Genomic DNA, 223,191 nt, shown 5'->3' with positions numbered 1-223,191 from the left:
GAGTTGGATGGGAAGCGGGGCTGCCGGGATTTGAACCGGCGCCTATGTGGGATCCCGGTGTGTTCAAGGCTTTAGCTGCTAGGCCACCTCGCCCAAGATTGTTTGGTTTTAAACACCCGGAATTGTAAAGTCGACGATTGCTCTTGGTTATCGGTTAGGATTGTCTATGGGCCGCTTAGAGGGAGGGAAAAAAGCCTGGGTAATTAGCACAAGATGACCGCCAGGTGCCCAGCCTCCCTCCCCTAAGCCGCCACTTGGGAACAGGGCTCTGCTGGGGAGGCAAAATGATCAGCTTTATTCATACCATCTCCGTTGCTCAGTAGGAACACGGACCCAGCCACGGCCTAAGACAGGCCGCCTAGGAAGGGTGAGAGGCCGGGCTTGGAGCGGGAGCTTGCTGGGACCACATTTGGGAAAGCTCCTTCCGCACCGCTGGCCAGGCTGTGGTTGGAGGAGAGGGAAGGGGTGCCCCTCCCCCTGTCCCGAGTGACACCTTGTTTGTTCTTCCCCAGCAATTGGGCTGTTTAAGGTGATTTAACTTCGGGAGTTCTTCTTCAGCCACGGTGTGTGAGCAGCCTAAAGCTAAAGGATAAAACGGCAACATAAAGTGCCTTTCCAGTGCCCAAGCAACTTAGTTCCTTCTTGAAAGAGGAAAAAAAGGCAAAGCATGTCAGACAGGTGCAGAACACCATCCATTTAAGGCAAGCAATGGCTGGGGAATAGCCAGACTGGTGTGGCATAGAATGCTTCCCAGGAGACTTTGGAAGGAAAAGAACGCCATGCAGGGCTGTCAGACCTCTGTGCCACTCAAGGGAAGACAGGACTAATCTTGTTCAAGCTTTGGCTTGCCATTTTGTTAACTACCACCTTGACAATTTGCTTCGTGGTTTTTCCTGTGTTTTCATCGTTTGTGAAAAATGCACTCTGCCATATTTACAGGATTATTATGAAGATTACAAAAATCATCAAATAGACAGCAACCGTTTTCGTGTATGTGTTTCGTTATTCAAGGTAGTTCGGTGGAGAACCTGAGTTGAATCAGTAGCCCTGTGTGATCTTGTCTCTCCCTTAGCCAGGAGCAGATGGAGGTTTGGGGCAGTTGAAGGGTCCCCAGATCCCACTGCTAGAAAGTGAGGGAGGAGGAATTTGAAATAAGTTCATCTGACCTGAAATGCAAGGTCTTGCTTGCCATGATTGCCGCACACTGGGGTGAAAGCCTCTGCAATCAGACGATTCAAGTTACACAATCTGTCATGGAGATAATGGGACCTGTATGCAGGATGAGCACCTGTCTGATGAAACCAACAAAAGCCTGACAAGCCCACGTGCTGCGACTTTCTCAGCCAGTTTCTTAGTCATTCAAGAGTTGGGGTGGAAACATAACAACATCCCACCCGGCAGCGGGGCCCTAGGACTGGCACCCATATGAGATCCTAGTGCGTTCAAAGAAGTAAGATCTGGCAGGATTTCTCTCTGACTTGTGCGAATCGCATCTCTTTCGTTTCTCCTCGCAATGGACACTGCGATTGTGCCCATGCCATGAATGCTGAGAACAACACCACCATGAACAAGGGAGTGGAGAAATCTCTTGGAGATGCTGGTTTCGTTTTCCCTTGGGATATATACTCAACAGTGCAGCTGCTGGGAAAAAACTTGGGGTGTTTTTGGTCAGCTTTATTCAAGTGGAATAGATTCATAAATGATTGCTTGTTTAACAAATGATAGTTTATTATGATAGTTCTAGTTGTAGAGGTTTAAGGAATCTCCATTCTGTTCCTCGTGATGTCTGTACTAATCTATGGTCTCATCTAGAGTGTGCCAGTGGCTCTCTCCCCCACAGCCTCCCCGGCATGCTTTGCTCCTGCGTTTTTGATACCAGCCATGCTAACAGGTGAGAAGTGATGTCTCTGCTTTTGATTGATGTTTTCTGGAAGATTAGAGATGTTGAAGAGTTTTCTATGGATCCCTTGGTCACGTGTGTATATTCTCTTGCTAAAAGTTTGTTTGGATCTAGTAACCAATTTATTTCCTCTTCTGGGTTTCTTTGTATTGAAATACGTTTCTTATATATTCTGGGTATTACAACCTTATCAAATACATGGTTTGCAAATGTTTGCCCCTTCTCCATAGGTTCTCATTTAATTCTATTAATAATTTCCTTTGCAATGCAACTTCCTATTTTGATGTAATCTCACTTGCACATTTTTTACTTTTTATGCTTTCAGTGTCAAATTAACTGTTAATAGTTAAAATGGGGGATGATGGTGGTGGCTTGACAGGCTAATCCTTCACCTGCCAGCACCGGCATCCGATGAGCACCCATTCATATCCTAGATGCCCCACTTCCCATTCAGGTCTCTATTTACGGACTGGGCAAACAGCGAGGAAGGCTCAGGTCCTTGGGTGCCTGCGCCCACGTGGAAAACCTGGAAGCTCCTGATTTCAGATTGGCTCAGCTCTGAACATTGGGGTTATTTGGGGGAGTGAACCAGCAGGTGCTTCTGTCTCTCCTTTGAAAATCTGCCTTTCAAACAATAAACAAATAAACCTTTTAAAAAGTATGAAAACATAACAATAACAATCAGTTAAGATGTTACTTGGAAAACCTGCAGCCACATAAACACGCTGCGTCCCAGCTGATTCTGATTCCAGCTTCCTGCTGATGTGCACCCTGGAAGATACAGGTGGTTGGCTCCCTGCCACCCAGGGGGAGATTCACATTGATTTTCTGACTCCCACAATTTTCTGCTGTTGTGGGTATCTGGGAAAGAAGCCAGCAGATGGGAGATTTCTGTCTGCCACTCTGCCTTTAAAATAAATAAATTTTAAAAATTCAAATTCTATGACCAATGTCAAAGAGATTTCCTCCTAAGAATTTTTTTTAAAGATTTACTTATTTTTATTGCAAAGTCAGATATACAGAGAGGAGGAGAGACAGAGAGAGATCTTCCATCTGATGATTCACTCCCCAAGTGACTGCGACCGCTGGTGCTGTGCCGATCTGAAACCAGGTGCCAGGAACTTCCTCCAGGTCTCCCATGTGGGTGCAGAGTCCCAAGGCTTTGGGCTGTCCTCGACTGCTTTCCCAGGCTACAGGCAGGGAGCTGGATGGGAAGTGGAGCTGCCGGGATTAGAGCCGGCACCCATATGGGATCCCGGGCGTTCCAGGTAAGGACTTTATCTGCTAGGCCATCGTGCTGGGCCCCCTCGTAAGAATTTTACAGTTCCATGCTTTGCATTTAGATCTTTAGTCCGTCTCAAGTAGATTGTTTAACTGTGTAAGAGTCCAAATTCAGGCCTGATGTAGTTGCTAATCTTCTGCATTTCATATGGGCATTGGTTGGGGCAGTGGTTCATGTTCTGGTTACTCTACTTCCAATCCAGCTGTCTGCTTATGGACTGGAAAAACAATACAAGATTGTCCAGATATTTGGAACTCTGCACCCACATGGGAGACCAGGAAGAAACTCCTGGCTGTCACTTTCAGATGAGTTTAGCTCTGACCATTGCAGCCATTTGGGGAGTGAACCAGCAGATGGAGGATCTTTCTGTCTGTCTCTTTTTCTCTTTCTGTAAAATCTACCTTTCAAATAAAAAGAAATGAATTTAAAAAGAGATTCATTCTGTTGCTTTGGGGAATCCAGTTTTTCCAATGCCACTTGTATTTAAGAGACTATCCCGTGGGTTTATTTTTGGGTCCTCAGTTCTGTTCCATTGGTTCTTGTGTGTGTTTTCTGCCAGTACCTCATTGTTGCATGATGACCATAGTACCATAACAAAATTTGAAACCAAACTGTGATGTATACAGCTTTGTTCTTCTCAGGTTGCTTTGGGGCTTATATGATTCTATATGAATTTTAGGATTGTCTATCTATTTCTGTGGAAGGTGTTTTGAATTTTGATAGGGATTGGTTGATACCTATAGGTCTGTTTGGGTAACATGACATTTTACTAGTGTTAATTTGCCTGATCTATGAACATGGGATGTCTTTTCATGTATTTTTCATTTTCCTCAATTTCTTTCATCAATGTTTTTTTTTTAAATAAAGATTTATTTATTTTTATTGGTAAGACAGATTCAGAGAGAAAGAGTTACCGGCAGGAAGATCTTTCATCTGCTGGTTCATTCCCTAAGCGGCCACAACGGCTGTAGCTGAGCCGATCCGAAGCCAATCCGGGATTAGAACTGGTGCCCATATGGGATCCTGGGCGTGCAAGGAGAGAACTTTAATCACTACGATATTGTGCCGGGCCCCACTACCAACTTTTAATATGCTGGTTTTCTTTCCTGAATGTCACTGAATTTTTCTGATTAGTCCTTAAAGTTTTCCTTTTGATGAAGTCCCTTAGAGCGTGCCAGATATAAGATCCTGTCATCTGCAAAGAAACACTTTGATATCCCCTTTCTGATTTGGAGGTGTTTTGCTTCTTTCTCTTGCATGTTTTCTCCAGCTAGGAGATCATACAGAACTGAGCAGAAGTATTCAGTGTAGGATCCTGATCTTCAAGGAAAGACTAGGTTTTTGCCCTTGAGCTTGATGTTAGCATGGGTTTATCATATACATATTCAATCCAGTGCTCCTCCAACTGAGCTATTTCAGCGATGATACCACATATGTCTTTATTACATTGAGGTACACTCTTTCCGTGTGCAATTTTGTGTGAGCAGATGTTGGATTTTGTTAATGCATTTTACGCATGTAATGAGATGGTTAGACAGTTTTTGTGCTACATTTTGTTGAGCACACATTCATTGACTTAGGTTGAACCATCCTTGGAGTCTAGAGATCAATCCCACTTGGCCATGGTGAATGTTCCTATCAAAACCTGAATTCATTGGTCAATATTTTGTTGAGGATGTTTGCGTCTAGGTTCATCAGGGTTGTTAACCTATAATTTCCCGTAGTGCTTTGTCTGGCTTTGATGTCTCTGTCATGGTGGACCCATAAAGTGAGTTGGAAAGTGTTCCCTAAAAAAAGAGATGTTTTTAAGATCTTGAAACTTTCCTTCTGTGGCCACCACCGATGAAGGATGCTGGTAAGACACAGAGTGACTTCAGACTCAAGGCTTTCCACTCTCCAATCAAAGCATCTGGCGTGTGTGTGCTGGGAAGATGGGTTCCAACAACTGGGGGAAGGTTACCGCCCTGGGAGAGTAGCAGACACCCAGGCACTGACCTAGACAAGTGCCAGTAAAATGTGAGACACAAGAGTATCTAGCAGGGACTTAGCAATTGGGGAAGGAGGCCGGGGGTGGAATTCAGACCAAGGTAATTGTGGAATGCTGCCAACTGTGTGATGAGGCGCTTAGTGTTTGCCTGTTGGGCATTAAAATACCATGAATCATTGACAAGAAACCAAACACGGCTGGATCTATATAACAATTTGAACCCATATTGCTCCAAGTAAAATCAAATTAGAAGCCTTTCCCCAATTAGATTATGCAAACGCGGACCCAGAGCAGGGTTTTGTTTGCTGTTTTCATGAGGGCAACCTCCACCTTACACCTCGCTCAGCACAGATGCTCTCAAGCACACCCATCTCAACACCCAGGTTGTGTCAACATTCTACCTCTAGATAATAAATATGAGACACAGCACACACTGCTTTTAATTGCATCGATAAACTGGGATTAACCCCCAAGTCAGGCTTCACTATTGCAATTAAATGTCCTCAAATAAATTGTTTCCTCAATAAACAAATGGAAGGGGCTGTGTTTGCCTTGAATAATAACAGGTGTAATATTTTACTGGCTCAAGTTAAGTATTAAGTGGAATCACTTGCTGGCCCTGATTTATTCCCTGAGATCGAAAAGTCATTTTTCATACGTCATGTGCTGCTTCAGTACTGTATAAACAGCTAATAATCCAGTAAATCAACGTGGCCCGACCTTACATTTCACCTGAACTCACCAAACTTCAAAAACCTGCAGTTGGGAGTTCTGGAAAGAGCTAAAGCAAAAAAAAAATCGTCTGAAAGGATGCCTCGTTAACTGCTTTTGCATTGTGTCTCTAATTTCTAGGATTTAAATTTTACAGTTATGTGAAAATCGACTGGGTCATGAAATCATCCAGGAGCATCTTCATGGTTATGCAGTCTCTGGATTTTCCGTTGCTGTAGAACAAACTGGAGGCCTGACCAAGGGAAGGGCAGCAGTGGCGCACGGATTTCCTCTGAGTTGGTATCTTCGGTGGCCTGCAGCACTTCAGTGGTAAAATTGCACAAGAAAGTATTTTTAAAAACACAACCGATTTGAACAATTATTTATTTGAAAGAGAGAGAGAGTTCCCATCCACTAGTTCACTCTTTACCCAAACGCCTAGAATGCCCCCAGTAGGCTGAAGGTGAGAACTCACTCCAGGGCTCCCACATGGGTACCTCGGACTCAATTATTTAAGTCACCAGCTGTTTCCTGGAGTGTGTGTTAACAGGAAGCTAGAGTCAGGAGCCGGAGCCAGGTACTCCCATAAAGAATGCAGACATCTTCACAGCCAAGCTGAACACCAGCCGCATGGCACAAACCCCTATCCCGTAGCATGAGAAACTCATAGACCCGCATTCACTTCATCGTAGGAATTCCCACCTCACTTTTGGTCTTTCGGTGGATTTAGGATAGATTCTGTTCCTTCGGGGATACCCATAGGTAGATTTTACTATTCGAATGCTGTCTTTCATTTTGGTAGGATCAGGGAAGAGAGAAGATTACAGAAAAATTTCTAACCTGACCTCATGGGTGACAGGCCGGAGCCGGAATGCAGGCCCATTGGAGGCATTGTCTAAAATTACTTTCAGGCCATTTGTTTAAGGTGAACAGGAAACAAATTAATTTTGTGTTTAAATTTGGATCCCATCCTCAAAATACCGTATCATATAGGTGCAAATGTTACAAAATCCCAAAAAAAAAAAAAGTCCAAAATATGCAACACTTCTGGCCCAAGCACTCCAGGTAAGGGATTCTCAGTCTGCTTCCCAATTAATTAGTTATCAGTGATCTATTTTATTTGGTCGTTATGAACTTGTGTGTTCTCTTCCTGTGGTTTCATAGCCAAATACCCAGTAACGAGACTCTGTGATGTATGTATTTTCATGTGTGTAGTGGCTCTATAATTTATTTGCTGTGCTATTTCTTAATGTGCTCTACAAAACACCCTCACATTTCCCCCTGTAAAATGCCCATTGAATTTGCATACCAAATTATATTGAGATTAATGGATTCCTTGAACACATCAACCCAGTACATATCGACTCTCTTGTCCACATGAGAACACACACTTAGCTGACTCCGGTTCCAAGCAGGCTCTCAGGACCTTGGGTAGGCTTGCTGTCCTGCAGGAAAGATGCTTTTCCATCTACTTTCCATCTACTGAAACCATCGGAGGGACACAGCCTGCCCCTTCCCCAGGACTGTCCCTCAGATGCCTAGAGGACTAGAGACTCTAGGTTGGGATGTATCGATTTGGTTAAAGAGCAAGTTAGGACACGGTTGGCGAGTCTTCTCATTGCTGGTGTCACTGGTACCTTTCCATCATTCTAAAGGATGAGCAAGCTACATTCCCTTTGAGTTTGTGAATCTTTCATACTTTGTATCTTATTACAGGAAACAGAATGTTCTTACATGAATTATCGTATGAACTGAATATATCAAGATAACCTTTCTTTCAGCGGATGGCCTTTAACTTAAGACAGTTTGTTCTGTCTAAACTGTTATAAAGTGTTTTCAGAAGAGAAAGGCATCAGACAAGGAAGAGAAAATACTCCCCACGTAGGACCTCACCCAGAGCTGGGATCTCTCTACCCTTAATTATAAGCTCCCAGGATACTTGATGGGAAATTTATTGATAATGCACTTTTCCTTTTGAAAGGGAGTGTAGTGATTGCAATTTTTATTTAATAATTAAATTAATAAGAACTATTAGATTTAAACGTGGACCTTTTAATGATATACAGAGCTGATAATATCTGTCTTGCCAGCTAAAGAGATTTTAAAAGACTGTGTCGAATGACACAATTGAGTGCCTATCTGCCCTTTATTAATGCAACATTAACCTTTATATAAAAATACATTTAGGCACGGCTTTCAGAAATATTAAGAAAAAAACAAATATCTATATTTCAGAATTGAGAATAGAAATTATGTAATTTTTCAGAGGCTGTGTTTTTTTTCTTTTTTAATTTTAGTGATCCTTTGCCAAACAGAATCTCCCAACGTGTGTGCTAAGTGTCTCAGCACGGGACCACAAGGGTCAGTGATGCACACACAGCGGCATTCATTCCTCGCCATTTCCTATGTCACACACGGTGCACCTGCTTCATGGAGGTGATGTGATCCATTGCTAGGAGCCTGACTTTGGAGTTACACACGCCCAGGGTCACAGCCACTCTTCACTACGAGTTATCTTTGCTCTCAGGGAATGCTTAATCTTTCTCAGCTTCAGCTTCCTTCTCTTATCAGCAAAACCGAGATAGTATGTGTGGCAACATTGAGCATGGATGTGGGGAAGTCCTTAAAAGCATGCGAGGTCTTGGTTGGATGTGTTCTAGTTTATAGTGATTTTTTTGTTTCTGTATTTGAAAATCAGAGTTATAGGGAAAGACATAGAGATAGGGACACTGGTTCACTGTCCCAAATGGCCGCAATGGCCAGGGCTCAGCCAGGCCACAGCCAGGAGCCAGAAGCTTCTTTGGGTCTCCCATGTGGGTGCAGGGGCCCATACACTTGGGCCATCTTCCACTTCCATCTTCAGGTCATCAGTAGGGAGCTGGATCAAAAGTGGGACAACTGGGACACGAACTGACACCCCCTTGGGATGCTGCCTTCATAGGGAGTGTTATATCAAAACACCAACCACTATAGTGATTTATTTTTTATTTTTTTAAAGATTTATTTATTTTTATTGTAAAGTCAGATAGACAGAGAGGAAGAGACAGAGAGGAAGATCTTCCCTTCGACGATTCACTCCCCAAGTGGCTGCAACGGCTGGAGCTGAGCCAATCCGAAGCCAGGAGCCAGGAACCTCCTCTGGGTTTCCCACGTGGGTTCAGGATCCCAAGGCCTTGGGCCGTCCTCGATTGCCTTCCCAGGCCACAAGCAGGGAGCTGGATGGGAAGCGGGACTGCTAGAATTAGAACCAGTGCTCATATGGGATCCCGGGCATGTTCAGGGAAAGGATTTTTAGCCACTAGGCCATTGCGCTGGACCCTATAGTGATTTATTGTAACTAACAAGGGGAGTTTATTTGGATTTGTTTACTTAGACTAAACACTGACGCTAAATTCCAGAAGCTAAACCAGATTCAGGACAAAGCTGTGTTTCTGGGAGCTGGATTCTTTTGTTGCCTTGTTTCACGGATGAAGAGATTGAGGCTTGGAGAGATCAGCTAAGCTGTCTGAGAATCACCGGGCTAGTAGATTGAGCCACAGCCCAGGCCCAGAGCAGAACTTGGAAGCTGGGGAGCCTAGCTGGGCGGGGGCAGGGGAGTTGCGTGGATGGTTGGGTTACCTTTCCCCTAGTTTTCAAAGCACCAGCCCATCTGTAGAAGCTGGGCCGAATTAGGTTCTGAGTAAACCATGAAGTGGCATTCCCAGGCATGGGAAAGCTGGGCAGTGCCCCAGGTGTGCTGTAGCAGTGGGAGGAGCCCAGAGTGACAGCACTGCCCATTCACACCTCGGTGCGGCCCAGCCAGGGGCGGCTGTGGGGGTTCATTGGATGCCCACTGGCATTGGGGACCCAGCCATCTCCATCTTTAGACCAAATACTAAATGCAATTTATTAGACAATGTTTTGTAAAATATTCTTTTCCCCAGAGGTTTCTCTATATTACTCTAATTACTTTTCCTTGACTGACTAATTTTTTAAATTGCGGTTTTATGAAAAAAAAAATACAAATATTTCTGGAGGAGAAGTGTCTCGGTGGGAATACTGCTTTCAGAGAGGTTTGTAATCTTGAGGTCTGGGTTTATATATTACCCTGCTATTGACACTCCTTTTTGATTAATATTGTGTATAACATTCCTTAATGCATCAGCAGAATTAATTATGCAGAAACATTCAGGCTCACAGACATTATATTGATGAAATGACGTTTTATTGACAAAATGACAGTTTAATACTGAGCTTTCTTGAAGCTGTATATCTAATCGATTGCTTCCATTTTCCTGGCGAACCTGTCGGAGTGAGAGTGAGGTAAATCTGTCCTGTCTTGGCCGGGCACGCTTGGCGGATCAGTCTGGGGCATCGGGGATGGGTACCATGCATTTCTGAACCATATTCGGATTTGCGTAGATTTTGCGCATTTCTCGTTGCTGCTGCACGTATCCGGGCTACAGAGTAGTGCATTTCTTTCACAAAATTCTGCAATCTACTGCTTGCCTACTTTTGCCCTTTCTAGGGACTGAATTGTGCCCCCCTAAAATTCATATATTGAAGTCCTGCAGCTCAGGATGCAACCTTATTTGGAGATGGGGCTTTCTAGATGATTTATGTGAGGTCTTGGGGTGAGTCCTAGTCCCAAATGACAGGTGTTCTTAAGAAAGAAGAGCTGGACAGGCACACGGGGCACCTGAGTGGGAAGACTGGGGTGACGTGATCATCCTCCAGGAACCCCCTGTAAGCCAGAGAGCTTCTTCCCCCATCGCTTTTGGAGGGAGCAGGAGCCTGCCAACACTTTGGTCTCTTCACGCCCAACCTCCAGCCCGGGAGAGAACACAGGCTCACTGTCCAGACCTCCCAACTTGCACTGTGTCCCTGCCACCCCAGCAGGAGATTGCAGGCTGATTTTTCTGCCTGTGCTTGGACTCAAGTTCAGGGTTGGGGGAAGGTACTGTCACGTGGGCTCTGCTGGTTACTCCGCTTTCTGTCAGCAGGTGGCTCCAGCTTCGGTGGGGTTCAGTGATGACTAATGTAATACAAGTTGATATTTAGAACAAAATAAGCATAATGTAAATGTAATTCAGTATTAGTATTGTGTCCCTCTGCAAGCAGGGACCTGTTCACAGCACATCAGAGAATAGATGTGGGTAAATGAGGTGGGGCCAGTGGGACTGTGTCAGTGTTTCAGCAGTGTGTCTCCCAGGGAGTGAACCCTCCAGCAAGGCATCTCAGGTCACAGAGGCACCTGTCTTGCTAACCTTGCATGCTTTTACAAGGGGACTTTAGAATATTTGTGGGAAAATAGAATTAAACATGAGGTTTGTGTTGCTCCCCTCCTCCCGGGAAGAAAGAAAGAAAGAAAGAAAGAAAGAAAGAAAGAAAGAAAGAAAGAAAGAAAGAAAGAAAGAAAGAAAGAAAGAAAGAAAGAAAGAAAGAAAGAAAGAAAGAAAGAAAGAAAGAAAGAAAGAAAGAAAGAAAGAAAGAAAGAAAGAAAGAAAGAAAGAAAGAAAGAAAGAAAGAAAGAAAGAAAGAAAGAAAGAAAGAAAGAAAGAAAGAAAGAAGAAGGAAGGAAGGAAGGAAGGAAGGAAGGAAGGAAGGAAGGAAGGAAGGAAAGAAAGAAAGAAAGAAAGAAGGAAAGAAAGAAAGAAAGAAAGAGAAAGGAAGAGAGAGAAAGAAAGAGAGAGAGAGAAAGAAAGAAAGAAAGGAAAGAAAGAAAGAAAAAGAAAGAAAGAGAGAGAGAAAGCTGGAACCCGTAAGTTTTCTCCTACTATCCATTTCCATAAACTTTATGAAGATCCTTTAGTGTGTGTCGAACAGCTCCTCATGGAATCCGTGTCACAGCCCTGTGGCAGCTTGGGGTCATGATCCACATAGTCCTGTGAGTGTCAAAGCATCCACGTGACGGAGACAACCGTCTCCGCAGATGGCAGGTCAAGGTCAAGGCGACAGTCGAGAGACTGGTGACACCATGGCAGCTACGCTGGCAACACCCTGGCTGTCTCAAGGGTAGAAAAATCCACAAGCATCTTTCTGCAGGATGTTGCTTTTCAGGGTCAAGAGCAGGTCAGCCGCTGCTGCTCGTCTCCAGCCACCCGAGAGTCGGCTGGCGCTCGTGGCTCGAGCTGCTGGGTCCAAGCCATTTTCTCTGCTGATGGGAATCCACATCCCTCTTCGAGCACTATCTTAATTGGCAATTTCAGCAGAGAGGTCTAAGAATGAATGGGGATCATTATTTGGTGCAGTTTCATTCGCTCTGCTGTGCCATAAACATTTATCAGAAGGGCCACATATATATTTATCATTATTAGTGCGACTGCCAATGTTACTTTAGTCATTTCTCCATTATCCAGGGTCGATGGCTGTGTTGGCAAATTATCCCTGCCCTTGCCTTTGGGTTCAGTTTCTCTTCCTCCTCTCTCTCTTCACTGAAACGTCACACCCATGGCTCCTGGGACAGGTGTGGAAGGGCTGTGACCTCTACCAACGCCTGCTGCTCTCTGATCTGGCACCCAAACACTGGGGTACAGTGGGGTGCCAACCTCTCCACAAAGGGCCAGGTAGTCTCCACCCTGGGAGATGCTTTGATCCTTAAAGAATTGCCTGGTTGGAAACGGTCAGCATGGACTCACACATGCCTTACTAGGTAGGACACAAAGATTAGTTACTCCTCACTAAGGTATCGAAGATTTCTCTGCACACACCTCCTAAAACTGTTCTGCACTTCAACTGTTGACATATGCCTTGTTAGAGTTATAACCCAGTTTAGACTATCCCCAAAAATTTGCCAAGTTCAGCAAAGTTAAGCTTCAACACTATAACTGCTGAATGCTAAAATGAAAATAGTCACGAGACAGCTGAATAGTACCCTACAGCCATTTTAAGGTGTAGAGCAGCCAGTTCTGTGTATAAACTAAAATTGAAATGTCAATGAAGCAGTCAGAGGATGTGGTTAAGAACTTGCATTTTTTAAAAACATATTTGTTACTCAATACCATGTCAATTAATTCCATAATGTTGTAAATTGTTGTTGATGTTATGTTGTGGATTTTAATTGATCGGGATGATATTCTGCCAGCTCTGCTTTTGGACCAGATTTGGTCTCCCCAAGAAACCGTTGAATTTATCTGGACAATAAGATGCTGGACTCTATGCTTGCAATGAAAGAACTTCAACTGAATGTGAACTGTAATACTGCAACAAGGTGGAGCAATCCACCGTGGGGGAGGGTATGGGGAGGGGTTGGGGGGAATCCCAGAGCCTGTGAGATAGTGTCATGTAATGCAATGTAATTAATAAAAAATAATATATATGTATATATATAAAGAATTTCCTGGTTGAGCTGAGACTTTGTCTCAGTGTCTGACTTGTAGGACCACAATGGTCAGGTGTGGGCCAGGTCAGAACCAGGAGCTTGGGACTTCCTGTGGGTCTTCCACAGGAGTGTGGACTGGTGCACTTGGATCCTCTGCTGCTGTCCCTGGTGCATCATCAGGAGCTGGGTTGGAAGCAGAGCAGCCCAGACTCGACCGGGTGTCCCTACGGGATGTTGATATTGCACATGACGCCTTTACCACAGCATCTGCAATGAACTTACTAATTCAGTAGCAAGGTGAAAAGCAGGATGACACGGGGAGAGGTAGGGAGCACGTGTGTCTGCCTCTCTTAGAAAGCCCTCAGGACTCAGTCACGGGCTCCACTCAACGGCCTAATCCAGGCTCACCACCTCCATGAGCCTCGCCTCTAAACACTGCGCTTGCATGACATTTCCACTCTGAGTACCACTAATGTTAAGACTTCAGGAACTTAATGTATGTACAAATTCAGAGAGGCAAATATCAAACCATAGCAGATGGGTGCTCATCATAAAAAAGAGACTGTTTCTGGGACACAGCTGGAATCTACTTTTCATAGACTTTTTTGTTGTTGTTAGATTTGTTTTGTTTTTATTGGAAAGGCAGATGTACAGAGAGGAGGAGAGACAGAGAGGAAGGTCTTCCATTCGATGATTCACTCCCCAAGTGACTGCAATGGCCGATGCTGAGCCGATCTGAAGCCAGGAGCCAGGAACTTCCTCCAGGTCTCCCATGCAGGTGCAGGGTCCCAAGACTTTGGGCTGTTCTCAACTGCTTTCCCAGGCAACAGGCAGGGAGCTGGATGGGAAGTGGAGCTGCCGGGATTAGAACCAGTGCCCATATGGGATCCTGGTGCGTTCAAGTCGAGGACCTTAGCCGCTAGCCCACTGTGCTGGGCCCTCATAGATGTTTTCATCCAGGAGAGAGCCTGCCAGGACACCTCTGTCTCTGGATTTAGTGATACAGGGAAGCCAATCCGGAAGATGCACAAGGTGACCAAACATATTGAATTCTAGCTTAAAAGGAAAGTTGTGAGTTCGTAATCAGCTATCTCAGATTTAAATTATTTAAATTATCCTGATGGAGTTTGGGTGGTGGCTGTGAATTGAGAGGTAGGATCACGCGCATTGATCCAGGAAGGAGCAAAGGCGGGCGTAGATACAAAGGGTTCAGAATAATGTTCCCCAGGAGCTGAAGGTGGAAGCCATCATCAGAAACAGTAACACAATTTCTTTATCTTCCACTTAGTTTTATTTATTTATTTTTATAAAATTTATCTACTTTTATGGAAAAGTCAGATTTACAGAGAAAAGGAGAGGCAGAGAGAAAGATCTTCCATCTGTTGGTTCACTCCTCAAGTGGCCAAATGCCTGGAGCTGAGCCCATCCGAAGCCAAGAGCCTGGAGCTTCTTCTGGGTCTGCCATGCAGATGCAGGGTCCCAAGGCTTTGGACCATCCCCTGCTGCGATCCCAGCCCTTAAACAGAGTATTGGAGCAGAAGTGGAATACCTGGCTGTAGATGGGCTCAGCTCTGGTCCTTTTGGCCATTTGGGGAACGAACCACGGGATGGAAGATTTCTTTCTGTCTCTGCCTCTCTATAACTCTGCCTTATATACAAACATCAAAAAATATGTTTACATATTTCTATATAATATGCAACATATTATCTACTATAATAAATGCCACATTATATTATATATACTATAATTACATACAATCTAATATTTAATATTATATATAATATATTTTAGATTATTATGTATAATATGCTATAATATAATATATAATATATAGCATATGGTATATGGTATATGATATATGCTATGACCTATAATATTTAATGCATGATATATAATATATATTTCATATATCACATGTTACATGTTATATGCATTATATAATATGACATATTGCATATCATATATTCTATCACATATTACATATTACACATATGTACTATCTGTTATCTATTGTACCATATATCATATATTTAGTATATATCATATATCATCATATAACATATTATATTATATATAGCATATAACATAATATCTTATATATAATATATTATATGACATATATAATAAAAATAATATATGTTATATTTAATTTAATATAATATAATATAACACATATTATATATAATAATATATGATATAATACAATCTGTGGTATATAATACATAATGTGCATATAATAATGTACAATGCAATATGTTATATAAATAAATAAATATTATATTATATATAATATGATAAATAATATATAATATATGATACATAATAATATATAATACAATACAATATGTGATATATGTGATATTGTATATGTTATATGTATTATATGTTATACATTATGTGTTATATATATGCTATACATTATATAATATATATAGCATATATTATATATTATACACATATTATATCATATATTATATGTAATTACATAGTATATTGTATGATATTATATTTTATATAACATATAATATGTAATATGTAACATAACATATAATATAATAACATACATAATAAAATATATGTTATATGATTATATATAATGTTAGATACTATATATGTTATATGTGTTATATGTGTTATATACATATATAATATGTGTTATATACAAATGTATGCATATGTTTGTGTATAACACATATTCTTTATTAGTGCTCCAGAATGTCATTTTCCCAGGTTTTCTCTGTACTTCACCCATCCATTCTCCATTTTTTGCTGATTCCTGCTCATTTCTATGAGCATGAAGCTCTGTCCATCCTCAAACCTCTTCTCCCTGTGTCAAGTCTCCCCTAAGGACTTGGTCGAATTTCTGGGCTTTAAATATCCACATTCTGAGAGTTCACCTAGCATTTCAGACTCAAGTCCAACTTCTGTTGACATCTCTTCTTGGGTATCTCAAAGGCATTTCAAAGTCATCGTGTCAGAGAACCCACATTAAGACATACCTTCTTCTCATCTCAGGAAATGGTAACTCCTTCCTCCCCAGGATTCAGGCTCCAACTGGTGTCCATGTGAGATGCCACCACAAACCTAGCCTCACGCCTGGAAGCATGTAGTCAGTCATTAAAAAAAAATTATTTGTTTTGCTTGAAACTCAAAGTGTGAGAGAGAGATCTTCCATCTGCTGGTTCACTCCTCCAAGAGGCTGCCAAGACTAAAGCTGTGCTGGTCCAAAGCTGGGAGCTAGGAGCTTTTTCGAGGTCTCCCCTGTGGGTGCACAGACCCAAAGTCTTGAGCCATCTTCTGGGATTCTCCCATCCTCTCCCCATGCCCTCCTCCCAATCAAATTCTTTTTTACTGATATCTTTGCATGCACTGAGAATGCTTTGAAATGTTAAAAGGTCTACAAATGATGACTATAAAGTAAAAGCAAGCCTCAGCAACATCTACATGATTGTTGGTTTTCAGAGTCCTTTTGTGTCCCTAACATAGACATTCATTCAACCCACAATACAAGGGAGGGCCAAAGTGGGTTTATTTGATTTATCACATGACCATGTGAGTTTTTGTCCTCATTTCATTCTTGACCCAATGTAATGCAGTATGCATCTTGATCATTTATATCTGAGCGCTTCCAAAATTTATTTTTCCTTCAAAGGAGCAGGTTTTCTCACTGCCCAGAAAAGTTGAAAGAATATAGTGTGGAGTGGGCATTCAGTGTAACAGGTTGCTCACCTCTCATGCTGGGTTGCCTGATTTGATTCCTGGCTTTGACTCCTGACTCCAAGTTCCTGCTAATGCGAACCGTGGGAGGCAGGGATGACAACCCAACTCACCGGGCTCCTGTGACCCATGTGAAGACGTGGCCTGAGCTTATGGTTCCAAGCTTTGGCTCTAGCCTAATCTTGACCATTGCACACTTTGGGGAGTTCTGCGTCTAGCTTTCTGGCTCCCATCTCAATATTTTAAAAAAATTATAAAGAATGGGCCTTGAACTTTATAGTAATTCACATTGCTTTTGGAAAGAGTTGGAAAACCTTGAATGAAGACTTGGAAGAGGAGGAGACCAGGTCGTTCACAGGCCACAGCCAACTCTTTGTCCCGCCCCTCATCCTGAGTACCTGTCCCTGGTGCTGAAATCTGCTCTTATCTGTGTTGACAGTCAAAAGCCCACAGCAGGCGACAAAAGTCCTACCCACTTGCCTCAAGGCAGAATGAACTGTAGGGTGACGTGATGCACCTTCCCAGAGCACAGTGCTGACCCTTCCTAGTGGCTACACCCTGCCCCTGCCACCTCCTGAGCTGCGGCACTCACTCCCCTCCAAAACACTTCCTCTGCAAGGTGCCCACTTTGTCCCTGTCCCATTATCTCCCCCTGCAGCAGGGGCAGTGTGACCCATAGAAGAGAGATTCAACACTTGTGCTTGGTCTTGGCTAGGATGGCTACCTGGGTGACCGACGGGGAAGACCAAGCTCTTCTTATCTCTTTACATTCATGGAGAGAATAGACTGGGAGCCCCAGGGTGGCAACTTGCACACATGTAACAGATCTGATTTTTTCCACCCTACTCATCTACAGAGGCGTTACAGCAGCTGAGAAGTCAGAAGAGGAGCAGCAGGATTTCCGGGTCTACATGACAGATCTCAGGCTACCCGAAAGATGAGAACCAGGAGGAGGAGGTCACGGAGGCAGACACATTCTTTAACCCAGCCCATTAGCCCTCAGCTGTGTCTGCGAGTGAGGGAAGCCCCCAAGGCAGACAAACTGCTAGTAAATGGTGTGTTGTGTTTACAGCTCAGACTCCTACAAACTCACAGGCAATTAGCATAATGAAAGGAGAAAAAAAATGTTGGCATTTTGTGCGTCTGCAACTTGACAATGCTATGCGAAGAGAGAATCTGCAATGCTAATGGAAATGTAATTGATGTAAAACTGCAATTCTCACAATGAACAACTCAGAAGGCAAGGAGCTTGCTTGCAATATAGATAAGATTAGAGGGAGCAGTTGGAATCCCAGCACATTAATCCTGACCGTATTTCTGCTGCCAAACGCTAATAAGTCAGTGATTGTTTGAATTCATATAGGTACCACCAATATTTATTGTATTCCCCACATCAAAGTTGGCTGCTGATGAATAAATCAATAAGAGCGTCTCATTATTTCCCTCCGCAGTGCCTACAGCCCAGGCACGATGTGCTGTTATGAACGGGATAAGCCGGAAGGCCGGCAGGCAGTCGAGGGAGCCCAGCGGAGGCATCCCAGAGTCACAGATTAAGGCTCTGGGACCTGATGCTCAAAGTTGCCTTTGCCACACAGGGCCTGGCCCTCCTGCCAGACGCTTGTGGTGAGCTGCACCTCCTTCTGGTGCAAAGGGCGTCCGTGGCTGGGGTGTGGTGTTGTCCTTCGGCCCTGCCTCCCTTGCCCCGAGCTGCCCTGGACTTCAGCTGGGCAGCCTCCTGTAGCTACTCCATCAATTGGCTCCCTCTAGGGAGGTGGGAGAAGGAGAAAGCCAGCTGGCTTCCCTCTTGTGTTTCAGGTGGAGTCCCTGCCGGGGAGGGTGCGGGTGCTGGCGTGGGGCGGCGGGGAGGACCTTGTTGTCTGTATGTTTGTAGGACCTAGTGAACTTGCCTGCCCCTATTGTCCCATTTGCTTCAAGCATGGTGTGTGCAGTGGCATTTGGCCGGTCCCATGTCAGAGTACCTGAGTTCAAAGCCCAGCTCTGGTTTCACACTCTTCAGCTTCCTGCTAACGCAGACCCTGGGAGTCAGCCGTGACTGGGTACTCCGTAACTGGGTTCCTGACCCCCACATGGGCCCTCCTCAGACCAGGTGCATCAGTGGGGAGTAAATCAGTGAATGAGAACCCTGCCCTACCCCCTCTCAAACCCTCAAAGGAAAACAAAATGACCTTTCTAAGAAGAGATCTTCCCACTGCTTCCCTCCCCTTCCATTTCCCAAATAGCTTTGGGCCATCCTCCTTCCTCTGGTTTCCAAAGGCCACGAGCAGGGAGCTAGAGGGGAAGTGGAGCAGCTGGGATACAAACCGTTGCCCATACGGAATCCTGGTGCTTGCAAGGAAAGGATCAGCTAGTTGAACCATCGTGTTGGGCCCAGCATTTGAAGTAATTGCACGAGACCCATGTAAAAACATGGTGCAGGGCCCAGCACAGTAGCCTAGCAGCTAAAGGCCTCACCTTGCACATGCCGCTGGGATCCCATATGAGCACTGTTTCTAATTCTAGCAGCTCCACTTCCCATCCAGCTCCCTGCTTGTGGCCTGGGAAAGCAGTCGAGGTCAGCCCAAAGCCTTGGGACCCTGCATCCACATGGAAGACCGGGAAGAGGCTCCTGGCTACTGGCTTCGGATTGGCTCAGCTCCAACTGTTGCGGCCGCTTGGGGAGTGAATCAGCAGATGGAAGATCTTCCTCTCTGTCTCTCCTTCTCTCTATATTTCTGACTTTCCAATAAAAATAGAACAAATCTTAAAAAAAAAAAAAGCCATGATGCAGATGGACGATGATATGGTTGTAAAATCTGCCACACCTCCTGCTGCTAAGTCCAAGGAGGAACTAAAAACCCGTGCGTGGCTGCCCGCAGTCCGCAGGAAACCTGCTAAATTCTAGTTGGGGACTAGTGACAAGAAAGGCCAAACTGTTCCTCTTCCACAGACTCCTGGATTGCACCCACAGATCTTGTGGGGTCTCTGAGACCCAGGTTAACAAGCCTTGTTGCCAGGACACCAAGTCCGGCCTTGGTGGCTTAGGAGAGGCCCCCTGCTGTCTTTCCCCCTGGTTTGCATGTTGTGGTTTTTAGGGCCCACTGCTTGCTCTCTCCACAGATGCTTGGTCTTGGGGGCTGATCTCAGCAGCGGGCACCACTGCCTGGATGCAAGAGAGACTCACCTTGGCCGAGACAGCCTGTTGGATCTGAAAGCCTTGATTTAATATCCCAAGCCCTTCAGGCGTGTCCTCCCCTGGAGGGTGTAAGTGCAAGCTGATCTCTTGAAGCAGAATTCCACTTTAATATTTTAGGGAAATTATAGAATAATATATTTCCTCAAGGGAGACAGTTTTCTGGCCCCAAACAAACCATTAGTCAGTTGTGGTGGGAGCAGCCTTCTTTCTTAATGGAGTCATATGCATGCATCTTTGGTCTTGCCCGTGTTCTGAAATAGGTTGCAGCGACGGGTGCTCTGTCAGGGACACTGTCGTGCTCACAAGGACAGGGGCTCCAAAGGTCTGACTTGCACTCACAGTTGCCCCATACGAAGACCTTTACACCCTAACACCAGGGTCACACAGCAGGAATTCTCCATTGGAAGACCCAAGTTAGCACATAAAGCTGCCACCTGCAATGCTGGCATCCCATAAGGGCTCCAGTTCAAGCTCCGTCTGTTCTACGTCTGACCTAGCTCCCTGCTAACACGCCTGGGAAATGCAGCAGCTAGTGAGCCAAAGACTTGGGACCATGTGGAAGACCTGGAAAAGCTCCTGGCTCCTGGCTTCAACCTGGCCCTGGCTATTGCGATCATTTGGGGAGCAAATCAGTGGATGACAAGCACTTCTCTGTCTCTTTGCAGCTCTGACGTTCAAATAAATAAATAAACCTTCAAATATAAAGAGAGCCTCACTGACACAGACACACTGCTGATAGAAGAGAGAAAGGAAAAAGACACAGCAGTGAAACCAATTGTTCAATGAAACTATCCCTTCCCATTTCTTTTAATTAAATAGGATGTTTAGCGGGGACAAAAAAGATGCACACAGCTTGTGCCATGTGGTCCTGCACTGATTGGATTACGCGTGCAGCCATGACGTCACAGCCGCTTGGTAACTTCCTACCCTAATAGTGCTGTGAGTTTCTCAGCACTGCTGTAAGAAATTCTTGGTTCCTGGTTTTTGGGCTTCAGCCTGGCTCAGCCCTGACCATGTTAGCTTTCTGGGGTGTGAACTAGAGGTTGGAATCTGTGTGTGTGTGTGTGTGTGTGTCTCCCTCTCTGTATCCCTGCCTTTCAAATAAACAAATATTTAAAAAACAAAAACAGAATAATACTAGATTAGTAAACATTCTAATGATGAACTCATTTTCACAGACACTGGGGGTTAATTTTTAAAAAACTTGTATTTATTTCAAAGGCAAAGTTACATTAAGAAATCTTTTTGTTACTTATTTACTTTAATTACAATTTTAATTACACGTGGTAAACAGTAAAAGTGCAATTATGTCAAAGTCTCATGTTTCACACGGTAGAACAGGTTTTCATGGTTTTTGCTTGTAATGCGTTGAAGGTGGGGCCCGCTCCTGAATCTTCTTTCTGCTGGTGGAATAAGATACATACTGTTCAAGTGAGCCACTCACGCTGATTTTGTGCTTTGTCCAGGTGAGTTTCTGGGCAGTGGGTGGTTTTGTTGTTGGAAGATCATTGATCATACAGTGAAGTTGAGGATGCCATTCAGGAGGCACCTGCTTCCATCCACATCCCAGCACATGTTTACGCCATTCATATCTGTGATATATATAACCCACTGGTGATATCCAAGAACGTGTTTGTTCTGTATTTTTTTTCAGCTACTAAGGCACCAACCCTTACACCATTGATCCTGAAGAAGACCCGGAGGTAGCCACAGAGCATACCATGGCAGCTCACCTACTGCAGCTCGTCAAGACAGAAATCCTGTATGTGACAGTTCACTCCCAGATAACCGCAAAGCCAGGGCTAGCCAGCCTGAAGCAAGGAACCTCAAGTTCTGTCTGGATCTCCCATGGGGCTGCCAGGAGCCCAAGTACTTGGGCCATCTTCCACTGCCTTCCCATATGCATTAGCAGGGTGGTGAATAGCAAATGGAACAGACAGGATCTGTGTTTCTATGGAATGCTGATATCCTAGCCAATGGTTTAACTCACTGTGCCCCGACTCTGACCCTATAACATGTGAATTTCAGGGAGCACAGCACAACCTGTAACACATCATACCTCTTACGAGACTTTGAAGCTTCTGGAAACAGGAACATTGTCCGTAACGCCTTGTTATCGCTCAGATCTGTGATAGAAGCTAGTGATACTCAGACCCCAGGTCCTACCCCAGGGACCACCGTCAGGTAGATATGGCTAAATGTGGGAGCAGAAGAGACTGGTGGAAATGACTCACCTTGAAACAGTCTTCCCCTGTCACATGCTCATATTCAAATGTTTTTCTCCCCAGTCTCAGAAATTCCCTTCAGCTGCGGCTTTGGCAGTGAGCTAGAAAGCAGCAGGGTGAAGACTGATGGTGTGTCAGACAGGGCCGTTTATCACCCTGTTCAGGTGATTAATACCTGTCCGCTGGTGTTCAGATGTGTCACAGTGTCACCCCGGGATAGATAACGCTGGTGTCTGTTCACACATGGAAAGTGACAGCAAAGGACTTGGAGTCACCTGACCTGCTGGGCAGCCCTCGGCGCAGGTTGGAGGGACAGCCGACCCAAGGGCATGCTCCCCATACACGGAGAACCCACCATTCACGGGCAGGTAGGGTAGGAAGAGAGAACCCCGGGGACCTGGAATCGTGCATGCTGGACTCAGCTTTGCTCTGCGTGACTGTGGACTTGGAGTGTCCACGTCCTCATCTGTTTCTGAGCTCAAAGAACTCTCCGGGCCCTTAGGGGCCTCATCACTCTTCTCTGGTCTTGCAACCTGCCAGGGGACAAAAGCGTGTCTCTTCTGTAGAGACCAGTGTTCTTGCCTTCAACATGTCAGCCCAGCCATCAGTCCCAACGCCTGGTCCTAGAGGGACGTAGTATTCATCTTCATGAGAGATTATCTGGTTACAAGAAATAGGAACCCAGTCCACCAAGCTTGGGGAGAACGGAGCTTGTTGAGAAGGCACCTGAGGCAGAAGCCAAATAAGACTGGGTCCCACATGTCCCAGATATATTGAGCTATTGAAGACAAGGTTTCTCTTGCTGTTTATGGGGACGCATGGTCCACTGCACACACGCACACATGCATAAATCACACATGCATAAATCACACACATGCACACACACACACATTTGGCTCACCTCAGCGTGGGCTCTGGTTCGGCTCTAGTTGACCTTGCATTCCAACACCCACCACCAACTGATTTCTACCATCTGCTGTTTGAATTATAGAGATAGGAGAAGCTGATCATTCTTGGCCAGCACATGTTGATTCTCTTTGGGTTTGGGGCATCCAGTCATGGTGTGATCAGCTGTGGAAGACATTTAAAAGACAAAGAATGAGCCTGGGATGGTAGCCTAGTAGTTAAATTCCTTGCCTTGCACAAGCTGGTATCCCATATAGGTGCCAGTTCATATCCTGGTGGCCCTGCTTCCCATCCAGCTTCCTGCTTGTGCCCTGGAAAGCAGTGGTGGACGGCCCAAAACCTTGGGACCCTGCACCCATGTGGGAGACCTGGAAGAAGCTTCAGGCTTCGGGCTTTGGGCTTCGGATCAGCTCAGGTCCAGACCTTGCAGCTGCTTGGGGATTTTCCTCTCTGTCTCTCTTCCTCTCTGTCTATCTGCCTTTCCAATAAAAAATAAATTAATCTTAAAAAAAAAACCCATCCTAAAAGTCCTTGCAGTATTTGGGGAAAAATGCATGCATTGGTTCTAAGTTGGTATGGTCTTGCCTTATTCTTTTCAGCCACTGCCTAGATGTCCTTCCGTGGCTCTGCCATAATTGTCCCAGTCATTCCACTCACCTAAGTATTTAGTTGCTTTAAAGTCTTGTGTCTTGTTTTTATCCTTTCGTGAATTCCTGTTTTGTTTTGCTGGTGTACTTTGCTAATGGCTTCTCAGGTCTTGTGCAGTATGCAAATATTCTTTTTAACCTCCCATGTTGCCAATTGTGTCCAATGCAATTCTAGGTTCAATTATTTTTTCTTGCTGAAGTTTGAATTATAATTCCTTGACTGGCTTCAGATTTTATTTGTGAGGTGAAGAGACAGAAAGAAGGAAATACGGAGAGCTCCCAACCATTGGTTCACTCTTGCCCCAGATCCAGTTCTTTCATGAGTTGGTTAGTGTCATGGCCCAGCCTAATGGGACCCATCCCATTCTGATACTCACTCGTGGCTACTGTGGTCTAACCCTGCCAGGTATGCCCTCCAACCCCAGCTTTCACGAGCAATGGTGGGCAGTGGGCAGTAGTGGTCGATGCTAATTAGCCCAGCTCTGATCTCCCATGTGGGCAGGTGCATTGGTATAACCCAGCAAGGTCGTCCAGTTTCCCTGGGGCACAGGTGGACCCTACTGCTCCCTGCCTCAGTTGGACCACAGGGCCCTGGGGACTTCGACTGGTCCCTCAGTCTCTTTCCACTCTTCCCACTATTCTTTGAAGACTTCTGTCTTTGTTTGGGTTCTGCTTGGAGCTTCTGCAGACACCCCAGGGGCATTACTATAACACAAAGGAGCCCTATGTCTATGGCCAGCCCTGATTCCCTTTCTCCATGTCTTCCTCCCCTTTCTATCTTGCCCCTCTCAGGCTTCTCACTCTCTGAGCAACACCTGCCCTGATTTGTCAGTAGGTGCTCGTCTTGGATTGGGATTATAGTCTTTCACCTTGACAATGTACTAAAGCTGTTCTCAAAGCAATTAACTTAGAATTATTTTTTTAAAAAATAGCATAGAAGACTGTTCCTGAATAAAAGGGACTGCTGTGACTTGAATATTTGTCCCTCTGAACACAGATGTTTAGTGCCCAAAGTCTTATGGGAAACCTACTAAGACTGTGGACACTTGACCTAAGTATGGTGTTGAGAAAAAGGACTTTCTCGGGCCCAGAGCGATGGTCTAGCAGCTAAAGTCCTTGCCTTAAATGCACCAGGATCCCATATGGGGTTTGGTTCTAATCCCAGGAGCCCCACTTCCCATCCAGCTCCCTGCTTGTGGCCTGGGAAAGCAGTCAAGAACAGCCCAAAGCCTTGAGACCCTGCACTCATGTTAGAGACCTGGAGAAAGCTTTGGATCAGCGTGGCTCTGGCTGTTGTGGTCACTTGGACAGTGAATCATCAGAAGGAAGATCTTCCCTTCTGTATATCTGACTTTGCAATAGAAAAAATAACTCTTCAAAAGAAGAAGCGTTTTTGGGAGGTGAGCGGGTGGGATTAGGGAATTACTGTTGAATCCCGATGGCTTTGTAAGAAAGAGTGGTACCCACAGTTGTCGACAAATGTGTACATGACATTGAGGAGGGCTCAGCCCTGGCTCTTATTACTTGGTTTGTGAAGGCTTCATTTGGAAAATTCTATAAGGAAGCACATATTCCCCCTTATGGTGTCACATTGGCCCTCCTTGGCTTAGGGGAGGTGTGGGAGTTGCTGCCATATGGTTCTGGGCATTCTTGCTGTCCTCCTGCCCACCACAGCGCATCCCATCTCAGCAGTGCAAGTGGTTGTCTATCTGTCGGCAAGCAGAAGCCTTTGGTCCAAGGTTGTTTACCTCCTCAGGGACACTGATACCTTTCTTGAACAATGGCATTGTTCCAGAGTTGTCTTGGACCCAGGTCTAGTTTCGGAACAATCCACTCTAAGTTGTTTAAGAAGGCTGTGTACATTAAAACAACCATAAATCACGGTAATGAATCCCACAGCATGGGGGAAAATCCATTACACATCTGATACACAGGGCTATTACTTCAGCAGTTGACGTACGTGTCTTGGAAGGCATAAAATACCGGATTAACAAAATGCCCCATAAACAGCAAACATTGTGCACCTGGGGGGCGGAGGGGAAAAGAAGCCTTCCACACCACCCAGTGCATAAGCGCTTTATTATTATAAAATTTCTTGGGGCCAACAGTTCAGCAAGGAGAATTTATAAACATATCATTTCAACCCTTGGAAGGATTTCTGCATAATTGGCCGGGGCCCCTTCAGCAAGGTGAAGTATATCCGCACGTCTCTGCAGAGCAATATGAAATGTGAGGCGGCTGTTTCGTGTGTGTACCAGAAGCCGCAGCACCTGCGAGTGCCTCACGGGCTCCACACCAGGTAGGGTTGCCTCCAAGCCAAGCTGGAAGGACTGAGACCATCCTGAGCCTCACCTGAGCGCTGGGCTGCTCTGAGTGCAAGTCCCCACAGCCGGGCCTATGCCTGCCAGGCAACCCAAGGTCAGCCGTCTTTCTGAAATCCCAGCAGTTGGAAGTGAAAGTGCTGATGCATTTAAGCACAGTCCTCATTTGATTTCCATTTGCAAATGAACAGGAATGATTTCTTCCACTTACCCCTGGTGATTAACTGTTGGCAATCAACTTCACACAAACAAATGAGCCTGCCCCAGTTTTCAACTTCATAAATTGGACTCTTTGGAAATGTCACATCTCAAATTTCTGAGTCAAGTCCATGCCGTTCAACAAGTCCTTCCCTCTGTGTTTGGGGTCTGGCTATTCTTTATAATGGATCTTGCCTCCTTTCCAGTTTTTGTCTTGATTTGGGTGGTCACCATGGAAAGTCCCCCCAGTGACTTCCATAAAGAATGCTGCTGTCTTCTGTTCTCTGGTGACGTGTGTGCAAAGCGGCTACAGGAATAATCAGTGATAGTTGCTCCAGCATCAGGACACCCTCTGGGAAGAGTCAGATCACTTTGGCTATTTGGAATTTCTGATTTTTCCCAACCCCTTCATGCTTGCCTCTTCTCTACTGAAGCGTCACCTGGGAGGAGTGTGGGGCTGCCCCAGCGTGGGCTCCCTTAGGAATCAGTACTGCCACAACCCAGGGACCAGGGAACAAGGTGACACATTCAGGAAAGAGAGAAATAATTCCACCTGCAAAAGATAACTTCCGAGCCCGGGCGCGTCATCCGTCCAAGTGGATGGGGTTACAGACACTTGGGGCATCTTCTGTTGCTTCTTTGGGTGCATCAGTAGGAAGCTGGATTGCAAACAGAGCAGCTGGGACTCTTACACGGGGCCCAGGAGCCCCAAACTGCAGTTTCACAACTGTGTCGCAACACTGCTTCCACAATCCAGGATTTCCTAAAGCAAACTTTCTTCCTTAGCCCCGCTACTGATGTCCTGTTTTTCTCTCTGTCCCTGCTCTGACTCCTCTATGGGCCCTCTCATCTGCCCAGAGGTCAACTCAACGTACACATTGCTACCATCACCAAGATGCAAAGTCTCCCAACAAAGCAACTCCTTGGTCAATTTCTCTTCATTCCCACCTTCCCATCTATGCTCTTGTAAGCATGTAGCTGAGCTTTTATGCTAGCTTGCTAGTCTTCACTAAACACTGGACTTACTCCGGGTTCAGGGCTGTGTTCACTTTTTATCCTTACACTGTCTTCTTGTATAATGAATCTAAATCAGGTCCTAATCTCAAAATCTCTATCTTTACCCAAGATCTCTTTGAGAGCTGTAGACCAAAAATATTCAACAGTTTATTTGGTATCTCATTTGCAAGTCTACTGCGCAACTCCAACCCACCAGTTTCAAGAATGGAGCCATTTCCCCCTTATGCCTGAATCAATCCCACTACTTGCAGTAGCATCAGTGGATGATACTAATATCTCTGGTGTAAAAGAAGTGGATGGTATCATCATCCACGGGCTAAATAAGCCAGACACTCAATAGTAACTCTGCCATTTTCCTCTCATTGTTCATTCTGCACATCTTTATATATAATTTGTGAATTCATTTGAAAGGCAGAGTTGCAAAGAAAAACACAGACACAAAGAGAGGGATCTTCCACCCATTGGTTCACTATCCAAATGGCTGCAATGGCCTGGGCGTGGCCAGCTAAAGACAGAAGGCAGGAGCTTCTTGCAGTCTCATATGTAAATGCAGGGGCTGCTGTTTGACCAGACACGTTAGCAGAGAGTATTGTTGGAAGGGGAGTAGCTGAGACTCGAACCAGTTCAGTGCTGGTGCTGTAGGCAGTGGCTTAACCTACTATGCCACAATGCTGCCTGCCCCCCAAGTCTGCACCTCTTGTCCATCACCAAGATGCATGGACTCTCTACAAAAATAGCCCCTGAGTTGATTTCTCTTCATCCCCATGTTCCCAGCTAACACCTTTTTCAGTATCCATCTGCAGTAGGTTGCTGCTCTCCTATATTTATGTTGACTTTGATCAGTCTCTTGCCCAGATTGAAGTAAAAATAATATTTCAACACCAAGGAAGACTTTCCAGTGCACAAAGAATCAAATCTAAAAGCTATAATATGGTAGATTAAGCTGATACCATTTGGCAATAACAGAATGGATAAATGAATTATGGTAGAGCCATACAATGCAGCACAGGTCAGAAATTAAAATAAACTATTGCTGTATATAACAATGTGGGTACATATCTCAAAGATATTTCAATTAAAAATTTTTTTTCTTTAAAAATGAATGGTGGGATTGAGCACCGTGGCCCAGTGCCACTTGGAAAACCCACACACCATGTCAGATTGCCTGGTTTGAGTCTTGGCTGTTGCAGTTCAAATTAAGCTTCCTGCAAATGCTTCTGGGAGGCAACACAAGGTGGGTGGGTCAAGTTCTTCAGTCCCTGCCGTCCATGGAAGCAACTTGGATGGAGCTTCGGCTTTCTGGTTTCAGTGTGGGTCTGCACCTGACTGTTGAAGCATTTGGGAAATACAGCAGCAGATACAAGATTTTCTCTCTCTCTCTCCCTCTCTCATTATACCTTTCAGGTGAACTATGAAGCACTTACTTGGCATAGTGGTTAAGATAGCATTCGGGACACCACACTGTTCATCTGAGTTTCCACTTCATTTCCTATCCTAGCTTCCTGCTAATGCATCCTCGGGAGATAGCAGCTCAGAGACTTGGGTCCCTGCCGTTCATGTGCGTCTCCTAGTCTGAGTTCTTGTCTCCTGGCTTCTGTCTGCTTGGCACCTGTCACTGTGGGCATTTGGAGAGTGAACTAGCAGACAGATGATCTCAATCTGTTTCTTTAAAAAAATATATATTAAATAAAAAATAAATGGCATTTGATAGTGAAAGAGGCTGTACATTAGTGGGGGCAAGGGATATATGGGAAATCTTTATTTTTTGTTTACTTTTATTTTGAACCTCAAATTACTCTTTAAAGAATAGATTGTTTGGGGGCTGGTGTGGTGGTGTAGAACACTGGTCTTCCATCTGTGGGCATCCCATAGGGGTGCTGATTCATGTCTCAGCTGCCTCCTCCCAATCCAGATCCCTGCTATGGCCTGGGAAAGCAGTGGAGGAAGGCTTAAGTTCTTGGACCCCCCCACTCTCATGGGAGACCCAGAAGAAGCTCCTGGCTCCTGGTTTCAGACAGGTGTTTGTATAAGGGATGTTGCTGCCTGCCTGCCTAGGAGTCCTGCAGAAGATGACTGCCTTGTTCTGAGAGCTGTTCTCTTCTCCCTGCCTCCTTCTGTGCTTGATGTTCTTCTGTAACAAGCCCTTTTGGTTCAATTTTTCCAGATCAGAATCTCCTGCAGGCAAGGGACATGCGAGCTTAGAAGTGTGCATTTCCAGCTCAACCTGTGACTGATTTACAAGTATCACATGGAGAAATGTTCAACATTGCCATGCATTGCAGACATGCAAATGAAAGCCACAGTCAGATATCACCACATACCTACCAGAATGGCTGAAACAAAGCCCTGTATTAACAATACCAGCACTGGTGAGGACATAGCGAGAATGAATGGATCATTGAGAATGCAAACTGGAGCAGAGCATAAATTGGAGTTCCTTTAAAAACCAAAATTAGGACCCGGCGTGGTGGCGCAAGTGGTTAAGGTCCTCGCCTTGCACCCCCGGGATCCCATATGGGCGCCGGTTCTAATCCCAGCGGCTCCTCTTCCCTTCCAGCTCCCTGCCTGTGGCCCGGGAAAGCAGTTGAGGACGGCCCAAGGTTTTGGGACCCTGCACCCACGTGGGAGACCCGGAAGAGGCTCCTGGCTTCAGATCGGCATAGCATCGGCCGTTGTGGCTCACTTGGGGAGTGAATCATCGGATGGAAGATCTTCCTCTCTGTCTCTCCTCTCTGTATATCTGCCTTTCCAATTAAAAATAATAAAAATAAATCTTAAAAAAAGGATAGGAGATATTATATGCTTTAAAAAAAAAAACAAAAATATATTTACCAGGCTGCTTGGACATACCTGAGTTCTTTATAAAAGATTTGTGGAGGTGCAGGCATTGTGGTACAGTGGTTGACTCTGCCATCTTCAAAGTCCATGTCCCATGCCAGAACACCAACTCAAGTCCTGGCTACACTCTGCTTTTTCCAATCCTGCTCCTTGTTAATGTATCTCAAACTGAAGGAAGATGCTGGCCCAAAACCTTGGGTTCCTGCCACCTGAGTGGGAGATCTGCATGGAATTCCTGGCTCCTTGCTTCATTTGAGGTCTGTTGCGTACACTTTAGGGGGTGCCCAGTGGATGGAGATCTTTCTGTCCCTTCCCCTCTCTCTGTTTCTATTGTTTTCAACTAAGTAAATCTTTTTTTGAAGTTTTAATATAGAACAAAAAATACTTATTGTTGTGCAAAGAATTAAGATCTGTGCACATGAGTCTTTAAAAAGTTCATGAAAATGCATATTAAAAAAATACCCAGATTTCAAAATTTTTGCATCAAAATGAACTTACATTTTAAACCCACTTTCCTTCGATGTCTTGAAGTATGCTCATATATTCCAGAGAAGTGAAAGCTCATGTTTGCATAGAAACATCTACGAATGTTCACAGCAGTGTCATCGGTTATAGCTGCCAGCTCAGAATCACCCTAATGTCCTTCAGGGGGTGAATGGGAAGATAAACTGTGATACCTTCCCACCCAGCAGCAGAAGAAATAATTCCTTTATATGTGCAGCAGCCTCCATGACCGAAAGGAGAGGGAGAGTTCCCATCTGTTAGTTCATTCCCCAAATGCCTACAACAGCTGGAGCTGGGTTAGGGCCAGAACTAGGAGAAAGGAGCTCAGCCCAGACCTTGCTGTGTGATGGCTTACTGCTGACTCTTAGGACAAGCAGGATCAGAAAGCTGGAGTCAGGATACACACAACACTGCTTTATGCTTTTCAAACTATGCCTTCCTAAGTAGGGGCTGCTCCCCGAGAAGGTCTTCAATTTAGAGAACCAGGTGCCCCTGGCCCACCTCCCAGTGCCAGGGTCTGGCTCCTGACTCCAGCTGCTGGTGAATGAAGACCCCAGGAAGCAGTGCTGCAGGCTGCAGTAATTGGATTCCTGCCACCCTGAGTGTGTCCCCAGCCCAGGCTTTGCTATTGCAGGTGGTTGGGGAGTGAATTGGCAAACAGGGTTTGCTCTCTGGCCCTCAAATCTCTTTTCCTTTTAAAGATGTATTTATTTGAAAGGCAGAGTTACAGCAAGAGAGAGAGAGAGAGAGATCTTCAATCTGCTGGTTTATTCCTCAAATGACTGCAATGGCTGCAGCTGGGCTGGTCCAAAGCCAGAAGCCAGGAGTGTCACCTGAGTCTCCCACTTGGGTGTAGGAACCCAAGGATTTTGGCCAACTTGGGCCAAATCCCCTTGCTTTTCCAGGTGCATTAGTAGATGCTTTGCAGGTGGCAGCTTTCCTGCTATGCCACAATGCTGGTTCCTAATCTTTATATTTATTATTTATTTTTATTGCAAAGGCAGCTTTTTAGAATATGAGGGAGAGAGAGAGAGAAGGATCTTTTGTTTTGGGTCATGCCCCAAATGGCTGCAATGGCCAGAGATGAGCCGATCCAAAGCCAGGAGCCAGGAGTTTCTTCTGGGTCTCCCATGCAGGTGCAGGGTCCCAAGGCTTTGGGTTGTCCTTGACTGTTTTCCCAGGCCACAGGCAGGGAGCTTGATGGGAAGTGGAGCAGCCGATATACAAACTGGTGCCCATTTGGGAACCAGACATGTGCAAGGCAAGGATTTTAGCCCCTAAGTGAGGAGCATACCCTAGGTGAGGTGCCGGGGCAAGAACCTCTGATTCTTAGCTGAGTATTCAGCCACAAAGATGGTCTTTTCCAGCCTCTCTGAAACCTACATGATTTATAAGGAAGGTTGTTGCCATCTCTGGGATGGATATTTGAGGAGAAAGAGTGTCCAGCACAGCCATCACAGATCTGTGTGACATGGCTGACCTAGGGAAGGGTCTCCCTTGACCCTGGTGGCCCACTCAGATTCTCTGCCCTGGAAAGCTGGGACTGAGACTCAGGGCCGTCTGTCTCTGCACGGGGCGAAGTCTGAGAGCTTGCACTGACTCAGGTCCCGTGTGGACAACTATGCTATTGTGTAAAGTGTAGGGCAGAAGAGGCCTCTTTGTAGAGAGAAGATGGTGAACTTGATCCAAAGAAAGGGACAAACAGGGTCCCTGCTTCCTTCCCTGTCGGGATGGGTATGTTTCTCTCCTGGGCTAACTCAAATGATTCTCCAAACTGATTATAACTACATCAAAATCTACCCCCAACTCTCCATGTTTTTCCTTTTGAAACTGTAGGGAACATAAAATGTGTCATCTTAACCTACATTCTTAGTGACAGCTCAGTGACAGCTGTGCAGCCATCACCACCACACATCTCCACGTCCTTCTTCACTGTGCAAGGTGGTGATTCTGCTTGTCTGTTACAAAGCTGGCTTGAAGCAGTCTCTATTACTTACCAGTATGTGTTCTAAGACACGTGGGATGTGCAGGGTGTATTGCAGTTGCTAGAGTGTGGCAGTGTTGTGCATGAAGTGGCAGGGGGAAGGGGAATATGCATGGGCTGGAGGTGGGTTTGGAGTTTGGCTGAGCTGGACTCCTACTTGTCTGTCAGAAGACATTGAGGGGTCAGCGTTGAGACTCAACAGACTCCTCCTCCACCCTGTGGTACTACATCCCACATGGACACTGCCTTGTGCCCTGGCTGCTTCACTTATAATAATAATAATGATGATAATAATAATAATACACTGGCAGAACTGGGCCTCCTCAGTGGCTTAGATGGAGCAGTAGATCGTATACCCAGAAACACGTGGAGGATTTGGCAATCCATCAGAGCCGGCAAAAGACATCTAGTACCATATCAGAGGAAGGCGGGGCAGAACAAATTGGCCAACTACCCCAGCCAAAAGTTGACAGCAACTCTCTGGGTGAATGGAGACTCTAAGGTGAACTATGTCAGTCAATGGACCTTGGAAGGATTTCCTCATCCTTGGATTGGTGAGACCAATAGCATTTCAGAACTATTGAAACTACTTGAATGGAACCCTCAGAGCACGCTCCAGACTGGGGACCCTGGCGTGACATCGGTTGGCCATTTCCCATTTCTGGGTACTGAGGTAGTTGGAAGGCTGGGTGCAGCTTCCTCCTTGTAGAGGAAAACAAAACCATAAAATTTGGAAACAACGGTCTTACCCACTTTTCCTTAATCCTTGACCATTCCACCCTAATCAAATATGTAAACATTATCAAAAATAAAATAAAATAATAAGACATTGGTTTTCTAAGCAGGGATGACAACTCTATTGGGCAGTATGCCTTGGTAGTAGCCTGTAGTGTGGCTTGAGGAGGAATATTAAAGGGAAGGTGATAGGTTTATTAGCTCAGCAAGTATTTAAGTTTCTTCTATCTTCCAGGCTCCAATTGTTGGTCTTGGAAATTCAGCAAGGAATAAAACAGGCAAGGTCTTTGCCATCGTAAAATTGGCATCTTCCTTGGGAAAGACATAAAATGTGCAAGTCGCAAAATACATCAGGTAATTTCAAGAAGCAAAATTTGCTATTAAAGAAATGAAATGTTGGGGACGGTGCTGTGGCTCATCAGTTTAAGCTGTGGTTCCAATTATCCATTTTGGCACTGGTTCCAGTACTGCTTGCTTCACTTCTGTTCCGGTTCCCCGCTCGTGTATGTGGGAAAGCAGTGCAGAGCGGCTCAAGTGCTTGTGTCTGTGTACCCACCAGGGAGACCCAGAGGAAGCTCTTAGCTCCTGACTTTGATCTGGCCTAAGACTGTTGTGACCAGATGGGGGGAGAACCAGTAGATAGAAGATCTCTCTCTCTCTCTCTCCTTCTGTAATTCTGCCTTTCAAATATACAATCTTTTTTTAAACATATTTTTTAAAGATCTATTTATTTTTATTGGAAAGGCAGATATATAGAGAGGAGGAGAGACATAGAGGAAGATCTTCCATTCACTAGTTCATTCTTCAAGTGGCCACAACAGCTGGAGCTGAGCCAATCCGAAGCCAGGAGCTCTTCCAGGTCTTCCACATGGGTGCTGTGGGCCATCCTTGACTGCTTTCCCAGGCCACAGGCAGGCAGCTGGATGGGAAGTGAGGCCGCCGGGATTAGAACAGGTGCCCAAATGGGATCCTGGCACGTTCAAGGTGAGGACTTTACCACTACGCCAGGCCCTCAAATATACAATCTTTAAAGAAAGAAATGTTGAGTTAAAGGTTGACTATGAGCAAGTATATCAGCCAAGTGACCAACTGAGGTCTAAAGTGGGAATGGCCAATAAGACAGAAGGAAGAATCCAAGTCATTCCAGCTAAATTCCATATACCACTAGGCAGCATTTGCTTGTGCCAAACCTTTACAGCATTGAGCATTATGTCAGATGACAGTCCTGTAGCTTGGCATTCATGTGGACCCATAAGATGGAATAGGAAGCCCAGGGTTAGGTACCACACAAGACAGGGGAATAAGAAGGTGGTATTGGGACCCCGAACCTGCATGGGAGACCCAGAAGAGCTCCTGGCTTCTGGCTTTGGATTGTCTCAGCTCCAGCTGTCGTGCTCACTTGGGGAGTGAACCTTTGGATGGAATATCTCCCTCTCTCTCCTCCTCTCTGTATATCCGCCTTTTCTTTTTTTTTTTTTTAAAGATTTATTTTTATTATTTTTAATTGGAAAGGCAGATATACAGAGAGGAGAGACAGAGAGGAAGATCTTCCGTCTGATGATTCACTCCCCAAGTAAGCGCAACGGCGGATGCTATGCCAATCTGAAGCTAGGAGCCTCTTCCGGGTCTCCCACACGGGTGCAGGGTCCCAAAGCTTTGGGCCATCCTCGACTGCTTTCCCAGGCCACAGGCAGGGAGCTGGAAGGGAAGCGGGGCTGCTGGGATAGAACTGGCGCCCATATGGGATCCCGGGCGTGCAAGGCGAGGACCTTAAGCACTTGCTCCACCGCGCCGGGCCCTATCCGCCTTTTCAATAAAAATGAAATAAATCTTAAAGAAAAAAAGAAGGTAGTATTGTCGCGGAAGGAAAGCAGAATAGCTACAGGAGAGTTGGTTTGGGAAGAAAGGCAGCTTGATCTGTTGAGCTTGTTAACTGCTGGAGTACTAATAGGAAATCCAAGCGGAAATGCCCAGCAGACCCAGGTCCAGCCTGAAGCACTTAGTTCTGGGAGCATCCTCATCTTCAGCCTCTTTGTTGCCGTGGTGACCCAGTGCCATGATGTCTGCCTCCACCCATTGCCATAACCTGAGGACAGAATCTTGCCATGCCCGGCATACGTCTCAGCAGCTGCCATTTTGCCCATCTCCTTTTGGGGTCAGGCCACAACATGTCGGGATGCTCAATCACACCTTTTCTCCAGACAGGAGGCTGTTGGGGCAAAAGATGCCAGGAAGGAAGCAGCATCTTGGCACTTAACCATGTGTCTGACACATGGTGCTCTGCCACCTACTCGGACGGGCTGGAGAAGGAGGTGAAGGTGGGCAGCTCGAGGAGCCTGGAAGGGGGCCTTTGGTGAGTGTGCGGGGCTCTGGAACAGTCCTGAACAGCTTGGGGTTACACGCTATCCTCTGTTCCCCAACCTTATTCCCCTGAGAGCCTTAAATCTCCAGGAAATTATCTTGGTGTTGGAGAAAGTCTTTGCCTGGCGTGCTGCAACAGACTGAGGTTCCCAGATTGCAAGCCACTGGTTCAAGGTCACACCGTGCCTTATTAGTGGTCATGGTCGACGAGACAATTTTTTTCAAATCACGCCTTTGTACTTCATCCTCTGACGTCGAGTCAGTTAGGAGCAGCCCTGGGGTAGCTGGGCCTCTGTAAGCCTGGACTGTTCCTCTTCCCTCCCATACCTCCCCATCAGGCAAGATTTACTGAAGTCAAGTGAACCTTGGTTCAACCTTGTTCTCAGGTTCTAAGTGGTCGTTTCATTTAAGACATTTAACTAAAAGCCCTTTCCACAGAACCAACTCCTGCAGGCGTGCTGCCAGCAATTAATGAAAGATGATAAAATAATAAAAGAAGTAATACATTAACTCTATTATCCTTGCACATTTGGGCAGTCCTTTTCATTATATCCTCTTTATGGACGTTCTCCAGCAACATTTGAACAGTTGCTTTATTGCTGTTCTGTGCCTGTTTAGGTTTCTAGACATTAACGGGCTGCTTCACTGCTAATGCCCTCGGCTCCCCTCCTCCCCTTGGTGGGCTACCTGGGAGTGCTCCAGAGGGGACATGACACCCGCAATATTCTCTGCTCGGAGTGAACAGAGACTTTGGAATGCCAAATTTTGCTTTTGGATTCTCCACCTCTGAAAAAAAAAATGGCTTTCTAATTAAGAGAAATGATGCAATTGGAGTCCTCCTGTAATTTGCTCAAAGAACACTTTGGTCTGAATGTCCCCAGGGAGACTTCAGATTTCCAGGTCACCCTCCATCACAGACAGGACCAAGATCCTCAGATGCTGAGCGGCACAGCCTGTGGCGGCTGCCTGCCCTTTGAACGAATCCTTCGCCTCCACCTCGCAGCCTTCCCCGAGTTGTCACCCGAGCCCTTCCCGTTCTCCAACATCCCAGGACCTGAAATGGTCATCATATATTGCACCTGAGGCCTAGGTCCTTCCTTTCTATAAGAACTTGGACTTTGCAGGAGGGGAGAGCTGCCCTGTTATAACACTGGCCCTAGATGAAGCTTGTTTCACCAGCAGCCCAGACTTGGATTGTATTCTGGCTGCTCCACTTCCAGTTCAGCCCTTTGCTAGTGAACCTGGAAAGAGAGCAGAAAACGATGCAAGCAGCTGGGCTCCTGCACCTGTGTGAGAGATCTGGTTCCTGGTTTCTGCATGACTCTGTCCCAGTGCTGCAGCCATCTGAGGAGTGAACCAGGAGCTGGGAGATCTCCCTCCCTCTCATTCCTCTTTGTAATTCGGCCTTTCAAATAAATGACAAAACATATTTAAATTTATTGTTAAAAAACAAAAATAAATTACTCCTAACTAGGGTATGGAGGTTTTCTCTGCACACCCCTCACAACAGTGTTCTGTGCCTCAACTGGTGTCATATGCCTTGTTAGAGCTATAAGCCAGTTTAGACTATCCCAAAATCTGCCAAGTTCAGTAAAAATCATGCTTTGACACAATAAACTGCTAAATACTAAAATGAAAATAGACACAAGACAGCTGAATAGTATCCTATAGCCATTTTAAGGTAGATAGAAGCCAGTTGTATACAAACTAAAATTGAAATGTTAAGGAAGTAGTCACAGGATGTGGTTAAGAACCTGCATTTTCTAACATATTAATCACCCAATACAATTTTAATTAACCCCATAATGTTGGAATCTGTTTTTGATGTTATGTTATGGGTTTTAATTGGTCGAGACGATATTCTGCCAGCTATGCCTTCAGACCAGAGTTGGTCTTCCCAAGAAACTGTTGAATTGAGCTGGACAATAAGATGCTGGACTCTGTGCATGGCACATGCTTGCATTGAAAGAAACGAGACTGGATTTGAACTGTAATACTGCAACAAGGTGGAGCAATCCACCATGGGGGGAGGGCACCGGGAGGAGATGGGCGAACATCAGAGCCTATGGAACGATATTATGAAATGAAATGCGATACAAAAAGATGAAAAAAAATAGATAATAAATGCAAGGAAAGCTGTTTTGCCAGGGAGGGTGGGGTAGTGAGGCAGAAAGGACCTGAATCTCAGGCACTGTTTTAGCCCCTCTGTACCTGCTCAGAAATGGGCAAAGCGTGCCCAGGTATTGAAGCCTCGGCTTCCTCTTCCTTGGAACAATGTCTCACCAAGGACTGGGTGAATGGTGGCTACTTTGTAAGTCTGTATCAGAGAACTGGCTGGGGCCACGCTGGTCAGTTTCAGCCTCTTCTCTGAATTCCTTTCCCAGATTATAAAAAACTGTCTCCTTCAGTCCTCCTGTGCTGCCCACTTTCTATTGACTTTCCTTGGCAATGATTCCGACCAAGTGTGTCCCTGACCTTGACCCGGGCTGGGAACCTTTCTCTTTTCCCAGCATCGAAAGATCCTTCTTCATCAACATCCTTCAAAGACATGAACTTCACTTGCTTTTCTGAGCCAAGCAAAGAAAATGAGGGCTGTCTTAAGAACAAAGGGCCCTGAGCAAGAACGAGCTGTTGGACCCCAAACACTGGATCCATTTTAGGGTGTCCCAGAGAAGTGCTGTGAGAACAGGACGCAGTGTCCATTGACTCTCACATTTGTTTGAAACTGTTTTGTGCACTTTTATTCTCCAGATATATATTTTTCCCCCTGCAGTGGAGATGCCAGTATCCTTGTTTAACTGCATTTCGTTGGATTCTTGGGAACTGAATGTCATTCTGATGGTGCTGGAGGCTGTGAGGCCTCCATCCTTTCCGATTGCGAATCCACGTCTCGGCTGAGATGATTGCTGCAGGAAGCGGCACGGGGTAAGGTGAGAGTCAGAGACCTGGAGGTCAGACACCTGTCAGATAAGCTCGGAGCAGAGGGCCAAGATGTTTTCTGAATGTCAAGGGGCTCCTGGCTCCTCCCTCTCTCTCCTGCTTTCTGGAATGGTCTCTGCTGAGACTCGCAGCGACTGTTGGTCTGTGTTCACAGCGTGTTCAACCTCGCCTTTGGCCTCCTGCTGTGACTCAGCTGAGCTCGCAGGCTTCTCTCAGAGGCCAGCCAGGGCCCACGTCCCTTTCAGCTCAGAGGCAGCCAAGTCATCTCTGACAGGCACTTGGAAGATGACTGTGCCCACCTCGGATTTGACCTCCAGTGCCATGGACATCACGAGAACTGCTCAGAAGTGAGACCGTTACGCCGTGGACTCCGTGCTCTTCCTGGGGAAGAGCCTCTGTGCACACTGTGTTTAGTAGGAGCTTGGAGGCTACGGCACAGCCAGGCTCAAGGCTCTTGACAATAAGGAGTTTTAAAATAAACTCCTGAGCATCTGTTGAGAAAATCAACCTTGTTTAGCGTGTAAAATGCAGCAAATAGCCACAAGTCACCAACTGATGAAGGTCAAATTGTTTTATTATTTATATAAAGTCTGTAGACTGAAATTTTAACAAATTATCTACATTCACATTACTTGAAAGGCAGAGAGACGAAGATTTTTCACTCACTGATTTACTCCCCCCAAACCACAACAGCCAGGGCTGGGACTAGCGAAAGCCAGGACTCGCATGTGGCAGTGGGGATCCGACAGCTACCACTCAGGACCTGCAGCAGCAGGAGACTGAGGCAGAATCGGGACTTGAAATCCAGGCCGTCTGAATGGCATGGGGATGGCCCAAGGGGAACTGTAACTGCTGTGTCGGACGGACGCCTTCATAATGCTGGAGCTCATCCATTAGGTCAAATTGGCTTGCTCACTCATGAAACCATGTGGCATCTACTTCCTCTATTCCTATTTTGTCCATGGCTGTTCTGTATCCTTTCAGAAATGTGTCTTTGAGCTGAGAGAGAGAGAAAAAAAAAAGCCTTATAACCTTTCAATTTAGAGATTTCATATTATTCACTATGGAAATCAAAAAGCTTCGCCAGATTGGAACGGAAATGTCAATTAATTGTCAATTCTTCACATTGAGTTGATGATTAATTGGCACAATGTGAATCTCTAAATCAGCGGTAATAAATTACTTGCTCTTAATCTTGACCTTCAGAGTGCTAAAACTCTTCCCGTTGCCACTGTTCCTGCAGGAAAATGACTGATGGAGCGTCATTCCTCCCATAATTTTTTTTGCTCCTAAACTTTCTCCCTAAGTGAGAGTCCCAGGGGCGCCTGGAAGCCAGACCTGCTGCACACTCCTGCCGTGCCCAGACACCGGAGGGGAGACGCCCGCCTGGGGACTGGACTGGGACGATGCTCTGGCCGGAGCAGTGCTCAACTTTTTTTTTTTTTTTTTTTGCAACATAATCACTTTACTATCACAGACAGTTAATTTAACAGCTGCCTTATTTATTATAAAATTTCTAGCTAAAACACTGGCTAAGTTCTGTTCTGTTCTTTTCTTTCCCTTTATTTTCTTTCTTCTTTTTCTTCTTCTTTTTTTTTTTTTTTCTTTTTCTTTCCCCTCTCATTTATAAGGCAGAACACAGAGCCATCTCCCTCCCGAGGGGCTGGGCTAGGCCCACGTCAGAGGCAGCGAAGTAGGACTGCTGTTTTGGGGGGAAGAGGCACAGAGAAATGGAACCCTCTGAGGCGAGTGAGAGGCTGGGTCACCTGTGTGTTGTGCCCTGTGGGATTCTGCTTTTTAATCTGGCTGTATCTCCAGCTCCCTGTGCTTCCCAGGGCTGCTCCCCTGGGCTGGGCCGTGTGGCGCCTCCATACTCAGGCATGAGAATGCAGCCTGGCCAAGATGAAATATCTTGCAGCCACGACCAAGGCCTGAGCCTGCCCTGAGCTGGCAGCCCCTTCCAGAGCGTGGTCTCCCCAACAATCTCTCCTCCTTGGCCAGCAATGGGAAATCAGACTCAGGGTTCCAGAAATTCCCCTTTCCCAACCAAGCCAATCATGAATCTCCCCCTCCAAGGACAGCATCGACCTTCGGAGTTAGAAGCCTCTGGGAAAAGGAGCAGGTCCCATATGATCAGCCCTGCTCGTCGTGCTGCTGGCTAGTGATTGCTTTCTGTTGTTTTAATGTCTGGTTTTCCAGGGTTTGGGTTCATAAGACAGCATGCCAAGTTCCCCTAGAGCACAGACTGTGTGTCCTTAAAGGAATGCATTCCACCGAAGCCCCAGAGGCTCCTAGAGGCTATTTTTTTTAAAACCTCTTTTCTTTCTTTTCCTTCCTTCCTTCCTTCCTTCCTTCCTTCCTTCCTTCCTTCCTTCCTTTTTTTCCTTTTCTTTCTTTCTTTCTTTCTTTCTTTCTTTCTTTCTTTCTTTCTTTCTTTCTTTCTTTCTTTCTTTCTTTCTTTTTTTCTTTCTTTCTTCCCTTCTTTTTCTCTCTTTCTTCTTTCTTTCTTTCTTTCTTTCTTTCTTTCTTTCTTTCTTTCTTTCTTTCTTTCTTTCTTTCTTTCTTTCTTTCTTTCTTTCTTTCTTTCTTCTTAATCATAAGCAGAGATCTGGATAAGAAGTGGAGCAGCTGGGACACAAACCAGCGCCCATATGGGATCCCAGTGCTTACAAGGTGAGGATTTAGCCAATGAGACATTATGCCGGGCCCAAGATTTATTTTGTTTTTATTTGAAAGGCAGAATTAGAAAAAGAAAAAGAAAGAGACATACACACACACAGAGAGAGAGAGAGATGGTCCATCTACTGGTTCATCCCCCAAATGGCCACAACAGGCAGAACTCTAGAACTGAGCAGGCCCGAAGCCAGGAGTCAGGAGCTTCTTCTGGGTCTCCCACCTGGGTGAAGGAGCCCAAGGCCTTGAGGCATCTTCTTCTGCTTTCCCAAGCACATTAGCAGGGAGCTGGATCAAAAGTGGAGCTTCCAGGACTCAATGCCAGCCCTACAGGTAAAGCCTTAGGCTGCTATGCCACAACACGGGCCCCCTAAAGGTTAATATTTGGGGACAGTTCTGTAGTTTCTTCCTAAATATAGGCTTAGTTTTTTGGTTTTTTTTTTTTTTGGTTTTTGTTTTTGGTTTTTTTTGTCCCATGTGGGATGGGCTCAGGGTGAAACTGTGAGGTTGATAAGCCCCGACTGGTCGCATTCTTGCATTCTTAGCCTCTCCCCGTCTCCATTCCTTCCCTATCCTGTGCTCCACCTTCCCTCGCTCCTGATGAAGCATAGAACGTAACTGACCTGTGCAGGATAGCACCTTCCTGGCTGCTTGAGTCAGCAAATCCTCCTGAAGAAAGCCCAGACTGTTCCCCATCCCTGCATGTGCTCAAGGCAACCTGCTGCTTTGTGCACGCACGTTGACCGCACTTCTCACACTGCGCCACACGCACCTGCTCCGGGGCAGTCTTGGAGCTGGCTCTAGAGCTTTTCCATGCAGAGGCTGGTCCTTATTCAACACTACAGCCAACAGAACCTCCGGCACCAGAGGCTGCTTTACCCAACCAAGTTACTCAGTTACCAGAACTCACCAATTAAATTAATTTTTTGGTTGTTGTTGAAGATGTTTTTTATTTATTTGAAAGGCAGAGTAACAGAGAGAGAGAGGGGGAGGAAGACACACACACACACACACACACACACACACACACACGTCTTCTGTCCTCTCATTTACTGCCTAAATGTTCGCAAAGCAAGTGCTGGCTTAAACACTAGCTGTTCCACTTCCTACCCAGAACCCTGCTAATGTGCCTGGGAAAACACTGGAAGATGGCTCAAGTGCTTGGATCACTGGCACCCTTGTGGGAGACCAGTATAGAGTTCCAAGCTCCTGGCTCAGCCTGGCCCAACTCTGGCTTTGGAATTCTGGTGTCACAGATGGCAGCATAATTTGCTGAGCCACAATCCCAGCCTCTATTTAATTAATTTTAATTAGCTAATTTGAGAAGCAGAGAGAAAGAAAGATATAAATCTCCCATCTGTTAGTTCCGTCCTCAAATGCCCATAGCAGCCTGGGCTGGTCTGAAGCCAAAGCTGGAAGCTGGGAGCTCAATTCAGATCTCCACGTGCGTGGCAGGGACTCAATTACTTAAGCATCACTGCTGACTGCCAAAGCTTGTATTAGCTGGAAATTGGAGTCAGGAGTTGGAGGTAGGAATCGAAACCCGGGTGATTGGATATCCAGTGGCCATTAATTAGATCAGATCTAGTGTTAGCTAGAAAGATCTAGAAAAAGGAGACTGATGTGGCACATTACATAAAGCTACCACCTATGGTGCTGGCATCCCTTATGGGGTCAAGTTCAAGTGCTGGCTACTCCATTTTCTGATCCAGCTCCCTGATAATGGCCTGGGAAAGCAGCAGAGGATGGCCCAAGTGCTTGGGACTGGGCACCCATGTTGGAGACCCTGAAGAAGCTCCTAGCTCCTGTGCTTGAACTGGTCCAGGTCCTGTTATTGTAAGTATTTCGGGAACAGACCAGTGGGTAGAGGACTTCTCTCTCTCCCCCTGTTTCTGTAACTCTGCCTTTCAAATAAATAAATCTGAGAGAAAAAGAGAGAGAGAGAGAGAGATGGGAAGGCCAGTCTGTGGTCTGTATTGAGATGAAGTTGTTCAATGAGCATCATTTGAATGTCCAAACGCCAAGTTCTCCTAGCTGTTATGGTGGTCACTCTCTCTCTCTTTGAAAGCACACTTTTACCTCCTTAGAGGCATTCCAACAGCAAAACAGGGCAACTTTTGAAAACTGGATGGTATGTGTAAACACATTTTTTAAAAGGTAGCAATATCTGAATAAATCAGGAAAGGTGTATTTTATTTCATATTTCTTGGAGTTCTGGCAGAATTCACAGTTTCTCTGGAATCTGCAAGTGCAGGATCAAGAGACCAGGGACCTCTTGACACCACCTCAAGCCCCATCTGTGCCGCAGAGGGGTCATCTTGGTGGAGTGGATATGGCAGGGTCACTGCACATGAGGCCTGCCAGTGGGCCACTTAAGTTCTGTTTCCCAGGCCAACCACACCAAGTATGGCCACAGCCTCCCTGCATCCCACAGGAGGGGTCCGGGGAGGCAAAGTGGAGAGACAGATGCATCCAGATAGATACAGACACATATTTGCACACATATACATGTAAGGATACTCCAAAAGTTTATGGAAAATTGGAATTAAATGGTAAGTTTATGGGGCCAATATAGCAAGTAGCATATTGGGTTAATCCTCTGCCTGAAGCACCAGCATTCTGTTATAGGTGCTGCTTTGTGTACATGGGGAGTGAACTAGCAGATGGAGAGTCTCTCTCTCTGTAACGCCACCTTTCAAATCAATAAAAAATTTTAAGAGCCGACACAGATAAAATTATAGGCTCGGAGTAATGTGAGTAGTCCAAGAACTTCTCTCCAATTTCATTTCACTCATTGAATATACACCCGTGCCTCACAGTGCGGAGCTAGGACAGCACCCGGCGTGGGGTTGAGGATGCCGCTCTCATCCTTTGCAGAAGCGCCCTCGCTGGGGAAGGACTGGCCGCAGCTGCCACGTCGGGCATCCTCATCAGGATCCCTGGGCTTCGGTCCAGCTGACTGATGGCTGGGAAATGCGGAGCACACTAGCATCAACAGTGAGATTTCACACATTCCCAGACTGGAAAATTGGCATCAATAAGTTCTCTTTCTTCCTGGAAATTCTGATGCTGGCACACTTGGTGAGAAGGGGTGTGTGTGTGAACATGCAAGCAAAGTTTAATGGAGATCAAGGATTGACAGACTAGGAGGGCTTCTCAATCAAGAACTAAGAGCATGACGACATTCCCTGAAGAATAAAGAAGCTTTGAATGGAGTCAAACTCACTGTCATCCTGAACAAGCTTCAGCAATGCGTTGCACCACGTGTCTTCAAAATGTGATGTCTCTTTGAGACAAATGCACGACTTGCCGGGCACCTGAACTCCCTGCTTCTCTATGTCACTCTTCTGATTGAACGCTGCACATCCTTCCAGACAAACATTCTGTTCTCATCATGGGATGATACAAAAATCCCTCTGTCCTCAGCTTATGAGGGTCGGTGATTGAGGAAATAGACGCCCAGCTTCTCCTGAGCCCTTGAGAGAAGCAGGCAGTTCCAACACGTGTGAGAGCAGCAGGACCAGACACAGAAAATTAGCCACGTGAAACCTCTCCTGCTGCTGCCACCTGTCACTGTGGACTCTCCCAGTGTGCTGCTAAAGTTTGGCCTTCCTTTACTGGCTATAAATTTATGTCAACACTTTTTAAAAAGGAGTAGTTAAGAGCCCGGTGTGGTAACCTAGTGGTTAAAGTCCTTGCCTTGCATGCTCAGGATCCCATATGGGCACCAGTTTGTGTCCCAGCTGCTCCAGTGGCCATCCAGCTCCCTGCTTGTGGCCCGGTAAAACAGTTAAGGATGGCCCAAAGCCTTGAGCCCCTGCACCATGTAGGAGACCCAGAAGAAGCTCTTGGCTCCTGGCTTTGCATTGGCTCCGCTCCGGCTATTACAGCTACTTGGGGAGTGAACCAGTGGATGAAAGATCTTTTTTTTTTTCTCTCCTTTGCTCTGTAAGTCTGACTTTCCAATAAAAATAAATACACCTTTTTTTTTTTACAAGGATTAATTAAAATTTCCTGGGAAATGGGTGCTGTGGTACAGTGGGTGAAGGTGCCACCCAGGATACCTGCCTTACAGGTATGTGATGGTTCCAGTTTCAATTTTTTTTAAAAGATTTATTTTATTATTTTTATTGGAAAGGTGGATATACAGAGAGGAGAGACAGAGGAAGATCTTCCGTCCGATGATTCACTCCCCAAGTGAGCGCAATGGCCGATGCTATGCCGAGCCAGTCCGAAGCCAGGAGCCTCTTCCGGGTCTCCCGCGCGGGTGCAGGGTCCCAAGGCTTTGGGCCGTCCTCGACTGCTTTCCCGGGCCACAAGCGGGGAGCTGGATGGGAAGCAGGGCTGCCGGGATTAGAACCGGCGCCCACATGGGATCCCGGGCATGCAAGGCGAGGACCTTAACCACTTGCTCCACCGCGCCGGGCCCCAACTATGCCATTTTAAAAAAAGATTTATTTCATTTTTATTGGAAAGGCAGATATACAGAGAGGAGGAGGGACAGAGAGGGAGATATTCCGTCCAATGGTTCACTCCCCAAGTGAGCCACAACCGCTAGAGCTGAGCCAGTCTGAAACCAGGAGCCAGGAGTTCTTCTGGGTCTCCCACATGGGTGCAGGGTCTCAAGGATTTAGACTGTCCTCGACTGCTTTCCCAGGCCTCAAGCAAGGAGCTGGATGGGAAGCGAGGATGCCGGGATTAGAACCGGCACCATATTGGATCCTGGCACAGGCAAGGCAAGGACTTTAACCACTACACTATCATGCCGGACATTCAATCCAGCTTCTTCCTAAGGCTCCTAGGAGGCAGTAGAGCATTGTCTATGCGCCTTAGTCCCCATGGCCATTTGGGAGACCTGGGGGAGCTTCCAGGGCTCGCTCTTCAGCCCCGCCCAGCTGCTCTGAGTGTTACAGCATTTGGACAATGATTCAGCAGATGGAAGATTCGTCTCTCTTGCTCTTTTAAGTAGATGAAAACAAGTAAGTAAATATCTAATTTTAAATAATTTCCTGGATGCTGCATATATATGTGAATACAAAGTAGATATGAGTCTATTGGAAATACAAGATCAAAAATTCACAGAAATTGGAATTAAAACGGTAAGTTGATTTTGGTATGAAAATATTAAAATCTGTGAATGATTTTTTTCATAGTATACATTTAAAAATTTTATAATTCCAAGGCCCATTGCAATGGGCTCAGTGGCTAAATCCTTGCCTTACCATCACCAGCATCCTACGTGGCGCAGGTTCATGTCCTGGCTGTTCCACTTCCCATCCAGCTCCCTGCTTGTGGGAAAGCAGTGGAGGACGGCCCAAAGCCTTGGGACCCTGCCCGTGCATGGGGACCTGGAAGAAGCACTGGGCTCCTGGCTTTGGGTTGACTCAGTTCTGAACCAGCAGTTGGAAGATCTTTTCTCTGTCTCTTTTCTGTAACTCTGTAACTTTCCACTAAAAGTAAATAAATATTTTTTAAACGATTTATTATCATTTAAATCTGTATCAAGAGTAGATTTCAGTTTTCACAATACAGATTTAGAAGCATAGAAAACCTCCCTCCCTGACTCCCTTCTGCCTTTCATATTTTCTGTTATTATTCTCCACGTACTATTTCCAGTTGCTCCACTTATTATTCTCCCAGTTAATACAATAGTATACCTACTCATTTCTCAGTTTCAAACTTAACTTTCCAATACACGAATGTATCATGACACGGTAAGTAGAGGAAAAGGATGAAAATAGCATAACAAAGAATTATAGTAAAAATAAAAATGGAAATCCTACAGTTACTAGGAGTACAGGTGTATTGCAGTTAATTCATATGCTAATCTCAGTTACAGAGATTACTTTTTCGTGTTTTGTGAATGAATTGTCACAGATCAGAGAGAAGATATATGCAATTTTTCTTGTTTGGGATTGGCTTATTTCACAATGCAAAATTGTTTCCAGCTGGTTCCATTTTGTTGTAAATAAGACTGTGTTGTCTTTGTGGCTGGAGAGTATTCTGCAGTGTAACTATACCACATTTTGCTTGTCTCTTCATCAGCTGAGGAGCATCCGAGCTGGTTCTGTGTCTTGGCGATTGTGAACTGTGCTGCTATAAACAGGTTGCAGTCAATTCTCATCTCACTTCGCTGAGGTCGGTTCCCAGGAGCAGGATGACCTGGACAGACGGTAGATCTATTTTCAGCTGTCTGAGGATTCTTCATACTGACTTGGATAATGGTTGCACCAGTTTACATTCCGATCCACAGTGGACCAGGGTGCCTTTTTGCCCTGCATCCTTGCAAGTTTGTTGTTTGTGTATTTAAAAGAAAGACTTACAGGGAGAGTGGAGAGACAGAGAGAGAAAATCTTCCATCCGCTGGTTCATTTCCCAAATGGGAGCCAGGAGCCTGGAGCTTCTTCCGGGTCTCCCATATGAGTAGCAAGGGACCTAAGCACGTGGGTCATTTTCCATTGCTTTCCTAGGCACTTTAGAAGAAAGCTAGATCAGAAGTGAAGCAGGCAGGACTCTAACTGGCATCATATGAGATGCCAGTGTCTCAGGTAGAGGCTTAGCTTGCTATGCCACAAAGTTAGACTCCCATAGTATATGTTTTCTATGACTTTTTTGAAGAATATCCCAGTTATGTGTGAATTTTAACTTTTTATTTTTAAAGATTTATTTGTTTTTATTGGAAGGGCAGATCATATTTACAGAGAAAAAGACACAGAGAGGGCCCGGTGTGGTGGCGCAAATGGTTAAGTCCTTGCCTTGCACGCCCGGGATCCCATATGGGTGCCAGTTCTAATCCCGGCAGCCCCACTTCCCATCCAGCTCCCTGCCTGTGGCCTGGGAAAGCAGTCGAGGACGGCCCAAAGCTTTGGGAACCTGCACCCACGTGGGAGACCTGGAAGAGGCTCCTGGCTTCGGATTGGCATAGTATCAGCCGTTGCGCTCACTTGGGGAGTGAATCATCGGATGGAAGATCTTCCTCTCTGTCTCTCCTCTCTGTATATCCGCCTTTCCAATAAAAAACCAATAAAAATAAATCTTTTTTTAAAAAAAAAAGACACAGAGAGAAAGATCTTTCATCTGCTGGTTTATACCCCCAATGGCTGTATAGCTGAGTCAATCCAACACCAGGAGCCAGGAGCTTCTTTTGAGTCTCCCACATGGATGCAGGATTCCAAGGCTTTGGGCCATCCTCTACTGTGTGAGTCTGAGTCCTATATTCAAGGGACAGGCTCCTGTTGATAAGAGCAGCCCTGACAATACGTACTCCCTCCCTTGCCAAGCTCGGCCCTGGGAGCAGAGGCCTGTCCTCCGGGGTGGAGACGGCTGGACAGTAGGATTCCTGTTCTTCCATTGATCACGATAAACCGCCTCCCATCAGGCTTCACATGAGGCAGGAAGGGAAGGGTGAGTCGAAACAGTCCCTTTTCAGGACGTGGAGGTCCTGCACCCTCCACCCTGCCTGCCTCTGGTGGGCAATGGGATTCACGCCCTGGGACCCCACGCTGGACTAAGTCACTAATCCGTGGGTTTGCTGGGGGAGTTGCCACGAGGCCCGTGTAAGGAGTGCAGGGCAAGACAAATGACTCATTGGTTTGAAAGGGAAAGGACTACAAATCAGTACTGGGGGAGCAAGGTCGGCACGGGGATGAGAGAAAGAAGGGGCGCTGGCGGCCTGCAAATAAGACAGGAAGCATTTAAAAGCAGATTCTACTTTTTACACCTAAAAATATAAAGCTGTCAGTTTTCATTAAGGATGAAGCAAATGAAATCTAGACAGTGCCAAATAATTAATGACATTTAATAACCCTAATAAATTTGGATTTCATCAAAACCATGTTGCCTATTACGGGTGATTGCTAACAGGCCTGGGGAGCTGGAAGTGGGGGAAGGCGGGGTGTAGGGGGCGCTAACACCTGTCTATAACTGGGCCCAGCTGACATCTTTCCCAGGTACATCAATTATAATTAAGGAGTAATAAGAATACCACAATGGACTGCTCTAGCACTCTGATATGGAGGCCTTGCATTTAAAATTAAATCCATTAATTGTAACTACTGTACTTTTGTGATCCCACAGGTAGTGCACAAACTAATTCATTGCTTTGGCAATCACGCTGAGCCTTGTTCATTAAGGATCTTGATTTATGTCACGTGCGGAAGGCTGCCCCGGTGTGTCCAAAATCGCACTGATAAAGGTGCTTCGATCATTTCGTTACGGACAGTTAGAAGTAGCAGACCGTGAAGTATGTCTCTAGAATCTGGCCCTGAGCTGAGTCTGGGCCCAGCACTCCAGAGCATCCAGTCTTTGGGGAGGCCAAGGAAAGAGGGTTCTTTCTCTACTGCCCGTGTGATGAAAATTTATTTTAAAATAAAAGTTTTTTAATGGCACTTGGCGTTTTTCTGACTATTCCAATGGCAGCCATTTTGATTCATCAGTTTTGACGTTGGCCCAGGTGCGAGTTGTTGGAGAGCTGGAGGAATTGGCTTCTAACCAGCGTGGCTGTCTGCGGGACAGAAGGAGAGGCGAGAACCCAAAACCAGCTCACCACGGTGGAAGAAGCCAATTGGAAAAGGTGCCCTGCTGGGTGGTGCAGTGGCTTTCGTACCTACTGCCCTCTGGTGCTGCTCAGGGTGGGGAGGCTCCCTAGAGAGAAAAACCCTCTCTATTGGGCGAGGGTGTTAACTCTGGGTGCCACCTCACGCCATTACCATAGACCATGGAAGAGTCCATGTCCCGGCATCCTTGGGGTCCTGGAGTGGTAAGGACAGCGCTTTGAGGCTGCCGGCAGAGACTGGGAGTGGACACTGCAGCAGAAGAGCAGGACAGAAGCGGAGGTGAGCTGGAGAGAAAGGTCCAGCGCAGGTGCCGAGAGCCTAGATTGCAAATGGAGACAGCCCAGGGCTAAACCCCTGGGCCGTGGGGTTGGCCACGCCCGTGGAGGCACCTGCAGCTGTAGGGTCATGAGAGCTGAGGGAGGCCAGGAGAGAAGCTGACCCGGGTGAGTAGTGAGGCTGCACAGTCTGGAGGAGAGGGGAGAGGGGACCTTCCTAGGAGGACAGGAGAAGCACAAGTCAGGGGAGAACTCCACTGCTGAAAGGGAGCAGTGGGGCCAAGACGTGGCAGAGCTCTGTGAGTGCATGTGGCTGTGGCTGTGCGCATGCGTACATGCATGGGGTAGGCCCACATAATGTGTTTGCAATGGTATGAGTATGATGCACATTCGTGTGCATGTGGTGTGTGTAAGCGTATGAGTGTATATGTGTGTAGTGTGTGTGCACGTGTGGTGTGTGAGTGCATGCTATGCGTCTGTGTGTGGTGTGTGTGTGTACTTGCCTGAATGTGTGGTGTGTGATGAGCACCACACAGGAAGGGAGGGGTTGCTCTGCACCCTAGTCTCGTATCTAGTGGGTGCTCAATAAATGTTTCAAAAGCAGAGGGAGCTCACCGGCAGTTGAGTCCTCCCTACAGCACGCTAGTCAACGCAGCGCAGTGCTGTCTTTAATCAGATGCCTGCTGTATAGATGGGGCGAGGGAGAGATAGCAAGAGTCGAAGAACTGCTCACCCACACTCGCTGGAGACGCCAGCCCAAGCTTGCTCTGCTCTTTCCTGCAAGTTCAGCCACTTATATGGGCTTGGTCAGCATAAAAAACATTCCTGAGGTCACACTGCGGGTATTTTTCTGGAACTTTTCATTTTTAAGATTTATTTTATTTATTGCAAAGTCAGATGTACAGAGACGGGGAGAGACAGAGAGGAAGATCGTTTGTGTGTTGATTCACTCCCCAAGCGGCCATAACGGATGGAGCTGAGCCAATCCGAAGCCAGGAGCCTGGAGCCTCTTCTGGGTCTCCCACACAGGTGCAGAATCTCAAGGCTCAGGGCCATCCTCGACTGCTTTCCCAGGCCACAAGCAGGGAGCTGGATGGGAAGTGGGGCCACCGGGATTAGAACCGGCGCCCATATGGGATCCTGGCACATTTAAAGTGAGGACTTTAGCCGCTACATTGCTGCACTAGGTCATGGAATTTTCTTTTTATTGTAGAAAACGCATCCTAGGGATTCTTTCAGGCCAGTATGTGTTGATTTGTGTCACATTTCTGTTCCACGTAGTACCCTGTGATGGATCTGGCAGCATTGTGCCTGGAGATGGTATATACAGTGCACACATGTGTGCATGCACACACCATATTGAGCGAATTCTCCGGTCTTTAAGCCAAAACTCAGAGAGCACGGCAGGTTGGGCCACCACTAGAGGTATTGGTATTTCACACTGCAGTGCCAGTTGGAGTCCCAGCTGCTCCCTTTTCTTACCCAGCTTCCCGTGAATGCAGGTGGCACTGGCCCACTGCCGCCCACGCGGGAGACCAGGATGTAGTTCTTGGGTCTCGACTTGGACGTCACCTCTGAGTGTTGAGGCCATCTGCGGAGTAAACCAGCAGATGGAGGCTCATTTTCTTCCTCTCTGTTTTCTTTGCCTGTACTTTTCTATCACTCTGCATTTCAAATAGAAAAATACATGCATCTGGAAAGCAGGCGAGGAAGGAAGCCAGCCAGCCTCTGGGCAGAGAGGGAGGTTGCCTCCAGGTTGGCTCGGAATGGGCTGCAGTGAAGGGCTCGCCTGCATGGCGCTGCAGCATAGCAGGAGAGACGGCGTGTTGTCTGTGCTTCTGTCACTCCCTGTGGCTGTCTGCATGCGCCTGGCTCTGTCCTGACCGGTCTCATCCCTCGGGCTGAGCAGGTGCCTCCTGCTTGTGGTGCATGGTGCTCTATTTCCTGAGCATCATGGAGCTTCTCCAAGCACAGAGAGGTACCAAGGCCGGGCAGCTCGGCTAGTCTGCTTCTCATGAGGATGTGAGAGGAGGGAAGATCGCGCAGTGAGCCAGGACACGGAGACTGATTCTCCCGCCCGACCCACCTGCAGAAAACACGCCCAGCTCCCCTGACCTACGCTGTGCCAACAGGCCCACCTCCCAGACGCCATCGTTGGGTCAGGTCTTAATCCATAAAACCATGAACAAGAAGTCATGAACTGTTAAAGCAGGGCTTTGGAATTTAATGTTTGTCTGCACTTGAGCAGAGAAATTCTGTTCAGATCTCATGACCTGTGAGACTAGATCAGACTTCTGACACCCAAGACTAGGAATAATGCCTCACTGTGTTTAAAAAGATTCACTTAGTGGGCCCAGCGCGGTGGCCTAGTGGCTAAAGTCCTTGCCTTGAATGTGCTGGGTGCTGGTTCTAATCTGGGCCTATCCAGCTCCTTGCATGTAGCCTGGGAAGGCAGTCGAGGACGGCCCAAAGCCTTAGGACCCTGCACCCGCATGGGAGACCTGGAGGAAGTTCCTGGCTTCATATTCATGCAGCACCAGCCTTTGCAGTCACTTGGGGAGTGAATCATCGAATGGAAGATCTTCCTCTTTGTCTGTCTGCCTCTCTGTATATCTGACTTTGCAATAAAAATAAATAAATAAAAGATTCACTGGGCCCAGCACGGTGGCGCAAGTGGTTAAGGTCCTCGCCTTGCACGCCCGGGATCCCATATGGGCGCCGGTTCTAATCCCGGCAGCCCTGCTTCCCATCCAGCTCCCTGCCTGTGGCCTGGGAAAGCAATCGAGGACGGCCCAAAGCTTTGGGACCCTGCACCTGTGTGGGAGACCCGGAAGAGGCTCCTGGCTTCAGATCGGCATAGCATCGGCTGTTGCACTCACTTGGGGAGTGAATCATCAGACGGAAGATCTTCCTTTCTGTCTCTCCTCTCTGTATATCGCCTTTCCAATAAAAATGAAATAAATCTTTAAAAAAAAAGATTCACTATTATTATTATTATTATTATTATTATTATTATTTTATTTATTTGAAAGGCAGAGTTGCAGAGACAAGAAAAGAAAGAGAGAAATCTTCCATCTGCTCTTTCACCTCTTAAAATGGCTGCACTGGAAGGGGTTGGACCCTGCTGAAGTCGGGAGCCAGGCGCTTGCTTCAGGTCTCCCAAGTGAGTGCAAGGATAGAAGAACTTGGGACATCCTCTGCTGCTTTCCCAGCCCATAAGCAAGGATCTGCATTGGAAGTGGAGCAGCCGGAACACGCACCCATGCCCATAAGGATGCTGGTGCCTGTAGGCAGAGGCTTAGCTTAATATGCCACTGTGCTTGCCTGATCCTTTTTTTTTTTTTAAAGCCAGAGTTTGAATTTAGGTTGATGCTGAGAACTGGCACGAGCTTTGTGGTACAGCAGATAAAACTTGCACCTGTTAGGGCTGGGTCCAAGACCCAACCGTTCTGCTTCCAACCTAACTGCCTGCTAATGGTATGGGGGAGCAGCCAATGATGAACCCATGTGAGAGACCTGGAAAAAGCTCCTAGCTTCATCCGGGTTCCAACCTGTTGGTTGCAGCCACTTGGGGAATGAACCTACAGAGGTGAAGATCTCACCTCTCTTTCAAATAAACACATGGATCTTTTTTTTTTTTTAATGTAGAGAATTGTTTCAGCGTGTTGTTTTAAGGCTCTGCCATCCCCAGGAAGGTTCCAAGATTTCAGCAAGTCTGAGCGCCTGTCAGGTGCAGCAGATGAATGGCTATTGTACGGGGTGACTGTCAGCCTGCCCCCTGATTTATTGCACGTCACATACAGCTTGTTCTGTGCGGCAACGCACCCCTCCTCCCCACCAAACTGTGCTACTCTTGATCAAGATGATATTAAAAAAACTTTGACATACATGCTGCTTCTGTGACACCATGCCACCGAAATGGTCAGGTGGCTTTGTGCAAATGCCTCTCAGTGTGTAAGCCACAAAGGAGGTGGCAGTGTGTACGTGTGAGAAGAGAAGCATGAATGCAATAACAAATTGAAGAGTGTTGAGAATGGCAATGTGCAGAATAGAATGACATGAGGCTCTTATTCTGGTTTATACTGGAACCAGTGAGTTCTGGCGGTGGCCTTCCCATCTGGCCTGTGAACAGCCCTGGCACCTGTAACAATCAGCTTTATTTCCATTTCATCCCATCCTCCAGGTTGACTATATTTTATGGGTTTTGGTGAAAAGCATGATTTATGCTTTGAGACTCCTGGAAAAGCCTGCAGCTTTTAAAAATAATTTCTGAAAATGAGGTTTCTTTGAGGGCCAGTGACATTATGTCGCAGCTCAGAAGGACTCAGTCCTGGCCAGCAGCAGCGATTTTAAATGTTTTCCACTTCCTTAAAAATTCATGGATCTTTTTTGGTAATTTTGAAAGAAACTTCTCTTTCTGTTTTTCCTTTTTGCTTTGAAAAAAAAAAAAAGCATTAGCTGTGTAAAATGCAAACCTCTCTTACCTTTCAGATGTGTGTGCTACCTTGGAGGTGCTTGTCTGTGGCAGACATGTCACTTGCATGTCAGAGACCTGCCAGTCTTCCAGCAGAAGAAAGCAGGCACCGGGCTGTTGTCCAGAAGGTGGGTCCGATCCTCTCATGGGTCTTTTCCCCAGCTCTGTGCCCCCATCACACAAGCGCTGATCAGGAGTTCTGAGCATCTCTTACGGGAGACCGTGGTTTCATTTTGTTTTGCAGCTCTTCGAATTGATTCCTTCTTTCAATATTTATTTTTATTTGAAAGGCAGAGTCAGGGAAAAGGAGCGATAGATCTTCCATCTGCTGGTTCATTCCCCACATGGTCACAGCGGCTGGAGCTGAGCCTGTCTGAAGCTGGAAGTCAGGAGTTTCTTCCCGGTCGCTCATGTGGGTGCAGGCGCTCAGGATTTGGGGTCACTCCCTGGTGCTTTCCCAAGCCATCAGCAGGCAGCTGGTCAGACATGGAGCAGGCGAGACTCAAATCAGCACCCAGCGGGATGCCGTGCTAAAGGTGAAGGTTCAGCCTATGACACCGTGGAACCAGCTCCTGAAGCAATTCTTTTCTTCCCAGCAGAAATCTAGAGACTAAGGGTACTTGCTCTGGTTCAGGATGTCATCAGCCATGGCAACAGCTAGCCCAAAGCTAGACAGGGAAGATGGAAGGAAGGAAGAAGACAGAACAGCTCCAAGGAGAAAAACCAGATGTGGCGGTTCACACCTCTCTGGGCCCGAGTGTGAACTCTGAACTTGGGGTTGGGAGAAAGGGACCAGGCTGGGCTCCCTGGTGCCAGGCAGCAGAAAATGAGCTCTAGACTGCGAGCCATGACTGCGGCAGGTGGAGGACCCAGTCGCTCGCTCTCCTCTATTCGAGTTCCTTCTCTTTGTACTCAAAACTCCCTTCAAATTCCTTAAAGAAATTATTTTTAAATATGCCAAAATAACATAATGCAAAACGGGTCCTTCTTAAGCATTTTACTGTAAAAGATTTATTTATTTTTATTGGAAAGGCAGCTTTACAAAGAGAAAGAGAGACAGAAAGAAAGATCTTCCATCCAGTGGTTCACTTCCCAAATGGTTACAATGGCTGAAGCTGAGCCAATCTGAAACAAGGAGCCGAGAGTCTGGGTACAGGGTCTCAAGGTTTTGGGCAATCCTCCACTGCTTTTTCCCAGGCCACAAACAGAAAGCTGGATGCGAAGTAGGGCAGATAGGACATAAACAGGTGCCCATATGGGAGGCTGGCATCTTGAGGTAAGGATTAGCCAATTGAATCATCATGCCAGACCGTAATTATTTATCTAGATTTACTTGAAAGGCAAAGTGATAGAGAGAAATACAAAGACAGATCTTTCATCTACTGGTTCATGCCCCCTCATGCCCAAAAACAGTGACTTGGTTAGGCCACGGTCAAGAATTTGCAACTCAACCTGAATCTTCCACATTGGTGGCAGGGCCTCAAGTGTTTGAACCATCACAGGCACTACTCAGGTTGTTAGCAGGAATTGGATGGGAAGCACAGGCAGGAGTTGAACCCAAGCATTTTGGCATGGGATGTGACTCAGTCTATTATGCCACAAGAATCATCCCTCTCTTTAAATCACTCTAAGTGTACAGTTGAGTAGTGTTACATACGTTCTGATAAAAGAAAATACCTGAGCTGTCCTAAAATCCATCACTAGGGTACAGGATGGAGGGAGAAGCTGGGAAGTACATGGGTGAAGTGCCACCAGGGACCCCCACTCAATAGTGCTTACCTGTACACTTTCCAACTTGTCAATGCCACCAACCCAAAGACAGCAATTGCTTCTCCCTGTGGGCTACCCTCCCACTCCATCCTGAAGCTGTTCTGATGGGAGTGAGCCAGGCCCTTTACCCACAGCCAGCATAGGTTTCCCGTGGAGTGAGCCCACAGCCAGTGTGGCTTCCCCGTGGAGTGAGCCCAGCTCTGTACCCACAGCCAGGCTCCGCTTAACTTTAATTCCTAGGGCACTTCCCAGCTTCCTCCTAGCCCCGCTACCTGTTGGCACTTTAGAGCAGTGGTTAGTCTTTTCGCACAGCCAAGTTCTCTTTTTGGGACGAGTTTGCCATAATAAGCCAAAACACCAGATGCAGCGAGGTATCTAGGAGGTCCTTTATTCCAGCAGGGTACGGCCTGGAGCCAAGCCGGAGGGAGAGAGAAGAGATGGGGACGTTTCTTGCCATGATGGCAGGAGGGGACTGTCCAGGACGGGGAGGGAGAGGGCAAGATGAAGGAGGATGGGGCAGGACCAGCAGGAGAAGGAGGCAGAACCCCGAGGGAAGAGCCAGGCACGCCTGCCGTGTGCCTGTTTTGTGGCAGTGGTGCGTGTCACTTGAGGGATTGGTGGATAGGCTTGTTGGAGCCGCAGGGGATTGGTCGGTAGGAGATTAGGAGAAGGGGCCTTGAGGTTACAGCAGATGGGGAGAGGGGCTTATAAGGACAGCGGAATCGTTGGGGGCTTTGCACTTACAAGGTTACAGTGGATTGGTGGGCAACCAGAATGGCGTGAAACTTGCGAGACGTGGGAAGCGGAAGCAGATATTTAAAATAGCACTGAGTCCAAAATGCAGGGAGTGGGCCTTCAGGACAGGTGTTGCAGTCACTGCCCGCACTACCTGCACAGGAGACCCTGCCTCAGGATGTGCTCCGTTTTCCGGTTTGTTTTGGTTGCCTATCTATAATGGCTCCATAAACCCTTTGATTTCACGGGTCTTTCAGACTCAACAGTGTTAGCTTACCAGTTCCCTGTGTAGACAACCACCACACACCTCCTGAGTGTCTCCATGAGCCCCTCCTCTCCTCCCATGCACCCTCCCTCAGCCCCTGTCACCCACTGTCCTGATTTCTGCATCCTTGACTGTCACAGACCCCTGGTAGAAGGCAAACCCTACAGCCTTTGCCCTTCTGTGGCAGACTTTGTATACTCCACATACAGTTCCCAGGGGTCGTCTATGAGTAGCTTGTGTTGGAATTTCCTTCTTTTTAAAGGCTGAGTAATATTCCAGAATTCCTTGACCTTGTCAATCCTCGACCGCCCAAAGTTCCTGCGTGATGCTGGTCGTACTCCACAAAGTTGGTCTTTCCTTTATGATAACTCTCAAATGGGAAGTAGAAGAAATAGGTCTCAAAACTGCTTCCCCAACTGGAGTAGGAAGAAGCTCTGGATGAGGTAGCAGGCAGGTGGAGGCCTAGGTCCCTTCCTACCCCTCCATCTCTTCCCCCTCCAGGGCCATGAGCCTTGCCACTCCCTGCTCTAGGTTCCCTTGGCCTCTGCACAGCCATGTTCCCCGGAACAGGGGCTCATTTCAATCATCATCATCACCCTTTAGGAAAGGGATGGAGAAAGAGAACAGGAGACAGTCTGGTGGCATCAAGCAGGATGCAGTGAAAGTGCCCTTCATTTGCTGTTCAGCATTCCCAAGTTTGCTCTGCACTGGGACAGGAAATCCCAGGTTCCTCATACAGTGGGTGTGAAGGCTTGCCCTGCCTGCTTACAGCCCTCTGCTGGCTTCTCCTGGACAGCCACCCCATCCCTTCCTTCAGCAGGCCTCAAGGCAATCCACCTCCTCAGAGAGCATTGTCTTGTCCGGCTCCCTGGTAGGGAGCCCTCAGTCCCGTCTTATCTGCATCTCATCTGGGTTACTCAATGCCATTGGCTCCTAGCATCCTTCCGGAGCAGGAAGCTTCATTAGAGCAAGAGCCCCTGCATGGTGGGTGGCACATGGCCGGTTGGAGGTCACCTGCTTGTGCCCTGGGTTCTGACAGAGGTTGAGCCTACAACTCTTGTGGAAGAGGTAGTTGAGCGGTCCAGGCACAGCGCGTGGACACCTCACTCCTGTCCTCCTCGCCTAGGAAGGCAAAAGCAGTGACCATCAACACACTGCCACGATCGCTGCCAGGTTTAGGTAACATTGTCCATGCATGCTACTACCTCTCTGCACACCCTCCCCCCGCCCCATCCCCGGCTTTATAAACTAACCAATAGACAGAACAGGAGAGCCAGGGAAGGATACTCCTAGCGCTACAGAGAACAAGCCGCTTTATCCTGAGTGAGTCACCTGTGATCACTTAAAGCAGGTGGCACCTGCTGGCTGCTTCCCTAATCCAAGGCCCTTGGCTCTCTGTCTCATTCTCGCGCTGATGGATCTATTTTATTTCACACTGACTGGCTGATGGGTCATCTTCACCAGCACAGCTGATAGCAACTGGGAAAGAAGGCAGTTTTCTAGACTGGGTTTCCAGAGCAGGCTCAGTCATTTAAGAATAAGCTGTCACCTAGGGAAGATGGTCATGGCTTGTTGCAGAAGGCTAATCCCTGAACACCTCTGGGAACTCTCCAAGGGTCATCTCTAGAGTATTCGGGATTCGAACGTGTTATGAAGGTGGAAAATATGCACCATAGCATAGCGCGTAAGGTTGCTGCCTGCGATGCCACAGGATCAAGTTTTGGCCACTCCAACTGAGATCCAGCTCTCTGCTAAGGCACCCGGGAAAGCAATGGAAGATGGCACAAGCGCTCAGGCCCCTACTACCCACATTGGAGGCCAGAATGCAGTTCCTGCTGGCTGGCCTGTTCCAGTCTTTGGCAGCTAGTTCAGGGTCACGAGTTTGGAAGACACACCTTCCCCTTTCTGCCCACCTGTGAGTCAAATGGCACTCACCTATCACCGCCTGGGCGGGGGACGGGTGGTGCAGTATTTTCTTGTTGCATAACCAACCCTCTCTCAGGCACCCATAAAGGCCCATGATGGGAAAGGTCTGTTCCTTGGCCCTGCTTCCCCTCCCCCTCTCTCTATAACTCTGACTTTCAAGTAAAATAAATCTTTGAGAGACAGCGAGAGAGAGAAAACAAGAAAAATATTACCAAATAATTTACAATAATTTCAGGCTAGTGAGTAAAAATATAACAATGTAAGGCAGAGGAAAACACAGGTAAGTGACCAGGAAGCAGGAAGGCGCACAAAGCAGAGAAAAGCTGGAAGAAAATCTCCCAGAGCGAACGAAGAGCAGGTGAAGAGATGGGCAGGAAGAGCTGCTTACTAATGGGCTGCTGTGCTTCTAACGGGGCCGTCAGGATGGCGCTTCTTCTCTTTCTCTTCCATGTTCCCCCAAGTGAATTCACAGTCAAAACTCCCATCAGATACCTGCCCCTCCATCCCGGGTTTTCCCAACCTCAAGAACTGTGAGAAATAACTCCACCCTTTGTAAGTCGTATAATGTTGAATATTTTGTGAATGCAACATAAACCAAGACAGAAGCACAGAGCACAGTACTGGAAAAAATTTCCAACATTGTTACCGTTGGAGATAATAACGAAAGAAAACACATAAAAATTAGATACCTGTTAGCTCCAAGGGGAAAAAAAAGTTATCTGAAAGGGAAACCCATAATCACAATGTAAAATTGTTGTGCTGTTCAGTGTGATAACCATAACACACAAGTGGCTATTTAAGCTAATTAATATTCCATACAATTCAGAATCTATTTCCTTTATTCCATTAACCGCAAGTGCTTGTGGCCACAGAAGTTCTACTGGTACAGTGTCAGTGCAGAGATGGAACACTTCTGTCATCATAGGAAGATCTGCTGGGCGACATCTGGTCGCTCTGTAACAGGTGCTGCTGTACCAGGAGGCTGAGGCTGGGTAGCTTACCAAAGAACGAACGTAACTGGCCCAGCTTCTGGAGGCTAACATGTTCAGGAATGGGGTGCTCGTGGAGACTTCAGCCCACGGCAGAAAGCCCAAGGGCACCAGGGCATGAGAGTGAGAGTCTGAACCGAGTATCTTAGGCAATTTTATCACTAGCCTGAAAATGTGATATTGAATATTGATGCGTGAATATTATGAGCTTAAAGTGCTGCGACCCTTCTGACGCTGTTGCATTGGGAAGTAAGGTTTCCGGCCCATTCTTGGGGGATGCAGTCAAGCCAGAGGAAGCATCACTGGCACAGAACTTGGTTCAACAGTAGAAAACACTTCTCTATATATCCGTGCAAGCATGAATTAGGGGTGGAATATAAAATTCCAGTGTGTCTGTATTGAGAAGATGGAAGGGTGCTGGAGGTGTCCATGATATCCCTGCAGTGTAACAGAGCATTTAAGGCTGATGTATCAAGAGCTGGCTGCGTTTGCACGTTATACAATAATAAGAAGGAAATCATGGAAATGAACAGCAGAACGCCTGTCCTTAGAATTGTAGGTAGGATGGACAGAGACCTATTATATATGAACAGCCTTATTATAACTTCTTTTTAAAAGATGTTTATTTTTATTTGAAAGACAGTTACAGAGAGGACAGGAGAGATGGCAAAGAGATGTCTTCCACCTTCTGATTCACCGGCTAAATGGCTGAAATGGCTGGAGCTGGGCTGGTCTGCAGCCAGGAGCTCCTTCCAGGTCTCTTACATAAGCGCAGGGGCTCAAGAACTTGAGCCCTCTTCTGGGGCTTTCCCAGATTGGTTGGCAGGGATCTGGATGTGAAATGAAGCAGTGGGTTCTTGAATGTGAGATGCCAGCATCAGACAGTGACTTTAGCCACCATGCCATGATTGTACATTACTTTGATGGAAAAAAATGTATGTAAGAAAGAACAGTCGTCACCACACTCGATATGGGCATCTTATAGAGTGGTATGGTATAATATAGAAGAATGCACGCTGGCCTTGGGAAAATATGTTTACAATAGCTGAGCCTTTTAACTTCTGCAAAGAAGAGAGGTGTGACCAAAAATGTGAGAAATTGTTTTCTAAAAGATTTATCATTTATTTGAAAAGCAAAAATTACAGAGAGAGAGGGAGAGAGAGAGATATCTTCAATCCACTGGTTCACTCTCCAGCTGGTTGTATGGGCCAGGCCAGCCTGGAGCCAGGAGCCAGGAGCCTTGTGCAGCTCTCCCACATAGCTGTGAAGCTGAGTGTTTGGGCCATCCCCTGCTGCTTTCCCAGGCACGTCAGCAGGGAGCTGGATTGGAGGTGGAGCAGGTGTGGCTCAGACCAGCACTCAGATGGCATTTGTAATGCAGATGCATTAGTAGGAAGCTAGATTAGAAGCAGGGTGTCTGAGACTCAAACTGGCACTCCAATATGAGAGGCAGGCATGTTATATGATAGCTTGAATCCCTGTGCCCCAACACCCACCTCAACCTTCATTCTTCAGGCAGAATTTCTTTCCTGTTATGGCAAAGTCACAACTTGAAGGCTGGTATGTGCCTGAGAACAAAGGCTGCCTGTGTCCCCCTACATGACAGAACATGACAGAATTTGAGGAACAGCTCTGATCCCGAAGGCCTTGGTGGTGAACTGACAGACTTCAAAGGGTGTGTTCCTCTTGTAACTGGAAACTGTGATTGACAAACAGAATGAGGGGATGAACGCGATTTAAATTTAACATTTTTAAATGACAGCCTTGCCAGATCCTGAAGTCTGGGTTGTATGCTCACTTCTATGAGAAATACAGGGCGTGATGAGGAGCAGGTGCAGCTCATAACTGCACATCCTCCTGCCGAGGATCTCACTGCAAATCGAGCCTCCCCAATCCATTGGCGGCTCATCTTTGAAATTAAATTAGGTAAGTAGGTTTATGATTATATTTTTCCTGAGGAAATGTGATTACTTTAAAATATTTTATGTATTTTTGAGGTGCAGAGACTGACATGCAGATATTAAATAGATCAATAGCAAGTAGAACAAAGATTGATAGCCATGGATTTTATCCAGCCCCCTCATTTTACAGATTAGAAAATTTGAGCTTAGAGAAGAAAATGACCCAAGTGGATGCAATTTCCAGCTGTCCTGCTTTACATTAATTTCATGATGGCTTGTTTATTATCCTAGAATTATCTCAATCACGTTTCAAGGAGAACCTCTACCTTACTTTTTAGAACTGGGAGAATGGGCAGGCAGTATGCTCGCCCCCACTCCCCAACCCATTGCCTTTGCACCCCTCCAGGCAGCCTCTGCTAGCTTCCCTCCGGTTGCCCGGGGCCTGGGCCAGCCAATGGCCTCTCTTCAGGTGACCCTGGGGAGTCCTCTAATCTCAGTGCACCTGCCATTCATTCTGTTTGCTTAAGCCCCAGCCATCGCTCACTATCTGACAAAGAATACAGAAAGTTACTGTTTTATTCTGAAGAGGTAATGTCATTCAATTTTTTACAAGTTTCTTATGGGAGAGAAGAAGCTTATTTGAGAAGTAGAAAGACAATCAGAAAAAAAGGGGATACACTGAGAGCTCCCATCTGCTAGTTCACCTGCTAAACAGCTGCGCAAGGTCAGACATTGTAGCCAGACCTCCCATGAGGACGGCAAGGGACCGAGTCACAGAAGCTGGCACCTGCTCCATGCCAGGATCTGTCTGGGAGGAAACGGAGTCAGTGATCAGAATAGGATCCAGGATCAACCTCTGGGTCTATAATACAGGAATCAGATTTTGTTTTTAAAAATTCATGTATTTACTTTGAAAGAATTACAGAGCAAGGAGACAGAGCTCTTCCATCTGCTGGTTTACTCCCCAGAAGGTCACAAGTGTCTAGGATCGGGCTAGGCTGATGGCAGGAGCCAAGAGCGTCATCAAGGTCTCTGTGCGGGTGGCAGGGGTCCATCATCCATGACTTTTCCCAGGCCACTAGCCGGGAGCTGGCATGGCATGCAGTGCCTTTAATCATGATGTCACCATGCTGGCCCCTAGACATCTTAATAGCTATCTTAATCAGTTATCTTAGTACTTATCTTAATCAGTAAACCAAATATTCACTCCAGGAGAAACTTTTAAATATCTACAAAAGTAGATGCCCAAGTAAATCCTCCTGTGCTGATTTCTCAGCTTCAGCAATTACCAATTCAAACTGCCCGCTGTATCCCTGCGCATAGCTCACGTGTGCCTGTGATTTCACCTTTTAAGTAAAGTTTTACCAAAAAAAGCAAAAGGCATTCCATTTAAAGCCATTCCGATTACTTTATTTTGACTTAACAGCTGTACGGTAAGGAGTCTTAGCATATCTTTATGAATCACTCAATGAAACTGTTCATCTTTTTAAAAGATTTATTTATTTTTATTAGAAAATCAGATATACAGAGGGGGGGAAAGACAAAAGAGGAAGATCGTCCATCTGCTGATTAACTTCCCAAGAGGCCACAATGGGCCAGAGCTGCACTGATCCAAAGTCAGGAGCCAGAAGCCACTCTGGGTCTCCCATGTGGGTGCAGGGTCCCAAGGCTTTGGGCCTTCATTGGCTACTTTCCCAGGCCACAAGCAGGGAGCTGGATGGGAAGCGGAGCCTCCAAGACATGAACTGGCACCCACATGGGATCCTGGGCATGTGCAAGGCAAGGACTTTAGCCACTAGGCTACCACGCCGGGCCCTACAAACAAAGGGAGAAGCCCCACCCAGCCTCACACAGTACGCTCCGAGGGTCCTGCTCAAGCAGTTTTGATAGTTCAGCAGGTCTGAATTGCTGCCAATCTCGCCATTCCAAGCATGATGAAATCTCTTCAGAATCCACTGGCTGACATAGTCTCTTCATGGCTGGGATTCTGAGATGAGTAGTTCAATTGGAGGGATCTGCAGAGAAACTTCATCTAAGGTGATCCCAGACCTGATTCTTGTGTGTGCTTGCCCGTACAGGGTCCAGCACGGTCCGTCGCCCCAATCAGCTTATGCACATGCTGGTCGTTGCAGTTGCTGGGTCAGTTCTGTTTCCAGCCCTGTCTTCCACTTGAACCAATGGGTGTTGCAGTCCAGCCCGATCCAACACACTTCATACTCAGCCCTCATGCAAACCAGTGGGAGCTGCAGCCTAGTTGGGATGATTCCCTATAACCCCAACCAGGCCTGCCCCCACCCTGGTTCCCATGCTTGCCAGTGTGTACCACAGGCTTGTTCAGTCTGTCTCACATCCCCTTCAGCTTTCCTACATGTCAATGGGCATTGAAGCCTAGTTCAACCCAAGCAGCCCTACTACCCAGCCCACACACTTACTGGCCAGTGTTGTTCTGTCTAGCCACCTGTGCCCCAATCCTGGTTTTCATGCTCTCCAGTGGGAGTGGTAACCCAAGAGGAAGGTGCCCACTATTTCCCTACTAGGCCACTCCCACTCCCAGATCATGCACTCTCCAGGTGGTTCTGGAGTTTAACTTGACAGATTAAGCTGCCAGTTTCAGCCTCTGCCATCTGATGCTGCGGCAAAGCTCAACCAACCCTCACCCATTCTAATTTATGCTTGCACCAGTAGGAACAATTAACCCAGTCTGGCCTTTCCCTGATCTAGCTCACATGAGGCCCACAGGTGTTGTAGCCCTGCCTGGTCTGGTCTGCCTCCACCCCAACTCATGCTCTCCAGTGGGAGTGGTGTTGTCCAGCAGGGGAGCCCTCCACATTCTCCCTGCCACCTTTGCCCCCTCCCTCCCTGATTCTCACGTGTGCTGTTTGGGCGCTGCGGCAGCATCTGGTATGGCTCACCTCACCCTGACATTCCTTAATGTGCACTGGTTTGTGTCGCGACTGAACCTGGCCTGACCCACACTCTGTTCTGGTGCTCAGATTCGCCAGCGGGTGATGTGAACTGGTTCAGCCTGGTCTGCCTCTGACCTGTGCCAAATATATGCTGGTGGGAAACTTTCTCTGACCTGGTCTGGGCTGTTCCCTATTGTGGTTCTTGCACTCACCTGCAGGGACTGTGTCCTGCCAGAGGAGTTGCCCAAGCTCCTGCATCAGAACCTCTCCCAGTGCCAGATTTTGCTCATACTGGTGGGTCTACGAGCCAGCCCTGTTTAGTCTACCTCCTGTCTTGGTAGGAACAGTGGCCTTTCCTGGCTGGCCTTCAATCAATTCTGGTTCTTACTGTTGGATGTTTCAGCCCAGTCAAGCCTTATCCATACCCAGACACTGCTTACACATGGCTCAGTAGGGGAAGAGACCTAGCCTAGTCCGTCCCACATGTACCCTGGTCCTCCAGAGCACCAGATGGTGCTGGTGTCTAGCCCAGCCTGGTGTGTTCAGTCCCAGTTCACACTTGTGCCAAGGGAGACTGCAGCCATATCCAGACCAGAACACAGCCCCCACACTGGTCCCCACACTCACCAGAGGGAACCCCAATGCAGTTAGGGTGTACTCTCTCAGCTGCCCAACTGAGTCTATTCCCAGCCCTAGATTACGCGTGTGCCAGTGGTTGCTCTGACCCAGTTGGCTTAGCCCCTCACTTGTCTCAGCCTTTGCCTTCGATGCTGTGGCCTAGTATCCCTGGCTCATGTAGACTAATCGGTGTAAGAGCCTAGTTCAGCTCCATCCTGATTAAGTTCTAGGCAAAGGCAAATGACTGTTTTAACGAAGTCCTCTTTCTTCTAATGCCTCTGGATGATGAACTGAAACAGCTGCAACTCCCACTGCAGGCAAGCAGGCAAAGGCTTCAGAGAAGCCAGCAATTTTATGTATAAATTGGGTGATGTGCACATTGGAACGCAACATTTTATCATTTTCATCATTCTGTGTGCCTGAAATATTTCACCATCAATTTTTTAAAAAATCAATTCCTTCCTTTGCTTTCCAATTAGTTTATAATGGTACTTGGCAGGGAGAACTCTGGTAGGATCCTTTACACAAGAAGCTTCTAGCATATTCGGTTCATTAGATTTTGAGCTACATTTCTTCATTGGCCAGACTACGTTTCTGGGGAAGGATGCAGTTTTGCAGACAGAAGCAAGAACCAGCAGATGAAAGGGCACAGTGGGTATAAGAAGCCCCTTAGGATGCCCGCCATTTCATAGTGGAGTACCCGGTTCAAGTCCTGATTCCTCTACTTGTGACCTAGATTCTACTAACTGCTCCAAAGGAGGCAACAAGCGAAGAAAGCTCAAGTAGCTGCCCCCTATGTGGGACACCTAGGCTGAGATGCGGGCTCCCGACGTCAGCCTGGCCCCGCCCTATTCCAAACATTTAGCTGAGTGGACCATCCTATGGGGGATACGCAAGATGTACTGTCTGTCTCTATCCCTTTCAGATCAAATGCAAATTAATAAGTAAAAATTAAAGGATGAGAGGACACTAGGTTATAGCATTAGGAAGGGTTTTGTCGTATTCTTTGTTCATCTTCAGTTCTAGCATGGAGTCCTTCCGTTCTCGTCCTTTGTCTCAGTCTTCAGATGACTCCATTTCCCTGTCCTGTGGCAGCTAAGTGATTCTAGGGACCAGACTACAGGTTCCCGCCAACAGGCCATGAGCAGCAGGACCCTGCGCCTCTGCTAGCCAAAGCCTCCAGCTACTGCTGTGAGATACTCGGGGCTCCCCTCCGCGGCGAGGAGAACGGGAAGGCGCCTGGTGACGATGGTGCAGTGTAACATGCAGGGAACCTGAGTTGCTGTGTGGCCACCCAGGGGACAGCTGTGTTTGCAGTGTTGCTTGGATTTGCAGCTGATTCTGGGTTAGCACTAGGTGAACTGTTGATTTTGAGTCCCTGTGGTTCAGGCGGGTGGTGTATCTGAACACAGCTTACTCTGTAGTGACAAGTTCATCTCAATCAAGAAGCCGATGATTCAGGGCCCGGCGCTATGGTTAAGGTTCTCGCCTTGAATGCGACAGGATCCCCTATGGGCGCCAATTCTAATCCTGGCAGCCCTGCTTCCCATTCAGCTCCCTGCCTGTGGCCTGGGAATGCAGTTGAGGATGGACGACCCAAAGCATTGGGACCCTGCACCTGCTTGGGAGACGTGAAGGAGGCTCCTGGCTTCAGATTGGCTCAGCTGCAGCCATTGCGGCCGCATGGGGAGTGAATCATCGGACAAAAGATCTTCCTCTCTGTCTCTTCTCTCTATATCCGCCTTTCCAATTAAAAAAAAAAAATCTTAAAAAAAAGAAGAAGAAGAAGCCGATGATTCTATGTCAACTGCAGATAGTTCTGAGAAGGAAGTGTTGTGAGGCAAAGACAGGCAGAGGAGAGGAAGGAACATTTGGTGGGAGGGAAGGTGTGACTCATCCACCTTGGTGAGCAATGGGATTGAAGGGAGTGGAATAAGCAGGATTTTTGTTTGTTTCTGCTTTAAAGATTTCATTTATTTATTTGAAAGGCGGTGTTAGATTCCATCTACTGTTCACTCCCTAATGGCCACTATAAACAGGGTTGGACCAGGCCAAAGCAAAGGACCCAAGCTTCATCCACATCTCCCACAGGGGGCTTGGGCCCAGTGCCGAGGTCGTCTTTGGCTGCCTTCCCAACAGGTGCATTAGCAGGAGCTGGATCACAGGTGGAGCATCCGGGACTCAAACCTGCGCCATGGGGCATCCCAGCATCACCGGCAGCAGCTTAACAATGCCGGCTGCCAGAGCAGGCTTTTAGTAGCAGTCGAGCTAGGAAAATCCCTTTAGTAGGACAACAAATTTCAGCCCTCAGGCATCAAAGCTGACAACTCAGAGATGGGCTAGAAGAGGAAATTGCCCCTGTTGACACTGACTGAGCAGGAGGGCTCTGGGCACTTTTCTCCCTATTCCAAACCTGGCTGTGTCAAATCAAGTGGGCACACCTCTGTCCAATAGCTCTGCAACTAGCCAGAGATTGGATCTGGCAGTTTCTGCAGACATTGTCTATCAGGACTTAAGGGTCGAGCACTCCAGATGGCACTGCCAGGGTCTAGTCCAAGGGGTTTACCTGATGTCAGACCCACGCGCTTGGCTCATCCCTCACAGAGTCTGGAATCTCCTGCTATATGACAAATCACCCCAATGCTTGTATCCTCCGGGAACTGGGGCGTGGTCTAGCTGCTGACTCTGAGCTCTCAGCTGGAGTCCGGACGGACATCAGCCGCGTGGCATCCTCTGCAGGCTGCACTGGGGCTGAACCGCTCTCCTGGGATGGCTCCTCACTAGCTGTGGGCATAGGAGCTCCTGCTCCAGGCTCTCTGCAGGCTGCCTGAGTGTCCTCACATGGTGATCTTTTCCTATCTATCCCAGAGAGGCAGCAAGTGGGAAACTGTTTTGAGCGTGCACACTTTTCACTGCCTTGTCTTCAAGTCCCACACTGCCGCTTCCATGTTTCTCCTGTTTGGAGAAATGAACCTCTAAATCCAACTCGCCCTCTGGGGAGGGGCTCTGGGTTCCACTGTTTTAAGGCAGCACCAGAGAGACCATAAGATTCAATTAGCTGAGACTTAATAGGACTGAGATGGGCCAAGCCCTAAGTTGGAGGTTTAAAATGAATTATCTGGGGGTGGTGTTGCAGTGCAGTGGGATGAACCGCCATTTGTGACATTAGCATTCTGGTTCTGAGCTCAGTTTGAATCCTATCTGTTCTGTTTCTAATGCAGCTCTGTGCTAATATGCCTGGGAAAGAAGAAGATGGCCCAAGTGCTTGGGTCCCTGCATCTGTGTGGGAAATCTGGCAGGAGTTCTAGGCTCCTGAATTTGGTTTGGTCCAACCCTGGCTCTTAAGGCCTTTTGGGCAATGACCCAAGAATGGAAGATCTCACTGTCACTTAGTCAAATAAGTGAAGAAATCTCAAAAAATGTCAAATCAATGGTCTTACCTAGGTATAGGCGCTGTCATCTCTGGATTACACAGCTCAGCAGTGGCCTGACTTGTTCGCACAGTTGGTGCCTGAGACCTGAGGCCACATCCTCCAGGTGCTACAGAGCCATGTCTATTTTTTGTCTCTGATGCTCTGGCATCCAGGACTTTCCTGAACCTGGAGGAGCTTCCACCCCCAGTAACAGCTGAACAGTTAGAAATGATGACACTCACTCATTCAAAACAACCCCACCAACCCCCGGCCCCTGCCCCACCTCCCGTCTGAGTCACCCCAGGGCAGGTCCCAAACCACAGAGCTCAGTGTAGTCACACAAACCATCACCCTAAACCTGCTTTTTCCTTGTCGAAACTGCTCTTAAGGCTCCTCTTAGGCCTGCCTCCTGCCTGGTGCTTCCTCTTATACATGCATGCTCCCTTCCCCTGAATTTTCTCCTTTAAAAATTATTTTTTAGGGCCCAGCGGTGTAGCCTAATGGTTAAAGTCCTCGCCTTGAATGCGCCGGGATCCCATATGGGCACTGGTTCTAATCCCAGCAGCTGCCCCACTTCCCACCCAGCTTCCTGCTTGGGCCCTGGGAAAGCAGTTGAGGACAGCCCAAAGCTTTGGAATCCTGCACCCACATGGGAGACCTGGAAGAGGTTCCTGGTTCCTGGCTTCAGATCAGTGTTCACTTGGGGAGTGAATCATTGGATGGAAGATCTTCTGCTCTGTCTCTCCTCGTCTCTGTATATCCGACTTTGTAATAAAAATGAATAAATCTTTAAAAAAATTATTTTAAAAAATTATTTTATTTTTAATATTATTTGTCTAGTTGAGAGGGATGCATGTCCATACGAGCCTCTGATGAAGGTTGGAAGGGTCAGGAATGGAGGAAGGTGGTTTGGACACACATTTAGGACTTCCGTTTTTCCTACTGGGCTGCAGAGGAGGAGGGGAGAAGGCCGCTCCTTGCTGTCACACTGCATCACCACCTGGGAACGGGCGATGGTCATTTGATGACGTCTTAAGCCCCAAGTGGGGAAGAGTATTCCAAGGGTGTTACTTGAGTGGTTTTGATAGCCTTGAGATGTTGTTGGTTTCATTGCTCCAGGGTTGAGAAAATCTTTCCAAGGTCTACTGGTTGACAAAGTCTAGCTTAGTGCATCCACAGACCCAGAAATATGCTACAAAGCTTGGCCAGGGGAGTGGTCCAACCTGTTCTGCTTTCCACCCTCTGGCGAGGCAGTTAACATTCCATGTTGGCTCGGATTAGGTGCTGTCATGTCCCCCATGTGCATCTGAACGTGCTGTCCACTGCACAGGTGTCAGCAACTGAAGAGACCCCATCCTGATACATACACTCCAAGGATGGACTACATATCTTAAAATTTTCCCTGTGGCCATGGTCTGAGTCCAGCCTTCTAGTTTGTGAGTTCCCCAAAAAAATCTTGCCTGGGGTGACCACAGACTTGACTCTTATGTGCTCCAGGTAGTACAGGCTCAGGTGCGGTTTGTCACTTGTACCACCCAATGCACATACCAGAGAATGCAGCTGAATCTGTCCTACTTCAGCCCCATATCTCATACAAACCAATGGGTGTCACGGTCCAGCCCAATCAACCTGGCACAGATCCGGTTCTCACATATACCAGTGGGTGCTGCTGCCTGTTTGGGGTGACCCCAATAATCCCCACCAGGCCAGCCACTAGCTGTGGGTTTTGTGTGTCCCAGCCTCTGCTGTGGCCTAGCCCAGCCCAGTCCACAAACAGTTTAGCTCTCAGGCACACAGCTAGGCGGTGCAGCTTAGCTCAGCCTAATCTGCCCCAGACTTGGTCCTTACATATGTCGACAAGTACTGCTGCCTTGAGCAGCCTGGCCAGCCCCCAGACCCAGTTCTCGTGTTTACCAGTGATAGGTACAGCTCAGCAGGGGGGTACCCACCATTCCTCTGCTAGACACGTTCCCAGTCCTGGATCTTCCACCTGCCAAGAGATACTTGTACCTGTCGAGGGATACTGTGGCCTAGTCCAACATGACTCACACCCAAATCCCAACACTTGCCAGTTGGTGCTGCAGCCTAAATTGGCTTGGCCCAAACCCCTTTTGGCTCTCATGCATATCAGCAAATGCAGCCTAGCCCAGCCTGGCCTCCCTGACTGCCCAGCCCTCAGCCCATCCCTCATGCTCACCAGTGCAAATAGCAGTCCAGCAAGGGAGTTCCCAACCACTCCCCTACCAGACCCATTCCCAGCTTCAGTCTTGCATGTGCCAGCGGGTGCTACAGCCTAGTCTGAGACGGTCTAATCCCAATCTCGGCATTTGCCAGCAGGTGCTACAGCCTGGCTTGGCCTGGCCCACCTCTAGTACCAGCTCAGCCCCGCCTGGCCAATCCTAGCCCTCATGGGTGGGTGTTGTGGTACAACCTGGTATGGCCTGCATCCTGTCTGGCTCTCATTCATGCCTGTGTGTGTGTGGACTGACCCTTCCTGGTCCACCCACAGACTTGACTCACACGCCAATGGGTTGTATAGCCAGCCTGGTCTAGCCTACTCCAAGCCCTAGTTCTCATGCTCACCAGAGCAAGCTGTGCCTAGCAGGAAGTTCCCCAAGTTTCCCTACCAGGCCGGCTCCCAGCCCTGGATCCCACGTGTGCTGTTGGGTGCTGTTATCCAGACTGACTTGGCCAACTCCCAGTGCTGGCACTCATCAGAGTGCTGCAGCTTAGCCTGAATGGCCCATACTCATTCTGGCTCTCTCATCAATGAGTGCTACAGCCTAGCTCAGCCTAGCCCACCTCAGACCCTGCTCCTGTGTGACCCAGTAGGTGCTGTGGCCTTGCCAGGTCTGTCTCATATCCATTCTGGCTCACAATTGCCAATAGGTGCTGCAACCCAGCAGTTTTCCTGACCCCAGACCCGCCCGGCTCACATGCATGCCAATGGGTGCTACAGCCTTGTCCAACCTGGTCTGCCCTCAGCCCCAGCTCTTGCACACACCAATGGGAGTTGCAGCCCAGCAGGGAGTCTGTAGGATTTCCCTACCAGGTCCATTCCCAGCATGAGTTTTGAGTATGCTAAGGGGTGTTTTGACCCAGCCTGGCATGGCCCATGCACAGTTTCAGCTCTTGTTGGATGGTTTTGCCACTTTGTCAAGCTTGGCATGGCCAACACAATTCTGACTTTCGTGTGTGCGAGTGGGTGCTAAGTCCTGGCCACACCCAGCCTTCTCCCAGCCCCAGAACCTGTGAGTGTCAGGTGAATTCCATGGTCCAGCCTGACTTGGCCCATCATCACCCCTGGAGCGCCACATACACCAATGGGTGCTACATTCCCACAGAGGTGAGCCCCCACAGAATATGTCTCACATTCTGGTGGGTGCTATGACCCAGTCTGATGTTGCTCACCCCATGCTGTGATACTCGTGGTGGATACTGCTGCCTAGCCTAGTTGTGTATGCCTGCCCCCTGCCCCAGCCCATTTTTGTGAACTCTAGTGGGTGGCGGGTGTTTTGCCCTGACCCACATGTGCCCTCCTGTTTCTCCCCTCTAAACCACTGTGTCTCAGCTTCCTTGTCTAACTGTGAGTGCTGTGGCCCAGTCTATAAAAGATCTCAGATCACCTTCCCTGTCAGACATGCCTTCGGCTTTTCTCACTCAAACACAACCCCATATCTCTTTCCTGGCCAATCTGCAGTCCCCTAACCTGTGGCCGGGGTGTTATGTCTCAATCTAGAGTACTCCGCCTTTCCCACTGATCTTTAAGAAATATATTTAAGAGAGGCAGATTTACAGAGAGAAGGAGTGACAGATAAAATCTGGTACGCTCCCCAAACAGCTGCAATGCCTGAAGCTGAACCAATCCCAAGTTAGGAGCCAGGAGTTGGCTTTGGACCATCCTCTGCTGCTTTTCCAGGCCATAAATGGAGAACTGGGTGGGAAGGCACCAGCACCTGTATGGGAGACTGGTGCTTGCAGGCAGAGGATTAGTCATTTGAGCTATTGTGCCAGCCCCGTCCCCCTGGATCTGTAATCAGCTTTTTTCTCCAAGACTTCTGTACCCTGATCGGTTGGCCTCAACATAATACAACTACATAGAGCAGATGTCCCATCTCACTGCCCTCCATTCTTTGCTCTCATCGCCCCTGCCAGTTATCCACCAGCCTTGAGAATTTAGGGAGGCTCTACCCACCGAGATCTTGCTTCAGTGCCCATCTGACCATTGCAAGACCTGACCACACCAAGAAAACTCTGGATTTCATGCAACTGGCAATTATTTTCGGCTCACTGCTGCCTCTAGCCTTGGCTCTTAAATGAACTCCTTGTAGCACAAGAGATTTACTATCCTAACTATAACTGTATCTCAATTTAATGCAAGTGTTAAGGATACTTTGATGGTCTTGCGCCAGTGTAATTTTAAATAAAATGTCTTCATTCTTTGGCAGCGTACGCTGCCCCGGTGTTCAGCCATCAGCAACTACTCAAGCGGAGTGCTCTTCGCAATATTGTCTTTATAACATCAGCTTGTTTTACAGCGTTCTCCCTGCAGAGTAAACAACAACAAAAAACCATTTTATGATTATCTTTGAAGGAAAGCTTCATTTTCTTTTTTTTAAAGATTTATTTTTATTATTTTTTCATTGGAAAGGCGGATATACAGAGAGGAGAGACAGAGAGGAAGATCTTCCATCCGATGATTCACTCCCCAAGTGAGCCGCAACGGGTCGATACTATGCCGATCCGAAGCCAGGAGCCTCTTCCGGGTCTCCCACGCGGGTGCAGGGTCCCAAAGCTTTGGGCCGTCCTCAACTGCCTTCCCAGGCCACAGGCAGGGAGCTGGAAGGGAAGCGGGGCTGCCGGGATTAGAACCGGCGCCCATATGGGATCCCGGGCGTGCAAGGCGAGGACTTAACCACTTGCGCCACCGCGCCTGGCCCGGAAAGCTTCATTTTCACGGCTAGAAATGAAGCCCTGGCTGAATGTAGAGTAAGAAGCAATATATCTTCTTATATATTGGCTTCTTCTATACTGGCTCAATGGCTCAACCAGCTAATTCTCCACCTCCAAGCACTAGGATCCCATATGGATCATGTCCCAGCTGTTGCACTTCCCATCCAGCTCCTTGTTAATAGCCTGGAAAAGTAGCAGAGGATGGTTCAAGCCAGAGTGGGTATGGGTGGGTTGGGCTTTGAGCTAGAGGATGTTGCAGCCTGGCCCACCTGACACCCTGTTTTAGGATTTCCACACCCCCCTCAAATTCCCACCTCCAACTGATTTCCCAGTATTATTACAATAATATATTTCTTCGGGCCCGGCACAGTGGTCTAGTGGCTAAAGTCCTTGCCTCAATCGTACCAGGATCCCATATGGTCGCTGGTTCTAATCCCGGCTGCCCCACTTCCCATCCAGCTCCCTGCTTGTGGCCTGGGAAAGCAGTCGAGGATGGCCCAAAGCCTTGGGAACCTGCACCTGTGTGAGAAACCTGGAACAAGCTCCAGTGCCGGAGTCCAGCTCCAGCTGAGTTCAGAACTCGAGAAGGGTGCGTGGATGAGGCGTAAAGAGGAAAGAAAGAGACGGACCACTAGGACTTCATGATCATAATGGACAATGCACAAAAGCTGTCCGCTTTATTTATACAAAATCAGTCAAATTCTGGCTCAGACTTTTTACGTCATGACCAAGTGGGTGTTTCTAAGGATAATTCTGCCATTAGTTTTACCTAGAAACAATAGAAGTTCCTGCTAACATTACCTAGAATTTCCTGCTACGATTCTTATCCTACAACTCAATTTTGTACCACAAAGAAAAGGAGAACTTAAAGATCAAGGAAAGAATGAAAGCCTAAATATAGGTCCCTTGATTAGCATAGGTTCAATGGGGACAGCCAAGACAATAGGAATGATAAAGGGCCCTTTTTGCAAGATATTGACCTCCAAGCTCAGGCTGAGCAAAAAGTTAACCTCACAGTAGCAAATGCCAGGATGGATTAAAATTCTTCCGCAGGGTGGTCCGGTGTCCATGCAAAAGAAGGTGGAGTTGCATTCAGGTGGTTGTAGAGACCTCCACTGGGCGGGCCCTGCCCTGCCGGTCAGCGGGAAATTCCTTGCGGCCCTGCCTGCAATGGAACACTCTTCACCCCCTCATGTCCCCCACATCTACTGCACGGACCCCAACACTCCAGGCTCCTGGCTTTTGATTGGCACAGCATTGACCGTTACGGCCACTTGGAGAGTGAATTATTGGATGGAAGATCTTCCTCTCTGTCTCTCCTCTGTATATCTGACTTTCCAATAAATAAATAAATCTTTAAAAAAAAAAAGAAAAGAAAAACATAAAAACTCATGGTATGCAGCAAAAAGAGTATGGAAAAAGTTATTGATCTTACAATTTGCATGAAGGCTGTCTCATTTCACTGAGCATAATGGTCTCTAGTTGGGACCATTTGGTTGCAAATGGTATGATTGCATTCTTTATAACGGCCAAGTAATATTCCATAGAGTAGGTATTTAACCACTCTTCTTTGGACACACATCTGGCTTGTATCCATGTCTTTGCTATTGTAAATTGTGTTGCTGTAAATATAGGATTACAGATCACTTTCTCATGTGCAGTTTTCATTTCCTTTGAGTATATTTCTAGGAGCAGGATAGCTAAGTCATATGGCAGGTTTATTTGCAATTCTCCAAGCACTCTCTGTACTGATTTCCACAGTAGTTGTACCGGCCTACATTCCCACCAGCAGTGAAGGAGGGTGCCTTTCTCCCCACATCCACACCATTAGGTGTTAGTCGAGTTCTGCATGTAGGCATGTAGGTGGTATCTCAACGTGGTTTTCATTTGTCTCTCTCTGATAACTAGGGAGCCTGAGCATCTTTTCATATGTCTGTTAGCCATTTGAACCTGTTCTTTTGTCCCTGGGTTTCTGAAGCTCTTTGCATATCTTGGATATTAGTCCCCTATCACTTGTGTAGCATGCAAAAATTTTCTCCCATTCTGTTGGTTGCTTCTTCACTTTGTTGATTGTTTGCTTTTCTCTGCAGAAGCTTTTTAGTTTGATGTAGTCCCATTTGTTTATTTTGCCTTTGACTGCCTTTGCTTTTGGAATCTTTTTGAAGAAGACTTTCCCCATTCCCATTTCTTGCGGAGTATTTCCTGTGTTTTCTTTTAATAGTTTGATGGTTTCTGGGTGTAGATTCAGGTTCTTGATCCATTTAAAGCTGACTTTTGCATAGTGTGACAGGTGTGGGTCCTGCCTCTTAATTCTGCATGCTGCTATCCAGTTGTCCCAACAACATTTGTTGAATAGACCAGGCTTTTCCCCTGGATTGTTTTCAGTTTTCTTGTCAAAGATTAGTTAACTATACATGTGTGGGCTCCCTTCTGCTGTTTCTATTCTGTTCCACTGATCTTCTTCTCTGTTTCTGTACCAGTACCAGACTGTTTTGATGACCACTGCTCTGTAGTATGTCTTGAGCCCTGAAATTGTGATTCCTCCAGCTTGATTTTTATTCTTCAGGGTAGCTTTGGCTATTCAAGGTCTTTTGATTTCCAGATGAACTTTTTATCTTCTTCTCTATTTCTGAGAAGAATGTTGTTGGGTTTTGATTGGGACTGCATTGAATCTGTAGATTACTTTTGATAATATGGACATTTTGATGATATTGATCCTGCAGATGCAGGAACTTGTTTAAGTTTCTCCATTTTCAATGTCTTCTATTTCTTCTTCTTCTTTTTAAAAATGTTTTATAGTTTTCATCATAGAGGTCTTCCACATACTTAGTTTAATTCCTAGGTATATAAGATTCCTCTCTGTACTTTTTTTTTAAAGATTCATTTATTTTTATTTATTTATTTTTATTGGAAAGGCGGATATACAGAGAGGAGGAGATCCAGTCCTCTAATCTATAGTGTTGGATTGATGAGTTTAATCCATTTACATTCAATGTTAATATGTATAGGTGGCAGTTTAGCCCTATCATTTTAGCAATGTGTTGTTCTTTGATTTAATCTTCTGTTAAACCTCTTACTGATCTGTTCTCCAGGAACCCCCTCAGGGTCTCCCATGTAGGTGCAGGGTCCCAAGGCTTTGGGCTGTCCTTGTCTGCTTTCCCAGGCCACAAGTAGGGAGCTGGATGGGAAGTGCAGCTGCCGGGATACAAACTGGCACCCATAAGGGATCCTGGCACATGCAAGGCAAGGACTTTAGCTATTATGCTACCGCACTGGGCCCAAGATGCATTTTTTATGAACCATTTGAATATATACATGAAAGTACTTTATAAAGTGTGTTAGGAACTGAACTGAAAAGATATTTGTGTCAGTGCTGTGACATAAGGGGCGAAGCCTCTGTCTGCATTGCTGGTTTCCCATATGGGCACTGGTTGGAGCCCTGGCTGCTCTATTTCTGATCCAGCTCCCTGTTGATGTCCTTGGGAGGACAATGGAGAATGGCCCAAGTGCTTGGTAACCCACACCCATGTGGAAGGCCCAGAAGAAGCTCCAGACCAGCTGGCTTCTGACCAACCCTGCTCTTGTCACGGTGGTATTTTGCGGAGTGAACCAATGAATGCAAGATCTTCCTCCCTGTCTCTTTTCCTCTATCCAATTAATAGGTCTTTAAAAATGGGAAATACATATATTTATTCTGGCGCAACATTTTTGAACATGTAGTTTGCTCATAATATGCACATTCAAAATTTTTGAAGATGCTTAAATGTGTGGATTTCAAAAATGCACCAAAATAAACAACTTTAACTCCATTTTCCATGAACTTTTTTTGTGTGTGTGTCTTTTTTTTTAAAAAAAGATTTATTTTTATTATGTTTTTATTGGAAAGGCTGATATACAGAGAGGAGAGTCAGAGAGGAAGATCTTCGGTCCAATGTTTCACTCCCCAAGTGAGCACAACGGCCGATGCTATGCCGATCCGAAGCTAGGAGCCTCTTCCGGGTCTCCCACGCGGGTGCAGGGTCCCAAAGCTTTGGGCCATCCTCGACTGCTTTCCCAGGCCACAGGCAGGGAGCTGGATGGGAAGCAGGGCTTCCGGGATAGAACCGGCGCCCATATGGGATCCCGGGCGTGCAAGGCGAGGACCTTAACCACTGCGCCATCGCGCCGGGCCCTCCATGAACTTTTTGAGGTCCTCATATATCTATATGCATGTTTGTATAGGAGATATTAATTTGTTTATGTATGAGATATGCTTATGTATAAGTCTTGTGTACATATATGTAAGCATAGCATGTTTCTGCTTAAGTATGCTGTGTATATGATATAAATTAATACATATGGCTATTAGACACATGGATGATAGAGTTATACAAGTTTATATTGTGTCTGATTTATCTTTATGTGCATAGGACAGGCTTAGCTTTGTATGGGTGTACGTGGTACATCTTCATGCATGTATATCATGTGTATGCACGGTGCATTCATTACTATGTACGTGTGTATATGACATATGCATATTTAGGTTGTGTGTGCTCAGCATAGCTCATGCAATCCTTGTGTATTTACATATATGCATGGTCTGTGGCATCTATGCATGCTTATGATATGTGTATATGACGAACACTTGTATCACTGTTTGATACGAAATACATAACACGTATGCATTAAGCAAGAAGCCGCTGACAGGCAAGCCTCGGGTCCGGGCACCGATAGAGCCTCTTTGCCTATGGCCAGTTAAGTTGGGCAGCGTCTGGGAAGTTCGAGGCCTGAAAGCCAGGCTCAGCGTCCTTGTGGGATGTCAGGCCCCGCCCCTCGCCCCGCCCCCTGGACGGAGGCGACGTGACTCTCGGGGCCGCGCACGCTGGCCGCGGAGCGCCGCGCCGTCGCGGGGCGTGCCGGGAGGAGCGCCGCGCCGTCCATGGCGTGAGCGCGCCCGCTCTCGGCGGCGCGCACGGCAGCCGCGGCCGGCCGCCATCTTCCTCCCGAAGCGGCTGCTCCCGGTGCAAAAGGCGGGGGGTCCGCGGCCCTGCCCGGCAGCCCACGCCTCGGCCGCCGCGGTGGGAGGCGTGGATGACGGGGGAGGCGCGGCCAGGCCGTCCCCGCAGCGTCGCCATAGGGCAGGTCTGGGCGGGTCCTGCGCTCCCCAGGCTGGCCTGGCGGGCGCCTGAGCTCCTCCCGGGGACCGAACCCGAGACCTCACGGTGGGCGCTCCCCGCCGCCTGCCCCGCTGCCCCCGGCTGTCACTCGGGTCGCGGGGGGCTCCTCCCAGATGGGATAAGCGGCCAAGATGTTCAGTTTTGAAGGGGATTTCAAAACGAGGCCCAAGGTGTCCCTCGGCGGCGCGAGCAGGAAGGTAAGCGCGGCGGGAGGGTGGCCGGTGCGCGGTGGCCGGCGCTGGCCGGCGGGCCACCTCGGAGGCAGGGCTGGAGCGCGTCCCCATCACCCGGGACTCGTCGGGCGTTGCATTTCTGCAGGCGGGGGAGCTTTCTCAATGTAGCCAGCCTGTAAAGTCGGGTTACTTTGTGCTGGAGGTTGATTTGACCCTTCCTGTGCCGAGGGCCGGCTTTTTCAGAAATGAACTTTCGACGCTTAGTCACGGCCGACACCGGGCAGTCGTTGCACTTAGAATATTGCCCAACCCTTTTGGCAGCATTTTCTGCCTTGCAGAGTGAGGACAATGTATCTGTAATCTCGGAAATGGAAACACAGCTCCTTATTAGCCACGTGTTTTGAATCCCAAGACTTGACTGGTTTTCTGGAAGCGTGTGCGCTGAGACTCCGGGGCTTCTGTTTAAACAGCTTATGGAGTTACGATGGTGGTTGAGGTATGGGTGGACCTATATTGCCTCTGATTCCAGAAGTTAGCAGCTGCACTGCCCTGGTGACAGACAGCTGTTGGATGGACGAAATGGCCAGTAAGTTTTCAGCACAGGCGACCCTCTTGCTCCACTCCGACTCGGCGTGCGATCCTTGGCTCGGACCGTCGGTCAAGCTACCGGACCTTGTAGGGCTTTCTGTGTCATTGGTGCTGACTGGCTGCAGGGAGCGTGGGCTGCAGCCCCCGGTGGTCCAGCCCAGTTCTTGGAAGGGCTTGGTGCGCTTGGCGTGAGGAGCTTGTCAAGGAGCGTGGTCCTACCAAGGCTCTGGATGAGAGCCTTTTTCCAGTTGGGAGGGAAAGCTCCCAGTTTAAGCTCAGGGCCAAATCTCCTAGTTCTCAAGTTTGGAAGATGAATACAGAACGTGCGTGGCCAGGCATGGCCGCACTGCAAGGCAGTGCTGGGTAACCGCCTTCAAATCTGTGCCCTTTATTTCTTCCTTCATTCCTTCATTTATGTGGAACCTGTGGATTCTGTTGGAGGTGGGAGTTGGTCCTTTTCTGGAAGTAACACATCTTCTCTGAGGAAATACTTGACTATTGACCCGACTCTGCATCCACCACCATTACAAGCTTTCTTTGGGGTGTTATCTTGATACCGGCTCAGGTTCCCACGTGGCCCTTGTCTTGTTCCCAGGAGGAGCCCTGGGAAGAGACACTTTGGCAGTGAAATACCCTAGGAGGGGGGACAGCAGGTAGAGCAGAGGAGTCGGCGTTGGCCTAGTGTGACCAAGGCCAAGATCATCCTCGGGTGAGAGCGGCAGTGTGGCCACGGCCTGGCCGCTCCGCTGCTGGGCAGTTCTCCAGCAAGGAGCCCTTGGTTGTTCTGCACGTACCTGATGAAGGAATCTGGGTGGGGACCCAACTCTGTGCTTTTTAGACTCGTATGCAAATGGCCTCTTTTCAGTGAAGAGCATTCCTGCATTCCACAGGCTTCCTGTGCGCTCACGTGTTGTAGTATTTGCTCCTTCACAAGGTTGACCACTAGCGACCTGAGACTGTAGAATTTCATACACAGAATCGCAGCCAGTTTGTCCTTTATTTCTGCTTGACTCCTTTGCCCCCATCCGTCTGTCCTGTGCAGTGCTGATCTAGAGACATATACTGTTTATACATTGTATTTAAAAAAAATTTTTTAATTTTTTAAATTATTTTTTTATTGGAAAGGCAGATATACAGAGAGGAGAGACAGAGAGGAAGATCTTCCATCCAATGATTCACTCCCCAAGTGAGCGCAACAGCCGATACTATGCCGATCCGAAACCAGGAGCCTCTTCCGGGTCTCCCACGCGGGTGCAGGGTCCCAAAACCTTGGGCCATCCTCAACTGCTTTCCCGGGCCACAGGCAGGGAGCTGGAAGGGAAGCGGGGCCACTGGGATAGAACCGGCGCCCATATGAGATCCCGGGCGTGCAAGGCGAGGACCTTTAACCACTTGTGCCACCACGCCCGGCCCTATACATTATATTTTTGTATCCTCTTTTTGGACATAGAGATGGACAGCAGTTGTGACAGGCAGTGACGTCCAGGTCTTCCTGTGAGTGGCAGGAGCGGAATTACTTGTGCCATTGCTTCTGTCTCCCAGGTCTGCGTCGGCAGTGAGTTGGGAACCCGGGTCAGAGTGTCCCCTTTCTCCTCGCTTTCCTTGTCGCCCTCATTCTTGGCTCTGCAGGCCCTCCTCACGTGACTTTGTGCCCAATTCCCAGTTCAAGTGCGTTGACTGCTTCATCTCAATTCTAGATTTTCAGGATGGAAAATTTCTTTGGCCTGGGTCAGGTTTGTTTCCTTCTTTTCTTTCCTCCCTCCCTCCCTTTCTTTCCTTGTTCTTTCTTGATTTATTTTATTTTTATTTGATGGGCAGATTTACAGAGAGGAGAGACGAGAAAGAACCTTCGTGTGCTGGTTCACTCCCCGAATGGCTGCAGTGTCTGGAGCTAAGCCAATCTGAAGTCAGAAGCCAGCATCTCGTGTTGGCTCTCCCACGTGGGTGCAGGATCCACTGCTTTCTCCCAGTCCAAAAGCGGGGAAGTGGATTGGAAATGGAGAGCTGGGACATGAACTGGCGCGCGTATGGGGTGCCAATGCTTGAAGGTGGAGGATTAGCCTGTTGAGCTGTAGCACCAGCCCCCTGGGTCAGGTTTCTACCTGAAGAGCTGCATCTCAGGAAAAGTTGTACTTTTGATAGAAATGGAGGAGATTAAGATGTGTGTGTGAGGTGGTACAAAAGCTTTGTGGGAGAAAAGTGGGGATTGGATGAATATCTGGGTTCCTGTGAGAAGTAGATGGGCTATGACAAAGCAGTGGTTTACACATCTCTGAATCTTGGGCCAGAATCTGGGCTGGGGACTGTCAGGCAAACAGATGGCTTGAATGTCATCAACCAAGAGGGCTTGGGACTCAGGACTGAGGATACAGAGGTGTGTATGTCCAGGGGAGGGGTCTGTGGGTCACACCTGTCAGAGGGGAGGAGCAAAGGGCTGCTCCAGGAGTGTCTGGGAAGAGTGACCGCCAATGCCGGATGAAGAGCTGCAGTGTTTCAGAGTGGTTTTAAGGTTTACAGGGAAATTGGTGCGAAAATGCAGAACTCAAGTGTCCTCAATCTGTCCTGACCCCTTGCTCACACTGTCTTTCGTTATTTACATTTTGTGTTCACGTTCACCTTTGTTACATTTGATATATATCCTAGAATGTTTAGCGCTGCATTATTACTAACTAAAGTCTTCAGTTTCTGTTAGTCTTGGTGTTAACAGAGGATGTGGGTTTTAACCCTCAGCTGTTTTAGGCTGCGTTAGTAGTATGCTTGTAAGGTTTCTCCATGTCATTGTAGCTTGATAAATCTTTCTCTCTTTGCTGAATATTTTTTCTTGGTGCAAATATTAATGGATATTGTCGTTACTTTGGTAGTTACAAATAAAATTGCTATAAATATATTTTTTGAAAGATGTGTTGATTTGTCTGAAAAGCAGAGTTAGAGAGAAACAAAATTTCCATTTGCTGGCTCACTCCCTAAAAGGCCGGATGAAAGCCAGTGGCTTGGAACTCGGTCCAGGCCTCCCACAGGGGTGTCAGGACATCAAGGACTTGGGCCATCTTTGCCACTTTCCCAGGTGGATTATCAGAGAGCTGGGTGGTAAATGGAACAGCTACAACTCGAACTGGTGGCTGTCTACAATGCTGGTGTGAGCGGTGGTAAGTTAACCTGATATCCCGCAGCAATAACCTCTGCTCTGAAATATAGCTCTGGATAGATTTCAACTCACTTGGGTCACTGCTTAGGGAGCACTTGTTGGATTGCATGTTCAAACTAAGCTTCATTTGCAAGAAACTGGAGCACTGTCGTGCATCTTGGCCGTGCCTTTTTCTTGTTAATATTTATTTCAAAGGCGGAGTTACAGAGAGAAAGAGGGAGAAGTAGAGAGATTGCAGAGAAAAAGGGAGAGGTGGAGAATCTTGCATTTGCTGGTTCACTTCCTGGTTGGATGCAGTGGCCAGTGCTGGGCCACTTGTGGTTTTCTGAAGTGGATTCAGGGCCGTGCGCTTCGGACCGTCTTGCACTGTTCTCCCAGCTCATTAGCAGGGTCCCGGATCCAAAGTGGAAGAATTCTTATTGTTCCACATCCTCACAAGATGTGATAGGTGTTGGTGTTTTACATCTTGGCTGTTCTGGGGGCTGACATGATAGCCCAACTGCCGAATCTTTCACCTTGCAACACTGGCATACCATATGAGCACTGGTTCGTGTCCCATCTGCTCTACTTCCTATCCAAACCCCTGTTTGTGGCCTGGGAAGGCAGTGGAGGGTGGCCCATAGCCTTGGGACCCAGCACCCCCACGTGGGAGGCCAGGGAGAAGCTCCTGGCTTAGATCAGTTCAGCTGTGGCCATTGTAGCCAGTTGGGGCATCCCATGTGGGCACTGCTCTGCCTCTGCTCCAGCTCCCTGCTGACGGCCTGGTGTGTAGTGAAGGACCTAGCTGGAGCTCCTGGCTCTGGCTTACACTGGCTTAGTTTCTGCTGCTTAGCCATTTGGGGAGTGAACCAGCTGATGGAAGATCTCTCTCTCTCTCTGCCTTTCTGTGATTCTGCCTCTCAAAGAAGAAATAAATATGAAAAAAAAAAATCTTTGGCTGTGTTTTATAATTTACTTGAGTGAGAGAACCTATCTGCTGGTTTACTCCCCAGATTCCCGCAACAGCCTGGACCTGAGTATGGCAAAGGTGGGAACTGAGAATCAATTCAGGCCTCCCATGTAAATGACAAGGACCTGATAGGATGTATGCCAGGTGCACATTTGCTGGAAGCTGGAAGTTACAAAGAGATGAGAGGGAGAGAAAAAGAAAGGTATTCCATCTGCTGGTTCACTTCCAAAATGACCACAGTGGTCATGGCTGGGCCACATAGAAGCCAAAAGTCCAGAGCTGCTTTGTCATCTCCCGTATGGCTGCAGGGTCCCAAACATTTGGACCATCCTCTGCTTTCGCATGCGCATTAGCGGGGAGTGGGATTGAAAGTGGAGCAGCTGCTATGGGATGTGCGCTTCACCGACTGCACCCCTGTGTTGCTCCCAGTCTGTTTCTGAGCTCTCTATGCTGGTGCTTTTTGTTTGTTTGTTTGTTTGTTTGTTGCTGACTTTTTATTATGAATGGATGTTGGAGTTTGTTAAATGTTTTTTTCTTTATTAATTGGTATGATTCTGTAATTGTTATTTTTCTTAGCCTATTGATGCCATGGGTCACATTAAGTGAATTTTCAGTGTTGAAAACAGTGTTGCATACCTGGAATAAATACCAGTTGGTTGTGATGTATACTTTTCATACCTTTTTAGATTCAGTTTAGTAATATTTTGTCCAGAGCTGTTTTTTTTTTTTTTTTAAATAAATTTTCATTTGAAAGACAGAATGAGAAAGGGAGGTTTTCTCCTCCACTGGTTCACATGTGCTCAGCAGCCATTGCTGGGTCAGGCCAAAGCCAGGAGCCAGAATCTTCATCCTCGTCTCCCTTGTGGGTGTCAGGAACCCACGTCCCAGGACCATCCTCTGCTGGCTCTCAAAGCAGCGCGCTGGCATGCGGGCTGCAAGCTTTCTCAGAGGTTGCTCACCTGGCGTGTGCCACAGTTCTCACCCACACTTTGCTGGTTTTGTTTCTTAGGATGTGTTTGTTGTTTATCTGATTTTAGTAGTGGGGCCCGCAGGCCTCTTAGATAAGCCTACCCTAGGTCTCATAGCGCCAGCTTCTGAAAATCCCTGCCTGTGGTAACTCTGTAGCTCTCCTAAGATTGTAAGAACTTGGTTTAGCTTCACAGAACTGTCCTTTACTGTGTGGTTGAAGGCATTGTTTGCAATGTTTCAGTTTAAAGCATCTATACTGTTTTGTTTTTAAACATAGGCATTTGGTATTAAGATAATGTATATTGTAGTGGAACATAAAAACTTTCTTATTTTAAGATTGAACAAAGTAGAAATATTTCTAAAATAAAAAGATTTTTTAAAAAAAATTTTAAGTCTTTTATTTATTTGAAAAGGAGAGCGAGCGGGGAGGAAGGGAAAGAGTCAGGGAGAGAGACCCACGAGTCTGTCTATTTTCCATCCACTAGTCCACTTCCCAGATGGCTGCAGCTGTCAGCTGGGCTAGGGTGCAGCCAGGAGCCACAGGCCTCCATCTGGATTTCTCCCCTGGGAAAACTTGATTCAGGCTCTTAGAGAGCTAGACTGAAGGAGGTACAGCAGGGCCTCCCAGTGCCGCTTGCACACTGAGCCCACTGCCCCACAGAACAGGCCGAAGATGAAATTTGGATCTGTCTGCCTCTCTGTAACTCTCCCTTATTTTTATTGCAAAGTCAGACATACAGAGAGGGGGAAAGACAGAGAGGAAGAACTTCCATCCGATGATTCATTCTCCAAGTGGCCGCAATGGCCAGTGTTGCGCCGTTCTGAAGCCAGGAGCCAGGAACTTCCTCCAGGTCTCCCACATGAGTGCAGGGTCCCTAGGCTTTAGGCCATCCTCAACTGCTTTCCCAGGCCACAAGCAGGGAGCTGGATGGGAAGCGGGGTAGCCGGGATTAGAACTGGCGTCCATATGGGATCCTGGCATGTTGAAGGCAAGGACTTTAGCTGCTAGGCCACAGCGCTGGGCCCTAAAAATAAATCTTAAAAAAAAAATCTGAATTGATTGTAAAGTGTGGTATTGTTTAAAGATTTCTTTATTTTTATTGGAAAGTCAGATATACAGAGAGGAGGAGAGACAGAGAGGAAGACCTTCCATCCAATGATTCACTCCCCAAGTGACCATAATGGCCGATGCTATGCTGATCCAAAGCCAGTAGCCTGGAGCTTCTTCCAGGTCTCCCATGCCGATGCAGGGTCCCAAGGCTTTGGGCCGTCCTCATTGCTTTCCTAGACCACAGGCAGGGAGCTGGATGGGAATCGGGCCACTGGGATAGAACTGGCACCTATATGGTATCCCAGCCCCTTCAAGGCAAGGCCTTTAACCACTAGGCTATCGTGCTGGACCCCGAATGCCTGCTTGTTAAGTCATGTCCATCCAGGTGAGTATGCCTTATGAAATGGGGGCAACTAGAAGTGCTTTTAGATTTTAGGGGGTTTGGCATTTTTGCAGACTTCAGCAGTTAAGCATTCCTAGTTTGAAATGCTTCATAATCTGAAATTCTTGACACTCCTATTGATACTTTAAAAGGTTTTTGTGGGTTTTATTTATTTATTTTTTTTTTTTTGTGGAAAAGCAGATTTCCAGAGAGAAGAGACAGATCTTCTGTCCCCGGCTCACTCCCCAAGTAGCCACAAGGATCTGAAGCCAGCAGCTTCTTCTAGGTTTCCCAGGCCACGACAGGGATACAGACCGTCACCGATAGGGGATCCTGGCGTGTGCAAGTCAAGCACTTGCTACCATGCTACCACACTTGCTACTAGGCTACCATGCCAGGCCCCACTCTGTAAGTTTTAAGGCATTTCAGATTTCAGCATTTTGGGATTAGAGATATTTATTCTATGTTGATTTTATTGATAATATTGTGTATCAGTTGGTAGAAATAATGTAAAATTATCAGAGAATGCCATTTTGTCCAAGTTGTAAATGTACCAGAAGACATTTGTGTGTGCTGCCTCTTGCTTTAATAGCCTGTTGGACTTAAAAATTATGATTTTCCTTTTTCATTCTATATTGAACCAATACTAGTTACAGAAATACTTCTCGTTAGTGTCCTGATCCCGCCCAGTGTGATCCGTCCACTGTTCCACCACTCGGTCAGGTACTGGTACCCAGCCCTGCCAGACAGGTGCCCACTCATGGCGTTGGTGTGGACTGGTGTGTGGCAGTCAGTGATGCTCTACGCTAACAGCCCATCTCAGGGTTCCTAATTGGGCTGGTGAATCAGTCTGGCCCAAATAGATTTTATGTACTAACCCTCCAAACCACCAGGTCTCAGTCCCCACACTTGCCAGAAAGTTCTGTGACCCCGTTGTTGGGAATCACCCAGAATTCATCCCTCACCTACCCTCACACAGGCCGTGTTCATGGATGTCCCGAGGCAGCAACTACATATCCTAAAAACGCCAGAGCTTGCTGCCGGGCGGCCTGCTGGCAGAGCCTGGCGCCAAATAGGCAGCAGTGCCCATGGCCTGAGTCCCCAGCACTGGGTCCAGCCTGGCTGGCCCCCCCCCCACGCCCCCACACTGCCGGAAGCTGCTTTTGCCCAGCCCTGGGGCTGAACACTGCCCAGACCCTTCCTGCCGCAGGATGATAGCGGCAGTCCTACCTCTCCTTGAACTAATTTTCCTTATAATGTAGTTTTAATGTGCTTTAATTTTTTTCAGAAGTGTTAGTAAACACCAGTGATGGAAAAGTGTCATAGTTCCTATCCTTCCTTTGAACTGAAGCCGTTTACTGCAGAAGATGAAGTTGTAAGAAAGTGTAATGGGAACTTTGGAAATAACTGCCTGTGTTCATCTTTTCTGGGCTTTTCTTTATTGCATCTTGTAATGTGAAAGTCATAATTTTTGCTAATGAGGGTCCAGCACAGTAGCCTAGGGGCTAAAGTCCTTGCCTTGCTTGTGCCAGGATTCCATAGGTCACTGGTTCTAATCCCGGCGGCCCCGCTTCCCATCCAGCTCCCTGCTCTGGCCTGGGAAAGCAGTCGAGGATGGCCTAAAGCCTCGGGACCCTGCACCCGTGGGAGACCTGTAAAGGCTCCTGGCTTCATATTAGCTCAGTTCCAGCCGTTGCGGCCACTTGGGGAGTGAACCATTGGATGGAAGGTCTTCCTCTCTATGTATCTGCCTTTTCAGTAAAAATAAATGAATCTTTTTTAAAAAAAAAGACTAGAGGACATATTTTCTTAATCAAGCACCGTATCAGTGATTCTGTATCTTTATCTCATGCACCTGCGTGCATATGAAGAAAATGTTTTTCCTTTAAAAAAAAAATCTTAGTTAAGTGACATTTTCGAAATTGTCCTATGTAATTTTCAGAGGTTCCGTTATGTGCCTAAATATTACAGAGCAAATAGAGACGTTTGCTGACATTTGCTGTTTACATGTTGATGGGTAGGTTAGTGTCACAGGTGTGGATGTGAGATGAGCATTGAAAGTAAGCTGTATGCTGTGAGAACAGAGGTTTAGCCATTCCACAGACACTCTGTGTGGCTTATGAGACTGCCCTGTCACTACCACTGGGAGTCTTTTCTGTACCTGAAGAGGTTTTCAAGTAGAGCACAATAAATTCCAACTAAAAATGTGTTCATCGAAAGTTTAGTCCTTTTTCAGAATCTGAATGTGCTCTTGCTGGTAATCTTTTAGTTCTTTTCCTCTTATTTAATTGTGCATTTATTGACGATTATATTGATCTGGTTTTAAAACTTTATGTTCTCATTTCATTAGTTCCAAAAAGGCAAAATATTACACTATGTGAGTTTACACATACATGGATAATAGTTAAGAGTGGCAAACAAAAATTCAGAGAAAATATTAGAAATTTTCTACCTTTCGCGTTTGCCTTTCTGTTCCCTAGTTCTTTGACTATATTCAGGCTGCACTTCCAGGTTTTTACTCATGTGGTAGAGCCAGGCATTGTGTGAGTGCCGGAGTCCAGCTCCAGCCGAGTTCGGAACTCGAGAAGGGTGCGTGGATGAGGAAAGAGCAAAGAATGGACCACTAGGATTTCATGATCATAACGGACAATGTGGGAAAGCTGTTCTCTTTATTTATACAAAATCAGTCAAACTCTGGCTCAGACTTTTTACATCATGGTCAAGTAGGTGTTTCTAAGGATAATTCTGCCAAAAAGCAATAGAAGTTCCTACTACAATTCTTATTCTACAACTCAATCTTGTATCACAAAGAAAAGGAGAACCTAAAGATCAAGGAAAGAATGAAAGCCTAGATACAGGTCCCTTGATTAGCATAAGGTCAATGGGGACAGCCAAGACAGTAGGAATAATAGAAGGCCCTTTTGCAAGACGTTATTATTGACATTAACCTCCAAGCTCACATTGAGTAAAAAAGCCAACTCCACAGTAGCAAACAATGCCTGAATGGATTAGAGTTCTTCCGCAGGGTGGTCCAGTGTCCATGCAAAGGAAGGTGGAGCTGCATTCACGTGGTTGTAGAGACATCCGCCGGGCCCTGCCATACAGCGGGAAATTCCTTGCGGCCCTGCCTGCAATGGAACAATACTCTTCACACCTTCATGTCCCCCACATCCACTGCACGGACCCCAACATATGAGGATTGTGTAAGCATGCATATTGTCTCTATTTTTTTTTAAATGAGTTACAGCATATTAATGTCTTTGTTCTTCTTAATACCTCTTGGAAAAAGTTCCAGATCAGTTACAGGTAGATTATTTATTAGAGAAACAGTCAAATAGGCTGGACTTCCATCTACTGGTTTACGACCCGAATACTCACCAAGGCAGAATTTGGCAGGGAACTGGGAGCCGGGAATTCAATCCAGATGGTCCCTACCAATGCGAGTAGGATTGACCTACTGTTTGAAACATGATCTGCTTGCTTCCCAGGGTACGCAGTCCAGGAAGCTAGAATTGGGGGCTGAGAAAACCCAGGCAGTCCGGTAGGGGAGACAGGTGTCCCATCTGACATCCTAATTGCCTGGCCAAATGCCCTCCCCACTGCCTTTTGAAAAACCCTGCTTTGGCCTGGTGCAGTGGCTTGATTGGCTAGTCCTCCCCCTTCAAACACTGCATCCCATCTGTGTGTTGATTCCTGTACCAGCTGCTCTACTTCCCATCCAATGGAAGATGGCCCAGATCCTTGGGTCCCTGCAGTAGCATGGGAGACCTGGAAGAAGTTCCTGGTTCCTGGCTTCAGATTGACTCATTGTGGCCGGTTGTGGCCACTTGGGGAACTAGCAGATGGAAGATCTTTCTTTCTCCTTCTCTCTGTAAATCTGCCTTTCCAATAAGAATAAATACATCTTTTAAAACAATGCTGCTTGATGAATATTCCTCCCTACATGCCATATATATTTTATTAGTTGCTTAGGTTGTTTTTAGCTTTTTGCTAATCCAAACAGCATTGCAGTAAATATTCTTGTGTGTGTCTAGTAATGCCTGTAGGTAAAATTCCTGCAAGTGAAACTCCTAGGTCAAAGGTTATGTGCATCTTGAATTTGAATAGGTGGAAAAGTTCCCCGTTTTCTAGTATCTTAACTTGCGCGGTATACTCTCTATATTTTATGTGGCTCAAATAGCTGTAAAGGTCTTATTGTTTTTATTTCATCTTTCCTACAAAGAGTACAATTGAAGTTGTTAGGTTTAAAAGAGATTTCCCTCTGTACAGTTTGTACCTTTCATCGATTTTTCTACTGTTGCTTTTGCAAATGGTCACTTTTGTGATGTTATGAATATTCTTACTTTGTCACTTTCCTTTAAAAAAAAAAAAACAGATTACTTTTTTGAAAGGCAGAATTCCAGAGAGAAATAAGGATACCTTCCATCTGTTTGTTCACTCCCCAGGTGGCTCCAACGCTGGCACACAGGCAGGCACAGCGGTTTGCAGCTCTGGGTCTCCTGTGTAGGAGCAGGAGCCCGTGCAGCTGGGCCAGTTTCCCGGGGGCTTTGGCAGAGACGTTAACAGAAGTAGCTGGGGTTCCAACAAGTGCTCATCAGGGGTGCACGTGTTGTAAATGAAGGCTTCAGCCGCTGTGTGTGCTCTACTCTGACCCGTTTGGCGTTTGTCTTTAACCTTGGTTGTTACTTTTCTGTGCTGAATGTTTTATCACTCTTTAAAAAAAGGTTTATATATTTTTCTTGGGGAAAATGTCACAGTGGTTTTTTTGTAAACTTTTTTTTTTTTTATCTGAAAGGCAAAATTTGGAGGAGAGGACAGACGTCTTTGTTTTGCTAATTCACTATTGAAATTGACACAGCAGATAAAACTGAGCTGACCTGAAACTGGAAGCCAGGAGCCTCTTCTGGGCTGCCACTTGGATGCAGGATCTCACGACCTCGGGCCATCCTCCACTGCTTTCCCAGGCCTTAAGCAGACAGCTGGAACAGAAAAGGAGCAGGCAGGACAGGAATCCGTGCCCATATGGGATACTGGTGCCTTCAGAGCCAAGGATTCCCTTGCTGCCTGACTGTACTGACCCCCAAGAAAATGTTACATTTAAAAAGTACTCAGTAGCTGCAGTTTGGGGACATGTACATGGTATGGGTTACATAGAATCATATTGCTAGGGAGAATTAATCTGTGCTCAGTATCCTTATGCATTGTAACAGGCTTACATTTATGTTTAGCAGCATGGTGAAATCTCTTAGAAGTTGACACTAGCGTGGGTCATATACAGGTATTCATAATCAGGAATTAGAATTATGCCTGTGCCCTTATTGTTTTCCCCTTTGTCTGCTGGTGATTAAAGGGCAAAGAAACAGGTATCATTTTCAAAGACTGAAGGTGAACTTGATCATATAAATGAAGGCATTAATTATAATCATGATTGTGCCCATGTGTCTTCATCATCTTCAGAATCACTCCCTGGAGTCAGTTTGTAGTCTTGTAAACATGTTGGCTGCCAAGAAAACACAAATCAAACCAATAAGAATATGAATTTTTCAGTTTAGTTTTTCATGGACTGGCTAAGAGAATGTGCTTATCCTGTTATAAGCCAAATTTAAGTGTAAGGCTGTCCACTCAGACTTTGTTTTGAAATCATAATGTGTACTACCTAAAATTTCTGCTGGACTTTTGGAAACAAACAGCGAAGACATCCAAACAGTCTGAGAATATATGCACAAGAGTAGGGATGCAAATACTGGGAATATTTTGGCTGCAGTATTATGTTCAGTTGCAAAAACTAGAGCTGCTAGTAGGTCAGGTGACAGATAAAAGGATTGATAAAGTTCCTTTGTCTGATAATTTAGTTCATTGTCCTTTGGAGAGAAGGTTAGATATGCCAAGCATCTGTTGTTCTGAGAAAACCAGAGTTGGTTCTGTTCTCTGTGTTTCACTGATAATATGAATTCAAATAATCTTGTACTGTTTGTCAACCATGAGCTGAATAAACAAGGCCATGAAGACCTCCACCCCCCACACTCACAAATTAGAGGGAGGCCTTTAGACCCCAGGGATAACTTCATGACAGACAGTAACATAAAGTATGTTGCCATGGGAAACGCAGAAGTAGAGTATAGCTCAAGTATAAGGTATTTCAACATTAGAAATTTGGCCAAAACAAAACCTCCCATTTATAACCAAAGCCAATCTTGTTCATCTTACGTATTACGATTATTGTGGCGCATTATCGAAGAGTGTCACATAATCACGCTTGCTAAAGGCAGATATGACTTTAGCTACCTTACCTCTGCTGTTATGGACAGTCCTCCCTCCCTGAGAGCATATAGAAAAAGTCTGATATTTACAGCGTAGCAGATCTATAAAGAATTCTCTCAAGGGGAAGAAAAAACCCAGAACTCGCAGAGGATGGATAAGCTTTTTCAACATGGGATACATACCCTAAAAACTTGAAAAAGTGTTTGGACTATCTCTCTTAAAAAGTTAAGAATTAAAATCTCTGGGCTTTCCTGAGCCAGTTGGCAGTGGTGAAGGGGGGAAAAAAAAACGGAAAAACGAAGAAACAAAAAACAGCTTTTCCTAGTCCCTTTTATTACAAAGTGAGTACTACTCAGAAGAACACATTCAGAAGATTACACTCTGGTTTGTTTTTTTTGTTTGCAGCTTAAGTTTCCCCACTCAAGAGGTGTAATTGATAGCTCTAGTTTATTTCCCCTCTGAAAGATCTGCAACCAAATAAAATGAACAGTGACCCTATGATTTTATTGTCTTTACAGTACAATGAATGATGAAGCTTAGAACCAGACACCCAAGGCTTAGCCAAGTCTTGGTAGTGTTAGTCTCGTGTGTGTGTGTGTGTGTGTGTGTGTGTGTGTGTGTGTGTGTGTGTGTGTGTGTGTGTGTGTGTGTGTGTGTGTGTGTGTGTGTGTGTGAAGTCTGCGTAACCCTCCTTTTTTCCCCATTGACCTGCTTTCCCTGGGGCGAGAGAGGAATTTTGCCCTTCTGCTAACTGTCACTTTGTAAGTCTAGTGCTGGCCACACATATTATGGAAAGTTTGGTGGGGTTTAAGGAATGTTTGTCAGTGTTATTGGCCCCTGGATAGGTTCTTGAAATAAAAAATTTGTTGAACTCAAAAACAATGATATTTTCCTTTGAAATTCAAGTCTTTCAGTGAAGGTGAATACTTTTTCTAGTCTAAATGTTGGTTAAATGTCAGTGTCTAAAAAATTGTCTAATGGTCTTGAGCCTCACATTCCTTTTTGTTATTGTAAGCAGTTCTTTTTCCTTTTAAAGATTTCTATATTTGTTTGAAAATCAGAGTAAAGGGATAGCCAGGAAAGTTTTCCATCTGCTGGTTCACTCCCTAAGTTGAAACAGCAGCCTGTGCCACTGAAGCTGGGAGCCTGGGAACTCCATCCAGATCTCGTGTGGGTGGCAGGGTGGCAGGGTGGCAGGGCTCCGGCCTTCTGTTGCTGTCCAGGTGCTAACAGGAGCGGAGCAGCTGGAGCCTGCCCTGGGGCAGGTACTGAGGCCTGCCAAGGTGCTCCACTCTGCAGGCCCCCACTAGGAGCAGTTCTGTTGCTTTGAGGAGCTTCATTTCAGATGGGACTTCTTAAGGTGAATTTATTAATTTCTTTTGCAAATTTCGTTCTTATTTCTCATCTTCCTTATTTTTAAAAATATTTTTATAAATTATCAACAATTTAATGTGTATGGAGTACAATGTGACATTTCAGTTCTGTATATGATATATACAGGTCAGATGGGGCAGTTAGCATTTCCTCCTCTTTGAGATTGCTTCATGACCAGTCATGGAACTCCTATCATTTGTTTGCTCAGAATATATAGTAGGCTGTCAAGGACTGTAGTCATCGTGTTACGTCACATTCTGAAGAACTTCAGTACCTGTACCCAGTACCCCGCCCATCTGCTAGTATATACATTCTCAGTTCACATTGACTTTTTAAAGTTTCCAAATATGAGGGAGAACATGTAGGATTTTTCTTGATTTTTATCACTTGACATAATATCCTCCAATTCCATCGTTTTGCTGCATTTGAAAGGGTTTCATTCTTTTTCATTGTTTAAGAAAGTGTAGATCTTCCACATTTCTGTACCCATTCCTCTGTTGATGGACACCTTGGTTGATGGGCCCCATTGTGGCTACTGTGATTAATATTTTATCTTCTTTGTGCTTATTTTTAAGGGACCTTCTGTTTTATGATAGGTGATGTTTTCCCAATTGGACTAGTGAGACAAGATTTCCCCTTGAAATAATGTGTTTTAAGTTTTAAAAAGGAGGGCAAAAGTAGCATTAGTTGTTTTGTTTCCTTGGTATTGTCAAGTAGCCCTATTATCCACCAGAAACTATAAGCCCACTTTCTGGTGGATTCTAAGAAATGTACCACAATGAGTTGTCATGCAAGATCATGTTTTTGTTATTTAAAAAAATTATACATTTTTTGAAAGGCAGAATTACAGAGAGAAAGAGACAGAACAAGAATGAGATCCTAGAGCAAGAGATGGAAATCTTTGATTAGCTTCATTCCCCCAAATTGCTGCAATGACCAGGGTAGGCCAAATCGAAGCCAGGAGCTAGGAGCCAACAATTTCATCTTCGTTTCCCACATGGATACAGGGGCCCAGTTACTTGGGCCGTCTTCTATTGCTTTGGCAGATATGTTAGCAGCGGGCTGGATCAGAAGTGGAGCAGAATCCTATTGGGATGCCAGGAATTCCAGCTGGTGGTGACTTAATTAGCTAAGATACAGTGTGGGCTCCAGTAATTTGTTTTAAGCAGCAAAGAGACCACAGGGAATCATTCCCAAAGTTACAGCTCCATGGGGAAATGAGTCTTTTATTTGTTTTTTATTTATTTTCTTCTTTTGGGGAGGAAATAGGTATGTAAAGGCACCTATCGTATGTTAGGGTAGCTGTAAGTTTACATAGGCCCCCTTCAGAAATGCGATTCATTGTAGGCTGCATGTTATGCTACTAAGGCTGAGTTGCTCTTGGGATAGAGATGTGAAGCTTGGAGAACTTGGGAGGCGTTTTGAACCATCTACATTTGTGTTGTGCGTACAGTAGGGTCTGGGCCAGTCCAAGTGACTGAAAACGTGAGACAGCATTGGACAACAGCAGGTGCTTTTAAGGTCTTAACACAATGCTGCCTTTGGAGGTGTTTAGACATCAGATGGTGATGATAGTCGCGATTTCCCTCTGTTTCATTACTGGTGGTGTTTACCTGATCACTTGAGTGATGTCTAAATGTATAATGCAAATTTACTGTCTTTCCTTGCGTTAGCTCATTCTTCTTTATTCTCTTCCCCTATTAACTCAGTTTTGTTTTCCTTGCTTTATTTGATTACTTATTGTAAATACCAAATCATTGTGTATTGATTAAAATTTAACCTACAGCCTTACTCTAATCATGAGAATTTACTGGAGAAACTTAAAGTGACGGACAGCATCCAGAAATGAAAGACCAAGACCAAGTAGATGAAGAAGAAATGCAAAGAATGCATTGTGGAACCTAGGAAAGATTCTAGAACAGATGCAGATCATTAATGGGAAAAATGGGAGAATGTCTAATAAAGAATGCAGCTTAGATAATGCTGTTGTGCCAGTGTGGGTTTTCTGCTGACGATTGTACGTGGTTATGTGAGTGGACAAGGGTGGAAGGGGCTTGCATCACATTCACAGCTTTTGTCTAAAATTAGTTTTAAAAGATTTAAAAAATCTGTTTAAACAGCAGTGTTTAAGCTGTTAAAGTCTGAAAAGTGTTTCTCCCTTTGGACAGATACATAAGGCTTTTAGTTTGAATCTTCGTATAGCATTTTGTTGGAAAACTGTGTGATAATGGAGGACTGTTCTTTGGCTTTTGTTAGCAGTGAGAAGCTTGATTCTACATGTTGTTCAAATACCACTACATATAAATTAGTGTAATTACCCTGAAGCTCTGATGACGTGGTATGTGTCTGTTGTGAGGTTTAGTTTTATTGTTTTCTTTTTTCTTTAGTGATTCCTGTGCAGTCTTGGACTTTTCATTTTTTTCCTGGTTATTTAAGTATTTAACTTTCTGTTATGATTTCTGTTTCTTTTGCTGCCTGAGTTAAAACTTGGTTTTATTTGTGGTAAAAATATCTTACTTAAGGTCAATTAATTTATTTAAAAAATAGAGTGAGAGTCAAAGGCGATCATGTGCTGGTTCACTCAGTGACCGCAGCAGCTGGCGCTGTGCTGGTCTCCCTCGGGGCGGGGACCTAAGAGCCTGGGCTGTCCGTGGCTAGCCCTGGGTGCTTTCCCATGCGCGGTAGTGGGGAGCATTTGGGCATGCACATGGCATGACGTCACTGTGAGCAGCAGTGCCAACCCCTAAAAAGAGTTTTAAAACGTGATAGCAATAAAGACATTCCGTTTTTCCTTACAATCATTGAGATGGTTGTAAACTCACAGGGCTGTTAGAAATACTAGGGGGGCTGGCATCATGGCACAGTTGATGAAGCCACTGCTTGTAACTGTGACATCTGTCCCAGTGCAGCTCCCTGCCTGGTGCTCCTGGGAAAGCAGTGGAAGATGGCCTGAGTACTGAGTTCCCTGCCAGCCGTGCGGGATACCTGTGTGACTCCTGGCTTCAGGCTTGCCCGGCTGCAGCCATTGCGGCCCTCTGGGAAGGCAACAGTGAATGGAAGATGGCTCTTCTTTTCCGCTCACTTTCCCTGCCCCTCCTGCTGCTGCCTCCAGAAATCTGCAGTTTAAATAAATCTTTCTAAAACAGCACTGCGGAGAGGACAGAGAGATCCCTTATTCACGTTGCCAGGTTTCTCTGGAGGTAATGTTGTACGGAACTGTACGTTGACATTACTACACTTGTCTTAATCAAAGTTCCTGTTCCACGTGCGTCTGTGAAGAAATCAGATCTTATTCCTAGAAAACTACTGAAACACTTTAAACCTCATGTGTCTTCAGATGTCTCATCCTACTTAGGCTGAAAATTTTTGTTATTTTGGAATCACTTTTGGGCCAAACTTCGGCAATTTTTAAATTTGGATTTTAAAAGTAAAACCTTCATTGCTTTTTCTCTCTTTGTGTTTAGGAAGAAAAGGCTTCTCTTTTACATCGTACTCAGGAAGAAAGAAGAAAGAGAGAGGTAAAAGCACTTTTTAATTCTCTTAAAAGTTAATCTTGGTGTGTGTGTGTGTGTGTGTTTGTATGTGTGTGTGTGCGCGCACTGCATGACGTGTGTGTGTGTGTTAGAGGAATTTCTGTATTGTTGGGGTATTAAGTCATTTGTCCTGAAGCCAGTCAGAAAAAGATGGGCCTGAATGATCTACTTGCTTATAAGGTTTCCATATGATCTGTAAAGATTGACCTGTAGCTTTGGCATGGTAAGCCACTTAGTGGCCAAAGTCCTTGCCCTGTATGCACTGGGACCCCATATGGGTGCTGGTTCCAGCTGCCCCACTTCCCATCCAGCTCCCTGCTTGTGGCCTGGGAAAGCAGTCGAGGACAGCCAACGCTTTGGGACCCTGCACCCGTGTGGGAGACCTGGAAGAAGCTCCCAACCCCTGGCTTTGGATTGGCTCAGTTCCAGCTGTTGCAGCCGCTTGGGGAGTGAACCAGCAGACAGAAGGTCTTTCTGCTCTCCTTCTCTCTGTAAATCTGCCTTTCCAATAAAAATAAATACCTTTTTTTAAAAAAGAGTGGTATGTAATGCTCATGTTTTGTTAAGCTCACTATATATATTTTAATTATGAATACAGTAAAGGAAACTAATAACCTTCTTGCCTTTACTTTTTATCTTCTATCTTTCTGGAGATGATTTTTGTTTTTAAGATTTATTTCATTTTTATTGGAAAGGCAGAGTTACAGAGAGACAGAGTTGTTCTGTTTGCTGTCTCATTCCCCACAGATGACCACAGTAGCCAGTACTGGGCCAGTCAGAAGCCAGGGACTGTCTCCTGGGTTACACGATGCAGTCCCAAGGACCTGAGCTGTCCTCCGCTGCTTTGCCAGGTCACAGTTAGGCAGCTGGAGTGAAAGTGGAGCAACTGAGACTCGGACTGGCACCTCTGTGGACGTCCAGTGCCACACTGGAGGCTTAGTCCACTATTGTTAATCAGCACTTACGGTATGAGAGGGATTTTGTTTGTTATTTTCACAATCCGTTCACAGCTATAACAGCTGTTTATTGAGACTTTGTCTTTCTGGACATGTAGATAATGAGGAGAGAGACAGGTTCTCACTCTGTGATAAAGAACGTAGATATCAGCCAAGGAGCATTCTCATAACCAAGGAACGGTCTCATATGAAAAGCACAGCAAATGCAGTTTTCAGCGTTCACACTGTTGATATTTTTGATCCGATAATTCTCTCTCATTGGGGACAGTCTTCTGCGTTGGAGGGTGTTTAGCAGTATTCTTTCCCCAAAACATCTCCAGAAATTACCAGTCATCTTCTGGGTAGAAATCCAGAATTGTTGAATGAAGGAAGATTTGTTGATTAGTGCTTTACATCTTTAAAAAAAATTTTTTTTTTAATTCTCGGCCATAATATTTTCCAAAATTGCTTGTGCTACAGTCTCCCTCTCCTACCCATGTGCTAATAAATAAATACATAAATATTTACTTTATTTATTTGAAAGACAAATTTAGAGAAAAGGAGATACCAGGATTTTTCAACTGCTGGTTCATGCTCCAGATGACTGCAACAGCCCTATCTGGAGCCGGGACTCTGTCTCCTGCGCGCTTGGCAGGGGCCCAGGTCTTCAGGCCATCTTCTGCAGCTTTGGATGTGTGTTGTTGGCGAACTGGATCCAAAGTGCGACCGTTGTATTTCAGCTGGTTCTCATGTTTTGTACCAGTGTTGCAGTGGCTTACCGCTGCCCCTTAGACGAGTGCCACAACACCTGCCCAGTCCTTTGTGCTGTATACCAGTGTCTCCTCTATGCTTTCCTGCATATGTGTTCTTTTGAATTTGAGTATCTGCTTTAGTTTGTCCATTTTCTACTGACCTGACTTGTAATTTGCAGGTTATTTCTTCAGCAATGGTTTGTTAAACTATCCATTGAAGGACCAGAGTCGTGATGCAATATGTTAAGCTGCTGCCTGCAATTCTGGCATCCCGTGTGAACATGCTTTCCATCCTGGCTATTCCACTTCCCATCTGGCTCTTTGCTAATGTCCCTGAAAAGGCAGTTGGAGATGGCCCGAATGATTCAGTCCTTTGCCACTGGGTGTCTTCTGCAAACAACATGGCCCTGGTCATTGCAGACATTTGGGGAGTGAATCAATGGATGGAGATCTCTTTCTTTCTCTCTCTGTCATTCTTTCAAATGAATCTAAAAATATATATCCATTGATCTCAATTCTAGCTCTAGAATTTTATTTTTTGTTTTCCAGTTCCTTTGTCTTTGTTTCGTAAACATAATTGTAGGTTTTTATAAATAGCATCTAAACTAGTAATTAGATTCTCTCTCTTTTTTTTTTTTTGAAAGCCAGAGTCAGATCTACCATCTAGTGATTCACTTCCCAAATGATTGTAATGGCCTCACCTGAGCCAATGCAAAGCCAGAAACTAGGGGCTTCTTCTTGGTCTCCTATAAGGGTACAGGGTGCTCTAAGTCCTTGGGCCACCCTCTGCTGCCTTCCCAGGTCGTTAGCACAGGTCTGGATAGGAAGTGAAGTGGCTGGGACACAAATGAGTGCTCATAAATAAAGGAACAAAATCACCTTGAATAATACACTACAGGATTGAGCTGATTTGAAGCTGTCCTTCCAAGCTGTGTGGACTGTTTTTTTTTTTTTTTTCTAGTACACTTCAGAAAAAGGCCTTTTATGTACCAGTAGGATCCAAATAGCTCAGGTGTCCTGTAGCTAAAAAATAGGTAATCAAAATGTGAGATATGCAAGCACTGGAATCCTACTTGGCCGTTAAGAGGAGTTAAGTACTGACACTCTAAAATGCAAATGAATCTTGAAAACCTCGTGCTCAATGAAAAGAGCTGCACATAAATACAGGCACTGGATGCTTCCGTTGCAGGAAATGTCACAAGTAAACAAATGGTAAGAAGTGTGGTAATGCTTAATAGGAGCTAGAGGAGGACAAACTGAGGTGATGATTACGTTGTAAAGCTCAGTGCCGATGATGGTGCCCTAACTGTAATATTAAAGACTTATTTATTTGAAAGGCAAAGTTGTGCGCGCACACACGTACGCATCTTCCAACCAGTGATTTATTTCTCAAGTAGCCTCAGTGTCCATGGCTGGGCCATTATGAAAGCAGCCCCCAGGAGCTTCATCCAGGTTTCCCAACTAACTGCAGGGTCCCAGCTTAACCCATCTTCACCTACTTCCCTGGGAAATTGGCAGGGTTTTGGATCAGAAGTGGAGTAGTGGAGACTTGAACCCATATCCATACAGCATATAGGAATGGCAGGCGGTAGCTTAGCTGTGCCACAAAGCTAGCTCTGAGAAGAATATTTTAAGTTACACAACTTACATGGCTTTTAAAACATCTTCATTAGTCCCATGTTATGTTTGTTGATACTAACCAGTTGTTCCCTTCGTAATTCAGGAAGAAAGGCGAAGATTGAAGAATGCAATAATTATCCAGTCATTTATTCGAGGCTGTAGAGACAGAAAACGGCAAGTAAGTTGATTTGCTTTTCAAACCGGGTAAGAAACACAAGAACTTTTTTATATATTGGAAGTAGCATTTATTTGTACATATTTTATGTGTCTATTTAATCAAAATATAAAATCTTTTCTAATATGTAATTTATTAGCTATATCTATGTAAAGCTTGGCAAATTGATTTCTAGATAATTTTTATATTATATAAGCATGGCCTAAGAGAGCTGAAGATCCAAGTGAAAACTATTTAATTTTTGATTGGTTACTTTTGTAGTAGCATCTTGTTGCCAGTTTCCTTCACAAATGTAAAAATACCTAGTTGTTGTTGTTGTTTAATGTTTACATAGTTGAGAAGGATGCATGCGCACGTGGACCTGGACCACTGATTAGGGTAGGAAGGATTGAGGAATAGGGGAAAGTGGATGAGACGATTGTTTTTGATTTTCTTTTTCTTCCTGTATTTGGGGGATGGAGAGAAGACACATCAAGCATCCTAACTGCATTAGTATGGGGGGATGGGATGTGTCTACCCGATGTTATCCCCGGGTCCCCAATGTGCAGTAGTTCTAACATGCTGTTGACTTCTTTGATGCAAGGATAAGAAATTCCTTCTGAGGTCCATTGGCTGACATTGTCCACCCTAGACTCTCTACTTGCCTATTGGCTAGTGGGTGCTGTAGGCTGGGCCAGCCCAGTCAGCCCCCAGTCCTGGCCCTAATGTCAGATGGCTGGTGTTGTGGCCCAGCCCAGCCTGACCTGCACCCCATCCTGGTTCTCAAATCTGCCAGTTATGAACACTCTTCTGGAATTATGAACTGGCCCTGTCTGGGCTGCCCCAAGACCTGACCCACACACAATGCTGGCAGGTACTGTAACCTGGCCAAGTCTTGGCTGCCTTTCGTCTTGGTTCTTGTGCTCACCTACAGGGACTGTGTCCTGACAGAGGAGTTTCCCAGGCTGCTCTAATAGGTCTCCTTCCAGTGGTAGATCTTGCACATACTGGTGGTTTTTGGCCCAGCCTGACTTGACCCCCACCTGACCTGGCAGGTACAGTGGCCTTGCCCAATTGGCCCACCCCCATTCTTGCTCATAATGTTGAGTGTTACAGTTGTACCCCAGAAGTAGCTCTTGTGTGGTCAGTGGGTACCAAAACCCAACCCAGCCTATACTATACCCACTCTGATTCTTGGGAGCACTAGCAGATGCTGTAGTCTAGCCCATTCTAGCACACCTCAGACCCAGTCCACACCTGTGCCGAAAGACTGCAGTGATTTTCAGCCCAGTTTGCTGCCCTCATTCTAGTTCTTGTGCTCACCAGTAGGAACCACAAACCAGCTGGGGCATCCCTTAAGCTCCCCTACCAGGCGTGCTCCTAGCGTGCTGGTGGTTGCTCTGAACGAGCCCTGGTATGGCCTATCTCCAGTCTTGGCTTTTGCCATGGAATGCTACAGTCTTACCTGGCCCAGTTCACCCTCAGTATCAGCCCTTACTGACGGGTGCAGCAGCCTAGCTCCGCCCAGCCTGTCCGTATTGCTGGCTTTCATGCCAACCTGTACGTGTGATAGCCTATCCCAGTGTGGCTCACACCCCATCCTGGATCCTGCACAATCCAGTGGGCTTAGGTTTGGCCTGGCCCTGCCCAACCACCTGCCCCCTCAAAGCCAGCCTATACATTTCCTGACAAGTGAAGTCTTCTTGTCCAGGCTGACCAACCTCCAGCACTGACTCATGTGCTCACCAGCGGGAGCTACAGCCCACAAGAGGGGTTCTCAAGTCCCCCTACTAGGCCCACTCCTAGATCCAGATATCATGATTACCAGTGGGTGCTAGGTCCTTACCCAGCGTAGTCTGCCCACTCTATCTTGGCCTGTTTGTGTGCTGGTGTATGTTGAGGTCCAACCCGCCCTACACCCTATTCCTGGGTGTTCCTGCGGGTGCTACAGCCTGCACCAGCCCTGCCTGTTCCCAGCTACAGTACCCATGAGTGTCAGAGGTTCCATCTTCATACATAGCTCAGTCTGTCACTGCAGCTCTTGAGCAAAACAGTGGATATTGCAGTTCCAGAGGGGTGAACCGACATATCCCCTACAGAATCTTCCCCTAGACCTGGTTCTCATGTGCTGGTTATTGGCGTCACCCAGCCTAACGTTACCTTTTCCCTCTTTTGACACTCACTGGCAGATGCCATGATTTAACCCTGCCATGTAGACCCCAGCCCTAACTTTAGTGTATGCCACTGGGTGGTGGTCAGTGGTGGTCAGTGCTAACTATCTCAGCTCAAGTCTGCCACATTGGCAAGTGTTTCAGTCTAATCCAGAAAGGTCCTCCAGCTTCCTTCCTCCAAACCATTTGGCTTCAGCCCTCTAGCTCACCTGCAGATACGATGACCTCAGCAGAAATTGCCCAGAAGTCATTCCTCACCTGCAGCGGTCCCCTCTCCCACACATCACATGGCCCCTTTCCTGGTCAATCCACAGCCCCTATGTCCTTCTGTGTATTGGTTCCCCTGCCCAGTCTTCTGGTGGGGCAGTGTGCTGACTTGGAGCCCCTCCCGGACGCCCACCCTAGATCCCAGAGCCAGTCCTCCGGCACACATTCCTGCCAGGGATGGAACCCCTCCATCCAGCTGGGATTAAAGCATGTTAGCAAGTCTACAATCCAGTCCACCAGCACACCATGCCAGCATGCCAGTCTGGGGCCCAAATTGTCACAGCAGTTCCCAGACTTACTCTGCTTGTTGGCTCTCAACTGGAGTCCCAGGCCCTCCTAGGCTGCCTAGGTGCTTCCAGGGTGGAAGCAAGGGGCCTAGGCCATTACCTAGTGTTTTATAAAGATAAGAAGAATCATATATTTAAATATAATAATGTTTATTGTTTTCTTTGTTTCCAGTATTCCATCCAAAGAAGTGCATTTGATCGCTGTGCTAACTTGTCACAGTCTGGTGGCACATTTCCCATTGCTAATGGTCCCAACCTTACCCTGTTAGTGAGGCAGCTTCTGTTTTTCTACAAACAAAATGAGGACTCAAAACGATTGGTGAGTTTCAACTGTTTTCACTTGTTCTTGTTTAGGTTGTTTATGTATGCATTTTGTGACTTTTTTAAGATTTATTTATTTTTATGGGAAAGTCAGATATATAGAGAGGAGAGACAGAGAAAATCTTCTGTCCGATGATTCACTCCCCAAGTGGCCACACCAGCTAGAGCTGTGCTGATCCGAAGCCAGGAGCCTCTTCCAGGTCTCCCATGCTGGTACAGGGTCCCAAAGCTTTGGGCCATCCTCGACTGCTTTCCCAGGCTACAAGCAAGGAGCTGGTTGGGAAGTGGAGCTGCCAGGATTAGAACCGGCGCCTATATGGGCTCCGGCATGTGCAAGGCGAAGACTTAAGCCGCTAGGCCACTACCTGGGCCTGAGAGAGGCAAATTTTGAGAGAGGCTTGCCATCTGCTGGTTCACTCCCCAAATGGCAACAGCTACAGGGAGCAGTTTAATCCACAGCTACAGGGGGCGCCACAATAGTGTTACTGATTTTATTCTCTTCTGTGTAAAGTTTTTCATAGTTGCCTCATTTTTTTTTTAAAGATTTATTTATTTATTGGATAATCAGATATACAGAGAGGAGGAGAGACAGAGAGGAAGATCTTGCGTCCGATGATTCACTCCCCAAATGAGCGCAATGGCCGATGCTATGCCAATCCGAAGCCAGGAGCCTCTTCCGGGTCTCCCACACGGGTGCAGGGTCCCAAAGCTTTGGGCCATCCTCGACTGCTTTCCCAGGCCACAAGCAGGGAGCTGGATGGAAAGCAGGGAGCTGCCGGGATTAGAACCGGCGCCCATGTGGGATCCCAGTGCGTTCAAGGCGAGGACTTTAGCCGCTAGGCCACGCCGCTGGGCCCCATAGTTGCCTCATTTAAAAAAAAAAACAAAAACAAAAACTTATTTATTTGAATGGTAGAGTGACGGAGAGATGAAAGCCGTACACTTCTGAAATGACTGCAATAGCCAGGAGCTCGGAATTCAGTGTGGATCTCCTTTCCACTGCTATCTTGGGCTGGAAGTTGGATCAAAAGTGGAGCACTGGATCAGCCGGAAACCAGAGTCAGGAACCTAATTTAGGCCTTCAGTTTGAGAACCCAAGGACATGAGCTGCTGCCTCCCGGGGTTCACATGAGTAGGAGCTTGAAAGTTGGAGTTAGAGCGAGCTGCCGAGCTCAGGGACGTTAAGGGGACAGATGCTGCCTCTGTGATGTTTCTAATTAGGTTTTCTCTCGTTGCCCCCTGAGGGAATCTGGAGTAAATAGCACATCGTTAGATTGCTGTTGAGAGTCACATTTTCTGTGTTTTGCTCTTTCAGATCTGGCTGTACCAGAACTTAATTAAGCACCACTCTCTGTTTGTGAAGCAGCTGGAGGGGTCTGAGAGACTTACGTGCTTATTTCAGATAAAAAGGCTGATGAGCCTCTGCTGCAGGTAACTTGGTCCCAGTGAGGACTTACAGGGTCGATTACTTTGAATGTCTGGGGACAGCCTTGCATTTATTTTCTGACACTGTTTTCTAGCTGTGGAGAATGGGAGACAGGCCATGTTCTGCATATTGCAATTTTTGCTCTAAGTAGTTCAGATCAGGATGATCTAAAAATCAAAGCACAGGTGTAACTATCTTTCAGATGATATTTTCTTTCAGGAATGTTGATTCTTTCATGAAATATTAGATTGACTTTGTCCTTCTTTCTTTGTTTTTGTTATCGTTTCTTTAATTTTGTTTGAGAAACAAATATATATATATGTATTCACATATACTTAAAGATTTATTTTTATTGGAAAGGCAGATATACAGAGAGGAGGAGAGACAGAGAGGAAGATCTTCTGTCCTATGATTCACTCCCCAAGAGGCTACAGCGGGTGGAGCTGAGCTAATCCAGAGCCAGGAGCTTTTGGTTCTCCCATGTGGGTGCAGGGTCCCAAGTTGGGTCATCCTCTACTGCTTTCCCAGGCCACAGTCAGGGAGCTGGAAGGGAAGTGGGGCAGTTGGGTTTAGAAGCAGTGCTCATATGGGATCCCAGCACATTCAAAGCGAGAACTTTAGCTGATAGGCTGCCACGCCGGGGCCAAGAGACAAATATTAGAGAGAGAGAGAGCTCTTTGATCGACTGATTCACCGCCCCCCCTTCCAAAAAAAAGACCACTGTAGCTAGAGCTAAGTTGATCTGAAGTCAGGAGCAAAGAGCTTGTTTCTGGGTCTCCCACATGGGTGCAGGATCCAAAGACTTGGGCCATCCTCTGCTGCTTTCCTAGGTCATAAGCAACGAACTGGGTCAGAAGTGGAGCACCCAGGACACAGACTGGCACGTATATGGGACAGTGGTACTACAGCGGGAGGATTAGTCTCCTATGTACTGCATGCTCCCACTCGCCCTCCCCAAGTGTTATACATTGTTGTGGATGGATTATCAACAGGATTCCTTATGTGATAGTTATTCTTTATGGGTTTCCACCAAATTACATTTTGGTAGCCACTCATAGTATTATTTTAAGATCTTGGCCCCAGCACAGTAGCCTAGTGGTTAAAGTGCTTGTATCAGCCAGATTTCCATATAGGCACCAGTTCATGTTCCTGTAGCTCCACTTCCCATTCAGCTCCCTGCTTGTGGCCTGGGAAAGTAGTTGAGGACGGCCTCAAGCCTTGGGACCCTGCACTGGCCAGAGAGACCTGAAATATAATTCTTACTCCTGACTCCGGGTTGGCTCAGCTCTTGGCACTGGGGCTACTTGGGGAGTGAACCAGCAGACTGAGATCTTTCTCTCTATATCTCCTCTCTGTATGTCTGCCTTTCCAATAAATAAAACATTAATTAAAATATTTTGAGATCTCATATATGTATGAATTTGAAAGAAGTCACTTCAGTGACTTGCTGAAGTTGTGGTTTGAAGGATTATGAGGAAAAGTATGTGTATGCTGGCTTTTGCTTTTAAATATCTTTGTTTCCCTGATCTTTGAAGAACTAGACAAATAGGAAAAAATATTTTTTTGTTAAATATTTATTTATTTTTTATTGGAAAGGCAGATTGATATAGAGAAAGATCTTCTATCCACTGGTTCGCTCTCCAGGTGGCCACAGCAGCTAGAGCTGAGCCAGTCCAAAGCCAGGAGCCAGGCACCAGGCTCCAGGAGCTTCTTCCGGGTCTCCCACATGGGTGTAAAAGTCCCAAGGCTTTGGGCCGTCCTCGACTGCTTTCCCGGGCCACAAGCAGGGAGCTGGATGGGAAGTGGAGCTGTTGGAATTAGAACCAGCGCCCATATAGCGTCCCAGTGCGTTCAAGGCGAGGACTTCAGCCGCTAGGCTATGCCGCCGGGTCCTCTAGGTAGAGCTTTTAAAGCTCCCTGTTTCAGTATGCTCCTGAGCAGTTGCACTGATGGTTGCATAATTTCCTTTCACCTGTTCTAGTCAGCTGCAACTCTTCCAGTTGTTTGTTGGATTTTTCTGTTCTTAAACTTTTCTAGTAAGAACATCTGTATGCTGCACGCTCATGATGTGCTGTGGGCTGTTCGCAGCACTAGGGAGAGGGGTGAGTGTTAATGTGGAGCAGGTGAGACCGTGGCTTGCTGTGCTGCAGTGCTGGTCTGAGGTCTGGTTGTCCACTCCAGCTCCAGCTCCCGGCAGCACCTTAGACGCAGTGGATGATGCTGTTCACATGGAGGTAGGAACGGAGTTCCTGGATCCTGGCTTCAGCTTCACCTGGCTGCTTTGGTCATTAGCAGGGAATTGGAATCAGGAGTAGATTTTGTTTATCAATTGAGGCACCGTGATGTGAGGTGCTATCCTAGGTAGTGTGTTAACTGCTGGCCAAACACCCGTAATTTTTGTTTTTTCATCTTTTTCTTTTTGTGAAAAAAAAAATAAGGACTTTACAAGAAAATCCAGTGACAGGATTTGTTTAATCATTTTATTGTCTTTGAGTCACACCTATTTCTGAGATACTCTGGTAGTAGAATAGACTGGTTCAGATGGTTGCATGGTAACCGAAAGAAATTGGTGGAACTTTTGGTGACATTTGCCATCCAGTAAATACTTGTTTCATTTTTACAGGCTGCTACAAAACTGTAATGATGACAGTTTAAATGTTGCACTTCCAATGAGAATGCTTGAGGTTTTTTCATCTGAGAATACATATTTGCCTGTTTTACAAGATGCTAGTTATGTAGTGTCCGTGATTGAACAAATTTTGCACTACATGATTCAAAATGGTAAGTAGCAGGTAGCATTAGAATTGTAGATTGGCATTACCGCATAATAAAGCACAGATATTCTTGATTTTTAAAATTGTATAATTACTCTGAGCTTGAAAATATGCTTTATAACGAATGTGTTGTGCATGATTGAGGGGAGTGCTTATCAGGAGTAGTGATTCAGTATTCAGCCCCACTGAGTCTAAAATGTGAGACATGTTTACTGTCTATTTTTTCTTTTGCTTAGAAATGAAGAAAATTAACGTATGCTCTCTGACATTGTTCTGTGTACTTTGATTCAAGATTTGTGTCTGCAGTTTATCCTTGGTAAAGCATCTGTGGCTTCACTGGCTTGTCTCAACAGCCAATGCTATGCCGATCCGAAGCCAGGAGCCTCTTCCGGGTCTCCCACGTGGGTGCAGGGTCACAAAGCTTTGGGCTGTCCTCGACCGCTTTCCCAGGCCACAGGCAGGGAGCTGGAAGGGAAGCGGGGCTGCCGGGGATAGAACCGGCGCCCATATGGGATCCCGGGCATGCAAGGCGAGGACCTTAACCACTTGCGCCACCGCGCTGGGCCCCCATAGTTGCGTGTTTTTAGCTTTAGAGCAGAAGCACTCGCCAGCTGCTGTACTGGGTTTTGTTGGTCATCAGCTGGTTAGTAGAATTGGGGTTGCTGCGGAGTAGCTGCAGTGATCCAGCACTGAGTACAAAGGGTGCCGTTCTGGTTTTTAAAAACATCCTAAGTAAATGGATTGTGCTTTTTTGTTGTTGTTCCGTTATTATTCTTTTATTTTGATGATCTTTACATATAGTTGGTTAGGGCACAGAGGGTCAAGGGCTACAAGGAGAGTGGGTGAGACCATTGTTTCTACATTCTCTTTTTTTCCTCCCTGTGTCTGGGGGAGGGGAGATAAAGGGAGAAGCCCCACCCAGCCTCCCAACCTGGATTGCTTCCCAGTGTGTGCTCTCCAACATGCCTGTAGAGTGATGAAGAAATTCACAAATCGCATTTGAACTCTTCTGATTTTATAAAAAGAAGGCAAATGTTTCTAAAATAGGGTTTGATCATTGCATACCACTTTATGTTCATTGCCGAACTCTCACTGTGACTCAGAAAGGGAAATACAACGAAGTTTGTAAAGGTTGTTGTTTGTGTTTGTATGTGAAGGGGGCTCTAAAATATTCCTGGGGAGTGGAACTCAAAAGACAGCGTGTATCTTCCCTGGGTTTTTTGTAGCCTGCTTGTGTAAATTCATTTTTAACCAGTTACCCTTCTTGGCACCCAGATTGTGACCTCCAGATATCTTACTTCGTTTTAAAGGAACTTAAGGGTCCTCAGAGAAATGTCCAGTTGCAGATCAGGGTCGACACACAGGGAGGTGGAGTTGGGGCGTCCTGTCCTGTTAGCAGCATGCTGCCAGGGACCAGATGGTGAGGCTCCGTGAAGGGGACAGCTACGGTAGATTGAGATAATCTCTGCACTTAAAGCCCCATGTTCAAGACTGTATCAGCATGGTACTTGAGAAAAATACAAAATCCACCTGATGGGGGCAGCCTTTGTCGTAGCAATGAAGATGTGGCTAAGGTCCCCACGTATCCCGACTCCAGCTTTGTGCTGCTGCAGACTGGGACCCGTCAGTGACAGCTGAGTAAGCCCCTCGGTGACTGCCATGGAGAAAAAGACAGGATTTGTGGAGTGAATAAAGTGGACAGGAGGTCCCCTTCTTTGCCTGCCTTTCAAATAAAAAAAAAACCTTCGAAACTAGTTGAATGCTTGGGAGAAAGTGAAATTAGATAAGCCTTAGTACTATTTGTTACATGTTTAGAAACTGATTAGGTATTTGTTACTAATGAATTGCTAATTGTGCTTGCTGTGATCATGAATTGCTCATAAAAATTAAGCCCTTGGCTTTTGGTGATACTCTGAAATAATTATAGAAGTGCTTCTCAATGAAGGAGAACGTAAGTGAAATGAAATGATCCTGGTTGATCGTCACTGACACTTCAGTAATGCGGGTGCCTCGATTTTTTTTTTTTAATATCATCCAGGCCATCTAGGTATTTATTTCAAGTTTTCCTTAGCAGAATGTTAAAACTTAGTTTAAATTCAGACGTGAAGATTTGTATATATATTAAAAAAATATTTAATTGATGAGCTACATTTTAGATATTTTTGTTTCTTTTAGGATATTATAGATCTCTCTATTTGTTGATTAACAGTAAGCTTCCATCAAGTATTGAATATTCTGATTTATCTCGAGTTCCTATAGCAAAAACTTTGCTGGAAAATGTTTTAAAACCATTGCACTTTACCTACAACTCCTGTCCAGAAGGTGTGAGGTAAGAATGACTTGACTGTTACCTAACAGTAACTTTGTCATAGGCTGCTGTTTTAAACATAGATTTGAAATTAGATTTCTACTTTATTAATACAGGTTTGTAGACAAATGTATACTGGCCTTTGCCCATCTGTCCTACAGCCTAACGAAAGTTTGTAATTCTGATAGCCGGGTAGAGTTCTTAATGGAGAGATGTTAAACTGAGTTCAGGTTGATCTAGTGCATATTAAATGACTGACTTATTTATAATTTAGAACGGTAATTTTCTAGTGAGGAAGGTGTTCTGAAAGTTTTCGTCGAGGACTTGCTGAGTAATGTGTTTTGATTTTATGAGAAGCTTCTGCTCATCTTTTTTCAGGCAGCAGGTGTTCGCAGCCTTCACAGAGGAGTTCCTGGCAGCACCTTTTACAGATCAGATCTTTCATTTTGTCATTCCGGCGTTAGCAGATGTACAGACCGCTTTCCCTTACGAGCCCTTTCTGAGTGCACTCTTGTTACAAGAGGGGAGATATTCAAGAAGGAGTGCTGGAGCACCGTGGCTTTTCTATTTTGTTCTAACTGTTGGCGAAAGTTATTTGGGTATGTAATGCAAAATACATTTGCTTGTCCTGTAAGAAGGTAGCATTAATAGACAGACCTAAGAAAGGCCATACCGGTGGCAAGAATCAGGAGGCAGGGTGTTTCACATGACACCTCAGTGGAGACATAGGGGCTGCTGAGGGGCTGAGGAGGCAGTGTCCCTCGGGAAGGTTCGCAGGTGCTGTGAACAAGCCTGATATTAGCGTCCTGTTTTGGGACCACACAAATTAAAAGGCTTCTTTGATTTAATTGGAAGACCTGTTCTTTGATAGGATGTTGTTAATGTGCCTATTCTAGAAATGTTGCATCTTCTCTAATCGATTTTAAAAAAAAAGTAATTGAAAAAGTAATTGAAAGTACACGTTATCTTTATGATTTGCTGCATTGCAGGTAGGTGTCCACTGGACACCGTCGCAAGCTTAAGATATGGCTTGGATATGTACTTTATATCTTTTCTTTATTTTTTATTAACTAATTTATTGATTGATTTGAAAGGCAAAGTTAGAGAGCGGGAGATACAGAGGTAGAGAGATCTTCCATCAGTTGGCTCACTTCCCAAATGGTCTCAGTAGCTGGGGTTGGCTAGGCAGAAGCCAGGAGTCAGCAAGTTCCGGGTCTCCCGCACACACATTAGTGGGAGCTGGATTGGAACTGGAGCAGCTGGGATGCAATCTGGCACTTGTGTGCCAGCCCCAAACCTCATTTCATTCAAAAGAAAGCTAAGCCTGGGGCTGGTGTTGGGTTGTGACGGGTTAAGTTGCTACTCAATGGAGTCCAAGCTGCTTTGCTTCCAGTCCACGTCCCTGCTTGAGTGCCTGGGAAAGCAGTGGATGGTGGCCAGATGTGTGGGCTTGTTGCCTATGAGTTAGATCCAGATGGAGATCTGGGCTTCTGGGTTTTACCTTGTCAGCCCTGACTATTGTGGCCATTTGGAGAAAGCAGTGGACGGAGAATTTGTTCCTATTTCTCCCTTTGTCTCTGTCACTCTGCTTTTCATATAAAAAAAATAAATCTTTGAAAAAAAGAAAGAAGCAAGAGGCCAGCATGGTAGTGCAGGACATTAAACCCCTGCCTATGAAGCTGTCATCCTATAATGGAGCTCTTACTTGAGAACCAGGTCCTCTGCTTCCATCCAGCTCCCTCCTGGGCAAAGTACATGATGGTGTTTGAGTACTTGGACCCCTGCTCCCATATGGAAGAACTGAAGGGCTTCCAGGCTTCTGTCTTCAGCCTGGCCCAACCTGGGTCATTGCCACCATTCATTCCCAAGTGGCCACAATGGCCAGAACTGTGCCAATCCAAAGCCAGGAGCTTCCTCCAGGTCTCCCACACAAGTACACGGTCCCAAGGCTTTGGGCCATCCCCTACTGCTTTCCTAGGCGACAGGCAGGGAGCTGGATGGGAAGAGGAAGAGCCAGAACACAAACTGGCGCCCATATGGGATCCACTTGGCTACTGTGCTCGGCCCTAATGTGCTAATTCTAAGAAAATGTGTTTTTACTCAAAAAATCTGGTCCCTTTTGGAACCTCACACTTCTGTACCTCCAAAGTTTTTTAAAATTAGTTTTTAATGTTTTTTAAATTGTATTTGAGAAGCAGACAGAGCAAGAGATCTTCTATATGCTGGTTGACTTCCCGAATGGGCGCAGTGCAGGTGGCAGGGCAGGGCAGGGCAGGCCAAAGCCAATAACTTTATTAGAATTTCTGACATGATGCCAGGACCTCAACTACTTGGGTCACCTTCTTTTACTTTCCCAGGCACATTAGTGTGAAGCTGGATTGGAAGTAGAGCAGCCAGGCCTTCCAGCTGGTGTTCACATGGAGTGCCAGCATTGCAGGTAGCAGCTTAGCTCCCTGCGCCACCTCTCTTCCCCACCTCCCAGTTTGGTGATCAATTCCCACACCTCCCTTCGTGGAGTTCTGGAGGGACTGGACAGTTCTTCCTTCTGAGCATTATTGTTGCAGAGGCAGATGTACAGAGAGAAGGTGAGACAGAGGTCTTCCCCTCTGCTGATTCACTCCCCAAATCGCCTCGGTTGCTGGAGCTGGGCTCGTCTGAAGCTTCCTCTGTATCTTCCACGTGGGTGCCCCTCCTGTGGGCCACGCTCCTCTGCTTGCCAGGCACACCAGCCAGGGGCTGGATCAAAGTGGAGCCATCAGGACTCAAACCATTGACATGCTGGCACTGTAGGCTGACGCTTAAGCTACTTGCCACAGCGCCCACCCTTCATTACGGATCTTTCTGAGACAGCTCCATTGAGAGGCTCTCCGGGGCCCACCTGAAAGTTTTATCAGCCAAGTCAGCCGTCAACAGAAGGGTTTGTTAAGAGTAACAAGAAACACTGCTTTTTTTCCCAGAAATTCTGAGAGTTTTATTTAGGTGCTCATGTATTTCAGATTATAACACAGAGTTTTTAAAACATTACGTTCTGGTCAGAAATGCTCCGCTGTGTGTGAGAAAACTGTTGTCCCTTTTGAAAAAAAACAATTTTTCACTGGCCTACAACTGTGACTGTCTTGCACAGGAGCACTGTCTGAGGAAGGCCTGTTGGAATATTTGAGAGTCCTCCAGACCTTCCTTTCTCAGTTACCAGTCTCACCTGCCAGCACAAGCTGCCACGACTCCGCCAGCGACTCTGAGGACGAGAGTGAAGAAGCCGACAAGCCCACCAGCCCGGTAAGCTCCCGAGGCTCCTGTGCAGGCAGGAGCTCTGCCAGGAAGGCGCTTATCCAGTTTCCTGTCTACCGTCATTCGGGGTGGTGTGTGTGCGCGCGTGCAGGCTGCAGGTCCAGGTCTACCATGGGTGGCAAAAACCCAGTCCCTTGAGCAGACACTGGGAAGCCAACCAGACGCTCTAATGGAAGAAGTGAGCGACTTAGTTTCTAGGTGAAACACCTGCTCCTATGCTTAATTATTTCAGTTAATCACCCAAGCAATTTCATTGTAGAACTTTTCATTCTGAACAGGTAAGCCCCTTCACCTCTTCAGATCATACTCTTCCTAGTGGTTGGAATATCTTGCTGCATGCTTTTGTAAAACATTGTGGAAATGCAAACTTCAAAAAAGTATTTTTTATAATTGAATCAAATGCATAATTATTACTTGGGCTTGGCTGATCAGAAGCTGGGAGCCAGGATCCTTTTCTGGATCTCCCACGTGGTTCTGAATCTCCCAAGAACTCCAAGACTTAAGCCCTCCTCTGCTGCTTTGCCAGGCACATTAGCAGGGAGATGGATTGGAAGTGGAACAGCCAGGACTTGAACCAGTGTTCCTTTGGGATACTAGTGTCTCAAGTAGAGGCTTAGATTGCTGTGCCACAGCACTGGCCCCAGATTTCTCTCTTTTTAAGAAATGCTTCTTTAGTTATTTGTAAAGGAGAGTGACAGGGAAAGAGAGGGAGACACAGAGACCTTCCATTGCTTATTCATTCCCCAGATGAAAACTCCAAGGCCTGGGACAGATCAGAATCCCATCCCTGTCCCTCACATCCATGGCAGGGACATGATCCACTCCTCTCCATGAGGAGTAACAGGGAGCTGGATTGGAAACAGAGTAGCCAGGACTTTTTTTTTTTTTTCTTAATTAAAGATTTATTTTTAATTAGACACTGAGAAAGAGAGGAGAGACGGAGAGGAAGATCTTCGGTCCGCTGATTCACTCTCCAAGTGGCTGCAACTGCAGGAGCCGAGTCAGTCCGAAGCCAGGGGCCTGGAGCTCTTCCAGGTCTCCTACATGGGTGAAGGGTCCCAAGGCTTTGGGCCATCCTTGACCGCTTTCCCAGGCCACAAGCAGGGAGCTGGATTGAAAGCGGGGCTGCCAGGATTAGAAACAGTGCCCATGTAGGATTCTGGCACAAGCAAGGCTAGGCTGTCGCGTTGGGCCCGGCCAGGACTTTCTCATTTGCAATCTGATATTGAATACTGGTGTTGTAAGGAGTGATGCAGCAACACTTCTAACCCCAAGTAAAGCTGCTTCTTACTGTGTCACGTGACTTTTACTTTTGTGAAGGGTGAAATTACCCTCAAGTGTATTATCACATGCTTTATTTCCCTTGTTCTCTCATTCAGAATATGAAGAATTCTAATTTGTAAAATTTTTAATTGTTTATATGCACGTAACTTTTGTCTTAAAGGGAACTTTCTGTGCTGGGGTTTTGCCTTGAACAGTTGGTACGGCTTCAGGATTAGCAGTAATAGGATGTTAGATTTTGTCATTGTTATTCAGGCATTTAATATTGATCTAGTACTCAATGTGGTCTCACTGTATACTTGAGAATAGTCGGGCTTTTCAGAGAAGTGGAAGGGTTATGTTAATGTTCCTTGAGGATGCAAACAAGAACATTAGCTTAGAAGGGGGAAAAAAAAAAGTCGGTATATTAAGAAAAGAAAAACAGATTATTCGTTTCCAGGGTTTACGTAAGTTAATTACCAAGGGGCAAAACTGAATTTTTTGCTACTGGAACTACTGGATCTGTCAGAGGTCTGAACTGTACAGTGAAACATACAGATTTGTTTGAATGGTTACAGTTGGAGGTTGGGGAGATGGTGTGTTTGGGTCCCTGCTACCCACATGGGAGACCTGGATAGCTTTCTCACTCCTGGCATTAGCACAGCCCATCCCCGGGTCCTGGCCCTTGCAGGAGCTGAACCGGGCAATGGGTGATACCTGTTTCTTTGCTTGTAGAAAAAAGAAAAAGGGTTTAAAGAGGGGATTCTGTAAGTAGAATGTAGATACAACTTAGGTCTTTGATAGCAAGTTTAATTTTTTATCAATTACCTTCTAGATAATCTGAAGTTAAGAATTGTATTTATATGCAGTATGTAGTTTAGATCCATGTGACAGTGATAGCAAGAGAGCTGTGGGTGTCCAGACGTGATCAGAGCTGACAGGACGGCTCCTGAGCAGGGGAGTGCCCAGCTCCTGCTGCTGTGGCGCCTCTGACATGGAAAGGGGATCCGTTGGTAGATCTGAAAATGGGATTCCATATTGCTAGCACATTCAAGATCCGTATATTATACAGACATTCCAATTTTGCACATCTAGGTTGGGACTTCATGACTCACTTGCTTGCTCTTTACAAGCTCTTTTGCCCTTATGTTTCTGCATAATCCTTTCACTTCCTGTTCATGTGTATTGTATTTTCATTAAAATCTGAAGCTGCCATTGTGACTCCATGGGTAGTGCCAACATGTTATGTGAGCACCATTTTGCATCCTGGCTGCTCTACTTCCAATCCAGTTCTGTGCTGACACACTTGAGGAAGTAGCAGAAGATAGCCCAAGTGCTTGGGCACCTGGACCTCACGGAAGCCAGGTTTGGGAGAGCTGGGACTGTTGCAGCCACTTGGGAGAGGGAACTGGCTGATTGAACATTTTCATACTTCCCCCTCCCTATCTGTCCGATATAAACACGCTGTCTTTGAAAGAAGTAATTAAATCTTAATAGTAGTACAATTGTTATTACATTTTTTTCTAACACTACTAAGTACGTCTTAAAGATTCAGACTTGACAGATGTGATTTACTGCTTTAGTGTTTATAGAACTGTTCTATTTGATAAGACAGTATACATTACGTGCATGCTGGATTCCAAATAGCACAGTTGGCATATACACACAATATATATCCTAACTTAATTCTTAGGTATTATTCATATACATATAGATATGAGAAACTGTATGTGTCATGTGCCACATGAGCAAATTTCAAAGTATTTTTTTTTCCAAAAATATTCACTTATTTTGAACATCAGAGTTAGAGAAAGTGAGAACAGACATTTTCCATCCACTAGCTCTCTCCACAAATGGCCCCAGTGGCCAATAGGAAGCCACAAACTCCATCTGTGTGTAATGTTGGGTGCAGGACCCCGACGCTTGGCTGTCTTCAGCTACTTTTTCCCATATGCAGAGAGCTCGTTGCATTGAGTAGAGCAGCCAGGACTGGAACTGAGCTGGGACCCACATGCGTGCCCGTGTCACAGGTGGTAGCTTTAAATGCTGTGCCACAATGACAGCACTTACACTCACGTTGTATCCACTGTGGGAGATCATCTAGAAGAATTGTTACAACACAAGTGTATTATGTATATTCAATTAAAAGTATTTTTAAGATTCCCGCTTAATTTGTCTCCACTGTGAACTCTCAAAACAATTTAAAATGGAAATTCAATCAGATGATTATATAGTTTCAGTGTGTTTGTTTAGTACAACCTCAAGTGTATAAAATGGGATTGGCATCATGGCCTAGTGTGTTGAGCCTCTGCCTGTGGTGCCAAGTTCCCACACGGCCACCTGTATAACTCCTTTATTTGCTTATAAAAATAAAACAAAATCTTTACCCAAAAAAATTATGTGTGTGTGTGTAAAAATAAATGATTTCCAAAAATAGTGCCTTAGTTGGTGATAACTGGCTGATGGGTTCTATGTTGTCCTAGGTAAAACCGATACTTTTTTTTTTAAGATTTACTTATTCTGATTGCAAAGTCAGATATACAGAGAGGAGGAGGAGAGACAGAGAGGAAGATCTTACATCTGATGAGGAAGATTTTACATCTGATGATTCACTCCCCAAGTGAGCACAACGGCTGGTGCTACGTTGATCCTAAGCTAGGAGCCAGGAACTTCTTCCAGGTCTCCCACACAGGTGCAGGATCCCAAGGCTTTGAGCCATCCTTGACTCCTTTCTCAGGCCACAAGCAGGGAGCTGGATGAGAAGCAAGGCTGCTGGGATTAGAACTGGCGCCCATATGGGATCCTGGCTGCTAGGCCACCATGCCGGGCCCAAAACAATACCTCTTAGTGTCAGGATCTTTAGAAGATTTCAGATGAACTCAGTGGATGTATTAATACAGATTGATTGTGGCATAAATAACTAAAATAGTATCTTGTGTTTTCACTTGAAGAATGCAGTTTTACTTTGTAAGAGAGAGGCAAGTTCTAACGAAGCATTAACTTGGAGTGATTTTTCTGTCTGTTTTAGGAGGATGGCCGGCTGTCAATACCATACATAACAGAGGAATGTCTGAAGAAGCTGGACACGAAACAGCAGACCAACACCCTGTTAAACTTGGTGTGGAGGGACTCTGCTAGTGAAGAAGTCTTCACCCGCATGGCATCCATTTGCCACACGCTGATGGTGCAGCATCGCATGATGGTGCCCAAAGTCAGGTGGGTCTGCTTTGATCCAACAGGACACAGACAGTCAAGTACGCTTCCTTCCTCTGTCTTGTCCTTCGGTCGTAACCTGGATCACTGGGATCTGTTGTCTGATGTAGTGCGATATGCAGTGATATACTCTCCAAGCATGTCATAGAAGATGGAAATTTATCTTTTCCAAACCAGAGAGCTAACAACACCGTTTGACTCCTCTCTCTGAAGAGCCCTGTGTGTGATGTGTTAGGAAGTTGAGTCTTGGGCAGACATTGTAGCACACAGGTTCAAGCTGCTGCCAGCACGCCTGCATCCCATAGCAGAGTGCCTGATTGGTGTCCTAGCTGTCCTACACCTGCGCTCCAGCCTCCTGCTCTCACACCTGGAGCAGCGGGTGGTTACCCAGATGCTGAATTTCTCACCCCTCAGATGGGAGACCTGATGGAGTTACTGGCTGTTGTGGGCATTTGAGGTGCTAGAAATAGATGCTTATTTTGATTTCCCAGCCACCTTCTCAATAATGTGTGTGTCACTTTGCCTTTCAGACTAATGAAATCAAATTACTTTCCTTTCTGTATTATCTTATAGTGAGAGTTCAACCCTCCCCACTCATCTTAACAGTTAGATTTCTACATGCATTATAGAATGGATACATTCTGTATATCTTCTTAGGATTTAAAAATAGTGCCTTTTAAAATCAGACAGTCTTTGATAATTGATAATTTAGTCTTGTCAGTAAACTTGTTTCTCAAAGCATTGAAATATGCTTTTTTATTGGGTCAAAACAAAGTATTTAATTGGTTAATTTGTGCATGGGTAATTGTAACATTAGTCTTGCAGCTTCTTAAAAATGTAATAGGAACATATTTAATTGTCTATAGTGCAAAAAATACATAGTATTTCTGTTTAGTTCTGAAGGACTGATGCTACACAGTGGATTGTAAAGCACTGTCAGCAGATAAGGTCCCTTGCAAGTCCCTGTCATCCTGAAGAGTTCTGCTTTTGTAAAATGCAGACTTTGGTTGCAAGAGAAAAGTGCTCTTGGTTGGTTAGGAAAGCATTCTTTGAAAGGAACTGTGAGTAAGAAATGCATCAGTGTTGGAATTGTCCTGTAGACACTCATGCAGTGGACCAATGAGGTGCTGTCCTGGCTCAGTGGAAGTAGGTGTCAGGGAAGGGACCCCTGGGGGTCACGAGCTCTTTAGGGGATTGCAGTAGAGCAGGACCTGAGATGTGAGGCTCCTGACAGCTGACCGGTTCACTTGCTTCCATTGTAGTGCAAAGTCCATTGCTTTGGGTGTTCATTGCTGGACTTAATGCAACACTGCCCTGGCTGAGGTTTCCTGCTGAACTGCTTCCAGAGGCGTCTGATGGGGAATGGGGCTTTCTCTGTAGACTTGATTGTATGGGTACCTCACCTGTTTCCTCTGAGAAGCTACTCTAGCAATTTTATTTATGATTTAAACATATGAGGCTTTAAGTATTTGGAGTATTCTTCATGGCAAATAGGCTTTACTTGTAGATTTTAACTACTTCTCATTTTGGTTTTTCATAGGAAGTATTTAAAAGATGATTATATATATTCCCGACTGTTAATCTCATTCTGGCTAATATTTTTTTTTCTAATTTTTAAAAAAATTTTTATTTTGACATTCTTTACATAGTTGATTAGGGTAAGAAGGTTCAAGGGCTACAGGAAAGTGGATAATACTAGTATGTTTTCCATATTGTTACCTTCATGTTTAAAGGGGGGTATGAAGGGAGAAGGCCCACCCGTTTTCCTACCCTCCCCAGGTCCCGGATGTAGGGCATGCTCTGAGGTTCTTGCTCAAGTGGTTTTGATATTGCAACAGTTATGAATTGCTGTCAATCTTGCCACTCCAAGCACTATGAGGTCTTTGAAAAATCCACTGATTGACATAGTCCATCATAGCTGAGATGGTTGGTTGACCCGTTCTGTCTTCTCTCTTTTCTTCGTTAGGGTTCTGAGTCCAGCATTTAGATTAGGAAGATCTCCAAAGAAACTTCTTGTATGTGCTAACAAGTACAGGGGCCGGCACCGTCCATCGCCTCCAATCAGCTGGTGGTTGCAATTGCTGGGTTGGTTCTGTTTTCACTCCCGACTTCCACTGGAACCAATGGGTGTTGCAGTCCAGCCTGGTTCTGCCCAGCACATACTTGGCCCTCACATAAACTAGTGGGAGCTACAGCCTAGTTGGAGCAACCCACAATAACCCCTACCAGGCCCACCCCCTACCCTGGTTTGCCAGTAAGTGTAGCAGTAGTCCAGTCTGTCCCACACCCCATTCCACCCCAGCCGCTATCTTAGTTTTGTGTCCTCCTGTGGAAGTGGCAACCCAAGAGGGATGAGCCCACTATTTCCCTCCCAGGCCTCTCCCACTCCCAGATTCCAGCTGATGCTGCGTCTAAGCCCAAACAACCCTCGCCCACTTTAATTTTGTTTGCACCAATAGGAATAATCAGCCCAGCCCAGCTTTTCCCTGATCTAGTCCACATGAGGCACGCAGGTGTGGTAGCTCTGCCTAGTCTGGTCTGCCCCCATCCCAGCCTATGCTCTCCTGCGGAAGTAGCTGTCCAGCAAAGGAACCCTCCCTTATTCCCCTGCTGGCTCTGCCCACTTCCTTTCTTGTTCTCAGGCTGGTTGGGCGCTGCGGTCCCTTCTGGTACAGGCAACCTCACCTCGGCATTCCATAATGTGCACTAGTCTTTGTTGCGACCGAACCTGGGTCGACCCACACTGGTGCCTGGATTTGCCAGTGGATGACGTGGACAGATTCAGCCTGGTCCTGCCCCCATGTCTGCCAATTGTATGCCAGTGGGTAGCTTTCCATGGCCTTTTCTGGGCTGTTTCCTATCATGTTTCTTGCGCTGACCTGCCGGGTCTGTGTCCTGCCAGAGGAGTTGCCCAGGCTCCTCCATCAGAACCTGTCCCAATGCCAGGTTTCACTCTTACCAGTGGGCCCATGAGCCAACCCTACTCAGTCCACCTCCTGTCATAGCAGGAACTGTGGCTTTTCCTGATTGGCCTTCCACCCAACCTGGTTCTTGCTATTGGATGTTCCAGCCCAGCCATGGTTTGTCCATACCCACGAATGGCTCACACATGGCTCAGTAGGGGTTTAAGACCTTGCCTAGTCCATCGCACATCTGCCCTGGTCCTCCAGGACACCAGGGGGTATTGGGGTCCGGCCTGGTTCAGTGCATCCAATCCCAGTCCACACTTGTGCCAAGGGAGACTACAACTGTTTCCAGATCAGAACGCAGCCCCCCTTCCAGGCCACGCGCCTCTTGGTGGGAACCTCAGTCCAGCTAGGGTTGTCCCCTTTGCTCCCCAACCAGGTCTGTTCCCAGCCATAGATCACTTGCCTGCCAATGGATGCTCTGACTCAGCTTGGCACAGCCCTTCCCCTGTCCCAAACGCTGCCATAGACACTGTGGCTTAGCGTTCCTGGCTCCCGCAGACCAGTAGGTACAAGAGCCTAGCTCGGCATGACCTCTGCTCCCTCCTGGTTTCTAGTTTTACTTGTGGGCTAAGGTTTGCTCAGTTCTGCCTGATCTACTCTGTTGCATTACCAGTTGACACATTAGCCAGCTGTTGGAGCTACTTTTGCAGGACAAGCCCCAAGCCATAGCTTCTGCATGGACTGGTATTTGGTGCTCAGCATTATTAGTGATTACAAGTTTTACAAAGGAAGAGTTACTGCCTGTTTCAAGGTCCAAGAAGCACAACGGGTTCAACCTGGAGCTAATTAAGCAGCGACTCAAAGAACCAAATCTCCAGAGCTCCCCGGCCGGGCGGCAAGCAGGCGGAGCCTGGCACCAAATGGCGCACTGACTGCCCGGGGAAAACAGCTCACCATATGCACATGGTGGCTGTCCGGGATCCAGGCATGAGACGCCCCGTCCTGAGACCCACCAGCTGCCGGGAGGCTGCTGGAGGTTTAAATAACCCAGGCCCAAGATCACGCCCCTCCCAAATCCCATTCACTGCCCCAGGAAGGCGGCCGGTGGGTCCCGGACCCGCCCAGTCCCGGAGGCCTCCCCCCTCGGTCTACTCACCACCCCGAAGGAAGCAGCTCCCGGAACCCATTCTGGCTAATATTAAATCCTCCTATTTTGGAGGTCAATATTTATAGTTTTGATTTCTTTCAGCATGTATAAAGGAGGATGGAGACTCTTTATGCTGTTATGAAAAATTTCCAAGATAAAAATTTACATGGCAAAAGCAAACACATAGTAACCTCCATTTTGTGTAGTAAAGATAGGAAAATGTGTATTTGTAATTACATAAATACAGTTGGCCTCAGATCAGAACTCGTTAAAGTGGTTGCTTCTATATCTGAATGTGTTGGGCAAGATGAGGTGGAGGAGAGACTGGTTATTTATGCTATTATATTGTTTTGAGTTTTTGATTAGGTAACTTCTTTTTTAATCAATAAAGGAACTGCTGAGTTGCAGCTCCCACCCCCCCTTTTGAGAGGAAGTTTGTGTACTTTATCATTGGACATGGAAATTTGAATACGATTTAGATTTTCTTTCTCAAGAAAATACATTCATTATTGTAGAATAATGATGGATATTGACTGGTGGTATTATGTTTGCATGTGTATGTGGGTTGGGGGCTAAAATAAAGGCACTATTCCATTATCTAGAGAACTTAATTCAGGAAGTAAGATACCAAGTAGATGCTTTAAGATAGCCTTCTACATGTTCAGCTTGAACCCTAACCAACTCAGCATTATTTAATGCTTTAAAAAAACACGTCCTGGTTCGCGTGTTGGTCGCGAGCTGAGCACTGTTAGGGCTGCCTATGCCTACAGCTGCCTGTGCCTACAGCTGCCAATGCCTACAGACCTATGCCAGGTCTGTGTGCCTGCTTCGCAAGTTGCTGTGTCTAGACAGTCAGCTGGTGTCCACAGTTCCCACGCTGCCTGCCAACAGGTTTGCCAGCAGGTGGCCTTTGCGTGGTGTTTAATCTTTCTGTGCTACATTTTCCTGAATCCATTTCAACTGTTGCCCTCATGAACATTGTAATCTCAATTTTATTTTAAAATTTTATGTATTGAAAGAGTTGGAGAGAGAGAGATCTTCCTTCATCTGCTGGTTCACTCCAAATAGCTGTAATGCTCAGGGCTGGCCAGGCCAAACCAGGACCCTGGAACTCCAGCCAGGTCTCTGCTGGGGGTTCAAGGGCTTTTCCAGTCTCGTGATGAGGGAGCTGGCTCCCAGTGGAGCAGCCACACCTTCTTACAGCGTTTCCTGCGGCTTGTTGGGCTTCCACTTCAGGCCTCTTTCCTTTCTGACAAACTCTTCAGAACTTCCTCCTCCTTACACTCCTGTCCAGCGGGTTCACACTTGCTCCACTGACAGATTTGCAAACTTTGAGATAATTTTAAAGGAACCAGAAAAGTTGATATTATGATTCGCCTCGAGCTTTCCTATCACAGTTCAGTTTTATCTCACTACAGTCTTACTGTTCCATCAGCATAATTGTATCGGTTACTATTAGTCATTGTAATTTAGACAGGTGGATGCCCTGGAAATGAGTTCATATTTTCTGATGTGCTTTCTCAGCACTGTTAAGTAGGCTGTGATAATTAGAAATTATTAGCTTTGCTTTATAAATTCATCTTATGCTTTAGTAGTTTGGTATAAAATGATTACTCAGCTTTCTTCAATTAAGAAAATACATATGTGTGTTTCATGGTATGTGCTAAATTAAATTTATATACATAATGTCCCAGTGTTTAAAAAAAATGTTTATAATATTGTAGAAAAAATATTAGGGCCTGGCACGATAGTGTAGTGGTTGCAGTCCTTGGCTTGAACGCACTGGGATCCCATATGGGCGCCGGTTCTAATCCCAGCTACCCCGCTTCCCATCCACCTCCCTGCCTGTGGCCTGGGAAAGCAGTCAAGGACAGCCCAGAGCTTTGGGACCCTGCACCCGCATGGAGACGTGAAAGAGGCTCCTGGCTTCGGATTGGGTCAGCACCAGCCGTTGCAGCCACTTGGGGAATGAATCATCGGTCAGAAGATCTTCCTTTCTGTCTCTCCTCCTCTCTGTATATCTGATAAAAATAAATAAATCTTTAAAAATTAAAAAAAAATACTAAAGATATGCCTCAAAAGAAATGAATTTTTGTTGCTTTTATCAACATTTCAGTATAATAAGTAGATTTAACCAATGATTGTTTTATGCTAAAATTTATATTTTATTTAATAGAAGTCAAGTAAAATTGAGTTTTAAAGCATTTCGGATAAAGATTTTATTAAATCTGTTGTACAATTTGTGCACATTACAAATCAATTTCTAAGCTTATTAGAAACATCAAATTAATAAAGTAGGTTTGCTTTGTCAAATTTACCAATATAACTGGTAATGAGTTTTGAAAGTTCTGAGTTTTCTAGCCATTTTTGATTCATAATTGATTCACAAAAAATATAAGTAAATTTGAAATAACATACAACAAAGCTGTTGTCTATTTTTCAGTCCTCCTTTTAAGTTTTCTTTTAGGAATGTGGTTCAATAGTTGAGGGGGAGAATAAAAGAGGTGGTGTGGAGCTGTGTCGTGGCAAGAGCCCCCGCCCGCAGCCACCTGATCTCCTGGCTCAGGCCCCAGCTGCTCCAGTCTGAATCAGCCTCTCGCAGACTGCATGGCAGAACCGGGAGAAGCACCTGCCAGGCCAGGCCCCGCTGTGTGACTATCTGGGAAGTGAACCAGGAGATAGAAAACACCTTTCTGCTACTCTCACTGGATTTCATGTAACTAAATAAATCTTGGAAAGAATGGCAGGGAGCAAGAATAAGAAAACATCAGAGAAAGTTTCTAAGTAATAAAGGCCTCTTTTCCTGATCTTAATGTAATCTGAGACATCAGGGAAAGAGAACTGGTTTGAATCCATTAATTTTACAGTTAAAGTTAGCTACAGTCAAAAGGGAACTGTTTAAACTGGTTATTGTCTTAGTCCTGGAATGTTAATTTAACTCACCTGTATGTATGTTGAGTATCTTCTGAGGCTCCTAAATTTTCTATGAAAAAGCAATGTTTGGCAGTTTCCCTCAGATTGACATGCCTTTAAAACTGTCATTAAGAGGAAGTTTGAAATTTATTTTAATCTTCTGTTACTTCAGAAGTGTCTTGTTATATATGTCTTTTAATATTGCTTTTGCCAATAAGGTGATGATCCCTGTAGAGAAACAGAAAGTGCCTCATTAGTACAAATGTGCAGGAAGACGGGGGTGGTTCTGTCACTTGCAATATCCGATGATGCTTCAGACCCAGTTTGTTCCTTTTACTGTCTTCTTCTTATGTCTGAGTATCCTTAGGAAATAAGGCTCCACAAAAAAATATATATGTTTATATATATATTTAAGATGTATTTATTAGCAGGGTAGTGACATAACAGATCTGCCATCCACTAGATTATTCCCCGAATGATTGCAACAGCCAACACCCCATTGGGACCAAGTTCCGTGAGCCATCTGTTGCCCTCCCGGGGCACAGGGGCAGGAAGGAGGGTGGGAAGCAGACTAGTGGGGGCTTCAGCCAGCACCCATACAGGGATGCCTGCTTTGCAAGTAAAGCTTTACCATCTGTAGACCCCTGAAGTGAATTATTAATAAGGGAATAGTAATGATAGGGAGATAATATACTAACATGAGTTTTATATCATTACCGTTTTTTACTTCATGAGCTTAAAAAAATTTTCATTCTGATTTTGTGACTCATCCAGTGTTGTGGAAATAGAATTAATGTAACGTTGCTACTACTATGTTGTGACAATATTCCCATGACAAGCATAAACATTGTTTAAACTCTTAATACTTCATGCTAGGAAAGATCTTAGGATCAAGGTAATTCAGCACCTTCTTTTTCACGTGCAAACATTGCATGTAACCCGGGGACATTTGGGGTGTCTGTATTCTTCAGTGTGATTAGGACGTGTATCCTAAAATTCCTTTTATACAGTGTAGAGAGCTCATTTAAAATCAGCCATGCTTTGGTTAGTCTTTTTAATCCGTTTGATGTAATGATTTTTCCAGATTTAAATTATTTTAGAGTGTTAACGGACACTTTCTTGTGTGCATTTTGAGAATTGTGACCCTCCACGTTTTTGCAGATTCCAACTGCACAGATTCAACAAAGCATGAATAGATGATATTCCAGAGGAAAAAAGTATTTTCAAAAACCTTATTAAAAGCAATCTTGGATGATTTATAGGATACAAGACAATATAATTAGATTATATGCAAGTATCATGCCATTTTAGATTTATTTATTTTATTGTAAAATCTTCTCCTCAGAGAGGAGGAAAGACAGAAAGGAAGATCTTCCGTCCAATGAGTCACTCCCCTAGCAGCCACAATGGCCGGAGCTGAGCCAATCTGAAGCCAGGAGCCTCTTCCAGGTCTCCCACATGGGTGCAGGTCCCAAAGCTTTGGGCCGTCCTCGACTGCTTTCCCAGGCCACAGGCAGGGAGCTGGGTGGGAAGTGGAGCTGCTGGGAGTAGAACCGGCGCCGATATGGGATCCTGGCACATTGAAGGTAAGGACTGCAGCCACTAGGCTACTGTGCTGAGTCCTGTCATACCATTTTGTGTGAGGAAGCTGAGCACCCATGGATTTTGAGGAAGAAATGGAGAGAGAGATTGTCTACCCACCATTTCATTCCACAGCTGGTCACATCAGACAGAGCTGGGAGCCAGGAGCTTCTACCGGATCTCTCATGTCGGAACCGGGGCCCCAGGACTTGGGCCATCCTCCGCTGCCCCTTCAGACCAGCAGCTCTTTTTATACAGTGTAGAGCTCATTTAAAATCAGCCATGCTTTTGTTAGTCTGGAGCTGGATCTAAGTGCAGTAGCTAGGATTTGAACCAGTGCTACACAGGATGCCTGCACCGTAACAGGACTAGCTTGCTACAATCCCCTGTCAGCTCCAAGAGCCATTTTTCTGAAGACGACATATATGTATGTGTATGCTCACTCTGTCTTGTTTCCCCCCAATTCTTTTTTAGGCTTCTCTACAGTTTAGCCTTTAATGCCAGGTTTTTGAGACATCTTTGGTATCTAATATCTTCCATGACAACGCGGATGATCACAGGGTATGTGTCGCTCACTTAATAAATGGAACTTATAAGTATTGGAAATAGCACAAGTATTTTTTAAGTAATATTCAGCTTCTATTAAATTAGAAGAAAATTCTGGATGACTTCATTTGAAAAATAGTACTTAATTTTACACTTCTTTGTGTTTATTATCCAGAGTATGGAATAATCTGAAGGTAAGTTTATTTTTGAAATCCTGGTTACTTTTTTTAAAGTAGATGTATAATTTTTTCCTCTGTAAATTTAATATAGGGAAATTTGGGAGCAAATTAAAGATAAACAATTTAAAGTGTGTTTGGAGCCATGATTTGGCCTTTTTTATAAAATAAAGCCCTGGATTTCTTCATTAAAAAAAAAAAAGACATTATAGTGGTTGTTTTCTAAAATTTTATTCAAATACTTCCATTTTTGCATTTAAGAATTATTATGAAATTGAGCCTTTAATATACATATTGTAGTTGAATATAAGTAGAAATTTGACATTTAAAAACTCTTCAGAGTAAACTGATTTATCCCATTGACAATGATGTTGAATTTCCCCTGTGTTAGAAATCTGAGCTAATCCTTATCCTGTAGTAAAGAACGGATGAAGTATGAAACTCAGTTATTTGGAGATGGAAACTTAAAATTCAGTTGTGTATCACTAACTTTGCTAATACTAGCAGGCATCATTACTGTCCCCTTACTGTAAGCTGGCTTTTTCCTATGTAGGAAATGCACATCTCCATTATAGGGGAATGTATGAAATGAAGAGGTTGGTGGGTAGAATTGGGTGTCCAGAACTTAAACAGATGCTCATCTTTAATTGGATCAGTAATGTGTTGGTGCTAGAAAATCTTGTGTTGAGATGTCTGGGTTTTGAGCTCTTTGGTCAACAGCATCACGCTTTAGCGCCTTTTGCCGTGTGAGCTGCCCATGTATGAATGAAGCGTGTCCATTTATGATTCGCATTGCTTTGAATACATCCATATTTTTTTCACTTAGTTGGGTGGGTATTAGGAAATTTTTATGATGCTACCTTGAATGATGAAACTCATAAAGGTGAAATAAGCAATTTTATATTAGCAGACAGCAACGTAAGTGGATGGTTGAGGACAACTTGGATAACTTGATGTTTAGAAGCATGGTTTTTCTATCCTTTCATTTTCAAAAGAATATGACTAGATATGTTTTGTTTTGCCTGTGCATTTCAAGTATTTCTGACTGTCCCAGCTTCGGTGTTCACGAATGACTGATTTGTTTAGGGCAAAAGGAGATTGGAGATCTTTAGGACAGGAAATTATCATTTACTTGTAAGTGTCTCAGCTTAGCAACGGAGATAATAGATGTAGTTCTGCCCGATAATTATTTATTTGTTTATAGCATTTATCTTGGTGCGGAAATGGAGTCATGGTGTGTGAAACAAGAATGGGATATTGTTAATTACACTAAAATATTAATGTTTGATTAGTTGGTAAAAACATTCTATAAAAGCAATTTGGGAATTTAAATTGTTTGATAGTGAGTATAATAAAATCCCCCATGAAAGTTAGAATGCGTTAGTACATTCCTAACCTGCAGGTTTCCAGTTGATGAATATAGTATCTCAAAAATGTACATGAACTTCAAAATGTTTCTGTACAAAATACTCCTGTCTATGGCCGGCTGGGGACGTTGCAGGCTCATCCTCTGCCTGCAGCAGTAACATCTCATGCACAGCAGCTGCTTTGCTTTCTGTCTAGTTCCCTACTGATGGACCAGGAGGGCAGTGGAGTGGTCCAGATCCTTTGGCCCCTGCACCTGTGTGGGCTCCCAGCTTCAGCCTGGGCCAGCGCCGTGTCTTGCGATTACCTGGGGAATGAGCTAGCAGCTGGAAGATCACTCTCTCCCTTTCTCTGTCTCACAGCTGCAGAGTCCCCCGGCACAGTGGCCTTTCTTGTCAATCCCGTTTTTCTGTCATTAAAGCAAAAGTAATTTATTCCTTTTGTTTATGTCACAGGGTTGTAGGGGTGGCAACCTTTTTTTTCTGCCATAATCCATTTGAATATTTATAATGCCATTTGTGAGCCACACAAAGTTACCAACTGAAAGAGCTAGCCTGCTGTAGATTTATTGAATTTCAAGTTCCACTTATGACCGTTTTGACAGGGCCAGTTCAAGTGATTTTACCGGTCTGATGAAGCCCACAGGGTAAATGTTCCCTAGTTTCAAGAGAACCAGTTGATTTTGATTTATTGCCTTAATCTTCTTAGAAACTAAAGTAAGAGCTTTGTGCACGACTGGCGAGATGATGATGATGATAATTTTAAATACCAGTATTTTTGGTAGGAGTAATGGATGAACTCTTGTTCATCACTTTGAGGAAATGCTTGGCTCAGTGTTTAGTAGGGAGGGTGCTGAGAGCTACTAGGTGCTGTTTTTCCCTTGTCTGCCACTGTGTGGAGGGCCAGCAGCGGGCGTGTGGGGCATGGGCCTGGGAGGGCTGAGAGCGTCTGCTCTCGCAGGACAGGCTGGCACATAGATCGCTGCCATCTTGGCTTTGGCAATGAGGGCAGTTGTATTTTGTCTCTTTATCTGTTTCTACTGCTTTTATTTTTTGGGTGAGTGCCTTTGTTCGTTGATTCAAGAAGTCTCCTAGCGTGGTGCAGACTGGGAAGTGTGGCAGCTACAAGTACAGATCAGGCATTTTGGATACATAGGGTGGCGGCAGCAGTGGGGAGTGGAGCTGGGCACTGCAGTCCCTGCTGCCCTCACACTGCAAAAGGCAGAGCCCACCTTTGAGCTGCACACGATGGAGCTTACACAGACCAGCTCGCCATGGCCCCATTGGCGTCTCTTCTTTCTACTTGGCTGTCAGGTCATTAGTGGGTTTTTACTCCTGGTCAGATCTTCTCTAAGGTGACACATTTAATTTTGTGGGGCAAAATATATGTATATTAAAGAGGTGAGAAGGTGAACTTACCCACAGAATCGGGTGGCTCACTGTTGATTTAGATTGATGCTGGAGAAGCCACTGGGGCTTTACAAATGAGAAAGAGCTTCTGAGTGAACCTGTTAGCTCAGTGTGCCATTGGTTCTATGAAATGAGAGAGAAAGGGAGCAAATTCCAGGTGCAAGAATAAATTGTAGTCATTGGTGGCTGAAAGCGACAACAACATTCCCTGCAAACTGCTCCATCTTAGCGCTGTGTGAGTGGTCACTTGGCTCCTAGGAAGAGGAGCTTTAGCCAGAGCAGCAGGTGCACTCAGGAAGCAGAACCAAGGCTGAGACTGGAGAGGGCGTTGTGTTCCTGAAGGCTCTTACCTGACTTTAGGATTGAACTACTTGAATGTTAGTAGCTATGTACATTTTTCATGAGATCAGAATGTCTTACCTTTGTTAAAAATGTTAAGTGGAGGAGACTGGGGATAGTTTTATTTATATAAGTAAAAGGCAAATTAGAGAAAGCAGTGGATGGATATGCCATTTGTCATTAATATTTGTTGTTTATTATCCTGTATTATCATAGTCTATCTTTTCTCTGAGTAGTTGATTTATGTAAATGTTACTTTTTTTGTTTATATTTAGTGTCATTTCTTAATTAGTTTATATGTTAAACCACTTAAAGTAACTTTCTTTTTTTTTCTTTTCCCTACCTCAAGGTCTATGGTACCATTACTTCAAGTGATATCAAGGGGTTCTCCAATGTCTTTTGAAGATTCTAGTCGAATCATCCCACTGTTTTACCTTTTTAGCTCTTTGTTTAGTCACTCACTGATTTCTATTCATGATAATGAATTCTTCGGTGATCCGATCGAAGGTGAGAATTTTGAGCAGTCAATTCATTGCTGGCCCTGTGGCCTGTTGGTTTTTATGTCATAGAAAGTTGTAATGTCTGTGAAGCCTTTAATGTGTGTTGTGAAAAGGAAAGGTGTGCATGTGTTATAAAATTGGCTTTTGTAATTCAGTTGTAGGTCACAGACAATCGTCAATGATGCCTTTTACTTTGGAAGAGCTGATCGTGTTGTCTCGCTGCCTTCGGGATGCATGCCTGGGGATCATCAAGCTGGCATATCCAGAAACAAAGCCAGAAGTGCGAGAAGAATACATCACAGCATTTCAAAGTATTGGAGTTACTACCAGTTCTGAAATGCAACAATGTATACAGATGGAGCAAAAGCGATGGATTCAGTTATTTAAGGTATACAAGCTATCTATTTTTTTCTTACTGAGTTTGAATTATATACAAATTTCGCTTGGCTTGACTCATTACAGGAGAGTGAAAATACAGGATTTGTTTTGGATATTTAATTTTTAAATCTTTTTAGTTAAGAAAAATGTTTGTTTTTATCTGTCACATTTTGCAGCATTAGTTATATATTATTATATAGAGAGATCTTTTGCAAATTACCTAAAGAACTTTTTGTGACAATGTGAGGAATGAATAAGAAAATTTAAAAAAAAAATTTTTTTTCACAAAGCAGTCTCTTTATTTACTAAAGTTAAATAGTCATTTAATTTTAAGCATGACTTGTATGTTAATTATTTTGAAATATTTTTATTTTTAGTCATGTAGAAAGAAAAATTAGGAATCACCATGAGTGGAATGTTGAAACCACCAGTAAAAATCTAACTACTGGAGCAGAATAACAGCAAAAAAGGGTGCTTGACTTCCCATGAAATTTCTGCAGCAAACACTTCCAGTCAGCTAAAACTGCCCATTAAAGCAGTGAGAGCAAAAGAAATGCATTTTCCAAATTGAGTGCTGGATTTATAGTCCGTTTAACACCAGCGACCCTCACACACTCATGTTCAGTTCGAGCCATCAGCTGCCCCTTTGGTCTTCTATCACTGCTTTTGTCAAGCTATCTATTTAATTGAAAGAAGTTAATTGAATGAAAATGATCAACTAAGCTTGTATTAATATTGCTAATGGAACTTTCTTCTTGGCCATGTTTGGCGAAAGATGTCAAGCTAGACTTTAGGAAAGGCCCATTAATGCTTGCACTTAACCTGATGGGCTAATTAAGGAATGCTTATTCATCCTACAAGCCCACGAGAGTCTCCCTGCAGCCCATTCTGCCTGGTTTTACAACACATTTCACTTACGAGCGTGAGCATTAGCAGCAGCGAGAGGAACTGATAATGTTTTGATTGCACTGAATACAGTACTAACGCAGCACTGAAGTTATAATTTGTGCAGATTGATGTAATATGTTTGCACAATTTATTTTAATTACTCATCTCTATATTTCCAAGTAAACTTAGAAGGTCATACGTTGAGCCCTTAATAGATCCATTCTTTAAGACTGACAGTTTTGCAACTTTTCCAAGGTAAAAATAAGTTATTTTGCCCGTGTGAATTTGTGATTCTTATGTAATCCTTTCCTGGATGTGGGTATTATGATAGCATATGTGTGTTCCTTTTAATATTTAATTAAACTCTGACATCTTTGTTAATAAAGTTTTCCATTAAGTAAGATAGCGGGTTTTGTGTACAGTATGAGATAATTCCATTGTTTTATAGCACCTATTGGAGGTTTCATAATTTTCATATGACAGTCTTATCTTTTGGCCATAACAACCTCTTAATTTAATAATGCTGTATCTGATATTTGCCAAGGTGGGTGTTTAGCACAGCAGTTAAGCTGCTGCTTGGGTTGAGAGCATCTCATGTTGGAGTACCTTAGTTCACGGCCCAGCTCAGCGGTTATGTTCTAGTCTGCAAAGGTGCACCCCGGGGGAGGGGGACACAGTGATGACTCGGGCAGCTGGGCCCGTGCCCTCACTCCCAGGGGACCTGAGTGCTGCCCTGCACTTCTGCTTCCGCCTGGCTGAGCCTTGTGTGCTGCAGCTTTGAGAGTGAGTCAACAGATGGCAGACATCCCTCACGCTCCCTCTCTTTTTCTAATAAAATCAGTTTTAGAAAAAAAAATTTAACTTCAACCCCATTTTGCTTTACTTAACATCAAATAAAAATCTTGCAGTTAATTTTTTTCTTATATCCCAGTATGAGTCATTGTTACTTTAATTAATGAAACTCTTAAGAATTAAATGAAAATTCGATTTTTTTTTGTATACATGATTCTTCCAGGTTTTTAGATGTTATTTCAGAGATTTTATTGGTTTTTAGATAGAATTATTTGAAGGTGCATTTTTGAAACCACCCTGTCACATCCCCAGACCATACTACCTGTTATTGGAATTGAGCCCCAAGCCAATAAAGTCAGGACTTAACCTTGAGAATAGCTGTTATTAGAAATAATAAGAATGTATACCTGCCTGGTTATTGTGTGCTGACAATGTGCTGAGATCTTTGCATATGAATTCATTTAATCGGAATGATTTGGGAAGGAAGACATGGTAATGATGAGGACATGTACCTAGCAGTAACATAAAATCTCATTTCCATTTTTTATGAATTACTATGCCAAATTTGAAGAATTAAGGTATTGTCAACCAAAGAAGGTAAAAGCAGTTTGCCAATTATTTTCTACCTTCTGTTAATTTTGACAGAATTGCAAATGATGAGACCTGACTCCTTCAACACCAGCCGTTTTCCTTTTTCAGTCTTATGATGGTCTTCCCGAGCCAATTTGTGTGAGAGGCTCTATTGGCTGGTCACAGACCTAGAATTTTAAGTGCATAGAGCCATCTTTCTTTGTCACCATAAGAATTGAGGTCAGTTTCTAAGCCCTGCATTGACACTACTAAAACAGTTTGTGCATTTGTCAAATTTGTAAACTCCTCTTGAAGTGTAATTTATAGCTATAATTGCTTTAGCTCTTTGAGGAGATAGGAGATCTTATTTTGGAATGTGTTTGCAGCTACTAAACAGCAGTTAGCTCAGAGAACAGTGTGTTAGCGAAATAAGGGGGAAGGCTCCTGGGCCCTCCTGCTCTGTCCTCTCCGTTTGTGTGCGTGTAGAGAGATCTACGGGTGAGCGTGATTCGTGTGAGGTTGTTTTATATTTGGTGAAAATAATTAAAACAGTAATAGTGCCCTAATTGTTACCCTAGCATAAAATCAATAACTGCCTCCATAAACCAAAAGGTAGAAATGAATGTATGCATATCTTGTTCTTAGAAATCTGGAGTATCTGATTTTATCTTTAGTAGTCTGATTTTCCTTTTTGACTATGTATTAGAGTAACTAATAATCAAATTAAAAGAAGCTGTTTTCAGATCTTGTTGAGAAGTTTTTACTAACGTAGCTTTGTCTTGTAAAGCTATAGTAAAGTGCTCAGGGTGTTACTGTCTCCTTGGCCAAGCGTAAGTCATGCACACGTGTTTGTAACGTCCTGAGACATCAACCAAAGATCCTTTCTCACTCTTTTTTCATGGATGTACTAAATTTCATGAAAGAAACATTTGTGTTTTTATTGTACATTAGATGGTTAATTAGAGTTTATAAAGGGAGCTGTTAAAAATTGAGATTTTGTAATCTTGATTTTTTTCCAGTGGATAGTTTGGAAATACATCAAATAACACCAATTTTGTTATTCCTGTGGCGATCCAAGTTATATTTTATTTAACTAGTATGTACACACTTCCAAAAAATCTCATCACAGGAACAGCCATTGTGGTACAACCAGGTCAGCTTCCTGCTGAAGTCCCTGCAGAAGTGACAGAAGAAGGCCTGCTACGTGGTCTGGCCCTCATGTGGGAGGCCAGAATGAAGGCACTGGCTCCTGTGTTCAGACTGGACCAGGCCTGGCTGTTTGCACTGTTTGGGAAGTAGACCAGCAGGTGGAAGATAACTCACTCTCTCTCTTTCTCTTTCTGTCACTTTTCCTTTCAAATAAATAAGTAAATCCTTACAGAAAAAGGAAAACATCATCAGAGTCTTACTTAAGCATGATTGAAGTGTATTAAAAAAAAAAAATCCTGGTTTAAAATAGTGGATTTACAATTTGGCTTATCTTCATTTAGTACCAAATACATTTCCATGTAAAGACTGACTTTTTAAAATGGTGCTATTTCATATACTTAGCCATGCCTTATAAAATTTATAAATAATTAGTGATGCTGCAGCAGTCGTTAAGTGCCTAAGTAGGATTTTTTTAAGGGCCTACCACCAGTCATAGTCGAATAATAACTTGTTGACACACATATGATAAAAGACCAAGCTGTGATAATGTAGCTGAATTTTTTTTAAAAGATTTATTTTATTATTATTATTATTATTTGAAAAGCATATTTACAGAGGAAAAGAGAGAAGAACTGTCCACTGATTCACTCCCCGAGTGACCACAATGGCTGGAACTGAGCTGATCCTAAGCCAAGATCCAGGAGCCTCTTCTGGGTCTCCCACACGGGTGCAGAGTCCCAAGGCTCTGGGCCGTCCTTGACTGCTTTCCCAGGCCACAAGCAGGGAGCTTATGGGAAGTGGAGTTTCCGGGATTAGAACCAGTGCCTATATGGGATCCTGGCACATGCATGGCAAAGACTTTAGCCACTAGGCTACTGTGCTGGACCTCTTTTAAAAATTTTTTTTTATTGAAAAAAAAAATGTACAGAAAGAAATATCCTCTGCCCCTGGTTCACTCCTCAAGTGCCCACACCAGCTGGAGCTGAGCCAATCAGGAGCCAGGAGCCTCTCCTGGGTCTTGCACATGGGAGCAGAGTGTCAAAGCTTTGGGCTGACTTTGACTACTTTTCCAGGCCACAAGCAGGGAGCTGGAAGGGAAGTGGAGCAGCTGGGGGTACAAACTGGCGCTCAGATGCAATCCTGGCAGATGCAAGGCAAAGATTTAGCCACTAGGCTGTTGTGTCAGGTTTTGTAGCAGAAATTTGCGGGCCAGACACTTGAGATTTTCTTTAAATAATAATAAGAATTTTTAAAATTTGTTTACTTTAAAGTCCTAGTTTCCAAAAGAGAGAGAGAACAAAATCTTTGATCTGCTTCACTCCACAAAAGGCTCCAACAGTCAGAGTTTGGACCTGGAAAAACCAGGAAGCCAGAACCGCTTCTAAATCTGCCTGCTTGTTTCAGGGGCTGAGGTCTGTGGCCCTGCTTTCCCAGATGCGCTGGTAGGGAACTGCATTGGAGGTGCAGTGGTGGGACTGGCCCCTAGTTGCTTCTGATGTTTCAGGAAACGGCTTAAGTCACTGTGCCACTACAACAGCTCCTGTTTTAGAAAATTTTACTGAGAGCATACTGATTTATAAAATTATGATTGGTGGTATATATGAGCCCAGTGGCTAATATTAGAAAAACATTCAAATTATTTTTCTGTTTGGAATTGAGAGGAATATCTAAGATGCTTCTCTTTTTCTGTCAGCACCCTTGATGTGATATTTCTTAGAAAATTGTGAAATGCTGTTCTAGCTTTGGAAATTGTTTTAGAGGATGGCAGTACTAACTGAGATGAGCTGATACATTGCTAAATTTGTATTTCAAAACTTAGCCGCCACCTGCCTTATAATTTTCTTTATTTCTTTGAGAAGCAGAGAGATGGGGAGATAGAGCCAGTTCACTTCCTGTTTCCTGGAATAGCAAGGCTGAGCCAGCAAGAAGCCAGGAGCGGGGTTCATCCCAGCTCTGTCCTGTCGGTGGCAGGGAGCAGCTACTCGGCTGTCACCTGCTGCCTTCCAGGATCTGCTTGGCAAGACCTTGTCGGGAGTTGGAGCCACAGAGTAAATCCAGACTTATCGCAGCCGCCATCTCAACTAGTGCCCCTCCCTTGTCATTAAAAGAAAGTCATCCTGTATACTCAGTTATATTAGCTTTTCCTCTGTTTGTTGACAGATAATAGCTTTGTACTTGCAGCACTTTCCTATGAAGCCAGAAGAAAATCTTTTTCTGTCAACTCTTGGGGCCTCTGGCCAGGTCTCGTTTCCCGAGGCTTGTTTGGCTGGAGTGCTCAGGTGCCGGAGCGTCCCCCGCTCCGCTGACAGCTGCTCAGGGCTGTTGCTTGCTTTTGATCTGGTCATTTCTGAACTTCTTTGTGTAACACACACCTTGTCTTTCTTTCAGGTGATCACAAATCTAGTGAAAATGTTAAAGTCCAGAGACACAAGAAGGAATTTTTGTCCTCCAAACCACTGGCTGTCTGAACAGGAAGATATTAAAGCAGATAAGGTGTTACTGAAATTCCTTGTCAATATTTTTGTTTAGAATTTTTTTCCATCTTTTAAGTTATAGGGTGATTAAGCCCTTTAAGGTTGTTTAATTCATTAGAACTAAGTATTAATACCGTGTTATTGAACTAAATTATGTGTTAATTTTATTAATCTTAAACTTTAAAATCTATTGAAACCTTATGATTATTATTTAGTGCTGAAAAATCTTTAGCTTTTACTGGTTTTAAAAAATAAGTGTATATTCAGTTCTTCTGGCTTGTGTGTGATTTTCTGAAGCAGCAGAGAAACTTTGCATACCGTTGAGCTCTGCATCCAAATCAGATTCCATGAGTACCACATTGGAAAATGCGAAGAACATTCACAATGGATTTGAAATGTTATCTTTATTTTTCAGAGAAAACCATTACTGTGCTATTTCAGAGTGCTGGGGGTGGAAGGCAGGGAGTGGAGAGAATTAGAGGAAACATTTATGGAAAAGGAAGAACAGTTACCTAAACAATTTTGTGTCCTCATGAGGTAGTTCATCCTTAAATGAAGATATCGCTTCTGGCTCTGCCCATTGATGCTAAAGATGGTGATGGATCCAACAGAGTCCGCGGCTCCAAGGCCCAAGGCTCAGGCTGAGAGTAGAAATGGCTGGGATATGGCAGCTGGTTCCCAGCCCGGGCCAGGCCCTGCAGCCTGGCGTGAGGCACTCCTGTCGCATAGACTAAGATGTACTGCTCCAGGAACAGGTTAGGCCCTGGGCCTTGACCAAGACTAATGCTGGAATACGCATCACTGCATCTTTTGCTTATTCGTGGAAGTTTTGCTGAAGAAAAAAGTGTCGGCTGAACCTTAATAAAATATAATTACAATTGGGTACAGCTTGCTTAAGAACAAAAAATAAGGGATATGAGCTAGTAACATTACAAAAAGCCTTAAATGGAAATATCCTATCCTAAACCTTAAAGGGTAGCCAGCATAAGAGAGAAAGGCTTGAAAGGGGCATGGGAGATTACCAGGTCGTTATTCATAAATACCAGACTGATTGCGATTGACGTTGACCAGGGATCAATGGCGCTGGAAAGAGAAAGTGTTGAATCCAGGCTGCTGTTCCCACAGGTCACCCAGCTCTACGTGCCAGCCTCCAGGCACGTGTGGCGGTTTCGGCGCATGGGCAGGATCGGCCCACTGCAGTCCACCCTGGAGGGTGAGTTCTCGGGGGCTGGCCTCTCCCCCGCCCTTGTGTCCCGGGTGTCTGAATGGAATCCTGAGGTGTTGATAGTCTGCTGAGTCTGGCTTCTTTTCACTCAGCACAATGTATGTAAGGGATGTGAGGCTGCACAAACACACAGTTGCTTCCTTTTGGTTCAACAATTTTTCGTTAGTCTCATGGTAAAGATTTTTGTGTTAGCTTTTGAAAATTTTCGCTTGGATTAATATATAAGAGTAGGAATCCTGAATGATATAGCAACTATCTGTTACACATTGTGCAAAACTGCGTAAGTGTTTTTCGTAGTGGAGGTTCCATTTTTCATTCAGGTCAGCAATGCGTGAGATTTTTAGTTCATCTATATCCCAGCTGAGCACTTGGTATTATAATTTTTTAAAAATGCTTCAACCATTATAAATTGTATAATGATGTCTTTTTGTGTTTTAGTTTCTATTTCCCAGCTGACAATGTTGAATATCTTTTAATGTGCTTGATGTTTTGTGAAAATTCTCCTTATGAGATTACTGTTCGTTTTAGTAAAAATTAAGACATCTGGCTTTAGATTCTTATATCAGATAGCTTAATGTTTATGCATGCTTAATTGACCTGCTAAATAAAAGTTGCTGTTTTTTTTAAAGGTAGGTAGAGAATAAAATTTGTGTGAATGAGCACAGGCTTTACTATTTAAATCTAAATCAAGATATTTAGTGTTTTTCTTCTTTTTAAAAAGTCTATTTTGGACCCGGCATGGTAACCTAGCATATAAAGTCCTTGCCTTGCATGTGCCTGGATCTCATACGGGTGCCGGTTCTAATCCCGACACCCAACTTCCCATTCAACTCCCTGCTTGTGTCCTGGGAAAGCATTTGAGGATGGCCCAAAAAAGCTGTGGGATCCCAAAGCTTTCTGGCTCCTGACTTCAGATTGGCGCAGCTCCAGCTTATCTCTGCTCTGGCTGTTGCACCTACTTAGGGAGTGAATCAGCAGAGAAAAGATGTTTCTCTATAAATCTGACTTTCCAATCAAAACACATCTTTTTTAAAAATGGTATATTATTCCCACTTCCTATTAATTAATTTTTTAAAAGATTTTTTTATTTATTTGAAAGGCACAGCAACAGAAGGAGAAGCAGAGGCAGAGAGAGGATCTTCCATTTCCAGTTTACTCCCCAAATGGCTACAACATCCAGGGCTGAACCATGCTTAGACCAGAGCTAGGAGCTTCATCGGGGTCTCCCCCTGGGACAGGGCCCACCTCCTGCTGCTTTTCTAGGGCATTAGCAGTGGAGCAGCTGGGAATCAATCTAATGCCCTTATAAAATTGAACCTTCCAGAATGTATTTTGAGGTTATAAGCAAAGCTTATATTAGGATTCAAAGCCGAATGGGCTTTTGAAAGGGTAAGAAGGTTCCTTGGTGCAGAGATAGCTATGCACTTAAAACGCTGTAAGGACTGGCTCCCTTGGGTGCAGTTGCCATTACAGATGTTGGAAGTTACTGGATTCTAACTTGTAGCATGGTTAGAAGTCAGCACTACTCCCTCAGTACATCTGAGTGATTAAGTATGCGGTACAGTTCAGAACACTTCAACAAAGTTTATGTTCTGGCCTTCACTGGTTTACAGAGCATAAAACCAACCACAATGAAAGTTAATAAATGAACTGATGAAACTTCTACAAAGCATTCCTCTTCCTCAACATGAGCTTGAAAAGGCTGAGTATTCACTGTACAGCCACGCCCAGCTGTGCGCTGGGGAGGGATAGAGCACATGTCCCTTGATCCTGACCTTAGCAACTGGCAATGCAAATGGGAAGGAAGGGACAAATGAACTAATTGTGTTTTCTAATGTACTATAGTGGGTTTGGAGTCCCCACCGCTGTCTGTGTCTGAGGAAAGACAGCTTGCCATCCTGACAGAACTGCCGTTTGTGGTTCCGTTTGAGGAGCGGGTGAAGGTATGTCGTTGGTTTCTTGATTGGTTAAACCAGTGTATGTTGACATCAGGCATCATTTTGGTTTGGAAAGTCAGCCAGACAAAAATAGCCCCGAAAATGAGCAAGTGTCTTCTCTGTTTCAGTTTCTGTTTCACTTATTAGGTGTGGAAGTTAACATTTATAGAAACCCTAGAAAGTTCGGCTGTAAACAAACAATGTGGTTTTTCTTATCTGCAACTGATTGAAAGGCATTGTACATTGCAGATTTCCTAAAGTACAGATGTAAAGTCCTCTTTCTCTAGTAAATTCTACATAGTTAGGAAAATGAAATTTTTGAGTAAAGGTGCTTCTATAAAATCATATTAGAGTTGTATCACAAGCACTACATATATACTTTACATATATAAATATATGCATGAATAGATGGCTATCAATTCCATGCTTGATGATTTTCACAAATGTATAAAACTGTTTATAATTTCATGCTTTCCATTTTGGTTCAATATGTTTAATTTGTGTTTAAGATACATTTGACAGATTTCTGAAAATTACTGGATTGTGTTTTTGAATTATTTCTTCAAAAAGGATATTTAAAGGGTATTTTCACACGTACTAAGGATTAAAGGATTGTCTTTTTTTGTTTGTTTTGTTTTAAAGATAAATACAGAGGTAGACGTAGAAAGAATGTTCCCATCCTCTCACTGTTCAAAGACCCCTTGTGTCCAGAACTGACGCCACGAGCTTTGGACTACCGCGTGGGTAGAGTTTAGGGCTACCACATGGGTAGAGTTGACCCGACTCATTGAGTCATTACCTCTGTCTGCCAGCATCTGCACTGTAGGAAGTTGGTAGCTGCAGTAGGAACTGGGACGAGGAACTCTGTAATAGGATGCAGGCCTGTGCCTAGGCCATGTCATGTGTCCAGAGTTGCATGAAGCACTTGATCCTTCTTCACTAGGAACTGCCCGCATACACACTATTGCTTAATGCCTCGGCTCCCTCTGCTGGTTCATTTCGTCCTCCTGGAGGCGGTCACACTGGCATTCGAATGCACATTTCACAAAGGTGTTCTGCCTTGTAACCTCTGCTAAGTTTTGTTCATTTTTTGTTTAGGAATTTGTAAATGACGTATATTATAGCATAGGAGTTTTGGAATCTTACAGTAGTAATAGCATTAGAAATACTTAAGTATTAGTGTATGGAACTGTACCATAAAATTAAAAATAAAATAGAAAAAAAAATTTTAGAGAAATACTTAAATATTATACATATATTTATAGAAATTTGATATATGAACTCTATATTTCAAATGTAGCTAAGACGCTTCTTAGGGTGCCCAAATCCTGTATCAGAATGATTCCTGGCTTCCCTCCAGTTTCCTGCCCATGTAAACCATAGAGGCCATAGGTGACGAGACCCAGATGGAGTGTCCACCTCTTGGCTTTGGCCTGTCCTGGCCCATCTGTGCTATTGGAGGCACATGTGAGCCCTATGCTGTGAGCCAACAGATAAAGAAATCTGGCTCTCTGTCTATCTCTTTCTGTCTCTTTGCTTTTTCAAAGAAATAAAAATCAGTGAAAATAATTTCAGGCAATTATTTGTGAAATTGTGGAATTTATTTAGCTTCTTTTCCTTTTGGTTATCTTTACAGCAAAAAGTCTTATTTCTAATCACCCCACAACTTCCCCTATTTGTTAGATCTTTCAAAGATTAATTTATGCAGATAAGCAAGAAGTTCAAGGAGATGGTCCATTTCTGGATGGAATTAATGTCACAATAAGAAGAAATTACATTTATGAAGATGCTTATGACAAACTCTCCCCAGAAAATGGTATGTATATGGTGGAAGGGAGGAAAGTACGGGAATTGTTTTAAAAGGTGACAATTTTTAAAAATGGTGTCCACTGTCTTGTTGTGTAGTGACTTGGTATTTCGTTTTATTTTATGTTACTCATTTATTTACTAAGGAGATATGGATTCCCTCTGCTGATTCACTCCCCAAATACCCGCAGTGGTCCAGAGCTAGACAAGGTTGAATCTGAGAAATGGGCACTCCTGCTTGATCATTCTTTTGTCTCCCAGAAGTGGTTCTTGAGCAGGAGGCTAGAATCAAGGGTGCAGGTACAGGGCCCGGCGTGGTGGCCTATTCGTCTTGAACATGCCGAAATCCCCTGTAGGCTCCAATGCCCATCCAGCTCCCTACTTGTGGCCTGTGAAAGCAGTCGAGGATGGACCCAAGCCTTGGGACCCTGCACCCATGTGGGAGACCTGGAGGAAGTTCCTGGCTTCAGATCGGCGCAGTACCAGTTGTTGTGATCACTTGGGGAATGAATCATCGGACGGAAGATCTTCCTCTGTGTCTCTCCTCCTCTCTGTATATCTGACTTTGCAAAAAAAAAAAAAAAATGCAGATGCAAATGGGACCCAGGCTTCCTTGCCAGTGCCCTCACTTCAAGACACACTGACTTCTCCTATAATGACACAAACTAAAATTTTGAACATTTAATTAAGTATTATTAAATCATGTTTCTAAAATTGAATTATTGCAAGGAAGCCTTTTTTTAAATTCTGATTTTTCTCTTAAAGGCAAGAAATTAAACTCTTCTCCATATTGTCTCCTTTGTCTGCCTATATAACTTAGAGTTAGCTGCCTATAATTCTAAAAGTGTTAATAGTAGTCATTTACATTCCATGTTTTTTATTGTTAATTTGTCTACTTATGTGAAAGCTAGATTAATAGAGAGTTAGGGACAGAGAAAGGGTAATCCACTCGCTGGTTCATTCCCCAAATGGCCCCAACAGCCAGGAACCAGGGACTCCATCCTGGTCTCCCGTGTGATTGGTACCCCAAATGCTTGGGCTCATTTGCCAATGCCTTTGCAGACACATTAACAGGGAACTGGATCAGAAACAGAACAGCCAGGGCTTGAATTGGTGTTCTAGGGCCTGGTGTGGTGGCTCAGTTGGTTTAATGTTTGTCTTGTAAGCACTGGGATCCCGTCCTGGTGCCAGTTTGTGTCCTGGCTGCTCCACTTCCCATCCAGGTCCCTGCTATTGACCTGAGAATTTGGAACATTGCACACACAATGGGAGACCAAGAGGAAGATCCTGGCTCCCAGTGTCAGAACACCTCAGCTCTGGCTGTTGAACGCACATGCGGAGTAAACCAGGACATGGGTAATGTTTCTCTGTCTTTCCTTCTCTTTGTAAATCTGCCTTTCCTTTTTTTCCTTTATATATATAAAAGGGGGGGGAGGGGAAGGACTGGTTTTCTGATAGAATGCCAGCATATTGAGTACCAGTCTAATCATTGTCCAGCAATGACAGAGTTTATATTTTTATGTAAGTTTATATTCATATCAATATCAATTATAAGCCTAAATTATATATGCTAAAATAATTGCTATTTCAATCTAAGTTTATAAGAATCTATTATCCTAATAGTAATACTAGTAAAATAATCATGTAATTTGCAAAGCATCTGGGCATCAGTGACATGTTCTATTAATGCATGACAGTCGCTATTAAGACGTTTTGATATTATTAACTTACTGTTAACAATTTTAACTTCAGAGTATCGTTTTCATTATACTACATCAAATCATGCTTAGATAGCATCTCATTTGAAATAAAAGCTCCTATCACATCTTTGATTGATGGTAGGCTGTCACATGTGAAATAACAGTTGCTTTACTTCTAGGGGACCAATTCCATTTTCATCCTGGAAAACAATCACTTGTTCTTAATGATTGTTATTGCTTAGCTAAAGAGCCAATTCTGTCATAATGCGGAAACAGTTGAAGAAAGTTGATACTAGCTATACCCTCTCTCTTTTCCAGGGTTTGTTTTATATATAATTTTATGTCATTTAATCTATTCCATCACCCTCTAAAGCCAATGTAATGAACTGAGTCATTTAACATAATTTAATTGCCGTATCCATTTTCTGGTTTGCTCCCCTGAGGCTCATTAAATCTGAGCTCGGCCAGACCAAAGTTAAGAACTCAGAACTCATCCGGGTCTGTCATGGGTAACAGGGACGCAAGCAGTTGAGCCGTCTCTGCTGCCTGCCAGGCTGTGTCTTACAGAAGCTGGCATCTGACGTCAAGTGAGGAAGTGAATGCAGGCACTGTGGTATGAATGCCAGCGCCCAACCTGCATCTTCATTGCTGTACCAGACACCCTCGGGTGAACTCTCCACCATGCCAAATTTCTGTTTCCTAGGATATTGTATTTTCAAATAAGACCAAATAAAAATGAAGACTCCTGTCTGACTATTTATCTAATTGGGACTATAGGTGAACTTATTTTTTGGGGGGAAAAAAAACAGTTTGTATATTCTTCTCAGTTATGTAAACATCATCAAGAATTAAATTAAAAAAAATAGTTTTCTCTTTAGAGGTCCTGTAGTACCTCAAAATCAATTCTTACGATTCTTAAGTTTTATTGTTTTGTAAGTAGATTTTCTCGATATGTCTCTTAGGTGAATATGCAGTCCTCGCAGCCTGAATAGAATCGTAGAATTATATTCCTTGTTTATTGCATATACCTAGTATTACAGATGTTTGGAGAATTTGTGATTGTATCTATAGTTTTGGGGAATAAACATATGATAGAACAATGAATTTTAAAGATTGGTGGTAGTCTTTAAAGGGTGAGAATGTTACACGTTTGAGGGCTTCTAGACGCTCTAGGACCTGAGTGTGTGTTGGTGGAAGAGAAGGTTTTTTTAAGTTTTTTTTTTTCTTAAGGACCTTTCTCAATTAAGAAATTCAGAATTTCCTAATCTACTGCTTAAAATTTTAAAATGGGGCCCAGCGTGATAGTGTAATGGCTAAAGTCTTTGCCTGCCATGTGCTGGGATCCCATAAGGGCACCAGTTCTAATCCTGGTGTGGCCCTGCTTCCCATCCAGCTCCCTGCTTGTGGCCTGGAAAAGCAGTCGAGGATGGCCCATAGTCTTGGGACCCTGCACCCACCTGGGAGACCAGGAAGAAGCTCTGGGCTCCTGACTTCGGATTGGTTCAGCTCTGGCCATTGCAGCCGCTTGGGGAGTGAGCCATAGGACAGAAGATCTTCCTCTCTGTCTCTCCTTCTCTCTGTATATCTGCCCTTCCAATTAAAAAAAAAAAAAGATTTTAAATAGCTTGCAGGGCCAGTGCTGTGGCACAGTGCTTGTGCTATCGTGTCTCTTAGCATAGTGTCAGTTTGTGTCCCTCCTCCGCTGTTGAACCAGCCTCCTGCCGTCGTGCTGAGGAGAAACCAGGCTTCAGCCGAGTCTGTTGCAGTCTTTTGGGGAATGAATCAGCAAATAGGAAAAAAACCCTCTCTGTTGATCTCTATCTGGGTCGCTCTGCCTTCCTAGTAGATAGTTTGCAAGTGATGTGCATTGTTTACGCTGATTCCATGAGGATAACTTGGCATGGCAGGGGATGCCTTTGTTGGTGTTGGCAATATAGGGATGGCTCCGTCTGGTCTCATCAGCAACTAGGTTGTTTTTCTTGGCAATCAGAACCTTGGGTGATAGCTCCCAGTAGTTTGATTTGTGTGAAGATGTTATAGATGGCTTTCACTGCAGCTTTGAAGCTGTGACTTGTACATAGGAATAATCAGAAAAATGCGGCTTTGAGAAGATTACTTGGCAGCTTGACATCACATGTTGTGCTGAACTCGTTTCTAGAGATCATTGGGCCCTGCACGTGCCCCGGGTCAGGTCCGTGTGGATGACGGCAGCTCTTAGGGGTAAAGGCTTCTCTCCTGACTGTCCATCCGCTCCTGGTGGCCCTCCCCTGTTCGCCCTCCCCGTCTCTCCCTCTCCTGCAATCTTTCCTTTTGCAGAACACCTATGGAGTGACCTGTTTCAATCCAGCACGCATTGTTACTGACTTTTATTTAGGGATTATACCGTGAAGCCTGTATTGAAGACCTGTTGTATTCACTGCTAACAAGTTGAGGGGCTTGCTGTCTCTTTAGGGAAATCTGTGTTAGTTGGGTAGCTTTGTAATTTTAATCTTTGCAGCAAATCATATAACCATTCATTAATTCCCCCCACCTTCTTTGCTTTTCAGCAGTATAGCTTTCAAAAGGCCATATAGGTTCTGCAGCACTGATTTTCCCCCTCCAAGCAGCTTTTTAATACTAACATCACTGGCTGCCAGTGATTTTCTCTATAATAATGATGTGTTAGTGCCATTCTACATTCCAATTCCAGTCCCTTTCTCTGCAAATGTTTTAGTCTGTCACAGCCTTTAGAATATGGGTAATGACCTTACATTTTCTCAGTCTCTTTCTCCCATCTTCATTTTTAGTACATCCTTTTGTAAATATACCATACTATGGGAAGTGTCTCCGTCAATCGTTATTTCTTTTTAATATCATTGCGTCTTTGAGTCGTGTTTTAAAATGTCCTTAATATTCCTCTTACTCCCCTTCTCTAAAATTCTTGTGATTACTGGTTTATCCAATGACTTTAATTAAACATCTTCTTTTGCCTTTTCACTTGAACAGAACCTGATTTGAAAAAGCGCATTCGTGTGCATTTACTCAATGCCCATGGCCTGGATGAAGCTGGAATTGATGGTGGTGGTATTTTCAGAGAATTTTTAAATGAACTACTGAAATCAGGATTTAACCCCAACCAGGGGTTCTTTAAGACTACTAATGAAGGGCTTCTGTACCCCAACCCGGCTGCACAGATGCTTGTGGGAGATTCGTTTGCCAGACACTACTACTTCCTAGGCCGAATGCTTGGAAAGGTAAAGGAGTCTGCATAGAATAGCTTCCAGATTACACTGTTACATTTTGTTTCTTTATGGTTGATTAATTTTCATTGGTAATTTATAGTGAACTCTGAAGAATATTTTTTTTTTTTGCCTTATAACTACATTTCATCATTATGTGTTACATGTACCAAGAATTATTTATCCAGTATAGACCGATCTAGGAAGCATGCTGTTTATACCAGCTGTGCAGTAGTTACCTGGTAGCATAGATATCTGTAACTATACATATTGCTGAGCTACTCGTAGTTGACATTATTGATGATTAGTAACTTAGGGGAAACCTTGTATTTAATGGTGAAATGTTTGAAGTGTTCCCAGCCATTCAAATATGGAACATCAGTAAGGATGCAGCTGGCAACACTGGCACCTCAGAGCCATCCTCCCTCCACCCTGTGGGTGTGTTTTGGGGATCAAAGGCAGCCTGTTATGTCTTTCCAGGTCAGATCTAGTCAAAAAAATATTGTTATTTTTTATTATCTGTTGTTTGTGGGATTGTGCTGCTTGTTATACTCTGTTAACTTCCTTGCGAATTCGTTAAATAAGATGTTAATAAGAGGTAATACTAGATAATGTAGGTAATGATTATTCAGATCAGGAACTGAAATTTGACCTCAGCCTTTTCAGAATGGCAGGAAAACATCTGTGTTGTTCCCCTGGACCGTTATGAATGATTCTTGGTTTTCCTTTGAATGCTTCATTGCACTAAGGATAATTATGTGATGGGATGGTGCAAGTACAAGGATTCCCTCAGTATTCATACTCATACTGCCAGAATAAAATACCTAAAGCAGTTTTAAACACCAAAACTAAAGCTGGAGATAGCAAAGTACTAGGCTTGCTACTGCTGGGCAGTTGTAATCAAAACAGCCTGGTACTGGTACTGAAACAAGCCTAATGATCAATGAAACGAAACAAAAATTCCAGAAATGAAACTACAGATTTGTAGCCAACTACTTTTTGACAGTTGGCCTGAAATGAATCCAAGGAAAATGAGCGGTGTCTTAAACAAATGGTGCTCGGGAAAAGTGGAACAGTGTGTGCGAAAATATGAAACAAGACCTCTACACTATACATTATACAAAAATTACTCACAATGGATCAAAATCCGGATCCTACAGCTTGGTAGCATCAAATGACTAAAGGAAAATGCTCCATACAGGAAAAAACTTCCTAGAAAAGATTCCAGAAGTAGGGCAGTTGAAGCAGAGTGATCACAGCAAGGTAAGGAGCTTTTGGTGCAAAGGAAACACAACCAAGTGCAGAGGCAGCTAGCAGAACGAGAGCGAGTTACTGTCAGATGGTGCTGTTGATAAAGGGCTAGTATCCAGGATATAGAGATAACTCAGGAAACAGCAAACAACCCGTTTAAGAAATGGGCCCTGGGCACAGATGATTTTCAAATGATGAAACACAAATGATCCACATGAAACATGTGAGCATCTGAAAACATGCTCCGTATCACTAGGCTTCAAAGAAGTCTAAGTAAAAATCATGGAGGTGTTCCACTTCAGCTGATCAAATGACTGTGCTCTGAAAAACAAAGAACAAATGCTGCAGAGGAAGTAAGGTATGCTAATCCACTGCTGGTAGGAATAGAAACTAGCGCAACCATTATGCAAGACAATAAGGAAATTCCTCAGAGCTCTGAAAATAGATCTGCGTGACTCAGCATCCGCTCCTGGGACTTTAGCCAGATAAAAGGAAATCAGCAAATGAGAGTTATTTGAAAACCCATGTTTATTGTAGCTCAGTTTACAGTAGCTAAGATGAAATTAACCCAGATTCCCATGAATGAATGACTAGATATAGGAAATACAGTATGTATATACTATGGAATACAACTCACTCATAGAAAGAATAAAATCCTGTCCTTCGCAACAAAATGGATTTTACTGAAAAACATACACTTAGCACTGTAAGCCAGTCTCGGACAAATACTGTACTCTCAGAGGTATGTAACAGCAAATATAGAAATATAGAAAATGTGTAGGATGAAACAGATATTCACTTTGGTTATGATTGTCATGTTTAGTCTGTATTTATACTCCCTTGGTGGTATTACTTTTTACTTGTTGAATATTATGATTAGTGGTAAATAAAGTCTGTGAAAGTAGCATAGATTAACATACTTGTGCAAATGATGCTGAAGATAGTGAAGGGAGAAGGGGGTATTGGGAGGAAGGAGAGTAGGGGAATGGTGGTTTTCTTCTTGATTACACCTGTGGAGTGCATAAATCTGTTCTGTATACTAATTTTAAACTTGGGAAATAAGGCTGCCAGTCACGTGATAATCATGTGACTGAGGCTAACCTTGACTTGACTATTTGAGAAGACCTATATCCAGGATAATCACATGCTTAGGTTAGGACTTAAACTTATTGTTGGAGAGAAAGTTTTCTTTGACAAATAAAGGGAACCGTGCAGTTTATTAACTGGCTTCTTTGATTTTCTTGTTTCATCCATGTTTTAGCATGTATCCAAACTTTATTCCTTTTTATGGCTGAATAGTGCTCCATTATGGGGCTAGATTGTCTTTTGATTATCCATTCCTCTGATGATTGAATTGCTTCTGCTTATGGGTTTTAACAATAATGCTGCTATGGACATTTCTGTACAACTTTTCTATAGACAAAGTTTTTCACTTTCACCCAGAAGTGAAAGTTTTGGGGCCTAGGATAATTCTGTGTCAAAATGTCTGCAACTGTGTACAACCCCAGCAGCAGTGCCTGAGGGCCCGTAACTCTGCGTCTTTGCAAACAGTACAAGTCCATTGTCTGTTTTTCTAATTTCATTTTTTGTCGTATTATTTGTTCTTTTATGGTGAATTAAAATCCCTTAGCAACTAATGACTTGTACATCTTCATGTCCTCTGGGTGGCCTTCACTGTCTTGATGTTCTCTCAGTTCTAACCTGTCTCTCGCCTTCCGCCAGTGCAGCACTGTTTGGGTTGCTGTAGCTTTATGCTGAGGGGTAGCTTGCTGGTGTATATGTGTGTTCATTCACAGTTAACGGTAGTAGAACCTAAAGCCTAATGAAAGGAGACGTGGTGGAAAGAAATTAGTCTATTGTGGATTTTTTAAAAATGTATTTATTTTTTATTCACTTCTGTTCATGTCTGAGATGCATTTTATAGGTCAAATTAATATTCATTTCTTGAGATTCTTAATATCAGTACTTTGATAATCTAAATCTTTAGTATTCTACAAGTTTAGTAATGGTTCCAGCTTGACCTCATGGTCATATACACTGTAGCATTTCAAACATTTATTTTAAGCGGAACATTTTCTCACTTTAATGAATTTTAAGAAATGTACCATCGTTCCCAGTTCAGAGCTCTGTGCTGTTTTTAGTGTCTGTGCTCATAGGAAATGACATCTCTCTCCTCGCTGAGTATCACACAGACTTCTGACTGAATTAAAATCTTTATATTAAAAACCTTCTAAACTGATAATAACAAAAAGGAACAAAAGTGATAGTAAGCCATTTGATTGCTAACTTACCTGAAAGACTCGAAGTGTCCTCACATAGTTTGAGACTAGAAGACTGTGTTCATTTTATTCTTGTTAAATCTTATTAAAATATTGTGTGTGAAATATACATAATATATTTTTTTTCTAAATGTGTAAATCATCCACTCTCAGTATCAACATGTAAGTCAGTTGGGGATAAGCTCATCTCACCCTCTGCTTGTGATTTAAATTGTTATAAATATCATGTCTCATTATCTAGTGGTAGATTCAGGAGGGCCAGAAGATAACGGATTGCAATTATTCTACCCAGAAAAGTCCTCTAGGAAGGCAAATATTTTGCCCCAAAATGAATTTTATGTAAATTTCATCTCAATAAGGCTTTTTAATATTATGAAGTTTAGACAGACTTCATTAGTTAATTTATTTCCATAAATTAAAAGTGATATACTTTTTGCATGGAAATTCCCAAGGTACTAAAAGTTTGTGAAACATCTGATTATAAATGGTTAAGCTTTGTACCAGCATACTAAAAATTGTCGATACCTAAGTCCATGTCATAGTATAGCATTAGTAGTGTAGTACCTGAACATTGAATCTTTAAGGGAAGAAAACTGTGTATTGATTGATGATGGTATTTATTGGGTCATAATGTATTTAAATTTTCCTTAATGCATATGTTAGTGATTGTTTACTGTGATGAAGTGTAAAGAGGTCTTCAAGAGTGATCCTACCTAGGAAGAATTACCTCATGTCACTGGTCACTTCTCAATTAGAAGTTCCATTAGCAGATGATTCCTGCTCCTGGTGTACCTCTTGATTGCGTTTTATTGCCTGTAAATCAGGCTCCAAGCAGGGAATAAATAAACAGCTCAAGGATGTGGTAATGTCAACCTGAACTTTTTTTTTAATAGATAGAAGCACCTAGGTCCATTTAAGTCAATTAAGTTCAGAATATTTATTGAAGCAAATCCTTTATCATATTTGAATTCTATCTGAAAATGGTTCCCTTTTTTCCTGACTTCACAATATTGATTTAATTGGTGCAGAATGTCTATAAATCAGTGTTTGCTAATATCTTGGCCATATATTTCAAAATTTTAATTAGCAGATTGTGTAACTTCTGCATGGTTTATAGTTTTGTATTTCAGTTTGCCGCTAATGTGTCATAAAGTGTAATATTGGCAGTTAACGGCTTACCTTGATGTTTTCAAAAGTTTTTTTTTAAATGTTTGTTTTTATCATCAGAGTTTGTGTAGTGAATGCTCCCTGAATGTGCTGAGGTACACACAGTATTCTGACTGCCTTCATCCCTCAAGTGGGAAGACTTCTTTGTTGTATCTGTTGCTTTGAAGCCTAAGCTGGTGACGAGGTTGTGTGGTTGGGCTTCTGCACCTGCCTGCGCTCTCATCTGGGAGCCCAGGGCATCCTTGGCCTTGACTGTGTAACCGCAGCATTCAGCACGTAGTGGATAATGCTCTGCTTCGTGCTCAGTGTTCCTTACGGTTGGAGGAATGTTTGTCTGCTTTGATCCCAGCCGACGTCACAGGCAAGCTACCCCCGAATCTCCCTGTTGTTTTTTTTTTTTTTTAAAAGATTTATTTTTATTATTTTTTCATTGGAAAGGCGGATATACAGAGAGGAGAGACAGAGAGGAAGATCTTCCGTCCGATGATTCACTCCCCAAGTGAGTGCAACAGGCCGATGCTATGCCGGTCCGAAGCCTTGGGCCGTCCTGGACTGCTTTCCCGGGCCACAGGCAGGGAGCTGGAAGGGAAGCAGGGCTGCCGGGATAGAACCGGCGCCCATATGGGATCCCAGGCGTGCTAGGTGAGGACTTAACTGCTTGCGCCACCGCGCCGGGCCCTCTCCCTGTTATTTGAATGAACCATTCATTAGGAGTTTGCGCCTACTGGCTTTCTACTTGAAGTGAAAGAAATTGAGAAATTGAGAAAGAAATTGAGATATTCATTTGTAAATCATTGCCTTATTTGAATTCTACCCACTCTTTTTTAGGATTTTTTTTTTTTTTTTTTTTTTTTGGAAAGTCAGATATACAGAAAGGAGACAGACAGAAAGCAAGATCTTCCCTCAGCTGGTTCACTCACCAAGTGGCCGCAAAGGCCAGAGCTGAGCAGATCCGAAGCCATGAACTAGGAGTCTCCCACAGGGGCGCAGGTTCCCAAGGGGTTTTTTGGATCATCCTTGACTGCTTTTCCAGGCCACAAGCAGGGAGCTGGATGGGAAGCAGGGCCACACTGGGATTAGAACCAGTGCCCTTATGGGATCTCAGCACATGGCAGGCAAAGACTTTACCCACTAGGCTACCTCACTGGGTCCAATTTTACCCATTTTGAATGTGAAACCTGCTTTTGTAGCATGTGGCAAGGGTACTACTGGATTTACTTGATTCCAACATGTAAGTTGTATTCTCGCAGTTCTAGCAACTGTCTGATAATCACCAAAGTATTTTTCTGCCTTTGAAAAAAGGCTTACGTTTGAATTATTCTTTTTCCCTAATGTGATTTGATAGGGAGATGAACAGAAACCCAGTGAGAGCTCCCGAGTACGTGTTCACTCCCTGAACGCCTGCCGGAGCCGCTTGCCAGGGCCATAGTCGTGAGCTGGGAACTCGGTCAGTGTGACAGCCACTCAGTCACCTAAGCCATCATTGCATTAGAAGCAGCTGGATTCAGGAGCATAATGGAGATAAAAGGGCTTCCTCTTAAATATTGAAGAAAATACAGCAAGACTGTATGCTGCCGGAAATAATTCAGTGAATTTGCTGCTGCCCTCGGACCAGCACCTACAGGTTGAGGGCGTGGGGTCAGTCCTGAAGCAGTGGTACAGCGAGTAGCATATCAAAGACACAAAGGGAGGGCATTTCCTGGGACATGGCTGCCAGGGAGCAGGTGTGAGAAATTAGTGAGATGCTGTGTTCCGGATGACGGTGCTGTTGGACAAGGATGGTTCCTAGATCAGTAGCGTCACCAGAGGGCCTACTGAATTTGAAATTCTAGAATTTGAACTACCTAGCCCTCCAAGGGATTCTGATACATACTAAAATGTGAGAGTTGCTGGAGTGCGAGAAAGGACTGATCTATTTAAAAATTTAAAGACAGAGCTATAGGGAGGGGTGTTTGTGTGCGCGCTGGGACAGACAAGGAAAGGCAAACAGCAAGAGGTCTTCCCTCCTCTAATTTACTCTTCAGGTGGCCACAAAGGCTAGGGCTGGCAGGCTGAAACCAGGAGCCTGCAACTTCATCCATGGCTGCCACATGGGCACACGGCCCAAACCGTGGGGTCATTATCAGGGAGCTAGTTCGGAAGCGGGGCAGTCAGGAGTCAAACCCTCACTCATTTGGCAGCAGTTGGACTTGTTGTACCACAATACCATCTCAGCAGATTTCTGAACTCTGGTATTTTATTCTGCTGTATGGCACAGGAACTCTTAATCCTAGGAAATGTTTCCTTTTGCTTGCAGCCGGTCCAGAGAGCTCAGTCCCAGGAAAGTCAGTACTCATGGCCCATGTGCTGTTCCAGGATCTCCCAGGATCTGCCTGCTGGTGTATTCCCCTTGGTTCTAAGAGAGATCCTAGGACCAGACAGCAGTGTTGTGTTTGTTTTTAACTTCCCCTGTCTTTCAGGAGCAGAGATGTCACCATTCTGAAACACTCAGATGTCTGCTGCTTATGGCTGGTCATGGGAGTATGAATTTGCTCCCAAAGAGTCATGAAGATATTAAGTTCTTTGGGGTTTTTTTTGTTTTTGTTTTTTGTTTTTGGATTTTGGCAGGGGTTGAGGGAGAGACGAGCTTGGCGGCCGTGTAACTAGCAGCACAAGTGAAGTGTCAAGCTGGTAGGAATGATGTTTGTGTCATGGATTGGTTTCCAGGTATCCAGTGCGGAAAGCAAGCTGTTAGATGTAGAATTTGCACCTTCACCTACCCAGCATTCCTGCAGATTATCTGAAATAAAAGCAAGTTTAAGAGGAGGAGGAGCCTGCTCAGCTTTCCAGCACCTTCCTGGGAGCATGGTCAGCTGGTGTTGGTGCCTGCTGGGATTTTAGCAGTCTGTCTAGGAACCATGGAGACGGTCTTGGGACTGACATGGAAATAGTGCTGGCATCCTGTGTAGTATTTCAGGATTTCCAGGGCTGTCTACTAGATCATTCCTTTGTCTTTAACACTTAGACTCTGTTCAGTTACACTTGCTGAAGCATGAGTAAATAATTCCACTCAACCCTGCTCCTGTTTAAGGAAACATTGTCCTACGTGCGGTGGCAGAGCAGGGCTGAAGCAGTGAGGGCCAGGCCCCACGTCCTCCCTGGCAATGGCCACTGACGGGAAGCTCCATGTCGCCACACAGATGTTTAATTCAGTGTCAGGGGAGCTGGGTGGACAGAAGTGCGTGCTCAGGATCATCTCTGAAATAGGATTGTGAAGGTCAAGAATTTAAAATAAATCCCGCTGGCACATGTAACTTTATGTCTCCTGAAAGTATAAACAAAGAATAGTTTTTTTGTTGGCAAACCAGCTCAATGTAGATGTCAAATGCCAGTGTGCAAAGTGGTGCTCAGCATATAAGTGGCACTTAGAAATATGTATTAAGTGAATGGGTGCCATGTATTATTCTTGGACTGATGCATTGGAGATGAGCTCTACGGCCTGCTTGACAGGAGCGCAGTTATCAAATCACTGGTGGTCCCAGGCAAGGGAGAGTGACTGCCACGGTCCAGTTAGTAATTCCAAAGCAAAACTGTTGACCAGTATGCTACTAATAATGTACTCAAATGCTCTTATTTTACATTTTTAAATTTATTGTTGTATTTGAGAGCAAGAGAGCATTCCCAGCCTTGATCACTCCTCGGATGCCCTCGACTATCAGGACCGGATCTGCCGAATCGGATGGCGAGCTTCCTTCGTGCGTGGTGGGAACCAGGGAACAGAGCCATTACCACTGCCTGGCAAGGTCACTTTATCGTGCAGCTGGAGTCAGGAGCGGGAGCGTGGACTCAAACCCAGGCACTCTGATGCAGAATTTGAGCATCTTAAATGCTAACCCAAATACCACACCATGGTTTTTTTTTTTTTTTTTTTAAGCCTTGTGTGGGTAGCATGATTTGAAATAATTAAAATTATCTTCTTGTTCATTAGGATGACTTTGAAGCAAGACACATCATCTCTTATATAATTTTTAGATTAAGTTATAAATGTTCACTTCAGAACTACCTGAAGATTGATAGGGATGCATTTGAAAAGCATTATTTTTTTTATTGATTCTTAATGTAGTAAATTACTGAAGTTATTTGGCAGCAAACAGAAGTGGCCTGTGAAGTGGCTCACATTTATTCTCCTGATAGAGCCACAATCTGCATTAATTGCACTGCGACTGCACTCACTTATATTAAAAGGCTTCTACTATAATTAATCCTTTTTATTTCAAATCATTTTGGCACAATTTCGAGCTATAAACACTCATAAAAGACAGACAGTTGAAAAATATGTTAGAGGTTTTTTCCATATACCTATTGCTATTTTTTTCATGACAAGCAGTTATTGATACGCTTCTAAGAACGAGCATGAAGCAGCTGACGGAGAATTAAGGCCAATGTGAAAAATGCTAAGTGGATTATTTTGCATAAAAAATAGGCAGTTTTTGAAGTTGTGTAATTAACCTGTGTTTAGAAAATACCTTGATTTATGCTTACATTGGAGTCTCCGTTGCATACATTATGGAAATTTAATTTATAATCCATTTAGCTGATGCGATCATAGTTTTTAGTGCTATCATTTATTAGTGCTTGTGTATTCAATGCTCTGAAGGTTTAAACCTGCCCTATGTAAAAAATTATACCTACGCATTTACATTTTATGAGTCACAGTGGGATTTCTGTTTAAAATGCAGGTAGCTCTGATACATTTAAATGAATTTTGCTGGTTTATTGTTACTAATGCAGAAATGGCAAACAATGACCTTCTATATTGAACATCACATGATTTACACTTCCAGTTTACTTTTAAAGTCTTTGTACAAATGAGGGCTTTTCTGCAACACCTGGAATCAATCATGGAGTTTTATGCAGGATGTTATTCTTGGCTTTGAACTCATCATTCACTTCGAAGCGATGCTGTTCAGGAGTGCTGCAGGTTAATAGTGTTAACCATTCTTAACTTTAAGCAAACTGGCTTTTCAATACAACTATATTATCAGTAGATGGCCACGTGTTGTTTGCAGTTTTGTTACTCATTCCTTCATTAGAGACCTTTTTTTTTTATGTTATTACCCAGATTAGTTGAGTAATAATTAGTATTGGAAATCAGAAATAAAAACCACAAGAATGCAGTGCTTCCGCTTACCTAGCAGAGAGCCTTGGCCCACTTCTGTGGCTTCTCTTGGCACTGTTTTTTCGTTTGTTGTATTTTGTTTTTTCTTAATTCATGCAGATCTGTCTTAAAAATCCTCAGGCTTCACATTTAGTGTGTGTGATGTTGTCTGGTGATGCCTTCTTAGTTAGCGACAGTGAGGTTTTGATTTTCTTGTGGCAGTGGGTGAGCTGCGTCCACAGTGGGGTGAAGGAGTCCGTTACGGCCTCTCTCTGTAGCAGGGCTCATCATGGGAATGCGCCATGTGGGGTTGATCTGTCCTCCGGCCTTGTCCATCCTTCCTGTGGTCATAAGGTCCTCTGTCCAAGGGACCTTCGAGCACGATTGGTGGGAATTGGAGGTGACTTGTGCTTTAGGACTAGACCTCAAGTTCTCCACCGCCTGGGGATAGTCCTGCTTTTCTGACCTGGGAGTGTGGGAGAAGATTTCATGTGGTGAATGTAAATATCTGTCTGTCTTCAGGTTAGACATTCTAACAAAAATGACATTTGAGGGGAAATCTAAATTTCCTGATGATTTTTAAATGTTCATTCTTTTATGTTAAATTAGAGAAATGTCCAGACAGGCCAAGTGTTTAAGAAACTTTAACAAGTTTTGTGCTTCTATACAAATCACTGTTAGAATAAAATACTGAAAATAGTTTTGCAAATGTCACAGCACGTCTTTTGTTCTTTCTTGGATTAGTGTCCCTACGCCATTGGAATATTTATTATATGAGGTAAACCTCTGGCATTGTGTTGGAAACCTTGTGTATTTATACTTTTTTGCCTTCTTTTGCTAGGGAAATTCTGGAAAGTAATGGTAACACTTGATTTAATCTGTGATAATAACAATTAAAGCCTCAGTGGGATACCTTATTGTATCAACCTGAATAACAATAGCAATCATATTGAAAATGATCAGTGTGATGGTAGAGCAGGCTAATCCTCCACTCTGTGGCACCAAGATCCCATATGGGCGCCGTCCTGGCCATTCCACTTCCCATCCCATTCTCTGCTTATGACCTGGGAAAGCAATGGAAGATGGCCCAAGTCCTTGGGAACCCTACATCCACATGGGAGACCCGGAAAAATCCCCTTGCTCCTGGCTTCAGATCAGCTAAATGTTTTAGTTTTAAATGTTTTTGTTTGTTTGTTCTGAATCGGTTCCATACAAAGAGAGCAAGACCAAGGGGGTATTCTTTTTGCTGGTTTATTCCCCTGATGTTCGTAGGAATACTGGACCAGGCCAAAGCCAGGAACTTCAACCCTGTCTCTCATCTGATTGGCAGAGGCCCAAATACTTGGGCCGTCTTCCAGTGCTCTTCCCAGGCCATTAACAGGGAGCCAGATAGAATATGGAGTAGCCAAGTCACATACTGAAACAAATATGGGATGCTGGTGTTGTGGGCAGTGTGGTTTTACCTACTATGCCACAATGCCAACCCCCTTAAAGACTTCTAGACATGTAAAATTACATGGAGTCCAAATTTGGAGCCAGCCATCACTTGTTGACACATTGTGACTGGTTTTGTGTTCCAAAGGGGAAGTGGACTACCTACAGGAACAGAGATGTTCTGCTTGCTGTAAGAGTTGAGCTGTGGGGCCTGGCGTGATAGTGTAGTGGTTAAAGTCTTCTATTTGCACGCACCAGGATCCCATATGGGTGCCAGTTCTAATCCCGGCAGTCCCACTTCCCATTCAGCTCCCTGCTTGTGACCTGGGGATGCAGTCAAGGACAGCCCAAAGCCTTGGAAACCTGCACCCACATGGGAGACCCAGAAGACACTCCTGTCTCCTGGCCTTGGATTGGCTCAGCTGCAGCTGTTGTGGCTGCCTGGGGAGTGAATCATCCGACGGAAGATCTTCCTCTCTGTCTCTATGTATATCCACCTTTGCAATAAAAATTAATAAATCTTTTTTTTAAAAAAAGCGTTGAGGTGTGGGGCCTCTCTACCCCCACCACAAAAAAGCTATGTGCAAGTCCCAATGTCATGTCCCTGTGAATGTGGATTTGTTTGGAAATAAGTCTTTGCTAATGTAATCGTGTTAGCGTGAGGACATGTTGGGTTGGAATGGGTTCCAAAAATCCAGTGATTGTTATTTCATAGAAGAGAAATTTAGATATAAATGTGGATACACACACAACTATAAGATAACGCTGTGAGGAGGCGGAAAGAGTGATGCTTTATAGATCGGGGACCATCAGGGATCACTGGAGACGCGAGGAGCCGAGAGGCAGCAGAGGCTCTTCCTGTCGAGCATCTGGAACTGTGAGACGCTCTGGTTGTATGGACTAGGTTTGTCAGCCTCTGTGTGTGAACGGTCTGGCTCTTCATTCCCATTTCAGCCTCTAAATAGTCTATTCTCGAATTTTCAACATACTGAATATGTGCAGCGAGTTCTTCAAATGTGGCCTGGCGTGACATAAAGACTATCAGCTACCACCCTCTTTGTCACAATACAGGAAAAAATTGGGGGGATTCTGTTAATGTCATTTTGAACATGCATCGTTTTATTATAAGAAGGCATCAGAAGTTGTTTCTGTTAAGTGGCGGCCTTTGTCCGTTGCTCTTCGTTTCAGGCTCTCTATGAAAACATGCTGGTGGAGCTGCCTTTTGCTGGCTTCTTTCTCTCGAAGCTGCTCGGAACGAGTGCGGATGTCGACATCCACCACCTGGCCTCCTTGGACCCCGAGGTCTATAAAAATCTGCTGTTTCTCAAGAGCTACGAGGGCGACGTGGAGGAGCTGGGGCTCAACTTCACCGTGGTCAACAACGACCTGGGAGAGGCTCAGGTGAGGACCTCGTCCTGTTCACGTGTCCACAAGCAAGGTGCTTCACGTTCTTCTCCAAGTGGTAGGGTTCCTTTTGTGGGAGAGTAAAATCATTTCACACGCTTTAGTCAACAGTTGCCGTGACTGAGGATCTGCAGGGACCCGAGTCACTTCAGCGCGGCAGCCTCTTAGCTGAGCTCTGTCCCAGCTCCCTTGCAGTGACGGTCTGTCCTACAGAGCAGCCGGGCTCTCTCGAACCTTGTCGCCGTGAAGCCCTGCTTCTGCCTCGTTCTTCCTGGGGCTGGAGCAGGGCTGGTTCCTCAGCTTTCGGCTTCCATGTGGGATGTCGGCATTGCAGGCAGAAGCTTAACCTGTTACACCGTAGTGCTGGCTCCTGAAGCCATATTTAGTATCTCACATTTTACTAGATCATTCAGTGACCTGTGCGTTTCTAACTTACCATTGATTTTCAAGCCTCGTTTACAGGACGCATTGTTTCTGCAGTAAATAGTGTCAGTTAAATCGCCTTTGGAATACTTGACTCACACGGTACTCCTTAGCCTAAACCTCAGGTTGATACTGCTAACGTTTTGTTTTGGTAGACGCACATTAAGTTGAATCAGTGCAGTTCTTTATCTCCTTATTTCAAGTCATTGTGCTGTGTAAAGTTGGAATTGTTTTTGTTTGTTCGTTTTTAGTGTCGGAGTATACGTTGTCAGTATGAACTGTGTAGTTTAAGGTATGAATATTTTACAAATAGGCCAAAAGAACAAGTACAACTCCAAACACAGCTGGGCAAGGTGCCTAGAACCTTGGAGCAGGATCTGAACGAATGATTAGGGGCAAGAAGCGGCTGACGGTCAGAGGGTCAGAGAGCAGGCAGTTGGGTGTTAGAGACCCAACCTTGCAAGACTGAGATGTAGAAGCTGATCATAAATTCGCAAGGGAGATAACGTGTGATTCCATAGCTGACCTTCAGGATTTCAGTACTGCAGGAAAAGGTATCCTAAAACAGGTGCACTGGTGATGGTGGTAGGGAACTTGATGCTGCGGTTAGGCTGGTATGCCCATGGGCTGTATCAGGGTGCTTGGGGTGAAGTCCTGACTCCAACTGAAGCAGCAGGTGAAGACTCGACACGTGGGTCCCTGCTCCGGCCTGCTGTACTTGCCAGCTGCTGGAAGTCAGCTGATGGAGTACAGTTGTACTCTCTAAATAACTTAAAATACCTAAAAAATACATAGGAAAATACTTCATGTAAGTGAAATCATAAAATATTTGACTGTGGCTGGCTTACTTCCTTTAGCATAGTCTCTGGGTTCACCCATATTGTGTAATATGTATCAGAATTTCCTTTATTTTCTATTTTATGGGCAGAGCACATTTTGCTTGTCCATCCGACGCTAGATGCTTGAGTTGCTTTCCTGTTTCAGCTGGTTGGCAGTACCATTGCAGTAAACATGGGCATGTACATGTCAGCTGGCAGCTACTGCTATGTAGTGTGTAGCAATGTATGTAGGAATGTGTCAGCATTGTTCATTGTTGAATTTTTTGAGGTTTTTTTTTTTTTTAAAGAAGAGTTCAGTTGTTTGTGGTTTTTTTTAAGATTTTTTTTTTATTATTATTACAAAATCATATATACAGAGAGGAGGAGAGACAGAGAAGAAGATCTTCCGTACAAGGATTCATTCCCCCAATTGACAGCAATGGCCGGTGCTGCGCTGATTCTAAGCCAGAGCCAGGAACTTCTTTCCAGGTCTCACACAGGTGCAGGGTCCCAAAGCTTTGGGCCATCCTCAACTGCTTACCCAGGCCACAGGCAGGGAGCTGGATGGGAAGTGGAGCAGCTAGATACGAACTAGTGCCATATAGGATCCCAGGGTATGCAAGGCGAAGACTTTAGCCGCTAGGCCATCACACCGGGCCCGGGCTGTGTTTAACTTTCTGAGGAATCCTCATCCTGTGGTGTAAGGCCTCGGCAGCGCATGTTCCGTCAGCGGTGTGCGGGAGTGGGACTTCTCCATATCCTCCTGTGTTGTGACTGCACGCCGCCTCCCTCCTGTGCATTCGGAAAGATGTGATATCATATTGCGTTAGTGTTGCTCACGCTGCTAGGCTATGATCTGGAAAGTTTCTCCAGAAAATTTAAAGATTAAACATTTTTTTAACTTCCTCTGTAGCCTGCAGAATTCCTGTATAAGTTTTTATGCCACAGTGATGTATCCAGAAACTAAAACGAAAAGCATACCCAAAGATTTCTATATGCTAGCACTTGAAACTTCTGGATATTGTTTTTAGGTGATAGTCTTTGAAACTTGAATTTTGATCTTGTTTCTCAAGCCTTTAAGGGCACTTGTTTCAGAATCAAGTTTGGATTCCATTCTGGTCACAGAGAAGGAAAAGTTACACCGTGCGTTGTACATTCTGCTCCACCTACATAGTCTACAATTTCCTGAGAATTGATGCTAACAGGGCCATGAAATAGGAATGCGAACTAGAGGAGTTATATTTTATTGAAACTGCAAATAGAATGTGCAAAAGAAAATTGTTTTTTGAAATCCACACATATTTTTATTGGAAACTCAGATTTACAGAGAGGAGAGACAACGGGAGAGATCTCCCATCTCCTGGCTCGCTCCCCAGGTGGTTGCAGCAGCCAGAGCTGAGCTGTTTCTTCTGGGTCTCCCATCCTCCTCTGCTTTCCCAGGCCACAAATGGGCAACTGGAAGGGAGATGGAGCAGCCGAGATATGAACCGGCATCCATATGGGATCTTTGCACATGCAAAGGGAGGACTTTATCCACTAGGCTGCTGCACCAGCCTGGGGTCTTTTTCTTATGCCCCCTTAGGCTTTTTTGCAGTGTGGCCTTAGCTCAGTCCTGTGCTCCTTTCCCTTCTCCCTTAGCTGCTTTCATCCCAACCTCTTTTCTGTGGTAGAACTGAAGCTTCAACAAGGCAGAGTTGAAATGTTTTTTGGATGGTAATGTTTGTAATTGTCACAGGAACGTTTTCAGCAGATGTTGCTCGATGCTGTCCCCTTGCACCATCTAGTGGCATGATTTTAAACTGGAGTAAAATTAGCACTAGATACAAGTCAGTATTATGACCTGTCCAAGGCCTTTGCTAACAGGAGAATCTTCCATTTTTCCTCCTGAAATAGATGGTAGTAGTGACATGTCACATATGCAAGAGTTCCATTAAAGCTCCACCGGTAATACTGGAATCTATAAAAAGCAAGAGTGTGGAGTTGGATGTTCCAATTAGTCATAGAGATCCCCACTGGGTTAGCAGCTGATAGATGATAATATATAAGGATCATTATACTTAAGAGTCTAACTAGAAAAATTATGAAATTTACTGCTGAGGCCGGTGCGGTGGTGTGACAAGCTAATCTTCCGCCTATGATGCGAGCATCCCATGTGAACACATTTATGTCCCAGTGACTCCATTTCTGCTGGTCCAACTCCCTGCCTCTGATCTGGGAAAGCAGAGGAGGACGGCTTAAGTGCTTGGGCCCCTGCATTCTTCTGGGACATCAGGAAAGAGGTTCCTGGCTTCTAATTGGCTCAGCTCTATAAAAGTGAATAAATCTTTTTTTAAAAAAGAAAAGAGAGGGCCCAGCGTGGTGGCCTGGCAGCTAAAAGTCCTTGCCTTGAACGCAACAGGATCCAGTATAGGCACCGGTTTTAATCCTAGCAGCCCCACTTCCCATCCAACTCCCTGTTTGTAGCCTGGGAAAGTAGTTGAGGACTACCCAAAGCCTTGGGACCCTGTACCTGTGTGGGAAACCTGGAAGAGCTCCTGGCTCCTGGCTTCGGATCGGGACAGCACTGGCCATTGCAGTCACTTGGGGAGTGAATTCTTGGATGGAAGATCTTCCTCTCTGTCTCTCCTCCTCTCTATATATATCTGACTTTGCAATAAAAAGAAGTAAATAAAGTATAATGTGCAGCTATTTCACTGTGGGCAGTAATGTTAATTATTGTCTGCTTTTGTCTGATCAGTATGGTTGGTTGTGATCTGTTCATCAGAAACTTAGAATTTTGGACTGCTAACTTTAAAGAAAGTTCTAAGGGCTTAAGAAGGACACACAAGTTCATGGACAGGCTCGTGTTGTGCACAGGAGCTGCTGGCATCCCATAGGAGTACTACTCCTGGTCCCAGCTGCTCCACTTCGCATTCAGGTCCCTGCTAATGCACCTGGGCAAGTAGCTGAAGATGGCACAGATGTTTGAACCCTGCTCCCACGTGGGAGACCAGATGTCTTCTGTCTCCTGCCTGGTCTTTGCAGTCATTGGGGCAGTAAACCAGACAACCCAAGATGTCTCTTATTGTAACTCTGCTTTTCAAATAGCTAAATAAATCTTTTTAAAAATTCTTTAAGTCTGTGAAAAGCAAAACTAAAACCAATTTTAGGTGCTAAAATTTAAATCTGTAAGTAGAGTCTTAGTAATTCATATTTCCCATGAATTGTTTGAAAATCCTTAATAATCATTTTTTTTATTTATTTGTTTTTTAAAGATTTATTTTTATTATTTTTTTATTGGAAAGGCGGATAGACAGAGAGGAAGATCTTCCGTCCGATGATTCACTCCCCAAGTGAGCGCAACGGGCCTATACTATGCCGATCCGAAGCCAGGAGCTTCTTCCGGGTCTCCCACGCGGGTGCAGGGTCCCAAATCTTTGGACTGTCCTCGACTGCCTTCCCGGGCCACGGGCAGGGAGCTGGAAGGGAAGCGGGGCTGCCAGGATTAGAACCGGCGCCCATATGGGATCCCGGGCGTGCAAGGCGAGGACCTTTAACCACTTGGGCCACCGCGCCGGGCCCAATAATAATCATTTATTATGTAGAAAGGATTGCACTCGGGGTTAGCACTGTGATGTAGCAGGCTAAACTGCAGCTCCTGTGTCCCGTCTGGGCACTGGCTGCTCCACTTCTGTGCAGATTTCTGCTGATGTCCCAGGCAAGGCAGTGGGAAATGGCCCAAGTGCTTAGGTCCTCGCCATCCCTGCAGGAGACCCAGATGGAGCCCCTGGCTTCACACCAGCCTAGCTCCATTCATTATGGCTACTTGGGGCGTGAAGCAGCAGATGGAAATCTCTCCTGTGTCTCGCCTTACAAATAAATATTTCTTTTAAATAAAAAAGGTGGCACGTGAATCTTGAAGCCTTGGTCCCATCCCGGGTTCTGCTGCTTTGCTGTGTGACTTTGACATCAGCTTCCTCCACCTCTCTTCCTTGAAGTCTCAGAAGGGGTACTAGGTGCCGAGTACCCTAGGTGCTGGAACAGCAGTCCTTGCGAGGTGACACAAACGGCAGCCCATGAGCAGAGAACTGCTCCTGAGCAGTTAAAGGGCTTTTAAATACGCCCCCACAAACCTCAGGCTTTAGCACTGTTTGCCATAGGGGTGGTTTTTTAAGTGTACTTAGTTGTTTTGATTTTTAAGCTCAAGAGAGGATTTTTAATTGAAAGTAGTGTGTTTGAAATATCGGTTTGTTTTGATTAAATGGGCTAATTTGGAGGCTTTGAAGTTCCCTTAACTGATCGCTGGCCCTTTTGTCTTCCAAATCACACCAGTGCGTCTCATTTATTACCTGCCTTAATCCATTTAGAGGAAAGGGGTGGTATTTTATATATTGAAATATAATAACCAACCCCAGGAGGCTTGGTTAACAGATAGACTGTCAGCTGAGTACAAGCAGAGGAATTAAGGTAATGGACACAACTTTTAATCAGAATGAAGACAATGGATTTGAAAGCCCATTCCTAGTCCTGATGGTTCCCAAACTAAGAAAATGAATTAGTAAGAATGATTGAATCTTCATTTAAACGTGTACCATTAAGGGAAGCAAATGTGATACATTTCATCCCAAGTTGAAAATTACCTAACTTTTATAAAAAGAACTAGGAAACTCCCATGCCCTGTAATGTCAGATTGGGATATTTTAAGTGAGACTCTTGAGCACATGTTAAAATGGCTTTTCTGTAATATGGTAGGAAATTGTACTGTAAATGCCATTGCCCGAATGGAAGGTACTGTCTTGTTGTTCTCAGATTGTAACAGCTACTAAAGGACTGAAAGGTCAACAGCAAAATCACAGAATGTGGGCTACTTTTTTGTACTCTACTATGTAAGCATTTCTTTCTTCCCTCAGACTTTCCCACCACTTACTCTGTGCTAAGTCCAGTTTGTCCTGTTGTTCTCTTCTTGTGATGGTTTCCTTATAAATATGATCAGCCTGCGGTGTCTTAGTTAAATTAGTCTGAGTCTATTTTTTGTCCTAAGTCTTACTCACGTACTTGAAAGGCAGAGTTAGAGAGACGTAGCGATCTTAAAGCTCCTGGTTCACTTCCCAAATGATTGTGTTTGGCCTGGTCTAGGCCGAAGCCAGGAACCTGAAGCCGCATCTGGGCCCACATGTGTGTCGGGGCTTCTCTGGTGCTTCTCCAGGCGCACCTGTGGGGAGTGGAATCGCAAATGGAGTAACTAGTGATAAGGGACGCCAGTATTGCAGGCAGCAGCTCAACTGGCTGGGCCGTCACTTCTCCGGTATATTTCGCATTTCCCTTTAAGTAATAGTAAGTAGAAAATTAGGGTATTTTCTAAGTTACAGTGTTTCACTGGTCAGTTTGGTATGTATAAATTCACTTAATCGGCATTTCCAAGGTAGACAAAGCACTTGTCTACCCATTTTATTGCTAAGGAAAGAAGTTGTAGGGACAACATGACTGTTCTGTAGCTTTGTACTGAAGGGAGAAAGGAACAGCTGGAATCCACACACTGTGGGGCTTGTCTCATTACACACTACTGTTGCTTAGGGACAGGTTTGGGTCCTCACCCTCACTTCTTTTGTTTTTTGACCTATGAATTGTACTGGCTGTGTTACCATTAGAATGTTAATATGTGTGTATGAAATTAACTGACGAGTTCTCTTTCATTGTTATTTAAATCTTAATTAAAATGCTTTGATGATTACATTGTAGAAATGCAAAGACAAAAGTATTTGTTTTAACTGTTATAAAATTGGTGCCAAGCAACCACCCAAACTAGTTGAAGGAGTTTTTAGAAAACCTCTGAATTGGGTACTCACTCAACATGTAGAAAGTCAGTCACTGATAATGGGGTGGTAGAAGAAAACTTTTTTTGTTGTAAAGTGCAGAACAAGGAGCTGGGCAGCTGTTGCTTAATTCCTGACCCCTGGAGATATTAACGGTGAGGATTCTTACAGTTGTAATTGGGGCTGAGACACGTGCCCAGCCCCTGCGATTGATCAGTGTTGCCTCACTTAAGGAATTCGTGTTGTCCAGATGGACATCAGTTGGTCTGGGACAATTATGTGGAAGTGTTGCTTTCTGTCCCGGTCCTGGAATTTCCCCAAACAAACGCCCTCTGGTCAGTATTAGCAAACAAGGCTGTCTTTTGGAGAGGCAGTGGCTTCTGGATTGGAGTGATTGGAACCTTGTTGAGCTAGTAGCATTACTCCCTTACCGTAGAGAATTCATTTTGAAAGAATATAGGCAGCTTGGGCTAATGGATGCCTTTACATTTTGGGGGTTCTATCTCAGAGTTAGGGTCAGGCTGCTAGGCTCTAAGTAGTCAATGTACCAGGGAGGAGATGCAGTGAAAAGCTAGGCTAACTCAAGTGGCCAGCCAGAGGAAGGCTGAACTCATCAGTCTCATCAGTCAGAAGGGAAGGAATTTGCTCCTGTTCATGTGAAAAGTAGACGGGAGGATGTCCTTTCTTCAGTGGCAAGAGGAAGTGGGGTGAACTACAGCTTTTGAGCTATAGCCTTAATTCCATGGGTTATATTATCCCCAGGGCTGGGGTTCCTCTCTTTACCCCTTGTGGCATCTAATTTTTTTCGACTATGATGCTCACGATTGCCTTAGGGTTGGGTGGTGGCCTCGGGATCTGCCTGTGACGGCGTGTATCAGCCTCCTGTGTTCTGTCTGGATGCCTGTCCTTTCCTTGCTGGGCCCTGGCCCCGGAGTCGTTGGGGAGAACTTTGAGAGCCTCTGTCTCACACTCACAGGTGGTGGAGCTCAAATTTGGCGGGAAGGATATCCCTGTCACCAGTGCCAACCGCATCGCCTACATCCACCTGGTGGCAGACTACAGGCTCAACAAGCAGATCCGCCCCCACTGCCTGGCCTTCCGCCAGGGTCTGGCCAACGTCGTCAGTCTGGAGTGGCTCCGCATGTTTGATCAGCAGGAAATTCAGGTGCCGGATATTTCATTATGCGTGTTTGATCACAGGAGAGGAAAGCACTTTGTCACAGTCCACCTCAGATTTTATAGTTTGAACTTTTTTTTTTTTCAGGTGTTAATTTCTGGTGCACAAGTTCCCATAAGTCTGGAGGACCTAAAGTCTTTCACCAATTACTCAGGTATGTTATCATCACTTAGTTAGTTTCCTGAAATTGTTATAAATGGCCATATTTGCAGGATACCCTTTTTTTTTTTTGAAAGGTTTATTTTTATCTGAAAGGTAGATTTACACAGAGAATGAGCAGCAGAAAGATCTTCTGTCTACTGACTCACTCCCCAAATGGCCACAATGGCTGAGGCTGAACTGAACTGGAGCCAGGAGCCAGGAGCTGCTTCCAGGTCTCCCACGCAGGTGCAGGGTCCCAAAACTTTGGACCATCCCCTGCTGCTTTCCCAGGCCCCAAGCAGGAAGCTGAATTGAGAAGTGCTTAGGACTGCATGGGAACCTGACACTTAAGGGGAAGGATTAGCCAATTGAACCATTACTTTTTTTTTTTTTTCCCAAGATTTATTTATTTATTTATATTGGAAAGTCAGATATATACAGAGGAGGAGAGACAGAGAGGAAGAACCTCCATCCGTCCAATGATTCACTCCCCAAGTAACTGCAACAGCTGGTGCTGCGCTGATCCTAAGCCAGGAGCCAGGAACCTCTTCCAGGTCTCCCATGTGGGTGCTGGATCCCAGTACCTTGGGCCGACTGCTTTCCCAGGCTACAGGCAGGGAGCTGGATGGGAAGTGGAATGGCCATGATTAGAACCTGCACCCGTATGGGATCCCAGCATGTTCAAGGCGAGGACTTATAGCTGCTAGGCCACGGCGCCAGGCCTGAGCCATTATTTTAATGTTATTTTTTTGTTTAGGTAATTTTCGTGGTTCAAAAAGCGTAGTGTACCTGGCTGGGGGTGGGCTGAGTGGAAAGTGGAGCCGCCAGTACTGGAACCAGCTTCGTATGGGATGCCAGAATGCACCTAGCAGTTGTGCCTGATCTGCTTAACCTTACACTGTAACTTGTGATTTTGTATGTGCTCCTGTGTGTGACATCTATTTTTCACCAGTAGAATCACACAAAAGTTAGAAAGCACTCTTCAGTCCGCTGGTTTATTCCCCAAATGTCTATAACAGCCAGGATTGAGCCCAGCTACCCCCAGGAGCTGGAAACGTCTCCAGGTCTCTAAGGTGGGAGGCAGCACCCAGTCACTTCAGCCCTCGGAGACACGGTAGCCAAGACTCACACTGGCCCTCTTGGGGGTTACTTGGGCATCGAAAGCACCAGCCTAATTTGCTGTGCCACAACATCTACCCTTCAATTACTTTTTAAAGTGTATGAATAGTAGCATATGTCTTGAACAAAATTGAAGGTATATTTTTAACCTTTCCTCATTTATAGAAATCTACAGATTTTTAAATAGGCATATCAAAAATAATTTGAAATTGTGACCCTTAAATTCCTATTTTTTTATTATGTGCACGGCTACTCCTCAGGCTGTCTGTAGGTTGAGTCTTAGCTCTGGTGCTGTGGCAGATGACCACAGTGGGGCGGGGCCCGGCTCAGACCAAGCGCCGTGGCTGCATCCATGTTCCTGCGTGGTGACAGAGCTCGCGTGCCGGGGCTGTCAGCCACTGCTTCTCGGGTGCCTCACGCAGGCTGGAGCATAAGTGGACTAAGGGGACTTGAACTGGTGCCCCGCCATTCATTTGCAGATAGAGCTGGCTGAGGAGACGCACAAGCCTCTCCTCGGAGGTCAGCAGCAGTCTGATATCAAAGACAAGTGAAACTAGTATGAACAATAATGAAGTACTACTGATTGTCCCTTAGGAACATCGGTATAAAGATTCTCAACGAAGAATTAGCAAACTGAACCCAGCAGCATATAAAATAGGTTATTTAAAATTAACTTTTCTGGGGCTCGGCACGGTGGCGTAGCGGCTAAAACTCCTCGCCTTGACCACGCCGGGATCCCATATGGATGCTGGTTCTAATCCGGACTGCTCCACTTCCCATCCAGCTCCCTGCCTGTGGCCTGGGAAAGCAACTGGCCCAAGGTACTGGGATCCAGCACCTGCATGGGAGACCTGGAAGAGGCTCCTGGCTCCTGGCTCCTGGCTTAGGATCAACACAGCACCAGCTGTTGCAGTCACATGGGGAGTGAATCATCAGATGGAAGATCTTCCTCTATCTCTCCTCCTCTCTGTATATCTGACTTTACAATAAGATAAATAAATAAATAAATCATGGGCCCGGCGTGATAGCATAGTGGTTAAAGTCCTCGCCTTGAATGCTCCAGGATCCCATATGGCACCGGTTCTAATCGCGGCAGCCCTGCTTCCCATCCAGCTCCCTTCTTGTGGCCTGGGTAAGCAGTTGAGGACAGCAAAACTAATTTTTATGAGAGAGGGAGAGAAAGGAAGGAAAGGGGTGCTCCCTTTGCAGAAACCTCCTCACCTCTCCCGTGTAGGTGTCGGAGACCTGAGCACTCCTGCTGTGTTCCCTTGCCTCCCGCGTGCGCTGACAGACAGTGGAACCAGAAGTGGGATATCTGAGATGCGGCCAGGGCTGCAGTGTGAAATGTGGGCATCTCACGTAGTAGGCTAAGCCCCCTAGTGAACCATGCGTGGTTTGACATCTGAAAATCCGTGTAACGTGATGTACTGCACTGATAGTATATCCCACACACAGAGCCCACGTTCAGGACCTCTCAGTAGATAAGTGGGGGGCATCCACGGGTGGCAGCCCACATCCATTTAAGGGTGAGAATGCTCAGAACCAAAACAACCAGAAGGAACTTCTTCATCCTGGCAAAGACGAAAGAAGCTATCGATTTTCATGGTTTGGGGGCTCAGTATCATCGAAACAATTTCTCTAGATTGATGTAAGTTCAATGCCATCCCAATCAGAATCCTAGCAAGATCTCTAGTAACAGTCAGCAAGGTGTATTGAGAAACGGGATGCAGGAGAGCCAGCCAGCACTGTGAAAGAACCGAGTGGAAGGACTTAACACGCTGACGTGAAGTTACTGTACAACCACAGTGATCAAGGCAGCACGACGCTGGCACCAGAATGAGCGTGTTGATCCATAGAAATAGAATCAGGAGCTCAAAAAGCAAGTGTGTAGGTGTGTGATCAAAGGTTCAAAAACAAATTCAGTAGTGCTGCAACAATGTCTACTTAAGATCTACTTATTTTTATTTCACATTAAACCCCAGAATTAATACAAAATGGATCAGAACTAAAACTAGAAAACATGGAACATTCAACAGATACTTTTCTTGACTTTGAATTAGTCAGAATTTTTCATTGAGGCATCAGAAGCATGATTCAAAACAGAAATTTAAAAAGTCTGATTTCTCAAATTTTAAAAGCGTTTGATTTTGAAAGGACACTTTTAGAAATGAAGAGATGGCCTACATGTGGAAGAAAATGCATGCAAGCCATTTAGCTGATAATCCAGTTGCATCCACAGTATATGGAGAAGTCTTCAAATTCAACAGTAACACAGTCCAGTTAGAAAATGTGAAGAACGGGGCCCGGCGCGGTGGTGCAGTGGTTAAGGTCCTCGCCTTGCACGCCCGGGATCCCATATGGGCGCCGGTTCTAATCCCGGCAGCCCGCTTCCCATCCAGCTCCCTGCCTGTGGCCCGGGAAAGCAGTCAAGGACGGCCCAAGGCGTTGGGACCCTGCACCCGCGTGGGAGACCTGGAAGAGGCTCCTGGCTTGGGATTGGCATAGCATCGGCCGTTGCGCTCACTTGGGAAGGAATCATCGTTCAGAAGATCTTCCTCTCTGTCTCTCCTCTCTGCCTTTCCAATAAAAATAAAATAAATCTTTAAAAAAGAAAAAAGAAGAAGAAAAGAAAATGTGACGGAGAGCCTGGTGCGGTAGCCTGGTGACTAAAATCCTTACCTTGCATGCATCGAGATCCCATATGGGTACCAGTTCCTGTCATCGAGATCCTGGCTACTCCACTTCCCTTCTAGCTCCCTACTTGTGGCCTGAGAAACCAGTTGAGGGTGGCCCAAAGGCTTAGGACCCTGTCCCCATGCGGGAGACTCAGAAGAAGCTCCTGGCTCCTCGCTTTGGATCAGCTCAGCTCCAGCCATTTGTGGCTACTTGGGAAGTGAACCAGCAGATGGAAGACCTTTTCTCTCTGTTTCTCCTCTCTCTATATATCTGACTTTATAATAAATAGATAAAGAAATATTTTTAATGGTGAAAAGAAATTAAAAAGATATTTTCACTTAAGACAGTGTATAGGGGCTGGCACTGGCACTGCAAGTTAAACCTCTACCTAGCACTGTTAGCTCATGGGCACCAGTTTGATGCCCAGCTGCTGCACTTCCAGTTCCAACTTGCTGCAGATGCACCTGGGGAGGCAGTGGAAGGTGGCCCGCGTGCTGGGCCTGTGCACTTACTGGCCAGACTCCCGACTGCAACCTGGCTCAGCCCCAGCTGTTGGGGCCATTCCGCCTTCACATTGAAGATTTGTTCTCTCTTCTCCCTCTAGCTTTTCATTTCAAATAAGTTTTAAAAACATTTAAACACAGGTAAGTTGTCAGTAACTGTATGAAGAAATGAGTTACACCATTTGTCCGAATGAACTCCACGTGAGGTGCCGCTGCACCCCCACTAGAACGGCAGTTTTGAACAGGTTCAGTTGCGAAGGTTCATGAGTCTGTGGAGGTGGAACCCTCTTGACTGGTGGGAATGTCAGTCAGCGCCTCCTTGGAAGAGTCTGCAGCTGTGGAATAACATGGATGTAGAACATTTTGCTGAGAATGAAGCTATATCCCTCTAAATATGCAAAAATAACTGAAAATGGATCCGAGAGCTTAAGGTACAGAACTCGGAGGGGGAAAATGCATAGATCTTAAAGACGTACAGTTCTGGAACATTTTTGTTTCGTTTTTAGTCATTCATTTTTGAGAAAGAGAGAAAACTCACGTCTGCTGATTCACTCTCCAGATGACTTCGGTTGCCAGCGCTGGGCCGGGTCCTAGCTGCAGCCAGGCACTCGCCCCAGATCCCCTCTGTGGGTAGCAGGACTCGTCCAGCGTTGGGCCGGGTCCTAGCTGCAGCCAGGCATTCGCTCCAGATCCCCTCTGTGGGTAGCAGGACTCGTCCAGAGCTGGGCTGGGTCCTAGCTGCAGCCGGGCACTCACTCCAGATCCCCTCTGTGGGTAGCAGGACTCGTCCAGCGCTGGGCCGGGTCCTAGCTGCAGCCAGGCATTCGCTCCAGATCTACCCTGTGGATAGCAGGACTGACCACTTGAGCCATCATATTAATTCCTTGCGGGCAGGGGCACACGTTAGCAGGAAGCAGGATTCAGGAGCGGAGCTGGCATTTAAGCTCAAAAGAGTCTGTTGGAGATGCAGGTGTTCCATGCATCGTTTCAAGCAGTAGGCTGAATGTGCATCCCGGAAGCAGATTCTTGCAGAGTCAGCAGAATGGAGACATTCTACAGAACAGGAGCACACTTTTGCAAATTACCTCTCTAACGTGCATCTGGTTGCTGCCTGCAGTTCCCAGCCTCCAGTATAGGCACTGGTTCAAGTCCCAGCAGCTACCCTACTGATCCAGCTCTCCGTTAATGCTCCTGGGAAAACAGCAGAGGGTGGCCCGAGGGTTTGGGCCTCTGGACCTATAAGAGAGACTGAGAAGAAGCCCTTGGCTCCTGGCTTTCAACTCGGCACAGCCCTTGCCATTTTAGACATTTGGGGAGTGAACCAACAAATGGGAGATTTCTCCCTCTGTCTCCTCTGTCGGTAACTCTTACCTTTCAAATAAATAAAAATAAATACCATTTTTGAAAAGTCAATTACTCAGAATACATAAATTCTAGAACTTAATTAAAAAAAAAATAGAACCTGATTTGAAAATGGTGAAAGGACTTGAATTTACACAACACCAAAGATGCTCAGCGTCACACGCCATCAAGGTCAAAGCCGCACTGAGAACCCGCTGCACGTTTATGAAGAGATTGACTACTGCTTTGAGAGACAGAGCTTCTAACCTCTCATTCAGTCATCAGAAACCTGCAGTGGCTGGGGCTGACCTGGGGCCAAAGTCGGCAGCCGGGAATTCAGGTGTCCTTATGGACAGCAGGAACACAGTTCGCTGAGCAGTCACTGCTGTCTGCCAGGGTTTGTCCCCAAAAAAATCTAGAACCAGAGTCAGACATGGGACACAGGCAGCTTACAGAGTCGGGCATGGGGCACGAGCGCTCTAGGATGGGACACAGGCAGCTTACATGCTAGGCTGTATTTTCAGTTCACGTAGCTATAATAAAACAATATGCCGAAGCAGAAGAAAGCAGCAAGTGTTGGAGAAATGTAGAGAAATTGAGCCCATGCAGTCCGCTGCCTGTAGGCAGAAGAATGATAGCTGCTATGGGGAATACTTTGGTATTTCCTTAGAAAGCTGGACTTAGACTTGCTCTATAATTCAGCCATCCTAAGTAATTACCTAAGGAAAATGAAGCAGGTACTCCAAGTTTGTATTGTGCACCTGTGACAGCACCACTGTTTATGGCAGCGCTATTAACTATGACCACCGGCTAGGAATGAATACACAGTTGTAGACACACAATACAAAATCATAAAAAGAAGAGGTTCTAATACTTGTTACAACAATGGTTTATCTTGAAAACATGCTAAATGAAGGGAGACCTAAAGGGACAAATGTTAGATTAAGTACCTCAAGTTGGCAGATTCGTAGACCGAGTAGGTTAGAAGTTACTGGAGGCTGGAAAGGGGAGAAATGGGGAATTACTTCTTAATGGGTACAAGAGTTATTTTTGGGATAATGAAACGGTTCTGCTTGGGCATTTATAGTAGCGATTAAACAGCAATGTAGAGCCCAACACTATAGCCTAGCAGCTAAAGTCCTTGCCTTGCATGCGTCAGGATCCCATATGGGCACTGGTTCTAATGCTGGTGACCCCATTTCCCAGCCAGCTCCCTGCTGTGACCTGGGAAAGCAGTCAAGCACAGCCCAAAGCCTTAGGATCCTGCACCCGTGTGGGAGACCCAGAAGCTCTGAGCTCCTGGCTTCAGATAGGCGCAGCTCCAGCCATTGCAGCCACTTGGAGAATAAATCAACAGACAAAAGACCTTCCTGTCTGTGTATCTGACTTTCCAATTAAAAAATAAACAAATAAACAGCAATGTAAATGCAATTAACATCACTGAACTGTACATTTTAAAATAGTTTGAATGGCAACTTTTATATTCTGTATTTTTTTTAAAGATTTATTTTTATTGGAAAGTCAGATATACAGAGAGGAGGAGAGACAGGAAGATCTTCCATCCAATGATTCACCCCCCCCCCCCAAACGGCTGCAACAGCTGGAGCTGAGCTGATCTGAAGCCAGGAGCCAGGAGCTCTTCCATGTCTCCCACATGGGTGCAGGGTCCCAAGGCTTTGGGCCGTCCTCGACTGCTTTTCCAGGCCACAAGTAGGGAGCTGGATGAGAAGCAGGGCCGCGGAGATTAGAACCGGCGACCATATGGGATCCTGGCACGTGCAAGGCGAGGACTTTAACCACTACGCTATTGCGCCAGGCCCTATGTTCTGTATTTTAACCATGATCAAAAAGGAGTGGACATCCCAACACAGCAGCTTAGACTGCCACTTGGGAGGGCTGCATCCGATGTTGGGCTGCCTGCCTCTGCTTCCAGTCCAGCTTCCTGCTAATGTGCCTTGGAGGTCCTGGATGGTACCAGCTCACAGGCTAAGGCCCCTGACCCACACCGGGCCCTTCTGGCCGTGTTGTGGATGAGCCAGTGGATGAAAGTTTCTGTCTGTGTCTCTGCCCTGGCCCCTCCCTCCCAGCCAGCCTGTCTCTCCTTCACTGCTACGCAGCCTTTCTGTGTAAGTGATTGTTAAAGGAACAAAGAAAGACCTACCCCATTCCTCCGTTCTGTTGACTAAATGTGCCCAAAAATCTCCTCTCAGCGTTTATAAACACACACGTAGGTATTTGTTTATTTATATCGCTCTCTAAATTTGAATTCTTTATATAATGGCAAATAATACCTAAGGTCACATTGTCCCCACCATCAAGTCATACGTTTCAGAAAATGAAATCAGTCTACCCTTCCCTTTGCCAAGAAATTGTCATGCGCTGTTTGCATTACTCTGTCTGCACTGAAAGCTTGTACCTGTAATGGTCTCAGCTATTCCAGTAAACAGGTTTAAAATATTATCATATTCATTTTTGTGTCAATTAGTACACTTAAGATATTTTATTGATGTTCTTTCTGTAGTGTATTGACAATGAGGGAACAATATGTAGCAATTATTTTAGTTTTAGGAAGCACTTAACTAGATTAAAAGCTTTAAGTAGCTGATACTACATTTTAAAAACTGGTCTAATCAGATGCTGGGATGGTTGCTCACCATGATCTATTCCTTATTATCTAAAGGAGAGATGATTAAGGTACGCATTAAGATCATGTACTGGCAAAATGGATTTATTCAAAATAAAATCCCCAAATATGCTATTTTTTTTAGGTGTGTGACCGTATATGAATCCTGGGTTTAATTAGGGGTCTGATAAGTAATTGTTAATTCCTAAATGCTAGTATATATCAAAGAGTCAGCCTTCTTCGCAGTGTATCTGCTGTAACTTGGGAGTGTCCCTGCTGTGGAATCGGGAAGGGCGCTGTTTCTTTAGAATTGGCTTTGAGCCACCAGCACCGCTGTCCGTGACAGCTGTCAGGAAACGTGTGAGTAGAGCTTACGCCCTGGCATCTTCACGAGCTCTGAAAATGAAATGAAGAAGTAAACAGTTTAGAAGGAGAGCTCTGGCTTTGCAGTTGTGTTGGGTGACGTGTGTTTGGTTTTCCTAGGAGGGTACTCCGCCGATCATCCTGTCATTAAACTCTTCTGGAGGGTCGTAGAAGGTTTCACTGATGAAGAAAAGCGCAAGTTGCTCAAGTTTGTGACAAGTTGCTCTCGACCCCCCCTCTTGGGATTTAAGGTACACAGTTTCATACCATTTACTTTGAAAAACAAATTGTAACTAGCAAGGACAGTAAATAATCAAATAGCATTACTTGTTTTCAGAGACGTACGAGTACCAGTTGTTATGTGTGTATCTGAGCGCTGGTTTTTTTGGTGGTGTTGTATTCATATTCCCAGGTAGTTGAACTATGACTATAATTATCTTTGAAGAAACCCCCCCATTTGGATGGACTCTGAGGGAACTCCGTCATGCATCTTAGGCTCTTTTCGGTGCTCACCTTGTCGAAAGCGGGCCTGAGTTTGGGCACAAGCTTGGCACAGCGAGTAAGACAGCGCTCGCATCGCCTGTGCCTCTCACACAGTGCCTGCTCGAGGTGTGGCTGCTCCCCTTCGGATTCCGGATTCCCCCTGCTGTGTGCCCTGGGAGGCGGCAGGTGATGGCTCGCTGCTTCAGTCCTTCCCACTCTGATGGAGGATGCTGAGCCCCTGAACTTGGCCTGGTCAGACCCTGTGTGTTGCAGGCAGTTGGGAGCGAACGTCTTTCACACCATCACCCTTCTCTCACACCTATCTCTGCCTTTCAGGCCAGACGAAAATAAATAAGTAAGCGTAGGTTAAAGCACCACATGCAGTGCCAGCATCCCCTGTTGGAATTCCGCCGTGAATTTTGTCCCCACTGATGCATGTAGGAGAGCAGTATGTGATGGCCCGACTGCCTGGGAGACCTGGCTCCTGACTAAAGCCTGGTCCAGCCCTGACAGAGGAAGAAAGGTCTCTCCCTCTCTTTGATGAGGGAAATGGGCGTTTTGAGGTCCCGTGCAGACTTGCTGAGTGGGAGCTCGGGGTGCTGGCTCTCGGTAGTGCTGTTGTGCCTGCCCTGCAGGGCCTCTGCCATGTGCTCAGATTTTAGTGTCAACTTACTGTGAGAGACGGAGCTGTCAGTGGCTTTGTCTCAACACCACTGCTAAACCTAAAGATAAAAATGTAAACATGTGAGGGGGCCAGCTCAGTGGCAAAGCAGGCTGATCCTCCACCTATGGCACCAGCATCCCATATGGGCATTGGTTCGAGTACAGGCTGTTGTTCCCTGCTAGTATTTTGGGAATGCAGTGGAGGATGGCCCAAGACCTTGGGACTCTGCACCCATGTGGGAGACCCAGAAGAAGCTTCTGGCTTCAGACTGGCCCAACTGGCTATTTGGGGAATGAATGAATGGATGGATGATCTTTTTCTCCCTGCCATACTCTGTAACTCTTTCACTCAAAAAAATCAATAACCCTCCCCTCTCCCCGAAAAGTGGGGTCAAGAAAGGGCGTTGCTATCAAAGCAGGAGTAGATGCAGAGGTTTCCGTTGGCTCCAGGCTCATGTGTTAGTGTCGGTCATGTTGCCGCCATGAGATGCAGACTCTGGGTAAATGGGCTCCACACATCCCTTCAGGTGGCGATGGAGCCCCGTGGGCCGTGTGGTTCAGAGCGCTGAGAGCCATCTTCGCCTTGGCAGTACCACCTGGTCTTGCCATGCCAGTCTGTGTGCCACCTGCTGGGAGGGAGGCAGAGCGGGGCCTGTGCCAGCTTTTAAAAACCACACTGAAGCCATAGTGGAAGTTCTCTCACCCTTGATAGTAATCCCTCTGCAGTCATGGTTGGATTATCACACCATGAAAATACTTTTGGAGGTATGTGACCATCTTCCTGTTGTGGATTGTTTCAATGGTTTAACATAAATACAAAACTTAATTAAGAATAATTAAGAATAACAGACCCTTTTGCACGTGTCGTCTGTTAGAGATCCAGTTGAGAAAAATCGCCTCGTTGAGGCTTTGCAGTCAGTTCATTACGCCCAGTGAAAGGCTGCCAGAATGAATTCAGACATAAGAAGGGAATGTCTTTCGGTTGAAACTGTGCTATAAATAGTGAAGGCAGGCAAGCATAATATTAAAAGTTATAAAACTCCTTAGAGCCAGATTACTGCAGAAGAATAACACCTGCTAAAGCTAATTAAAGTTTAATATGTTTAATAAACGCAATTGTTACAGACAGAAAAATCATTAAAGTGCTGTAGCAAATTGCTAAGTTACCATCAGGCCACATAATAAATTGATGATCTTTCACTGTCTGAATGAATGCAAATTCTCATTGTACTGCATTTAATTATGCACAGAATGGTGCCCTTAACTCAGATTTAAATGAAGCATTTTATTTTTTCACTTTGAAGACTCCAACTAGGAATCCAGTTAACATTGCGTAGGGGGAAAAAGGAACGACTAAAACGTGACATTTAACTGCAAAATGTATTTGCAGCTTTCCGTTTACATGGAGTCTCCGCCAGCTCTCGCAGCCCGGGCCCTGGGAAGTCCTGGGCTCCCAAAGAAGCTTGACTCCTTGTGAGCTCATCAGGGCCTCCTGGGCTGCAGGGCAGTGTAACACGCAGTCCTACTGTGGTTTTGCCTTTGCTTTCAGTTCTGACCTTGGTGTGAGATTTAAAGTGATTTCTAAAGTAGAATTAGGGGAGGAAGGGACAGTGGCTTCAGCACAGGTCAGACGCCTCATGCGTGTGTTAAATGACGCCTGTACCCTGTTGTGCATCCCGAGTGTCGCAGCGGGAGTCGGGACAGTGTCTGTGCCACTTCGGGCCACCCTGTTCCACAGGGTTATTGCTGCCAAGTTGAGCCTCCCATGGAACAGAGCCCCGTGGAATATGGTTCTGCCTGGTTGGGTGCTCTGGCTGGCTTGGGTGTTCCCATCTGGATTGAGGTTTCCAATCCTGTTGTCCATGTTCCACTTTAATATCCATTATACTGCTATAGTTTCTTCTCATTATATACAATTATATACAATTAGAAATTGCAGCTAAATGGAAAAAAAGCCAACATTATGCTGCCTTCCTTTATGTTTGTGTTTGTATCCACATTTATAGACCTAAACTAATATAAATACACATAATTGTTGCATGTACTTTGCGGGTGGGCGGAATGGTTAGGTTGTTAGACGTCTTGTTTCAGAGTAATTGGGTCTGAGTCCCAGCCCCGATGTCCATTCAGCTTCCTGCTGACACGCACCGTGGGAGGCCGTGGCTGTGGCGCTGGACTCAGTCTGGCCTGCCCTGGCTGCTCTGGGCATCTGGAAAGCCATCCAGCTGATAGAAGATCAATCTCTCTGTCTCCCTCTCTCTCTTCCTCTCTCTCTTCTCCTCTCTCTCCTCTCCGCAACCCTTCAGATGCATTCAGTAAGGAAATTAAAATGCAAACGGTGAACTTCAGCTGGAGCAGTGATTGTCGCGGTGCCGTGTGCCGTGGCTCTGGAGCTTTGGGCTGGCCTGTTAGGGCTTACACAGGGGCCTTGCATGCGCTCATGTTCAAGGCCGGTGTCCCTTGCTTCTGGCACCATGAGCATCCCAGTGTGTAAATGACCACTCGCTTCTCTGTTTCTCGGGTGCATCTCCGAAGGCGGCGAGCAGGGGGCTTACACCTGTGCAAAGCCCGGCCGCCCTTGCAGCCCTGTCTCTCCAAGGCAGTGACTCGGAAACAACATGGCTATTGACATATGCAGCCTTAGCATCCCCTGGTCACCTCGTGGGGGACCTTGTCAGGCGCTGGCCACTTCACTTGGTTGGGCCGTGTCTTCCATGCCTGTTCTGGGAGTTGGAAAGGGGTACATGAACCACAGGGACAAATTCCTGGGATCTCCATGTCTGAGAGGAAGATGTTGCTGAAGAATATTATAACGACACTTCAAAAAGTTTATGGAAAGTGAAATTAAAAGATATGGTGCAAAAAAATTGGAGTCCATGCACACTCCTGTTTTCTTGTCTGCATGTGCATTTGATGTGTATGTGAAAGCACTTGGATGTTGTTGTATTGGTTGCTCCTGAGAGGGGTTAGTAGGTGTGTCGATAATACAGTGTATTTGGGCTTGGCGCAGTAGCCTAGTAGTCAAAGTCCTCATGCTGCATGCCCAGGGTCACATATGGGCACAGGTTTGTGTTCTGGCTGCTCCACTTCCCATCCAGCTCCCTGCTTGTGACCTGGGAGAGCAGTCGAACTCTGTGCCCGCGTGGGAGACCCAGAAGAGGCTCCTGGCTCCTGGTTTGGATTGCCTCAGCTCCAGCCCTTGTGGCCATGTGGGGGATGAACCAACAAATAAGTTTTTCTGTCTCCTCTCTCTGTATGTCTGCCTTTCCAATAAAAATTAAGTAAATCTTTATTTATATATCCTAAAAAATAACTGGGGGAGTGTCAGTTGGCACCTGGTGTCCCTGGCTCCCTATCACAGTGCTTGTCCGGGCCCTGCTTGCTCCACTTCCAGCCGAGCTTCCTGCTGATTCATCCTGGGAAGCACCAAGTGCTTGGGCCCCTGCTGACCTTATGAGACCTGGTTGGAGTTCCAGGCACCTCAGCTGTTAGGACATCTAGGGACTGAACTGGTAAATGGAAGATCTCTTTGTCTCTGTCTCTGAAAATGAGCAAACTTTTTTTAAAAAAGATCAATAAGTTTTGGGCCTAGCGCGATGGCGCACTGGTTAAGGTCCTCACCCTGCACACCCGGGATCCCATATGGGCGCCGGTTCGTGGCCCGGGAAAGCAGTCGAGGACGGCCCAAAGCTTTGGGAACCTGCACCCGCGTGGGAGACCCGGAAGAGGCTCCTGGCTTCGGATCGGCATAGCATCGGCCGTTGTGCTCACTTGGGGAATGAATCATCGGACGGAAGATCTTCCTCTCTGTCTCTCCTCTCTGTATATCCGCCTTTCCAATTAAAAAAAAAAAATCTTATTAAAAAAAAAAGATCAGTAAGTTTCTTGTTATCATCAATGCTCAGATGTTCTAGATGTATCTGGCCTCTTCACATTTGCTAAGCAGCTGATAGAATCATGCCATGTTCTGTGCGTTGAGTTTGAGTGGTCCAGCTCCTAAAACCCTGCTCTAGATTCAGCTTCCCACTGCTGTGCCGGGTACCGAGGAACTGGGTCTCCATGTGTCGCATGAACCGAGCCAGTTTCTAGCAGTTTCTGGCAGATCCCGACTGGGGCCTCTCTCCTTTGGGAGACAACAGCACAGACAGTGTCTGCCCGCCCTGTGCGAGGAGCCGCAGGGGAGGCCAGCGCTGGGCAGGCCTCTGCGCCATGCTGCCAATCAGCTGGGCTTTCCGAATTCCTGTGATCCTTATTATTACTGCTGAAGAGTGTTGGTGGACATGGCCCTGAAACAGCCGTATTCCGATAAGGTCTTTTTTTTTTTTTTTTCATTTGTCAACAGGAATTTTCTATTTTAAAGAAAATTTTGCTTTTTCTCATTATTAACCATTTGATTACTTTTAGGAATACTTTGTACATCAAAGATTAAATCAATCTCTCTTTTGTTTTTTAAGATTTATTTATTTTTCATTACAAAGTCAGATATATAAAGAGGAGGAGAGACAGAGAGGAAGATCTTCCATCTCATGATTCACTCCTCAAACGGCCGCAACAGCTGGAGCTGAGCCGATCTGAAGCCAGGAGCTAGGAGCTCTTCCAGGTCTCCCACGCAGGCGCAGGGTCCCAAGGCTTTGGGCCATCCTCGACTGCTTTCCCAGGCCACAAGCAGGGAGCTGGATGGGAAGAGGGGCTGCTGGGATTAGAACCGGCGCCCATATGGGAACCCATTGAGTTCAAGGCGAGGACTTTAGCCTCTAGGCCATTGCGCCAGTTCCATTAAATCAATCTTAGTTCTTTTTATTTGCCAGTTTTTAGGAAAACCAATGTGTTATCTAGCATCCTGCTTTTTGCCTTTGCTTTTGCTGTTTGAGTGCTTTTCACTTGCTTCATTTTGCTGTCAGTATTTAGAGATGGCTTTTTGTTGTTTTTGAGTTGGCTTTATTTTTCTGTGGATCATTTGCGTGGATGGTTCCTGAGTCAAACCCCCGCGGAAGGTTTGACTGCAGGTTCCCCTGGCTGACCCCTGCCTCGCGGTCCTGGCCTCCCTCCCTGGAGCCGTCTCTCCTTCTCTGAAATGCAAGCAAATAGAAGCCAGCTTTTTTTGCTTTGTGCCTGTCACATTTTTACACAGATCTTTAAAAAAGCAAGAAGAAAGCCATTAGACAGCCTCGTCCCAGGAGGGTGCTGGTTCCCTGCGTGAGTGCTGTTCCTGATCCCTCGTTGTGCCCGAGGCGCGGTGCGGGATCCTTGGTACAAGCCAAGCTCACTCAGTGCAGAGAGCGAGTGTGCTGGGGAAGGTGACCGCAGCTGGCTCCGAATGCGTTTCCCGCTCACACCGTCCCCTGTGCACACTGTGTTTCAGGAGCTGTATCCTGCATTCTGCATTCACAACGGAGGCTCCGACCTGGAGCGGCTCCCCACGGCCAGCACCTGCATGAACCTGCTGAAGCTCCCGGAATTCTATGACGAGACACTTCTGCGGAGTAAACTGCTCTATGCCATCGAGTGTGCTGCTGGCTTCGAGCTGAGCTGAGCCGAGCCAAGCCGAGCCAAGCCGAGCCGAGCCGAGCCGACCCTCTGCGGAGAAACCAGCGCCTCCCCAGACCGTGGGACGCCCGGGTTCGATGCCACAGCTCTCCCCGCCTCCTCCCGGCCTTCTTCCCTCCGTTTCTCCAGTGATTTTTATTTCAACGTGGTCTCTCATTTAGGTGGACGTTGCTTTCCATATACAATTAATAAATACGACGTGCCATGTGGCTAAATTGAGCAGTTTTGCCAAGAGGAGCACAGCTTTTAGAGTAGTGGCAACTCGGTGCCCTTAACCAAAGATGAGGCCCTGACTCTGTGGCCGGCGGGAGGCCCTCCGGGGCCACGGCTCTGCCCGCCCGCCGGCCCGGGGCTGCCAGGAGACAGGGTCGGAGAGGCCAAGCCCTCACCTCCAGGGGCCACTGCTTCTCACGTGGCTGTTTACAATCCTAATTGGTAAAATTAAAGGCATTTGTTTCCTGTTGCCTTTATCCCAAAAAGTGGGCAGGTTTGGAAAGTTGAAAACAATAGTTTTGTCGTGCTGTTGAAGCCATTGGCGCCGAGCGGGACTAGCATGCTTGTTTTCATTCGGCCGCCAGCTGTGTCCTGCCGGCGTGGACCTAGCTGTGTGTGGACGTGAGCGGGGCCTGGGTGTGTCGCTCTCTGCCTCTGCTTTGTGCCTGGGGAGCTTTGGGGGAAGGTGGAGTGACATCCGTGTTACCATGAGAATGACACCCTGAGGGAGAAGAGACACTGTAGCATCTATTAAAGCCGTTTGAACCAAAGTAGCGGGCTGCTTCTTTGTCCCTGACACCTGCTGGGGCATTTGTGACGCCCACGCCCTCCTCGCCCCTGGGTGGCACAGCTAGTCTTCCTGGATATTTGAAGGGTGACTCTCCCTGCCTTGGCACCCTCTGCTTCGACACGAACACAGGACAGTCCCTGACACACATTCAGGGAGGAGCAGGCGTCTCTCTGTAAGGCACTTTATCGGGACCTGCCTGGTGGCCGGGGCAGCAGTCGCTGCAGGCAGGCAGCGATACAGGGCGCCGGCTAGGCCAGTGCCACCCTGGGCCAGCGCAGGGGGCAGGCCTCGGGACCTGGCTCGGCTCCCCCCGCACTCTGCAGGCTGTCGTAGGTGATTGACCAGAATTAGCAATATACTTTTAAATGGGGGGGCAGGGGGGCAGGAATGACTTTTAAGACAATGACCATTATCAAAACAAAATGTATAATTTCTGAATTTGAATAATAAATTAAGTGTTTAAATGGTATTTGTAGTCTTGATATACAGAAATAAAACAATTAGGGTTTGTATTTGGTTTTATTTTAGATCATTTACCTTGAATGTTTTTATTAGTTAATTTGTGTATTATCAGTATTTTAGAGATGGAATATCTGAGACTAAAACAAGTATACTTATTTGTGTTTTTTTTCTCAGCTAGTCTGAGCTTATTTATTTATTTGTATGTTCTAATGGCTTAACACTTACATTAAATTTTTTTTTTCCCAAGAGTGCTTGGAGTCCTACCCCGAATCATTATGTTGAGTTATATTCTGCTTTGGTCAAACCACAGCTTGTCAGTGTCTGCTGGTCGTATCCCAGGTGTTTTTGTGTCAGTACGGTATGGAATGTAGCCGACGCCTTCTGTGTGGGGCTGGCGACCCGGGCGCCCCTGCCACTCGCCTAGGGGCCAGCGCAGGCAGCCGTAGCAGGTGCCTCTCAGGGCTTTCGCTGAGCTTACGTTCTTGAGGAAGAGCCGTGTGTAAGCTAAGGCAGATGGGGAGAGCCTCCAGCTGTTGGCCCAGTCCCAGATGCCCACGGTGGCCAGCGTCCGCCAGTCTGAGACCCAGATGCCCACGGTGGCCAGCGTCTGCCAGTCTGAGACCCAGGCTGGAGCTGTCGGCCACTGCGCCCGAGAGTGTGGGGGTGGGGAGCAGAGCTTGAAGCGATGGGGGCATCCAAGGAGTTCCTTCAACATCTTTGGGAAAAGGTGGATTTGCTGGGAACGGAGGCTACCTTTGTTAAGGTGGAGGGTGAGCTGAGCTGCCTGAAGAGTACGAGGCAGTGAGTGTGTCGGGGCGGCCAGCGCAAAGGCCCTGACGCCAGGCGAGGAATGTTTGGTGACCCGCAGAGCAGTTATCGAAGGGGACCGGAACATGATGTCGGGACGGCTGCTGGAGAGGAGGAGCCGGTGGAAACCCGGCGCTGAGGGCAACAAACTACTCAAGAACGGAAGGACGGACAGACAGCCTTGTCCTGCAAACCCAGGGGCCAGGGAGTGGCAAAGTTACTTTTAAGATTATTTTTTATTGGAAAGTCAGAGATACAGAGAGGAAGATCTTCCGTCCGCTTATTCACTGCCCAAGCAGCAACAGCCAGAGCTGCACTGAGCTGAAGCCAGGAGACTCCTGCCCTTCTCCTGGATGGGCGCAGGGTCCCAAGGCTCTGGGCCATTCTCTATGGGATGGGAAGTCAGGCCTCTGGGATTAGAACTTGAGTCCATATGGGCCCGGCGCGGTGGCGCAGTGGTTAAGTCCTAGCCTTGCACGCCCGGGATCCCATATGGGCGCCAGTTCTAATCCCGGCAGCCCTGCCTCCCTTCCAGCTCCCTGCCTGTGGCCCCGGAAAGCAGTCGAGGATGGCTCAAAGCTTTGGAACCCTGCACCCGCGTGGGAGACCCGGAAGAGGCTCCTGGCTTTGGATTGCCATAGTATCAGCCGTTGCGCTCACTTGGGGAGTGAATCATCAGACGGAAGATCTTCCTCTCTGTCTCTCCTCTCTGTATATCCGCCTTTCCAATAAAAAAAAATAATAATAACAATAACTTGAGTCTATATGGGATCCCAGTGCATGCAAGGTGAGGACTTTAGCTACTAGGGTACCGCACTGGGCCCTCCACCAAATTTTTGAGTGATTCATTATATGTACAACCTCCACATTAAAGGCGGCTGCTTGTGCAGTTAAAATCCACTTTTTCAGGAAGGTTCTAACCAAGGAGGCCTTTTTGGTTTTATTCTGTTGGACTCCGTGTTTGCTGCCTCCAGCTGCAGGTGATGAGTAAGTCATCGGACGTAAGATCTTCCTCTCCGAACATCTGACTTTCTGATGAAAAATAAATAATAAATTTAAAAAAGAAAAATGTATTTGAAAGGCAGAGATAGGAGAGGGAAAGAGCAAACCTTGAACAGCTGGTTCCCTCCGCAGATGCTTGCCGTAGGCCCCCCAGGAAGTCCATGTTGGGAGAGACCCGAGCGATTGGACCATCTGCTGCCTCCTCGGCCGTGAGCAGGAATTCGGGTCAGGGGCAGAGCGCTAGGACTGGCGCTTCCACATGGGACGCCGGTGTCACGAGTGGCCTGCCGCTGAGCCCACTCCCTGCAGCATCCATTGGTTTGCGTGTGAGATAGGCTGGGGACAGAACTGACCAGGCCCGTGTGTCCAGGGGGCTGATGTGGGTGACGGACTGGGGCTGGACCCCACCCTGGCTGGCACACACAGGAGTCAGGTCTGGGGTCACCTCTGGTGAGGTTTCTTTGGGGACCTCCCTACCCCAACAAGACCACTATACTCAGAAAACCAACAGGAGGGAAAAAAAATCCCAGGCTCTGTGGTCCGACCTTGTACTTTATGTGTCGGTCGCCTCTGCAGTGGATGGCACGCCCACATGCAGGTGGGGGACATGACGGTTCATTGAGGTCTGCAGAGAACATCTGGTACCACGGCGTGGGGTGCAGAACAAATTGGACAGCTCTCCCAGCCGAGCCTTGACAGCAAGCATGTGGGCGAGTGGGCTAGGGCGCTCTGTGTCAGCCACTGGGCCCTGGCAGGATTTCCTCAGCCTTGGAGCAAGGAAAGCAACCATAGGTCCCAATTATCCGAACCGCTTAAGCAGTGTGCTGGGGACATGCTCCACACTGGGGACCCTGGGGTGACGTTGGGGTGGCCGTCCTCCATCCCTGGGTACTGATGCAGTTAGGTTACTGGGTGCAGCCCTCCCCCTCCCTCCCCCAGGAGCTTTCCTATTTCTCTGCCCTTCCCACCCTACTCGGTGGGTCACATGGGCGTGCATCCTTCTCCACTATGGAACCGTCACCAGAAGAGGGAGCAAAAAAAAAACCTGGCCCAGCTTATTTTTTTACATTTAAAAGGCACTTCGAGAACTGGCCTGATAGCCCAAATGGCTGTAAGTGCCAGGATCCCATATGGGTGCCGGTTTGTTTCCCAGCTGATCCACTTCCCATCCAGCTCCCTGCTTTGTGGCCTGGGAAAGCAGTCGGGGACGGCCCAAAGCCTTGCACCCACATGGGAGACCTGGAGGAGGCTCCTGGCTTCAGATCGGCTCAGCTCTGGTAGTTGTGGCCACCTGGGGAATGAACCAGCAGACAAATCCTTCTGCATCTCTTCTTTCTGTTTATTTCTAATAAAAAGAAGAAGTTGTTCTTAGCAGAGAGCTTTACATGGTCTGTGCGTTCTCCCAGCTGGAGTTTCTTTTGTCATCCTCAGCTTCTCTCCCAGGGAACGCAGGAAGCAGATCCCAGGTGGAGCAGCCTGAAACTTGAACTGGCATCTGTACGGAATGCAGGTGTGCAGGGAGCAGCTTACCCGCCACCGTGCCAGTGCCCCCTGATTCCATCCGCGTGGCGCTAGCCTCCCTCTGGATACATTATTGGACTAATTGCTTTGCGCCTCCGTTCCCTCCCCGCTGCAATGTCTGTTTCATAAGATAAGCGGTTTGTTGAGCCAACCGCTGGGCACCAAGCTGCTAGAATAGTGTCTGATAGACAGCAGGCTCGGTAGATTTCCTGAGCAGACCGGACGGCAGAGCCCTTTGCCGCCTGCCCACGCTGGGCTGGGGCGGTGAGCCCCACTTCTGCTGACCCCACTTCTGCTGGCCCCCACTTCTGCTGACCGGTGGGCGGACCTGCCGGCAAACGCGCGCCCAGCAGTGGTGAGCGGGCTCCCCCTGGTGGTCAGGCCTGGGTGAGCGGGCTGCACAGGTGGAAGGTGGAGGACCAGGGTCGCCAAGGGGAGCGGGGCTCCCGGGCTGCTGCGCACAGGATCAACCGGATCATCCCGTCTGTGTCTCCTCTCGAAAAGGTGCCGATTAAGCAAGCACTTTCATGGAACATGACGTTTAAAACTCCAGTGCCCCGGTCAGCGCCATGGCAGGGCAGCTTAATCCTCTGCCTGTCATCCCATCTGAGCCCTGGTTCAAGTCTCGGCTGTTCCACTGATGGTCCAGCTCCTGGCTTGAGGCCTGGGAGAGCAATGAAGGATGGCTCAGGTCCTTGGGCACCTGCAATCATGTGGGAGACCTGGAGCATCTGCTCTAGGCTTCGGATCAGCCCAGCCCTGGTCATTGCAGCCATTTGGGGAGTGAACCATCTTCCACATGGAAGATTCTCTCATTCTCTCTCTATATATAAGCTGCCTTTTAAATACATAGCTAAATCTTTTAAAACAAACGAAAAGAGTCAAGCCTTATTAGGTCCAAAAGATCCCCGAACCACAGACAAGTTCCACATGCAACAATTCAAAAGCAAAGAAACTTTATTGCTAGCTCGAGCTAGGGTCCGAGTCTCATCCATGGCAGTGGAGTGTTGACTCTTGCGAACCGTTTTTATCCTCTCTTAGTCACGTACGGCGCGTCTCCAGCAAGCTGTGCCGTCCTTATCTTGGTCACGTACAGCTCGTACCGCTGTGGGCCACATTCCACTTGTGGACGTGCGGATGCCCCTGACTGGCCCGTCTCCAGGGTCACTCCCCCTGCCGCCTCCATCACTCGGAGGAGGATGAGACTTGGAAGTGAAGTGAGGCTTGGTTGGACCTACTCCCCGACCTTAGGCCCGTCATGGTGTCGGTCCTGTTCTTTATGCTGCAAAGCCAAGCAACGATTACAGAAACCAAATGTAGCGGTTATGCTAACAGTTAAACTCCCTTGTCACTGCAGTTGTTGAGAGTAAATCCCTGCCACCCAGCCCTGCACCCCCGACTCCCCAGGACCACCTCTGAATTCTCTCAGGTCTGTCGGGTCCAACCTGCGTAGTGCCCTGCCCAGCGCTGCATCAAGGGCCAGCCTTGCCTGCAGCCTGTCCGGGGCCAGGTGTGTGGGCCATTGTGAGGCTCGGCGCTGTCAGTCGGCCCCGTGGGGTGTCTCCCAACAGTAAGCTCTGGGAAAAGTACAGATAGATGGCATAGCCCTTCCTCGGCCACTCCTCTGCCCCCAGCACCAGCGAGAACAGATGACACCCAGACACCGCATAACAAGAGCTGGGTCTGCTTGCCAGAGGGCACGCCTGGGAGGTGGGCAGAGCTCTGGAAGGGAGCTGAGACCAAATGCATCCCCCGAGAACAAAGGTCCGTGGTGAGGGCAGAGCTGTCCTGAGTGGAGCTACTGACCGTGACCGTTGCAATCACAGGACGCCACTGGCAGAGGCCCTCTCTCCCCAGCACGGACCGTCCTCCTGGCCCGGCCCGGCCCAGCGCCTTTGAGCTCACAAATGCCTGGACCGCGCAGGTGCACGGATGCTCCCAGCAGGGGGCGCCCGAGCGCCTGGACACGGCCGCCGTGCAGCGTCCACCCCGCTCTGTGCGGCCGGAGACCGCCAGGGGGCGCGGAGGGACCCGCCCCTCTGGGTGCTGGCCGCCCCGCGAGCCCTGACCCCGGGCCTAGGTGCTGACCGTGTCCCGAGGCCTCCCACTGCTGCCGGAGCAGCAGCGGGCCCTGAAGCAGCTGTGAGAGCCCGGGATGCACTCAGCTGGCCATCACACACCTCCCCTCGCCCCCTAGCAGGTGACTGAAGTGCCCGCGGTGGTCCCCGCCAAGGAAGGAGCGCACCTCCAGAAGGCTGGCATGGGGGAACAGCCACCCCACAGGCAGGAACAGGTACACGGAGCCTTGCCCCATGCCTGGGACTGGTGATTGATAACCTGGAGCTGTGCTAACCAGTCACGGGAACAAGCACACTTGAATCCCGGCAGACTGAACCCACTGGCCTTTTTGCAAGTCAGCTAGCAGAGGATGCAACCAGCCAGCCACTGCCAGAGGTCTCAGGCTGGTGTGAGGAATGTCTGTGCTCTCAGCACCCCAGGCACCCCCACTCAGGCCGGGATTGCCAGGGACAGCACAGTGGGACAGCAGGCGCAGTCACCCGTGCAGTGCTAGCATCATAGGAGAGCACTGGTTCAGGTCCCAGATGCTCTGCGTGGGAACCCTGGCTGACCCTGCCCTGTGGCCGGCATGTGTGCCTGGGCGCTGCACCCCAGCCAACTGCTGCTGCTAGGCTGTTGTGTCACAGAGGCAACACAGCCAAGACTTCCTCCTGTCCGGCACCAATCTGCCCTGCCTATGTGCCCACCAAGCCTTGAGCTCTGCACCTGCAGCTGTGACCTGCCTAGTTCATGGAATCTGCCTTCTGTTTTGATCTGTTTGTTTTTGAAAGGCAGAATTACAGAGAGGAAAGAGAGAAGGTCTTCCATCCACTGGCTCACTTCCCATTTAGCCACAATGCCCAGAACTCTTCCGGATCTCCCACGTGGATGCAGGGTCCCAAGGACTTGAGCCACCTTCTGCTCCTTTCTCGGGCTGTAAGCAGAGAGCTGGATGAGCAGTAGAGCAGCTGGGGCACACACTGGTGCCCTTGTGGGATGCTGGCGCCAGAGGCCAAACTAGACTGTTATTCCACGGCACCACCGCTGGCGCCCACGATTGAAGCCAGTGTTTTCCTGTTCAGGGTCAGCCCTCAGGCACACAGGCAGAGTTAGTAGTGGCTTTGTATCTTGGTCACATGGCCTTGGATGCAAAGGCTTCGGACAGGGACCTTGCGGAGCAAGCAGCAGCCGAACACGGTCACCTATGCCTCTTCGTATACGGCCCTACTTGGAGAGAGGTTTGGGCCTGAAAGGCAGCCCGTGCCAACAGTAGGGTGCTGAAGAGCTTTGAGCCAAGAATACACAGATTTTATCAAAATAGCAACACTGCGCCTACGGGACGGGTACCAGCCCAACAGGGTGACTGCTAGAAAATCAGAGTGACTGGGCCCAGTGCAAGGGCTCAATTGGCTAATCCTCTGCCATATGAGCACTGGTTCATGTCCCGGCTGCTCCACTTCCCATCCAGCTCCCTGTTTATGGCCTGGGAAAGCAGTGGAGGACAGCCCAAAACCTTGACCCTGTGGCCAAATGGGGAGTGAACAAACTGATGGAAGATCTTTCTCTCTGTCTCTTCTTCTCCAGGTAAATCTGTCTTTCCCATAAAAATAAATGTTTAAAACGAAACTTAGAGCCAGTGAGGTAGCTCAGCGGCCAAAGTCCTCACTTTGAACGCTCCGGGATCCCATGTGGACGCTGGTTCTAATCCTGGAGGCTCCACTTCCCATCCAGCTCCCTGCTTGTGACCTGGGAAAGCAGTTGAGGACGGCCCAAAGCCTTGGGACCCTGCACCTGCATGGGAGACCTGGAAGAAGCTCTGGGCTCCTGGCTTCGGATCTGCGCAGTTCTGGCTGTTGCAGCCACTTGGGGAGTGAATCAGCAGATGGAAGATCTCCCTTTCTGTGTCTCCTCTGCTTAGAGCTGATCTGCCTTTGCAACAAAAGTAAATACATTTTGAACTTCTGAGTATTCTCAACCTTAATGTATTTGTCCCTCTGGAAGGAGTTATGTACTGCTACGGTTGTGACGCTTTGTGCAGCCCCATTGAGGTTGCCTTCCTGGGCACCGCCTGTGCCTACTTCCCGCTGCCTATGTGTTTGTTGACCATCCATAGGTAGTAGTCTCAACAAGTCTTTGACTAGAATGTATATTACAAACTCATTATCTTAAAACTAATAAAACATTTAAAATTTTTCCCTTTTTATTTATTTGAAAGAGTTAGTGAAATCAACATGGCAGAATAGGGTAAGGACACATTTAAACAGACGGAGAGACATTTAATCAGGATGAAGCAGAGAGGACATATTTCAGGAAATAGGAAAGGACAGAACAACAGCAGAGGGGTACCTGGAGACTGACAGACAGGAAAGCAGCGGGCACAGCAGTGTGGTGTTGCAGTGACTGATACTCCAGCACAGCGATCTGAACTCGACCAGCAGCCGGAACTCGACCAGCAACCAGCTGGGAAGGGACTTTCACTGGGTGCTTGGGAGGTGAACCCAGATGGGGAACTGTCTGTCCTGCTGGTCCGTTTGATTTGACCAGGAGCAGAGACAGAGCAGCAGGTCCCAGACGGGCAGTGCGAGAACAGAGTGGATTTCATAGCCCAGTCAGCCCCCTAGAGCTGAATTGGGCGCCATTTTGCCTAAGGAGGAAAGGGCAAGGGAAAGGACTGAGCATGCTCTAAGCGGGGAGTGAGCTCATTTCTGACTCGGTGAACTGCAAAGACGTGGCATTCTACAGGTTCCATCCAGGGCAGGTCTGGGTAACCCTCGGATCTGACAGCCAGCAGATTAAGAACAGTAGTGGTGGTACGTCAGGCGCCATTTTGCGCACTGTGGCAATAGCTTTGGGACTGCAGGGGACAACAGTGAACTGCGCATGTGCTGAGTTCGCGAGAACTCACTGAGGTTCCACAGGAAAATAATACCGACTGTGGCATTGTATGGGTCAAAATAGGTCCGTGTAGCACCCAGATGTAACAGCCAACAGGTTCTGGCAAGATCAGTACCACCAACAACCTAGCTTTATAGGACACCTGGTGTTTCCCTAATCCTGGGACCTGCTCCAACTGGAAGTGGGAGAAAGATTGTACAGACAATGGTGCAGCTTCAACACAGTATCACAGGAGGTGGAGAGTGGTGAGCCAGGAGGTGGGGCTGTGGAGACCACGGTGGAAATCTGACATAAGAACCCAGACCTGCAACTCACTGGAGGTTGTGGCACAAGTGGCTGCAAGCAAAAAGTAGTGTACCAACTGCAATAAGTAAAATCCCATTGTAGACCTGTGGGTGACACAGCTTAGAAACCTGCCCCAAGGAGAAGACTCTGCTAACCAGAAGTACAGTGAGCAAGAGCAAAAGAAGAGACAAAGGCACAATGAATATTACCAAAAACTCCCCTACAAAGGAGCAGAACCCTTTGCCAATCTCAGAGTTAACTGAGGAAGACATCGAGAAAATGGGGGACACAGAATCCATAAGACTGATTTTAAAGATTCTGATAAAAAATGAGAAGCTCATGCAAGAGTTCAAAGAAACTAACGAAGCAGTAAAGAAAATCAAGACTGGAATATCAGAAATGAAGAACACAGTAGAGCAAATGAAAAGTACAGTGGAGAGTCTCCAAATTAGAATGAAGCAAGCAGAAGAAAGAATCTCAGAATTGGAAGATATCTCCTGTCATTAGGGGGAAGCAAACAAAAAGCTGGAAGCAGAGCTGGATCAGGCCAAAAAAGTATTCAAGAATTGAAGGACACTATTAAGAGGTCAAACGTAAGAGTTAGGGGAGTCCCGAAAAGTGCAGAAAGAGAAACTGAGTTTGCAAATGTATTTAAGGAAATAATCAAGGAAAATTTCCCTAATCTGGAGAAAGAATTGGGAAACAACATCCAGGAGGGGCACAGAACTCCCAACAGGCTTGATCAAAAGCGATCTTCACCAAGACACATGATCATCAAGCTCTCATCAATTAAACATAAGGAAAAGATCCTTAAATGTGCACATGAAAAAAAATCAATTGACATATAAAGGAATGCCAATTAAGCTCACAGGAGAGCTCTCACAGGAAACTCTACAGGCAAGAAGAGAATGGAGTGAAATATTCCAGATTCTAAAAACAAAAAAAAATTGTCGGCCTAGGATAACATATCCAGCAAAGCTTTCTTTCGTCTTTGAAAATGAAATAAAATTCTTCCACAGTAAAGAAAAGTTACAAGAATTTGCCTCTTTCAAACCTGCCCTACAAAGGATACTTCAAGATGTTCTCTTGACAGAGAAGAGGAATAGCACCCAATAAAACCAAAGGCAAATGGGAAGAACATCCCAATAAATGACAACAGAAGACTAAACCGATGAACAACCCATTCCTCAAATGACAGGACCAAAGTACTACACATGTATGTTTAACTCTGAATATAAATGGCTTAAGCTCAATCAAATGTCATAGATAGTAGACTGGATTAAAAACAAAACCCATCTGTTTATTGTCTGGAGGAGACACACTTCACCAGCATAAATCAGCAGAAACTATATCACATGGGTTTTGTTGTTTTCTGTTGGTTTCATCTCTTCAAAACACTTTCTTCTGATTAAATCATTCAATGACTCGTAGATCATGCAGTGGCATCATTTTCGTCAAGAAGGTTCTTGATTTTCATTTCCTCAGCTACACATTAGTCATTTAGTAGCATGTTAACTTCATGGTGTTGTTAATTTCTTTTTTCTCCCTGATGTTGATTTTGTTTTGTGGCTTTTCATTTAAGGGGATGTATAGTAGCTGTGTAATAGAGACTGTCACATCTAGTAACATGTCATTTAACTTCATGGCATTGTAAATTTCTATTTTTATTTCTACTGTTGATTTTATATTATGACTTTTCAGTTAAGGGGATGTACAGTAGCTGTGAAATGGAGACTAACATTCCAGATGTGAGGATGCAGTGTGGTATGCATTTCTGCTTCCAGACAAAGATGGACTTAACAATGAAACTGTTTACTGTATCTTGATAATAATGATGCTGGACTCTGCCATTGTCCATGCCCACAATGATGGACATATGACTGTGTATGAAGAACTATATGTTAGTAATGATATGGAGGAACTAGGTGGGAGAGGAGGGAATTGGGGAAGGGATATGCGAATATGGAACTATATCATAAAATTATAGCAATAATAATAAAATGTAATAATAATAATAAAAAAGAGTTAGTGAGATTCCCCAGTTGGCTGAAGCCAGGAGATTCTCCCGGGTCTCCCACGGGGGCACATGGCCGTCTTCCCTGCTTTCCCAGGTACACAGGCTCAGAGAGGGAGTTGGGTCAGAAGTGCGGCAGCTGCAGGTGGCAGTGGGAGATGACCTGTGGTTGTTATGCCCAGGTTGGGAACTACAGCTGAGGAATTTCCACTGATAAGTCCACAACATGTGTATACATGTAGGGGACTGCACCAAAGTGGTTTGGAGGGGAGAACAAGAGTGAGAGAAGTGGGTCTGATAGGAGAATCTGTCGGGGCAACGTGGGCTGACCCCTGTGGAACTGCAATTTCTACTGGCTCGCCCAAGAACTGCAGATGGGGTCAGGCCTTGCTGGGGAGCTAAGGGGGTGCCCTAGGTGGATTGGGGTTCCCACTGGTGAGAATGAGAGTAGGACTGAGGGCAGCAGGTGTGGCTGTACATGGCTGCAGACTGCACTGGCGCGGGTGTGCACTGGGATGGTAGAGCGACAGGTTGGACTTGACTCCGGCCCCCACTGGTACTCATGAGAGCCAGTTTGGGTGTAGAACAGGCCACAGTAGGTCTTGGCTCCCGCTGGACTGTGTGAAAGCTGTGTCCAGGCTGCAACACCCAACAACAAGAACCAGAATGGGTGTGGCCAGTTGAGCAAAGGCCACTGTTCTTGTCAGGACAGGAGGTGGACAGAGTCATGTGGGCCAACTACCCCCTGCTGTGCGTGAGAACTTCCACTGGGAGGAGACTCGATGGAGGCGCTTGGGAAATTCCTTCACTGGGATGGAGCCCTAAAGGTAGGTGCAAGAAGCAAGGCAAGGAGCAGCCTAGACCATGCCAGGTTACAGTACCTGCCGGCATATATGTGGGTCAGATCTGGGGACAGGCCAGTTGGGACCAGCATATGACACCCACTGGCAGATCTGAGAACCAGGGCAGGGGGCAGGAGGAGCCAGATCAGGCCACACCACCAGCCAGTTCACATTAGGACCAGAACAGCAACCAGGCTGGTGCACCTACCAGCAGGAACTGGAACAGGGGGCAGATCAACCATGTAATCATTATCAAAAACATAAAAAAAAATGTGGGGCTTGGTACAATAGAGTAGTGGTTAAGGTCTTCGCCTTGCATGCACCGGGATCCCATAGGGGCGCCAGTTCTAATCATGGCAGTTCCACTTCCCATCCAGCTCCCTGTCTGTGGCCTGGGAAAGCAGTTGAGGACGGCCCAAAGCCTTGGGACCCTGCACCCGTGTGGGAGACCCGGAAGAGCTCCTGGCTCCTGGCTTCGGATCAGAGTAACTTCCAGCTGTTGCTGTCACTTGGGGAGTGAATCCTTGGACGGAAGATCTTCCTCTCTGTCTCTCCTCCTCACTGTATATCTGACTTTGTAATAAAAATAAATAAGTAAATCTTTGAAAACAAAAAACACACTTCCCCAGGAGGCAAGGGCACATTAAGATATCAAGTTCCCGACCTAAAGCTCCAGTCCACTGTCTCTGGCCGTTGCCAAGGGGGTAGGGGACTAAGGAAGTTGCTGCTAACACCTTTGGGGCCTTTTGTCCCAGGACCAGGTACCATGGAAACCAGGAATTCTCCTTTGTTTATGGAGAAACTCCTTTGAGGTGAACTTTTAAAGGCACTATCCCCACCATTAGTATGGGTATCTTCCCTCCTCCTGCCACTATGGCAGGAGGAACGGATTCTTTCTCTCTTAAAGCACCTCCCGTCACAAGGATGGGAGCTCCTCAGCTTTTCTAATAAATCTTGCTTTAAAATTAAACTGTGTGGCCTGGCGGCATGGCCTAGCGGCTAAAGTCCTCGCCTTGAACGCGCCAGGATCCCATATGGGTGCCAGTTCTAATCCCGGCAGCCCCACTTCCCATCCAGCTCCCTGCCTTGGCCTGGGAAAGCAGTCGAGGATGGCCCAAAGCTGCACCTTTGTGGGATACCTAGAAGAAGTTCCTGGATCCCGGCTTTGGATCAGTGTAGCATCAGCCATTGCGCTCACTTGGGGAGTGAATCATTGGACGGAAGATTTTCCTCTCTGTCTCTCCTCCTATCTGTATATCTGACTTTCCAATAAATAAATAAATCTTAAAAAAAAATTAAATTGTGTCTGCATGAAAATTCTTCTTTCTGCGAGACAAGAATTGAGGTTGTTGTCGTATTCAGGGTCCAAAACCCTACAACTGTTATGGGGTGCAGGCAGTGGTAGCCAGCACCCATTGACAGTGGGCAAACGAATGTGGCTGTGTTTCCCGCCCTCTGTCCTGTAGGTGGGTCCTAACAGCAATGGAATGTTAACTCCATCCTCAGCCACCCCACTACCACCACCTAGCTATTCACTCCTGCCCACCTGGGACTCACCTATCAACTGAGAGGGGACGGTATTGCATTGTTGTGTGACCACTCCCCCCACAAGCCCCTTTAAAAGGCCTGTGAAGCAGGGGCTCGCTTCTGTCACCTCTCTTGGCTGACCCAGGACAGGTACTCCCCTGAGCATGGTCCCTGCGTACTGCTTGGATGGGACAATGGATACAACAATGTTATTTAGGGTCTGTGTGCTGTCACAAGTTCTAGGAGAGGTGAGGCCTGGCAGTGATGGAATGTGGGCAGAGAAGCCAGGGAAAGGTGAATGTCTGCAGCTTTGTAAGTGTGTCCAGGTTATTCGTTGCATGACTCTTTGGATAACTTACATTACTGGGGAAGCTGGGACATAGGTCTCCAGCTGAATGGATGGACTTCAGGGTAATGACCATTTGTTCCCCTTGGGGATCTGTTTGGTTGGGTTATGATTGGTTGGGTTGCCATATGGACTTGTCAGTTGCTATTTCTAGTATGGTCTGCTATCACCAAGCTTGGTTAGTAAAGACTCCTTAATAAACCTTAGACATGTCTGGTGTGACCTCGCTCGCACCCTGTAACAAACAAACCTACTGAGCCACACCTTGGCTCCTCAAAGAATGTTTTTTCCAAGAAGCCATGACAGATTCATTGGCTCTTTGTACAATTCACGTACGTAACACTGATTTATAAGCAAGCAGCTGACACAGGCGCACACAGTGACATGAAGGAGTGAGGCACAGGGGCCGTCAAAGCCTCCAGGGCCCCAGCACTGGGCCCTCCTCTCTCAGAAAGACTTCGGTCCCCTGTCCAGTTTCAATTTATAATCAGAGACACGGTGGCCTGGGGCAGTGGGAGAGCTCACAGCCAGGGCCCCAGCAGCGCCCACTCCTTCACGCTGGAATGCGCATGCCAGTCTCGGGTGCCTGGACCCAGAGCTGGCAGCAAATAAGTTCTTATTGTTTGAAGCCACTCAGTGTGGTCATTTCTTTTATGACTGTGTCTACAGTGGTGGCCACAGGCAGGAGAAAGCTCCATGGAGCGCAAGAGTCAGGCAGCTCAGGGGCACCCTGGCAGCACTGGTCCCCTGGCACGTGGCCCTTCTCGGTGGTCCACCTAGGGCTGGGACCCCAGCACTGCGGGGTGGATGTGTTCCCTCCTTCCCCCAGACAGGAGACCTCTCCCTGCAGAGCCACCCAGCATCTGTCTCGGCCTCCGTGGTGAGGAAATCAAGGCCAGGGACTGCCTGCTCCTTGTGCCACAGCCGGTTGATGAGAATTCCCACAGGTGTCCGATGAGGGCTTGGGACCATGTTCAGCATTCTAAAGGCGAGTGTCCACTTCTGAGGCAAAAGTGGACTCTGTCTCAGTGGACTGGAGTTTTCTGTTTCCCAGGCTGTAATTTAAGGTGACTGCCTGAGCCGGCTCTTCTGCCATCGAGGCATTGGGAGCCCACAGGTGGCAGACAGCTCCCACCTGCTGTGGTCAGCCCAGGTGGCTCCTTACCGGGGAGGGGACAGGCTGTTTCCTCACTGGGAGCCTGGCTTGCCTACCCTTCCAGGACCAAGATCACAGACCCTGAACTGGTTGTTTACACTGATCAGCTGTGCCCGAGCCTTAACCCACCACACGGAGCGACTGATTTCATTTCCGTATCTGCGCATCACTTCATAAATATTTACTGACTGAGAATCCTACACCAGGCCTCTGTCCAAGCACGAAGCCTCTGCGATGAGCTAAGCAGATGTAATCATGGAGTTCAAGTCCAGTTGTGTTTGTGGGGGAGGGACTGCATGGGTGAGAGAGGGGAGGGTCAGGGTACCCTCTCACAAGGGCTCCAACAGGAGGCAGTTCCACTCCGGTGAGGCTCATTACGTGCCAGCCCCTGTGACAGGGGGCTGGAAGAGCCCCGTGGATGGCTGGGGGAGGGCAGCAAGGTTCCAGGATCCAACCCCGAGGGCGCCCCGGCAGGGCATCTTGGAGATGAGTCAGAGGAGCCGACCACATCCTGGGAATTGGGGCTCCTGGCAAAGCCCAGGCTTGGGGAGTCGGCGCAATCGGCCCTCAGGCATCCCTGCCACTCCTCCCTCCTGGGAATTCGGAGCACCCTAGAAATGAGCGGTGCTCAGCAGCAATGGGCAGGCGGGCCAGCCCAGCCCTGGGGTTGCCCGACACAAGCACTCGGGATCCACCCGAGCCAGGCCCAGGCTGTGCCTCCTCCGGCATAGCAGACACTTGGGAACTCACAGACATTTCCTCCTTGCTAGCACTCCCAGCTGGTGTTGGGGCTCCTCTTGGAGGAAGAGCAAAGCGCCCCCAGCCCGCCATCATGTCCACCCTGCCGGCCCTGCTGTGGCGGGGTCCCTGTTGGACACCTGTAATCCCCTGCCCGCTCTGTCTCTCCTCTAGGCGGTTCTCTCCTCAGAGGGCAGTCCCACCTCCAGTAGACACCTGGCAAGGCCCAGAGGCGTTCTTAGCTGGCATTTGGTGTGTGGGGGCCAAGGGTGCTGCTTGCCTGAAAGCCCCGCCCTGCCCAGTGTGGACGTCTGGCCGCTTCACCAAGAGGATGGCCGGATGAATGATGAATGACATCATGAATGTTTCACAGCCCAGGTGGCTCACCAGCTCTCCATCTGATCGCTGCCTGCTGCCTGGGCTCTCGGCTCACCTTACCGCTTGATGCTTATTAGCAGGTGCTACAAGGCTGGGTTCCCCGGGGCTTGCACAGGACATTTGTTCCTCCAGGTAACTTCAGAGTTTCAATTACAGTCGGCCTTCGCAACCGCAGGTTCCATGGCTGTGAATTCAACAGACCCCATCGATAACACTCAGGGGAAAAAATGTTTGTATCTAGGCCAATCCTGGACTGACTTCCTCAGGCTGTGGAAGGTACGAGAAACATTTAAGGTGCCCAAAGCTGGGCCAGCCTTGTGGTTCATCACGTCAGGCCACCACTTACATCCGATATCTAAGCCTTGGTTCTAGTCCCAGCTGCTCCACTTCTGATCCAGCTCCCTGCTAACGCACCTGGACAGGCAAAGGAAGATGGCCCGAGTTCTTGGGACCCCCGCACCCACAAAGGACACCCTGTGGAATTCCAGGTTCTTAACTTGGGCTTTGTCCAGGCCCAGACATTGCTGTCAGATAGGGTTGAACTCTGTCAACTTCCTCTTTAAAATAAATAAATAAACACATTTCTGAGAACTGCGTAGTTTATATGCAAATACTATGCCAGTTTAGATAAGGAGCTTAGGCACCCACGGATCTGGGAGTCATTCCGGTAACAGCTATATTTACGTCTTTGGAAAGCCACTGTGGTCACATGACGTCACGTCATCTATGCGCACGACTCCGAGGAGGCACAGGCAGCAGGAAGCATGCTCCCTGGGTCACACGGTGCAGGTGGACCATCATGGGGTAGGGCAGACTCAGGGCCTGGGCGCTTCCTCATCAGCCCAGCTGGTGGTCAGCACTGCTCGGTTCACAGGCTTGATTCACTTGGTGTGGGCCCACGCACCTGGATCATGCTCGGCTGCTTCCCCAGGTGCACGAGCAGGGATCTGGATCGGAAGTGGAGCACCTGGGCCCCAGCATTGCCCATATGAGATGATGGGGTGTGGCTTAACCTGCTGCCCCAGAAGGCTGGCACACCCTGGATTCTGCTGTTAGCGCGAGGGGAGCCGCTGTAGGGTTTTGTAAGCAAAGGACCTAGTCTGGCTCACGTGCCCAGAGGGCTCCGGTGGTAGTGCAAGCTGACCCTGTCGTGTAGCAGGTTCTCTTCTGCACAGTGATGAACCGTGTGTACACCCACTGGGGCAGAGGGAAGTGTGTGTTACTATTCAGCCAGGAGAGGGTGAGAAGGTTCTGCAGGTGGACGGTGGTGACGATCACACAGCAATGTCGGCATCCTTAATGTTACCACACTGTGCCCTCACCAGCGGTTAAGAAGGTGAATCATGCATTGTGCATACACGCTGGCTGGAGGCTCTGGGGAGGCAGTGTGCAGGGGACACAAACGAGTAAAAGATGGCAGGGGGTTTAGCAAGGGCCCTGGCTCACGCTGGGGAGTCCCACGACAGGCAGGAGCAAGCCGGAGGATCAGGTCAGAGTGAGGCCCAGGAACCTGGACGAGCAGGTGGTGCCGCTCAGTCCTAGACCAAAGGGAGAAGACCTGTGGCACATCTGTTGCAAGCTCGGGAGTTTGATGTCCAAGGGCAAGACCCGTGTGCCCAGGCCCTGAGGGCATGTGGCGGGTGGGGGCGGCAGTTCCCTTCTTTCTCCCCAGCCTGGACTAAGAGCCTTCCTACGTCACCCACTGTACTCACCGGCTGCCCTAGAAACTCTCCCACACAAGATGATGCTTTCCTGCACTCCGTGGAATCCTTGGCTTTTTAAATTTTTAATCATGTTTAAATTTTATTTGAAAGGAGTGAGAGACAGACTAACGAACAGAGATCCACACCTCTGCTGGTTTACTCCCCCAAAGTCTTACAAACCAGGAGCCCAGGACCCCATCTGGAAAGAGAGGTGCTCAGGTGCCTCAACTGTGACCTGATGCATTTCCGGGTGCACAGGAACAGAAAACTAGGTCGGAAGCAGAGCTGACAGCTGGCGTCGTGACACAGCAAGGTAAGTTCCTGCCAGCATCCCACGTGAGCACTGGCTTAAGTCCCTGTCGCTCCACTTCGCCACCCAGCTGGCTGGATCAGCATCATTGCAGGTATTTGGGGAATGAATCAACCAATGGAAGATCTGTATGTGTGTGTGTGTGTGTGTGTGTGAGAGAGAGAGAGAGAGAGAGAGAGAGAGAAAGGGACTGCTTTTCAAATAAATAAATAAATTTTTTAAAAATTGGAGTTGGGGGCCGGGCGCGATGGCGCAGTGGTTAAGGTCCTCACCTTGCACGCCCGGGATCCCACATGGGCGCTGGTTCTAATCCCAGCAGCCCCGCTTCTCATCCAGCTCCCTGCCTGTGGCCCAGGAAAGCAGTCGAGGACGGCCCAAGGCTTTGGGACCCTGCACTCGTGTGTGGGAGACCCGGAAGAGGCTCCTGGCTTTGGATTGGCTCAGCTCCAGCCGTTGCGGCCCTGGGGAGTAAATCATCGGACAGAAGATCTTCCTCTCTGTCTCTCCTCTCTGTATATCCGCCTTTCCAATAAAAATAAAATAAATCTTTTAAAAAAAAAATTGGAGTTGGGACTTGGGACCAGGCACTTGCGACTCCATGTGGTTCTCCCATGTGGGTGCAGGGGCCCAGCACTCGAGCCTTCCTTCAGTGGTTTCCCAGTTGCATTAGCGGGGAGCTGGATGGGAAGTGGAGTGCCCACATGGGAGGCTGGGGTCTCAGATTCCATCTTTACCTGCTTCACCAAGGTCTGGCTCCCCAAATGGCTATGTAAACCTATGCCCAACACCAACTCCCTAGATAATACTGACTCCATCCAAACTGATACCTAAAATGAATGGTTACAGTATATTTTATTACAATGTTAACAATAATTCTTTTTTTTTTAAAGATTTATTTTTATTATTTTTTATTGGAAAGGCAGATATACAGAGAGGAGAGACAGAGAGGAAGATCTTCCGTCCGATGATTCACTCCCCAAGTGAGCCGCAACGGGCCGATACTATGCCAATCCGAAGCCAGGAGCCTCTTCCGGGTCTCCCACGCGGGTGCAGGTTCCCAAAGCTTTGGGCCGTCCTCGACTGCTTTCCCAGGCCACAGGCAGGGAGCTGGAAGGGAAGCGGGGCTGCCAGGATTAGAACCGGCGCCCATATGGGATCCCGGGCGTGCAAGGCGAGGACTTAACCACTTGCGCCACCGCCCCGGGCCCAACAATGTTAATAATAATTCTAACTTGAACTAAATGGTGGAGGAAGCAGGGTGGGTCAAGAGCTGTGGGATGTCCTGCCAAGTGCTGCACAGTCTACACTGAGGCTGCCCAGAAGGCCCAGGCTCAGGGGCCATCCAAGAATCTAACCGCCGGGGCTGGGCAGAGAGCTGCAAGAAGGACCGGACACCACAATGCCCATGCTGGAGCCAGCAGGTGGCTGCGCTTCTGGCAGAGTGGGCCTGTGGGTTTTGGGGGGATCCCAGGGGCACCTTCTGAACTGTCAAGGTAGGTCCTTTCCCAGGACTGGGGGGCTTCAGCCATGGGACCGCCGACTGGGGTTGGGGCAGAAGGAGGCACTGTGCCTATGCTGTAGCTGACTGCACTCTGCCCACCCGGATTCTTCTCCGTGGACAGCAATGAGTATGGAAACTGTTCTCCTTCCTCTGACGTTGAAGGAAGGAGCTCTTTGCAAGCACTCCGAGGTCTCCCACTCACGTGACAGGAACGTTAGTTTTCTGAGTCCTCACAAACCTTTCCCCGGGTCTGCGCTGTGAGCCACTGCAGCTAGCAACCAGAACAGATCCAGGCGCTCGGAGCTGGGCCGTGGGCATCAGGTCAGTTTTGCATCATGTCTTGTAATTTACTGGGTTTTTTTTAATGATTTGTTTATTTTTATTGGAAAGTCAGATACACAGAGAGGAGGAGAGATAGAGAAGAAAATCTGTCCAATGATTTATTCCCCAAGTGGCCCCATTAGCCAGAGCTGTGCTGATCTTAAATGAGGAGCCAGAAGCCTCTTCTGGGCCTCTCACGCAGGTGCAGGGTCCCAAGGCTTTGGGCCGTCCTTGACTGCTTTCCCAGGCCACAAGCAGGGAGCTGGATGGGAAGTGGGGCTGCTGGGATCCCAGCACTTTCAAGGCCAAGACTTTAGCTGCTAGGATACCATGCAGGGTCTGTCACCTACTGTTACTCTACAGACTCCCATCCCTCTGTCCTTCTGCCCCTTCTCTGCAAGATGTCTCTATGGAGGGGTCAGCTCCTCTGACCTTAAGAGACCCTGAGATTGGATCCATCCCAACATGTTGGGGTCCGTGCAGTGGATGTGGGGGGACATGAGGGTGTGAAGAGTATTGGTATTGTTCCATTGCAGGCAGGGCCGCAAGGAATTTCCCGCTGTATGGCAGGGCCCGGCGGATGTCTCTACAACCACGTGAATGCAGCTCCACCTTCCTTTGCATGGACACTGGACCACCCTGCGGAAGAACTCTAATCCATTCAGGCATTGTTTGCTACTGTGGAGTTGGCTTTTTTACTCAATGTGAGCTTGGAGGTTAATGTCAATAATAATGTCTTGCAAAAGGGCCTTCTATTATTCCTACTGTCTTGGCTGTCCCCATTGACCTTATGCTAATCAAGGGACCTGTATCTAGGCTTTCATTCTTTCCTTGATCTTTAGGTTCTCCTTTTCTTTGTGATACAAGATTGAGTTGTAGAATAAGAATTGTAGTAGGAACTTCTATTGTTTTTAGGTAAAACAAGAGGCAGAATTATCCTTAGAAACACCCACTTGTCCATGATGTAAAAAGTCTGAGCCAGAGTTTGACTGTTTCTGTATAAATAAAGCAGACAGCTTTCCTGCATTGTCCATTATGATCATGAAATCCTAGTGGTTCATTCCTTGCTTCTTTATGCCTCATCCACGCACCCTTCTCGAGCTGGACTCCGGCACCAACAGCCATGTGGGAGCCTCTCACTGCCTTGGTCCTCCCTTTACCCTCCGCTGCCCCAGAAGATGCCTGCAGAGCCCAGGAGTGAGCAAACCCTACCCTGCAGGTGTTAACAGCTCTGCCGTGCAGGGCAGTCAGGCAGCAGGGTCCTGGTAGATGGAGAGGCCTGACCACCTGAGGCACAGGAAGGGATCATCATGGTGCCTGTGCTCAGGGCTTACCGTCACTGGATTCACCAGAAGAGAGCCAGGGCTGAGGGTCTCTGGGCACCCGATCCTCCTCTGTCCCTTGATGATCCCCAGCACAGGTGACCCTGGGATATGGAGCATGGCCTGATCCACGTTGGTTTCAATCAATGTCCTCATTGATACCGGAAGCACAGTGCCTGGAAACAGGATGCCTTCTGCCAAGGGTGGGTCCTTCCAGGAAGGGGCAGGTGACCCAGACGGCGATCCTATTTCCTCACTTTCAGAGATAGTATGGCTCCCCAGACCTTGGGCACTCGCAGAGGAGTGGGGCAGGCAGAGGCCTCAGGGTAAAGGGCAGAGGTGCTCAGCTCTGTATGCAGAGGGAAGAGAGCTGCTCGTCTGGAAGGGGACCTGGGCTGCCGTGCCTGTGAGCCCTGAAGGACAGGGAGGCAGGGGTCTCCCCACAGATCTGGATGGTGGGAAGAACAAGAGGGCAACACGACCAGTGTCGCAGGAAAGTGCAGGGGAAGGCTGGGTCTGTCCCATGACTCGTCCATTCCTGAGATCTGTTGTGCAGGTGCCTGGCCCTGGCACATGAGGTCACGTGACCCCAGCCTCACAGCTAGGGTCTGGCATCTAAGGCAGATGTGCAAGGCAGCTCCTTCCTGCCCTTCCCCTATGCCCCGAGACATAGGACAGGTCCAGAGGAGCACCTGACCCAAAGCTACAAGGTCTTCCTCTGGTGGCTCTGCCCCCTGCCCGTCTTCTGGCCTCTCAGAGACCCCACAGGCACTGACAGCATATCCTCAGGTGGGCAGGAACCCATCAAGAGTGCCAACCTTGGGGTGGCCAGCGGTGAGAACATCCGTTCTGCTAGGCTTCAGGGGTTGAAGGTGAGTACAGGCTCAAAGGGAAACATGAAGTTGCCAGGTTTGGGCAGCCCAGCAGAGGCCAGGCACCTGCCCAGAGGAGCTCCAGGCTCACCCATTCAGAGGTCACTAGATCAAATAAAGTGGGGGGTGCTCAGCTGGGCAGAGCCTAGCTTTCGGGAGGGAAGGATCTGGTTTGTGGGGGTAGACCAAGGCAGGACAGGAAAGCCCTTGCAGGTTCCAGGGCATTTGCACCTGTGCTGCCATCTGCAGCACCTGTCAGGGCCTGGCCACACTCTTGTGGAGCTTCTGTCCACTGGCCACAGGGCATGGGCTTGAGTTTATGCCCTCCTAGCACCATCCACTTAACCACATTAGGACTCAGATTTCCACTGATGCACACGAGGCAGGGGAGAGCTACAATGGTTCATCAAGGAACCGGATCGCTATCTCCCATGTTGGAGACCTGGATGGAATTCCCAGGTCCTGGACACTGTTGCAGGCATCTGGGGATTGAACGAACAGGTGGAAGATCTCTCTTTCTATCTATCTATCTCTCCCTCTCTTTCTGTAACTCAGTCTTTTAAATAATTAAGTAAATGCTTAAAAAACAATAATAAACAAACACAGATGGGCAGGCACAGTGGCTCAGTGGACTACCCTTGCCTGTGGGTACAGGCATCCCACATGGGCACCAATTCACGTCTCAGCTGCTTTACTTCTCATTCAGCTCCCTGCTTATAGCCTGGGAAGGCAGCAGAGCATGGCACAGGTCCTTGCCCCTGAATCCACGTGGGAGATCCAGAAGCAGCTCCTGGTTCCAAGCTTTGGATCAGCTCAGCTCTGGCTGTTGCAGCCATTTGGGGAGTGAAACAGTGGATGAAAGACCGTTCGCTGTCACATCTACCTTTCAAGTAAAAATAAACATATCTTGGGCCTGGCACAAGTGGCAAAAAATCCTCACCTTGGGGGCTGCTTCGTATCCCAGCTCCTGGCTCCTGGCTTAGGATCCGCTCAGTTCTGGCCTTTGTAGCCACCTGGGGTGTGAACCAGCAGATGGAAGATCTTTCTGTCTCACCTTTTCTCTGTAAATCTGCCTTTCCAATAAAAACAAATAAATCTTTTTTTAAAAAAATAAATACATCTTTAAACAAACAAATATCATTTGCAAATGCAGGTATGGATTTGGAGGCCAAGTCATACCCAAACCATGGCAGGGGAGAGAGAGCAGACAGCACTTACTTGATCTCGGTGGGCCTCAGTTTCCATGCTGGGACACATGGATGAGAACACCCACAGCCCAGGTGCTGCTGGGGCAGGAAGCGGGGGACAGCACCTCACTCAGCAGGAGAGCCCGTGCCCAGCGTGCTGGCTGGTGGAGTGGAGGTTACTCATCCTGCAGGGTGCCCCTGGCACACACCCAGGTGAGTTAGAGCTGCAGGCACTGGGCGGGCCTCAGACTCTGTGACCTAATGGCATTGGCTCTAATTGTCTCCGGACTTGCACAGTGTGCTGGACTCACAGGGAGGCAGGAACCCTGAGCCACAGGGGATGAAGCCAGGCGTGGAGAGCCCCGCTGTGGATTGGTTCCCCCTCACCCCATGCCAGGGAGCACCCAAGGTTCTCAGTGTGTCTCCTCCACCGCTTCTGGGCCACCCTAAGCCTCAGCAGGTAACATATGTCAACCAGTCCAGACCATGGCTCCCACCACCTGTGGGTCCTACCTGCGTGTTCTGGAGGGCAGGACAGAAGTTTGATTCTGCACCTTAGGGCCTCTTTCAGGACTAGATGTGGCCAGGGTTCAATACACATGTGGGAATGCACAGGAGGCCCAACACAGCTGGAGTAGGAGTGAGGGGGGTCAGGGAAGCACACCCTGGGACTTGGTCGACCATGTTGTTGGGCAGAGGGAAGGAGGATGACCTGACTCCTGATGGGTTTCATCTTCAGAGTCGGAGAATGAGAATTCAGGATTCAGAACTGGGAACGTCCAGAAATCCCCAAACCACAAGCTGGTCTCCATTCTTTTCTAGAATGCTTTTTACACTAAATAATCTTGACAGTTCACTGTCCTGCAGCGAGACATAGTACACAGAGCTAATTATCAAACATGTGGGCTACTGACTGGTGACCAATAGTAGAAGTTTATTAACAGCACCAGGCTTTTAAAGAGTAAGGGTGGGCCTGGCACAGTAGTCTAGCAGCTACTGGGATCCCATATGGGCGTCGACTCTAATCCCAGTGGCCCTGCTTCCCATCCAGCTCTCTGCTTGTGGCCTGGGAAAGCAGTCGAGGACAGTCCAAAGCCTTGGGACCCTGTACCTGTGTGGGATATCAGAAAGAGCTCCTGGCTTCAGATTGGCTCAGCTCTGGCTGTTTCAGCCACTAGGAAAGTGTATCTCCTCCTCTTTGTATATCTGCCTTTCCAATAAAAACCTTAAAAAAAAAAAAAAGACTGGGTGTAGAGAGGTGGAATTGATGGATTTACCTATGGATAGCAAGAGGGAGTTGACTGGTACTTCCTGCCTGGAAGTACTTGTGTTTTGTAAACAATCAACTGTGCTCCTTACACTTGTCTGGATCCAATAAGAAAAGGAAATGTTTTCCTGTGATAAGATCATTCTAAAAGAATCAAAGCTTTCCCATTTAAAAAATACACATTAGGGCCAAGGTACATAAGCTAATGCTCTATTTGTCAATCCTCCCCTTGCCATGCTGGCATCCCACACGGGCGGCAGGATCACATATGGGTGCTGGTGCTAATCCCGGCTGCTCCACTTCCCATCCTGCTCCCTGCTGTGGCCTGGGAAAGCAGTCGAGGACAGTCCAAAGCCTTGGGACCCTGTACCTGTGTGGGATATCAGAAAGAGCTCCTGGCTTCAGATTGGCTCAGCTCTGGCTGTTTCAGCCACTAGGAAAGTGTATCTCCTCCTCTTTGTATATCTGCCTTTCCAATAAAAACCTTAAAAAAAAAAAAAAGACTGGGTGTAGAGAGGTGGAATTGATGGATTTACCTATGGATAGCAAGAGGGAGTTGACTGGTACTTCCTGCCTGGAAGTACTTGTGTTTTGTAAACAATCAACTGTGCTCCTTACACTTGTCTGGATCCAATAAGAAAAGGAAATGTTTTCCTGTGATAAGATCATTCTAAAAGAATCAAAGCTTTCCCATTTAAAAAATACACATTAGGGCCAAGGTACATAAGCTAATGCTCTATTTGTCAATCCTCCCCTTGCCATGCTGGCATCCCACACGGGCGGCAGGATCACATATGGGTGCTGGTGCTAATCCCGGCTGCTCCACTTCCCATCCTGCTCCCTGCTGTGGCCTGGGAAAGCAGTCAAGGACAGCCCAAAGCCTTGGGACCCTGCACGTGCGTGGGAGACCCAGAAGAACTCCTGGCTCCTGACTGGCCCAATTCTGACCTTTTTGGCCATTTCAGTAATGAACAAGTGAGTGGAAGATCTCTTTTTTCTATAAATCCTCCTTTCAAATAAAATAATTGTTGTGCATTGCGAGCAAAATCATGCCAGACATATCTAAAGTTTATGAAATTACAAGTCCATAACATCAAAACCCCAAGATAACAAATAGTCATTACCCTGAATTCCATCCATTAAATCTAAGACCTATGTCCCAGCTTCCCCAACAATCTATGTTATCCTAAGAGACATACAGTGAACAACCTGGACACACTTACAAAACTGCAGACACTCACCTTTCCCTGGCTTCTCTGTCCACATTCCATTTCTGCTAGGCCTCACCTCTCCTGGAGCTCGTGAAAGCACACACATTAGAAATACGAAGCATCTTAGCATTAACATCTTCACTGTCCCACTGAAGCAGTGATCAGAGGGTGAGGAGGGGCCATGCTCAGGGGTGACCAGTCCTTGGAGTTTGTCTGCTGGAAGCCAGAGGCCAAGCAGGTGCTGGGGAGGCCTAGAAGAAGCCACCAAGAAAGTGAGTTTTACTCCCTATCCTGGGCCTTTAAGGGGGCTTGGAGGAGAGTGATTATACAACAATACAGTCCCGCCCCCTCTCAGGTTCCAGGTGATGACAGGTGAGCATCACAGGTGGGGAGTGGCTTCCAAGCTGGTGACCTTGAACCAGCTGCCTGCCTCCCAACAAAGTCATATATACATATGTAATGGCTGTAATTCGCTGTCATTTGAGACGTGGGCCGACGCATCAGCTGGTGCAGGGGAGAGGAGGAAGCGGAGGGGATGCAGGGGGTCGGTGGGTGGGCTGGAATCAGGGGGAGGGGCCGCGAAGGCTTGATGGGCGCGGTTGTCAGGTATGACGCCATGAGGTTACAGTAGATTGGTGGGGACTGGGTTACAAAGTTATAACGGACTGGCAGGTGACAAAATTTAGACCTGAAAAGCATGCAAAGCTTAAGGAAGCCAGGAGAAGGAGATATTTAAAACAGTGCTGAGTCCAAAATGTTCAAGTTACTCTTCACTTCTCAAACCACCCGTTCAAATCTGCTTCTGATCCAGCTCCCTGCTAACAAACCTGGGAACGCAGAAAAGAATGGCCCAAGGTCGTGCGTCCCTGCCTCTCTTGTGGGACACCAGGCTCCTGTTTTCAGCCTGACCCAAAACGGGCTGCTGTGGCCATTGGGGAGTGAACCATGGCAGGGAAAATCTGTATTTCTCCCTTTCTGTCACTCTACCTTTCAAATTAAATTTTTTTAAAAGGGAGAAGCGTCACCCTTCGATCCTGGAAATAGCACATCCTTCAGGGCGTGCTGGAGCAGTGGGAAGGAGGTTGAGCTGCCAGTCCAGCTGCCAGTCCAGCTGCCAGCCGGCTGTTTCCTGGGGCAGGGCTGCCACTAGGCGTGCAGGCTTGCCCGTGCTGGCTTTATGGACGGAGCTGACTCACCACGGCCAGCACACGGGCGGGATCCCACTTCCCCCCTGCCAACCGCCGCCTGCCAGGGGGCCCACGGCATCCCCGCCCGCTTCTCCCGCACACCACGGCCCAGCTTCCTGAAATGATTGCTGCTCCGGGGACCCCATTTCCTTTTCCAGTTTTACCAGGGGGTTCCCCCTTGACAAGGAACAGCTGTGTGTTGGTTGTGAAATTTTTCATTTCTGCAGAAGTGTTATCATCTTTTTTCCCCCCTACTTTCGTCGGCGCTCCAGTTACAGAGGAATGCCGGGAGGGGTGCTTTGTGGGGCAACACGTCTTGGGGACCAGCCCTGCTCCTGAGACAGGGGTGCTGAGCGCTCTCAGTGCTTGCCTCCGCAGGGTGGCAGCTCCCACGTCACGTCCAGCGAGACAGCAAGCTGGCAGCACCTGGCCATGGCCAGGGAGGGGTGGGGAGTGGCAAAAACAGCACAGGCGGGAGGATTGCCGGCCCTGGGCCCTCCCAGCCCAGATGCCAAAGTCCTTTTCAGGAGTCCTTTGTGCAAGTAGCGCCCTGGGAAAGCCTTTACTGAGTACAGGAAAAATGACAAGAAGTTCTATTCAATTTTTTTTTCTTTTCTTGCTTTGAGATTGGCTTACTTTTGTTGAAAAGACAGAGCAGATTTACGGAGAGAAGACAAGAGAAAAACATCTTCCATCCACTGGCTCACTCCTCAAATGGCTGCAACAGCCAGAGCTGAGCTGTTCTGAAGCTAGAGCCAAGAGCTTCTTCCAGGTCCCCCTTGCAGGTGTAGAGTACCACGGCTTTGGGCTGTCCTCGACTGCTTTCCCAGGCCTCAAGCAGGGAGCTGGATGGGAAGTGGAGCTGCCGGGAAATGAACTGTTGCTCAGACCGGATCAAAGCACATGCAAGGTGAGGATTTAGCCAATTGGCCATCAAGCGGCACACCCTGCCCTTTAAAACAAACAAACAAGATAGTGTAGGCATTTGCCACAATTAAGGCGCCACTTGTCACGCCCACATTCCACATGGCTCACCTGATCCCACTCTTGGCTTCATTTCAGCATCCCTCCTGCCGGAGCCCAGGTGGCTTTCGGGGCACTCCTGTCTCGGCCAATGCCGCCCCTCACCCCCTGTGTTCTGATAAAGTTCATGACACAGAGCTGTGTGTCCTTGGAGGACAAACTGACACTGCAGAATAACGACAGGCCTACTCTGCACGTGCGTGCATTCTAAAAGCAGAGGTGCAGGGGCCAGTGTTGTGGCATAGTGCATTAACCCACCGCCTGTGAGGCCAGCAGACCCTAAAGGCACCAGTTTGAGTTCTGGCTGCTCCATTTCTGACCCAGCACCCTGCCAGTGCTCCTAGGAACAGCAGTGGAGGGTGGCCCATGCTGTTGGGCCCCTGCACTCACATGGGAGATCCAGAAGTAATCACAGGCTCCTGGTTTCAGTCTGGCACAGTCTATTGCAGCCAAGTGGGCAGTGAAACAGTGGATGGAAAAAATCCCCCTAGCTCTATCTTTCTAGAAAGTTGTTAAAAATAATCACATCAATAGGTGACTGAATAAAGAAAATATGGTAAAATATGCACTTCATACCGCTTAGCCATAAAGAATAATAAAATATTGGTTTTTTACAACTAAATGTATACAATTGGAAACTATTTTGCTTAGCCATGAGGCTACCACACTGGGCCCCCTCAGTCTCTTTCTTATGATACACTGGTCATTCAGACACTACAACCTTGACAATGGACCGGACATGGAATTAGGTGGGACGCTTTAGGTGGTAAATTGATATGTTAATTCTGCCCCTGTGTCATGGGAGAAATGTGCTTTGGTGAAATTAAGACAAGGAGTAGAAATATGGGCCCAGCGCGATAGCATAGCCGCTAAAGACCTCACCTTGAATGCACTGGAATCCCATATGGGTGCTGGTTCTAATCCTGGCAGCCCCGCATCCCATCCAGCTCTCTGCTTGTGGCCTGGGAATGCATTTGAGGACAGCCCAAAGTCTTTGGAACCCTGCACCGGCATGGGAGACCCAGAAGGAGCTCCTGGCTCCTGCCTTCGGCTCCAGCTGTTGTGCTCACTTGGGGAGTGAATCATCAGATGGAAGATCTTCTCTCTGTCTCTCCTCCTCTCTGTATATCTGCCTTTCCAATAAAAATAAATAAATCTTTAAAGAAAAAAAGACATGGAGTAGAAATACAATTTTATATTAGAAAAATAATGACTTGGGACCAGGAAAATCCCAGTTACCTACTGTCCAGTCTGACTGGTCTCACAGAACCACTCCCTGCTCAGACCTGCTCACCTGATGGTTCCTGCCCGTGGACACGTTTCTCTGAATAGATCCTCCTGTCTCCACTGAAACGGTCGAGTCAGCTAGTTGTGGCTCACATGTCAGTGACGGAGTGGCCCAGAGCCTCTCCAGGGCATGGGAGCAATTAGCATTAGGAGTGGCTCAGAAGCATTTGGGGATGTTTCTCGGGGCTGGGTGTGGAACAGAGGCAGCTAGCTGCATGTCCCTCCCTGCACTGCTGCCAGCAGGGGAGGGCCAAGCAAGGGGATCCCCAAGCAGGAAAGCAGGAGGCAAGTTGCAGAACTGACGCGGTGGGAGTGAGTCACGCGCAGGGCAGGCAGAAGGGCTTGCCTGGCCACTCCAGGAGGCAGGTCCCAGGGACTGGAGGGCCGTGTCCCTACAGTGGCTCTCTTTGAAGCAGAATGCCTGAAAGGGCTTCTGTTCCCAGCTATCATCTTATCTGAAAACAGCAGGATCCAAATGGAAATGAACATGCAAATAGGACCTGGGGATGAATGGCACCTGCCAGGCAGGGCAGCAAGGCTTCAAGTGCAGGACCCTAGGAGGGAGGCAAAGGGCACACACCTCCAGGCCTGGAGGGAGATGGGGGAAGGTGGAGGGGAAGGGTCAAGGCCAAAGACTGCACACCTGCTGAGTCAAATGCAACCTTTCTCCAGTGGGACAAAGGTTGCTGCTTGTGACTGCACAGCTTCGCAGGTGACTGAGAAATGTCACCTGTTGTTTAGTGATTATTCTTCCCTTTTTGCAGCCTAGGGGTACACATTCCACTTTGATTTCACAGGCACGAAAGCCGTTGGGGAGACTCAGCATCCCACTCAGAGTGGGGCACAGGGCAAGGAGTCAGGAACTTCTTCCGGGTCTCCCATGCGGGTGCAGGGCCCCAAGGCTTTGGGCCATCCTCGACTCTTTTCCCAGGCCACAGGCAGCGAGCTGGATGGGAAGCGGGGCCCATATGGGATCCCAGCACATTCAAAGTGAAGATTTAGCCCCTGAGCCATCACACTAGGCCCAGGTTATATGTATTTTAACACAATAAAAAGGTAGAAAAAGATCTCAACATCACAAAGTTTATTTTATGTATTTTTCAACACAATTGAAAAAGCCAGGGGGCTGCCATGCAGCAAGCTTTCCATATGGACGCTGGTTTGGGTTCCGACTGTTTCACTTCTGTGGGGTTGCAGAGGGCATCAGCACACCCCTCTGGTGTGTGGACACTTGGACCAGTCACCTTGACCTTTCAAATCTCCATGGAAGAGAAGCCTTGAAAGGCAGCTAAGAGGAGCTGCTGGTGGTGCCCGGGGGTCAAGTAGGGCCTGAGCTTCCAACCACCAGGGTTGGGAGGGTTCCAGGGCTGATACAGACAGGGCACCTACACAGCATCGGGTGGCATCAGGTGAGGCCTGGCCTTTGCGTGCTGACCCAGGCACCTGACAGAAGCAGGCAGTTAAGTCCTGGGTCTGTTCAGACCCCCCCCCCCAAAAAAAAAACCACTCAGGCCTGAGGTCCAGGCCCTCCCCATCGCCTCAGGGCAGTTACAGACCTTCTATCAGCCAAGATGAAAGTGAAAGAGGAAGGTCAGAAAGGCTGTTTATCTCCCCAGGACAAGCAATCCTCCCTCCAGGCCTGCCTGACTTCCCAGAAGGCGTAGGACAGGTCCTTACAGTGGCTATCAAAAATACCCTGCAGACCCGCTTCTAGGAGTTCTAACTCAGTGGTTAGAGCAAGGCTGAGGAATGCTTAGCTGAGCCCACGGGTCCTGTCCCCGAGGCGGGAAGACTTTCACTGGATCAGGGCACCTGTTCCCATCACTCCACACTCTCTTTGCAATGCCTTGTATCCCTGGGGCACAGAACTGGTGCTGGACAATAGGTCAGCATTCCGAGCAGTGCTTGAATTCCTTGCATCCTATATCAGGGTGCCTGGGTTCAAGACACAGCTCCACTCCCAATTCCAGCTTCCTGTTCATATACCCCGGGGGGGGAGGAGGGGGCCGCAGCAAGTGGATCAAACGGTGTTCACATAAAAGATTCAGATTCAGTCCAAGCCACTGTGGGCGTGTGAGTGCTGAACAGGCAGAGGGAGTATCTTTGACTCTGCTTCTCTGCCTTTCAAGTAAATAAAACTGTACAATGAAAACATAAGAAGTGGTGCTGGCTGATACTTCTCCCCTAACACAGGGTGCACCCAAGTCTGAAGGGACATTTAATCCAGCTTGAAGGAATCCTTATCCAGGTCTCCAGATGTTCAGGCTGAACGTACAGAAAAGAAGTTGGAGACCAGTCTTAGATCCTCAGGGTGAGTATCCTGTAATATCCCACCCTGGGCCCAACGCCATTTCCTCTTCCTCACAGCTCATGAAATTCGCGCCAGACTAGCCATCCACCAATCAGATGTAACCTGGCATTCCACCTGAAAATCCCACTCCCAATCTTCCAGCCCCTTGCCCAACCCCGCCCACTCACCAATCATCCCTGCAGGCCCCCTGGGGCCTGCCCTCAATCCCTCCCTATCCCCGCCCCCCACACCTTGCAGAATAAAGGCTCCAGGTGTGGCTCTGTCTCTCTCTTCTCCTTCTGGACTCTCTTCCCCCTCTCCTTCCCCCTTTCCTCCTGGCCTCTCCGCCACCCCCACCCCATTCCTGCCGCACTACAATAAACCTCCTAAGATACCTCGTTGCGTCTAGTGTTTTTAGCGCACAGTAAAAAATTAGGTTGCAGGAATTAGCTGAGCATAGAATATTGTAATATTGTATGAACTACAACTTAAACTTTTTAAATAACTAACATTTCCTATGCATAAGGTTGGTGTTTTCTCCTGGGTAAATTTCAAAATTGTCTCTGGCTGGTGCTAAAGTCTCTGTGTAACTTGGTTAGCTTCAGACAGAAACTAGCTCATTCATCCAATTGTTCCTTCATCATGTGTACGTTCAATAATAATTTGCCAGACATCCACTATGCCAGGCTTGGTTCAGTATGCAGTAGTTAAGAGAAAGTTCCAGAGCTGGCACAAAGGCTCACCTGGCTGATCCTCCTCCTAAAAGTGCCCACATCCCATACAGATGCCAGTTCATGTCCCGGTTGCTTTACTTTCCATCCAGCTCCCTGCTTATTGCCTGGGAAAGCAGTAGAAGACGGCCAAAAGTCCTGGAACCCTGCACTCACACGAGAGGTCTGGGAGAAACTCGGGGCTCCTGGTTTCGAATTGGTTCAGCTCTAGCCACTGCAGCCATTTGGGGAGTGACCCAGCAGAAGGAAGATCTTTCCCTCTGTCTCTCCTGCTCTCTGTGAATCTGCCTTTCTGACAAAAATAAGTAAATCTTTAAAGAGTGAGAGAAAGAGAAAAACTGGCTTTGATGAGACAGGCTTGGACATGGAAATTTAAGTTTATTTACTTATTAGAAAATTAAGGCCCAGCACGGAGGTCTAGCAGCTAAAATCTTCACCCTGAACACGCCAGGATCCCATATGGGCACCTGTTCTAATCCCAGTGGCCCCACTTCCCAATCAGCTCCCTGCTTGTGACCTGGGAAAGCAGTCAAGGATGGCCCAAGGCCTTGGGACCTTGCACCCATGTGGGAGACCCAGAAGAGCTCCTGGCTTCAGATTGGTGCAGCACCGGCTGTTGCAGTCACTTGGGGAGTGAATCATCGGACAGAAGATTTTCCTCGGTGTCTCTTCTCTGTGCATATCTGACTTTGCAATAAAAATAAATAAATCTTAAAAAAGAAAATCAGAGACAGAGATAGGGAGTACCACAAGTGGCCAGATGGCTGAGACCAGACTGGCAGCCAGGAGCCAGGAAGTCAGTCCAGGTTTCCTGCGTGGGTGGCAGGGTCCTGACTTGAGGACCACTGCCCCTCGTGTGCACATTAACAGCAAGCAAGATTTGGGAACAGAGTTGGAACTTGAACCCTGGCATTCCAGGTGCTCCAAGCGGTAACTTAACCTGCCCCGCCCGTGCATTTTAATCACCCTTTTTTAAAGTGTCATGAAGAAAGCACCCTGGCTTCAGCAAGTCTCAAGGGTGTACCTCACCTGCAGAGGTGACAATTCCAAAGCCAAAGCTTGCGGCTGGTGAGTAGACACTGAACCCCAGCCTGCAGTGGTTCCTTCTCTCAGAGTAGAAGCACTGCACTGACAAGAGGTCAGGCCACTGAGGAGGCCACGGGGCTGGCCAGCCAGGGAGCGGCACCCCGAGGTCCAGCCAGGTGAGTGTTCCGATGGCCGTGGGTCCCGTGGCACGCGGATCAGAAGCTCCGGCTAAGCCCTGGCAAGCCCAGGATGGCCAGATTTCAAGGACGACTGATGGCTGGAACAAGTGGTGGTCGTCCTGGCCTCAGGGGGCAGGAAGGACCCTCACTTCCTTAACGTGTCTGTCTTCAAAGGGTCCTTCTGGATGACGTGGTGGGGTGAACCCCAGGCTCCCTGTATATATCAGCTCCTCTCTGGAAACCTGACACATTGAACTTTCTCCATAAAAACACCTGCCAAGTGAGCTAAGCCACCACAGTCTTCTCCTGGTGTAGGAGGAGGCCTGAGGGCAGCGGACGTGGGTGATTCCTGAACACTGCCAGCACTGAGCAGTACACACACACTCTCTCTCCTCAGTCCACCTGCTTTTTCTCCAGCCCTTTCACCTCCAACTCCCTGACATAGGACAACAAGGAGGCCTTTCATTTCATTCTTTTGCTGATCAGGGTTATTCACTCTTGGGAGGGACGAGCAACAACTCCATTACATGTTATTTCCTTAGTTCCCCATTGGGGTGGGAGGGAATGAGAAAGAGAGAGAGAGAGAAAGAGAGAGAGAGAGAGAGAGATCCTGAATTCCCCAGACACTTTCAGGTGAAGTTCGTGCTAAGCCGAAAACAGAAGACACATGTTTCAGCAGAAATCCCCTACAGGCTTTATCAGATGAGAACATCCCTACTAATGTGACTTGGGCAACATCCATCCTTATCTCATTAGCTTGGAACTCCCCCTATCACGTGCTGTGTCATCTGGTCTTCAGTATTCCTTCGTATAAATTTGTCTCTTTCTTTTAGAAGTTTTTTATTATTATTATTATTTATTCTTATTCTAAAGGCAGATTTACACAAAGGAGAGACAGACAGAAAGATCTTCTATCTGTTGGTTCACTCCCCATGTGGCCACAATGGCCAGAGCTGAGTCAATCCAAAGCCAGCAGCCAGGAGATTCTTTTCAGGTCTCCCATGCAAGTGTAGAGTCTCAAGGTTTTGGTCCATCCTCTACTACTTTTCCGAGCCAACAAGCAGGGAGATGGATGGAAGTGGAGCAGCCAAGACACGAACCGGCACCCATATAGGATACCAGTGCATGGAAGGCAAGGAATTTAGTCACTAGGCTACCACGCTGGGCTCAAGATTTACTTATTTATTTGAAAGTCAGAATTACAGAGAGAGAGGAAGAGAAGAGGAGGGGAAAGACTGAGAGAATTTCCATGCACAGATTCAACTCCCCAAATGACTTCAATGGCCAGAGCTGGGCCAGTCAGGAGCCAGGAGCTTCTCCCAGGCTTCCCACACTGGTGCAAGGAGCCAAGTATTTGGGCTACCTTCTGCTTCCTTCCCAGGCATGTTAGCAGGGAGCTGGTTGGGAAGTGAAGCAGCCAAGACTCTAAACAGTGCCCACATGAAATGCCAGCACTGCCCACAGAGCTTTATTTGCTGTTTCTTCAGCATTTCTTACTCAGATCCTTATCTCCTGGCAAACAAAGTGCCAGATTGGTCATGGTTATAGGGCCTGGGCAAACATGGTTTTCCCTGCTCCCGGATACACACCCAAGATGTCCTGATTGTAACTCACTCAGTGAGTCAATATTAAGGCGAACATATTTATTACAGAAATAAAAAGTTGCTCAAGCCTGCACCACTACAGATTCTTGGACCTGGACCCAGTGCATCGGCTCAGTGGCTAAATCCTAACCTTGTACATGTCAGGATCCCATATGGGCACCTAATCATGTTCCAGCTGCTCCACTTCCCATCCAGCTCTCTGCTTGTGGCCTGGGAAAGCAGTTGAGGATGGCCTAGGACCTTGGGACCCTGTACCCACGTGAGAGACCCGGAAGAAACTCCAGGCTCCTGTCTCCGGATTGGCTCAGCTCCACCCATGGCAGCCACTTGGGGAGTGAACTAGCGGATGGAAGATCTTTCTGTATCTCCTTCTCTTTGTATATCAGTCTTTCCAATAAAATCAAATTTAAAGAAAAGAATAAAAAAGAGGACTTCCAGAACATGAGCCCAAGATAAACCTCTGTTTGTTTCAGTAAATGACCCAACCTCACGTACTTCTCACAGCAACAGCAAATGCATCAAGACGCTTGTGATGCTGTTTGCTGGACAATGCCCTGAACAGTTCCTGGCTCTGTGAAAGCCAGGCCTTTCTGGAGCTCGCACAAGAGTGGAACACAAGAGCTGCAGCAATCTGTTATGCCACAGGAGTTGTGGGCACACCTGTGAGAACTCCACTCATCTGACAGCTGTTAGCCACACACTGACCGTGTGTCCGAGAGCAGGACTTCTCTGCCAAAGAAAACAGAATGTGCCAAGGACCCCACAGGAGGAGTGCGCTGGCCCTGAGATGAAAGCATTCACTTGCCACATCACTGGGAATGACATAGTTGCATAGAGTGGTGTCAGAGATGCCAGGTGGCAGGTGGGGAGGCCTCGGACCCGGAGGGTAACACCATTGTCCCTTTTGTTACGTTTCCTGGCTAGTTCTCCTAAGTGGTTATGTTTATTTATCATCACCCCTTCAGATCCTTTAGAAATAAAGGATTCGTGGTCATATCTCTTTTCAGGGGACTATTTTTTTTTAATTTTGGTGTTTGCATGTTGACATGAGAACCACTGATCATGTGGGGAGGGTCGAGGCTTAGAGGAAGTCGCACGGGACACAACGCTTGCAACTTTCTTTTTCTTCCCTATTCTCTTGTATGGGGGGGGAGAGTGGTGGACAATCCCATCTTCCAAACTACATCAATGCCAGGGGATGGGGAACGTCCACTTGATGTCATCATCTGACATAGAGAAGAAAGTTCCAAAGGCGTTGATGAGTAGTTTTGATAGTCCTGAGACACTGCAAGTTTCGCCACTCCAAGGCTGAGAAAATCCTTCCAAGCTCCATTGCCTGAGTCCACCTCAGTGCATCCACTCAGCTAGGCACTTGCTGCCAAAGCTCAGCCAGAAGGGTTGTCTAACCCATTTTCTTCTCCATACTCTTACATGGCACTCCACATCCTCTGAAGGCCCAAATGAGCCGGCCATCCTGTTGCCTATATGCACCTGGGCATGCGGTTCAATGCACCGGTTTCAGCAGTTGAAGAGGCTCAGTTCTGATACATGCTTTCCAAGTTGGACCACAAATCCTATGGTCCTTCCTGAGACTGGAATTTTGAGCTCAGTGATCTAGTTTGGAAGCCTCCCAAGAAATCTCACCTGAAATGACCCCAGATCTGATTCTTTTTTTTTTTTTTTAAAGATTCACTTCTATTACCTTTTTAATTGGAAAGGCGGATACACAGAGAGGAGAAACAGAGAGGAAGATCCTCCGTCCGATGATTCACCCCCCAAGTGAGCGCAACGGGCCGACATCATGCCGATCCAAAGCCAGGAGCCTCCTCCGGGTCTCCCACGCGGGTGCAGGTTCCCAAAGCTTTGGGCCGTCCTCGACTGCTTTCCCAGGCCACAGGCAGGGAGCTGGAAGGGAAGCGGGGCTGCTGGGACCAGAACCGGCGCCCACATGGGATCCCGGGCATGCAAGGCGAGGACCTCCAACCACCTGCGCCACCGCGCCGGGCCCCAGATCTGATTCTTGCCTGTGCCAGCTAGTACCGGGTCTGGTTCAGTCTGTCCTCTGCATCAGACCATGCACACACTGGTGGTTATAGTTACCTGGGCAGTTCCACCCCAAGTCTCACATCCTAGGTAAACTTATGAGTGCTGTGGCCCAGTCCAACCCAGCCTGCCACATACCCAGTCCTTGTGTATACCAGCAGGAACCGCAGCATAGTTGGGGCAACCCCAGTAACCCTTAGCAGGCCCAGCCCCAGTCCCTGTTCACATCAATATGTACAGCAGACCAGTTAGTGCTGCATCCCAGTTGGGCTCTTGTGTAAAGCTATGGGTGCTGCGGCTTAGCTCAGCCCATCCTACCCAACAATCCATTCCCTCATATACCAACAGGTGCTGCCGTCTGGTCCAGCCTGCCTAGTCAGGGGGCTTTCAGACTGCAGCCCACGGCTGAACATCAGCCACAGTCAGTTCCAGATAGCTCAGGAGACAAAAAGACTTTCATATTCATAGTGGGTCATCAAAGAAATTAACAAGGGAGAGTACCAAGAGGACACCTGTGGCCCCAAGCCTAAAAATACTGGTTAGCCCTTTCTTCAAAAGTTCACTGACCCATCTTTCTCTTTGTCCTTCTCGGTAAATCTGCCTTTCTAATACAAATAAATGTTAAAGAAGATGGGGGCAGGGAGGTGACATAATGACTCAATTGGCTAATCCTCTGCTTGCAGTGCCAGGATCTTATATCGGCACTGAATCAATGGGCAGAAGGTCTTCCCCTCTGTCCTACTCTCTATATGTCTGCCTTTCCAATAAAAATAATCTTTTTTTAAAAATTTATTACATTGCATTATGTGACAGTTTTATAGGCACTGGGATTCTCTCCTCCCATTCCCCAAAACCGCCCCCCCACCCCCATGATGGATTTCTTCCACCTTGTTGCATTACCACAGTTCAAATTCAGTTCAGATTCTTTCCTTGCAAGCATCTACAAAACATAGAGTCCAGCATCTTATTGTCCAGATAAGTTCAACAGTTTCTTGGAGAGACCATCTCTGGTCTGAAGGTAGAGCCGACAGAGTATCATCCCAATCAATTAAAAGCCCCGACATTACATCAGTAACAATTTATAACATAATGGAATTAGTTGACATGGTATTGTGTAACCAGCATGTTAAAAGAGAGAGAGAGAGAAAAAAAAGTGCAAGTTCTGAACCACATCCTATGACTTCTACATTGACATTACAATTATTAGTTTATATACTAATAATTAGTTTATAGAACTGGGTTCTATACACCTTAAAATGGCTATAGATTACTATTCAGCTGTCTCATGTCTATTTTAATTTTAGTATTTAGCAGTTTATAAAAAAGAATCTTTTTAAAGATTTATGTTTTTGGGCCCGGCACGATAGCATAG

At 46.4% G+C, this 223,191-nt stretch overlaps 1 protein-coding gene and 1 pseudogene across 2 annotated transcripts; one reads left to right on the top strand and one right to left on the bottom strand.

The window, feature by feature from the left end:
* Positions 1–21,436: 21,436 nt before the first annotated feature.
* LOC121159240 lies at positions 21,437–22,188 on the bottom strand (annotated as a pseudogene).
* A 57,035-nt stretch (positions 22,189–79,223) lies between these two features.
* On the top strand, positions 79,224–185,236 carry UBE3C (ubiquitin protein ligase E3C). Of its 2 annotated transcripts, XM_040984369.1 has the most exons (23): positions 79,224–79,573; positions 97,733–97,786; positions 101,212–101,286; positions 104,160–104,306; positions 105,624–105,739; positions 108,358–108,515; positions 110,684–110,837; positions 111,195–111,415; positions 113,941–114,092; positions 118,393–118,580; positions 127,602–127,688; positions 131,312–131,469; positions 131,618–131,850; positions 137,628–137,732; positions 138,839–138,926; positions 140,784–140,881; positions 142,559–142,691; positions 147,367–147,614; positions 160,056–160,268; positions 168,281–168,469; positions 168,569–168,635; positions 177,368–177,498; positions 183,756–185,236. In XM_040984369.1, exons 1-23 carry the CDS (start codon positions 79,508–79,510, stop codon positions 183,924–183,926), a joined length of 3,252 nt encoding a protein of 1,083 aa, XP_040840303.1. In that variant the 5' UTR covers positions 79,224–79,507; the 3' UTR covers positions 183,927–185,236. The 2 variants fall into 2 exon arrangements, with proteins under 2 accessions (XP_040840303.1, XP_040840304.1); XM_040984370.1 differs by lacking the exon at positions 177,368–177,498.
* Positions 185,237–223,191: the final 37,955 nt, after the last annotated feature.

Source organism: Ochotona curzoniae, unplaced genomic scaffold, assembly GCF_017591425.1.
Source record: "Ochotona curzoniae isolate NIBS_2020 unplaced genomic scaffold, NIBS_Ocur_1.0 contig_4105, whole genome shotgun sequence".
Lineage (NCBI taxonomy): Eukaryota > Metazoa > Chordata > Mammalia > Lagomorpha > Ochotonidae > Ochotona > Ochotona curzoniae.
This window is presented reverse-complemented; position numbering and strand designations above follow the sequence as displayed.

Coding starts and splice junctions, on each gene's coding strand:
- UBE3C (XM_040984369.1), top strand. CDS start 79,508: ATGTTCAGTTTTGAAGGGGATTTCAAAACGAGGCCCAAGGTGTCCCTC. Junction 108,516..110,683: donor GCACTACATGATTCAAAATG/GTAAGTAGCAGG, acceptor TGTTTCTTTTAG/GATATTATAGATCTCTCTAT. Junction 140,882..142,558: donor CGTTTGAGGAGCGGGTGAAG/GTATGTCGTTGG, acceptor CCTATTTGTTAG/ATCTTTCAAAGATTAATTTA.